This window comes from Bos indicus, chromosome 16 (genome assembly GCF_029378745.1).
Source record: "Bos indicus isolate NIAB-ARS_2022 breed Sahiwal x Tharparkar chromosome 16, NIAB-ARS_B.indTharparkar_mat_pri_1.0, whole genome shotgun sequence".
Taxonomy (NCBI): Eukaryota; Metazoa; Chordata; class Mammalia; order Artiodactyla; family Bovidae; genus Bos; species Bos indicus.
This window is the reverse complement of record NC_091775.1, coordinates 2,624,956-2,864,916: the sequence shown is the minus strand read 5'-3', so window position 1 is coordinate 2,864,916 and position 239,961 is coordinate 2,624,956. Positions and strand designations below refer to the sequence as shown.

At 50.5% G+C, this 239,961-nt stretch overlaps 1 protein-coding gene across 20 annotated transcripts; it reads right to left on the bottom strand.

Moving 5' to 3' along the window:
- Window positions 1–13,763: 13,763 nt before the first annotated feature.
- NFASC (neurofascin) lies at window positions 13,764–215,667 on the bottom strand. 20 transcript variants are annotated; one of them, XM_070767781.1, is made up of 34 exons: window positions 215,540–215,649; window positions 212,094–212,221; window positions 113,955–114,063; window positions 91,640–91,817; window positions 84,602–84,619; window positions 83,844–83,949; window positions 81,801–81,997; window positions 81,269–81,391; window positions 79,101–79,271; window positions 74,961–75,011; window positions 67,923–68,034; window positions 67,315–67,499; window positions 65,603–65,734; window positions 61,899–62,042; window positions 60,879–60,990; window positions 60,413–60,579; window positions 59,803–59,950; window positions 58,534–58,658; window positions 57,636–57,680; window positions 56,399–56,500; window positions 55,925–56,122; window positions 55,053–55,123; window positions 53,307–53,529; window positions 51,636–51,751; window positions 49,639–49,843; window positions 48,296–48,418; window positions 46,993–47,166; window positions 44,570–44,584; window positions 38,199–38,426; window positions 34,680–34,796; window positions 33,454–33,606; window positions 25,708–25,839; window positions 23,333–23,402; window positions 13,764–19,767 (listed from the first exon to the last, which is right to left on the bottom strand). In XM_070767781.1, exons 2-34 carry the CDS (start codon window positions 212,210–212,212, stop codon window positions 19,536–19,538), a joined length of 4,401 nt encoding a protein of 1,466 aa, XP_070623882.1. In that variant the 5' UTR covers window positions 212,213–212,221; window positions 215,540–215,649; the 3' UTR covers window positions 13,764–19,535. The 20 variants fall into 20 exon arrangements, with proteins under 20 accessions (XP_070623882.1, XP_070623883.1, XP_070623884.1 ...); XM_070767782.1 differs by having other exon boundaries at window positions 212,094–212,235; window positions 215,540–215,637; XM_070767783.1 differs by lacking the exon at window positions 212,094–212,221 and having other exon boundaries at window positions 215,540–215,667.
- Window positions 215,668–239,961: the final 24,294 nt, after the last annotated feature.

Below are 239,961 nucleotides of genomic sequence, written 5' to 3'. Positions count from 1 at the left end.
GCTTACGACAGCCGAAGTCTGCTTCTGCTGTCTGCAACCCAGAGCCTGGACTAATTCAGGATTCAAAGTTCCTAGCACAGTGCCTGGAACAGAAGTGCCGAGCCAGAAGCTTTGAGAAAAGTGTTGTACTCACACACCCAACCGCATCCGTCCTTCCATCCATCCATCTGTTTAACAAGCAACTATCAAGTCCTCTTGTACCAAGCACTGTGCTGGGTGCTGGGGACACTGAGAAGAATAAGGCAGGGGATGCCCTCTTACGGAGCTCACAGCGGAATGGTGGGATGACGTGAAAAATGATCAGAACACAACCCACTGAGTGCTGTAACCCAGGCTCACACAAAGTATCATGGAAGGGTACCTGTCTTGGCCTAGTGAGGCTCAGGAACAGAGAAAGCATTTAATTGTGTCTTAGAGGTATACTCTGAGCTCGCCAGGTAGGCCAGGTGTGTTTGGCATGGGCTTGGAGGGGTGAGGAGGATGTGGTTCCAGGAAGGAGCAACCGTTTGTGCAAAGGCAGCAGTGTGGCAGAATATGGTATGTTTGGAAAAGGAGTTGGTCTAGGGTTGAGGATTCAAGGAAGGGATGAGGTTGGAGGGGAAGGCTGCAGTCAATCCTCAAGGAACGTTATGAGCCCAGGAGGAGCTTTATCTGAGGGCAGTGGGGACCATCAGAGGGGTCTAAGCTGGCAAGAGACAGGCTGAGATGTGTGCTTTGGAAGGTCCACTCAGGGGCGGCAGGGAAGGTGGAATGCACAGGGCAGACGCAGATGTGGAGGCAGGGAGGCCGTGTACTCAGCCACTGTCAGAGGGGAAGTCATGGGGGCTTGGAAGGGTTCTGGGCACGGGGCTCAGACCTGCGCTGGCCAGCCAGGAGTCTTCATCGGATGGCCATGGGGCTCTCACGCCTCTACATTGGGCCAGCCCCTGTATCCACCCCCGTGACGGTCAGTTTTGTGTGTCAACTTGGCTAGACTACAGTACCCAGCTGTCTAATCAAACACTGATCTAGGTGTTGCTGAGAAGTGATTTTGTAGATGTGGTTCACATCTACCATCAGTTGACTTCAAGTAAGGAGGTTACCTTCCATAATGTGGGAGGGCCTCATCCAATCAGCGGAAGGGCCTGAAAAGCACAGCTGAGATTTTCCAGAGGAAGAAATTCTGCCCTCAGACTGCAGCCTCCGCTGTCATCTGAGTTTCCAACCTGCCAGCTTGTAATCAGAAAACAGACTCGATAGCCCTCACAGTTATGTAAATCAATTCCTTGAAATGAAGCATATTTATTTCATGTGTATTTGTACACACATACGCACACACACACCTCACTTGTTTTCTTTCTTGGGAGAACCCCGGTTGATACACCCCCCTTTACCCTGTCCACCGGCCTCTCCTCTTGGCTTCCCTGTCTCATGAATGGCACCCCGACCTTTACACCCTCTGTGACCGCACCCCCCCCCTCCTGTGTCCTGCTCGTTCTGCCTCCCAGGGGCCTCTCCCATACACGCCCTGCCCCCGTGCCCTTCCTGCAGTGTTAGCTCTGATGCTCACCTGTTTTCACCTGAGCTCTTTCTATCTGTCCTCCCCAGGCTTTCTGTTTCCAGTCTAGTTCCCATTCACCCTCCAGACTGCAGTCAGAGGGAGCCTCCTAAAATGCAAACCAGATCATACAGCTTTCCCGCTAACAATTCTGCAGCTCCTCTCCCTCCAGGCTGGTGCCAGGCTCCTTGCTGTGACTTGTGGTCTGGTGTCGCCTGCCCCGCCCTGATGTCACCTGCCTCACCCTCTTTAGCTCAACCCCGGTCCAGAGTACCACACACCCGCCCCCCTCCGCCTGACACCCCCCGCCCCCCCCGCCCCACCCCCCCGACTCACTCCCAGCATGCTGATCTGTCTGCCCTTCCTGGGAGGTGCTGGACTCTAACTTCACTCTTTCAGTGGTGTTCTTTGTTGGAAATGGCTGTCTTTCTCTCTAGGTATACCTGGCTACGTCCTCCTTGCTCTTGAGAATTGGCCTGGAGGTCGTGCCTCCAGGGAGCCTCGTGTGCCCGCCTTTCTCGAGCACGAGGTGGCCCTCCCCGGTGCCCTTGTCACACGGGCATGCTCCTCGCTCATCTGCATGGGGATGGGCTGTCTCTCCCTGTGTCTTACATCTGTGCACCGTCAGTGCAGTATCGCTGCTCAAAACGTGTTTGTTACATGGCTTGATGAGTGTGGCACCCATTCTTCTCCGGGGTTCAGGATGCGGCAGGGGAGGAGACCCTGCCGGACCACAGATGGCTACCTCCCCCACCATCCCAAAGGTCCTGTATCGTGATCCCTTTGAGAGCCTTAGGCCCAAGTGCTAAGAGTATGTTTCAAATTTTCAAAGAGTTTAAAAAGGAAAGATGTTTTGGGAGACACAAAAAGAATATGAAATGCAAATTTCAATGTTCATAATAAACATTTCTTGGAACACAGCCACATTTATTCATTTGTGCATTTCCGGCCACTTTCCTGATGCTCTGGCAGTGGAAGAGTTGCCAGAGAGTCTGTATGGCCTGCAGGCTGAATATTCTCAGCCTGCAAAGCTGAGAAGATTCCCTATCGGGCACTGCGCAGGAAGTGTTTGCTGGTGCTTCGTCTGAGGCGTCCCTTCGTCGCCTGGGGAGTCTGAAGCTCGAGGCGTGGCAGGCACTGGTGTGCAGGCGTCAGTTTCCCTCTTGCCTTAGCTCAGTGCTTCTCGACCAGGGGATATTTGGTGAAGTCTGCAGACGTTTATCATAATCGGGGTTGTGGTGGGGGGTATGGAATGTGTATCAGGCATCTGGGGGTAAAGGTCAATAGCCTATAAAGCATAGGGCAGCCCCACACCTAAGAATTACCCCAGCCCCAAGCATCATTGGGAATCCCTGTGTGGAAGGTCAGGACAGGGCCGGCCAGGTTCCTGGTTGGTCTTCTGGGCTGAGGAGCCAGCCAGAGCTTCCACTGCCCTGGAAAGGAGCAGCTCAATGATTGTGCGTGTAGGGAGAGGGGCAGACAGGCCAGTTCTTTTCTTGGCCCCCTGAGGCTCCTGTACCTGCTAGGGGCCCTGGGCAGGCCTCCGGGGGAAGACTAACCTCTCTCCCGTATCCCTCAAGGGACAGGACAGGTGCCTACCTGCTTGGGCAGGTGAGTTCGGTTCCAGAAGGGGAGATGGTTGCCAAGGCTGCCAGCTGAGGACATAGGGAGGGGTGCCAGGGCCAGGGGTAGGGGGAACTGGAGGTGCTCGCAGGGGCCCAGGTGATCAGGGTGCCCAAACTGGCAGAAGGCGCATGAGGCGGGGGGAGCCTCAGGGAAGGGGTTGGCAGGGCTCCCACCCAACCTTCTGGAAAGTGAGAAGAACAGATGCTGTGACTATCAGATGAGATGCTCCTGGCACTTTGGGAAATTGCAGAATTAACAAAAGGACGGTTGCTTTCAGGGAACACAAGCAGGGGCCCAGCGTGGACAGCTGGGCTAGACTCTGGGGACTCCCTTTCCTGGAAAAGCAGCGAGCAGGGGTCCTCCTGCCTGGCTTCTGGGCCTCCTGTGGGTCAGGACTGGGGAGACAGGGGGATGAAGCAGACGGTCGGGTCTGGGGGCAGAACAGAGTCAGGTCAGAGTCGGGCCAGTCTGCACGCAGCTTGGAGCCTGGCAAGTGGCAGGGCTGTTTGGAGGTCATCTCATCTCTACTCCTGCTCCTGGGTCCAGCCTCAGCAGACGGTGCCCCGCTGGCTGAGGATCCACACAGAGGGGCCCTCAGCAGGAATGTGAATTCACCAGCTGTTACTTGCAGAGCCCCCAGAAGCAGCAGCCAGCTCTCTCTGAAAGCTTCACAGACAAAGAGGCATGGGCCTGAGGGTCTGCAGGGAGCCTGCACTTCCTCCTGGCGGAAAGCTGGGCAGCAGGATGGCCCGCAGCTGGTGCGGTCGCCTCCTGGACGCTCACCGGGGAGAGGGAGCCGGTGTGCGCACCGCGTGGCTGGGGTAACTGAGGAAGGCTCAGACCAGAGCTGGCTGGCCGGGTCCGCTCAGAGGCAGGAGGCTCAGACGCTGTGCTTCTAGACCTATTAGAAGAACAGGAAAGGAGAGGACGATAAGCAGTGTCCCAAGAGGGGATGGTTTTAATTGCAATGTGGAGCTAATTTAGACTCAAAGACAACGCTTTCTTTTCTTTTTTTAAATTGGGGTATAGCTGACTTACAATACTGTGTTAGTTTCAGGTGTACTTATAGCTGATTTAAAATATTGTGTTCGTTTCAAGTGTACACATACACACCTACATACGTATGTATTCCAGAGTATTTTCCATTATGGGTTATTATGAGATATTGAATATAATTCCCTGTGCTACATAGTAAATCCCTGTTGTGTATGTATTATATATATAGTGGTGTGTATCTGTTACAGAGAAGGAAATGGCACCCCACTCCAGTACTCTTGCCTGGAAAATCCCATGGACGGAGGAACCTGGCAGGCTGCAGTCCATGAGGTCGCTAAGAGTCGGACACGACTGAGCGACTTCACTTTCACTTTTCACTTTCATGCATTGGAGAAGGAAATGGCAACCCACTCCAGTGTTCTTGCCTGGAGAATCCCAGGGACGGGGGAACCTGGTGGGCTGCCGTCTATGGGGTTGCACAGAGTCAGACATGACTGAAGTGACTTACAGTAGTAGTGTATCTGTTAATCCTAATTTTATCCCTTCCCACCCTTCATCCACAACTTTGTATTCTGTATCTGTGGGTCGGTTTCTATTTTACAAATAGATTCAGCTGTATTATTTTTTAGGTTCTGCAGATAGGTGATATCATACATCATATTTGTCTTTCTGTGTCTGACTTACTTCACTTAGCGTGGCATTCTCTAGGTTCGTCCACCCAAAGACAGCTTTCCCAAGCTGGGAGGTCAGACAACCGGCAGGGGAGCAGTGCAGTCTCTGCGGGGTCAGGGACCTGCCTGCCTGCCCTGGAGGCCTGGCCTGGCTAAAGCTCCCCAGTCGGGTGGTCCTGGGGCATTGCTCTGTCCTTCCTGGCATACCCTCTGCTTTCTGGCTCCTGGAGCTGCTGCAGCTGAATTAAGGAAGGGTGACTAGGGTCGGGAGCCAGGGACTCCGACACTCTGGAGGCCCCGGGCATGGGCCAGGGAACCCCCAGAGGAGGCGGTTGTCTCCTCCACCCTCGGAACGTGAGCCATCGTGAGGGCCACTCGTGACCGGGAGGCGAGCAGGAGTGGAGGGCGAGGGGCAGCAGAGAGGCGAGGGGTCACGCTCCTCATTTGCTGCAGTGTCATCCGTCTCCTTGTCAGAACTCTCTCCAGGGGGCCAGCCGGCGACAGATGCGCCCCTGAGGAGGGGCTGCCGGCCTCCTCCCCACCGCCACCGGCTTCTCCCCGTCCCTCCTCCCCGCTGGCGGCTGCCGGCTTCTCCCCAGCCCCGCTCCCCTGGAGCCCGCTGCATTGTTAGCTGGCCCCCCGGGGGACAGACTGCAGATGGAGCCAAGCGGGTGTCTGTTTTGTTTTGGGGGCGGGGGAGTCTCTGAACCAAGAACCTATTTGGCTAATGAAGTTGTAATTACTCCCGGGCTCACTAATCGGATGAAAACCCATAGCTCTGCTAAGGCCACTGACGGACCCGCGTGTGCCTGACAGCTCTGCAGAGGGCCGGGTGTCGGAAGTGGGAAGGGTTGGTGCCGGGCAGGGAGAGGGCGCAGAGGCTGTGCTTCTGGGCGCAAGTCACACCGGCACGGTCCTCGGTTCAGGATGAGATAAGATTCCTGAGAACTATCATGCCCCCAGTTTTCCCAAACCCAGCACAGCTCCCAGCTACCTGGTTTGGTGGGAGACAGAGAGACAGCTGAAAATCCCAAACTATTTCTACCTGTCTGTAGAATGAATCTATTCACAGGTTTTTACATATTTTGTTTCTTCTAGGAAACCCCTCGGGCCTTTCGGATGCAGTCCAGTTGAGCATAATGAGAAATGTGAGCCTGCTTTCGCCAAGGAGGGCTTGGCTAAAAGGGAAGGCAGGGCCAGGGCGTTCGCTTGGGGCCGGGGACTTAGTGTTTGCTGGGAGGTTCCATGAAATGAGGGGACGGACCAGGACTCACACTGGCCTTTACTTTCTGTAGGGCTGTTTCCTGAGGGCCAGGATCTTACTTCCCGTCCAGGGATTGAAACTTGCTGCCCTTCTACCAGGGGCTAGAGGCTAGAAGCAAAATTTCCTGATTCTTACCCCATTTAAAAGCAAACACGCTTCAAGGAGTCAGAAACTGCAAAACACGCACAAAGTTTATTATTAGAGACGCAGCCCAGTGTATATGGGAGCACACAGAGGAACATTTATTTTTGTCTGAAGCAGCACAGAAATACACGCTGGGAGAGGAGCGTGGAGCGCAGTACAGTGATTTAAGTCACCGATACAGGACGGCCCTTCGGGTCTTTGTTTTCATTTGGCCAATTACTTGTTTCTTCCTTCACAGCTGACAGGTCCTTGGACCCTTCCCAAGATGCACGCAGAACCTTCTGCTGAGACGGATCCCACCGCAGAGGCTTACGGCTGCCCATCCACACTCATTACGGGGTGGGGCCCCCTCCCCTTTCGACCCCAAGAAACCTTCCTGCACGTGTGCAGAGGGAAGTCTCCCTTGACCTCAAGAGAGGCCATCTTATCTCTTTGCTTCAGCGGAGCTTAGTTTCTGCCACTAGCTTTGCCCTTGGAATACCTGAGTGAGAACGACGTTTGAATTTTACTCCGCTTGACAGAAACCCGCCGTCCAGCCCAGAGGCCCGTCCGTCTCCTACCTCAGGTCTGAGCCACATGCACAGAGTTGGGAGGGCTGGGTCCGTCCAGGAGCCCCTGCCGACTGAAGGCTGCGCTCGCGGCCCTTGCGCACACCCAGCCCGGCCCACGTCCCATCCCAGCAGTTGGCCTGTGGCCTTGACCGCAGCAGGCAACCCAGGGCATCATCATGTGGAAAACCTGGGGATGAGGCGCGTGTGGCTAGGGAGGAAGGACTTTCTGGCTTTTGTGTCTTGTGGAGGCTGTTGCTCAGCTTTGGGAGGGAGAGGGATAGCGGATTTTAGCTTCTCTGGGCTTCAGAGCTGATGGCATCAGTGATGGTCTCTGACAAACGCCCCTTCCTTGGGGACAGGTGTGTCAGTGTGGAGCCGGAAGGAGCCCTGAGTCCCATCCCTGTGGCCAGGACGGGTGGTTCCTCCTGCCGAGCTCTGGCGTTGGTTCCTCAGCCTCAGGGGAAATGGCCCCAGGGAGGTAACCATACCCAATTCCAATCTGGGCGAGAACTCAGGAGGGGAACCTGGCCGAGTTCTGCCCTGGGGCCATTCTCTCTTGGGACAGACCCAGGCCTTCTGGATGTCTAGCCTATTCCTGTTCTGCGGGTTGTCTGGCCGGGAGGGGCTGGAGAGAGCAGGGGCAGGAGGGAGGGAGGTTCAAGATGGACAGTTCTTTCCCATAAATGAGAGTGAGTTCCTTGGCTTTCAAGGGAGACAAAAGCACTTAGGGGACTTTGGGAAACTTAATTAATGGGGCTGTAAAATGAGCCTCTAGCTCTCAATATCCATCACCAGCCCTTACATCCAACCACTTGGAACCTGGTAAACTTGCTTTTAGGAAGACAAATACTGCCCGCTCCCATCCCCTCCCACCTGCCACCACACAGTCAGCACCACACGGACTAGACCCCTAGCTGGGCAGTAAGTACAGTCATGCAGACGGCTTGAAGACAAACGGGCCTGCTTAGCCTTGGGACCACTGGGCGCTAAAGATCAGTGGACCACCCACTGCACACGAGGGACCACAGAGTTAGAGTCACGGGCCGCTGCTCCTGCCCACCAGAGGCCTGCAGCCTGGCCAGGCGTGGAGGAGACAAGTTGGGCACTTGTGTTGAAGGCTGGGGACAGAGGGAGTGGGGAGGTCAGGAGAAGCTCTTTGGAGAGAGATGGAACTGTGGGCCAAGGTAATTATGAAAGGAGGGACTTGAGCCCCCCTGGAAGGATGGGAAGGACTTTTGAAGGAAGGAATCAGGCTAGGGAGAACATCCTAGAAGGCAGAAGTATAAGGGGATTCATTCATTGATTTAAATTTAACAAAGTATTATATAATACTATGTATCAGGCATTTTTCATGTTTTAACTAATTTGATCCTTTGTGTTGTTTAGTCGCTGTTTAGTCGCTAAGTCACGGCTAACTCTTTGCGACCCCATGGACTGTAGCCCTCCAGGCTCCTCTGTCCGTGAGATTCTTGAGGCAAGAATACTAGAGTGGGTTGCCATTTCCTTCTCCAGGGGATCTTCCCAACCCAGGGATTGAATCTGCGTCTCCTGCATTGCAGGCACTCTTCACCGCTGAGCCACCAAGGAAGCCAAATTTGATCTTTACAGCAACCTAAAAGGTAGCTACAATGACAATCCCTGCTCTATAGATGAAGAAACTGAGGCAAAGCAAGGTCAGGTAACCTGTCTGCGGTCACAGAGCTGGGATCTTACTGACTGTCCACCGAGCCCTGGCTTTTTCTCGGTACTCAAGACTGACTTGTGGAAGGATGCATGCCTAGGGCTTCGCTGCCCCTCGTCATGTGGCCAGGGGCTGCAGGGACCCACAGCCCTTCCCTGGGTTCTCTGGGTTTTCTTGGAGTGGGGTCAGGAACCCACATGTGCTACCACAGCAGAGCAGAGCAGAAAGGGACCAACCGCTGCCAGATCCCGTGAAAAGCTAGCAGGTGCCGCTCCGGCATGAAGCCTTGAAAACAAGATCCCAGGGCTAACTCTTCACAGAGATGCGCATTCACACCTGAGTGTAGCCGTGACAGCTGAGGGTTCAGAGTCAGAAAGCCCTGACGGCTGGTTCTGGCTTCATCACCCACCTTGGGCCACAGATTCAGCCGCGCGGAGCTGCAGCTTCCTCATGCATAAACAGGACATAAAGCTACCTCCTCAGAGGGCGGCTGTGAGGTTAAGAGACCATTTGCGTAAAGCACACAGCCTCTGTCTCGCGCAGTCGGCCAGCATCAACGTTATTAGTTACTCTTCTCCTGAATCACTTAATGTAGATGCACTGTGACCCAAATGCCAGCTGGTGCCTCTCGCCTCTTTGACATCCATGTATAAATGGCTTGCTGCTGCTACTGCTGCTAAGTCGCTTCAGTCGTGTCCGACTCTGTGCTATCCCATAGACGGCAGCTCACCAAGCTCCCCTGTCCCTGCGATTCTCCAGGCAAGAACACTGGAGTGGGTTGCCATTTCCTTCCCCAATGCATGAAAGTGAAACATGAAAGTGAAGTCGCCCAGTCGTGTCCGACTCCTAGTGACCCCATGGACTGCAGTGCACCAGGCTTCTCCGTCCATGGGATTTTCCAGGCAAGAGTACTGGAGTGGGATGCCATTGCTTTCTCCCATAAATGGCTTAGTTGTCTGCCAATTCCATGGTCTGTGGAAGTCAAAGTCTCCCATAATTCTTGCTAATTCCTGAGGTCTGTGCTCTGACCTCTGCATTCTCCTGTGGTCTCTGCTTCCCTTTGCATCAGTTTGCATGTAGCATTCACCAACTTTGCTAGTTTTTATAAAACATTGAGTCACACAAAACTCATCCATCAATTGGGTAGGCTTGACTGACAATTTGGGGGCAGTGGGTAGGGCTACATCCCAGAGTTCCCAGGCTTTTCCTTATGGATCCTCTAATCCAGGGGTCCTCAAACATCAGTCTGCCTCAAGGGTTTGTTAAAACACATATTCCAGAGTTTCTGAGACAGTAGATGGGAGCGGGACAAGAAATCTGCATTTTTGATAAGCTCCCAGGTGATCCTACTGCTGATGGTCTAAGAACCACACTCTGAGACCAGTGCTGGTCCTGGTACCACACTCTGAGACCACTGCTGGTCTGAGGACCTCACTCTGAGACCACTGCTGGTCTTGGGACCACACTCTGAGACCACTGCTGCTCAGGGACCACACTCTGAGACCACTGCTCTCGTCTTCCTTCTGATGTCACTGCACTGCAGCTGTCTCTTGCCCTGGATTGCTCCAGAGTCCTCAGACCTCCCTCCTCTGTCATGCAGGCTTCCCTCACTGTTCTCTGGGAATGCTCCACCCAGATCAGTCCCAGACCCTCCACTGGTAGGATTCAGCCCTGTTAGAGGGCAATTGTGATTTTAAATATATCCTCAGTAATTTTGTTTTTTGTGTTTATTTGTTTCAGACTGATCTACTCTCGCCCACCAGCCACAGCTCACCTTTCCCTAGTTCTCTTGAAGCTGAGTTCCTATTGAGGATAGGATGAGTTCCTATGGAACCCTGGCCAGGACCCTACCAGACCCATCCCTGTCTACACAAAGCTGTGCTTTTCTGCTGAGGGTCTGAGGCAAGCTCTGGGCAGGGGTGGGGGAGGGGGAGGGGGCTGGGACCTGGGGCTGCTGGGCCGCAGCTGTGGCTCCAAATTGCTCGGAGGCCCACTGCCTGGTCTGCAATTCGGCAGGAACCACATCAAACAAATGGGCTCTGATGCATTAAGTGGGGAGGGGGAGGCTGAAATAGGCGCCCCCCCCCAATGCAGTGTTGAGCGGTAGAGGCTGCCTTGATGAGGGGGACCATAACGAATTCCCAGATTCCATCCCTTCAAGGGCAGCTGGGCAAGAGGGGATATAGCCTTCACTCTTAATAAAGATTGGAGGATGACGCGCTCCCTCCCACTGGGTCAGTTAATCCAGCTCCACACTAGGGATCAGCATTTCTAATGGGCTGGGAGGCACAGCCTTCAGAAGCCGGGGATGAGGGATGACAGATATTCTGGGGTCCCTGGGGGCTCTGGAGGGAGGCTGGCCTCGCTTTGTTTGGACTCATTTGAATCGACGTCCGTGTTCTTCAAGTAAGACAGTCGTTTCATCTCTCTACTTCTGTGCTCTTGAGTGGAGGCTCCTGCTCTAAAAGTGGGCCAGTGGACCACCCCAAATGTATCCAAGTCCAAAATCCAAATATCCAAAAGGGTGACACAAAAGTTTCAAATTCACCTGGCTACTTATTTCCTTCAAAGGCACAGCTGTGTCATTCATTCATCCATATGCATTCTGTCCTTACTGTGTGCCAGGCTGGCCTGCGGATACAGAGGTGGAAAAAATGATATTAATTCAGGCTGTTCATCTTTTAGTGAAAGAAGCAGAAAATAAGTGTTATATGCCAAGCCCCTGGGAGAGACCTGAAATAGGTGTTCTGGGGGCATAGAGAGGGAATCTTAACGAGACTGCACTTGTGCGTGCGTGTGTGTGCATGTGTGCGTGTGTGTGTGTGTGTGTGCGCGCGCGCGTGTGCATGTGTACTCGTGTGGCCATAGCAGAATCAGGGAGAACTTCCCGAGACAGTGTCCCCTGCACATCTTGTTAAAGACATGTGACCCAGCACGGAGGCCACAGTCTGACTTTCAGGAGCTGAGATGATCTGTAGGGGAAAAGGTGGTTAGAGAGATTTGGGAAGGACGAAAGAGCCTGGAATTAGGTGTTTCAAGGCCTGGTTGTGAGCATCAGATTATGCATTATCCGGTTGGACAGGTATCTGTAAAGTTGAGAGGAGAGTATTTCAAGCCTGCCAACTTTTGATGATAATTTATTTATTGAATCCACAGTTATTGAGCCCGTTGTCCTGGACATTGTCACATTGCTTTTGCTTACCTGGTCGTCTCTCTTGATAGTCTGAGTTTCCTGAGGACTGGAAATCTATCCTACTGATTTTATGTCATTAACTGGTCCAGAAAAAGTTATTAATAGGTGCTTTTTGAGGGGAATTAAATTGCCAAAATGGAGAAGTCTGAGAAATTGCATGTCAAAGGCGCTAGAAATCGCTTGAAATGGCTAAAATTTAGGGTATATGTGAAGAATCGTAAAAGTAAAAAAAGACTGCAGAGGTAAGGGTCAGATCATGAAGGATCTAACATGTTAAACCAAGGAGTTTAGACCTTATCTTATTGTAGCAAACTTGAGGTTTCCAAGTAAAGGAGTGACATGATCAGATTTGTGGTTTAGATCTTTTGGCTGCGGTTTCAAGAGGGAGTAGGCAACACTCTTGGCAAGAACACTGTCAGTTCAGCACGCGGCCGCAGACTAGCGCTGGGGACAGTGCAAATGAGCACAAGGAGCAAATTTCTGAGATAGTTTGTGAACGTGAGAATGATAAGATCTTTCTTGCGTTAGAACAAGTGCACAGGGACGTTCAGAAGTGGTGTGTGACAAACCCAGTGAGTTATTCAGGAGCTAGACCTGGAAATACGTTCTTATTTTAATCTAGTGAAGCAGCAACTCCTCGAGTCAATGGTCTTTTCTGAGGGAAGAATAAGTACCAGTGCCTTGGAACTTGGTGGTTCTTTGTCCCAGAGGTTTGGGTCTGCATTCGCAGGGGAGTCTTTTTGCCTATATTTCCCATTACTGCCTATAAACCACTAGTTACCTTTCTGCACAAGCAGAACCCCTGCATGCCCCACACTGTCCTGAGGAAAGGGAGGGGGCTTACGAAGTCTGGGTGCACCCTCACCATTCACCCTGCCTGGCGATGGTCCGCAGCCACTCCTCAGGGAAAACGCGCACTACCGAACCACGGGCCAAAGCAAAGGAGGCGTGCTGGAGCCGGAGCCGTGTTCCTCACCAACAGGGGCCTCTCTGGCTCCTTCCCTTCTCTCTTTGCTCATTGGCTGATATTCCTTTGAGTCTATTTGTTTCAAATTTAATTTTATTTTTAATTGGAGGATAATTACTTTACAATATTGTGATGGCTTCTGTCGTACACCAACGTGAATCAGCCCTAAGTATGCTTATGCCGCTTCCTCTTCAATCTCCCTCCCTCCTCCCACCCCATCCCCCGCTCTAGGTAGTCACAGAGCACTAGCCCTGGGCTCCCTGTGTCACAGACAGCCTTTGAGTCTATTAGGAGGGGCTTTTGGTTCGTCATAAGCAGTTTTATTCATTCTTTCAATGCGCTCTTCCATCTCAGGGCAGGGCTGCACGGGCGGAGCGGCCGGCAGGCAGCCCAGCCTGGTGCTCCTCTAGAGGCAGGGGTGCAGAAGCACAGAGGCAGCTGCTGTGAATCAGCAGTGTCTCCATGACTGAGCACATTCCCGCACCACTCATTCTACACTGAAAACACAGACTGTGCCATTGAGTTTTCCAGGATATGACCAACTTCAAAATGGGGGCTGGTGGGACTGCCCTGGTGGTCCAGTGGCTAAGACTTCACATTCTGCATGCAGGAGGCCCAGGTTCAATCCCTGGTCAGAGAACTAGATCCCACACCCTGCTATGAAGATCAGAGACCCCACGTGCCGCCACTGACTCAGTGCAGCCAAATAAATAAAGACAACATAGGGGCTGCTATCACCGAGTTCTGTGTGTGTGCTGCCTAATGCCCACGAAAAACCCTATGACTCATTTCTTTTTATATATAATTTTATTTTTATTCTTTTAAAATATTTTGGCTGCACCGGGTCTTCGTTGTTGCGGGTCTCACTGGGGTGGGGGTGGGGGTGGGCCTTCTCGTCACGGGCGCAGGCTCTGGGGTCTGGGCCGGCAGAAGTGGCGCACAGGCTTAGTTGCCCTGCAGCCTGTGGGATCTTCCTGGACCAGGTGTCAAATCTGTGTCCCCTGCATTGGCAGGTGGATTCATAACCACTGGACCACCAGGGAAGTCCCCTGTGATTCATTTCTGTCATTAACCCCCAAACATCCCTCTTCTAGCCACCAACTAAGGAAATTGAACAAATTACATGGCCAGAGTCCATTGTGAACAACTTTTATTATACGTTTAGTGTTCTCTATACAAAAGAAATCAGTTTTTTTTTTTTTTACAGTGATTCAAAAAAAAAATCTGAATAATTTGGCCTTTCCATTGCTCATGCAGTCAGTTTATAAGTCCACATATTAGATGGTCTTCTACGGCCCAGAAGCCTTCCCTGCTGAAGGTCAAGCATGACACCCTCAGATACGCATCTGTCGCTGACAAGGTTGGTTAATGCAAAATAACTCGAAAAAAGGAAAGAACATGATGTGAGAGGGGTTAAAACAAGGTGTGCCACGGTGAGTGAAAATATTTAACCAATGGGAAAAAAAGATCAGACCAACTTGTGGGTGTGTGGGTATGTGGGAAGGGATGGAGACATTTGGAAAAGATTTCCCCGCTGAACGGAACAAACTGGAAAATGTGTGTGCTGGGGAGGCTGCGGGGCCAGAGGTCCCTGGGGCCCAGCGTGGAGTAGGGAGGGGCAGGACAGAGCGGCCACGTCACAGGCGACCGGTGCTCAGAGCAGGAGGGCGCGAGGCTGGCACAGAGCTGGGAGCCGGGCAGGGGACAGCTGACTGAGAACACTGAGTCTGGAAGTCAGAAAGGAGAGCAGGGCAGTCGTCCGACCTGCATCCTCTTTCAAAGAGAAACAAGAGACGTGCACAAAATTCTGCACTTCGTCTCCCGGAGTTTTGTGTTTATTGCTTCACTGAAGTCTTTGCATGTGCTGCACGCCAGCCCGGCAGATCCGGGGGTGGAACTTCCACGGCCCTGCTCCCCCGCGGCCAGGGTGGAGGGCACAGAGCCTACCAGGGCCCCTCTCGCGGGGACGCAGTATGCTGGGGGCAAGAGATGCCACCCGAGGGGAGAGCTTCGTGGTGACAAACACCAATCAGCTGGTCCCTCTCCTCCTGGCCTGGGTCTCTCCTGAACAGCACAACCGGTTCACCACGGGCTGGCAGACTGACTGACCTGGGACTCAGAAAAATCCTGTGATTTCATTTGTGGAGGTATAAGGGCGTGTGGGAGAAGCAGAAAAGAATGTGGGCCAGATCTTAAGTAACATCACTGTGTCCAAGGCGGGAACACCGCTGTTTCCAGCTGTGCTGAGATGAAAGAACACTGCACAAGGAGTCAGAGGGCCCGAGTTCAAGGCCGGACCTCACCTCGATTTACCAGTTATGTGACTGCGGACAGTCCCTTCCCCTCTCTGGATTTGACCGTACAATGAGTCATTTCAATCAGATCAGCTCTGTGGTTCCTCTGCATGCTGAAATCTGATCCTGTTTAAGCTTTGTACCTATTTCACTTCCATCTTTACTATGATGAAACCACCATTTAATACTAATAGACCAGTAGGGGGCACTGGTTTTGGCTTGAGACGCCGTGTGGTGGGGTCTGGCGGCTTCCCTGGATGGCTGTCCTTCTTTCCCTGTCCCTTCTCAGAACCTGTTCTCAGTAGCGGAGGGAGGGTAAGCTGGGCAGGCTGGGCACAGCCATAGTTCGGCGTGAACTCCCACAGGTGGCCCCTGCCTGTCCTGAAGAGGGGCTGCCCAGGAGTTGGGCTCTGCAAAGGTCACTGAGTGTCCTCCTGTAATTTCAAGCTCTTTGCTTTATTTGTTGACTCCTCTGATTTATTTTAATCACGGATCTCCCTCTATGCACCTCCTAAGCCCACCATGTAGTGATCAACCAGGATCCTCAGAGTGGTTTCTTTCCCGGGGACCGAATCACAGCACGGGCCGGGGTGTATGTGGCTACTGGCGGAGTGACCGAGGCTTCACAAACGGAGCGTGCGCTGCATCCTCCCACGGAGATGCCCTCCCGCCCCTGAGCTGAGAGGCCGGGAAGCCTCCTCTCTTCAGCCCTTAGCAGAGCAGCCTCGCAAAGACTGAGGCGAGGGTGGGAAACCCCCACCGCTCTCGTCACACGGCTTTTGGGGGTGCTCTGTGACTTGGCCTTGATCCTGCAGAGGGCTCCAGGAGCCTTGGAGAGCTGCGGCCCGTGTTGTTCCCCGGGAAAAACCCTCTCCTTTGGATCAGACTCTGTTCAGGGTTTGCCCACAGGAATCGCCCAGACGGAGTCCGGCACGGGCAGCCTCCGACCGCTGCCCCGACACTTCCAACACACTTCCCCACAGCCCTTCACACTTCATCTCCGTGTCTGGGAGTGGACTCAGCCTCTTCCAGACAAGGTCATGCTTTGTACTGTTCCTCCTGAAAGTGCTGCCCGGCGATGGGGCCTCGGCCTGCGTGTGCATGTCCGTGCGGGTGCTGAGTGTGAGCAGGGGAGGCCCTCCCTTGGCTTGAAAAGCCACAAACATCCACGGATCTGTTTCCAGCCCTCTTCTAAGGCTAACTGTGTTCAGGGAAATCACGAAGGTACTCTCCGGGCCCAGGCCACAGAAGTCCTTGTGGTGAGAGCAGTCGTGACCCCGGCAGCCTCTCGGACAGGCGAACGTTTCTCTAGGCCTCAGGACTTGCTGGGAAGGGGGCCAAGGCGATGGACAGGGGACAAGTGTAAGCTCAACCATTTCCTCAAAAGCAAGGCAAGGGGCGAAGAGGTCTGTTCACCATGACCCCGGCCAAGGGGCAGGTACTGTCCCCCGGCCCTGCAGTGTGCTTCCTAGAGACTGGCACCCGCTTCTTTAGCTGGGCACATGCCCCTCTGTGGGGACAGGTTTTCAGAGGAGGGCCTGACTAGAGGAGACAGAGGCACCGAAATACAGACAAGTCAAGCAGCCTGCCCGAAGCGCAGAGCAGAGCGACCCGGGAGGACCGTTCCCGTCCGGCCCAGAATGGGGAAGCGAGCTATCCCCGCAAGGACCTTCCCTTCAACCTGCAGCCACTGGTGGCTCGAGCATGCAGAGCGCTCCCATCAACACCGCCTGTCACGATACTCAGCGCTGAGGACAGGGGCCGCGGCTTCTCGGCACCGCGGTCTCCAGGGCTCAGGCCAGCTGCTCCCGAGCATCTGCGGAGCGGAGGGATGGACGGACGGCTGAGAGGAGGAGACGCCATGGCTGAGTCCCGCGGGCAGACGGGGGCTCAGGCCGGGGGTTTCCGGAGCCGGAAACGGCCTACACTTCCGCCCCCTCCCCTGCCCCGGGCCAAGCAGGCCGAGGCACCGGTGGTGGCGCTCTCCTGGCATTGCGGTGGTATGTTTGGGGTGGCTCTTGAGTACCCTGCTTGGCAGGGAGCGTTGGACAATACTGCTCTCCGGCTGAGCTGGGTGGGCTCTGGCGCGGGCTCCACGGAAGATGGACGCTCCTCGGCCTAACCCTGCGGCCCACACAGCCCTCTGGGCCCCTGCTGTCTTCGCTCGGGGATGACCTGGCCCCCGCCTGCCAGGAGGGCGGCGGTCACGTGGTGTGTGGCTCTCAGCACAGCAGCGCACAAGGGGGCTGGTGGCACTGCCTTCACACACAAGGAGGGGCAAGCCTGGCAGGACACGGAGACAGGCTGAGGTCCCGCCCCCCTTCCCGTCATGGGTCTTGTGAAGGACTTTCTGAGGCAGGGGGATGGTATGACCACAGCTCGGCGCCCACCCTGCCTGCAGAGCTCGCCTCCAGCGCGGTGAGCGCAGACAGTGCAGTGTGGAGTGAAGGCCTGAGAAACGACTGCTCTGCTCAGATCCAGAGTGTTTCCGAGAAATCCAGCTCACAGGCACACCTCCCTGCCATTCCCTGCTCAGGCTCCGGGAACGCCCAGCGGCATCCAGGCAGGTAGAGGGGGTGAACGCCCGGGAAGGCGCCCCTGAGCTGGCTCCTCAGGCCGTCGGTCACCCCTTCCCTCTGACCACGAGAGCCCGTCCAGGCCTCCTGCCCGCACACCTCCCGCGGCCTGGGCCAGTGGAGAGCTGCCTGCCCTCAGGTTCAAACAGCACAGCTGGTGCGGCTCGGGGCTACCTTTTCTTATCTAGACAGAGTACCTGTGTCTAGGGGCTTGACCTGCACCTGACCAGTAAGTGCGTAAGCATTGCTGATACCTTTGTGGCTTAAACGTGTGGCAAACGAGGCTTAAACAAGGTCTCTGAAGGACACAGCGCTGCTCCTGCCCAGGTGCCCTGGCAAGCAGCCAGAGGCTCCCTGCAGAGACTGTGTCTGTGGTAGGTGGTCCACTCTGGGCGTCAGCTCCACCCTCCTAAAAGCAACTCTAGCTGCAGCCAACAGCTGAAGGGCTACCCTTAGGCTCAAGATTTCTCTCTCTGAGGCTAGGTACCTTTGGTTTCAAAATGGAATAGGTGGGGAGGATAAAGGCAGAGCCCTGGGTCTCTGAGAACCGCAGGTCTTCGACTCTCTCCATCTGGGGCATGTTTTGAGTGGCTGCTTCGGGTTCTGCTGGGATGCTTGCATAGGCCGCCCCGCTCTCCTTGAGACAGGTGTCACTGGAGGCTTCAAGGCTTGCAGGGAGGGGCTGCGGACCTGGGAACTGCAGGGACAGGTCGGAGCTGCGTAAGGCATACGAAGAGCGCTGCCAGGCCCTGCTCTGCAGCACCGAGTACCGCGGTCCTGCGGGGGCTCCTGATACGGGAACACCCTAAGGAACGGACTCGCAGGCTACTCCTGGGGGTAGCCGCGCCCCATCCACACACCGTAAAACACCAGACCCACTGTCACACAGAGCGGACCGAGGAGAGGCTACTGCCACACACGCAAGGGGAGTGCAGGTCCACCCCCAGGCACACCAGCACAGCCTTCGCACCGTGGGCTCCGTCTCCCGGGGGCAGCAGCACAGGCCCTGACCCGGTGTGGGGCAGCCCCCACCCTGGATGCAGGGGGGCGCAGTCCTCTGCCCCACAGCCTGAGTCTCACTGATGAGGAGGAAGGCAGTCCAAACCCAGCCCTTCCCTTCTCTCTCAAGGTGGGCACGGCTCCCCAGGGACCAGACGCCTGGCTTCCCTCTGCTTGAGGTACACGGTCACAGGAGCCGAAGTCCTTCGCCTTGGTGCCCACTCCTGTTCCTCAGACTCCTTCAGTCAGCACAGCTTTTGTCTCAGACGCTCCAGAGCAAGGGGCAGGGTGAGAGCGAGGAGCAAGAGGTAAGCCCACCCCCCCAGCTGAACCAGAGCCAGGCAAGGAGGCCTGACCCCCCTCTCCCTCCCTGCCAAAAATACTGTCGTTTCCCAGAAAGGCGCCAAGCCCAGCTCAGCAGCTGACAAGGTTGAGGCAGAGGGGTTGGGGGCCGGGGGAGGCATGTGATGAGAAAGGCATCCTTGGGAAATACATGGGCCCAGCAGCAGTTTGAATACTATAGCTCTTCTGTATGTTCGCTTACAGATCAATCCTTTTTGCTTATCTCGCAGTTTCCTGGGGGAGAATCCGCCATCGTTTCTTTTTCCAGGGACGTTTCTTCAAAAGGAAAAGAAAATGGACATGTTGGGTCTGGAGGGGGAAGACTCACGGAGCAAAAACAGAGACGAGAAGGACTGTAACCAGCGGAAACCTGGTGTGTGTGTGTGTGTGTGTGTGGAGGTCGGGGTGGGCAGTGTGGTGGAGGCCTGGGGTGACCGTGAGGCTGAGCGAGACACCAGGGCTCCCTCCGGCGGAGCTGAGCCGAGGCAGCAGCTTGCCCACAGGTGGCACCGGGGGGTCATCGGGAGGGGGCTTGCAGTCGGCTGGGCAGTCGCCGGCCCTCACAGCTTGGCAGCCTCTCATGCTGTCCCCCCGTCCCTGAAGGTGGTGGCGGCTCTGGGGCAGGTCTGCAGCGGCTCATCTCCCCCCTTCCCCCTCCTGCTTGCGGAGTAGCGGCTGTGCCTGCAAGGCTCCGTTAGGCCAGAGAATAGATGGCGTTGACCGGTGACGTGGCCTCTGAGCTCTCGTTGCCTTCCGTCTCCTCCTTGTCCTTCTTGACTGTGTACTGGCCGATGAAGGAGCCGTCCTCGTTGAACTGGCCCTCGCCACCCTCGCCATAGTCCACCAGGCTGTCGTCGCTCTCCTGCTGCTTAATGGTGCCGTCCAGGGACGTCTGGCTGCCCTGCAGGGGCTTGTTGTCCTCGTCACTGAACGGGGAGAGACAGAGGATCAGAGCCAGTCCACCCAGTGCCGCCCAGACCCTGGCCGGAAGGGAGAGGGCCTCCAGCTTCTCGCTGCTCAGAGGACCGGACCCCAGGATGACCCAGCCCTCACTTGCTGGCCCTGTCTGGCCAGGTCTGCAGAGGGAAGCTGAGGCCAAGAGAGGACACTTCTCCAGGGCAGAGGGGCAGGCGGGTGCTGGGCCAGGATGCCAGGATGTGCCCACACTCCTAGACGCCTGGGCGGGGGTCTTTTCTGTGAGGCCGGGCTGCTGGCTCTCTGGGATGGAAGCAGAGAAGCAGCCACCCTCCAGGAGGCAGACGGAACTGCCTGTGGACCAGCGGGGACAGGAAGGGTCAAAGAAACAGGTCAAGGGCTCTGAGTTCTGGTCCCGAGTGTGTCCCTGCGGCTTTGGGAAAGCCCTTCCTTCTCACTGGGCTTTAGTCCTGCCATCCAGAGGGTTCATCTAGCTCTGACTCTGTGATCTGTGACTCTCTCTGGAAAGACTGCCCTTGGCAAGAAGCGAGGGTCCGAGCCCAAGAGAGACAAACCCCTCCCTGCCTTTCCTTTTCTCTTTCTTGGCGGTGTTACCCTTAGCTCTGGTTTATCCACAGAAAGATGCTGGTTTCAGGGCAAGCGGAGGGAGGTGGCAGGGTGTACGTATGAGACAGGAGGGCTGGCAATCAGAGACAAAACTAGCCAGGCGTGGAGGGCTGTGCCCAGCTCCCTCAGAGGCCCTGCAGGCCCTGCCCTTAAGCTCCTCTCACGCGGAGAGAGCTGGTCATTACAGTGGCATCTGCCTGCTGGGGTGCCTGCTGTGCCCCCAGGGAGGGAGACACCCAGAGGGGCAGGCATCTGCTCTGGCACTGCATCCCGTCCCCCGAAGCAGGGACCAGGTGCTGCACTTCAGAGGAGAGAGAGGTCCCGGCAGGCAGGAACACAGCGGGCTGGGCAGGCTGAGCAGATACCCCACAGCCCGCTCCTCTGCCCCAGGCCACACCTAGCCATCCCTGGGCTTGTGGCAAACACCGTCTGGATTGTCACTAGAGTGGAAAGGGAGTTCTTGCCTCAGCGCTGGGCACAGGCAGCTGCCAGGGGTGGGGAGGGCTGTGAACCAGAGCAGAGGAGCTGGGCACCAGCAGGTGGGAAGCTAGCAGCCCACCCCCACTGCGCCAAGCGAGACACCCCCACCGCGCGCCAAGGGACAGTGGCCCTGTCTCCTGGCCTAACTGACGGCAGGGCTGCGGGAGGGGCAGCTGAGATGGAAGTGGGCCTCCAGGGTTACGTTATCTTTGTTCAGGGGGTGAAATTCATGTTTTGAAAAACAAGCAGATTCTAATGACCAAGCCCCTGACTCCACTTGCCACTCTGTTTCACCGGCACCCTCTCCCCAGGGCTCTCCACTCCCGCTGCACGGTCGTGATGACTGTCTGTGTGATTCTTGTGAACTCCAGGCCCCCAAGCTACATGCAGGCACTGGCCAGGCTGGCCCAGCGGGCATGGAGGCCGTGGGAGAGGGCTTCACTGTGCCAGCTTCTTGTGGAAAGAGGACCTACATCCGGGAAAGGACTGTGACCCTGTGGTCTAGGCACCCGTTCGCCTCCCTTCCAGAGGACCTCTGAGGACCAGGTGGACAGACCAGGGAGAGAGAAGCAGAGAGAGCCCCACCAGAGAGGTGCTGGGCAGGGGGTTCCCAGACGAGCAGGGCGAGCCCACACCCCAGGCTGTCCCGCCCAGGAACCTGGTTTCTCCTCTAACATACTGATTTTCGCCCTTTCCAACTTCCGACTCTGGGATTCATCCAAGTGGGGCTCCAGGATGGATGCTGCCGGCCCCCCAGAGCCACAGCCAAGGGGTGTGCAGGTGCACACACGTGTGCGTGCCCATGTGTGTGCTGTGTAAGCCCGTGCGTGTACGCACCAGTATTTGTGTCTCCAGCCTCAGAGTCAGTGGGGCCGGGGGTGGCAGTGGGGAGGAAGCACACGCTTTCACCCAGCAACTGTGGTGTCTGGGAGGAGAGGTGCCCGAGAAAGCGGCTTCTCCCAGCACAGGTCCCTGGGCCCGCCCCTCACGCCGCCTCGAGCTGCACTGAGGGTCTGGGGAGAGAAGGCCCAGGCCCTCTGGGACTCATGGCCAGAGAAGGACCCTGGACCAATGGGGAAGCTGGGCCCCACGAGGGGTGCTGAGGACTGTTGGGGAAGGGCCTCTCACACTTGCCCTTTGGGAGGCTTATGAGGATGCAGAGAGTGGACGGACAGACAGTCTATAAGGCGCAGAAACTCCCCAGCCTGGGCCTTGGTCCTCTCATTGGGGACACGGGCCCTGGACCAAACGCTGTCCAAGGCCCATTCCAGGCTGCAGCCCAGAATGTCATTCTAGGTCCTGAGGGAAAGGCCCAGAACACCGCTCCCTTTATCCCTCAACCAGCTGTCTCAAACACAATACAACTTCCCCGTGTCGTCACCATTTTCAGGGCCGGGGTGGGGTACAGGCAGAGGGGGAGCTGAGGCAGATGGCTCCTGTGTGGGCAGCGGCTCTGCTGCCCGTTGATCTGATCCTGTCTGGGAGGCTGCTGACGGGCAACGTGGCAGAGGCCCAAGACAGGCTAAGGAGAGGTCAGAGGGGGATGGGGTGGCCTGGCCCAGAGAGACTGGTGAGGCTAAGGAGAGGTCAGAGGGGGATGGGGTGGCCTGGCCCAGAGAGACTGGTGAGGCTAAGGAGAGGTCACAGCGGGATGGGGTGGCCTGGCCCAGAGAGACTGGTGGGGGTGGGCTCTGATCTGAGCACTTCCTCCCATCGCACCTGGCCTGGGGAGGAGACCTCCAGGACTCATCCTGCACTAGTCCTTTGCTCAAAGCACACTTGCCATTAAAATGGACAGATGACAATTCTGTTAAGCCAGATACAAAGGCCCGTCCAGACCTGAGCGGAAGCATGGGCGCAGGACGAGGGCAGTAGCCGGACGTTGCGGCCCGGCCTCCCCAGTTCTGTACTAGCTCACAGTGGGGAGTGCATGAGGCTTGGCCAGGTCACTTCCTAGTCCCGGCCTTGGTCCTCTTGTTGGGGACACGGGCGCCAGAACAAATGCGGTCCAAGGCCCATTCCAGGCTGCAGCCCAGAGATGTCATTCTAGGTCCTGAGGGAAAGGCCCAGAACATCGCTCCCTTCACCCTCCTGTAGCTGAGTCTCAAATATAATACAACTGCCCCGTGTCATCATCATTTTCAGGGCTGGGGTGGGGTACAGGCAGATGGGAAGCTGAGAGCAGAGCTCATTGCACAGCAAGAGGGAGCCTGGGGCTCGCTTTCAGAGCAAAAAGGTAGAAACACACATACAAAGAACACAATAAACCTGAGTTGTGCAGCTGGATGAATAAAACGCTGCTCATCAAATGAGTGTGAGTGTGCTGGGCGGTGCTCCCGCCACAGGCAGAGCTGATGGGAGGACCTCCACGCGGTGGCCTCTGAGCCCAGCTGTCAGCCCTGAGGGCAGGAGGGAAAACCCACCAGACAGGGGTGCTGTGCGTGAGCAGGAGTGAAGGGGACCCCGCACCTGTAATCAAAGGAGCCATCCTCTTCTTTGGGGTCTTCAGGGCCGAGGGGCACATCCTTCTTTTCTCGCACTTGGTCAGGAAGAGAAGCAAAGACACAGAGGTGATGACTGGCCCCAAAGGAACAGCCAAAGACGCTGCCTCTGGGTTCAACACCTCCTTCTCAATACAGCACCACCCACACCCTCTGCTTCTTGCCTCCCGCTTTTAAGCAGGTTCCAGGCTAATTCTGCCTCCTCGCCGTCATCTCTACTGACCACTGAAATCTTCCCCAACCTGGCTCGCCTCAGCCTCTCCATGAGGTCTTCCCCAAACACCTGGACGCCGTCCTTTCCTTGGCAACTTTCCTTTTTGCCACACTGTGTGGCAGGCGAGATATTAGTTCTCTGAACAGGGATCCAACCCACGCGCCCTGCACTCCTTAGCACGGAGTCCTAACCACTGGATTGTCAGGGAATTCCTTGGCACCTTTCTTAATCCTGCTCTGTGTGACAATTACTTGTGCACATTTATGACGCCCGTAATAGAATGCCAGTTCTTTCCTTGAGGGTGGGGACTGTGTGTCTCTTCAAAGCTCCTGGGAGAGTGTCCTGGGCAGAGAGGACACGCTGTACACGCCTCTGGAATGGAAGGCGCTCTCCTAACTGGGACCCCACTTGTCTGCGTGACTCCCCTTTCCCACACCGCCCGTGAATGGCCAGCACTCCTCCCAGGCCCTGTCTGGTGCTGTGCCCCTCCTACTGCACCAGCTGCCCTGTCCTTGACAGAGCAGTCACTTCTTCTAGAACCCTTTGCACCCAGCACAAGGGCTGGTGCACCGCAGACACTCAGGTGAATGACTGTGCTTCTTTTTGAGGCACAAGGCAGGATAACCACCCCTATTTTCGCGGAGGGAAGCTGAGGCCTGGAAGACATCGCATAACAATTAGCAACTAAACAAAATGTTGAATGGACACTGGAGCCACTGGAGCCCTGGTCTCATGGCTCCTGGCTCTTTCATCTTCTGATGTAAGGAAAGGGGCATAACTGGAAGAAGAACTTTCTGAAATGGGCAGAGGAAGGTCCAGAGTTAGCTGATTAGTTCTCAGGTGTCCCAGTTCCACCTGGAACAAGGAGTGAGATCAGAGAGGCTGCCCTTCCTCAGCCTTTCTTACAGAAGAAAAGCAATCCCAGCACAGCACAACAAAGTGAACAAATCGTTCACCAATGTGCATGCTAAGCGCTAAGTTGCTCAGTCGTGTCCAACTCTTTGCGACCCCATGGACTGTAGCCCGCCAGGCTCCTCTGTCCATGGGGATTCTCCAGACAAGAATACTGGAGTGGACTGCCATTTCCCTCTCCATCATTCACCAATAATGAAGTATAATTTCCTGCCGTTCCTGACTTGAAGGAGTCCTTTAGAATCCTAGGGTCTGAGAGCACATGGGCCAGAGGAAGAAAATAGAATAGAATCTCCTCTCTCTGAGTTGAGTTTTAGGAGATCGTGGAGAAGGACTTGTTCACAGAGATGGGGAGAAGCCAGTGCTTGGAGAGCACAGGGTGTATCTGGTGATGGCTCTGGGGGCAGGGAGCAATTTCATCCTGCAGTCCAGCTGGACTTCTGCTCTCAGGGTCATCCATTATCCTGTCTCCTGTCACCCTCCCCACCCCATCACAGACAGATGGCTTTCTTGTCCCTGTTTGAAAAACAATCAATATTTCCAGAAACAGAAAAGCCAGAGGTCCTTGTCCTTGACCTTGGTTTGTCTGGGCTGGAGGATCTTCAGGCCACAGAACAGAAGCACCTCTCTGGGACTCAAAGGAAAGCCCAAAGCCCTTTAAGGACTGGCGAGGGGTGGGGTTCCTCTCCGTGCAACCTACCCCCCAGCCTCTGCCTGCTCCTCATATAGGGCCATCTGTCCCCTTGTTGAGGTATTGTGATTGCAACCCCGCCGTGCTGAGCGCCCAGCTCCACAGCCTCTCTCGTGCGTGTGCTTCTTCCATCCAGACCTCTCCTCCCTCCAGCCTCTCTCTCTCATGGTTACAGAAAAGCATCTCTCCTTTCTCCTTCACTGGGATACAGGGTCCTAATGAGATTCAGGCTGAAAAAAGCCAATTACTGAGCAGATGGGTGGTGAGTCCAGGGGAGGGAAGGTCACTCTTAATGGGAGCCAGGGCTCCTTCCATCCCCTCTCTGGCTGCTTGGACTGCTCCATCCCCCCACCTCAGGGGAACTTAATTAACTCAAGTGCTTTCTGGCAACTCTACGGTGCACAGAACAGGCAAGAGGACCCTACGTCCCAGCCTGGGGAAGGGCTGTGCTTGCTGAGAGAATGGCGACTCACAGGAAGAGCCTGGTGGCCCTGTCCCCGAAGCTGGCTCCTCGGACACATCTTACCGGGGTACTTGCCGCCGCGACTCCTCTTGATGAAACAGACGATGAGCAGGATCAGCACCAGCAGGGCGATGGCACACATGAGTCCGATGAACCAGCCCTGGGTGGCAATGTCCGCCTGGTTGTTGGTGTAGGCTGTGGGGGAGGGCCAGAGGCACACACATGAATGACCGGTTCACAAGGCGGCACGCAAGGAGGAGGGAGAATTTCGGCTGTTTCATGGCCAGGTTCCTCCTGCAGCCTACCGCTACCACCCGGCAGCCCTCTGGCTCAAACCACCCCGCTACAGGGATGAAAAGGCAAGGGCAAAAGGTCAGAAAAGAGGCACCAACAAGGAAGGAGTAGAGGGAACAGAATAAGCAGCAGAAGGCTGAGCAGGCCCTTTGGGAAGAGAACCGTCCTAAGCTTGAGGCACTGGCATTCTTGCAAGCACAGTGGCTGGGCACAGCCTGGTGGGGAAGGAAGGAAGGCCAGGGACTGACTGTGACTCCCTGTGGATGAGCCGGGTTGAGCTTGCGTGCTGCCCACCCGGGAATGGGGGCCGCGGTCACACGCACACCCCCGGGGGAACACCTTCGCGGGCCGGCACAGACACCGGGACAGACACCTGTCCTCGCAGCCCGTTAGCCTTTCCCGAAGCAGGACCTGGGCGTGGTGCAGTCCAGGGTGCCCCATGCTCCCTTGTGTCTCTCCAACATCCCTGCATGGGCACCTCAGATGGGCCAGGGGAGGCCATGCCTTCAGCACAGCCCACGCCACTCCACCACACGTGGAGACCCCTGTGACAGACAGCCCCTTGCCACCCCTGCCTGGACACGTGGAGGCCTGTCTCAAAGCGGGAGACCCCTTCATGACTCCAGGGGCAGGCTGCATGGGCCTGGAGACCGGAGCACGTCTGACGGTGTCCTGGAGGACCCATGACTGAGGTTAGAGATGGGAAGGGGTGGGGTGCATAGGCGTCACCTGCCCTCTTCCTGTCTACGGACTGAAGAAGAAAAGATGCAGCCTTCCCTGGAAACCACGACTTGGAGGACAGGATCAGGGACAGAGGAGACCGCAGGGAACCTGGGGCAGACAGAGCCAGCGCAGTAGCCTCTGGGAGACCCCGACAATGGTGGGAGTGCTGGGAGCCACGCAGCCCGAGCTCAGGCTCCGGGCCTCCCAGGGGAGAAGCTCGGGGGCAGAGACGTGACCCCAGGCTGCACCCCAAGGTCTGAGTCACACCATCGTGTAGGGCAGGTATCCAGGTGTGGCCTACTCTTTGCTCTTCGTGGGCAGAAAAACTGTCTTTACCGTGTTCTCAGCGTCCAGCCAAGGGCCTTGCACCAAGCTGGGTCTCAATAAACAATGAAGACTGATGAACAAGACCTTCCCCTCTCTCTGCAGTCTGGCTGCCCAGGCAGTCCGGGCTGGAAAGTTCCATAAGACCATGGCCATGACCACGTTGATCCGGGTGCTGTGGGGGAAGTCCCACCCCTGCGTCCACAGGCTATGTCCCACACAAGATCTGAGAGGTCTTCCCAAGCCCCACAAAGGATCAGATTACCTCCTTCCTTCAACCTCCAGCGTTTCTCGTTACCACTAGGAAAAACTCCTCTATTGCTTATCCTGACCCGCGGGGCTCCATCAGTCGCGTCTCCCACCACCCTGGCCGCTCCAGACCCACCGGCCGCTCCCATGCCTGCCTCGGGGTCCTCTGCATCTGCTGCTCTGTCTTCAGACAGCGGCCTCATCAAATGTCATCTCTTCAGAGAGGCCTTCCTGGACCTTCCCAGCTAAGACAAAACTCTCTTTCCCACCCTGCCACTCTATCTGCAGGACTGATTGTGCCCTTTTCATAGCACTTACAACAACTGACTATACTACTACTGCTAACAGCTTACACTTGTAAGCACTTCCTATGGGCTGACACAGCTCAAAGCACTTTCCCACAATTATCTAGTTTAACCCTCACAACAGTCCCATAGGGTGGATTTGTTGTTCAGTCACTAGGTCGTGTCTGACTCTTTGCGACCCCATGGACTGCAGCATGCCAGGCTTCCCTGCCCTTCACTATCTCCCAGAGCTTGCTCAAATTCATATCCATTGAGTCGATGATGCTATCCAACCATCTTGTCCTGTCATCCTTTCTCAAGAAGAAGCAAGAACTGCGATCCGATGGCGTCCAGAATGAAAAGTACAATCACAGAAAACTAACCAAAATGATCACAAGGACCATAGCCTTGTGTAACTCAATGAAGCCATGAGCCATGCTGTGCAGAGCCACCCGAGACAGATGTTTCATGGTGGAGAGTTCTGACAGGATGTGGTCCGCTGGAGAAGCGAATGGCAAACCTCTTCAGCATTCTTGCCTTGAGAAGCCCATGAACAGTAGGAAAAGGCAAAAAGGTGGATTTGTACTATTACCCTGTTTCATAGGTGAGGCAACCGAGGTGCTGAGGTCAGTGATCGGCTCAGGGCCCTGGAACTGGTAAGTGGTGGAGCTGAGGTGTGACCCCAGGCTGTCTGGTTTGAGTCTGTGCTCTTTACCACTCCACTCAGAAGGTAAGCTCCTTGAAGGAGGGACTGTCAGGGACTGGAGGGACTGTCGTGCCCAGGGCTGGGCCACAGCCCGGAACACAGGGCCCTCAGTTCTCGTCTGCTCCTTGGCCTCCGCCCCGTGGCCCACCCTCTCACCCTCTCGGCCTGGTGGGGCTCTGCCTCCCTCAGACTCCATGCTGCCCTCCCTTCTGCACCTGTGCCAGCACTTGACTCAATCGCCCACTGTGGGTCCCCTCGGCAATTACTGCATTCTTCTGCTCTACAGTGAGCGTTGCTGGCGGAAGATGCAAACCAGGCCCGTCACGGACTCGCTGAGTCATACTTCAACGGGCCCTCCACGGCAGCCTGGCCCTCCTTCCACTCCTCCCTGCTCCCCCTCTCCCGCCCAGTCTGTGTCTCGTTGTTGCACTCACCTGCCCCACACTGGAGGCCACTGGAGCTTCACAGGCTCTACAACCGTCTCCTTCCATACCTGACGGGGCTCTCCTCTCTCCCCTCTGCAGGGACCCAACGCCTCACCTCCTTGGTGGCTCAGTCCTGTGAGGATCTCTGAAAACTCTAGCATTTCCCAGTTCTTCCCCAGTGCTGTCTCTTCCCTTTCTCTGTTAAACGTGCTGAAGCTCCCTGTTTTCAGGCATTGCTGAGGAACCTGCCAGGCTTTTTGGCTCTCGTGCGCACACTGTCCTCTTACAGGTAAGTGCTCCAACCTTCCGCCATCATCGCCGATCCCTGCCAGCTCCTTTCCGTGCCCCACATGCTGGCCTCCAAGCCCGCTGTAGTCCGTGCTCACCCACCACCACCAAGAGCGCCTTTCCCAGACTCACCGCGGCGCCCTAGACTCTCTCTCTCGCCTGTCCTCTGGCCATGCCTCTCCAAACTCCTTTCATCTCTCCTTGTTCTTCTCGCTGGTTCCACACTGCAAGGCCAGGGCTTGCTCCTGACATCTCCCTGGATCACCCATCTGCCCCTGCTTCTGCCAGTGCCTTCACAACTCACCTCTAAGGGCTATCGTTTACTCCTTCCAAAATGTCTCCCGTAACCGTAGTCAAGTCACTACCCAGTTCTAAAGGGTTCCGCTCAGTCTGTGTTCGTCAGACTTCAAGGATACAACAATACATCACGCTGTTACATTTCTAGAACACTTCAATCAAATCAGGTGCCCTGGTCGTCCCCTTCCGCACCCTCCCCACCCTGCCCCAGAGAGCCTGGATGGCCACCCTTCCTGTCCTTCCCCTTTGCATGTTCAACCCCTCCTTCCTAAATCTCTGATTCCTCCAGCTCACACCAGTCTCTTAGGTCCGATTTCAACCCCATTTACTCTGCATGATGCAACATTTAATTGCTCTGTTTCCTGGGTTCTGATGTCCAATGATATTACAAAGACTGGAGACCTGGGGATCCTTTGAGCCCCCTTGTCCTCAGCATGATGCTGGTCACCTGACAAGTCGTCACCGACTACTTACTGACTAATGGCCAATTTAATCCTAATATAACTATGGAGAAGGAAATGGCAACCCACTCCAGCATCCTTGCCTGGGAAATCCCATAGACAGAGGAGCCCGACAGGCTACAGTCCATGGGGTTGCAAGAGTTGGACATGACTTAGCAAATAAACCACCACCACCACCAACGTTAACATGGGCTACCTCTTTCATTTTTTCTTGATACCAGCCGAAGGGTCACAAGGATATTGGCTTCACCACTGCCACCCGGGCACTGGGATGACGAAGTCATTTCAACTTATGTTTGAACGGTGGTCCCCACCTTTTGCAAAGAAGTTGGTCTGAATATCTGCAGTGACCTGTTTGCTCCACTATCTTGCTGATAGCTGTCTCCCATGAGACCCCTTTCTCTTGGGAAAGAAAGGCGCAATTCCAGGGAAGGTGGCCATATGAGAAATTTACCAATTAAATATAGCTTTCCATCCCTGACATCACCATGCAAAGTTCAAATGTTACTTTCAGTCCTTACTGAAAAGACCAAAGAATTTTCTGTGAAGTTCAGACATACAAGGCTCTTCAAAACCAAGCAGATTTTGTAACTATATTTGGTGATAGATGTTAACTAAACTTGTGATAATTATTTTGCATAGATCAAATGATTATGTTGTACGCCTAAAATTAATCAATGTCAATGATACACAATAACAAAGAAACAAAAAACCCAGTGGGATCTGGGGTAAGGTGGGCTCAATCAGACTCCGCCAAAATGATTTAGTTTCTCAAGAACCAAAAGAAATTTAGGACATAATCTCACTCACATGACTCCAAAGACTCTGAAAGGAGGAGGCATTTTTGCAGGGTTTCAGGGCAATTACATTTGTCTGCCAAGACCATTCTTAATTGATCCATTCAACATGTTTCCAGATCCCTAATGGTCACAGTAATAGCAACATCCCAAGATCAGTGAATATCTACATTTACGACCTTTGCTGGAGCTAACGGAACCCAGGACAGCACCTGTTCACTGGGAACACACAGTTCTAATATCTCCTACTCTGGCCTAGAGGTCATATTTTGTGTGCCTTCCACAACCATACTCTACAACCCCGCTCGGAAATGTGTAGCTCACTTGAAAAGCACAGTTCCCTTAACTCTTCACTCTAATCAAGAGGAAATCCGTTTGATCATTGGAGAGAGACGAGTCACTCAAAGCGGGCAGAAAAATTGTATTTCAGAAATAGGGGGAAGAACAAATATGACAGGGATGGGCTTTCTTCAAATGCAGTTTGGCATGGCTGCTCTCACTTAATGCGTCATTTTACACCTTTCCATCTTTATCTCACTCCATCCTGGGTTTCTCCCAGCACAGCAAAAAGAGGCTGACCACAGGTAGGTCCCCTAATGTCCCTCCTCCCATGTCCCTGAAGCCTAAGGCAGCTTGCTGTCTGTCTTGCTGGGCCCCTGTCAGCACCCCATCCAGCCTGCTCCAGGATGTGAGAGCTGACAGGTCTCTTGGAATCCAGAGTTATGTGCTGGGGCCCCTCAGGCCTCTTTGGCTTCAAAAGCTTCAAGAAAGTGATTAACTTCTCACATGGGATCTTTCTGGTGAGAGTCAAGGAGCCTGTGAGCATTCCTTGTGTGTTTTTTTTTTTTTTTTCCATTTCCTGCATGAACCATTGTAACATGTTTGAGTCTATGGACGGAAGTGATAGCCTGTGGTTGTCTAAAGACCAGTGGTTGGGCCCCAAGATGGTCATAAACTTGATGAGACACAGGGACCTGGGAGATGATTGTGTGAACTTGGCTCTGGAGTCCACCCACTCCTTTGTGTATTTTCAGAGGATCTGGACACACGCTCACAGGCATACACAAAGTTTAGAAAGTAAAAATATTTTTCTTCTCTATGTGATTTGCACATAGTCATTTCTAGCCAGCCCGTGAGGAAAGGGAGCAGTAAGTGCCCAGAGCGAGGGTCATGAGCCTGCCCTCTCCAGCTTGCATGGGGAGGAGGTGGGGACACATGCGAGCGCTGCAGGCCTCACTCACCCTGAAAGCAAGCTATGGGGTCAGCCTCTCCATAGCAACCACAGGAAAGGAAAAATGAACATCTGAGTCAGTGTTCAGAAGTGCATCTCAATCACTACCATTGTTTTTCTTTGCATGGAATGCTGGGACATCAGAGCAGACTGGGACGTCCCTGAGGGCAGGGACTGGCCCTTTCCCCCCTGGCTCTTCCTCCCCAACCCACACCCACAGCCCCTGGGCTCAGCACTGGGCGAAGTTAAGCTCTGCAAGCAGGCTGAGCTGGCATTTGCTGCATTCCCTGGGATGGAACTCGATCATCAGATCTCATCCTTGCTTTCTGCCTCTGGGCTCGACTCAAGTTTGTAACAAAGCAAAAGCGAACGCATGCATAGGGGAGCACCAGCTTGGCACCCTGACTGGGTCAGAGTCCAGCCCCCTGCTTCAGTCGGTCCACTGCCCAGCCTCCGGGCCTGGCTCCCGGGATGACCTGGCTCCTTGCAGACTTCCTGCCCGAGCCGGCCTGGTTAGCCTCAAGCAGGCAGCAGGACTCAGACTCCCCGAGTCTGGATGGCATGGACAGGCATGGACATGCACGTGCGCAGAACAGGCAGAGACACAGGGAGGAGGCCGGGACACCCAGTCCGGGAGGGACCAGGCTGGAAGGGGTGGGGGAGGCATTACACACACGGGCTGAGACTCTCGAGATGCAAGCCACCAGGATCAGCCTCCTCAAGCCAGGCGCAGGAGGACACATAAGTCCACATTTAGAACTTCACAGAAACCATGCTGTGTTCTTTCCTTTAGCCTTGTGTCTAGTAACCTGCCCCTGAGCAGGACATGCCTGAGGGCAGGGACTGGTCCTTTCGTTTTTGTCTCTTTCCCCAAACTCATCCTTTCCCCAGGGCTTAGCAAAACGGCCCCTTGGCCAGCCTGCCCAGCTGACTTTAAAGAGAGACACAAACAGGCAAGCAATGCCCTCCAGACTGCCAGCCACCCTGACCAACAGAGAGATTTCTGAACCTTGTTAACTGACCCCCCGTTTCCCTGTTGGTTTGGTACAAATGAAGAAGCTTCTCCATCCACAGCTGAAGCCCTGAAAGATCCAGAGGTCTTCTAGGACTGGAAAGTTTCTCCTCCTCAGTGCAACAAAAGGTCAACTACTTTTAAGCCATGACAAACCTGGGGCAAAGTTAAACTAAAACAAAGCTCCAAACAATTCGGGTAACACACTTTGGAGTTTTTAAACAACGGTCGGCAGTGGCAAGGCAATGCCATACATGCTGATCCTTGGTTTGGTTCCTGGGAAAATTCTGGGGTCAAGACCTGGTCCTATCCCCTAACCCCACATGCAGGAAGCGAGCCCGTGTGAGGCCAGGTCGCACTGCCCCGAGACCCCCACACAAAGACCGTGTTTATGCTCACACCGAGCCCTCATGGTTCCAGCACAGTGGAGGCCAGGGGGCCCCCACTGACCTCAGGCTGCGTGGCCTGGCTTCCGTCTGATGCCCCCTCATCCCCACAGGGTCAGACGCGCACTTTCCTCTCTGGTGGCATGCACTTTTGGCTCATTCTGTCTTTCCGGTAGCTGCAGCCTGACACGTAAGAAGAGCCGCGCCGCGCCATGCAAGGTGAGGAACGGGAGGGCGAGTCTTCCTTCCCGGGAGGAGAGACAAGCGGGAAGCTGAGGATGAGCACGACATGCCCATGCTTGCCGGGGACGGCCAGGCCAGACCCCTCTCACCTGCACTGGTCATAAAGGTGATGACGGCACTGCTGATGCCCTCGTGGTCCCGGGAATAAACGCGCAACGTGTATGTCATCCCGGGATAGAGGTCTGTCAGCTGTACGGGCTGGGCCTGGGCCTTAACAGGGACAGTTTTTTTCGTATGATTGCCTGGGGAACAGAAACCTCAGTCAGCCTAAGGCCGGGCACAGGGAGCTGGAGAGGCAAAGCTTAGATGCCTGGGTGCCTGTTAAAGGTGGAGGCACGGTGGGGGCGGCGGGGGCCAGGCCGTCCCGCAAGACGCTGCCCCTCGTGAGGCTCTCTGTGCTCGCCACAGGCTGAGGCGCTGAGCACACTAGGACCCGCTTCCTTAGGCTCTCAGGGTGTCAGCCAGCGCTCTGCTGCCCTGGAGAGGATAACTCAGCACCCCGCAGGGTGGCGGAGGGAAGCCGGGCCTCTGCTCCTCAGGCCGCACTCCCGGCTTGCCCTCTCATTTCTCGCCGCGTGAGCTCGCGCTGCGGGAGAAGCGACAGCCTGGGTGTCTGGGGGCGGGGTGAATGCTGGTCACGGGAAGCACTGCAAAAGTACGACAAACTAGCAGTTCTGGGTTCTCCAACCGCAGAGAACCGAGAGTTGGTTTTCTTCTCTCTCAGAGCTTTGGGTGCCCTTCCAGCACAAGTCTAACAGGCCAGCACGGTGGGTCTGAGCCCTCCAGAAGGGGGCCTTCCCCCAGCTACCCGGACCCCACTCCAGTCTCACAAATATCCAGTAAAGGAGGACCAGCTCAGCTCAAGCTGAGACGTGTGACCCTGGACGGTGTCTCTGACCTGTGGGCAGCTGGCATCCCTCTGTGAGCAAAGTACAGTTGGGGGTCCACCTGTCCAGGGGAGACACTAAGAGTATGGATCCTAAGTGAAGGAATCCACATAGCAGCAAGAGCGAGCTCACTGGGGTGCCGTCAAAACCCTTGTCCTGGGCAGGAAATGGACAAAGGGCCCTCAGCCAGGCCACCCCCCCACTGCCGAGCAAGACACCCCCAGACCACCACTGAAGGTGCAGAAACCCCTTCCTTCACCTTGAGCTTGCTCTGCCCACCCCTGCTGCCTGAGCACGTTATTGACTTCACGAAGCCACAGTGGAGCAGCTGAAAGGCCTCCCCAGGCCCGGGGGAGTGCCCGGGGCCTCTTTAAGGGCATCTGCGCTACCCACGGCGACTGCTGCCGCACCCACACAGCAATGCTTACTGTCGGTGTACTCAACCACAAAGTCAGTTCCGGGCCCGAAATTGTGCTTCCAGCTGATGTTGGCCCATTTACTGTTGGGGAGCACAGTGACGTTCCAGATGGACTGCTCGTCGGGGGCTGGCGGGGGTTAGAACAGGAGTTAGTGGTGAGGAGGGAGGAGGCACCGGAGACAGACAGACAGACAGGCACACACGGGCAGCCGGGACAGGGTAAGTAGGAAGGGGCCGCACACAGGGCCTGACGGAGCTCCAAGCTGCAGCCTTGGCGGCCAGGCCAGAGGTCGCCATCCAGGCATGAGCAGTACAGTCAGGGGCCCTGTGTATGAGGCAGAGCTGGAAACTGTGCGTCCACATAGGCGGGGGTGCGAACGAGAGAGTGGTGTGGGCCAGGCCACCGGAGGCCCTAACCAGGGTTCCTTCCCTTTTTAGGTCCCTTGTCACAGATCTCAACGGTGCAGTGAAAAGCCCTGTTAGCTAGGATGCAGACAGGGTGGGGGTTGTGGGGGACATGTGCCTCTTTCCCATCAGCTACAGACATTCTACAGAAAGGAAAAAGGCATCTTGAAAAGCCAGTCGAGAGTCATGATGAGATCTGCATAAAGGGCAAGACCAAATGAAAACCTTATTGCGCTCCTGAAACTGGAGACGGAGAGTGGCAACTTACACGGAGCCCTTGGGGTCATTCTTGGTCACCAAGACGCTGAACTCTGTGAAAAATGGCCTCAGACCATCTAACGGGACTTGGGCCTGAAATCCCAGAGCTCCAAGAAGAGACAGTACGAATCCTTCCTCTCCCTTTCATGGGACCATAGAAGATAACTCCTTCTTGACACCCAACATTCAGAGGTCCAGATACCGGAAGAATCCTGTTCTGTTGCCTTCTTAGCACTGTATCTTTGATCTCCATGCAACACAGAAGACATTAATTATCTAGTTCCTATGAGCTGGGAGCTACTTTATTAAAGCCATCACACAAATCTGAAACCATAGCCTGTGGACAGGAGAGTGGCAGTAATCTTCAAACGTAATCATTTTTCAACATCCCAGCAGTCTAGTCTCTGTATCCCATTTCTCAGCAAAGATTTAATAGTGGAGTACTAGCATGAAGCCCTGTATTTCAAAGACTTTACCAGTGTGGCTCCTGTATATTTTATTAGCATGCAAGGGGGCACTGTCACCAACTCACTTGTCAAAAGTAAATGAATAGAGTACATTGGTGATGCATGTGTTCATTATCTATCTGACACGTGACTGAGTCTGCAGGGCTCGGGAAGTGATTAACGATCTCCTGGTCTGCACTCCAAAGAAGAGCCTTTTCTACTCCAGCCTCGTCAGCTGCCGGTGGTCCCAGGTGAATGGGATTCGTTTTAGGTGAGGAGCAAGAAAGAGATTCCATTGATGGCGCCAGGCCTTCTCTGCGGGCAGGGCAGAAGGCAGGCTTCTTTACTCATCTGTCAACGGTTTCCACTGTATCGGCTGCTTTAAGTCAGCCCGAATCCCAGCTCCTTAGAAGCTCATGGCTCTTTCTAGTGGGAGTGAATTGTGATTGGTTATGGTTTGGGGACTTGACATTTTCCCTCCTCAGCTCTGGGCCCTGGAAATAAGCCCAAGGATTTGGGTTTAAACAGTTTGACCACCAATACAACCCTGGCCCAAGGCTGACTGTCTTAAAGGTAATGGAAATGGGAGCACTATTAGATAAGGTCAAGCAATGGGAAACCAAATGATTTTTACTGGGAGGTGGAAGAAGGCTCTGCCACCTAGAAATACCAAGATGATGATCATTAAAGAGATGAAAAGCTCAGAGAGAGGCAGCAATAAGGAAAGCTATCAATGACTATAAAAACAAAAAGAATTGAAGGGAAGCAGGGATTGTTCTGTCGACTCCTGAGATGTGAGACTTAAGGGGTATCCCTTGAGATCAAAAAAGGAGAACTTAAGGACAAAGTCACATTTCACCCTGAAAAAAAAAGTAAACTTAGGAACAATCCTGTCCTCAGTTGTAAGACATGATAAAGATGTACATTCCTTTTGGAAACCCTGGGCAGCAGAGCCGCTGTGCTGCGTGCAGGGAGCAGGGATGTCAAGAGGGCCCCGTAAGGACGAGCTCGGAGGGCAGCCCAGCCCCTGCGGCATCTCGGGTGTAGCTACAACTCTGCGTGCATGTCCACGGGCTCGTCCTCTGTGGCAGCAGGGCCAACCCTTCCAGGAGCAAGACCCACTCCCTGTCTTCATTCTCAGCACATCTCTTCTGTGAATTTGGAGCATCCACGTGGGACCCAGAGGCCCACCTGAAGCCTCCTGTGGCCCCAAAGAACACCCATCACCAAACTGCCAGCGGCAGCTTCTGACAGCCTAGCAGGTTTCTCCTTAGCCAACTTTTTTCTGCAGAGCAGGCTGTTACATTGTTGATACTGCAGCTTTAAGCCAAATCAGTTTTCAAGGTCTGAGGAGCATCATGTCAGCTACACATTGTGTGTCTCACTTACGGCTCACACAACTCCATGTAACTGGATTAAAGAAAAAACTCACACGTGCATTAAGCCTCCATTCTCAGTTGGGTGCTGAGAGAACACGGGTGGGGTGAGTGCAGCCCTGGCAGCTGGAGGGACGTGCCCAGGAGAGAGAGGGGCCTATGGCCCTGCAGCTGCTGGAGGAGCGTTCTGGGCGCTTCCCGCCAGCAGCCCTGCTGCCGCATCATGCTGGCTTGACAGTTGGTCTCTGGGCTCTACAAGCTGGAGGCCCTCCCCTCCGCGGTAATAGGAGTGTTTGATGTCAGTTCTCAGAAGCACTGCTGGGTCCCCGAGGGGTCTCCACAGGCTGCAAGTACAGAGCTTCCCGGCCTGGCTACCTAATGCAGGAACACCACATTGTCTGGGCTCAGCAGGCCAGCCCTGGGATCGATCCTTCCCAAGGGCCTCTAGAAAGCCTGTGGTTTTCCCTCCGTGTGTATATCCGGGGGTGTGGGGAATACGAGGGGGGAGAGCAACAGAGCACTTGCCAGCATTTCATTCCTCGGCAGTACCATTTCCTGGAAGCTCTGACCTTATTAAAAAAAGCCTATAAACCTGCTTTTCCAGGAGAGGCTCAAGGGAGGCGCGGGGTTCTGAGAACAGAGCCGCCTGGCTTGGCCGGCTACTCCCCACTCCCCAGGCTCTGCTGCAAGGCTAGGGCAACACGGCAAGGACAGGAGGCCTTCGTAGGCCAGCTGGCCAATGTCCGGCCCCTCTCCTTCCCTCCTCGCCCCCTCTGCAGTGCTCAGCCCTCAGCCGATCCCTCAGTATGTAGCTGGAGGCGGCCCTACCGTGTGGGCCCTGGAGTGCCTGCCTGCGTGGTTGTAGCCCTGTTAAAGAACAAGGATCTGAGCTTAGGACACGGGGTCTGAGTGGTGGAGGCCCCCCAAAGAGTTGGGGCAGGGTGCTCAGTGCCTCGAGGCCACCAGCCTGAGAATCCAGTCTCCCCGCTCCTGTCTGGGGAGGCCTGCGCATGGAGGGGCAGGGGCATGGATGATGGGCAGTACCGGATTCTTGGATCTCAGTCCTGGAGGTGGTGGCGGGACTCTCCGTGGTGGTGGTCGTGGCGGTGGAGGCTGTAGTGGCTGTGGCTTCGGTGGTGGCGGTGGTGGTAGGTGCGACAGGTGGGACGGTGGGGACTGTTGTGGCTTCGGTGGCGGCGGCAGTGGCAGTGGCATCGGTACTGCTCACCGTGCCAGGCGCGCCCACCGTGGTCGGGGGCGACGTGGGAGGCGCTAAGGGGAAATGTAAAATAGCCGCGTCTGGTCGGTCTGGCTGTCCCAAGGCTGGACGCACAGCCCTGCGTGCAAGGCAGGCAGCCCATGGGCCTGATGGAGCTGAGTGACCGGAGGGCTCCCCAAGCAGGACAGATGGGTCAGGCAGGTACAGGGCCACGGGAAGGGAAGAGAATGAATCCTGAGTGTTTCATTCTCTTCTCCCGGCCTGTGTGGCTCAAAGCTCCCAGCATGCACCCAGCCAAGGGCAGTGATGAAGATGACACATGTAGTGAGTCGCTCAGACCCCAGGGATGACATGGAGTCCCAGGCCAAGCGCCACCCAGCAGAGGCCAAGCAGCATCACTCGGGTCCAGGCCTGGGGCCTGGGCCTTGAGATGGGCAGCTGGCAGGGCCCCATCTGCAGGGGCACCAGGAAGCCTGCCATTCCCAACCGTTCACTCCAAAACGACACTTCCTCCCGCCTGCCTGAGTTCTAATACCACCCAAACCCAACGACAGAGAGAGAAGCATCCCCACTCTGCGGGCAAGCCTTGTCCCGTGCTTCCTCTTTTCTGCCTCCACTGTCACCCCTTCCCCAGGCTCTCAGCTCATATTCACTTCCTGCCTCTCTTCCCGTCTTCTCTGCCCAGGGATGGTCCTTCCTGCAATTACCCCAATCCATCCTGGGGGCGACAGGGGATAAGATGGTTGAATGGCAGCACTGACTCAATGGACGTGAGTTTGAGCAAACTCAGGGAGATAGTGAAGGACAGGGAAGCCTGGCGGGCTGCAGTCCAGGGGGTCACAAAGAGTTGGACATAACTTAGCAACTAAACAACAACCACCACCCTAACTTGTAGTAACTGCCTTTCTCTCTAGGACATTTAGGTCCTGGGCCCCGCCTCCCCAGTCCACAGTAAATGCAGAAATCCCAAGATATGAGTGAGGCACAGGCGGCCTGCTTTTTCGCATAAATCTTCAGAGGGCTTCACATCTGCCGTAACTCTTACTTTCTCATCTCCCATTCAAAGCTACCTTTTGACAGGGGTGAGCCGTAGCGGGTTAAGTCTATCGTGACAATGTGTCCATAGACCCTCTTTCTTTCTACAGAAGAGCCGTGGATGCTAACAAAGGGCTGGCCTATTACTCTTTAGTTCCAGTACTGCTAATGCTGAGAAGAATGATGGGAAATCAAGAGAGCCAGGGATACCGCTCCTTATCTTCTATCTCCTGTGATCTGACCAGCCTACTTTCTGGTAACAGGGCAGAAAGTCACTCAGCTGTGTCTGACTCTTTGTGACCCCATGGACTGTAGTCTGCCAGGCTCCTCTGTATATGGAATTCTCCAGGCCAGAATACTGGAGTGGGTAGCTGTTCCCTTCTCCAGGGGATCTTACCAATCCAGGGATTGAACCCAGGTCTCCCACATTGCAGGCAGATTCTTTACTGACTGAGCCACCAGGGAAGCCTAAAAATACTAGAGTAGGTAGCCTATCCCTTCTCCAGCAGATCTTCCTGACCCAGGAATCAAACCAGGGTCTCCTGCATTGCAGATGGATTCTTTACTTAACTAAGCTATCAGGGAAGCCCTTAAGACACAAATAGGTAACTCTAACTTCCAAGGAAGAAAGATATCCTATCTTATCTCAAATCTCCAGAAGTTCAGGAAAATACTATCCATACTCCCTAGAAGAGGGCCGGAGCAAGAAAGAAACGAGAGAGAAAACTGCCAGAAAGCTTCTCTCAAGAATTAAGAGATGCTAAGCCTTCTCAACAAGAGCCTGACCAACAAAAGCCCTTTTCATTCCCGTGGGCCTCCATGTTACAAGTCCCCCATAGAACAGGAGGAACTGTTCCTGGGATCCCAGTTGCTTCCCTATTTATAAGATCAGAGGCGTTATTGGGCCTGAGGGTGCTGATCACAGAGGTCACAGTGGGCAACTGACCGTGCCCCATGCATTCCAGAGATTCCTGGACAAGGTCAGGACAGACAGCGCTACGTTCTCCAAACCCCAGTCAACACGGACATCAGGAAGGTGGGCGTGAGGGGAACATGTAGTGGGAAAAACTCTCCCTCTCACAGTCAGTATTCAAGGATGCATTTCAAGTGGCCCAGGCCTGGAATGCAAGCCTAGTGTTTCAAGAGATCAGCCAGCGGGAATTGTCCTATCCCACTCACCAAGACAGGCAAAGAGACAGACGCGCGCACACACACACACACACACACACACACACACACACACACACGAGTCTGAGATCCACAGGGCAAAGGCGAGCTCCCTCCTAGGCCTGGTACTGGCAGCTCTATGGCCATGGATGCACATGGGCTTTTCCTGCTGTTCTGAGCTGCTGGAAGGAACCCTGAGAAGCTATTTTGTCCATCTGGACAGAACTACTCTGATTTGGCTCCTTATCAATAGTGTGTTTCCTAATAATTTCAGAAGGCTCACCTTTGCTATGACTACTTAAAAGACATCATCAAAAAACTGACACTCGCTTCTAAGTCACCCGCCTCTGTAGAGTGCGGAGATGTGGGCTTCCCCCCACGTGCACAGTGGTTCTGCGTTCCAGCCCCGGGAGACTACACACACTCTCCTGTGGGCGCTGGTCCTCCCACGGGCAGGGACACATGCTCAAGCGGACACGGGGCCGACTGGAGGCCCACATGCGTCCCACCCGGCGCTGCAGCGAGCAGCCCTAGAAACAGAGATGTGGAGAGGGCCAGAACAAGTCCTTCCTGGGCTCCGCTGGGCAGAGACAAGAACGAGAATTGAAGATGCTGCCACGGTCTCAACCCCTCCCTCTCCGGTCCCTCCACCCAGTGTGGCTGGAGCAAGGGTTTTCTCTGATGATGGCTGCTGCTAAATGGCTTCAGTCGTGTCCGACTCTGTGCTACCCCATAGACGGCAGCCCACCAGGCTCCCCCGTTCCTGGGATTCTCCAGGCAAGAACACTGGAGTGGGTTGCCATTTCCTTCTCCAATGTATGAAAGTGAAAAGTGAAAGTGAAGTCGCTCAGTCGTGTCTGACTCTTAGCGACCCCATGGACTGCAGCCTTCCAGGCTCCTCCATCCATGGGATTTTCCAGGCAAGAGTACTGGAGTGGGGTGCCATTGCGTTCTCCGAGCCTAGATGCTTTTCCTTCAGCTTGGCAGCAATAATCAGGCGTTAGCGAGAGGGGCCCAAGAGGAGTGGGAGGAAAGGAATCGCCTCCCAGGTGCCCTCCCAGAGGATGCCCAGCACCGCAGGGGCAGTAGTGGCGGTGCTTTAGCTGGCCGCGGTCACAGCTGGTGAATCGGCACTCTCTCTGGTCCACTGCTAACAGTGTCTATTGTCCCAGGGATGGACAGGACCAGAGAGACTGGGAGGGTAGAGGCAAGAAGGCAAGGTTCTGGGGGAAGGGCTGGAAGTCAGGAAGTGAGCTGTCAGAGCCGTGTGCAGGCAGGAGGGAAGAGCAGGCTTTCCAGGGAAACTGTCCCCTGTTCAGGTCTAAGGGGATTCAAATGCCTTCAATCCCCAGGGCGGGGTTAGGGTAGCAGATAAAAGGGAAATAAGGCCCAGAAGTGGGGCTTATAGGCAGAGTGGTCCACGGGCTGGACAGACACATTGCTGGGCTGGGATGCCATCTCCAACGACAGCAGAACCAATACGGTCACTGCCCAGCAGAGACCACCAGGCTGGTAACTGCGTGACGGAGGGCCAGGGCAGTGACCGAGAGTGGTGGAGGGCCAGGGTGGTGACCGAGAGCGGCGGAGGGCCAGGGCGGTGACCGAGAGTGACGGATGATGGAGGCCCAGGGCAGTGACCGAGAGCGGCGGAGGGCCATGGCGGTGACCGAGAGCGGCGGAGGGCCAGGGCGGTGACCGAGAGCGGCGGAGGGCCAGGGTGATAGCCGAGAGCGACGGAGGGCCAGGGTGGTGACCGAAAGTGATGGAGGGCCAGGGCGGTGACTGAGAGTGACGGAGGGCCAGGGTGATAACTGAGAGTGATGGAGGGCCAAGGTGGACCTGGAGGCACAGGACCCCTCCCTGAAGTACTCAACCCAGTGTGTTATCTAACATACTCTGGAAGACGCCTCAGCCAAGGCCAAGGGTTTTCCACCAGAGTTTTGGGTGACACCATGCAAGAAATGAAGAAAATTAAGAGACAACATGTCTCTTATTCATCTTTTGTCACCCAGAACCCACCATGGAGCTGCCCAGCAAATGTTGGCAGATATGAGTTGAGCCAAACACAAGGGCAGCAGTTCCCAGACATTCCAAAGTGGATGGCTTGGTCCAAAAGTGTCCACCTGGTGCACAGACTACCTTGGCCAAATACAGATGGCCAGAACAGATGGGCAGCAACCCTAAGAGACTGCAGACATGGGCACAGGAAAGGGATCATCTTTCCTGGGTGAGAGGAACACATCAGTTTGGGGGGAAAACACCCACAACTGGCGAGAAAGAGAGAGAAAGGAACAGCGGGCTGGGGTCCAGACCACACCAACGATGGAGACCCTGGCGCCTGGCGTCACCTGGTGCCTTCAAGGCTGGGAACAGCCGATGCTACTGGCACAGCTCATTTACCAAGAAATGCCCTGTGCCCTGCAGAAGCGGAGCCCAGGAAACACGTGACCGACAGACAGAGGTCCCGGCTCCCTCTGCACACCAGGGTGAGAAGGAGGAAGTGGGGGTTTGGAACTACACGCATCCCTCTCACACCTGCCACACGAGAGGGGCATCACAGCCCGGCGTGGATCCCACCAAGCAAAGCAAGCTCCCTGCCACCAGGCCCAGCTGCCTCGGGTCCCCAGTGCGAGCATGGGGAGGGGACTGTGAGCTGTTGACCAGAGAGCTCCCAGGTGATCTGCGTGGCTCCCTCACTGCCTCTCTCCTTCCACCTCCACTGAGTGGTTTCGGGACCCTGGGCACTTGCTGGGCCAGCCCCAGGGGCGCCCATGCAAACTCAAATCAGGAAGTCAGGGCCACCCCCAGGCTGCACGGACGGCCTTCCCCCAGTCTCCAGGCCCAGGACCCGCTCTGCCTCCCATCCCAGCAGAGGTGGGGAGGCACTGGCTGTTGGCCTGGGTTATCTGAGGGTAGGATGGAGGGGAGGGGAGCACGATGACTGCGCACCACCCAGCGGTCTGGCTGACGGGACAAACACAAACAGAGGAAGCAGGGTACGCAACAGAAACAGAACCAACCTAAAGCGAGGGGGGCTGTGAGTGAGCGTGGAGGGGAACCAAGGGGGGAAGGTGGGGTCCTCCACGCAAGCCAGCCCTCTAGCCTCCCTGCTGCCTGCAGCCTGAGGCAGCCCCGGTGCACCCACTTCACGGCCTCTGCTCTGCCTCGAAGGAGCCCGGGTCCCTGCCCAGCCGCTCCAGCTTGAGGGCCGGCCTTGCTGATACTCCTCAGACCACAGCGTGAGGGGGCTTGGGCCCCTTGGAGGGCAGGTCACCTCCTGCTCCGGACCTGCCCGCCCAGCTCCTCACGGTGTGTCTGCCTCCCAGACCCCGGGAGTGGGCACTGTCCTTAACACCCAAGACTGAGAAGCTGGGTTTCTGCAGGCTGACGGGACTCTCAGCCCATGGCGTCCTCTGAGACTCCAGGTTGGGGGTGCCTGGCCTATCCCAGGACACAGACTCAATGAGTGGAACCCACGGGAGATGGCAGAGCTGGTGCCCGGCCCCATGCAGCATGCAAGGCCAGCATGCACGGCACGCTCACCCTCGGGTTACCTTTTCAGGGGGTGGCAGCCTGACCCGGAGACAGGAGCCAGCTGCCCCCACCCCCAGGGCACAGCAGGTCACCCAAGGGCTCTGGGCCTGCGGTGCTCTGAGATGGCAAGCTGGGCAAGGGACCAGGTGCTCAGAGGAGATAACCACTCAGCTCCAGAGAAAGCTGCAGCTCCAGCGAGCAGGTCTGGAGCCTCTGAGTGGGCTCCCTTCCAAGCCAGCCGCCTTCGTTAGTGAAGGGAGGGGAAGGCGCTGGCTCTCCTCTGGCCCTGCCCCTCCCCCCGCCTACAGGCTCCTGCAGAGTCCGGCTTCCTACCCGCTGAAAGGGTGCATGCTGAGAGCATGCTTTCACCCCAGGCCTCTCCCTCTGTCTGCCCCGCTAGGCTGGCCTCCACCTGCGCTGCCCCATGCCACGCCCATTACCTCTGCAGTTGGTACAGTACCTGCGGTTGGCGTGGCTTCAGAACACGGCACCCAAGATAGCCAGAGAGGGAAAGGGGGAAAGAACGAGAGGGAAGAGAAAACAGCACAGGTGAGACCACAGGACAAGCAATCACAGGAGAGACGGTTCTGGCTCAAAGTGACCCAGACGGCATGGCTGGGTGCTGGCCACAGCCCTGTGGATACCACCTGGCCTTTAGGGATTGTGTTCAACCCCACGGGGGTCTGCCACGCTCCTACAGAAAACATTCCTGGTTCTTGGAGACCCTTCTAACATCTTTGCTTCTATCTCAACTTGAGGACATCTAGGAGGTGGCAGCAGAAACAGTCTGCCTAGAATGCATGTCCCCATGTCTGTTTTGAAGAATGTGTCCCTCTCTAGCGGGGCTGATCTTTACGAAGGAGCTGGGTGATCCTCGATGGTGCCAGGAATTGAGGGCATAAGACAGAGGTGTATAGGAGGACACCAACCCTAGGCAAAAGGAAGCCTCCTTTATCCCCAGGGGCAGGCAGTGGGTAGCTGAACCACGCTGGGGTGGAGGGAGATGGAGAATGGGTTTGGTGGCCCTCCCCACACCGCCTCAGCCTGGAAAGCTGGGGCCTGTGATGGACGGGAGCACGGGGCCCTGTCCCGTGTCCTGCCGCCCACTGGACTGCATGAAAGAGGAAACACAGCTGTGGACTGAGCCTAAAAGGAACTCCTGAGTCTGCTGCAAAGTCCTTGGCTGAGTGGGGCTGAGCATCCCTCTTTGTTCTCTTGCCCCTGGCACTGAGATCCTTCCCTGCAATGGTCACTGGAGCTGGGCAGTGGGGCCTTGTTTCTCTGATGTTCAGTATTGGTGGGGGCAGGAGAAGGGAGGGAGAAGAGGCTCTCTTTATGTATTTCCTTGAAGAGTGAAGTAGTCAAGAAAGTGCACCATCCCTGGCCTGACCTTTGGTAACAGGCATGTATCAACCACTTACCCAAAGTCACCCAGCCCTAATACACTGTCCAACTACCCAAGAAACTGGAAGGGAGACTGGGGGAGAGGGGCATGTTGTGTGGCTCACTCCGGGTTTACAGGCACAGACACACAGCACCATCAGCCTTCCCCAGCTTCCGCCTGGCCCCTTGCCCCTCTGCTTTGGTGCTGGCCTGCTGGTCAGGGGAGCAGGGCCGGGGGAGGGACGCGGGACTGTTGTGGAGCTCAGCTGGGAGCCTGGGGGGAGGCAGCAGAGGCAGCAGGCCTGGAGGTACCACTGCTCTCCTGGGCTGGGGGTGGGGATGCCCAGGAGGCCCCCCAAGCCAGGAGACCTCAGCCTTCTTGGGAGAGTGCTGGACGCGATAATCTGTGGTCGGTGTCAGAGGTCCCTAACCACATGGCCCCTTCTTTGCAGCCTTCCCTTGTGGACTCAACCCTATCCCCCGCCCAGCCACGGCACTTTCGTCACCCAAACACAGCACTGCTTGTGGTGAATCACAGGTGGATCCTCTTGTGGGCGTCCCTCCTTCTAGACTGGGGGAGCTCATTAGTTTTTATATCCCTGGTTTTTGGCACAGTTGTCCGGCACCTCGGGCAGTGCTGTTGAACAGCCCACGGTGCCTCTGGGGAGGCAGAGCCCCCACCCTCTCTCACAGGGGGTCTGCGGATGGATGCCAGGGCTTCCAGAGCCTCTCCCACCTGAGAGCTCCCGGACGCCACGAGCAGGGGCGCCGAGCGCCCTCTAGTGGACGTCGCGCGCGCGCGCAGCTCCGGGCCGGGTGCCCTCTAGTGGACATCGCGTGCACGTGCAGCTCCGGACCGGGCGCTCGCGGTGGGAAGACGCCAGAGCCCAGGAGAGGAGCTCAAGTGCGCTCTCTGTGCAGCTGGTTGGGCCGACGGCTGTTTCCCAGCTCCCTGTCCTCTCCTCAGCCTGACAGCTCTCTCCCTTCAGGCCGCCAGGAGGGCTACTACGTCTGCCTCCTGCTCGACCCAGGACGCCGGCAGTCAGCGTCCGTCACGCCTGGTCTTCGTTCCTCTCAGCGCCAGGCACCCTCAGAGAAGGGGCAGCCCCAGGGGCCACCTCCATCACAGCGCTGCCTCCCTCATCTGGCAAACACCTTCCTGCTCTGTGGAGTCCGTGAGCACACTTACTTCCAACGTGCTTTCTCTCTCGTCCCCTCAGCTCAGCCACGACTCACACTCTCTTCCGTATATCCCCAACAGTTAAACAGCTGAACAAGTCGAGGCCACGTGGGGATCCAGGTCTGACTGGGACAGTATGAAGACGTGTCTTCCAGGTCCATCGCCGGCACCTACCTGTCAGCACGCAGGCTGGCTTCTCCCTCTGGGGGCCTGCGGGCCGCGGCCCCGCTATCCCAGGAGGCCAGAGGCCAGCTCAGGGTTTCTCTAGGCATCCGCACTCCCCGGGACCATCCGCCCCGCGGCCGCCGCAGTGCACCTACCTTCATTCGGGGGTGCTGGCGACTCCTCCGTGACTGCTTCCCCTGAGCCCACCTGCGTCCTGGCACTGAGGGAAAAGCGGTAGCGCGACACGGGGTCTGCTCTTTGCACCGTGAACTTGGTCTGATTGGGAGAGAAGTTTTCCACTATCTGCTTTCCTACTTTGGTTCCATTAACTGGAGAGAGACAGGTAAGTGGAATTGAGCTTTAGCAATGCTGACCATGATGCGTTATATATAAACTGCTGCTGGAAGGAGGAAGCCTTCTCGACTCTGCTGGGAAGGGAACCCATGAAACCTGCTCTGGATCTTAAGGACTCGGCCTGGGAGACGTTTCAAAGGCCGAGTGTTGGGCCACAGCTCCTCTCTGGCTCTTCAATGACGCACCAGGGTTAACACGTTCCCACTGATCTCATTATTGCTAGCTCAACACAAGGTTATGTGGCTGATTCTGAAAGATTCAACTTTTAATCCTCGAGGCTTTTCAACAAGGACAAAACTTGAGTTCCTTTTTTCCTTTCAACAGAACTAGGGCAAAACCACTAGAGCTTTTCATTGTTACTGCCTCCTTTGTAAAAGGCCTATTCACTATATACCTCAGAGGGGGAAGGTCAGGTCCAGAGATGGATTCAGAATCACATCCAAGCACACAGTTGGCTATTAAAATCCTTAACAGCACAATGCCTGCCCTTTGAGCCTCACATTAAGGCATAACATCACCTACTTTAGAAGACGTTTGAAAGTCTTTCAAATGAATAACGCTCCTGTCCCTGCCTGGTGATGCTGAATTCTTTAGGTGAGGTCATCCCAACCCAGGCTCCTGAGTGAGCCAATATTCAATACTGAATATTCAATATTCCATGGCAACTCCACAAACAGCTGCTTTACCAAAAATGGCAACTTGTTAAGGTGGCCCCGAGGGTCAGTGTCGCGTGGATCCCTATGCATGTACTATCTGCCTAGTGGATGGAAGCTCTGTCAGGTAAGAAACGTTCTGTCCTAGACCTTTAGGAGTTAGAGACTCTAAGATTCCTGAGCCTGGGGGTTGAATCCCTCATCAGACCAGACGTCCCCTATGCCTCACCGGCTGACTGGAAGCCCCCTGAAGGAGCAGCTGTGACAAGAGAGCAGGGATTGGGTCTCACTTGCCTCCCATAACCCTATAGGAAGCTTTTTCCCCGCCCCTTGCATCCCTCCACAATGCCCTGTGTACCCAGAGGCTTTCTACTTTAATTCCTTAGGAAAAGTGGTGAGAATGGGGTTTCTGATTCTCAGATTATCCAAGAGAAAGAAGGGCAGAACGTACAGGCCACGTATTTGAGAGTATATCCAATCAGGATCCCATTGGGGTGTTCTGGATGATCCCATTCCAGGTTGATTGTCTCCAGGTTGGGCTGCCGGACTCGGAAACGCCTGGGGGCACTGGGTACTTGGGGAAGGAGGAGAGAGCGGGGGACATGGGGGGAGAGAAAGGGGCGGGCAGGATGAGGAAAACACAAGAAACAAAGCACAAGTATGAAGGCATTGGCCTCTGGACGACCCCTGTGCTGGGTCGCTGCTAAGCCAGAACCTGGAGGGCTATGAGGGGGCTGGCACCCACTGCCTCATCCGGGATGGCATCTCCCCACATCTAGGACAAGCACAGCTCAGACTTGGTTTACTTGGGGAAGGGTCAGTCAAGTTCTCCTTTAAAAACTACCCTGAATACAGCACACATTAGACTCTGATCCCGCAAAGAAGCCTCCAGGTTGGGCAGAATCATCCTCAGGTAGGAAACCAATTTTAGCCTCTGTTTGGTAACAGAAGCCACGGTTCTCAATCTTCAGACAAGGATTCTCACCACAGGGTCAAAGTATCAAACCCTGGCCTCTGGGCTGAGAATGCCAGGTTCAGGGGTGAGGAGAAAGAAACCCACGTTGGAACATGTGGATGGTGCCAGGAGCAGGAGCAATGGGGAGAGGCTGGTGATGAAAACCAGACAAGGAGGAAGGGATACAGGAATAAAGAAACAAGGGAGAGGAAACAGGAGAGGAAAAAGGAGGAGGGACAGAAGAATGGGGGAAAATAACAGTTAAGAAGGAAGGAGAAACAAGAGGGCCTGGTCTGAGGGGCCTGGCAGGAACAGGAGACGCGCCGGGACCTCCCCAGGTGTCCAGCTCCCAGGACCGGGGCGCCCCCTGAAGGACAGCCTCTAGGTCACAGCAGTGACAGGAGAGAAGGTTCTTGGGGCTGAGGCTGGCGAACCAAGCAGATGCCTCCTGGGAGTCCAGGTGCCTTCTGGGAGTCCAGATGCCTCCTGGGAGTCCAGGTGCCTTCTGGGAGTCCAGGTGCTTCCTGGGAGTCCAGGTGCCTGGGCTCCCTCAAGATGCTGTGGGCGGCTCCTGCAGTGCCCTTGGGAGTCCGTGTGCACAGCCTTGCCAGAGTTCCGTCAGCCGCCTCACAGTCTTGTTCTGACATAGAACCACCCATCGGGGCAGCTGCCTCGGGGACAGCACTCCATGGGTGCCATCAGCATGCCAGTCATCCCTCCATGAGGTTGTGCAAAGGTCAACTTGTGTCATCCGGGCAGAGGCGTGCTGGAGGCGCTTGGGGCCACTTGGCCACGCCACCCATGTCCTGCCCTCCCCGGGGAGCAGCAGCCGGACCTACCTCCTTCCGGGGTGGTGAACTCCTTGGTTTCACTGCGAGGCCCATCGCCTCGCCCATTGACCACAACCATCTCCAGCTTGTAGTTACTGTAGGGGAAGAGGCGGGACACCACACCACGTAGGCGGTCGCCAGGGAAGCCAGCTTGCTGCCTCTTCTGAGACACCCACAGGTTCTTCAGCAAGCTGCTCTCCCTCCAGTAGTAGGCCTTAGGACAGAGGCGGGCTGGTGAGGGCTCGGCCGGGCAGGGCAGGGTTAGTTGTTAGTGGTGGTGCTGGTGGTGACTGGTCTTCCCTTTCCTGGCCACGGGCTCCGAATTGCAAAGGCCCTCAGCAGCCCCACGGAGGGCTGGGGGAGGCACCTGACAGTCCCCGATCATTAGCCACTAGTGTGTGGGGACCGATGTCAAACCAAATAGAGTTTTTGTTTTCGATCATTTTCTGAGCCGTGTTGTCTCTCTGGGGAACAGGCATGCTGGCCAAACGAACAGCCGAGATGCTCCATCTTGAGACTTATTTCCAAGCAGGGATTAGGTTGCTCAGGGAGTCTGTACCAAAAGCACAAATTCGAGCCAAGGGCCCAGGCATGGAGAGCTCTTTCCTGTGCTCAAAGACCACATCACCTTGAGTTAGATTTAGTATGGTTTAGATTGGCAGCAGACAGGAGCTGAAAAGTAGCAGGTTACCCCCAGAAGTCTGAATACAAGACAGGGTTGATTTAGTCCTTTAAAATCAAAAGCTTCCTTTTGATACTATTTAAAAACCCTTAGGATAGTGACATGTCCAAGCCAATGAGAGACCAGGCTGTGGGATGGCAAGAGCTGGGGTGGGATGGGACAGCCTGTGGAAGGTGGTAGTGCCACAGTCAGAGGCTGTGGCATGGGGTGTGATAAGCAGTGGGCGGGAAGCCCCAGGTCAGGCCGTCACACCCGCATCACCTGGGGCCTCCAAGAACAAGGTATGGAGGAGGTCCAGACTTAAGAAGGGGACCCAGAGAGAGCTGTAGCCAAAACTTCCCAGGCAAGTAGGTTAAAGGTGCAAGTTGGGGAAGTCCAGACTTAAGAAGGGGACCCAAGGAGAGCTGTAGCCAAAACTCCTCCAGACAAGTAGGTTAAAGGTGCAAGTTGGGGAAGAGCTCATTCAAGCATATATACCATCTCACTTTCCTTCCTCGGTCTGCCAAATCCATTTCCCTAGAAGAGACTGACTCCCTCTGTGCCACCAATTGTCCATCAGCCAACCCCCGATGACCTCTAAGGCACAGAACCCGTGTTACCCCAGGGCCACAGCCTCTCCAGGAGTTGTAAATAGAGCAGCTCATCAGGGAGAGCCTTGAGTACCCTGGGTTATCTCTCCCTTCCCATTCGAAGAGAGAAACATGAGGGAGAGAAGAGGCGGCTGGGGCAAGTCAAGGGCCGTAATAACTGCAGTTGGCTGTGACAACAGGGAAGGCTTTGTACCCTTGGAGTAGCTCTTCCGGTTAGTTGGGGCTTCATGAAACCAGAATGGGTGAGGCAAGCAGCCCAGAAGGGCCTGTAGGAGAGGGGAGGGGTGTAGCTCAGCGGTGCCTCAACACTGCCTCTGAAGATACACGTGTCCTCGCACATGGAGGGCAAGCATAATGTGCTCTGTGTGGCCAATGCAAACCCAGCACCCACCTGCCGAGCAGACTCTCAGCACACCTGGTGCAGGAGACACCTGGTGTATCTGTATTTTTTCTGAGTCTATTTTGAACAGCTCACTCTAGACATCCTCTTTTTTGTTTTGGCTGTGCTGCATGGCTTGCAGGATCTTAGTTTCCCAACCAGGCCAAGGAGCCGAAAGTGTAGAGTCCTAACCACTGGACCACCAGGGAATTTCTCAGACATCATCTTAAACCAACTCTGGATCCAACAACTATCCCAAGCACCCCTTCCAAACATCTCATGTACCGCGTCTGCTACCCCCTCGCCCTGTTAGGGAGCTGTGTGGTTAGACGGGGGCTGCAGCTGGCTTCCTCACTCGATATTCTCTGAGCTGGCCCTGGACCGTGTCGGAGTAGACGCGGTTCCACTGAAGGCTGATGGCGGTGCTGTTCAGGACTCGGATTTTAACATCTGTGGGTGCAGCCCTGGGATCTGCAATGTGTCGGGACAGAGAGCTGGTTATGCAGGTGGGGCTGCCCCTCCCCGACGCCAGAGTCCCCTCCGACTTGCTTGCCCTCTGCTGGTTTGTGCCTTCAGCCCACTCTGGACGCCGGGCACTCCCTCCAGGCCGAGTGGCGTGATGGCACTCCACTGTGGCTGGCCTCCCGGTGGCTTACCAACCTTGCTGTTTCCCTTCTAACCCTGTCCTCACACTGGAAATAGTCCCCCTCGAGTGGCATTTGTTTCTTGCCAGGGCCCCGCAGGAAACACTGCCCACAGACTGAAGACGCCCTAGCCTAGTTCAGGAAAAGACTCTGATCCTGTGACTACCTGCAGAGGGAGGGCCACTGTGCCCATAATTGGCTCTCTCCCCTGTTTTTTCTACTCTGCCACAACAGTGGTTCTGCCCTATCCCCTCTAACATGTCGGCTGCAGGGTACACAGATGCGATGGAAACGGCGGGGAGGTCCGTGAGTCCATGGCTAGATGCTGCCTTTTCCATACTTACCCTCCGGAAGTCCCCACCGCCTTCTGTCTGGAAGTGTCTGCCACCATGGAAATGAGGAGCGGGATGGACAGAGGGCCTGCTGATCCCTGGTCCCTATCTCCCAAGGGGGTCCAATCCACAATCACCTCCAGGGAAGCGGGGAACGGGGCCCGACCCTCATTTCCTCCTAGCTCACTGTCGTGAACCCCACTCGCCCTGCTCCTGACCCCAGCACTGGCCCCCTGAATCCACTCTTCCCCAAGACTCTCCTCCCTCCTTCCTTCGGGTCACCCCACCCACCTCCATGGTTTCTTCTCGGCTCAGACCCAGACCCACCAGAGTATGGATTACCCTGACCAGGAGGGGCGTCACTAACCCTCCTGCCTTGCTCAGCAGCCTGCAGGACTGATGTGCTAGGGACAGAGAGGCCCCCACTGTCTGGAGAGGCAGGTACACACTTCTACACATATCCCACAATCACATTGATTTATCCAGCGACAGCCTCCAAAGAATTCCTCTTTTTATGCCCAGTGTTGCAGTGGCTGGCCTGGAGTGTTCGGTCTGGGGAGCTGTGGACTTTAGTCCCTCCAGGATTCCCCTGGGGAGCCCAGGGAGGAGTCTGGCCTGGTCCTGCTTCCTGTGGAGGCGTCTAGTTATGGCCTTTGGGTCAGATGGTCCTTGGGGCTAGCAAGGCCTGCCAGTAAGATAAGACCACAAACCTGGGTTCTGTTCTCAAGGCTGGAATTTGCTATTGTGCAGTATGGGCGGGGGTTTCCCTTGCAGGACCCCAGTTTTCATGTTTATAAGGTGAGAGTATTGGACTGGGTGACGATGTTCATTAATTCTAACTAGCATTCAGATGATACCATCTCTGCTCCTGGCACTGCCTGGGGCCTGTCTGCTCTAGGTCACTGCAGGAAACCCCTCTTTCCTGGTAACTAACTGTCCTCCAGGATGCTCTTAGAAGACCCGGGGCCCACGCCAAGGTTCCTGGTCTGCGGGGGTGGCCTGGGCAGCCCAGCCGTGCGGGCCTGGGGTGGAGGGAGGGCGGGTACTCACAATCTTCTCCAGAGTAACCGATGACGGTGTCCGGCTCAGGGCCCTTCCCAAAGTCATTTTCAGCCTGGACTCGGATCTCGTAGGGCACATAGACGGGGGTCTGCCCCACCACGTAGCGGGAGCCCCACACGGTGACGTTGTTCCAGGTCTCGCGGGTCTCTCTCCGCCGCCACTTGACGATGTAGCGCAGGTTGGGGCCGAAGGCGGAGGTGGCGTTCATGGGCTGAGTGGGGAGAGGCGGCAGGAGAGGTGAGGGCGCCGGCGAGGAGCCCGGGCCACCCCGCTCGCCCTCTTCCCATGGCAGGCCCCTGTCCCCAGCCTGCCTAGCCATGGCCGGCCCCTTGCACAGCTGGGGAGAGCCTGCCCCCCACTCTGAGTCCCCCGGGAGCCCGGAGTCCTGTGAAGCCAGCAGCACGCAGATCTTCCACCCAGGCCCCAGTCCCTCTGACCTCACAGCCCCCCCTCGGCAGGTGCACAGGCAGTAAAAGTGTTACTGTCAACAGGACTCTTTCCAGTGATGGAGCAATCAGAAGCAAAATGTGCACGGTGATGTAACAAGCCTCCAAAGTCAGAGAGGAGTGGGTTCTGGTTTAGTCATGGCATGCCTGCTGCCAATGAATCAAAATTCCCGACTTCAGTCCTAGCGCATCCACGCCTGTCTGCCCTACCCTTCTTACAAGGCTGGAGCTGGGAGTGGGCATAACTCTGTCTTTGTTCTCCAAGGGCTGGTCCAGGAACCCGTTCCCTGGGCGCCTGCAATACGGAGCTGAACCACTTCTTGGCAGGTCCTAAAGATGAGCCCTGGAGTCTTAAGTCTGGGCTCAGCCCAACTGCCAAGGCTGCTGTGAGACCAGGCCCTCGGCAGACAGTGATGGTTGTGATTCTAAACTCTGCATCCGTCTATTTCCATTATGCACAGCAACAGCACAAAAACGTTAAAATTTCAGTGGCTGGGACTTCCTGGTGGCACATGCCGTGGAGTGACTAAGCCTGTGCACCACAATTACTGAAGCCCATGTGCCCTGGAGCCTGTGCTTCATAACAAGAGAAGCCCCCACACCACAGCTAGAGAGCAGCTCCTCTCTCCACAGCTACAGAAAGCCCTCGCGCAGCAACAGAGACCCAGAGCAACCAAAAATAAAAAGTTTTCAGTGGCTGAATTTACATCTCAGACTTAGAAGCAGTTTGGGGAAAAAAAAAAGAAATGTCATTCAGAGGCCACATATCCCAGTTTTGGTTTGGAAAATGTGGTCAGGTGAGCCAAGACGGAAGATGAGTTTTTCAATCCTGGTCTGGCGGTCATCTTTGGAGTCCCTCTGTCCATCCTGGACTTACAGACGGCGGCCACTGGAGACCCACTGCGAGGTGGTCTCTCTGCACACCCAACAATCTTCAGTGAGAGGAGCTCAGAGCTCACCGAAGCGAGGTACTGGTGTTTAGGCTACATCTTTTCTGGGGACTAATCTAAACCTCTCCTTCCTCTAAAGAAGCGCTTTGGTTTTGTGGGGCTCTCTCTGCTTTTGCCAGAGTCATAGTGCCTATTTCCTCAGTCACCTCTGCTCCTGTCTTAAAGTTGCTCTCAGATACTCTCCTGTTTGATTTCTTGATGCTCGATGCAAAGAGTGGCCCTCACATCAGGCAGGACGCCTGGGCCACCCTGCAGCCTGGGGGGGTCCCAGGGGTGTACAGGGCGAGGGCCCCCAGGCTGCCAGGCAAGCATCGTGGGCGGGCTGGAGGGGCTCTCACCGTCCACGTGATCTCCATGTTGTTCTTCCTGGTCCCCTCTCCCTTCACATCAGAGGGGTTGGACTCGGGGGCTGGAACCCAAATGGAGACAAAGTCAAACCCAGGGTACACATCACAGGGCACAGTAAACAGCCTCTCCTCCCCAGCTGACTGGCCCCTTCCATGCTCATCTCTGCATTTCTCAACACACTCAGTCCCCTACGCAGCTGAGCTCGCTCTGCCACTCTGTTGTACATACGATGTGCGTTCCTAGCTGAGACTTAAACCCCCAAAGGAGGGATAGTTTCTTCTGAGTTTTAATCGCTGACAAAATAGCATTTATTACAAGGCTTTCCACACTTTAGATGATCAATAGAGCCAACTCAATGTGGATTATCCCCTTTGTGGATTATCCACTAAGTGTGTTTAATACCAACTTGGTTTATCCTGGCATTCGACATTTTGGGGGAGCATCTTTCACCCTCAATGAGCCAGTGTGATTTCAGAAATTGAAGCATTTCATTACCCAAGTATGTTAAGAAACCTTATGCAACATGAGATTATATGTTTCTACCGCCAATCTTCATAGCTCTTCCCTTTAAAGCAGATCATCAAGAATTATTCATAATTATTACTAATAAGTAGTAATAAAAATGTCAGTTAACATTTATTGTGTGCTTACTACATGCACATTACATTAAGGACCTGAATTGTATTTTCAAACAATTGTATTTTCACAACAGCCCTGTAACGGAGATGGTATAATTATTCTGTTTCATAAATGAGGAAGCCTGGAATAGCTTGCCTAAATTCACGTGGCTGGGGACCCGGGGAACTTAGTCTGTACTCGGGTGCCTGGCGTCAGCACCCGCCGTTAGCCCTCAAGCACTCACGTGCTCCGCTGGTTCGGTAGCGCTCAGATGGGAGGCTGGGGTGGCTGCTGCCCACCTCATTGATGGCGATGACCCGGAACTGGTAGTTGACATAGGGCGACAGCCGGAGCACAGCTGAGTTGACACTGCCCGGGAACTTGGAATGGTCATGCCAGACCCCTGGCTGGAACTGGTCTTCTTCAAACTGGACGACGTAGTCTGAGGAGGCAAGGAAGTCGGGACTGTCTGGGGAGCTGAGTCAGTGAGTTCTTTCCCAAGGTTTCCTCAGGTTCCCAGCAGTACTGACAGCCTCCCGTGGGGAGACAGAGGCACATGAACTCTTCCCAAACACAAAACGGGAGACAGACCACAGCCTCCATCCTGTCGATAGCCCAGGGTACATGCCAAGTGAGGAGGCGGCGGGGCCCAAAGCCAGGGCCAGGCCAGCCTCCGGGCTGCGTCCCTCTCTCCTGGTCAGCACAGGCCGTGGCTGACCTGTGATGGGGCTGTTGTTGTCGTCCCCTGGGATCCAGGTCAGCCTCACGCTTCTCTCAGCCAGGTCGGTGAGCTCCAGGTCCCGGGGTCGGTCCGGTCGTCCTGGCGGCAGAGGGAGGGGCTTCCAGAGTCAGAGCCAGCCAGGCCTGCATGGGTCCCAGCCCCAGCCACCGTCACGCAGACAGGACCCGGGCGGGCTGAGCTCACCCCACTAAGGGACCAACCCTAGCCTGTGCCGGAGGGTCAGCCCAGGGGCCACCCCTGCCCTCGGGGTTCAAGGAAGGACAAAGAGGAAAGACCCCCAGATTCCACCCCGCCCAAAGAATATCAAGGGGTGCAGGGCGCAGTGAGAACTGGGGCCAACCCACCCCAATCTGTGGGTGTTCTTGGAGTGGAAGCATTTGGGAAAGGGTCACACCTTTAGGAAAGAAGTATGGGACTTCTGTCTATAATTATCTTCTACTCTGTATGCTGAGGCTCTGAGGGGGCAGGAGCCCAGGAGGGTGTTTGGAGAGCTTGCAGGGCAGAGCAGTTGGGGAGGTGGGGGGAGCGGGACAAACACAGAGGACCAGGCCAGGGAGGAGAGAGCAGCTCCGTCTAGAAGCTTCCATGATGGACAGCAGGACAGAGTCCCCCAGCAAGGGTGGGGCAGCGCCTTTAGGGGACTCCAGTCTCACTGGGTTTCTGAAGTGGGTGTGAGTGCCCTCCTGGCCTAGGGATAAAGCCGTCCTGGTCTCTGACTAGTGAGGGCAGACGTGTTTCTTTTCTCCCACCCTGGCCCCTTGAACTAGTTATTTCCACATTTTGGCTGGTAACTGGAAGGATGTGAAAGGTGAGTCCCAGCAGCCACATTCACGTGTTGCACACAGGTGCACGTGGACTGTAAATGGGTGGTAACAGCAGATCTGGAGAGGCTGCCGAAAAGATGGGCCTACGGATAACTGGAAGCAAGTGTTCCGAGAGCACATGGAGAACAGGCCGCCCCAGGGGAGTGGTGGGCGTGGCCAGAGGTAAGGGGTGGGAGGAACCACAACTCAGTCTACCAAAGGGGCGGGACTAGGAGGGCTCAGGGAGGGGACGGGGCCTCCTGACAGGGGTCAGACTTGGCAGGGGTGGCGCAAGCTGCCCCCTCCCCTGTGCACAGCACTCCTCTCCTGCAGGGCCTTCCTCCTCCTACGCGCCACCCTCCGAGGAACCTCGAGTGCTTGGCGCGAGCCCCGGGGTTAGTACGAATTACCTTTGGGAAGGGCAGCCAAACGGTTAGTTGGAGTGGCCTGATCAGCTGCAAAGGTAAGAGGGGTTATCCAGGTTAGCAGGTCATCTGGGGATAAAGGTGCTCTAAGGGCAGGATCAGGAGGCCAGGCTTGAACAGCGGCCCCTGCTTGGCCCCACCCCCCATCCCGTGGAGGGTGCCCCGGCCCTCACAAAGGCCTTCCCGTGCTCCCTCTGCAGCCACGCGGTCTGCTTGCTGTCCCGGTGCAGGCACCGTGTCTGGGCCCACTGTTCCCTGGGACGGTGCAGGGACGCACCGAGACAGCAGAGGTGAAGAGAGGATACGCTCCGCTGGGCAGGAGACCACACCCCCGGGTTTGGGATGGCTTCGTGTTTACAGTCTGGCTTGGGGGCGAGGGCCCGCCAAGAGGGAGTCATGGGGAGTGCCCAGCACCCTGTGAAATCCCTCCAGGAGAGGCAGGCAGAGAATAAAGCAGCAGTGGGTGTTAGAAGGCCAAACACAGAGCTGTCTTGTTGGATGGGCAGTTTTAATTGACTTAGTGATTTAGAGTCAGCTGTAAAGTTGGTTAAAACGACCACAATAGGAACCCCGTCCATCCCTCTCTCCTCCGGCACCCTTCAGTTGAGGATTGAGGTGAGTTAGCGATTCCATTCAGGAGGTAAGGCATCCAGTACAGCCTGCTCTGAGAGGAGCAGCTTCCTGACCCTCAGACCCTCAGACAAGAGGATCCCCATGCCTGGCTGGCTGGCTGACCGCGGGCACTGCCCTCTGAGCCACCCCACTTGTCTGGACGCAGGGAGGCGGGGTGGGGGCCGCGGCAGGGCGTGCAGTGGCGGTTACCGAGGACGGTCAGGGCAGGGAGGCGGGGTGGGGCCGCGGCAGGGCGTGCAGCGGCGGTTACCGAGGACGGTCAGGTAGGCTTTGGCCAGGTCTTGGTCCAGCTCAGTGCTGGCAACGCACGTGTAGCTGCCCTGGTCCCGCTCGGCCACACCGAAGATGGTCAGGGAATCCTCCTCCTTCTTCATTCTGCAAAGGAAGCGGGAGGGGTTGGAGGAAGGTGGAGGGGAGACAGTGAGGTGGGGAGGCGGGGGTGGCAGGCACTGCCTGTCCATCTGCTCCCTGGGGTGGGGACAGTGGGTCTGAGTGGGCAGCTGCAGCCCCTCCTAGGGGACGGGGGCTCACTGCAGTGCTGTGGGAGGGACAGGGTCTTCCTGCCATGCTGAGCACTCGAGGAGCTTGAGGAGGTTGAGGAGGGGGCAGGACACGGGCGGCACTAGGGGGCCCCTCCGTATTCACTGTGCTTGGATCCCCTGGGTCCTCTGCGCTCCCCTCCTGAATTAGGGCGCAGCACGGCCCACCCCTGAAGGCAGGTCTTCTCAAGCTTCCAGCTCTGTCTCCATCCCAGAGCGATGCCTGCACTCACCCGAGTGCCCTGGGCTCCCCTGAACTGTCCCAGAGGGAGGAGGGCACCCAGGAGCCCGTGCCTGCTATAGGATTATGCCCCTCCAGGAAACCAGATGATCGGCAGACCCAGCTGGTACCCACGTGCACCCTGCCCCAAGACCGAAGCTGGTACAGAAGAGAGCCCGGGGGGAGGCTCAGATCAACGTTCTCAGCCCCAGCTGCGTATTCCCAACACCTGGAGGACTTTACACACCATCTACGCCTGGGCCCGCCCTCAACTCCAGTCAGATCCAAATCTGGCTGAGGGAGAGGACAGGCATGGGCCCAGGGTGCAGTAAGGGCGAGCCAGGTAACCACAGGGCCAGAGCCTGCTCAGGCATCCCTGCCTCTGTCGGGGGACGAGGCACTGCTGGCTGGGCTGAAAGGAGGCGGGGGGCATCCGGCATGGACGCCGAAGAGGAGCAAGGAGGGGCTGAGGGACAGAAAAGAGAGTGCAGATGGAAGGAGGAGGGGAAGGAAGGGAGGAGGGAGGAGAGAAAGGAGGGGAGGAGGGGAGGAGAGGCGGCGGAAGAGGAGAGAGGAGCAGGGCGCTGAGTGGAGAGAGGGCAGGCATTGGAGGGGATCTCCCCTGAGGGGTCCAGAACCCTCTTCAGCGGTTCTGCAGTGATACACCGACATAGGAGCCCGGGTGCGTCCACACATCACCAGAATCAAGGGAGAAGGCAGGGCCCCAGGGCGCAGCAGGCAGGGAGGCAGGAGCGGAGACCTGTTGCTGATGTAGAGCGGCTCGTCGTCCTTCAGCCAGGAGACTGCGAGCTTCAGGGAGGGGTCGTGCTTCACACGGCACTCCAGCTGCACCGTGGTGCCCCTCTTGGCGACCTGGTCCTCGGGCATCCGGTAGATCCTCGTGGGGTCTGCAGAGAAGCGCCTGAGCTTGAGCTCCTCTCTGCCACCCCCACCCCCGAGCGGCCACGGGGTGACACGCATGACCAGCTTGCACGGACCGCAGAGGGTGGCAGAAATAGGATTCAGTTAGGTGCACGGGTCGGGAAGGCCCGGAATAGGAGATCCCCAATGGAAATAACGCCCAGGCCCTTTCTCGCTGGCTCAGGAACACAGGACGTGGTTTCTGGGGCGGTGGCGGGGAGCTGGTGTGGGGAGCAGGCTTCGCTGCCTAGGGCAGGTAATGACTCAGTGCGTGCAGCATGCAGGCCAGCCAGAGGCCCTGAGGGAGGTCCCACTAGGGATTAAACATTAAAGGTGGTGCGTTTTCAAAGTGACACACACGGATAACTTTGAGGTGGCATCCTCAAAGTTAAAGATGCCCCCCCGGCCCCAACTCACTGCGTCCTCTACCTAGCGACCGTCTCCTTTACCTTTGACCTCGAGGCGGACCTGGTTCTCTGCTTTGCCCAGGATGTTGGTGGCAACACAGGTGTAGATGCCCTGGTCCTCTTTTCGGATCATCTTGATCTCCAGACTGCCGTTCTCATAGACGTGGTAGTTGCCACCATCCAGGTTGCTTCCTTGTCCATTCTTAAACCTCACAACAGAGCAGCAGGACACACAGCATGCTGGGAAAGGACCAGCCCAGGGGAAGGGACCCCAGGCCGTGCATCCGCCCCCACCCATGGCTGGCCTTGGCAAGCCTCTGGCCTCAGTTTCCTTCCTTGCACAATAAGAGGCCTGACCCAGATGCTCTGCCAGCTTCGTCTCAGCCTCCACCCTCTGCGGCTCCCAGAACTTGCTGAACCCCTCTCGTGGGCCGAATGCGATGAGAGAGGTGAGACAGATGCCCCTACAGATGCCCCCATGGGGGAAGCCTGGTCTCCTGGAACTTACCATCGGAGCGTGGGGATGGGAGACCCAAAGAATGGGCAGTCCAGCCGGGTCCGGTTGTACAGGATCACCCTGATGAGCTGGTTCCGGGGCGACAGCATCCGAGGCGGCACGTCTGCAACCCCAGAGACCTAACCCTGACCTTGGGTGGGGGTCTGCCTTCCTCTGTGACCCCAGAGACCTAACCCTGACCTTGGGCGGGGGTCTGCCTTCCTCCGTGACCCCAGAGACCTAACCCTGACCTTGGGTGGGGGTCTGCCTTCCTCTGCGACCCCAGAGACCTAACCCTGACCTTGGGTGGGGGTCTGCCTTCTGTGACCCCAGAGACCCAACCCTGACCTTGGGTGGGGGTCTGCCTTCCTCTGCAACCCCAGAGACCTAACCCTGACCTTGGGCGGGGGTCTGCCTTCCTCCCCCTCCTTGGGGACCAGTCTTATCTCAATGTACCTTCTCCTCGGGGCAGCTTTCTAAATACCAGCGTGACCTCCCCCATCAACCTCCCTCGGGATTAGGTGAGGAAGGAGGAAGCTGACCCATCTGCACCTAGTCTACATCCAGTCTCACTTTTGCAGAGGATGCCCCCAGCCTTCCAGCAGCTTCTGCATCTGCCCCTCCACAGCCCCAAGGCTTCTCCTAGTGGCACCTGCCCTCTGCCCTCTGCCTGCTCCAGGAGGGCCACAAACACACTCAGGGTAGCTCCTACCCTGAGGCCCAGGGGAGACTCAACATGGACACACCAAGAAGGTGAGACGGTCCCTCCTCTCGTCAGGGGAGGAAGGAGACTGAGCCTGGTGTCTCAGCTCTCCGTCTCTCCTCTGAGTGGAATGAACCGTCTGCACACCCAGCTCTGCAGATTTTAAGTCCTCCATCACCGCTCCTCATTTCATCCTGGGTCTCCACGCTTCCCCACTCTGCTGCCCTTCTCCCCACAGCCTGACCGATCTCTCAAGCAGAGAGGGAGCCCACGCTCCGAGCAGGGCCCTGGAGGTTCCCCGGCAGGCAGGGGGAGAGGGGTGCACTCACCCAGCACGCTGACGAAGGCGTTGGCCAGCAGGTAGCCGTGCTCGTTGGAGGTGTTGCACTGGTACACGGCCCGGCTGCTGATCTGCGTGTCACGGAAGATGATGGTGTCCCCGGCCACCTCACGGTTGGGGTTGGGCGGTGCCGCTACAGACAGGAAGGTGCTCCTCGTAAGACGGGGAGGGCGGGCAGAGGGCGTGTGGGACTCGGGCCAGGCTCCCTGGTAGGACTGAGCCTACCAGAGTTTATTTCTCAATCCGTCCAATGGGAACAGGGACATGGCAGCTGGGCAGCCGTGGTTTGAATTCTAACCACATTACCCACCAGCCCTATTGGCTCTAAACGCTTCGGGCTCCTTGTCTGGGGATAACTTACCACCCTGTGGCATTTCTATGAGGATGACTGGAGAGCCTATGTATGTCATTAGAAGAGGGCTAAGCACATGTGGTTGGAGGGCTGTTATCATTTTCACCCAATGTGCATATACTCAAAAGTGTTTTGAAAAGCATAAAGCAATAAACAACTAGGTGGGGCCTACCCGCTTCCCATCCTCTGAGCAGAGCACTCTGCAGACGTCCACAAAGTTAAACCTGGAGGCGCACGCCTGCTGCAAGTTGATGAGTCCCTGCATTTGCCAAAGTGACCTGACCTTCCCAAGACACGTGCGCACTGAGAGGACACCCCTGTCGCAGTTCTCCTGGCCCCACTGGCTGCGGATGCAGAGAGCGGAGGCGGGGGAGTCGCTTCAGGCACGTCCGGCTCTTTGCAATCCTATGGACCATAGCCTGCCAGGCTCCTCTGTCCACGGGATTCTCCAGGCAAGAATACTGGAGTGGGTGCCACGCCCTCCGCCAGGGGATCTTCCCGACCCAGGGATCGAACCCGCATCTCTTATGTCTCCTGAACTGGCAGGGGGGTTCTTTACCACCAGCGCTTCCTGGGAAGCCCGAATCACTCTAAGAGTCGGGGCAAATCAGTAGCTCCTCCGGGCCTCACTTCCTTCACCTGTCAAGTAGGGAAGCATTTCTTTCATCTTCCCCTACTCTGAGGAAGGGTAGGGTAAGAGAGCAAGAATGAGATAACGAGCGATACAAATAAAAGTTTTCCAGAAATATAAAGAATCCTCATCTTTCACCACCACGAGGTGCCTTTCCTCTGTAAGGTTTTGGGCCTGGGCCAGATGACTTGGCTTGTGTGATCTATGACCTCACCCAGGATCACTCAGACCTTCCACAGGAGTCAGCAGAAGGGGAGCCAGGGTCCGGCCCCACGGGCGCCACCCCACAGACAGCGGGTCTGAGCCCGGAGATGTGGAATCAGGCGGTGAACAAAGCCAAGGTCAGCGTTCTTATCCTTCTTCCGGCGTCTCAGCAAAAAGGCACAGAGGAAGCAACGCCAGCAACTTCACGTCTCCTCACCTGGCGAGGCGACCAGCGTTTCTCCCAGTCACTCCTTTGAATGATGGGGGACCTCACCAGGGCCAGTGCTCAGCTGCAAATCCCGGGCTCTGCATTTCTTTAATGGTGCTGTGGAGTTTAGAGCCTTTGTCTGCCCTATCCCCGAAGTGCCATCAGGACAGGGAGAAGGGCAGAGGACAGGCCAAGTCAGTAAGTGGCTTGTGTGCAGGGGGAGGCTATTTCCCAGGATAACTAGAGGCTCAGTACCAAACAGGGCAGGTTGAGGCGTTGTCACAGCAGCCCCCAGCTCCCTCCGTCCCGGGTCGTGTGACCTCGGGGCAGTTTCTGCAAAGGCGGCACTTCACTTCCTCATCTTCAGTGTCTGAGGTTAACGAGGTAAGAGGGATGCTCAGCGCCCGGCACACAATAAATGTCTAGAAAGGTGCATTCACGCCGTCTCCTCTGCCCGGCTCCCTCCTCTCCACCTGCTTTTATCAGCTGTTGCTCACGAGTTAGGTTCTGAGTTCTTGCCATCTATTTTCTGTCCCATCTGGTTGATAATACAGTTTGTATTTGCTCTGACCCTTCAGAGAAAGTAAGGACAGGATGTTTAACATGTAAAACAGGGCTTCCCTGGTAGTTGAGAGTGGTAAAGAATCCACCTGCCAATGCAGAAGACACAGGTTCGCTCCCTGGCCCAGGAAGATCCCACATGCCATGGAGCACCTAAGCCCGAGTGGCAAACTACTGAGCCTGCGCCCTGGAGCCTGGGGGCTGCAAGTACTGAGCCTGTGCCCAGAGCCCGAGCTCCACGAGGAGAGAGGCCACTGCAGGGAGAAGCCCACACACCCCAGCTAGAGAGCAGCCCCCACTCACCACAGCCAGGGAGGGGCCCCCGCTCACCACAGAGGGGCCTGCTCACCACAGCCAGGGAGGGGCCCCCGCTCACCACAGCCAGAGAGGGGCCTGCTCACCACAGCCAGGGAGGGGCCCCCGCTCACCACAGCCAGAGAGGGGCCTGCTCACCACAGCCAGGGAGGGGCCCCCGCTCACCACAGCCAGAGAGGGGCCTGCTCACCACAGCCAGAGAGGGGCCTGCTCACTACAGCCAGGGAGGGGCCCCTGCTCACCACAGCCAGAGAGGGGCCTGCTCACCACAGCCAGAGAGGGGCCCCTGCTCACCACAGCCAGGGAGGGGCCCCTGCTCACCACAGCCAGGGAGGGGCCCCCACTCACCACAGCCAGGGAGGGGCCTGCTCACCACAGCCAGGGAGGGGCCCCCGCTCACCACAGCCAGAGAGGGGCCTGCTCACCACAGCCAGAGAGGGGCCCCTGCTCACCACAGCCAGGGAGGGGCCCCTGCTCACCACAGCCAGAGAGGGGCCTGCTCACCACAGCCAGAGAGGGGCCCCTGCTCACCACAGCCAGGGAGGGGCCCCCACTCACCACAGCCAGAGAGGGGCCTGCTCACCACAGCCAGGGAGGGGCCCCCGCTCACCACAGCCAGAGAGGGGCCTGCTCACCACAGCCAGAGAGGGGCCCCCGCTCACCACAGCCAGGGAGGGGCACCCGGTCACCCCAGCCAGAGAGGGGCCTGCTCACCACAGCCAGGGAGGGGCCCCTGTTCACCACAGCTAGAGAAAAGCCTGCGCAGCAATGAAGACGCAGCGCAGCCAAAAACAAATAAAGTTTTTTTTTTTATAAAAAAGCTAATGCAACTAGAGTGAATTCAGATGTGAAACTTTGACCAAGGCCTCCGGCTAGAGAGAGCCTGGAGCCACGCACCCCTGCATCTGGGAGGGACTAAATCTTCCTGGACGCTAATGTGCACTCAGTAACTGCACTGGGCAGCTCTGCTCTCAGAGGGGCTTCCCCTCATTTCCGACCATATCTTCCATGTTGTCGCACAACCCTGCCTCTTATTATACCCTCAGCAGAGGGAGGGGTTTGGTGGGGGGCAATGGTGATGAGCTACCAAGGTCTCCTCTATCTCCTGAGCCCCATGACCCAGAGCCCATGATCTCAGGGACACAGCTGAGGTCCCCAGCTCTCAAACTGAGCTTTGCAGTTATTAGGGGCAGAAAGCAGAAATTTATGAAAAAACCCTAGGGAGCAGAAATCCCTTAAACACGGGCACGGGCCTCCTGTTCTATCTCACACAAAGGAGGCTGGGTTTCCTCCCTCTTGAAAGGTTCAAAAGGATGGGTCGCTCCCTCACTTCTGATGGCACAGAGCTGGTCCACAGGGTTGGGGAGCTGGATGCTCCCAGGAGGGAGAGCAGAGACAGGCAGGACAGCAGTGGTTACTCACATTGCAAAGGTTCCCCGTTCACCATCCACTGGACCGTGGGCTTGGGGTTCCCATTGGCTCGACACACCAGTCTCCCATCCTCGCCAGGAGCCAGGATGAGGTTCTTGGGTTCATCCAGCCAGTAGGGAGCAGCTGGAAGACAAGGACAGGCACAGGCAGGGGTGTCAAATGAGATAAGCAGGCTGAGGAAACCACGGGGGCTCCCTCTCGGAAGGCAGGAGCCCCCGAGTGCCGACCCCACCCCCACACCTGCCCAGGGCTCGTCCGATGGGATGGCGGCAGGAGCCCCGAGTGCCGGCCCCACCCCCACACCTGCCCAGGGCTCGTCCCGATGGGATGGCGGTCCCGACCTCTGGTCGACTTGGCACTACAGATGCGGACTGGTTTATTTCAAGTTCTCAGAACAAGAGTTCTAAACTGGGGCCTCCTGAAGAGCTTTTAAGAAACATGAATGCCAGGGCCCATCGTCAACCTAGTAAGTCAGAATCCCCGGGGGAAGCCCAGGCGGCCAATGAATTGAGAGCTACTCAGAGAAGGCAATGGCACCCTACTCCAGTACTCTTGCCTGGGAAATCCCATGGACGGAGGAGCCTGGTAGGCTATAGTCCATGGGGTCGCTAAGAGTCGGACACGACTGAGCGACTTCCCTTTCACTTTTCACTTTCACACACTGGAGAAGGAAATGGCACCCCACTCCAGTGTTCTTGCCTGGAGAATCCCAGGGACGGGGGAGCCTGTTGGGCTGCCATCTATGGGGTCGCACAGAGTTGGACACGATTGAAGTGACTTAGCAGCAGCAGGCCCTCCTGATGTGCACCCAAGGCCTCAAGCCAGGGAGGACAGTAAAGTAGCAGGGGCCGGCCCCGCTGGATTTCCACTGCTATCGCTGCAAGACCAGACCACTTAGGAAAGGCGTGCTGCTCATTCTTTTACCGCTGACCTTTGATTAGCAGAAGCTCTTAGCTGGCCACTCCTCCCAGCTGTTTGGAAATTTTGTGAATATGTGGATTATTCTGAGAAGAGGGTCCTTCGGATCAGAGTTCAAAGATCTTGAAACCCCAATAAATGTTAAGTACCCCTATTCTGAGTGTGGTGCTGAAACCAAGGTCACAGGTCAATGAGCATGTGCTAAGAAAGTTCTTGCTCTGTGGTATTTAACCTTATCACCCTGATCATCCACTCAGCCCCGCCATTCAGACAGAAGTGATTGGTGGAGCTCCCAGCCTCATGGCTGGGACCCACAAAGACACGTGCTCCATTGTGGACAACAGCTCAGGTATTTTTAGGGGAGGGAAGCGATTTCCTAAAAAAATAATTCAGGCCACGATCCCTCCCCATTTTTAAAAAGAACCACGTTCAACTACACAGACAGCATAGGGCTAAGACAACACGCCACGAACAGGAATGAGAAACGAAAGACAGGTTCCGGGTCATCCAAACGGGCCACAGAAGAGAGTGCGCCTGCGGAGAGAGCCCCAGGCGCCCAGGGGAGGAGGGCGACGGTGGGGGATCTCTGCCCGTGACACTCCCCTTCCTCCCTGCCCTTACACACGCACACACGCATCCGGGGGGATGCCACTCCTGCAGGTCGCTATTCCCACTCATCAGCGTGCTGGTGTTTTCCCCACTCATGCAACCACCCCGAGAGGGAGGGGTGGCCGCAGAGGTGAGGGCTGGCAAGGCCGTCGTAGTGAGAATTGCGCACAACGTACCCTTCACTCTCACCGAGATCGTGTGCCGGATACTGCCCATCTTGTTGGAGGCCAGGCAGAAATACTCCCCAGAGTCTTCCTCGGACACGTTGGTGATGCGCAGGGCCTTGTTGAAGTTCTCAAACTTGGCCTTGTCGGATGGCAGGTCCCCACCTTTCTTGTACCATGCAATGTCTGGTGTGGGGCTAAGAGAGACCAAGCAAGAAACAGGGACTTACCACCACATGTGGCTCTGCCACGCCTGTGTGGAGCCCAGGACACCCGGGTATCCTTATGGTGTCCTTGGGCTCAGGAGGATGCGTGTCCTTCGAGGGCTGATCCCTCCTGTGCAAAGGGGATGCTCAGCCACAGGGCGCACAAAGGAGTCAGCTAAGATCACAAGGGGGTCTAACACATACAGGAAGCCTAGCTACCTGCTCTCCTCATTATCTGAGAAAGAAAGGTGGCCGGAATGGGATGACCATGATTGGCAGTGTCCTCATTAGGAGCTGTCTGCTTCTCTCTCCCACCCCACCCTCTGCAAAATGTTGCAGCAACAGAGCATGCACAATCCCCCAACCCATCCTCCTGGGGGGGCGGGCAGAAGTCGGGGTGCAAACCGTACGTACACCCCAGAGGCGATGCACTCCAGTAGGAGGTCCATGCCACGCAGCACCATCTGACTGCTCGCAGTGCCCTGGGGATACATGAAGCTGGGTGTTCTCTCTGCAACTCCTCGGGCTGAAACAGGATGGAACAAGCTCTGTGAGCTTACTGCCCAGAGGGCTGTCCCAGCTGGGCCGAGCTGTTGGACTAGAGAGAAAGGTCGTCGTGCCCTCCTGATGATGCCCTTAGCCGCAGACCCCCACCCCCTGCCGCACCGCTGAAACCACCCCAGGGGCCGGGGCATCATTAAGAGAGGTGTGTTAGGAAGCGCGGGGCTCCTCGGCCCCACCAGCACGTGTGTGTGAGCAGCTCTAAGCTCTGAAAGGCTCTGCCAAAAGGAGCCCAGCGTCCCCCCAGTTCGTAAGCCTCTCCGGCCCTGGAAGGGGCAAGGGTTGCCTGAGCAGGGACAGTCCACTCTCTGCACATCCCGCGCTGGGATCCAGAGGCCAGCACGGTGGCCCCAGGGAGGCCGTCTCAGCTTGGGGCCACAGGACAGACAACCGGCTCTTTGGGACCCCGGAGACAAGGAGCTGGGATGAAGCCACAAAGACTCAGATGAACAGTCAGAGATGCAAGGAGTATTATTAATGGCTTAGCAAAGACAGGGGAGAATTAATGCACAGGGATGACAGGAAATCACTGTGGGGCTAAAATCCAATCTGCTGCTTCACTAATGACTTCCGCACGGCAGGGAGGAGGGTGTTAATTGGATGTGAGAGACTGAGGGAGGGGTGAGAAGCAAGTGCAGCCAAGATGGAGGAGCCGCTCCGCCACTCAAGCAGGCTGGAGCAGCCCTGGGGCCTGCAATCAGTGACACACACACAGCTTTCCAAGGACAGGGGCTCACAGAGGCGACACGCTCAGGGTGGCTCTGTCCCTGTGGAGGGGGTCATGCAAGTCTGGGGACGCCCCAGCGCAGTGGACCCCACCTTACCTGAGCCTCACCTCTGCCTTAGAGCTCTCTGCACGGTTTTACGGAAATGAATGAGATGGGACGAGGAAGAACAAGGATTCTGTAACCAGGAACCCCAAAGCAAGGGCAAACTGGAGGGGTCACCTTTGCTCAAAAGGTGTGTGACTGTCAACAGGAAGAGTTAAAAATATAAATACAGGCTGGGCCTACACACAGGTTTAATGGGTCTCTGACTCAGCTAGAGGGGAGGCGGCGCTGCCAGGGGCTGGGAGCCCTCAGACGCGCCTGGAGTGAGAGCAGGCGTGCTTCCAGGCGGGGTAGGTACTGTTACTGGGTGCCTGGAGTGAGAGCGGGCGTGCTTCCAGGCGGGGCAGGTACTGTTACTGGGTGCCTGGAGTGAGAGCGGGAGTGCTTCCAGGCGGGGCAGGTACTGTTACTGGGTGCCTGGAGTGAGAGCGGACGTGCTTCCAGGCGGGGCAGGTACTGTTACTGGGTGCCTGGAGTGAGAGCGGGCGTGCTTCCAGGCAGGGCAGGTACTGTTACTGGGTGCCTGGAGTGAGAGCGGGCGTGCTTCCAGGCGGGGCAGGTACTGTTACTGGGTGCCTGGAGTGAGAGCAGGCGTGCTTCCAGGCGGGGTAGGTACTGTTACTGGGTGCCTGGAGTGAGAGCGGGAGTGCTTCCAGGCGGGGCAGGTACTGTTACTGGGTGCCTGGAGTGAGAGCGGGCGTGCTTCCAGGCGGGGCAGGTACTGTTACTGGGTGCCTGGAGTGAGAGCGGACGTGCTTCCAGGTGGAGCACGTACTGTTACTGGGTGCCTGGAGTGAGAGCAGGAGTGCTTCCAGGCGGGGCAGGTACTGTTACTGGGTGCCTGGAGTGAGAGCAGGCGTGCTTCCAGGCGGGGTAGGTACTGTTACTAGGTGCCTGGAGTGAGAGCGGGCGTGCTTCCTGGCGGAGCAGGTACTGTTACTGGGTGCCTGGAGTGAGAGCGGGCGTGCTTCCAGGCGGAGCACGTACTGTTACTGGGTGCCTGGAGTGAGAGCAGGAGTGCTTCCAGGCGGGGCAGGTACTGTTACTGGGTGCCTGGAGTGAGAGCAGGCGTGCTTCCAGGCGGGGTAGGTACTGTTACTGGGTGCCTGGAGTGAGAGCGGGCGTGCTTCCAGGCGGGGTAGGTACTGTTACTGGGTGCCTGGCGTGCAGGTACTGTTACTGGGTGCCTGGAGTGAGAGCAGGCATGCGTCCAGGCGGGGTGGGGTAGGTACGGTTACTGGGTGCTGGTGGAATGAGGACAGAGTGGCGGGGACCCTGTCTCAGTGCCCCTGCTGGGCTCGGGGGCTAGCTGGGGTCTGGCTGGTGCAGCAGGGCTCCTGTCCTGCGGGCACCCAGCTTCTCTCTATCAGCCATCAGAGGAGCGTGTGTCACAGAACTGGCGTGTATTTTATCCTTTTATCAAGGGGAAAGAATGATGAAATGTGCGTGGAGGTAATTAGTCTGCTGGCACACTGCAGGGCATGTAGCAAGTGCTTGGTAAATGAGTGTGGAATGAATAAATTCAAGAGGAGGAAAGAAGAAAAGAGAAGGCAACAGTTTACCCCGTGTCATTGCTCTATGCAGATGTCCTCACCTGCCCCACCAGCACACACACATACAACACTGGCTACTGAAGGGGTTAATCCATTATGTGGTTAATTGGTTACCATCTGTAACTCTAAGCGCATCCAGCTCTCAGTACCAAAGAAGCCTGATGCCAAGGCAGCAGCTTCCTCCCACCCATCAACCTGGAGTCACCCAAATGGTCAGACAACACAAGGTCAGGGGCACCGGGAGGAGAAGCAGATCTGAAGGCAGGAGGCTCTGGTGCCAGTTTGGTGAATCTGTTGAGAGCTGGGAACTGGGGGGTTCCATGGAAGTTCAGTCAGCATATTCCTTCCACGTGGGACCCAAACCTGCGGCAACCAATGTGTGTCCCTGTGGACGTTTAATTCACACCTTAGCATGCAGCCCTGTAAGCACACACGACCAACAGAGCAAGGATGGGAGAGGGGAAGTGAGCACAGCGGCCCCCTGTGGCTGCCTGGACACACTGCAGCTGGGCCTATAAAAAGGCCACAGCATTCCTCACTTACAGGATGTGGGCTAGCAACCAGAGTCGCCCTAAAGGAGGAGAAGCCACTGCAACCAGGCCAAAGTTTAGAAATACAGGGAGGAGCATCTTAAAGGCAGAGGTCACAGTCAGGGCTGCCACTTGGCCACTCACTGCAGGCCAAGCACCGGGCTCGGCTCCGTCTCTACCACCACCGTCACGTTTGAAAGTCACAGCAAACCTGGGGGTATGCCTCTCATTTTCCAGAGAGGAAACAGAGGCTCAGCAGAGTCAACAGACTTGGCAAAGTCACAAGCCAGTTATGTTTGGCTTCTGGACCACTGGAGCCAAAGCTTGGGTTGCACCATCTATTCTACACTGCCCCTCTCTTTAAAGACTGATACCCTACTTGTTCCTACGACTGACAGTCAGTTTTGGGAAGATCTTTCTTACTCAAACCAAAGAATACCAAAATTCAAGGGCAAAAGAGATAAAGGAGAAAGATATTTTTGTTTTAATGAGCTTCTCTGGTGAAACTATTCCACAATGTTTCCCTCAAATATTGGTTCTTGCCATCTCAGCTGAGAGTCCTTCTCTCCTGGATGTCTATTCAATAAAGTTAGGGAGATCCTTCTCTCCCAAACTGGAAAAACAGAAGCTGGGCTGGAAATTAAGAGGCTCCAAAGACATCTCAACTGGATTGTTAAGGCCATGGAAAGCTTAAAGAGGAGTCAGGGTGACACATGGGATCGTTAAGGGATGAAAAGGCTGGACTCAAAGGGGAGGCTGTGAAGAAATGTCCTCTTACATGAAATGGATTTACAGGAAAGTTTAAGAAGGATAATCCAGCTGGTACCTTTGGGAGCCACTGCTCCCAAGGGAGGGTAGCTCATTCCTTTCCTGGGAGACACAGACCCAGGAAGAGTGCTAGAGACAAAGGTGATCACTCTATGAGCTGTGTGTGTTGGAAGATGACAGGGGGTTTTACAGGATCTGTCTCAGAGGTGGGGATCCAGCCTCTCCAGTGTGATAATGCTTCTCTTATTCTCATAAATCATCAAGGCTGGAGTCAGACCTGATATCTGAACAAACTCAGAATCCAGCTGCTAACGCTCACATCTCTGAAGACTCACAGCTTCCCACATGGGCTCATCTGACCTCGAGGTCATGGGCAGCCATCCTCTGCTGCTCTTGCTGTGGTGCAAGAGTGGGCTCATGGGTTTCCAGGGAATCTGGTCAGCAGGGGCACATCAGGAGATGCCTCTGCCTCAACCACCTTGGCTTTACAGAGACAATGAAAGCTGCCTCAGCACAAACTTGCCTCCTGTAAGAGGACATGGCAAGACTAAGGGAAACCCGAGTTGCCTGCCTCTGTCGAGTGCTGCGTGTTAGCAGAAGAGAGTTCAATGAATCAGACGTGTCTGAAAACCTCTGCCACACACAGCTTTTAGGGTGGCTGGACCTACCTTTGCTGCTTCCAGTTCTCGGAACTGAGAACTCACGGGGCTGGATTCCTGGCATCTCACCACCTCTCTGGCTCTAGAAATGGCTGACCAAGCAACCCCAGAAGATGAGCAAAACTCTTTGCTAGTAACATTTAATATCTTCTACTGCCAAGAAACCTCTTCCATAAATCTATCCCCAGCCCCTCATGCAGTAGCTGGAGCTTTGTTCTTACTCTGCTCTCAGCATAGCTGAGAATCGGAAAAGCTTTCATTTTTCTAGTCTGCCCTACAATTTCTCCCTCCATAGTACTTTCTTCCTGTGATTGTGCCTGTCTCTCTCCCCTAAGCTTCTCTTCAATTCCTCCACCTCCCTCTTAATTTCAGAAGCAAAGAACAACCGTGCTTGATCCAGTCAACACTAAACCATCCTCTTTAATACCAACAATGGTAACATTTATTAGTCATGAATGTGTTTCACATCTCACTAGGGACATATGCACATTATCCTATTTAATCTTCACAACAATCTTTTGGAGCAGGTAATATACTCATTCTGCAGAAAAGGAGATTAAAGTTCCAATAGACTAAATGACTTGTCCAAGGTCGCTTGATGGCATGTCTTAGAACCTGAGTTTCATTCCAGGCAGACTGCCTCAGAGGGCACGCTCTGCCTGTCTCCTTGCCAGGATGAATTCTAAGTGGCAAGTTACCATCTCAGACCAGCTTCCGCCTGCTACTTAGCGTGTCAGGGGACACCTGGCATACACTCACAGGATACCAAACCACTCTAGGAAAAGTGTGGTTATGGGCTGGCCCTGCTGTTACAAAAGGGGCATATTCAAAGCTAAGCCCAGAGGGGTACTGGGCATTATTCATCACACTGCGCCTCTCGGTCCAGGAACTCAGGGAAGGACTGTATCTTCTCTCCTTCCTTTTCACCTTCTGTTTTCTTCTAGAAGCATCTGAGCTAGCTGTCCTTGGTTCAGCACGTGCCTCACTTTGACCTTTATACCCTTTCTAGCCCAGGTCATACTTGGTCAGCCCCATCCACCTTGGATTGAGGAGATGAGGCTAATCTTCCTGTGAGCTCCCGTGAGCTTTTAGTTTCCTAGTCTTGGATGATTCTTCTAACTCCTGCTTACTCACAATACTATCCACCACCGGTCACACACTAGTTTATTAAATGGCTAGAATCACTCAAACTTATCACTGATAGAACAACTCTACACGTCTGCCTCGATGGTTTATCTTATATACAGCAAGGAGCTTGGACCAGATGGCCTCTACGAGACTTACTGGCTTCTACAGACTCCAACCTAAAGACTACTTCCATGACAGATTACCCAGAATCTGATTTAGAAAAAGGCACATTTCTCACCAGTGCTCTGAGGCTCTGGACATAAAGGTGGTTGGCCCCATTATTTTGAAAGCAATGTCCAGGATCCAACAAAGGTCTCCTGCATTCTCGGGCAGTAAATCTCCTTGGCAGGATCTCAGCATGGCTCTGGCTGCTTGATGCCAAGTTACAGCCTTTGCCTGTCTCCCTGGCTCTCACTCCCCCTTCCTGTCCTCCACTCCAGACACCGATCAGTTGATATTAACACATCAGCGCACAGACACTTCCTATCTTTCTGAGCCAACAGTGACCCCCCTGGGGACCTGCAGCCTTAGCTCTGAGCCACAACTGATGCTGGGAGCAGCTGCGTCTCCAGAGCCAGCAAATGACGATTTCTCTGGCTGCTCAAGGAAAACGAGACATCCTTGAGCCATGCTTGGGGGGTAGCTCAGGTGTGGAAACAGCCAATTACTCTACTAATCAGCTTGAGCAACCAGTTGTGTGATGAGTTAGAAATATGCCTCATGGAAATTGTTCCATGACTTGCAAATGTGTGGTGGAGGGGGTGGGATTGGATCTGAGTGCACTTCCAGAGGAGGGAAGAGAACCAGGTGTAGACCGCAACGGATGGTCCAACTTCATTTATACTTACCTTGAAAGAAAACTCAGAGCAAGACTCTTCTTCCTATTTCCCAGGTGAATTTTAAAGAGATGTAAGACCTGTGAAATGTATGCTGAGTGACTAAGGCTAGAGCACGATGCAGGCAATTCACATCTAGACACTTAAACCCGGCTAATCAAAGACTACAAAGTTTTCTGTGCTCTTTAAGCCACTGATGGAAACGAGACTTCCTGTTTCCTCCTGACTGTGGGAAGTCCCTTATTTTCAGATATTCTCTGTCCACCCACCACTGATTCCTAAGTTTCTACTGAACCTCTGAGAAGCTGTTTTGAAGTCCTACCCTGGTTTGACCAGGTAGGTCAAACTTGTCCAGAACTCACAACTGGAGGCAGGTATCTCTGAGGAGACCACACCATCACATAAGCACCTCCACCTTCCGCACTGGCCACCTTCCTCCCAGTTCTGGAGGAGTCACCTTGGTACCCTGACCTGGCCAACTGTAAGGCTTGGCAGCCGGCACGAGTTAATGACATGGTGTCAGTCGAGTTAGGCAAACTGGGGTTAGGACAGGCAAGGTTACTCCCAAGGCTACCACGGCGACTCACCACTGTACATGTCAGGGTGGTTTCTTAAGGACGAGTCATTATAGGGGTGGTCTGCAATAAACAAAAGAGGGTGAGCAAACAGGGGCCACGGAGAGGTCAAGGAGGCAAAAACGGGGGAGAACAACAGAAATGCAAAGCCACAAAACAACCAGGGAGCACCAGTGGTCTTTCGCAAAGGAAACACACAGCATATTCGGAAAGGAAATACGCTTGGTGAAGAACAAGCAACACAAAACAGCTCCCAGAAGGGAAGAAAAGGTTAAACCCTGCAAAAGAAGGCAATAGTAAGTTTCTTTTTTAATAAAGAAATTAGGCATGACCTTTAATTGCTTGGTCATACTATAATTTCAAACAAATGAGATATGAATTAGTGGTATCCTGTAGCAATTTGAACAACTCTTTTCCACCAAAATCCTCTGTTCCCAGGACTCTGGGTCAGGCCAGCTTCTGGGGTCACTAAAGAGAAAGGAATGTTAGTGAGCCCTGGGGCAAGAGCAAAGCCCCACCCCAGCAGAAGCCAACTTGCAAGGGGTGGGAGGTAAATGAGGGGAGAAGATAGAGACAGATCATCAACAGAATGGGACAGGAGGACCCTTGGTAGTGCCCAGCAATCATGTGCTGACCAGCAACAAGAACTCCCCAGATGGGCACTATCCTGGTCTCCAGATTGAGTCTGTTGGCAGAAACGCCTCTTTCTGCGGAGGTGAGGAGTGATTCTGGGAGAGGGGGACAGCTAGGCTGAGCTTCGGAGTTTAGGCTCAGAAAGGGAGCCAGGGACAGGAGAGAGTGCGTGAGCTGTGAGTTCTACACTTAGAACAGGGAAAGGCCTGCTAACAAGATAGAGGTTCAAAGCTCTCTGGACTAGCTTAGGATGAAGCCATCCCTTATGGAACAAGAAACCAGAGGGCTCTGATGTTGGGTAATGAAAACCTTTGGGCATTGAATCCTCAGTGAGAAAGACATTTTGGAATGGGGCATATGATCATGCCAACATCCTTAAGGAGCTTTTCATTCTCCTACCAGCGTCTCCTTCCAGCTACCGGTTCAAGTTTTGACAGCACCAACAGAGGGTCGGGATGGGAGCGCCGACTGGAAGCCAAGCAGACGCCCTGAGAAGCCTGGACCCAGCCCAGCAGCCTGAGGGAGGAGAGGCTGCCAGAGCATTTGCATCTTGGAAGACGGATCAAATCCTGTTATAACTCATGGCAGGGAGGCAACAGGAGCACCAGCATTGCTCTGCATCCCAGAGCTGCTTAACGTCCACTAGAAGGGGTTTCATTATTCAGAACCATCCTTTAAACAGGGATATATTGGTTGTAGAAGACCTTGCCTGTGTGTGGGAAGGTGGCTTGGGTTTATCTGGAGGTAAAGGTGGAACCCGAGACCCTCACTGGCATGAAGAGGCAGGGCAGCGTGGGGCGGGAGGGGCGGCAGCTGGGCCTCGGAGGATGGGGGGGCCCCACGCTCCTGTGCCACCAGCTGCAACAGAAGGGCCCATGCTCAGAACTGACCTCATGCTTTGTGGACTCTGAAGCACATCTGAGAAACTCAGGGAGACTTCCTGACGCCTCTAAGAAGGCCACTTAGACAACAGATGGCAAAGGAAGCAGGGTTAGTTCTCCGGCCTGACTCAAGGACAGCCTTGCTCCTTCCCCACGGCTGCCTCCTGTCCCCGGGAGGCACCTGGGACCGAAGTGGGACAGGCATCTCTTTGTTATTCCCACTTCACTGTCTTTGACTACTTCCCAAGGCAAGATTTTAAAATGATTTTATATTGCCCAGTGTTCTGTATCAGATCCTTTCTCTCCTTCCTTTAATGCAGATAATAAAAAATTGGCTGTGATGAGATTTATTTCTTCCTTAGTGGGCAGACTGTGAAAGAAACCCCTGGTGAGAACAGTCTTTGAAGCTGTCCCAACTTGTCTGATTTGTCTCCCACTCCCAGACCTGGTTCTGAAGGTACAAGAAAACGCTTGTGTCCTTTCCAGGCAGGAAAGCAGAGAAAGCACAGCTGAGTTATTTTAAGCAACTGAACCCAGTTCTGAGCTGGCACGGATGCCCAGAACTTGCTCCCAGCCAAAGCTGCCCCTGGGAGAACTCCAGGAAGCCGACAGGGTTCTGTCCCCGACGCCCAGCGCATTTCTCAGCAACTGGAGGCGAGAGTTTCAGTGGAGAAGGGGACCCAGAAATGCAGCAGAAACAAATATCCCTTACCTAACTCTGGTAGAGAAAAGGATGTTTCTGGAAAGTCCAACTTCTAAAGCTTGTTGAAATCTTCAACTGCTTAATTCTACAAAGGAAGGCTCTTCCCCACCTCTGTCTCCCTGCCTCTACCCCACGTACCAGTGACAGCTTCTGCCCAGGACTGCAGTGGCCACCTGACTCTGCAGTCCCCACACAGCAGGCAGACTCTGAGCCTGGGTCGGGAGAGAGGGACCCCGGTGAGGCAATGAAGGAGGTCCAGGGAGGTGCTGCCTTGACATCCTGCCCCTCCACCACTGCCCGAGGCTGCCTGCCCTGTCCTGGCTCCAGAGGCTCCTGGGCAGACCAGACTGTCCTCCTCGGCTCAGCCAGCTGGCAGGCAGTCCCTTCTGCACTCAGACAACCCAACTTTCTTCTCAGGGGTCCTCTCTGGGCCTGAATCCAGAATAAAAAACACCAGGGAAGAGGCAGCAAGTGGACTGAAGCTGGGCAACCCTGCTAGGAACAAGCAAGGCTTGTCCCTGGTTGCTGGCCATCCTGTTGGCTATCAGAGTACAGGCAGCTCTGAGCAGGGCGTGGGGAGCCCCAGAGGTCAGAAGGGGAGATTAGGGGAGGAGGAAATGGGGTTCAGAGAGAGACGAGTGGGGAAAAGAGGAAAGGGGAGGCGAAACAGAGAAGAAGGGAAAAAAAGGGAAGAATGTGAAGAGAAAGGAAAAGAGAAAAAACCCACAACAGGAGAAGGCACACAGGAGGGAAGCTGCCTCGGGGGCCCATCTCTACCCGTGGGATGGCTGGAGGGTGGGGCCAGGCTGACCCGCAGCACTGCGGTTCCCATCACGCAGGGGCCAGTGAGGCGAGAAGGGCCCACATGTCCTGAGAGAGGGGCGAGCTCACCCCTGCCTTCCTCTGCCTCTCATGCCCACCCAGGAGATAGCACCAATCACCCATGGGTCCGCTCTGGGAAGCCAGGGCTCAGCCCCTTTCCTTGAACCTGTGGAAACGGCCAGCCCCACATGGGCCCCTCTGCCTGAGCGCCTCCTCTACTGCCTCTGTCCACGGTGCTGAAAGCAACATTCACAACTGCCTGAGACAGATGAACATCTTTGGGGGCTTTTATACGGAAGGTCAGTGACAAAACCACAGTATAAACCAACATAGCCACTTCCAGTGTCCTGAGCAGGCGAGGACTTTGTAGCCAAAGCTCCAGGCTGGCTGGTCTCTGGCAAAAAGTGACTCTCTAGACTGAGAGCTTCTCTCTCTCCTGGTGAAGGGTCATCAATGCTAAAATGGGTCAGGAAACGCTGATTCATTCTGGTACCAGCCAAACAATCAGGGAACAAAAGTGAAAACAGATAAAACTAAAAGATAAACCTGCAACTTGCAAACACAGCAATTCCATATGGTTCAGCATATACTCATTAATATTACAGAATCAAACACAATTTATTTTGCGGTATCACTAATTTAGATATTCCATGCTATTATTTTAGAAATAAAGATAACCAAACCATGACGAGAAATAATCAAGCTGACTGCATGAGAGAGATGTTGAATGACCACTTACAGCAGAGCTTCTCAAATTCTGGTGTGTCTCCAGGATACCTGGAGAACTAATAGACCAGAGAGGCCCAGGACTCTCGGGCAGGCGAGGGACTGGATGTAGGTGAGGGCGCCAAGCTTGCCAGGTGACTCTGACTCCACCAAAGTTTGAGAAGCACTGATTTGGAGCAGGACCGAATTTAACTCAAGGCTCCAGAATCAAGAGATATGGCTAAAGAGCAGCTAGAGTCACTCAGGCGCCGTGAGCTGGAAGAATTTCTAGGTCAGCCATGGGGACAAGGCACTTCCCAGATCCCAGTGCCCAGGGCTGTCTGGGCTCGGTGGGCTGCTGTTCCCAGCCCCTGGCCCCCAGCCCCGGGCAGGGGCCCGCACACTTACTGGTCAGGACTTTGAGGGTGAATGGGTTCTTCTGCTGGATGGTGTGGGTGAAGTGGAAGCGGGCATTGCAGCTGTAGTCTGTCTGCATGTCCTGCAGCATCACATTAGAGAAATACAGGTCCCCATTATGGCCCTGGGAGACACGTTTGTCTTGGGTGATGGGCTCCATGGCTATAAGGAAGCAGGGGTACAGGGGGAGGTTAGCAGTAATGGTAACAGCAATAAAAATCATCATAGTTCTGGTGATTGAACACCTACCGAGGGCCAGGCTGGGGCCAGGAGCTCCACAGTATTTGATTGAATACTGTCAACCCTGAGGCAGGGATTATTCCCATTTTAGAGCTAAGAAAGCTGAGGATTTAACAAGATCCGGGTTGCAAAAGCAGTGAAGGGGAGTGGGATTTCCATTCAGACCTGTCTGTCCACCGTGTTCACGCTCTGCGACCACACCTTTCTATTTCCTATTCATGCCACAAAAGATCTGACTGGCTCCGAGGCCAGAGGGAGGAAACACAGTCCTTCAGATGGTCCCCAAACCAGGATGCATGTTCACCTGTTTTATTTTTTAAACCTCCACTCATCCCCAAGAAAGAAAAAAGCACCACCAACTGTCAGATATACACCAATCAAGGATGTATATCATCAACTTTAGGACACTTTCCAATTTTAGAGATGTTAAAATATGAAAATGTGTGCTTTTTTAAAGATTAATAACATCATAGGAGTGGCTGAGAATGCTGACCACACTGTCTACGTTTTTTTTTCAAGCACTGTATCTGTAAATGCAAATGACCAGGTTTCTAGGCTGTTAGGTTTGTAAAAATATAAGGCTGACAACTTACTCACAGGTATCTCCTTCTTATCCCTGATGATTGCTTCTCAAGTCACCATTGCTTTTTCTTTCTCTTGAAAAGTAGTTCTATTTAATTAATTAATTTTATCAAGTTGTGACAAGGGGATAAGCTGAGAGGAGGAGTACCCAGTCCATCCTGGGATTTGAGCTGAGGCTTGAAGGTCCCGTGACATTTACCAGGCAGAAGAGGAAGGAGCTAAGAGGTTTCTAAGCAGCAGGAACAGTGTGTGCTAAAAGTAAGAACCCACAGCCTGAACCGGGGAGCGGGGGTGGGGAGGGCATATGAATGAAAGGATCATTTTTAGAAAGACCAGGGAGGCCAGGTATGGATGATTATTGTAACCCAAGGAAAAGCTGATGGTGGCTCCCGCTAGGGAGGTGGCGGAGAGAATGGAGAGCAGGGTCATGGGATGTGCTCAGGAAGCAGCGTGAACACCATCCGGCGTGGTGTGGGGTTGAGAGGGGCTCACAGACCAACCCTGCGGCCTGTGGCCAGCTGCCCTCCCCACACATCCGCACTGTGATGAGACAAGGCGGGGACAATGACTGAGCACAAAGCCATCCATTCAGGATGGGAGGGAGGGAGGAAGCCAGGGAGAAGCTCAGAGAGATGGCAGCCTTCTATCCATCTTCATAATGCCCCCTCCCTTTATCCCGACTGAAAACACAGGAAGAAACAGCGGACAGTTCAGAGAGCCTCTGTCCAAAACAGAGTCAGGACAAGCTCTGAATGAGGTACTCTGTCCTCCCTGCTCCAAACACCCTGTCTCCCCATCGCTCCTTTATCTAAAGTTTCATTCCCTAATCCCTCTTCTGTCCGACGAGAAGACTGAATCAGAGCAGATCCAGACTAACCAAAGATTGAAGGAGGCTTGGTTTCAACCTGCCTTCGACTGGCCGATTGGCAGTTCGTCCTCTGACCCATTTCTTTTTCTCTTGCTCTTATTCATCACCACAAATATTACTGAACACTTACTATATGTCTGGCCCTGTTATAAGCACTTTGGACATATTGTCCTTTGAATCCTTAAAATAATTCTGTTACATAAATACATTTATCAGTCCTAGTTTTTTAAAAGGGGAAACCGTAGCCCAGAGATGTTAAACAAGTTGCTTGAGATCACACAGCTAATAGCAGGCAGGCTCAACAGTGAGCCCCAGCAACCTCTCTCTGCAAAGCCCGTGTCCTCAGTCGCATGGCCACCTTATATCTGTTCTCACAAGTCAAGGTCGTCTAGCCTTGGGAAGACCCCTTCCCATTCAACACTCTCCAAAAATTAAAACAGAAATAAAACACCAGGCCCTCGAGACTTACAGCTGCTCATCCAGAAGATGACCGGGGATGGAAGCCCAGGTGGGGGGTTGCACTGGAGCGTCAAGGGGGCACCTTCTTGAACCACGACAGGGTCGAGGTTTTCCTTGGGCCACAGGGGGGATTCTGGGGAGAAACAAAGGAGGATTCGATGAGGGTGACGGCTGGGCTGGGCAAGGAGCTGGGTTAGAAGGTGGCAGCTAAGAGGGCAAAGAGAAGAGGAAACGGGAGAACAAAGAAGGCCCTCGAGAGGGACAGTCGTCAGACTGAATGAATCCACATCTTCCAAGGCTCTACTCCTTCCCTGCCCCTTGCCCCGGACGGGTCAGTGAGGTTGTTCCACAGCGGTTTGGAAACTTCCTTTCCAAGGAAATTTTTTGAGTTGAGGGAGGCGCACCCCTGCTCAGAGGCCGGGCATGCAGATGCCCCAGGTAGCTGCAGGCCAAGGGCGGGTGGCCCTTCTGGAATGACCGTCTACGCCCTGCCCTCCACAGACCCAGCAGCGGGGCATCCTGGGCCAGGCCCATGCACTCACTGGACACCTGCAGGCGAATCCGATTGGACAGGGCCGTGCCAAATTTGTTGCGGGCAAAGCACTGGTATTCCCCCTCGTACTCCTCTGGCCGCCCGCCACTGCGGAAGTCGATCACCAGCGTCCCGGACCGCCTCCTCATCGACACCCGGGGGTCCTTGGCGATGTTAAAGAACTTGCTGTTGCGCGTCCAGTGGAAGCTGTGGACAATGCGGGGTGGGGGTTAGGGTCAGGGGCAACCAAGAGTAGAGGGTGGGCTCCAGGCTCCCAGCTCTAGGCCAGAATCTCAGGGCCCTAGAGTGGGACTCGGGCCATAACCATTCCTCCAGACCAGTGGGTCCCATCCCTGGCTGAGCAGCAGGACCTGCTCGGACCCCTGATGAAATGCCGGGTCCTGGGTCCCACCCAGGGGAGTCTCTGAGGAGGCCCCTGACAGAAGTCGTGCCACCAACTGAGGCTGGGAGTCACGACTGCAAGTGAGATACACCACGCGGCCGAGGGGGACTGCGCTCTTTGAAAGAGCAGGTAGCGATTCTGGTTTTTTAAAATCCAGAATGAGCAGGTACTCCCACCCCTAACCATTCCCAACCCAAATCCAAATTCCTATTCCACCGGTCCCAGCACATCAGGGAATGGGCCCTTCTCCGCCTGTGTCAGTATTCGATAACTGACTCTAAGGTCAACGTGAAATGGCCCCAGGTTATCTGTGCGCCGCTCAGAGGATGTAGATTATAAAATGGCTGTGCATTACAACCCCTGAGGAGCAGTTTTAAAATACAAAGTAGCCTTAATAAAACTGGGCCCTACGTGAAGAGACTAGAACATCCTCTGTTTCTCTGGGGGCGGACGCGTGTCTGCCCGGGACATAGCCTAAAAGAAGCACGGACGACGGCAGCTTCTCAGAATCTCAGGCACTGCCTGGCAAACGCCTGTGGGAGAAAGACCAACCCTGAGAAGCGAGGTCAAGATACCCTGCCAGAGACTCCTGCTTCTTCACGGGCAAACGAGGCCCTGCTTGCTTCTGGGCCAGCCGCCTCGGGCACACCTGTGGAGGGAGGCAGAAGCAGGGTGCCCACCCCAAGGCCCTGCCCGCCTCACGGCTCCTGCGACAGACACACACTGCACGAGGGCCTGTCACGTGTGGGTACAAGGCCACCATGAGGCTGCCGGAGCTCCAGCCTGCGGCTGCTGCTTCGAAAAGGGTGGGCATTCCCATCCCCAGTGCTTATCACTTGGTAGAAGTTATGCCTGGTCTGGGGTGTCAGAGGCCTGGGGTTAGGTTCCTGACATCTCCGAGCCTCATTTCACTTCCTCTCCACGAGGGCATGGGTCTTTCCCTGAAGGGCGGTGAGGTGGGCGAACAGATGGTGTGAGGAGCAACGGCTTGCAATTAGTGTCTGCAGATATCTCATATGATCTTGTGTGTGTGTGTGTTAGTCGCTCAGTCATGCTAACTCTTTGCGACCTCATGGACTGTAGCTCACCGGGCTCCTCTGTCCATGAAATTCTCCAGGCAAGAATACTGGAGTGGGTTGCCATTTCCTTCTCCAGGGGGGAACCTTCCTGACCCAAGGATCGAACCTGGGTCTCCTGCATTGCAGGCAGATGCTTTACCATCTGAGCTACTAGGAAAGCCCACCATATGATCTTGATATGCACATAAATAAGCAGACATGAATGCAGAATGGAAGACTAAAGTTAGCGTGAAGAGGAACTTCCTGTAAGCTAAGCATCGGGTGGATGCTGGAAACATAAGCAGTGGGAAGAATGTTATATTCAAAGTCAGAAAACTTCATATCTAGTCCTGGCTTTTTGGTGTGAACTGAAGCCAGTGAAGTTTCCTGGCCCCCAGATTCCTCATCAACCACATTTCCTAGTTATCCAAACTGTACCTTCTCCCTAATAGGTGCCTAGCGGACATTTTCTGAATGGATTTCTCAGCTGCTTCAGCTATCATCAGGCTCAGGGGGAAGGGAACGGCTTTGATGCCCTTTTGGCAGGTCCTGTTCCCTCCACCCAGCTTGGATTCACCTGCTGTGCACTCACCTGGGGGCAGGGTTCCCCTTGGCTTCACACTCAATCAAGATGTTGTCACGGGGATCCACAATGTGGTCCTTCACGGACTGCTTGGTGATGGTCGGGGGCTGGGACACTGTAAGAGCACACACGGTGATCAGTCAGGGGACCTGCCCTTGGGGAACGGCTGAAATTAAGAGCTTCAGGAGCCACCCAGACAAGCAGGCCAGCAGCGGTGAGCAGTGCCCCATGCTAGAGACCCAACTGCTTAAACGGGGTTGCAAGAAAGGGCGTGGTGTGTCAAGGACTAAGCGTAAGAAGAACCCCTTTAAGTTCCTGTCTTTATGAGAAACTGAAGGCCAGGCTTTTGGTTTGCTTGTTCATATATTCTCATGCTTAGTACAATGTCTAGCGTACAACAGTTCTTCATAAATGTTCATTGAATGAATAAAGGAACCAAAAGCAGCTCGATTTCCAGAACCTAGTTGCCATGATGGTTCTGAGCTCTGTAGGATCAATAGTTGGAAACTGTGGTGAGGCTAGGGCTGAAAGCCGTTTTAGTCCCCAGAGGCCTTCCCAGGGGCTTGTCTGCAGCCAAAGAGCCAGCTCCAGCTCCCAGCCCCAAGATCCGAAGTCCTCATGGCACTGCCATGCCAGCCACTGGAGGACGGGGGCAGCAGTCCTTTCAGAAGCTTCTGGCAGCCCAGTGGCCTCCGCCTCCTCCCGTCCCTTCTTACTGCCCGCCACCTCCCAGAGGCACAGTGCAGACAGGCGCCCAGGGGACTTACGCTCATTCTGAATGCTTGCTGTTAGTTCCCGATGGGTTAGCATTGTGAGGGGAGAAAAGAAGACAACGGTTATCAGTTATCAGCATGACTGTCACCTGGTGGCCTCAGGCCCTGGCCTGCAGGGGGAGGCGAGGCCAGTGTGGCTCTCTCCTCCCAGCCTCGGAGCTCTGTGGGATAGCCACGCAGGGGTAGGGACAGACCCGAGGACCCTTCACAGAGAAGGTGACGCCTCCCCCAGGGGACCAGACCACACAGCTGAGCAAATGACCAGCTTCTGACCAAGTGATTTCCAGGGAAATCTGCAAGTCAGAACTGGCAATGCTGCTCAAAAGAGGCTAGGTTCTGAGGATGCCACTCGTCATCTCCACATGCCAAGGGTGCGAGGGTGAGGCTGGAGGGCTGGGGAAGGGGTGGAGCTGAACCACTGGTGCAGGGCGGAGCCCAAGGGCCAGTCAGGTCCACAGCCTCATTGCTCTGCACCTTCTTCTCCTTCACACCTGAAAGCATCTTCCCACCTTCCTTCCTCTGCCATCCTTTGGAAAACTCGAGGGAAGGATGAATTATTGTCATCTGCTCATGGCACAAGTGCACTGTTCTACGGAAATCCTGCTTCTGAACAACTCCGGAGACGAAGCAGAATGCACCAGGGCTTTCTGTGCTTTTTACAAGCAGGGCAAAGGGGCAGGTGGCCCGGATTTCCCCCGGCCTCACCTGAGACGTGCGTGTGCTCACGCACAGGGGTGTTTGGGGTGTGGGCCTTGCACACCTTAATCAGTGTGAGAATCACCTGGGGGGTGTTGTCTGGTAAACATGCAGGCTCTGACTCAGGAGGTCTGGGGGGGTCTGAGTGCCTGCATTTCTGACAAGCAGCCAGCTCACGCTTGTGCCTGCAGTTTGTGGGCCACACTGTGAACAGCAAAGGTTTAGAGGGTTTATTCTTCGTGGGGAGAAGGGTTTGGTGAAAATTTCTCTGCATAGAAGAGAACATGCGTTGCTATAACTTTTTAAGATATTCTTTCCCTCACAGTTACATCACTATATATATTACATGATTACATTACTGTAGACCATTCTTATTTCAGGCCAGTGGAGAGGTCAGACACTGCTGGTGTGGTGAGCTGACCTTTTCCAAGTGAGCGGTCCCTGGGGGAAGGCTGAGCCATGATGACCTCAAAACTTTCTGACTTGATCAGTGAGATGTGCAAGAGGAGATGAGAGGCTCTGAGCGGGGTGGCCTGGAGAAAGCAGAGTTAAGACAGGACCAAGTGACACAGAGGAGCCACAGGACAGGGAAGATCGAGAGGGGAGGTGGGGGGCAGCAGGGACGAGGGCCCTGCTACACGCTGTCAGGAAGTGAAAGTCTTGACAATAAAGCTCATGAAAAGGTTCGAAGGGATTCTTTCAGTGGGCTGGGGGTATGTGGCCTGTTCATGGATTAAAGAGAAATTTTATCTGCTTTACCATGTGCCTGGGGCGACCTTGGCAAGAAATAGAAAAAGCAAGAAAAGGACAGGGCAACAACAGAAATCTTGGTTTCTGAACGCAGGCTCTGGAGAGCTCCCCACCGTGGCAACTTCAACCATCCGTGATTCTCCTGCCAGGACCCAAGAAAGGTAACTCTGGAAAGCCAGGCGTGTTGGGCAGGGACGGGGAGGGAGGCAGAAGGACCCATGGTCAGGAGCAGCAGGGCTGACCCCTGACCCACTCCCTCAACTACCAGCCCGGGCCCCTGGTTACTTCATCTCAGGACACATCTGACGTCTTTTGGGTCCTCATACCCAGTTGAGGGCTCTGGCCTCACCTGGGATACGAAGCCTAACACAGAGTCTGCTTTGCCCACATGGGTTTCAAGTCTCTTTTACACATCAGTTCAGTTCAGTTCAGTCGCTCAGTTGTGTCCGACTCTTTGTGACCCCATGAATCGCAGCACGCCAGGCCTCCCTGTCCATCACCAACTCCTGGAGTTCACTCAGACTCACGTCCATCGAGTCAGTGATGCCATCCAGCCATCTCATCCTCTGTTGTCCCCTTCTCCTCTTGCCCCCAATCCCTCCCAGCATCAGAGTCTTTTCCAATGAGTCAACTCTTCACATGAGGTGGCCAAAGTACTGGAGTTTCAGCTTCAGCATCATTCCTTCCAAAGAAATCCCAGGGCTGATCTCCTTCAGAATGGACTGGTTGGATCTCCTTGCAGTCCAAGGGACTCTCAAGAGTCTTCTCCAACACCACAGTTCACAAGCATCAATTCTTTGGCACTCAGTTTTCTTCATAGTCCAACTCTCACATCCATACATGACCACTGGAAAAACCATAGCCTTGACTAGATGGACCTTTGTTGGCAAAGTAATGTCTCTGCTTTTGAATATGCTATCTAGGTTGGTCATAACCTTCCTTCCAAGGAGTAAGCGTCTTTTAATTTCATGGCTGTAATCACCATCTGCCGTGATTTTGGAGTCCAAAAAAATAAAGTCTGACACTGTTTCCACTGTTTCCCCATCTATTGGCCATGAAGTGATGGGACCAGATGCCATGATCTTCATTTTCTGAATGTTGAGTTTTAAGCCAACTTTTTGACTCCTCTTTCACTTTCATCAAGAGGCTTTTTAGTTCCTCTTCACTTTCTGCCATAAGGGTGGTGTCATCTGCATATGTGAGGTTATTGATATTTCTCCCGGCAATCTTGATTCCAGCTTGTGCTTCTTCCAGCCCAGCATTTCTCATGATGTACTCTGCATATAAGTTAAATAAGCAGGGTGACAATATACAGCCTTGACGTACTCCTTTTCCTATTTGGAACCAGTCTGTTGTTCCATGTCCAGTTCTAACTGTTGCTTCCTGACCTGCATACACATTTCTCAAAAGGCAGATTAGGTGGTCTGGTATTCCCATCTCTTTCAGAATTTTCCACAGTTGATTGTGATCCACACAGTCAAAGGCTTTGGCCTAGTCAATAAAGCAGAAATAGATGTTTTTCTGGAACTCTCTTCCTTTTTCGATGATCCAGCGGATGTTGGCAATTTGATCTCTGGTTCCTCTGCCTTTTCTAAAACCAGCTTGAACATCTGGAAGTTCACGGTTCACGTATTGCTGAAGCTTTTACACATAGGCCAGTTCAATGGAAGCAGCCTGAGACGTTGCCCAGGGAGTGTCCGGTTCTTGAAAGGAAAGTTGACTTAGTTAAGGTTCCACAGGAAGTTCGGGGCAATGTATTACTGCAAGGAAAATCAGCTCTCCCACTGCTGGTCGAGAGCTCCTTTCACATGTCCATTCTCGGCTGGAGAGGTGAGCCAGCCAACGGGGGCCCTGGCACTCCGCTCTCCCTGACACTCTGGACAGAGCTTGGGGGAGTGCAGGTTCTCTGGATTCTGCCCCCAGCCCCACGCTGACATCTGGCCGGGGCCTCTTGAGAAACTACTTGCCTAAAGAGGTAATGACATCTGCAGCCACCACTGTGCAGCCAAGGGATTTATCACAGGGACACGGTCAGCCCAAAGGACACGCCGCCACAGCAGGAAGACAGCGAGGACAGCCTGCCCAGGGACAGAGTGCCCGTGTCCACCTAGTCCTGTGCACACCCGGCCCTTCTATCCTACAGAATCTGCTGGGGGGCGATGTCGAGTGAGAACGAATTTGCTCTTTTACTTCCAAGAGGGAGGAAATCTTCCCATGGGCTCTGCAGGGAGCGAGACAGACGCCCGCTCAGTCTGCAGAGTTCCTGCACTCATGAACCCCTTTCCCTTCCCCGGCTCTGACAGCCCCTGGCACCCCCGCCCCATGGAGGATTGAGTGACCGTGCGTGCGCGCTGTCAAGGCCACCCCAGCCTCATGCCCTGGCCCGACAGTAAGGAGGGAGCACTGCTCCTACCCCGCTGTCCTCCTCCGTGGGTCCCTAGAGGGTAAATGCCAAGTTCCTTGATGCAGGGAGGGCGATGGAGGGGCAAGCTGCCAACAGACTCACTTTTTTTGGCAAAATCGCTCTGATGGATGGGGCAAAAGCAACCCTTTGGTTTTTCCAAAGGTCACGGTGCTCTGCTTGGGGGCGGGGTGGGGTGCATGTGACTCTGCTGGCGGAGCAGCGGCAGCGGGAGGCCGCGTGTTCAGTGAGGGATTGCGCTGCGGCTCGGGCTCTGTTCTAGGACACCTGCTGTGCCCAAGCCCCCGGAGGCCCAGTTGATGCCCCCAAAGGGGAAGCGAGCAGAGGACACGCCGGGCAGCCCGTGGCCTGAGCCCCTCTGCCGCCCCAGCTGACACACAGAGAAAGCTGAGGGCGTTCCCACTGGCCACTGTGAGCAAAGCTGTGTGAACACAGGCGTGCAGGCACCTTTCCTGCCTTTTGCACCAACATGGATGGACCCTGAGGTCAATGCTAAGGGAAATAAGTCAGACGGAGAAGGACAAATGCTGTGTGTTCCCACTTACATGTAGAACCTAAAAAAAGGCAAAACCAAAGAAATGGAGTAGGGTGGCAGCTGGCTGGGGGTGGGGGAAGTAGGGAGACGCTGGTCAAGGAATACAACTTTTAGCTACAAGATGGGTGAATTCTGGGGATCCTGTGCACAGCATGGCAACTACTGTTAACTGTGCTGCATTATACACTTACAAGCCGGTACAGGAGATCTCAGAAGTCACCACCACACACCCACAAAGCTAACTTCTTTTCTGAGTTCTACACCGTAAATAAACATATTTTTATGTCAGAAATATCTCAATAAAGCTGGGTCTGGAGAGGAGAAAGCCTGACCTTTCCCCAGCCCGTTCCACTGCGTGAGATGGAAGGACCGGCTCAGATCGTCTGGGAGGCATCTACCCTGCTGGGCCCGGGGGCAGGCAAACCCTGACTGATGAGTGCCTCTTCCCAGGGCACCTGGGTGCCCTCTGAAGGGCCTGCCTCACTCTTGTCTTGCTCTCATCTTTCGCAGACTCAGGCTGGAGACGTGGCCATGGCCACTGTGCCTGCAGCAACCAGGGAGGCACAGAATGTATGCAACAGGCACAGGCAGCAGCGGGAGCTTCTTGTCGACACGGCTGGGGGCACCGGGAGTGGCTCTGCAGAAGGACTTCCTCGTTAAGAGAGACGCCATGGTCACGTCCTGGCCCTGCCTAGGTGAGCTGGAGAAAACAGCTTCATTTCTCTGCCCCTCAGAGTCGGCCAAGGATGACACCGACTCCGCGGACGGGCTGTGAGAGTCACCGGAGATGTGCCTGGAGAGCTCTGAGCTCTCTGTCAGGCGTGAGGCAGATGCTATTCCAGGGAGACCCGAGATGAGCTACAGGGGGCAGGCCAACAGAGGCGGGGTGTGGCACGTGGTGCCAGACTGGGGGCCACGGGGCCTGGGCTCTTTCCGTGAGTCCGTCACCCACTTGCTGCGTGGCCCTGGGGAAGCAGGGACTGGGGTCCCGATGGACACTCAGGAAGACACCCTGCAGACCCTCCTCGGGGCTGGCAGCTCTGCCACGGCTGGTGCTCTGCAGAGACTGGCTGTGGGGTCCTGCCCACGGCCCTTGAGCTTTAGGATCCAGATTCCTAACACAGACGTCGAAGCCCTTGGTTTACAGGTTCACCCTGCAGGAACCCCTCACCCACCTGCCCCAGGGACCAGAGTGGCAGACGAGTAACCAAGGAGAAGTGGCAGAAACAAAACGAGCCTTCACCGCTTCCTGCGTAACCCAGCCTCCTCCTCAGCCCCTCTCCTCGCCAGGGACGTGGCCTTACCATGCTCCTTATTAGACTGTCTGCCTGGGACCGTTCATGAGAAACTGTCCTTGAGCCAGCAGTGCAGACGGTCTCCATGGGAATGGTCTCCTTCACAACTGCCCTCTCCCTCCCTCCCTGTGTGTGTGTGTGTGCGTGCACACACACACACGTACACAGGCTGGGGCCATCAGGAGGGCCGTGGGGGCCCTGTCCATCTTGCTCTGGGTCCAATCACACTTTCTCCTGGCCCTCTCCACCCAGAAGTACCCCCTCTCTGGGCAGCTGTTACTGGTGAAGTGCGGGCGGGCAGCAGCAGGGAGCTGAGATACCCGCGACTCTTCTCCAAGCTGTGCTAGCTCCAGGCCCCGGAGGCTGGCTTTGGAGAGCTCAGTGGGGACTTCTTCAAGGCTGTATCACTCTCCCACCCCTCCTAAGACACCTGTTGCCTGGAGAGAGTCCAAGGCAACACTGGCATCACATACGTCCCATCTATTCCTCGAAGCAGGAACGGGGGACAGAGGTGGCGTATTCAGATCACAGCTCTGGGATGCCCAGAATTCCTGGCAGAAGAGTCAGAATTGTAGCAAAGGCGGCACCCATCTAAATACAGGGCCAAGGGTCACAGCTGCCAGTCCACGGGCCACTTACAAATGTAACATCAGATACGGCTGGTGGAGACATGGCTGTCAGACAAGCATCTTCATCCTGACTTTATGATCTTGAGGGCCCAATAATGTCCCACCAGAGGAAGCAGATGCCATGGACTTTACCTTTCAACTTTACCATGGGCAAGTTGAAAACAGAAGGAATTCGTGCCTGATTCTCCCACAGTGACACTATAATGGGGTTCTTTATTTTAATGTCTCACTTAGTCACAGTCTTTTGCAAAAGTCACCTCCTTTACAACCCTCCTCAGGCCATCTGTCTTCATCACTTCAGCCAAAAGGACCTGGCTATATGAGAAAGGCAAATCAGAGCTGTCCACCATGCTCGGCCCCTGGAATCTCCACTCTGACAGGTTAGTCGAGAGCACAGAGGGATGAGGGAGGGGTGTGGAGGGAAGGGCTCCCGAGTGATGCTAGGGTTTCCAGACTCTCAGCAGGCTCCGGGCAGCAATTCAGCACAGCCGCGGCCCTGAGACATGGCTCAGCAACTCCAGGTCCCAGGTTCCCAAGCATGAGCTCGCCCGGGTTGATCCTCTGGAAGAAAACCCGCTCTGAATCCAGAAGCCACTGCTTCTGCTGTCGCCGCCTTCTCTGAAGGGTCCTCGCTCTCCCCGCCCCTCCCCGCCCCACTGACTCCTCTGCCCCAGTCAGCAGATTCCAAGCGGACAGGAGACTCACGGTCCATGGGGATCTCGATGGCCCCGCCGAGGCTGAGCGCGCAGAGGAGGACGGCTGTGTAGGCCCAGGGCGGCGGCTGCCCGGCCATCCTGAGCACCGGGCCTCGCGCCCCGCGCCCCAGCCCGCGAGGTCTCGCTGCCTCCAGTCGCTGGAACTGAGCCTCCCGGACGGAGTTCAGCTGCGGAAAGAAATATGATGCCAAGTGAATGTTCCCTGAACTCCTGGTCCTCTCTAGCAATCCTACAGAGCCTTGAGGATTCAGGGTCCCCTTGATTACAGACCTACAGAGCCTTTTTTAACCTTGTCCTATCGACTTTTGGAACCTGACAATTCTTTGTGTGGGGACCATCTTGGGTATTGTAGGGTGCTGAGGAGCACCCCTGGTCTCTGCCCACTAGATGCCAGGATGGCCTACTCCTGCCCTCAACTGAAGACGTCTTCAGAATCGCCAACTGTCCCCTGGAGGTAGGGCAAACCACCCCCAGCTGAGAACCAGTTTTCTAGAAGGAAGGACAGCTCTACATAGAATAGTCATAAAAACAAATACTGGCTCGCAGGCCCAGCACCTGGAAGGTGCCCCGCACTGGTAGTCGCTCAGTCGTGTCTGACTCTTTGTGACCCCATGGACTGTAGCCCGCCAGGCTCCTCCATCCATGGAATTCCCCAGGCAAGAACACTGGAGTGGGTTGCCATGCCCTCCCCCAGGCGGTCTTCCCAACCCAGGATTGAACTTGGGTCTTCTGTATTACAGACAGATTCTTTACTGTCGGAGCCACCAGGGAAGCCCCATGCACTGAGCCCGTAGGAAACACACCTATCTCACAGCCTTTCTGATCCACATGTGATGAGGGGGCCTGAGGCTGAGTGTGTCTGGGTTAGTGGCATAGAGACAAGATCACAATGCTGTCCTTTGACCTGGAGTCGGGGAGAGCAAAGCGGGCAGTGGAGCGGGGCAGAAGTTGGGTAAGTGGAAACATGGTTGCCCACGAGAATTTGTGGAATGATTTCCACAGATACTTTGTGCAGCTAACTATTTGGCAGTGGTCGCTGATGCTGTCCCTTTAGGGATAATGGCAGTGTGGACACGACAGCCCAGGACACAAGGCGCCAGAGGGTTGGGAGAATAAGCAACATTCATGACAGCATGATGCTCACACCCTCAAGCACATCGTTCCAGGGCCGACAGGGGTGAGGGCTAAAAATGCCTGTCCAAGGAGCCTGGGATGGTCCTGGAGAGACAAATCCTCCCCCTGGTCCTGAGAGAGAGGAGCAAGAATGGCTTACAGCCCAGACTCAGATACCAACCTTTAAACTGCCTGAGGCTCTGAAACACGGAGTCTTAAAAAGTGGTCCAGTTTGCTGCTCTGACTATCATGGGGCCAAACAAGCCACAGAGGACAGCGGGAAGCAGTTTCCCCACGATTCCTCTGGCTTTTCTGGATGAGCAGCCACCTATCAAATGGACACACTGCTTAAAACAATTGGGCAGCAATGTGAAGTCTTGATATCACCCGAACACTCCTGCCAGCTCCCATATATCTTGACTGAGGGTACAGGGGATCCCTTGTGCCTGAATGTGGGCAAACCAACGGAAGCTGGGGCTGACACCAGCCCCTCACCTCATGTGTATTTCTGGACTCCTTTCCTTGTCTGCTGTCTCCCTTCCCACTGCTCCTTCCTTGGTGTTGCCATCATTGTTTACATCAGTTACTGCAACAGCTTCCTAAGTGGTCTCTCCCCACTTCTGCCCTTTCCCCTCTGACTTATTCTCCATCCATAACCAGAGCACTTACTCCTCAAAGCAAATCAGTTCAGCTCAGTTCAGTCGCTCAGTTATGTCTGACTCTTTGCGACCCCATGGACTGCAGAATGCCAGGCTTTCCCCTCCATCACCAACTCCTGGAGCTTACTCAAACTCATGTCCATTTAGTTGGTGATGCCATCCAACCATCTCATGCTCTGTCGTCCCCTTCTTCTCCCGCCTTCAATCTTTCCCAGCATCAGGGTCTTTTCAAATGAGTCAGTTTTTTGCATGAGGTGGCCAAAGTATTGGAGTTTCAGCTTCAGCATCAGTCCTTCCAATGAATATTCAGGACTGATTTCCTTTAGGATGGACTGGTTGGACCTCCTTGCAGTCCAAGGGACTCTCAAGAGTCTTCTTCAACACCATAATTCAAAAGCATCAATTCTTCAGTGCTCAGCTTTCTTTACAGTCCAACTCTCACACCCATACATGACTACTGGAAAAACCATAGCCTTGACTGGATGGACCTTTGTTGGAAAAGTAATGTCTCTGCTTTTAAATACGCTAAGTTTGTCGTAGCTTTTCTTCCAAGGAACAAGCCTCTTTTAATTTCATGGCTGCAGTCACCATCTGCAGTGATTTTGGAGCCCAAGAAAATAAAGTCTGACACTGTTTCCATTGTTTCCCCATCTACTTGCTATGAAGTGATGGGACTGGATGCCATGATCTTAGTGCAAATGCAAATATAGATACAGTATCCCCTAGTCAAACTCACTAACTCACTGCTGCCCCAAAATTGAAGCTGAAGTTCGTGACTTGGCTGGAAGCCCTGTGTGGTGCAGCCGCAACTGCAAGACCATTTCTTACCCTCCCCTTGCGTTCTGAATCCCAGCCAACATGGGTAGTCTACCAGATCTCGTCGTAAATATAGCTCTGCTGTGCTGACTTCTGCACAGATTAACTTCTGTCTAGAACACTTTCTGCCTCTGCCCTCTCTCATTAGGGTGTGCCAAGTATGACTGACATGCCCCCTTGTCTGTGCTCCTGAACACCACTCCCCTATTACAGCACTTGTCACTATGAATTCATTCCAAAAGTCACTCCTCTGTACACCCTATAAAAAGGAAGGTACTGTAGGGAAGGTGCCTCTTCTTGTTTATTCCTAGAGTATAGCATAATACCTAAACCATAGCAGGCACTCAGAACCATGTGATCAGTTCAGTTCAGTTCAGTTGCTCAGTCGTGTTTGACTCTTTGCGACCCCAAGAATCGCAGCACGCCAGGCCTCCCTGTCCATCACCAACTCCTGGAGTTCACCCAGACTCACATCCATTGAGTCAGTGATGCCATCCAGCCATCTCATCCTCTGTCGTCCCCTTCTCCTCCTGCCCCCAATCCCTCCCAGCATCAGAGTATTTTCCAATGAGTCAACTCTTCAAATGAGATGGCCAAAGTACTGGAGTTTCAGCTTTAGCATCATTCCTTCCACGGATGCAAAATGAGCCTGAACAAAACAAACCACTTGGTTGACGTTTTAGATCTTGTGTTTCCCCATGAAACCACCAGGCGGCGCCAGAGAGCACAGGCTTTGGACCTGGGGACTGTGAGGGTGTTCCGTCAGTGGGGGAAAATCCCCTCCCTACACAGGCGCTGCTCTCTGGCGGGTAACCATTCAGCTGGGAGTGAGTTAAAGTAGAACAGCTCCAGAGGGGAGACTGGCTGGAAGGCCTCACAGGAGGTCTCTGCTTCTTCCTCTTCTCTAAGATGACCCTTACAGTGTCTCAGAAAGAGGCTGTGATTGCCCCTCTGTGGTTCCTCACCTCCAAAGACTAGACGCAGGCTGTCCATCTGAAACCTTAGTGCTGAGGGGCCAGGCAGAGGCTCGGCACTCCTCCCAGGAGGACAGTGGGGAGGACTCCAGTTTTGGCTCTGAGACCACCAGGTTTTGTTCAGGAGCCGCCAAGTGGTAGGAAGTGATGGGAAAGAGAAGGGTATCTTTTTCTGGGAATCTTGATGGAAACAGGAAGCCAGAAGCTATTCATTAACTAGATACACATTGGCAGGAAGAGAGGCCAATTATTTGCGGTGTCTTTAACCCACAATTTAAAAAACACAGTAGGAAAAGAACAGAGAAATAATCTCATTTAGCTATTTGACAATTCTCTCTCCCTCTTCCCTTGGAATCCAACTTTTCCAATAAAGTCTTTACAGAGGAAGATAATTTAAAGATTATTTAGCTTTATGGAATCTCCTTACTTCTCAAATGAGGAAACAAGAGCCTAGAAAGGGGAAGTGATATCCTCAATGTCACCTCACACACGGCTTTGTGGCAAAACTAAGAAAAGAACCCAGGTCTTCTGACTGGTAGCCCAGGGTTTTTCCATCAGATTTCCCTGTCTCTCCATATATATGACAATTACTGAGCAAAGTTGCAATTTAAAAAAGAAATGTATAGTTGGACAGTATTTCAAAAATTAAACATCAAATTACCATATGACCCCATATTTCTGCTCTTAAGTATATGCCCTAAAGAATTAAAATCAGGGACACGAACAAGCATATGCATGCTGCATGCTAAGTTGCTTCGGTCGTGTCCAACTCTTTGTGACCCATGGACTGTGGCCCTCCAGTCTCCTCTGTCCATGGGATTCTCCAGGCAAGAATACTGCAGTGGGATGCCATGACCTCCTCCAGGGGATCTTCCTGAGCCAGGGATCAAATACCACATCTTCTGCAGCACTTGCATTGCAGGCAGATTCTTTACCATTGAGCCACCAGGGAAGCCCCAAACAAGTCACGTACACACATGTTCATAGCAGCATCATTCACAATAGCCAAGGGGTTGAACCAGCCCAATGCCCATCAATAGATAAATGGATAAACAAATTGCTGGATATAGGTGGGAGAAGCAGAGCAGCCAAGGGCCGGGCTCGGGGGCAGAATTGTCAGGGGCCTTCAGGGGGAATGCCACTAACGACGGAGCATCCCGTGGAGGAGTAAGGAAAGCCACGTATCCTTGAAAGGGCAGATCAGCTGCGGAAGAGGGGGCGGTGATGACTGCCTTGGAAAGTTGGAGGAGGGTGTGGAATTTTTCTGTTTAGCTTCATGGGGGCAAAAAAAGGATCAAATGAGAAGAAATTCCAGAGAGGCAGCTGCTTCTCTGAGATGCAGAGAAGAATAATCTAATAAATATAGCCATCATACAAAACCATCCGTGAAAATGAACCACCGCCACACAAGCTACCACTATGAAGCATCTGAACAATCCTTTTATATTGAATTAAATAGGTAAGAGGTGAACTATAAGGATACAAAATACAGTAAAGGGAGGTCTATTGCAGGGGGAGAGAGCAAGGAAAAGAACAACAATAAAGAAAACCAAAAGAGAAATCTTGTGTGAATTGAGGTATACTGTGAACTGCTGCTGCTAAATCGCTTCAGTCGTATCCGACTCTGTGCGACCCCATAGACGGCAGCCCACCAGGCTCTGCCATCCCTGGGATTCTCCAGGCAAGAACACTGGAGTGGGTTGCCATTTCCTTCTCCAACGCATGAAGGTGAAATGTGAGAGTGAAGTCACTCAGGTCCGACTCCTAGCGACCCCATGGACTGCAGCCCACCAGACTCCTCCGTCCATGGGAGTTTCCAGGCAAGAGTACTGGAGTGGAGTGCCATTGCCTTCTCCGATACTATGAACTAGGGACTATGATTAATTCAAGTCTTGTATATTTGCGAGCCCCACTCCCCAACCCACTGTGTGAGAAGTAAATGAAAGAGAAGAAAAAAAGAGAATAGAGTCACTCAAACATGAAGTGTTCTGCAAGCAACACTGCTTTTCATAAAGAACGCAAACGGCATTTGGTCAGGTGTGTTCCTGCCCCTGCAGGAAGGCAACTGGATGCTTCTGAGGATCACCTCGGCACTACTGTAAAAGCACAAATCCCTGGACCCTCAACCTTCTAGGCAGGGACCAAATCAAGCCTGCAGATTAGAAACGCCTTTTTCAATCTGAAGGCCTTTAGAACCGATGTCGTCTTACACGAGGATGCTTCACATGCTTGGGCAACCTTCCTAAGGCAAGGCCTTTATGCTTGGAAGCCTTGTGGGAGACATGAATTCAAAATATCTTAAGCCGGGGCCTAGGGAAGTACATGTGAGTTGAGTGATGATCAGCCACTGGTGGGGACACCTGGAAACGACATCGTGGCCAAGTTCAAGAGCAGCGGCCGTGCAGAAAGACCCCCTGGGTCTGAAGCTGCACCCCGCTGACAAGGTGGGGAGTACTGAAGGTGGGGAAGTACTGAGCCTTCAGGTCTTGGCCTTTCTCATCTGAAAACTGCAGATAAGAGGAGCACCTATTCTGCAGGGCTGCAATTGGGACTTGATACCCACATCCTGCACAAAGCACTTAAAGCTTGGGGCAAACGCTCAAGAAATGTTAGCTGCTGCTACCCAGCAGGCTCTGACCTTCCTCCAGGACACCACCAGCAGCAGCCCCAGGAGCAATGCTACTTAGTCAGCCACAGGCACTTCCTGCTTTTCTGTTTTTCCTCTTTTGTGGGTGCTGGTTTGCTTTCTCTCCCCAGACTGGGGGGCCCCTGGTGTTGATTCCTCAAGCTGTCCCCGGCAGATGGAGGAGAGGACTGCAAGCTGTTGCAGTCGGGAGCTCCCCACATTCTCACAGCCCCATTCTGAGCTGTACTGGTGGTCACAGCACATTTGAAGTGACGGGGAGAAAAGACAGGCTGCGCCGAGACACAGCCCTGCTGGCAGCGCCACACCCCCGCTGCAGAGTCCACCGTGGACTTCTGGGCGGCAGTCAGCCAGCCATTCGACCACTTACCAGACCTGGTTTCAGAGAACGAACAGGGACGAGAGATGGACATGGGGACAAGGGACAAGCTCTACTGTCACAGGGCTTACAGCGTTCCAGTGGGGAAGACAGGAAATAAACGTTGAACGGCAGTAACAACAAAGTGAGGCACCAGGAGGTGCAAAGAAGAAAATACAATCCGACCCGCACACAAAGTTTACAGCAGCCTTTTCCATAATTGCCAAAGCCTGGAAGCAACCAAACTGTCTTTCAGTAGGTGAGTGGATAAGTCAATTGTGGTCCATCCAGGCAAACGGAATATATTTTAGCACTAAAAAGAAATGAGCTATTAAGACATGAAAAACATGGAGCAAACAAATGCATATTAGTAAATGAAAGAAGCCAATCTGAAAAAGTATGATTCCATAGTTAACTATGGGGCATTCTGGAAAAGGCAGAACTCTGTCTTTAAGTCTCTGCCAGAGCGAGTGATGGTGGCCAACTCCCTTGCTATAGTTCACTCTGAATAAAGAGCCTCTGCTTGTGCTCACTTGGGTGGCATTTATTTTCACACCAACTTTACACAAATCACTCTCTTTTTCTAGTCTGCCTTTCCTGTTCTTTCACCCAACTTTCTGTTATCTTTCAGGCGCAGGTCAGGTGCCACCACCTCCGGGAAGCCTTCCTTGGTTCCCCCGGACCACCAAGACTGGATCCGGTCCTCACCCTCCGTGCCACCACCTCCGGGAAGCCTTCCTTGGTTCCCCCGGACCACCAAGACTGGATCCGGTCCTCACCCTCCGTGCCACCACCTCCGGGAAGCCTTCCTTGGTTCCCCCGGACCACCAAGACTGGATCCGGTCCTCACCCTCCGTGCCACCACCTCTGGGAAGCCTTCCTTGGTTCCCCCGGGCCACCAAGACTGGATCCGGTCCTCACCCTCCATGCCACCACCTCCAGGAAGCCTTCCTTGGTTTCCCCGGACCACCAAGACTGGATCCGGTCCTCACCCTCCGTGCCACCACCTCCGGGAAGCCTTCCTTGGTTCCCCCGGGCCACCAAGACTGGATCCGGTCCTCACCCTCCGTGCCCTCCGAGAATTCTGGGATACACCCGCTGTAACGAGTGCTAGGTCTTGGTGTAGAATGTTGTCTCCCAACTACGCGATGAGCTCCTTGAGGATGGGGGACGGTGTCTTATTCAACCCACACAATGTCAAGCACACAGAGAACCTCGTGGGCACATACTGAATGTTCACCCAGCGCCCCTGCTCTCCTCCTCCCATCCACTGTACCTGTATTCATCAGCTAGCGCTGCCACCACAAAGCACCACCGCCCGGAAACTCACTGTCTCAGGGCTCTGGAATCTGGCAGTCCAGGATCAGGTGTCAGCAGGGCTGGTTTCTCCTGCGCTCTCTCTCCTTAGCTTGCAAATGCCTGCCTTCCTGCAGTGTGCTCACATGGCCTTTCCTCTGTGCAAACACACCCCTGGTGTTTCTTCCTCTTCTCATAAGGTCACCAGTCCTACTGGATGAGCCCACCCTACTGACATCGCTCAACGTCAATTACTTCTTTACAGACCCAATCTCCAAATATGGTTACATGTGGGTAGACCTTCAACACACAAATTTTAAGGAGGGGCACAACTCAGTCCATAACAGTACAGACATTTTCCTTCAGCGCATTTGTCTCTAGAGTGATCCTACCCAATTCTAGGGTTGGGCTGTGATTAGTATAAAAAAATTAGCACTTTCTAACTCTCACCCCTATGGCTGGTTTAGGAATGGACACTTATCCAGCCAGAAGCACTGTGCTTCATGGAGACTTCTGCTAAAAGCTCTGAGAAAGACAAGTTTCCCCCTCTCTTGAACGAGATGCAGTGAGGGCGCCCCCGACGGCAGAGGGTGGAGCTTCAGGGATGGGTGGTGGGGGTCTCGGAGCATACCGTGAGGACACCCCAACACTGCAGAAAACAGAGAGAAGACGCAGCGAGACCTGACCCTTCGCGTCACTGTTTCCATCACTGAGGGAACGTTTCCTGAAGAAAGCCCTACTTGGGGATTTTCAATTACGTGTGTGTTTATATTAAAAATCCTTTTGAATTTTTAAGCCAGCTGGAGTTGTTTTCTATCACTTGCAACTGAGAGTGCTATCAGAATCAGCAACGCCCCGAGAATATTCGTTGAACCCACAAGCTTCCCATGATCTTCACTTTCTGTATTTAAGAAGCATGTCTCTGTCCGCCTGCCTGCCTCCGCCTGGACCCGGCCCCATCCCTCTGCAGGGTCTCTGACCACCAACTCTCTGCTCTCCTGAGGGTTTCCAAACTCTTCTTAACTGGCTCTCTGCCTCAGCAGAGAAACATCTTCCAGTTCTCTCATAATGAAACCAAAGGGTCATTCTCTGTATTGCATAGCTCCCTACAGGTACCTGATTTTTTCTTTCCTTTCTTCTCATGAAAGTTTTTTTTTCCCCCAGTAGAGGTCAATGGCTTCTACGTTTGCTGACTTTGTTCCCATTCATTACTCCTCCAACCACACCCTGAACCTCTCCTGTCGGGCCCCCGTACTGGCCTCCAGATGGCCAGATTCAGGGTTTTCAGTCTTTATCTTGCCGGGCCCCTTGGGGGCATTAACAACTGTTAATCAGCCAACCCGTCCTTCGTCCTTCATAACATCCTTTCCTCCTTGTCAGCCTCTGAAACCCCACTCTGGGGGCTCGTTTTCTTCCCGGCCCTTCTAGCCTCCACGGCAGCACAGATCACACTGCTGGACCCTCTTCCTCTGCTGATGTCCTCAGTGTCTTCACTGGGGCCCTGGCCTTGCATCTCTCTTCTGCGTTTGCTGCTGCCCGCCTAAGTCACCGAGCAGACTCTTGGAATCACTCTTACCTCCCACCTCTCACACCTCACATCCAGGCACCAAGGGCCCTGGACTGGCTCCCTCTGGGTGTCTCTCATTCTCCCCCTTCTGCACATTCTCAGTTGCTTACCTCTGATAAACATCATGTCTCATTGTAATGACCTCTCGCCTGGTCTCCTTCCAATCCATTCTCCATGTTGCTATTACAGTGATCTTTCTAAATCCCCACCTGATCATGTCACTGCTCTGCTGAAAACCTTTCCACTTCTCCCCATTGCTCTACATAAGATCAAATCCAAACTGCTGAACGTAGCACATAAGGCTCTTTAAGATCAGGTTTCTGGAGCGCCCTCCAAGCCCACCCAAATCCTAAATGCTTCCTTATGTGTTAGTAGCTCTCTTTTGCAGCTCCATGGACTGTAGCCCACCAGGCTCCTCTATCCATGGAATTCTCCAGGCAAGAATACTGGAGTGGGTAGCCATTCCCTTCTCCAGGGGATCTTCCCGACCCAGAGATCAAGCATGTCACACTGTATTCAACCTCCGTAATTTATCCATGCCAGCCCCTGTGCCTGTAAAGGCCTTCCCTCCTGTCATGTGATTAATTCCCACTCAGTCTTCAAGACTTCACTGCTCAGACATCTTCTGCACGGTGAAGAACGCCTTGTGCCCCTCCGTGCCCCCTACCCCCAGCAGAGCTGGGAGACCCTCTCATCTCCACTATAGCTTAAACCACCTCTCTGGGCACTTAGCACATGGGCAAAACTGCGTGATTAAACTAAGGGTTGGAGGCCTTTTCTGTAGAAGTCTAGATAGTAAGTATTTTTGGCTTTGTAAGACAGTTTCTGTCACAAGTGGTGAACTTACCATTACGGAGTGAGGACGAGCATAGACAGGAAGCGAGTGGATGGGTGTGGCTATCCACTAACAAAACTTTATTTCCGAAACAGGCAGTGGACTGGGACTGGCCCGGGGCTGCAGGTTGCTCACCACTGGCTTAAGCTTTCTCCCATCTTTGGGGAATTCTTGAGGCTCAGACCACGCCCTGCTCATTTTCGTGTCCCCAGAGCCTGGCAGGGTCCCTGGCGGGAAGTATTTAGGGAAAGGAAGATCCAAGTAAAGGTCTCAGCCCTGCCACTTATCTTCTGTACACTACTTGTTTTCCAAACCTTTTCTAAAATCTCATAAATGGAAATAAATATTCCTGCTTTGTCTGCTGCAGATGGTGTTGTGAGAATCACATAAATAATGCATAGGAACACGAAGCACAGTACCAGTGGAAGCTGTTTCACTGTTCACGTGACTCCACTACACAGACTTTATCATGTGGGCCTGAACCCAGGAGAGGGCCTATGATCTACCCGCCCGTCGCTCCGCCCTGACGGGTGGTGTGGGGCTTAGCCGCAGCCCACTCTGGCCTACCGCATCCTCTTGCTCTGGGGACGACACCCAGGGGTGAGGCTTCTCAACCATTCTCCTCTCCCCATCGCTCCACTCCCATTGTCCTAGCTTCCAGACTCCACAGTTGTTCGTGACAGATGAATGGCCTGATGGCCTCTGAGGCCTCCCAGAGACGAGAGCATGTTCTCTGGGTTAGAATCAACAGGGGTAGAAGCTGATGGCAGACCGGTAGTGCACGGTGAGAAGGAGGATGGCATCAAGGTTTCCAGGCTGGGAGACTGGATGGGATGACACTCATAACTGGCATCAAGAATTAAGAAAGCGGAAACGTCTGGAAGTGACTTGGGCTAGGGAGATCATGAGCTTGGAACCAAATATGTCCGGTTCGAAATGCCCAGGGCTGTGAACAAAACACCTCTGCAGGTAGTCTGAGGCTGTGCTTCTGAATTATTGCCTGCAGAGACGCACAGCGACAGATTAGTGCTACAGGGCCACGTGCCAGCAGCTAGCTCTTAGAATAAACTAATGAAATGACTGGAATAGTCCTACAGGAACCAATGAAGGAGTACACTCACACATCATTGCCACAGGATATTGTGGGGGCAACAGAGAGATAATGAAAGCCCAACCGAGCCAACGCAAAACTCAGCCATCCTGCATCACATTACAAAAACAAACACGCAGCAGGGTTTATCACTGCGGCTGCCTGGAAGCAACCTGTTCAGAAATCAGAGAGAGGAGCTGAAACAAAAGAGCAAAGAGAAGCCCATCAAAACAGGGAGTGGGGAAGGACCGTGTGCGTGGGGTCTGAGAAGCACTCAGGAGTATCCCAGGCCAGGCCACGGGCTCCCTGCAGACAGGCAGGCAGGCCCTCTTAGGGGAACTCAGGACTAGGACATAAGGAATTTCTCATCATTTGTTCCCAGTACCAACCAGGAACAGTTGCAAATGATGTATACATAAATATAAATCCAAGTGGCTCAGCTTATATAAATATGTAATACATATAACTTGTAATAATCACATTTTCACTCACTTTTCATTTTCTTTCTTCAAGAACAGAGAAAGAGCCGGTATGTGTTCTCTATTATGTTTTGGCAAAAAAATAGCCGAGGAGCTGACTTAAGAGACAAAACCTACACTCTCTGTCCTCCGCTCAAGCCCTGTGACCTGGCTCCCACCCCATGCGGCCTCTTCTCCCGCAGGGCCAGCCTGGGCCTTGCACCCCCCGCCCCCCAGACCAGCCAGGTAGTTGCTGGGCCTTCGGCCACCTCCGTGAAGGCTGGAAGCACTATCCCTTACCTCTCTACAGTGCAAACGCCCCTCCTCACCGAGGCCCTCGGTGGCAACCCCTCTGCAGCGCAGACCCTACCTTCCCACTGAAAGTGGGCTGCAATTTCCCCTGTACCCCCAGCGCGCTCTGTTCCAGGGGTCATACATATCCTCCTGCCGGTGAGACTAGTTGTTCCTCATCCATCTCCTGCATCAGATTCTGAACTTCCTGAGTCTATGCTTTGTCTCCCTCAGTAGCAATCCAGTACAATAAATATTCATGGAGTGAGTGAATAGCCATCTTATCAGATACTTCCTCTTAATTGAGAGATATGCATCCATCAAGAATTAGTGTATTAGAAATTCTTGATTAAATCATATATAATAAAACTGTTGTTACAGCATACACTTGAGTAATAAAAATAACAGCAATAACCTAATAACATCTATTAAGCATCCCATGAAGTAGACAGACCTCGTCCCTGCTCAGCAGACACACTCATCCCCTTTTTCCCTGAAATCCACCCCTACTCCCTTTCAGGGCATCTTTCTGATCTCAGTCAGGGCCTCCCTGTTCCCTCCATCCTGAAGACAGATTCTCAGAACTAGGGATTCGGGGCTCCAGGCATTAACCCCTGAATGGCCGTCTCTTCTGTTCCCAGCCTCCCTGCACCCACATCCAGAGGGTTTCAGCTCAGCTGCCCTGATTCTGAGGTCACCTTCTGCAGAGGGGTGCCCAGGGCGCCGTGGAGGACCCTCCTCCCTGCTCCCCTCCTTCCAAGGGTCCACAGATTCCTTCCATCTCTTATGCCAAGGGAGGAACCAGGCAACAGATGGTGACCCCAGCCCGAGTGCTCCCTCCACTCACAGGCATCTGAAGGCCGGATGGGTTTCCTAGGAAACTCAAGTGCCCCATACTGGTGATCCCCAGCCTCTCCCAAAGAGAGCACCAAGCAGGAAGGAGGAAGACAGAGGGGAAGACGAGACCGATGGGAAGCCGCAGGAGGAGCTCCATGCCTTCCTCCCAAGTATCCCCAGTGAAGCCAGATGCCTCACATCTCCCCTTCACCCCCCCAAGATGGCCACAGTCTCAGCATCTTCACAAAGTTTCGCTGCCCATGCAATCCTCCCCCTCTCCCTTTCGGGGCTGTAACTACATGAACCCTCCTGGGGCCCCAGGACTTGACAGCCTAAGTAAGCACTCACCAGCCTGCTTCTTCATCTGCCTCTCCCCTTCCCAGGAGTGGAGACCCGCTTCCTCCCTGCGTGGGGTCCAACCAGTTGTCTTCTAGGATTTTCCAACAACTAAGGACACCTTGTATGTGGATTCAAGCCCCCTTCCCCCTCCTCCCTTCTCAGGGTTGGAGGAGGGTGGTCTCCATCTGCTCGGTGGCTGTGTTGCATGCTTGGCTCCCTGGCATTGTCAGAGGGAGCGATCTGGGAGGAGAGAGGGGCTGTGTTTAACCATTGAGAGGGTTCCCCTGGTGGCAGGGGCACCGGCAGGTCTGGCCCCTCCTCGCCCTGCCTGAGGTCACAGGGTCTCAGCAGGAGTGGGGGATGGGGAACAACAATATCAGGTGGCCCCGATTCCCACCAGGGGAGGGGGCGGAGGGGGACACCTGGGTTTAGGATTAAGGATTTGGCTGAAAACAACTGTTTCCTGCCCAACACCCAGAACTAATCTATTGGTTGAAACCTGAACCACTGGTCTATTTATTAAGTTGGGAACAAGGGAAGGAGGGGGCAGGAAAGGAGAAAGAGGGAAGAGGTCTTTTTCCCTTGAGGTGCCCACCGTGAGTGTCCGGTGAACTTCTCATGCTCCCTCCAGGCTGCCAGGGGCCCAGAGCACGGGCAGGCACCTTGCTGCTCACAAGCCACCAGGCCGCTCATGAAGGCTGTGCCCACCCAGAACGTGTCCCCCTTCTGGGCAGGAGGTGCAGGCCCCTCATTGCGGGGGCAGAGCTGGTTGGGACACTAAGTGAACAGCGCTTGGACAGGGAGACCCGCTGCATGATTTTGCGTAGCTGATTTGCGTGGGTCTACCAAAAATCTTTTAACCTTCCGCTTATAATGGATCTTGGGTTATTTTTATTTATTTTTTCCCCATCACCACAATGCTTCAGTGAACATCCCTGTACATATAATACAGAGGAAGTGGGGTGGCTGCCTTATCCTGTCTCTTTAACCCCACGCCAACTGGAACCTGAAATATATCTTAGCCTGGTATAGAGAGGCAGCCCGAAGTATAAGCGGCCAGGTCCACGGTCCAACCCTGGACATCCCACCGCACAAGCCAACAGTTGCTGGACACGCTGGGAGGGACTGTACCGGTGCTGCAATCCACCCGAGCCCGCTTTCTGACGTTCTCTGGGGCGGTGCATTTTCTCCACATTATTATCATTGCTTACTCGCTCATCCTCCAAGAGGCAGCACTAGGAAACACACACGGAATGGAAAAGACTCTCAAATGTAGCCAGTGCCGCTGCCTGTGAGCTGGTCAGACGCTGCACAGGGGCTGCCTTCGATACGGTGTGTGGATATCTGTGAATTTCCATTATTCTGGCTCCACTCACTGCCACTGCTCACTGTTAAATGAGCTCTGACCAGGCTCCTTACAAAGACTAACAGGTAAAACAGACTATAAAGGAAACAGAAGTTAACAAGTAGGGTATGCAGACAGCCTCCAGCTTGGAGACACCAGCTAAAGAGACACAGGAAACAGCCTTCCCTCAGTGGGGGAGAAATTCTGCCACCTCCAGGAAGAAGAAGAAGAGCCCCCACCTCCCCGTACCTCAAGAGCCCGCTCCTCATTCATGTCCGTTTTCTACCCTCAGGGAGAGAGTTTCACAGCAATTAGACACACATCTTTTTCACAGCTGGAGGGAGAGGAGAGAGGGCTTGTGAAGCTCCCACCCCCTCCACGTGGGGGAGAAGAAAGCAGGATGGCAGAGCTGGTCCCCCTGCTGGCTGACAGCCTGTCAGCAAAGGCTAGAGAGGAAAGTGATCATAATCTATGGACACGATCCTGTGTGTGCAAGGGTGCAGCCCAAGGTCTGGGGAGGGCGGGGAGGGACCTGGGTTCGAAGGAAAGATAAGAGACTGGAGACAGACAGCCTGAAAGGGGGCTTGGATTTAGTATGAAAAGACCTGCTGCTGCTGCTGCTAAGTCGCTTCAGTCGTGTCCGACTCTGTGCAACCCCATAGACGGCAGCCCACCAGGCTCCACCGTCCCTGGGATTCTCCAGGCAAGAACACTGGAGTGGGTTGCCATTTCCTTCTCCAATGCAGGAAAGTGAAAAGTGAGAGTGAAGTCGCTCAGTCGTGTCCGACTCTTAGCGACCCCATGGACTGCAGCCCACCAGGCTCCTCAGTCCATGGGATTTTCCAGGCAAGAGTACTGGAGTGGGTTGCCATTGCCTTCTCCAATGAAAAGACCTAGGGTTCCTCAAAACATGAAACACAGAATTACTATATGCCCCAGCAAACCACTCCTGGGTATACACCAAAGAACTACAGATATATGTCCACATGAGAACTTGTACATAAATGTGCACAGCAGCATAGCTGATCACAGACAAAAAGTGGAAACAACCTGAACGTCTATCAACTGAGGATGGATAAATAAAATCTATATATACCATGGAATATTATTTAACCACCAAAAAGGAATGATACAGAGAGACATGCTACAATGCGGCTGAACCTTGAGAACATCACGCTAAGTAAAAGAAGCCAGACACAAACGACCATGTATTGTACCATTCCATTAGTATGAAATGTCTGAAACAGGCAAATTTCCAGAAGTAGGAAATAGACTGATGATTGTCTAGGGCTAGAGGAAGACCAAGCTTCCCTGGTGGCTCAGATAGTAAAAAATCTGCCTGCAATGCAGGAGACCCGGGCTCGACCCCTGGGTCAGGAAGATGCCCTGGAGAAGAGAATGGCTACCAAACCAGTATTCTTGTCTGGAGAACTCCATGGACAGAGGACCTAGTGGGCTATAGTCCATGGGATTGCAAAGAGTTGGACACAACTGAGTGACTAACCCTCACTCCTTGAGAGAAAGACCGCGGTCAGGCGGAGGAGAAGGGGCTGCTGATGGGTACGGAGATTCTTTGGTGGACGGAGAAGGTAATGAAAATGTTCTAAAATTAACTGTGGTGATTAGTGCCCAACTCTGTGAATATATTAAAAATCAGTGCATAATATTTTTTAAACTTATTTTTTAATTGAAGTATAGTTGATACGCAAGTTGTATACTTTATAATGGTAAATCGTATGGTATGTGAATTCTATCTCAATGAAACTATTGTTTAAAACATCAATGAGAAAAAAGGATTAACTACGTAAGACCTTGGAAGACTTTGTTAGAAAACGGTGATACTTCAATAAGGAAAATAAACGATTAAATTTATAAACGTAGCTTCAAATGTTCAAAGGAACTCAAGTTTATTAATGGACTCAAACAGATTATTAAAATTTATGAGATTTATAAAAAGAATTGTAAAGTTTATCAGTTGAAAGGTTTAAGAAAAAACTAGGTTTGGGGATCAATATATTGAATATTGAGTTTTTAAAAAAGACTTTGGGCTAACTCCTCGGATGCCACCCAGAACAAGTCGCAGTCTGCGTACTCCCCGCCTCCGCAGTAAGCTACAAAACGCTGTGCAGACACGGTGCTGCAGGAAGCGCAACCTGAGACCTCAGTCTCTCAGCAGCTCCCCCGAAGGGTGAGGGCTGTGCCCTAGCCAGCTTCTGTCCGGACCCCCGCTTCCACACTCCAGTCACCGACCACTGCATTCCCAGGCTCCCTGAGCGGGCTGTCTGTTTGGAGCCAGGCCCCTGTCCATCTGAGGAGCTACCATCTGGATCCATCTGCTCACGATGTCACTCATGTTAAGCTGCTTACTCCACCCTCTCTTTGTGGGATTCCAGGCCCAGTTTCAACAGACCAGGGTTCTAAAGCCATTTGAAAACCACAGGATGAGCTCAAGCAGGAAAGAAAAGGGTGGGGGGCCAGGGAGAAGGCAGGCTGTTGGAGAAGCTTGGGGTGGGGAAAGAGGAAGGGCCTCCAGCCCCTTCACTGACTGTGAGCTTCTTGGGGCAGAGGGTGGCGTCCTCTCCTTTCCTGTGCTCTTCATAGAAATGAGCACCAGATGAAGGCAGAACAGGATCAACTAGGAACATGCAGCCCGGGGGAAACACGCCGGACAGCAATTCTGAGCCGCAGCTTCAAGAGGAAGGGGTGTACTGTGACCCGTCTGGCTCAGGAAGGGGGCACAGGCTCAGGAGCCACATACCCGAGGTTCTCTCTAACCTCACGGTTCAGCAATTCGTTTACCCTCTCTCTCAGTCAGAGCCTTACTTTGCTTGTCTTTGAATGCGTAATACACATTTATTACAATATTATTGTGACTACTAATTAAATGAGTTGATTTAATTCATTTTAAGTGAATTAATGTGCTAATGCATTTGTATAGCATCTAACGGGCTTCTCCTGTAGCTCAGTTGGTAAAGAACCGGCCTGCAATGCAGGAGACCCACGTTCAACCCCTGGGTTGGGAAGATCCCCTGGAGAAGGAAATGGTAACCCACTCCAGTATTCTTGCCTGGGAAATCCCATGGACAGAGGAGCATGGACAGTCCATGGGGTGGCGAGAGTCAGACACGACTTAGCAACTAAACCACCTCCACGATAGCATCTAACGCAAGGCCTGGCCCAAACTTGACTTTCAAAAGCTATTGGTTATTTCTTCTTCCCCACAAGTGACAGATGGTGCAATGCTTTGCTACATGGCTTTGGACAAGCTGGACTTTCAACCCTAGATGTGTCTTATAGATCTACAAAACACACCATGCCTGTGCTGATAACCATACCCTACTCTGGGGCCAAGGAGTCATTACTGTCTCATTGTACGGTCATCTGCACAAGTGCAGTCTACTGTGGACCAGACAGAAGGGCAGCTCCTGTGAGATTCCAGAGCAGCCAAAGCAGCCTTCGCTTCCCTCTCTCCTGCCTCAACCCTGCGTCCTGACCCAAAGCGCTAGAACTCCTGGAGACCACTGCCCCACCCCCATTCCGCCCCTGCTCACCCAGCCTCTTCCACCAGTGGCCCCACGACCCATGACATCGACCACCCCAGGTGGGAGTCGACCTCAAAGGAGCCAGGTCCGTTCTTCTGAGGCTTCCATCCTGCTGTCAGTATTGGCCTAGCTGCTGATATTCCAAGGCAATGGCACCCCACTCCAGTACTCTTGCCTGGAAAATCCCATGACGGAGGAGCCTGGTAGGCTGCAGTTCATGGGGCTGCTAAGAGTCAGACACGACTGAGCGACTTCACCTTCACTTTCACATTCCAAGGACAGCACATCCCCGGCTGCATTTTTAAGGTTCCTATCTGACACGACAGGGAGACGCAGGGAGGAAGGGACCAAGACAGCAGGAGGGAGCGGCATCTGTTCCCTCCCCTCCCTCCAGCCCTCGGCATTTACATCCAACTCAGACACTGGTCTGGGTCCAACTGCCGTCCCGGCAGGCTTCTGCAGGCTGGAGATGTGAAAATACAGGAGCGTGGAGGAGGGGGTGTGGGACAGACAGGGGACGGCTGTTCCCTGCGTTATGAGATGCGCTGTTTGTCTAGGGGTCTGCGGCTGAGTGCTGGCTATGATGCTTACGCCAAGACACGGCCGGCTCCAGCGGTGGAGGGGAAAGCCGCGTTAACGCCCCCAGTGAGTGCACACACCTGTGTGTGGCAGGGCCTCTCTTTGCTGTAGTCTCTAGTCCTCCCGTTAGAATCAGAAACTCACGGGGTGCCACGCTGTCTCAAACCCAGCAGCCCCACCTCCGGTATACAGGTGGGTTCAGCAGGGCGGCAGAAAGGCTGGGGTGGGGGGGCGGTGTGGAAGTGAGTGCATCGCCTCCACAGAGATGAGGCAGACGGCACACGTCACTGAGGCGACCAGCTCTCTCTGCGGTCACCGGTGGCTCCACACCCAGCCCTGCACACCTCAGCACCCAGGACAGGGTGGTAAGCATGGGTGCTGTCTCAGGGGCCCGGAGTTGGTCCTGGGGAGGAGAGTTCCCAGTGAAGCCCCACGGCCCGCCCCCGATCATCTCCCAGCCGTGGTCCTGCTCCCCCCATGGCCAGGGAGGCCTGCTGCAGTGCTTCTGGAGGGAGAAGGCCCAGCACCTGGCAGGGAGACTGAGGGGTGTGAATGCAATTAACCAAATGACGCCATCTGAGACACCGAAGGCCTGGGGAGGATGGTGGTTCCTCTGCCTGCGTCAGAGGGCAGGTGTCTGCTCTGAGCGCCTGGCAGGCCCAGGAGCTGAGGCACCGAGGGAGGGAGAGGTTAGTCTGAGCGGGGCAGGTGCTCACGCTGGCAGAGGGGGAGGGCGGAGCGGGAGGGCGGAGGGGGCATGTGCGGGAGCAGACGCCGGGGCAGGCCCCAGATGGCTATGGCCCGGAACAAGAGGAGAGCCAGAGAGGAGGGCAGACAGACAAGAGGAGAGCCAGAGAGGAGGGCAGACAGACAGACAGACGACTTACTCATCTGAGGCCTCCCAAGCAGAGACACAAAATCAGATTTCTACCTAGAACCTGGCTGGAGTCCTGCTCAGAATCATCTGTGCAGCCCAGCCCACCCTGAGAACGCTCCACAGCCCCGAAGTCAAACGGCCAGCTGCGTGGTCCCAGAGCTGCAGGACGGCCAGGGTTCCATCCTGGTGAGGGCACTTTCTCAGCCGTGCGTGCTGAGCACGCTCCTTCACTTGTCGTGACACCAGTAAAACGTGGTAACAATGTGTCCCATTTCACAGAGTTGCCGTGCGGAGGATTACAAGGAACACGCCGAGCGCAGGATTACAGGGAACATGCTGAGCGCGGGCAGCTGGGGAGCCCTCCAGGGCTGATTCAGGCAAGGCTGACTGTTACCATCCTCTAAAGAGCCTGCTCAGTCCTCCTCTCAGAACTTCCTGGGCCCTCAGTAGCCAAATGTGTGTACTCTTGTTTTCTTCTTTTTTTAAGTTTCCCAGTCAATCTGAAAGTCCTCTGATCCTTTGACCCTTCATGATGCCTCAGACTGGAGGAGGCCGTGTGGCATCCCAGCAAGAAAAATGGCTCACAATTCAGGACATCTGAGTCTTAATATGAGCTCTGTTGGGAATTCATTTTGTGGATGTTAGAGAAATAACTTCTTGAGCCTCAGTTTATCCATCAATCAAATGGGAATGCTGTCACCAGCTGCTGCTGCTGCTGCTAAGTAACTTCAGTCAAGTCCGACTCTGTGTGACCCCATAGAAGGCAGCCTACCAGGCTCCGCCGTCCCTGGGATTCTCCAGGCAAGAACACTGGAGTGGAATGCCATTTCCTTCTCCAATGCATGAAAGTGAAAAGTGAAAGTGAAGTCGCTCAGTCATGTCTGACTCTAGCGACCCCATGGACTGCAGCCTACCAGGCTCCTCCATTCGTGGGATTCTCCAGGCAAAAGTACTGGAGTGGGGTGCCATTGCCTTCTCTGACTGACACCAGCCTTGCCCTCATAACAGAATTTTCATGAAAGTCAAATGACACAACTAATCTAAACAAATGCACTATAAAAATAAAAGCTCTGAACTAATATGGGCTTGCAGATGAGACTGGAAGTGTCCAGAGGTATGAACTAGAACAGGTTTGCCCTGCATCAGGCAGGCTGTGGCAGGGTAGGACTCCAGCTGCCAGTCAGATGGACCGCTGGACAGGGACACTGCTGTCATCAGAGAAGCGGGTTCCTCAGGGAGGCATCTGGTTGGGCAACCCTGAGTGTGTGTGCCCAGCGAGGAGGGCGGAGGGGCCTTTGGAGGGAGCACAGAGATACAAAGTAGGGAGGGTGCAAGTGCCAAGAGAGGGGGCACAGCGACCCACAGCTGGACCAGCCCCTGATTCTGCACACACCTGGGGTCTGTTCCTATGCTGTGCCACAGATACTAACATGCTGGTTATAATAACCTATGCATTATTTTTGCAACCAGAGTCCTCCAAATACAAAGCAAAAAAACCCTGGTGTCCCCCTGCTACTGCCCGTATGTTTAAGTTCAGTCTTCAGTAACAACGATCAGGTGAAAAAGTCCTGTGGTCAGATGGATTTCCCAGGTGGTCCCTGAAACCTGACACTGTTCTAGGGCAAGCTGCAGATCTAGAAGAACGCCCACAGAAACTACCTTCATAAAACAGGTATATCCGAGCCACTGTTGCTATGACAAACAATAACTTTCATATACTAAATACCTACTCTAAGCCTACTATATGCCAGGCACAGTATAGGACTCCTTTATGTTTCATCTTGACCACAAGATATTCCTTATTACCCCCATGTAGACAGCTAGAGTGGCTTGAAACTTTCCTACAGTCACAAAGCAAGGAGAGCTGGATTTTGTCCAGAGCCCAAATCCATGTTATCAGCATATCCCGTTCCTAACTTCCAGCTCCCTCCCTGCCTGCATCCTCCCAGCCCAAATCCCCAACTCTTTCTGAGAGGAAAGGGAACTGGAGCAATGAGGCAGAGATACCCACACTCAAGAATGGGGAAACACTTCTCTGTTCAGGCTTCCAGGACAGACTCCCTCAGCCCAGAAGCCTCCAGGCTGCTTGTTTGTGGTTCAGTACCAATTACTCCTTGGTTAAAACTGTAGCCCTTAATTTTTGCATGTCCTCCTCTGACATTCCTGCCTGGAGACTGAAGTAGGAGCAGCAGCATTTTATCCCAGAATGGAACAATGCAGACCCTGGACACAGGGTGTGGCTTCAGTGACGTCAGCTTCAGCCACGAACTGTGCCCGGGACAGCTGTCCATCCACCAGGGCCCCCTGCCCGCCCAGAGAAGGGGTTCTCACAAGGCCCTGCATATGCTGGTGCTGTCATTCAGGAGGCTCCCAGGTTGCAGAGGCCAGGCTAAGGGGGGTGCAGGTCACAAACACAGCTTTCCCCCAGTTTTCAAACGAGGTGAACAGTCGGGACAATATGCAGGACTAATGCCGGCTCACCACGTCTGCTGGAGGAAAAGGAATGGTACTTCCCCAAAGTCAGCCTCCGGCCAAGGACAGCTTTGCAGCCTGGCTCTGTGGCCCACTCTGGGGAGGAGGATGGAGCTGTCCCTCAGAGCCAGAAACTTCTCTCATCAAAGAGAAGGGGCAGGAGGCAAGAATTGCCCCCACCCCGCCCCAGAGCCAGGGAGCCGGGCACTCACCGTCTCTGCCTCATTCAGCCTCCTTTTCTTAACGCCAGAGGGGGCTCCCTTCCCGGCTGCAGAGACAAGGAAAACTCCGGCGTCCCAAACTGCACAGAAGTCAGTCAACCTGTCACAAAGCAAACACAAAGGAGAACCCGGGGTCACTCGAGGAAAGAAAAAGAAAAGGCTTTGTGCTCTGAGGCTTGTTCATTCACTGGAAATTACATCTTTGTCTACACCCGTTTGCACAGTTTCACATAGCATAAGAGCATCTTTGTTCACAGAAATGCAAAGCACTCTGCAAGAAATGGGAGAGATTCTGCAAGGTGCTAGACTCTGGACTCTGGGGAAGGAAGGTCGGCTCTCTGTCTCTCCATAAGGTCGTTATTGTGAATTGACACATAATCAAATTGCAGAATCCTTAGTCACCTAAAGGAGGGAAGCCATATCTCAAAGAATTTCTCCTACACCCGAGGAAGAATTTACCCAATAATTATTTCATTACTTTTCTTACTTAAGTATTATGTTTTTCTTCCCCATCTACAGATAATCAAACCGAGTTCATCATAAATAAGCTGCACATTAAAAAGAGACCTAATTTTGGTGTTAGGAGACATGGGTTTTAGGTCCTAGCTTTTTTTATTATTTAGGGTGGGGTCGCATAGTATAGGACACAACTGAGCGACTGAACAGCAACACTTCCCTACGTGTAATGCATTTTCCTCATCTGTAAAATGGGGAGAATGTACGGAACAGTGCATCAGATCACCAGACCATTAGTTGGCATTTCAAATGTTCAGGTCCCAGGTCTGATCCTTTGGGGCAATCATTTAGCCTTTCTCAGTACAGATAACATACCTCAATCATTTGCTTTAACATTAAAATGTGTCTGTAGAAAATGGTAACATCCACCTGTGTGGAGGGGAGTGTGGCAATATCTATCAAAATAAGTGTGCGTTTACTTTTTGGCCCAGCAGTCTCAGTTCCAGGAATCTTTTCGAAATACATCCTGCATGATGCCCGTGTTGTGACCTCGAGGGTTACCGTTAAGTGAAAAAACCATGATAGGAAAAAGTGTGTTTAATATGCTATCATTTAAGAAAGGGAGAACAAATGCAAATATATATATATATATATTCTGAAAAGACAAGAAAAGGATAAAGCATAAAATAAAATTTAAAGGACCTGGGGGAAAGGGAAGAACAATGTGGAGGGAACAGGGACACTGAATACATCTTGTTGTGGATTTGCTTTGAAACATGTCAGTCTTTGACATAATAATAAAGCACAATATTTCTTAAAGAAATTCCTAAAATGAAAGTGTAGCAAATGAGTCTATGTGTCCAGTTGGTTGGTATAGCTACACATAGAGAAACTCAAACATGGCAATTTGGCTGTATATCATTAGAGGGATACACCTTAATAAAAAGAACTGCCCCATCCCTCATCCCCCCACCCAATACCCTAAATTGTTTTCCGTAATCATATTATTGATGAAGATATGGTGTTTTAATTGTTGTCATTCTGAGACTTTTGTATGTATATTGTGGGATAAACCAAATGAGTGATAATATTTATATTACTGAAAAATAAGAGTTTCTTGTTGAAAGAAGAAATAAATGTAAGCTTGATGAGATCAAGTTAAAATTTTGTAGTCCTGAGTACGAACTGGGAGTATCAGGATGAACTCCATGTTTTACCTACATCCATACACACACACACACACACACACACACTTCCTGCTGCTACTGCTAAATCACTTCAGTTGTGTCCGACTCTGTGCGACCCCATAGACGGAAGCCCACTAGGCTCCCCCGTCCCTGGGTTTCTCCAGGCAAGAACACTGGAGTGGGTTGCCATTTCCTTCTCCAATGCATGAAAGTGAAAGTGAAGTCACTCAGTCGTGTCCGACTCTTAGCGACCCCATGGACTGCAGCCCACCAGGCTCCTCCATCCATGGGATTTTCCAGGCAAGAGTCCTGGAGTGGGGTGCCATTGCCTTCTCCCCACACACTTCCTAGCCAGGCCTAGAAACAAGGATCATCCTAGAAGGAATGAGTATGCCCAGAATCAGATTATGAACTCTATGTACCATCGCCTAAAGGAATCAGGCTTTCTTGGAGGACGGTCTGATACAGCAAATGTGTAAGTTGAGTCCAGAACATCTTGTCACATCATAAAAGCAAACAAAGTGTTAATGATTTCTAGAGTTACAGCAAAAAGATTCAGAAGCTACCCAGCCTAGGATGTCCCTGGTTAAGTTGAGAATTAAAACAGAATCATGGCTACAATAGGTTGAAACATAACAAATGTGTTTAAATCTTATAAATCCCCAATAAGATTCTTTAAAACCCCAGATAACCCATGAGTCACCTTTTAGGGATGCTAGGAACATAGTTCATCATTTTAAAATCTGGTCAATAAAGCCAAAGGGGGAGGAGTGGGCAGCATCATTGCTGAGACAAGGCTGGCCTTGTACTAATCACTGTTGAAGAGAGTGATGGATGAATCAGGTCCATTACAGTAGTACTCTCTCCTGGTTGTAAAACATTTTCAAAATAAAGGAAAACTTTAAATGATAGAACAGGTTGAGAAATGAGAAATCTTAGAATGCTAATTCTTGAAACTTTAGAATCTAAAGTTATTTAATCCTAACAATAATCCTATACGGTAGCCAAGGATACAGACATTATTATCCCCACTTTGCACTGCAAGAAATAAGTGTAAAGAATCCCTTGAGTCAGGATTCAAGCCCACACATTCTTGTTCCAAAGTTCATTATTTACCAGTTGCTTCTTCAATATTCTCATCTTTTATATCTGCATTAGTAAAACGTTCATTGCCTATATGAGGTTAATGGGAGCTACCAAGAGAAAAGTCCTTGGAAAACAAACCTTTGTATATATATCTTTCTGTCACTCGAAAACTGGGGACCAGATTTGTCCTATGTAGTAGTTGTTCTGAGGATCCAGTGGGAACTGTGATTTGAAGATGGACAGACACCAAGAGAGAGAAACAGAGAACCCTTCAAGATGACTGAGATTGCAATTACCCCAGTGCCGTCACCATCACTCACAGGACGTGAGGGTTAAATGAGAAGTGAGGCTTGAACTCAGGATACAGACTGCAGCTGACCCAGGAATAGGATGGTCCTCGATATCTGATGCTCTGGGGATGATCAGGGATCAAGAAAGATACCTGACACCCTGCAAACTGCAAGAGCGGCTTGGAGTCACAGGTGGGTGGGGTCCCTGGTCAGGTGGCTGGGCATCTTGGGCACTGCCTCCAGATTCCAGAAGGCCAGACACCTGCTGGGTTCCCTGAATGAGGCCCGGGCTGGAGGGAGTGCGGTGGGCAGTGGAACATGGCTTTCTAGTGACAAGAAGGCAGAGCATGTCAGACACGGGGGAGGGCCTGGGGCCGCTCACCAGCTCCCAACTGCTCTCTCTTGGCATTCATAATCCTAATGTCTGCCTGGAGAGGACTCACAGGTCTCTTCTCAGCAAATGTTTATTCCCAGATTGTCCTTCCCTCTGCCACAGAAGAAAAGTGTGTCTCTAACACTTTTCACCTTGGAATTTCATAATACTATAAGTGCTTATTTCTGGAGAAGTACAAAGTCAGACTTCTCCGGGATGCTGGTTCATGTGTCCCAAAGAAGGCTGAGCACCGAAGAATTGATGCTTTTGAACTGTGGTGTTGGAGAAGACTCTCGAGAGTCCCTTGGACAGCAAGGAGATCAAACGAGTCCATCCTAAGGAGATCAGTCCTGAATATTCACTGGAAGGACTGATGCTGAAGCTGAAACTCCAATACTTTGGCCCCTGATGGGAAGAGAACTCACTCATTGGAAAAGACCCTGATGCTGGGAAAGACTGAAGGTGGGAGGAGAAGGGGGCTACAGAGGATGAGATAGTCGGATGGCCTCATCGACTCAATGAACATGAGTTTGAACAAACTCCGGGAGATAGTGAGGGAGAGGGAAGCCTGGTGTGCTGCAGTCCGTGGGGTTGCAAAGAATGAGACACAACTGAGTGACCGAACAACAATTCCCTTGGATATTTAGTCAGCTCACAGAACAAGGACTTTCTCTGTCTCTTGCTTGAGGTTCTTTCTTAAACATTTAAAAAACTACTTTGTACTTTGAATAGGTAATCCTTTCACATGACATGAAACCCAAAACTTACAAGGGTTCACAGTAAAAGTAGAGCATATATAAGGAAACTTCCATCCCGAGACTGTCCTGCAGGTTCCCAGTCCCACAGAGAGCCTCTCCCCTGCCAGCTACTCTTAACAGTGTTTTGTATTCCTCCCATAGACTTTCTACGTATACATAGATACTCTTTAAAAATTATAGCATACTATACATATTTTGCAAACAAAGCTAGTGGAGGTGATGGAATTCCCGTTGAGTTATTCCAAATACTGAAAGATGATGCTGTGAAAGTGCTGCACTCAATATGCCAGCAAATTTGGAAAACTCAGCAGTGGCCACAGGACTGGAAAAGGTCAGTTTTCACTCCAATCCCAAAGAAAGGTATGCCAAAGAATGCTCAAACTACCGCACAACTGCACTCATCTCACACGCTAGTAAAGTAATGCTCAAAATTCTCCAAGCCAGGCTTCAGCAATATGTAAACCATGAACTTCCTGATGTTCAAGCTGGTTTTAGAAAAGGCAGAGGAACCAGAGATCAAATTGCCAACATCCTCTGGATCATTGAAAAAGGAAGCGAGTTCCAGAAAAGCATCTATTTCTGCTTTATTGACTATGCCAAAGCCTTTGACTGTGTGGATCACAATCAACTGTGGAAAATTCTGAAAGAAATGGGAATACCAGACCACCTGACCTGTCTCTTGATAAATCTGTATGCAGGTCAGGAAGCAACAGTTAGAACTGGACATGGAACAACAGACTGGTTCCAAATAGGAAAAGGAGTACGTCAAGGCTGTATATTGTCACCCTGTTTATTTAACTTATATGCAGAGTACATCATGAGAAACGCTGGGCTGGAAGAAACACAAGCTGGAATCAAGACTGCCGGGAGAAATATCAATAACCTCAGATATGCAGATGACACCACCCTTAGGCAGAAAGTGAAGAGGAACTAAAAAGCCTCTTGATGAAAGTGAAAGTGGAGAGTGAAAAAGTTGGCTTAAAACTCAACATTCAGAAAACGGAGATCATGGCATCCGGTCCCATCACTTCATGGGAAATAGATGGGGAAACAGTGGAAACAGTGTCAGACTTTATTTTTGGGGGCTCCAAAATCACTACAGATAGTGACTGCAGCCATGAAATTAAAAGACGCTTACTCCTTGGAAGGAAAGTTATAACCAACTTAGATAGCATATTCAAAAGCAGAGACATTCCTTTGCCAACAAAGGTCTGTCTAGTCAAGGCTATGGTTTTTCCAGTGGTCATGTATGGATGAGAGTTGGACTGTGAAGAAGGCTGAGCGCCAAAGAACTGATGCTTCTGAACTGTGGTGTTGGAGAAGACTCTTGAGAGTCCCTTGGACTGCAAGGAGATCCAACCAGTCCATTCTGAAGGAGATCAGCCCTGGGATTTCTTTGGAAGGAATGATGCTAAAGCTGAAACTCCAGTACTTTGGCCACCTCATGCAAAGAGTTGACTCATTGGAAAAGACTCTGATGCTGGGAGGGATTGGGGGCAGGAGGAGAAGGGGACGACAGAGGATGAGATGGCTGGATGGCATCACTGACTCGATGGACATGAGTCTGAGTGAACTACGGGAGTTGGTGATGGACAGGGAGGCCTGGCGTGCTGCGATTCATGGGGTCGCAAAGAGTCAGACACAACTGAGGGACTGATCTGATCTGATACATATTTTCTTCAAACTTGTCTTTTTGAGTTAATATCTTAGGTATCTTTCACTATTAGTTCGTATGAAACTGCCTTATTACTTCTAGCAGGTGTATAGTATTCTACTGTATGAAAAATATATATATAATAATCCTCTACTGATAGATATTTAGAATGTTTGTAATCACTGAACATGGAAAATTGCTGTGATACATTATCTTTGGATAAATATGATTTCTCTTATTTGTAAGATTATTTTTAGGGTAAATTCTCAGATGCAGAATTCCTAGGCCAAAGGTAATGTGGCTACTCCATGAAAGTTTGCACAATTTAAACTCCCATGAGCAATTTATAAAAGTTCCTGCTTCCCATTTCTTCTCCAACATGCTATGTTATTATTCTTTTTAAAACCTTTGACCATCAGATGCCCACAAATTGGCATCCCTTTGTGGTTCTTTTATTGTAAGTGAGGTTGAGCAATTTTCTTTTCTTTGAATTATTATATTCTTTGCCCATTTCTCTACTGGGTAGTTGGTTTATTCTTGTCAGTTTGAAGGAACTCTTTACACTTTTTTTCTTAGAACACAGATTTTTTAAATTCAAAATATAGAGTTTACTTGTAAAGAAAGATTTTTTTAAAATTGAAGATTCCTTTCTTATAATTACCATATTAATGGTTATTTAACACCACATTAGTATGTTAAATTTAGTATAACATTTTCAGCCAGTAGCCTGTTCGTGTATATTTGTTTTTTTAACTTTTACAGTGTTGTGTTGGTTTCTGTCATACAGCAACGTGAACCAGCCATAATTATGCATCTATCCCCTTCCTCCCTGCCCTCCCCACCTCCCCAGCCCGTTCCTCCAGGTCATCCCAGAGCAACAGGCTGGGCTCCGTCTGCTGCACAGCAACTTCTCGCCAGCTGTCGCCTTACACCTGGTGGTGTATATATGCTGATTCTACTTTCTCCTTTCGTCCCCTTCTCTTCCTCCCCCCCTGTGTCCACAAGCCCATCCTCTACACCTGCATCTCCATTCCTTCCCTGCAAACAGGTTAATCAATACAATTTTTCTAGATTCCATATATGTGTGAATATATGATCTTTGTTTTTCTCTTTCTGACTTACTTCACTCTGTCCACCTCACTAGAACGGACTCAAATTCATTCTTTTTCATGGTTAATATTCCATTGTATAAATACACCACATCTTTATCCATTCAACTGTCAGTGGACATCTAGGTTGCGTCCATGTCCTGGCTACTGTAAATGGTGCTGCTGTGAACACTGGGGTACAGGCTTTTTCAATTTATGGTTCTCTCAGGGTATAGGCCCAGGAGTGGGTTACTGAGTCATATGGTAATTTCTAGTTTTTTTAAGAAATCTCCATACTGTTCTACGTAATGGCTGTATCAGTTTACATCCCCACCAACAGTATAGGAGGGTTCCCTTTTCTCTACATCCTTTCCAGCATTGATTGTAGATTTTTGGATGATGGCCATTCTGAATGGTGTGAGGTGATACCTCATTGTAGTTTTGATTTGCATTTCTCTAGTAAGGAAAGTTATGACCAACCTAGATAGCATGTTAAAAAGCAGAGACATTACTTTGCCAACAAAGGTCCGTCTAGTCAAGGCTATGGTTTTTCCAGTGGTCATGTACGGATGTGAGAGGTGGACTACAAAGAAAGCTGAGCGCTGAAGAATTGATGCTTTTGAACTGTGGTGTTGGAGAAGACTCTTGAGAGTCCCTTGGACTGCAAGGAGATCCAACCAGTCCATCCTAAAGGAGATCAGTCCTGGGTGTTCATTGGAAGGACTGATGCAGAAGCTGAAACTCCAATACTTTGGCCACCTGATGTGAAGAGCTGACTCATTGGAAAAGATCCTGATGCTGGGAGGGATTGGGGGCAGGAGGACAAGGGGACGACAGAGGATGAGATGGCTAGATGGCATCACTGATTCGATGGACATGAGTTTAGGTAAACTCCAGGAGTTGGTGATGGACAGGGAGGCCTGGTGTGCTGCAATTCATTGGGTTGCAAAGAGTCAGACAAAACTAAGCGACTGAACTGAACTGAATAATTAGTGATGTTCAGCATCTTTTCATGTGTTTATTGGCCATCTGTATGTCTTCTTTGGAGAAGAAGATATTTTTTTGACTGGGTTGTTTGTTTTTCTAATATTTAACTGTATGACTTGCCTATATATTCTGGAGATTAATCCTTTGTCAGTTTCATTTGCTATTATTTTCTTCCATTCTGAGGATTGTCTTTTAATCTTGTTTATTGTTTCCTTTGCTGTGCAAAAGCTTTTAAGTTTAGTTAGGTTCCATTTTTTAATTTTTGTTTTTATTTCCATTACTCTAACAGGTGGGTCAAAGAGGACCTTGCCATAATTTATGTCAAAGAGTGTACTACCTATGTTTTCCTCTGACGGTTTTATAGTTTCTGGCCTTACGTTTCAGTCTTTAATCCACTTTTGTTTTTGTGTATTATGTTAGGAAGTGTTCTAGTTTCATTCTTTTACATGTAACTGTCGGGTTTTCCTAGCACCACTTACAGAAGAGGCTGTCCTTTCTCCATCGTATGTTCTTGTCTCCTTTGTAAAAAAGAAGGTGCCCAAATGTGTGTAGGTTTATCTCTGGGCTTATCTATCTTATTCTATCTATCTATCTATATCTATCTATCTATTCTATCTATCTTAAGCTTATCTATCTTATTCTACTGGTCTATATTTCTGTTTTTGTGCTAGTACCATACAGCCTTAATGACTGTAGCTTTGTAGTATAATCTGAAGTCAGGAAGTTGATTCCTCCAGCTCCATTTTTCCTTCTCAAGATTGCTGTGGCTATTTGCAGTCTTTTGTGTTTCCATACAAATTGTGAAATTTTTTGTTCTAGTTCTGATAGATAATGATACCAATGATATAAAAATATCATTGGTAGTTTGATAGAGATTGCACTGAATCTGTGTGATTGCTTTGGGTAGTACAGTCATTTTCACAATATTGATTCTTCCAATCCAAGAACATGGAATATCTCTCCATCTGTTTGCACCATCTTGGATTTATCAGTGTCTTATAGTTTTCTGCATATAGATCTTTTGTCTATTTAGGTAGGTTGATTCCTGCTGCTGCTAAGTCACTTTAGTCGTGTCCGACTCTGTGCGACCCCATAGACGGCAGCCCACCAGGCTCCCCCGTCCCTGGGACTCTCCAGGCAAGAACACTGGAGTGGGTTGCCATTTCCTTCTCTAATGCATGAAAGTGAAAAGTGAAAGCGAGTGGTGAGTGGGATTGTTTCTTTATTTCTGTTTCTGATTTTTCATTGTTGGTGTATAGGAATGCAAGGGATTTCTGTGTATTAATTTTATATCCTGTGACTTTACTATATTCATTGATTAGCTCTAGTAATTTTCTGGCAGAATCTTTATGGTTTTCTACATATAGAGTTATGTCATCTGCAGACAGTGAGCTTTACTTTTCTTTTACAATCTGGATTCTTTTAATTTCATATTTTGCTTCTCTGATTGCTATGGCTAGGACTTTCAAAACTATATTGAGTAATATTGGAGAGAGTAGGTACCCTTATCTTGTTCTTGATCTTAGAGGAAATGCTTTCAGTTTTTCATCATTGAGAATAATGTTTGCTGTGAGTTTGTTATACCTTTATTATGTTGGGGTAGGTCCATCTAGTCAAGGCTATGGTTTTTCCAGTAGTCATGTATAGATGTGAGAGTTGGACTATAAAGAAAGCTGAGCACCGAAGAATTGATGCTTTTGAACTGTGGTGTTGGAGAAGACTCTTGAGAATCCCTTGGATTGCAAGGAGGTCCAACCAGTCCATCCTAAAGGAGATCAGTCCTGGGTGTTCATTGGAAGGACTGATGCTGAAGCTAAAACTCCAATACTTTGGCCAACTGATGCAAAGAGCTGACTTATCTGAAAAGACTCTGATTCTGGAAAAGACTGAAGGCAGGAGGAGAAGGGGATGACAGAGGATGAGATGGTTGGTTGGCATCACTGACACAATGGACATGAGTTTGGGTGAACTTCGGGACCGGGTAATGGACAGGGAGGCCTGGTGTGCTGTGGTTGATGGGGTCGCAAAAGGGGACACAACTGAGCGACTGAACTGAACTGAACTGAGGTTTATTCTATGCCTACTTTCTGGAGGGATTTTATCATAAGTAGGGGTTGATTTTGCCAGAAGCTTTCTCTGTATCTATTGAGATGATTATATGGTTTTTATCTTTCAGTTTATTGATCGGAGAAGGCGATGGCACCCCACTCCAGTACTCTTGGCTGGAAAATCCCACGGACGGAGGAGCCTGGTGGGCTGCAGTCCAAGGGGTTGCGAAGAGTCGGACACGACTGAGCGACTTCCCTTTCACTTTTCACTTTCATGCATTGGAGAAGGAAATGGCAGCCCACTCCAGTGTTCTTGCCTGGAGAGTCCCAAGGACGGGGGAGCCTGGTGGGCTGCCATCTATGGGGTCGCACAGAGTCGGACATGACTGAAGCGACTTATACGGTGTATCATATTGATTGATTTGTGGATGTTGAAAAATCCTTGCATCCCTGGGATAAATTCCACTTGATCATGGTGAATGATTCTTTAAGTGTGTTGTTGTAGTCTGTTTGCTAGAATTTTGTTGAGAATGTCTGCATCTATACATAGGAACTCTTTAGGAAAATTACCTCTTTATATTATAAGAGGAGCTGTACTGTCCATGTCAATATTTTCACCCTAACATTATTTATGATATGTTTGCCATGACAAAAAAAGTTTTTTCATAGTTAAATAGATCTTTTATCACTGTTTTTTGTCATACGTAGGTCTCTACTTTCAAGAATATTTTTAAGATTCCCATATATTCCTTAGCATTTCTATGGTTTAGTATTTTTGTTTCAATCTTCTATTCATCTGGAAATTATTTTGAACTCATAGGAGGAAGGACTATAATTTTATAAATATATCAGCTGGATTTCCCAACTTCATTTACTGAAGAATTCACATTTTACTCTTTGGTTGGAAATTCCATCTTTATCATATATTAAATCCCCTTATGCATTTGGCTCTGTTTCTGGGTTTTCTCTTTCACTCATCTATTTATTTCTTCATATGCAGGTACCATACAGTTTTAATTACTGCAATTGATTAAATTTGGTTTTTAAGAATTTTCCTGTTTATTCTTGCTTGTTTTTTCCACATGAACTACAAAACCAGGTTCTCTAGTTTTTAAAAATCAGATGGTATTTTAAAATCATATTAATATTGTATTAGAAATGACAAATTTATGATGTTGAATCTACTTAAGAATGTGACATACTTTTAGAGGAATGGATAAGAAGATATGAAAAAAAAAAAAGAAGATATGGTACATATATACAGTGGAATATTACCCAGCCATTAAAAAGAATGAAATAAATCCATTGCAGCAATGTCTTCAACATAGTGCTAGAAGTTTTAGCCACTGGAATAAGGCAAGAAAAGGAAATAAATAGCATACAAGTCAGAATGGAAGAAATAAAACTGTTTCTACGTGCTGATAACATGATGGTCTATATAGAAAATCCCAAGGAAACTACAAAAAGATCCTCTTAGAACTACAGTCATCAAGGTCTCAGGATATCAGATTAAATACCCCCAAATCATTTGTATTTTTGTGTGTAAGCAATGAACACATGGAAAAAATTTCAGTACCCCTTTACAATCCCTCAAAAATTCAATACATAAGTATTGAATATATACATAAAATGAATAAAACATGTACAGGACTTATATGCTGACAACTACTGATAAAGTAAATCAAAGAATTACATAAATGGAGAGACATACATCATGTTCATGGATTAGAAGACTCAACAAAGTAAGCATGCAAATTCTCCATAATTTATATACTGGTTTAAACAAACTCTATCAAAATCCTACCGAGATTTTTAATAGATATAGACAGACTGTGCTAAAATTTATATGGAAATACAAAGGAACTAGAATAACTAAAATAATTTTAAAAAAGAAGAAAAACGGGAAGAATAAGTCTACCCAACTGGAAGACTCATTATATAGCTACAATAATCAAAACTATGTGGTGGAGGAAAAGACACACAGATCAGTGGGACAGAACAGAGAACCCAGAAATAGACCAACATAAATATGCTCAACTGATTTTTTACAAAGGAGCCAAAATAATGGAGGAAGATAGCCTTTTTAACAAATGGTGCTGGAGGAATTGGACATCCAGAGAATCCACAGGCAAAAAAAAAAAAAAAAAAAAAAATATATATATATATATATATATATATATATATATTCTTAACACAAGTCCTTATGCAAAAATGGCTTCAAATGGATGGTGGACTTAAAATGTAAAACTTGTAGGATAAACACAAGAGAAAATCTAAGCAAACTAGATTTGCTGACAAAAGCAAGGTCTGTAAGAGGAAAAACTGATAAACTGGACTTCAAAACTTAAAACTTTGTTTTGCAATAGATAAGAGTAGGAGAAACCATGCATAAAACAAAGAACTAGCTCTAGAATATAAAATAAAGAACCTCAAAAGTCAGCAGTAAAGATACAAACACCCAGTTAGGACATGGTCAAAGTTTTGAAAAGATATTTCACTGAAATATTTATTCAGACAGCAAACAAGTATTGAAAAGATATTCAACATAATTAACCATCAGGGGAAAGCAAATTAAAATCCACAATAAAAAGAAAAAAATCCAGTGAGAGATCATTACACATCTATCAGAATGGCTAACATAATAAGAAATGGTGACAACAGCAAATGCTGACAAGATGCAGAAAAACTAGATCACTTATCCACTGCTGGTGGGAATGCAAAATCATACATACAGTCTAGAACACAGTTTGACAATTTCTTTAAAAAGGAAAAACATGTAACTACCATGTAATTCACAAATGCACCTCTGGGCATTTATCCCAGAGAAATAAAGACTGATATTCATAGCAAAACCTGTATGTTTACAGTGGCCTTATTCATAATAACCCCCAGATGGAAACAACCCCAGAATCTTTTTTTTCCTCCCTTGGCTATCTATTTTACATATGGTAATGTAACCCCAGTATCTTTTAAAGGATGAATGGTTAAATAAATAGCAGCATGTCCCCATCATAGAATAAAAAGGAAAGAACTATTGAAACATGCAATGACTTGGACAAATCTCCACTAAATGACGATGAGTGAGAAAAGTCCACCCAAATGGTTCACTTCAGTTCAGTCGCTCCGTCATGTCTGACTCTTTGCGACCCAAATGGTTAAATATTGTGTAATTCCATTCATATAACATTTTGGAAATGACAGAAATTATAGAGACAGAACAGATTATTGGTTGCCATGGGTTAAGAAAGGGGGTCCCTGATAGGAAAAGATGGGTGTGTCTATAAAAGGTTAACAAGAGAGATCTCTGTACTGACAGAAATGTGTTTATCTTGACAGCACATTGTCAATATCCTAGTGTGATATTATACTACAGTTTTGCAAGGTGTTACTATTGAGGGAACCTGGGAAAAGCATAGGGCTTCCCAGGAGGCCCAACGGTCCAGAATCCGCCTGCCAGTACAGCAGACACAGGAGACATGGCTTCGATCCCTGGGTCAGGAAGATCCCCTGGAGAAGGGAATGGCAACCCACTCAAGTATTCTTGCCGAGAGAATTACATGGACAGAAGAGCCTGGCGGGCTTCAGTTCACAGGATTGCAAAGAGTCGGACATGACTGAGCAACTGAGCACGCATGGCAAAGCATATAAAGGATCTCTCTGTATTATTTGCTTTGACTGCATATGAACCTATCATTGTCTCAAATAAAAAATATAATTAAAGTAGTTTTTAGTTGATTCTCTTTGTATTTCACATAATAATATCATCTGTAAATAATTATGTTATTTTCTCCTTTCCAATTTTTATGCCTCATTTCCTTCTTTTGGCAGATTCAACTTAATGTTAGGCACTGGAAAAACAAATTGGGAAGAAAAATCTGCTACCACATAAAGTAATACAAACTGGATGGAAATATCTTTTTAACATATTTTCATTATGGGCTAGCACAGATTACAGAATTTTGACATTATTTTTAAAAACTAAAACATTTTCCCAGATGTATTTAAAAGCTGCATCTGCACAGTAAGGGGAGGAATAACCAGGAGAGGCTAGAGGGGCCTGCACAGCCACTGAGAGAGACACTTCTAAGAGAAGCTGCAGATTTAAGAGAAAATGTTTGAAAGACAAATCTGGTAAAGGGCTGGCTGCAGAATACACAATGAATTCTCAGCTGAATAATAAGCCAATAAACAACCCAATAAAAAATAAGCAAAAGATTTAAATAGATCTTCAGCAAAGGAGATACATTTGGCAAATAAGCAGTCAAAAAGATATTCAGCACTACTTGTCATTAGGGACGTGCAAGTTAAAACCACAATGAGATACCATGAGACACTATTATATACCTGTTAGAATAATAGCTCAAAACCCCAGCAAATGAAAACCTCACAATACCATGTGCTGGTGAGGATGTGAGACCACTGGAACTTACATACATAGAAATAGTACATCTACTTTGGAAAACCACTTGGCAGATTCTTAAAGGAGAAATACATAGATACTATATGACCCAGTAATTCCACTCCTGGGTATTTACCCAAGAGAAATGAATATATATTTCTACTGAAAAACCTACACATGAATATTCATAGCAAGTTTATTCATAATTGCCAAAAACTAGAAATAAGCCAAATATCTGTCAATGGGTGAGTGGATAAATAAACTGTATATGTAATACAATGGAAAACTACTTATCAAAAAAAAAAAAAAGAGATCTACTGATATAAGCAGCAAATCAGAGGCATCTCCAATGCATTGTTAAGTAAAAGAAGCCTGTTTCATATGATTTCATTTACATGACATTTTAAGAAATGCATATTCCAGGGACATAATACAGATCAGTGGCTACCAGAAGCTGGGATTGCAGGGAGAAGATTAACCAAAAGGGGGTATATGAGAACTTTTATGGAATGATGGAAATGCTCTGTATTTTGATTATGGTGGTGGTTACATAACTGTATCTGCAAAATGTATAGGACTGAACACCTAACAAAGTGGATTTTATTCTGAGGTATATCTCCATTGACTGAACTTGGAAAAAAAAACCTTTAAGGTATATGAAAGGCAGATTAAAACCTGGGGGAAGATAACAGGCATACAGATCTGACAAAGGATTACTATCAAGAATATATAAAGAAGTTCCGTAAGTAAATAAGATGATAACTAATCCAACAGAAATACAGGAAGGAGACAAGAATGCATATGGTTAATAACCATAGTATTGGTCATTGGGAAATGCAAATCAGGACCAATTTACAAACTCATTCAATTGGCAAAAATTACTAAATCGGATGATATCAACTGCTGAAAGAGGTTGAAAATATACAAAGTTTCTTATACACTGCTAAGGGTACAATCACTTCAGAAAAAGTTTAACATCAGCCCCTAGAGTTGAACATTCACAATGATTTACCAAATTTACTCCTAGATATAGATCCACAAGAAACTCTTGTATATGTAAAACTATGTCTTTGGCAGCATTGTTCACTATAGGAGAAACCTAGAAATGGCCCAAAAGTTCATCAACAAAGAAATGGAAAATTAAATTGTGTTAGAGTCAAACAGTGAAATACACAAAGCAGACAAAATAAGTGAATTAGAGTGCTATGCAATAAAGGGATATAATAAAGAAGAAAACAGGATTCAAAATAATGATTACTACAACTCAACCACAACAACACACACACAATTAAAACACGGGCAAAGCACTTGAATAGACACTTCTCCAAAGCAGAAACATAAATGACCAACAAGCATGTAAAAAGATGTTCAGTAGGGAAATGCAAATCAAAACCACAATGGGAAATCATCATATACCCATTAGAACGGCTGCTATCCAAAACAAACAAACAGAAAATAACAGGTGTTGCCAAGGATGTGGAGAAACTGGAACCCTCCTACACTGCTGGGGGGAGTACAGTGCAGCCTTTACAGAAAGCAGCATGATGGTACCCCAAAAATTAAAAACAGAATTACTATATGATCCAGCAATTCCATTCTCAGTTCAGTTCAGTCACTCAGTCGTGTCCGACTCTTTGCGACCCCATGAATCGCAACACACCAGGCCTCCCTGTCCATCACCAACTCCTGGAGTTCACTCAGACTCATGTCCATCGAGTCAGTGATGCCATCCAGCCATCTCATCCTCTGTCGTCCCCTTCTCCTCCTGCCCTCAATCCCTCCCAGCATCAGAGTCTCTTCCAATGAGTCAACTTTTCGCATGAGGTAGCCAAAGTATTGGAGTTTCAGCTTTAGCACAGTCCTTCCAATGAACACCCAGGACTGATCTCCTTTAGGATGGACTGGTTGGATCTCCTTGCAGTCCAAGGGACTCTCAAGAGTCTTCTCCAACACCACAGTTCAAAACCATCAATTCTTTGGCGCTCAGCCTTCTTTACAGTCCAACTCTCACATCCATACATGACCTGGGTACATATAAAAAAGAATGGAGGGACTTCCCTGCCGGTCTAGTGGTTAAAACTCCATGCTTCCACTACACAAGGCGTGGGTTTGATCCCTGGTTGGGGAACTAAGATCCCGTGTGCTGTGTAGTGCAGCCAAAAAATTATTTAAATTTTTTAAATTAAAAAAAAAAAAAGTATTGAAAGCAAAATTTCAAAGAAATATCTGCATACCCATGTTCATAGTAGCATTATTCAAGATAGCCAAAAGGTGTAAGTAACTCAAGTATTCATCAATAGATGAAAGGATAATCAAAATGTGGTGTAAATATACAATGGAATATTCTCCAGCCTTAAAAAGGAAGGAAATTCTATCATGTGCTACAACATGGATAAACTTTGAGGATACTATGTAAATTAAAATGTCAGTCACAAAAGGACAAATACTGTATGATTTCCCTTATATGTGATACCTAGAGTAGTCAGATTGCCAGGAGAAATATCAATAACCTCAGATATGCAGATGACACCACCCTTATGGCAGAAAGTGAAGAGGAACTAAAAAAACTCTTGATGAAAGTGAAAGTGGAGAGTGAAAAAGTTGGCTTAAAGCTCAACATTCAGAAAATGAAGATCATGGCATCTGGTCCCATCACTTCATGGGAAATAGATGGGGAAACAGTGGAAACAGTGTCAGACTTTATTTTTTTGGACTCCAAAATCACTGCAGATGGTGACTGCAGCCATGAAATTAAAAGACACTTACTCCTTGGAAGGAAAGTTATGACCAACCTAGACAGCATATTCAAAAGCAGAGACATTACTTTGCCAACAAAGGTCCATCTAGTCAAGGCTATGGTTTTCCCAATGGTCATGTATGGATGTGAGTGTCGGACTGTGAAGAAAGCTGAGCATCGAAGAATTGATGCTTTTGAACTGTGGTGTTGGAGAAGACTCTTGAGAGTCCCTTGGACTGCAAGGAGATCCAACCAGTCCATTGTGAAGGAGATCAGCCCTGGGATTTCTTTGGAAGGAATGATGCTAAAGCTGAAACTCCAGTACTTTGGTCACCTCATGTGAAGAGTTGACTCATTGGAAAAGACTCTGATGCTGGGAGGGATTGGGGGCAGGAGGAGAAGGGGACGACGAGGATGAGATGGTTGGATGGCATCACCGACTCGATGGACGTGAGTCTGAGTGAATTCCGGGAGTTGGTGATGGACAGGGAGGCCTGGCGTGCTGCGATTCATGGGGTCACAAAAAGTCGGACACGACTGAGTGACTGAACTGAACTGAGAGTAGTCAGATTTCATAGAGACACAAAGTAGAATGACGCTTGCCAAGGGCAGGAAGAATAAGGAGCTGTTCTTTAATGGGCACAGAGCTTGAGTCTTGCAAGATGAAAACAGTTCTGAAGATGAGTTGCACAACTCTGCAAATGTACTAAAACTATAGAGCCACACACTTTAAAAATGGTTTAAATGGTAAGTTTTATGTCATGCATATTTTACTACAATTAAAAAGGAAAGCTAATGATCACTTCTGGTAGTGGGAGAGGCAGAAAGAACAGCTTAGTTGTGATGGGACCATAAGATATTTGCTAGTTCTCAAAGTCTTATATTTCATTGTATGTGGTGGATTTACAGGTACTTACAATATTGTTATCAATAAATAAGTAAACGGATGATTAGGAAGGAAAAAAAAAGTAAGAAGGAAGAGGGGAAGAAGGGCGAGATAAGGAGGGAGGGAAAGAAGAAATAAAAGAAAGAAAAACAGCAGGGCATGCTTGGACCAATGATGAGAATGAGTCATAAGCCAAGGATCATGATTAATCCAATGCTGTGTTCCTGAGGCCCTCCCCTAAAAATATCCAGTGGGTCAAAGGAATCCTATATTAGCCAAAATAAACCACTAACTGAATTCCATCGTTCAAGGTGATGAGAAAAATGATGCAGAAATAGATGAGAAACGTGAATGATGCTCAGAGAAGTTCAGTGATTTCTCGAAAGTCACACAGATACCCACATTCTCATCCTTCCTCAGCCACGTTTGCTAAAACAGACAGTAGCAACGACGGCAAATTAAGAACAGACATCCATTCTTACAAACATCCCTTTTAATTCTTACAACAGTCCTCTAAGGAAGGCATTATTATTCAAATTTACATATGAGAAATTTGAAGCCTAATGATGTTAAAAAAAACTTGCCTAAGGTTTCTCAGCTGGTGAGAGGCAGAGTCAACACTCAAACCCAGGTTGGTGGGTGTCTTCAGAACCCACACTCCTTTGATGCTGCCACTCAGAAGCCTGGTTCACAGCAAAAGGGCAACATTCCTACTGCTACTTTGTGAATGGCCCTCGATTTCATTTAAAAGTTCTCTTTGTAATTTTTAAAATTTATTTATTATTCAATTTTATTGCTTTACAGAATTTTGCTGTTTTCTGTCAAACCTCAATATGAACCAGCCGTAGGTATACATATGCCCTCTCCCTTTTGAACCTCCCTCCCATCTCCCTCCCCATCCCACCCCTGTAGATTGATACAGAGCCCCTGTTTGAGTTTCCTGAGCCATACAGCAAATTCCCACTGGCTATCTATTTCACATATGGTAATGTAAGTTTCCATGTTACTCTCTCCATACATCTCATGCTCTCCTCTCCTCTCCATAAGTCTATTTTCTATGTCAGTTTCTTCACTGTTAACCTGTAAATAAATTCTTCAGTACCATTTTTCTAGATTCCGTATATATGCGTTAGAATAAGGCATTTATCTTTCTCTTTCAGACTCACTTCACTCTGTATAACAGGCTCTAGGTTCATCTACCCCATTAGAACTGACTCAAATGCATTCCTGTATATGGCTGAGTAATATTCCAGTGTGTACGTAACTTATTTATCCAGTCATCTGTCTATGGACATCTAGGTTGCTTCCATGTTCTAAGCTGTTGTAAATAGTGCTGCAATGAACCATGGGATACATCTGTCTCTTTCAATTTTGGTTTCCTCAGGGTATATGCCTAGGAGTGGGATTGCTGGGTCACATGCAGTTTTATTTCTAGTTTTTTAAGGACTCTATACCGTCTTCCACAGTGGCTGTATCAATTTACATTCCCACCAACAGTGCAAGAGCGTTCCCTTTTCTCCACACCCTCTCCAGCATTTATTATTTGTAGATTTTTTGATGATTGCCATTCTGACTCATTGTATTTTTGATTTGCATTTCTCTAATAATGAGTGATGTTGAGAATCTTTTCATGTGATTGTTAGCCATCTGTATGTCTTCTTTGGAGAAATGTCTGTTTAGGTCTTTCCCCCACTTTTTGATTGGGTTGTTTGTTTTTCTGGTATTGAGTTGTATGCTGCTGCTGCTGCTAAGTCACTTCAGTCGTGTCTGACTCTGCGCAACCCCATAGACGGCAGCCCACTAGGCTCCTCTGTCCCTGGGATTCTCCAGGCAAGAACACTGGAGTGGGTTGCCATTTCCTTCTCCAATGCATGCAAGTGAAGGATGAAAGTGAAGTCACTCAGTTGTGTCCAACTTAGCGACCCCATGGACTGCAGCCTATCAGGCTCCTCTGTCCATGGGATTTTCCAGGCAAGAGTACTGGAGTGGGTTGCCATTGCCTTCTCTGTGAGTTGTATGAGCTGCTTGTATGTTTTGGAAATTAGTCCTTTGTCAGTTGTTTCATTTGCTATTATTTTCTCACATTCTGAGGGTTGTCTTTTCACCTTGCTTTCTCTTTGTAATTATATCAGCAAACTGTTACAGTGATTATATCAGAAAATTGTTTCCCTATGGGGAAAAAGGGTATAACTATACTTAGTTTATATATTCCATATGTCTTGGTTTTGAAATACACCATGAATGAGAGACAAATTGGTAAAGGTAACATGAACTGGCCAGAGAACAGACATGATGTCACAGCAAGCCCTATTCCTGTGACTGGGACTTAGGAAGAAGGGCTCCGAGGAAAGACAGGCTCTCCCTTCAGATGGGAGAGCCTGGGAAAGTGCACAAACTGCCAGGGGCGGGTGAAGGCAGCAGTCTACCTGAGTGCTGAGCCACCATCAGGGCTGGGGGACTCCCTACATCTTTAGAGGATGCTTTGATTCCCAACTAGACCTCAGCGCCATCCTCCACAGAACCAGCTAACACGTGAAAATGAGGATCTGACACCGTTCACAAGAGGCAATAACATCATACCCATACCAGCCACACGCACTGGAGAAAGGACTTACAAACCGACATTACACCCTGGTGTTGGCGGTTTAGTTGCCAAGTCACGTCCCACTCTTGCAACCCCACAGACTGCAGTCCACCAGGCTCCTCTGTCCATGGCATTCCCCAGGGAAGAATACTGGAGTGGGTTGCCATTTCCTTCTCCAAAGATTACCCCCTAATTAGGGCCAAAGAGGAGGAGCATGGGACACAAGGCAATTGCAATCACTTCTTTTTCTGCCTTTTTTCCTTGTAGATGCAACCAAATAAATATTAAAAAAAAAAAAGAAAACACTAGCAAAATATAGATTCAAAACCCAAAAGGGTGATACCATCAAGGTGTTGCATTCAATATGTTAGTAAATCTGGAAGACCAGCAGTGGCCCCAAAACTGGAAAAGGTCAATCCTCATCCCAATTCCCAAGAAGGGTAGTACTAAAGAATGTGCTAACCATTGGACAATTGCACTCATCTCCCGTGCTAGTAAGGTCATGCTTAAAATCTTGCATGCTAGGCTTCAGCATTATGTGAACCAAGACATTCCAGACGTCCAAGCTGGGTTTCAAAAAGGAAGAGGAGCCAGAGATCAAATTGCCAACATTCCCTGGATCACAGAGAAAGCAAGGGAATTCCAGAAAAACGTCTACCTCTGTTTCATCGGTTACGCTACGTGTGTAAGTGTTAGTCGCTCAGTTGTGTCTGACTCTTTGCGACCCCATGGACTGTAGCCCACCAGGCTCCTCTGTCCATTGGATTTTCCAGACAAGGACACTGGAGTGGGTTGCCATTTCCTTTTCTATGTGTGGATCATAACAAACTGAGGAAAGCTCTTAGAGAAGTGGGAATACCAGACCATCTTACCTGTCTCCTGAGAAACCTGTATGAGGGTCAAGAAGCAACAGTTAGAACCCTGTATGGAACAACTGATTAGTTCAAGATTGAGAAAGGAGCGTAACAGAGCTGTCTACTCTCAGCCTGTTTGTTTAACCTATATGCTGAGCACATCATGAGAAATGCCAGGCTGGGTGAGTTACAAGCTGGGATCAAGACAGGTGGGAGAAACATCAACAACCTCAGATATGTGGATGATACCACTCTAATGGCAGAGAGCAAAGAGACTAAAAAGCTTCCTGGGGAGGGTGAAGGAGGAGAGTGAAAGAGCCGACTTAAAACTATTGGAAAAACAAAGATCAGGGTGTCAGGGCCCATTACTGCATGGCAAATAGAAGGGAAAAGGTGGAAGTAGTGACAGATTTCCTCTTCTTGGGCTCTAAAATCACTGCGGATGGTGACTGCAGCCATGACAGAAGACAATTGCTTCTTGGCAGGAAAGCTATGACAAACCTAGAGAGTGTGTTGAAAAGCAGAGACATTACTCCGCCGACAAAGGTCTGCATAGTCAAAGCTATGGTCTTCCCAGTGGTCATCAACGGTTGTGAGAGCTGGATTGTAAAGAAGGCAGGACACCAAAGAATCAATACCTTCGAACCGTGGGGTACTGGAGAAGACTCTGGAAAATCCCTTGGACAGCAAGATCAGACCAGTCAATCTTAAGGGAAATCAACCCTGAATACTCTTTGAAAGGACTGATGCTGAAACTGAAGCTCCAATATTTTGGTCATCTGATACAAACAGCCGACTCACTGGAAAAGCCCCTGCTGCTTTAAAACCTTGAGGGCCGAAGGAGAAGAGGGCATCAGAGGATGAGATGGCTGGATGGCATCACCGATGCAATGGACATGAACTTGGGCAAACTTGAGGAGATGGTAAGGGACAGGGAGGCCTGGTGTGCTGCAGTCCATGGGATTGAAAAGAGTTGGACATGACTGGGCGACTGAACAACCACAAAATATACAGAAGATAAAATTTACCATTCTGGTCATTTTAATGTATGGTTCAGCAGCATTAAGTGCATTCAACTGTTGTGCAGCCATCACCACCATTCCTCCTAGGAACTTCTTCATCTCCCTAAACTGACACTCCACAGCCAGTAAACAATAAATTCCCATATTCCCTCCTCTATTTAGCACCTGCAAATAAACCATTTTAAAGTACTTGCGGTAGAGTATTGAGTTTAGTCAAAACATGTGAGTGGGCTGGGGAGTCAGTTAGTCAAATTATCTGTGAAGCAAAAACAGGACGCTGATCCTGCACAACTTTATCACTATGATCAGAGGATGATACTAATTCATCCTAAGCCCACAGTGCCCACCTACGCTGATCCCTACATGTGCAGCTGGTCGTGGCTAGGGAAATATAGACGTCCCTGCAGTCTGGTCTCATTTTAATTCACGCTCTTGAATCTCAAGTGGGTCCTTAACGGCACGCACCAAACGCATCTCCTGCTCATCTGCTCTCCCAGATGGCAGTTCATACCTTCTCCTCTCTTCTTAGCCCCCGACCTCTCCTTCCCCACTCTTCTCTCCCTTGTTTTAATTTCATTATGAAGTGGGAAAAAACATAACGAATCTCCATGAGCACATCTGCCAACATTGACAATTACTGACCCAAGGCCAATCGCACATTATCTAACACACACACACACACACACACACACACACGTGTACACACGCTTCTCCATTCTCCTCCACTGGATTATTTTGAAGCAACCCCCTGTCACTGGATAATTTCATCTATGGATATTTTCGCATCTATCTCTCTAAAAGACGACACTTTTACAAAACATAACCTCAATAACATCACACCTCCAAAATTATCAATAACCTAAAAATTTTTATTGGAATATAATTGCCTTACAATGTTATGTTAGTTTCTACTGTACAACACTGTGAATCAGCCATGTGTATACATAGATGCGGAGAAGGCGATGGCACCCCACTCCAGTACTCTTGCCTGGAAAATTCCACGGATGGAGGAGCCTGGAAGGCGGCAGTGCATGGGGTCGCACAGAGTCGGACACGACTGAGTGACTTCACTTTCCCTTTTCACTTTCATGCATTGGAGAAGGAAATGGCAACCCACTCCAGTGTTCTTGCCTGGAGAATCCCAGGGACAGGGGAGCCTGGTGGGCTGCCGTCTATGGGGTCGCACAGAGTCGGACACGACTGAAGCGACTTAGCAGCAGCATACATAGATGCCATTCCTCTTAAGCCTCCCTCCCACCTTCCCATTCCACCTCTCTTGGTCATCACAGAGCACAGAGTGGAGATCCCTGTGCTACGTAGTAGCTTCCTGCCGGCATGCCCTGAGAAAATCACAACTCAAAAAGACACGTGTATGCCAATGTTCATTGCAGCACTATTTAAAATAGAAATATAAAATAAATAAAAATAAATAAAACAAAGTGAAATAAAACTTCTATTATTATCAAATATTCACTCATTGTTTAAATTTCCAATGGGTTCGCAAATGTCGGTTTTATTCACTGTTTGAATCAGAGCTCAAATAAGATCCGCAAACTAGTTGATAATTATTACATCTCTTTTAACTTGCAAGTTTCATCTCTTTTTTCCCTTATACATTTTTTTTAATAAACTGGAGTTCTCTCTCTCTTTTTTCCTTTATATTTTATTTTTTTAACTTTTTATTTTGGGGTATGGCTGATTAACAGTGTTGTGATCGTTTCAGGCGAACAGTGAAGGGACTCGACCATACATATATATGCATCCATTCTCGCCCAGTGGTTAGTTGGGGATGGTTAGATGGCATCGTAGGCTCAATGGACACGAATCTGAGCAAACTCCAGGGGATAGTGAAGGACAGGGAAGCCTGCTGTGCAGCAGTCCATGGGGCTGTAAAGAATTGGAAACGACTTAGCAACTGAACAAGATTCTCCCCCAAACTCCCCTCCCATCCAGGCTGCCACATAACACTGAGCAGAGTTCCCTGTGCTATATAGCAGGTCCTTGTTAATCCATTTAAAATACAGCAATGTGTACATGTCCTTCCCAAACTCCCTAACTATCCCTTCCCCTCTCATAATTTCATTTTCGAAATCTATGAGTCTATTTTGTAAGTACATTTGTATCATTTCTTTTTAGATTCCACATATAAGGGATGTCATATGACATTTCTCCTCCTCTGCCTGATGTACTCAGTACGACACTCTCTAGGCCATCCATGTTGCTGCAAATGGCATTATTTCATTCTTTTAATGGCTGAGTCATATTCCATTGTGTATATATGTACCACATCTTCTTTATTCATTCCTTTGTAGATGCACATTTAGGTTGCTTCGATGTCTTTGTTATTGTAAACACTGATACAATGAACATTGGGGTGCATATTTCTTTTTGGATTATGTTTTTCTCCAGATATATGCCTGGGAGTGGGATTGCAGGGTCATACAGCAGTTCTATTTTTAGTCTTTTAAGGAACCTCTGTACTGTTCTCTGTAGTGACTGTACCAAGTTACATACCCATCAGCAGTGTATGGGAAGGTTTCCCTTCTCTCCACATCCTCTCCAGCAATTACTGTTTGTGGATTTTTTTGACGATAGCTATTCTGGTTGGTGTGATGTGATATCTCATTGTAGTTCTGATTTGCATTTCTCTAATAATTAAAGATGCTGAACATCTTTTCATGTGCCTACTGGCCATCTGTATGTGTTCTTTGAAGAAATGTCTATCTAGGTCTTTTGCCCAATTTTGAGTGGACTTTTTGTTTTGATGCTGTTAAGAGTCATTTGCTGTAAATTTTGAAGACTAACCCCCTTTTGGTCAAATCATTTTCAAATATTTTCTCCCTATCTGTGGGCTGTCTTTTTGTTTTTTGTTTCTTTTGCTGTCCAAAAGCTTTTGAGTTTAAGTAGGTCTCATTTGTTTACTTTTGTTTTTATTTCCATTGTTCTAGGAGATAAGTTGAAAAAGATATTGCTGTGATTTATGTCAGAGAGTGTTCTATGTTTTCCGCTAGAAGCTTTATAGTGTCTGGTCTCACACTGAGGTCTTGAATCCGTTTTGAGCTTATTTTTGTGTATGGAGTTAACGAATGATTTAATTTCATTTTTTATATGTAGCCGTCCACTTTTCCCAGCGCCGTTTGAGGAGACTGTCTTTCCAGCATTGCGAAGACCTGCCCCCTTTGTCATAGATCAAGTGTCCATAGGTACCTGGGCTTAACTCCGGGTTTTCTATTCTGTTCATTGATCTATATTTCTATTTTTGTGCCAATATCAGACTGTTTTGATGACTGTAGCTTTGTAGTATACACTGAAGTCAGGGAGCCTGATACCTCCAAATCCATCTTTCTTTTTCAAGACTGCTTTGGCTATCCGGGGTTTCTTGTTCTTCCATACAAGTTTTGAGATTTTTTTGTTCTAGTTCTGTGAAAAATGCCATTGTTAATTTCCGCAGAAACTGCATTGAATCTGTAGGTTGCCTTGGGTAGTACAGTCATTTTGACAATATTGAGTCTTCCAATCAATGATCATGGTATATCTTTCCATGTGTTTATGTCTTCTTCGATTTCTTTTATTAACATCTTACAGTTTTTGGTGTACAAGTCTTCTGTCTCCTTGAGTAGGCTTATTCCTAATATTTTATCCTTTTTGATGTGTTGGTAAATGGGAGTGTTTCTTGAATTCCTCTTTCTGATCTTTTGTTGTTAGTGAATAGAAATGCAACAGATTTCTGTGTATTAATTTTGTAACCTGCAACTTTACCAAATTCATTGATGAGTTCTAGTAGTTATCTAGTGTCTTTATGTCTTCTATGTATAATATCATGTCATCTGTAAACAGTGACAGTCTAACTTCTTTGCCAATTTGGATTCCTTTTACTTCTTTTTCTTCTCTGATTGCTGTAGCTAGGACTTCCAAAACTATGTTGAATAAAACTGGTGAGAGTGGACACCCTTGTCTTGTTCCTGATCTTAGAGGGAATGCCTTTAGCTTCTCACCATCAGGTATGACTGTAGGTCTGTCATATATGGCCTTTATTACATCCAGGTATGTTCCCTCTATGCCCACTTTCTGACAGTTTTTATCATAAATGAGTGTGGATTTTGTCAAAAGCTTTCTCTTCATCTACTGAGATGACTGTATGATTTTTATTCTTCAATTTGCTGATGTGGTGTATCACACTGATTGATTTGTGGATGGTGAAAAATCCTTGCATCCCTGGGATGAATCCCACTTGATCTTTTTTTTGTATTATTGGACACAGATTGGTAGTATTTTGCTGAGGATTTATGCATCTATGTTCATCAGTGGTATTGGCTTATAACTTTATCTTTTTTCTGGTATCTCTGTCTGGTTTTGGTTCAGGGTGATGGTGGCCTCGTAAAATGAGTTTGGAAGTTTTCCTTCCTCTGCAATTTTTTGGAACAGCTTCATAAGGCTAGGTGTTAACTCTCTTCTAAATGTTTGATAAAAGTCACCTGTGAAACCATCCAGTCCTGGACTTTTGTTTGTTGGGAGGGTTTTAATCACAGTTTCAATTTCAGTGCTTGTGATCGGTCTGTTCATATTTTCTACTTCTTTCTGGTTCAGTCTCGGGAACCTGTACCTTTCTAAGAATTTGTCCATTTCTTCCACGTTGTCCATTTTATCGGCATACAGTTACTCACAGCCTCTTATGACCCTTGGTATTTCTGTGGAGTCAATTTTAACTTCTTTCTTATTTCCAATTTCGTTGATTTGAGTCTTTTCTTTTTCTTGATGAGTCTGGCTAAAGGTTTATAAATTTTGTTTATCTTTTCAAAGAAGCAGCTTTTAGTTTCATTGATCTTTGCAATTGTTTTCTTTGTTTCCGTTTCATTTATTTCTGCTCTGATCTTTACGATTTCTTTTCTTCTACTAACTTTCAATTTTGTTTGTTCTTTCTCTAGTTGTCTTAGGGGTAAGGTTAGCTTGTTCATTTGAGATTTTTCTCGTTTTCTGAGGAAAGATTGTAGTGCTATAAACGTTCCTCTTAGAATTGCTTCTGCTGCATCCCACTGGTTTTTCGTTCTTTCATTTTCACTTGTCTCCGGGTATTTTCCGACTTCCTCTTTGATTTCCTCCGTGGTCCATTGGTTGTTTAGTAGCATACTATTTAGCCTCCATGTGTTTGTCTTTTTTAGAGTTTTTTTCTTGTCATTTACTTCTAATCTCATAGCTTTGTGATCAGAAAAGATGCTTGACATGATTTCACAAGGCCCACCTTGTAACCCAGCATGTGGTCAATCCTGGAGATGTTCCATGTACACTTGAGAAGAATGCCTGACACTCTACATCTTAAAGGAACTGGGACTCTCCCATCCTTTTGCTCTTGGCTGATGGCCGTGTTTATTCCTCGACAGAAAACAGAGATAACAAGTAGGAACCTCCACAGAAGCCACCACCCTGCCTGCCAGCTGATGTCCTGCACATCCCACCTCCTCATCCTCCCCATGGGTGACCTGTCTGGCTCTGGGCCCAGTCTCCTCTTGCCGGCTCAGCAACGAGCTCCAGCAAGGCTTCTTGTCCTCCTGCCTCATCAGGTTTTCCTTGCTTATTGGATCGTTCCCACCAGTTTACAAATATGCTGCAATTTATCCCAACCCAAGGATTAGCCTTCTCTCACCCAACTTTCACCTCTGGCTGTGGCCCTACTTCTCTTCCCTTCACAAGAAAAATCCTTACAGGTCTGCCAATGCTTATATCCTTTAATTTCTCTTCTCCAAACTCCTTGTAAATCTGTACCAACCAAGATTTTCCCATACAACTCAAACAAAACTGGTCTTATCAAGGTCACCTCAACAGTGTAAGTCCAGTGGTAAATAAATTCTAGCCTCATCTTTCTTGCTCTAACACAAGCGATCGCTGTGTGTTCCTGAAAACACTTCCTTCACTTGGCATCTGGAACAGCACCATCCTCCTCCCTCCTTCCTGCTCTTCCCTCTCCATCTCCTCTGCTGGATCCTCCTCTTCTGCCCATCTTCCAGGGCTGGAGTGCCCCATGCCCCACCCTAGGAGGTCTTCTCTACTTAGGCTCTTTGCCTTGTGATCTCACCCAGTCTCACAGCACTAAACACCATGGGTATGCTGAAAAGGGGTAGTGCATGGGGCTGCAGAATTAGACACAACTGAGAGACTAACATTTAACACTATATGCTGAAAACTCCCAATTTTAAATCTCTAACTGGTAAAGAATCTGCCTGCAATGCAGTTGATGCTGGTTCAATTCCTGGGGTCAGGAAGATCCCCTGGAGAAGGGATAGGCTACTCACTCCAGTATTCTGGGCTTCCCTGTCTTCCCCGGTGGCTCAGACAGTAAATAATTCCCCTGTAATGTGGGAGACCTGGGTTCCATTTCTGGGTTGGGAAGATTCCCTGGGGGAGGGCATGGCAACCCACTCTAGTATTCTTGCCTGGAGAATCCCCATGGACAGAGGAGCCTGGTAGGCTGCAGTCCACAGGGTTGCAAAGTGTCGGACACGACTGAGCGATTACGCACAAGCACAAAGTCTTATATTTTAACACACTTTTGCTTTCACTAAGACCCTTTTCCCCCAATATTACCACCACAACCACGTGAGAAGTAAAGGGAAGGGTATCACTCTCCCCTTCAACAAAGAACACTGGCTTTTAAGTGCTTTAAACTTGTCCAAGTGTTTCAGATTTTCACTATAACTAATCCTCACAACCTCCTTGTATGGTAGACATTATTCCCATTATTTCCATTTGACAGATAAGAAAACTGAAGCTCAAAATGACTTTTAAAAATCCTTTATCTGAGGGAAAAGAGATTTGCCTTACGCAAGGTCATAGAAGTTAGAAGCAGTTAGAAGCAGGAGAGCCAGCAATTGAATCTGAGGCCCATGATTTCACATCACATGGTCTTTCCTGTCCACCATGCTTCCTCAGTTTAATACTGATGGGAAAACAGTGGCCCTGGTAACAGAGCAATGGGATGAAGGAGAATTTGCTCAGTTCAGTTCAGTCGCTCAGTCGTGTCTGACTCTTTGCGACCCCATGAACCGCAGCACGCCAGGCCTCCCTGTCCATCACCAACTCCCGGAGTTCACTCAAACCCACGTCCATCAAGTCACTGATGCCATCCAGCCATCTCATCCTCTGTTGGCCCCCTCTCCTCCTGCCCTCAATCTCTCCCAGCATCAGGGTCTTTTCAAATGAGTCAGCTCTTCGCATCAGGTGGTCAAAATACTGGAGTTTCAGCTTCAACATCAGTCCTTCCAATGAACACCCAGGACTGATTTCCTTTAGGATGGACTGGTTGGATCTCTTTGCAGTCCAAGGGACTCTCAAGAGTCTTCTCCAACACCACAGTTCAAAAGCATCAATTCTTCGGCGCCAGCTTTCTTTATAGTCCAACTCTCAATTGGCTCAAGGTGACATTAAGTCATTTGTGGGACAAAAGCAAGAGCTTCCTGATCAATTCAGCTTTTCCCACAGTAGACCTCAAGTTTTCTTTCTCTCTTTCCTGACATCAGCAGTCAGGGGCTCCTGGGGAGGTGCTAGGGAGGAAGGGCAGGGAGACAGAAGGATTCCATTTCGCCAAGGATGGCCAGACAAACACACTGTATGCTGGACAGCACTCTAGAGCATCAGCTGGAGGCCCAGATGTTCTCCAGAGGCACGAGCCTGGCCCACACAGTGGAATGTGAGTTGTGAGCCAATTTGGGGTTTGGATGAGGGGAGTGGAAAGACAGCCTGAGTGTTGCCAGTTACCTGTCTCCCTACATCCTGCCAGGGCCTTAAGGAGGCTCCTAAAACAAGCCACAGGCAGAGGAGACTGGCTCAGCTAAGATGGGCACAATCTCGGAAACGACTGACCTCACCAGCTTCCCATTTTGCAGGTATGATAGCACTTGCTGCTTTTGCTGCAGCCAGGAGAAGGCAAGAAGCAGCGAACATTTCAAAGTCCTCTGGTGGCAGCATGGAGACCTAAGTAATGTGACTTTTTTATATGGCTTTGGTAACTTTGGTCACTGTGCTCTTTATTCTCCTGTATCTAGGCTTTCTGTCTCTCCCATCAGCCTGGGGACTCCCTGGGGTAGGTCTTCCCTCCCCTTCAGTCTGGATTTCATGAACTGTGCCTCCCCCATCACACTACGAGCTGTCTGAAGGCAGGGGCTGTGTCTCTTCCATTAGATCGGAAGCTACCTAAGATTAAAGATCACATTTCCCAATAGCTTTAGAGTGCCCTGAACCCCGGGACTCCCATCTCCTCTTTTAACCCCCCAACACCAAGGACAGGGGACTGTGTTCTCTTCTCCCCTGCAATCTGACCTCTCAGAAATCCATGAACTACACGACGGAACCTGGGAGATCAGACTCTTGGGAGAGGATCAGGCACTCAGCTCATCCTTGATGCCCGAGCCTCACCTATCTGGACTGAGATGTGGAGCAACTGATCGTGCTTGGTCTCTCCGCTCCCTCCCTGTCTCTCTCTTCTACATTCTGCCCCATGAGCCCTGCTGCCCGCCCTGGGAGCAGACAGAAAGGAAGGGCTCTCTCAGCCTAGCAGCACAACCCTAGTTTAATCACAGAGTGATTTGTCCTCACAATTAATAGTTTCATGTTTCCTCTCACAGTCTAATGACAGGAAAAAGAAACGTGTGCTTCTGAGGAAGAGATCTACTTCAGGGTTTTCAGGTGATAAGGGTTAGCTATACAATGTACAGGGTAAGTTTCCTGGTAGGTAAGGTAAGTTACAGGTAGGTTACAGGTAAGTTTCGTGGTAGCTCAGATGGTAAAGAATCCACCTACAATGCAGGAGGTCCAGATTCTATCTCTGGGTTGGGAAGATCCCCTGAAGAAGGGCATGGCTACCCACTCCAGTATTCTTGCCTGGAGAATCCCCTGGGCAGAGGAGCCTAGTAGGCTACAGTCCATGGGCTCGCAAAGAGTTGGACACAACTGAGTGACTAAACTTCCAGTGTCTCCTTTTATTCTGTATCTCCTAAGAAACTTAGGGGGAAAAAAATCTGTGCTCAGATGGAATTTCTATCTCCCCTCAGCTCATGGATTTCATTATTTTATTCCAAATTTAATCATCTTGTTTTATTTAAGCCATCACAAGAGTCTTTAAATCCTAAATTATACAAAGAAGCGTTAAAAAATTATATTGTGTATATATTTTTGTCTTATTAGTGACCTGAGGGGACAGAACTATGCAGTGATTCATAAAATGGGCTTTGGAATTAGAGACCTGAACACACACCAGCTTTTATTAGTTCACCAGTGAATTACCGTGTAGCTGTGGGCCACTCGTTCAACCCGTCTGAGCTTTGTTGCCTCGCGGATGCACTGGGGACAGCGTGTCTGCAATGCATTCTCACTGATCTAAATCTCTTACCAGGCCTCCCCCTCCCGGCCCCGCCTAGCCCTCTGCTCTGGACCACGCTGGACTTCACAGCCCCACGTGCTCACAGGCTGTTGCCGCCGCCTGGGGCTCGCTCCACCCTAGCCTCACCTGTTGCGTTTCCTGCTGGATCCTCGTGACATCTCAGTGTAAAAGTCTCTGCTTGGGAGAGGCCTTCCTTCGTCTCTTACTTTAGACCAAGATAATTCCAGGCTGCTGGCCAGTGCTTCCCAAGCTTCAGTGTACAACCAATGACTCACCCAGTGATCTTACTAAAATACAGCATGCCTGGGTGGGGCCCTACATTTGTAATTTATAACAAGCTGCATGCAGGTGGTCTGAATGCTACTGGGAGGAGCGCCCTTGAGAGTGCCAAAGCACTCTCGCACACCTTAGTCATTTGTTTAATGGTATCTGTCTTCCTGCTAGACCGAGCTCCGTACCCCAGGCCCAGGCACAGTGCCGAGACCAGAAGCACTCCAGAAATGCTGGCCGATTAAACTGAGCAATATCTGTGATATCTCTGGCCTGCTTTCTGGTCAGACAAAAAGAGATTCAACAAATGGTACCAATCATTATTAATAATATTACGATTTCATGCTCACCACAACTTCATGTCTTTTACTTCTCTCCCAACCCAAACAGTTCTTTGGATGGTCCTGGACATAAAACCAAGGCCTGGAATATGTTTGTTGACTGGATGCCTAAAGGAACAAGTGAATGAGAGGCTCTGATCCAGGCCCCTTTATGAGTGCCCAACATACACAGAATGTCATAATTAACATGTCCCCAGCCGTTCATATAAACCCAAACCCTCCCTTCTACCAATTTCTGCTTGTGGTTGGGAGCATACAACTTAAAAACACACAGCAGAGACCAAAGAGTTACTGAGAAATCCTCAGAACAAACAAGTGGCAGCCCAGGAAGGAGAGTATTGTTTTTAAAATTATTTCCTTAGTCCTCAAAGAGCTGGAACAAAGCAGGATTGTGTTGGCTGCCTCCCCTGCAAGAATTCACATTCTAGGCCTGTCTAAATGCCAGCCTAAATGCTACTCGGAATACAATTACTAAACCCAGCAAGCATCAGCCACAGGCGGAGGCTGCAACGCTACCCTTCCCACCAATTTCACAGTGACTTCAGGCAGTGAACCTCATTTCTCGGCATTCAGCTTTTCTGATTACCCCACTCTGGCTCCCCCGCCTCCATCTTGTTCCTTTTGGCCAATTCCATGCTGTCTCCTTCAGGCCAGAGAGTGGGCAGACCTGTGTGCAGTTCAGAAGCTTCGAAACAAAATAATCTCAAGGAAACCAGTAGATCAGGCCATCTCCAGGCAACCTAAGCGACTGGCAGAACCAACTCCCTTCATTCTCAACGCCTACGGGCTAGGGAGGAAAGTAGAAACCCGGAGAAGGTGCTGAAGGTCTTTGTGCCTCCAAGTAGATGAATATAGGACTAGACGAGCCACTTACTTAGACAAAGGGAGTTGGAAACATCAGCCCTCAAATTCAAATGTGGGATCTTAAGTATTAAAAGAGGAGATAGTCTTGAGTGCTGATTTGCATTTTCCTCATATGAACAAAATGTTGTAAGGAAATAAGACTGAAATCAAAACAACAAATATTTACTAGGAAAGATACTGTGGGGGTGGGGGGTAAATAGAAATAAATAAAATAGGACATTGGCCATACTTACAATCTTGTTAGGGGGATGAGATAAACGAGAACAGTAAATAACAAAGCGGCATTTTAAGTAATGCATTGAGTCTACAACATTTAGACATTACCAGGAAGTGAACCCCTAACAGCTGAAGGAACAGTTCGGGTGTTCCACTTCCCTGGCAAGGCATTTCTGGAGAACACAGCTTAAAGCTCACTTTCGTCAGGTCTGTTCCTGTTTCAGTCACTCCTGCCACATTCAGTGTTATCAGCTAAAATCCAAATGGGAATAAACAAAGGCAGTGAGAACGGATGGTCTGTGAGCGAGTCCCCAAAGTACCCCTGCATGGATCACAGCCTTGTCACGGCGAAGGGGCTTGGGTAACTCAACAAAGCTATGAGTCTTGCTGGGTAGGGCCACCCAAGATGCACAGGTCATAGTACAGAGTTCTGATAAAACGTGGTCACCGGTGGAGGGAATGGCAAATCACTCCAGTATTCTCACCACGAGGATCCCATGAACAGCATGAAAAAGCAAAAAGATATGACACCAGAAGATGAGCCCCAAGTCAAAAGGTGTCCAATATGCTACTGGGGAAAAGCAGAGGACAATTACTAATAGGCACAGTAAGAATGAAGCGGCTGGGCCAAAGCAGAAATGACACTGGGATGTGGGGCTATCTAGTGGTGAAAGCAAAGTCCGATGCTGTAAAGAACTATATTGCATAGGAACCTGGAATGTCAGGTCCATCAGTCAAAGTAACTGGACATGGTCAAGCAGGAGATGTAAGAGTGAGCACTGCCATCTTAGGAATCAGTAAACTAAAATGGACGGGAATGGGGCAATTTAACTCAGATGACCATTACATCTACTACTGTGGGCAGGAATCCCTTAGAAGAAATGGAGTAGACCTCATCGTCAACAAAAGAGTCCCAAATGCAGTACTTGGGTGCAATCTCGAAAATGACAGAATGATCTGTTTGTTTTCAAGGCAAACCATTCAGCACCAGTCATCCAAGTCTATGCCCCAACCACTAATGCCAAAGAAACTGAAGTCGACCGGTTCTGTGAAGAAATAACACCAAAAAAAAGACATCCTTTTCATCATAGGGGACTGGAATGCAAAAGCAGAAAGTCAAGAGATACCTGGAGTAACAGGCAAGTTTGGCCTTGGAGTACAAATTGAAGCAGGGCTAACAGAGTTCCGTCAAAAGAACACACTGGCCATAGAAAACACCTTTTCCCAACAACACAAGTGAGAGCTGTACATGTGGACATCACCAAATGTGATCAAAATCACATCAAAATCATACTGATTAGATTCTTGGCAGCTGAAGATGGAGAAGCTCTATACAGTCCGCAAAAACACGACCTGGAGCTGACTGTGGCTTAGATCATCAGCTCCTTATGGCAAAATGCAGGCTTAAATTGAAGAAAATAGGGAAAACCACTAGGCCATTCAGATATGACCTAAATCAAATCCCTTATAGAGTTGTTGTTGTTCAATCACTCAGTTGTGTCTGACTCCTTGCGACCCCATGGACTGCAGCATGCCAGGCTTCCCTGTCCTTCACCATCTTCCAGAGCTTGCTCAAATTCATGTCCATCGAGTCAGTGATGCCATCCAACCATCTGTCCTCTGCCATCCCCTTATCCTCCTGCCTTCAATCTTTCCCAGCATCAGGGTCTTTTCTAATGAGTTGGCTCTTCGCATCAGGTGGCCAAAATTCATCTTTAATAACAATCCTTCTAATAAATATTCAGGATTGATTTCCTTTAGGATGGACTGGTTTGATCTCTTTGCAGTCTAAGGGACTCTCAAGAGTCTTCTCCAACACCACAACTCAAAAGCATCACTTCTTCAGCATTCAGCCTTCTTTATGGTTCAACTCTCACATCCATATATGGCTACTAGAAAAAACACAGCTTTGACTACGTGGACCTTTGTCAGCAAAGTAATGTTTCTACTTTTTAATTATGCTGTCTAGGTCTGTCATAGCTTTTCTTCCAAGGAGTGAGAATCTTTCAATTTCATGGCAGCAGTCACTGTCTGCAGTGATTTTGGAGCTCAAGAAAATAAAATCTGTCACTTCTTCTACTTTTTCCCCTTCTATTTGCTATGAAGTGATGGCACCGGATGTCATGATCTTAGTTTTATTTTGTTTTGTTTTTTAATTGAAGGATTACAGATTACAGCTTTACAGAATTTTGCTATTTTCTGTCAAACCTCAACATGAATCAGCCATAGGTATACATCCCCTCCGTTTTGAACCTCCCCTCCCATCTCCCTCCCAATGCCACCCCTCTAGGTTGATATAGAGCCCCCTGTTTGAGTTTCCTGAGCCATACAGAAAATTCCTGTTGGCTATCTATTTTATACATGGTAATGTAAGTTTCCATGTTACTCTTTCCATACATCTCACCCTCTCCTCCCCTCTCCCCATGTCCATAAGTCTATTGTCTATGTCTGTTTCTCCATTGCTGCTCTGTAAATAAATTCTTCAGTACCATTTTTCTAGACTCCACCTATATGTGTTAGAATGTGATATTTATCTCTCCCTTTCTGACTCACACATGACTCTGCATAACAGGTTCTAGATTTATCCACCTCATCAGAACTGACTCAAATGCATTTCTTTTTATGGCTAAGTAATATTGATCTTAGTTTTTTGAATGTTGAATTTTAAGGCAGCTTTTTCACTCTCCTCTTTCACCTTCATCAAGAGGCTTTTCAGTTCCTCTTTGCTTTTTGCCATAAGGGTGGTGTCATCTGCACATCTGAGGTTATTGATATTTCTCCCAGCAATCTTGATTCCAGCTTGTGATTCATCTAGCCTGGCATTCCGCATGATGTACTCTGCACTGAAGTTAAATAAGCAGGGTGACAACATACAGCCTTGATGTACTCCTTTCCTGATTTTGAACCAGTCCCTCATTTCATATTCAGTTCTACCTGTTGCTTCTTGACCTGCACACATGTTTCTCAGAAGACAGGTAAGATGATCTGGTATTTCCATCTCTTTAAGAACTTTCCAGTTTGTTGTGACCCACATAGTCAAAGGCTTTAGTGTAGTCAATAAAGCAGAAGTAGATATCTTTCTGGAATTCTCTTGCTTTTTCTACGATTTAACAAATGTTCACAATTTGATCTCTGGTACAGTAGAGATGATGAATAGATTCAAGAGATTAGATCTTTGGTAGACAGTGTCTGGAAAACTAGGGACAGAGGTTCACAACATTATATAGGAGGCACTGACCAAAACTATCCCCAAGAAAAAGAAATGTAAGAAGGCAAAGTGGTTGTCTGAGCAGGCTTTGCAAATAGCTGAGGAAAGAAGAGAAGCAAAAAGCAACAGAGAAACGGAAAGTGAAGTCGCTCAGTCGTGTCTGACTCTTTGTGACCCCATGGACTGTAGCCTATCAGGCTCCTCTGTCCATGGGATTTTCCAGGCAAGAGTGCTGGAGTGGATTGCCATTTCCTTCTCCAGGGGATCTTCCTGACCCAGGAATTGAACCCGGGTCCCCTGCATTGCAGGCAGACGCTTTACCGTCTGAGCCACCAGGGAAGACTGAGAAAGGGAAAGACATACCCAAATGAACACAGAGTTTCAGAGAACAGCAAGGAGGGATAAGAAGGCCTTTTCCAATGAACAATGCAAAGAAGTAGAGGAAAACAAAAGAATGGGAAAGACTAGAGATCTCTTTAAGAACATTGGAGCTATCGAGGGAATATTTCATCCAAGGATGGACATGATAAAGGACAGAAATGGTAAGGACCTAACAGAAGCAGAAGAGATTAGGAAGAGGTGGCAAGAATACACAGAAGAACCATACAAAAAAAGATCTTAATGACTGGGATAACCGCGATGGTGTGATCACTCACCTAGAGCCAGACATCCCAAAGTGTGAAGTGAAGTGGGCCTTAGGAAGAAGCATCACTATGAACAAAGTTAATGGAGGTGGTGGAATCCCAGCTGAGATATTTAAAATACCAAAAGATGATCCTATTATAGTGCTGCACTCAGTATGTCTGCAAACTGGGAAACCTCAGCAGTGGCCACAGGACTGGAAAAGGTCAGTTGTCTTTCCAATCCCAAGGAAGGACAGTGCCAAAGAACATTCAAACTACTGGACAACTGTGCTCATTTTGCATGGTAATAAGGGTATGCTCACAATCCTTCAAGCTAGGTTTCAGCAGTATGTGAACTGAGAACTTCCTGATGTACAAACTGGGTTTAGAAAAGGCAGAAGAGCCAGAGATCAAATTGCTAACATTCACTGGATCATAGAGAAAACAAGGAAATTCCAGAAAAACATCTACTTCTGCTTCACTGACCACATTAAAGTCTCTGTGTAGATCATGACAAACTGGAAAATTTGCAAAGAGATGGGAATACCAGACTACCTTATCTATGTCCTAAGAAACCTGTATGCAGGTCAAGAAGCAAGTTTAAACTGGACATGGAACAATGAACTGGTTCAAAGCTGGGAAGGGAGTACATCAAGGCTATATATTGTCACCCTATTTATTTAACTTATATGCAGAGTACATCATGTGAGATGCCAGGCTGGATGACTCACAAGCTGGAATCGAGATTGCTGGGAGAAATATCAACAACCTCAGATATGTAGATGATACCACTGGCAGTAAGTAAAGAGGAACTAAAGAACCTCTTGATGACGGTGAAAGAGGGAAGTGAAAAAGCTGGCTTAAAACTCAACATTCAGTGGATACAGAGTCCCTTCGCTCTTCACCTGAAACTACCACACAGCAGTCAGCTACACCCCAATACAAAAGAAAAAGTTTAAATTACCGAAAAACCTTCAACATTCACAAAACTAAGATCATGGCATCTGGTGCCATCAGTTCATGGCAAATAGAAGGGGAAAAAGTAGAAGCAGTGACAGATTTTATTTTCTTGAGCTCCAAAATCACTGCAGACAGTAACTGCTGCCATGAAATTGAAAGATGCTCACTCCTTGGAAGAAAAGCTATGACAAACCTAGACAGCATATTCAAAAGCAGAGACATCACTTTGCTGACAAAGTCTGTCTAGTCAAGGCTATGGTTTTTCCAATAGTCATGTACAGATGTGGAGCTGGACTGTAAAGTAGGCTGAGAGCTGAAGAACTGATGCTTTCAAACTGTAGTGCTAGAGAAGACTTTTGAGAGTCCCTTGGACAGCAAGGAGATCAAGCCAGTCAATCATAAAGAAAATCAACCCTGAAAACTCACTGGAAGGACTGATGCTGAAACTGAAGCTCCCATACCCTGGCCACCTGACATGAAGAGCTGACTCTTTGGGAAAAATCCTGATGCTGGGAAAGACTTAGGGCAAGAGCAGAAGGGGGTGACAGAGGATGAGATGGTTAGATGGCATCACTGACTCAATGGACACGAATCTGAGCAAACTCTGGGAGACACTGAAGGACAGGGAAGACTGGTGTAGTGCAGCCCATGGGATCGCAGTCAGACAGGACTTAGCAACTGAAGAACAAGAAGAAAGAGCTGAGATCAATGACACCAAGGGACAGATGTGTTTGGAACACTGATGTATATACCACAGCAAAAGTGCATCAGAGTTCAGAGAAAGAAGGGACTGTGGGAGACTCATGGGGAGGAGTGGCAGCTGCTAAGGAGGTGGCATGGGGGCTGCTGAGCAAACTATCAGACAGTCTAGTTCTTGGAAGCTTAAAGACAGGGTAGGAAGTAAGCAAGTCAGGCAGGGAATGCGTGCATCATTCGATCCTGGGCTGTATTTGTGGAATGAAAGACTCAAGGCTGGTCTTGAGGGCAGGAAGGATGCCAATTTGAATGGAGAGGGAAGTTCATGCAGAACTACAATGGGAGAGGGGCTGGACAGAATGTGGGAAGCTTTGAAAGCTAGGCTAGAGGTTTTTTCTTTTTAAATTCTTCAAGTAACACAATACATTCTTGCAGTAAGAGATGTAATACAGATGAAGTTAACAAACCCCTTAACACCTCTCAAGTCTCTCCTACATAGACAACACTGTTATTGGCTCGGTGGCAACCCTTCTGATGGGCTAGAGACTTCATGAACAGGCAATGGACTCACTAGAACATTCTAAGTCAGGAACTGTGTTCGAATCAGAACAGAAGCAGAGGTGAGCAGGTGACTCCTCAAGAATGGAGTAATGCAAGGCAGGAGGTGGGGGAGAGTGACTGTGATAGGAACACAGGATTTGCAAAGTCAGGGCTGGCTGCACCAACCAAGATGGTGAGGAATTTGGCTGCAACACTGATTTAGAACTGAGCAGAACGAGCCGGCCGATTCAGTATCCCAAGCACTAAAGACCTCCCAGGAATAACAGAGGCCAACGAAAGGTATTTTAAAATTTGACCTGGTACCTGCCTCAGAGGTGAAATAAGTGAAATAACTGTTTTGCTACATAGGAGCCCCTTAATAAATGTTGGGTTGAATGTTTTCAAGCCTAAATTGCAAGGGTCAAAAATATGGGTATGAAAGACACCATTGGTTTCCCATTCAAAAGTCATCCCTCCTTCTTCCCTGGTTTTTAAGATCCCCCTTTTTTTTTCATGTTAGTGCCAGGCTCAGAGAAGGTGGATCATCCTTTTGCTCCAAGGTATGAGCCATGATTTGGTTAAGTCAGCACAGTAATACCATCTCCCTTTGCTCATTGCTTGGTTTAGAGATGGCCAAGTTGGCCAAAGAGACATAAGAGGAAGCTGGCTAGGGAAACTTCTGACAAAGATTTTTTATCTCTGACAAAGATACAGCACAGGCATGACATTTTATTCCTTCCAAGAACTTGACTATTTTAGGATATGATGCTTGGAAGTATGGCAACCATCTCATAATCACGAGGCGCTAAACCTGGAGACTAAGGATCAACAAACTTAAGACACCAAAGAGGAGAGAAACAAAAGCTGAGTCCTCTACAAGTCCTGCCCCAAACCTGAGGCTACCTACCTTCAGACGGCTTATTTGGAGAGGTAATTAAGTGTCCTTTTACTTAAGCCTCTGTTGTCTGGTTATTCTGTTCACAGTCATCTGAAGGCTGGAAAATGGTAACGTGTTAACTAAGACCCTGAAATGTTTAATTGGGAAGCAAAGTTCTTGCTGTATACTGGACTTAGTGACCAAGAGGAGGGAAAGGGGAGAAGCTGAACAGAGGAGGGAAAAAGTCTAAAATAGCTAGAGTAGCCCAGGAAGTAGTAAACTCAATTCAGTTCCAACAAGTGCAGTATGATACACAGCAACTTAATCGAATTCAACAAATATTATTATGTGCCTTCTGTGTACAAGGGCTTCCCTGGTGGCTCAGATGGTAAAGCATCTGCCTGTAATGCACAAGACCCAGGTTCGATCCCTGGGTCAGTAAGATCCCCTGGAGAAGGAAATGGCAACCCACTCCAGTACTCTTGCCTGGAAAATTCCATGGATGGAGGAGCCTGGTAGGCTACAGTCCATGGGGTTGCAAAGAGTCAGGCATGACTGAGCAACTTCATTTTCACTTTCACTTTCTGTATACAAAGCTTTAGGGGGAATAAAATGCTGAATACATGCCCACTATGTTCCAGGAATCTTTTTCCTTTTCTTTAGCAATTATAGATTAAGTACAAGATCCTGTTACTAGATCACTTTTTGGCCTACTTTGAAGGTTCTGTTTACCTTCCTTGTACTTCAAACATGGCTATTTCCCAGGGTCTCAGTCCCAAGCAATATCTTCTTAGTTTACCCAGCACCGCTCTGCAGAATCCCTTCTCTGCAATGGTTTTAATCATCTCCTACTAGATAAGATTCCCGGTCAACTTCTCCTGTCCCTCCTTCTCTCCCACAATTAAATTCATATTTACAGTTGTTTACTGACCATCTCTACTTGGGTCTCCTATAGGTACCTTAAAAACAACATAATTAAACAAGACATATGATCTGCTCTATCAAACCTATTCCTCTTCCTTGTAGTCACATTATCAGTGAATGACACAATTATCCACCTACCTAGACTTGAGAACCAGACTCCTGTCTTTCTGTAAAGTGAAAAGTGAAAGTCATTCAGTTGGGTCCGACTCCTTGCGACCCCATGGGCTATACAGTCTGTGGAATTCTCCAGGCCAGAATACTGGAGTGGGTAGCCTTTCCCTTCTCTGGGGACCGAACCCAGGTCTCCCACACCGCAGGTGGATTCTTTACCAGCTGAGCCACAAGGGAAGCCCTCTGTTTCACTAAGCCTTCCACAATCAAGTTCTATCAATTTTGGCTCCAAAGTATCTAATTACTCTGTCCCTTACTATTCATGCTTCCTGCTGTGCTTTAGTTCAAGTCTCAACAAGATCACTATAAAACCTGTTAATTGTTTTTCCTGCTGTCTAATAATATTTGTCTCTGAGTTTCAGCAAGGTAAATGGTACAGAGTTCTGCGTTACAGTGGCCACAGAAGTTGCAACTTCCTCAGGACCTAGAGCATTTGGGTCAAAAGACTAGGTGGGTGTCCTTCAGTCAAGCTCAACGACGGTCACTAACCGCAGTGTCTCCTTTTCGTCCTTTGGTTGGTTTGATGACTGTTCCCCCACACTGTCCCACGTGGCCCAGCAACATGAGTGGACGTCACCTGACTACAGAAGAAGCTCGAACTATAGGCCTGAGCTACTGTGTCTGCTCCTGGTGCTTGGGATTGACTTGGGCTGTCTGTGGCATGAGGGCACAGGGTGTAATGGGGGGTGGGGAAGGGTACGGAGGTGTCCAGCAGGAGGAAAGCACTGAAGCTGGAGAAGCAGGTGATCCACGGAGAAGCCTGGCATTCATCAGCATGTCAGTGAGGGGCCTGAGCAGCACCGCCCAGGCCTGGACTGGAGCAGTCCTCGTCTCTAGGTCTCACCAAGTCATTTAACCCTCTGGACCTTCGCTTCCTTCCTTCAAACAGAGCTGTTACAAAGCAAGACTCTGCACACGAGCCCAAGCTCCCCAACCTTAAATAATTCTGGATCCTTCTGCCAGAAGTGAAATGTGTGGGACAGAGGTGAAAGGCAGGACCATTTATCCATTTCATCATTTATGTGTATAAACTGTGAAACCATAGTTCCATTTGTAACACATCTCTATATTTCATTCATATAGTATAATGCTGTCCAATGAAATATAAACCACATATATGGTTAAAATTTTTCAAATAGTTATTAAAATACTAAAAAGAAACTGATAAATAGAGACAAGTAGAATTAACATTTTATTTAATCCAATATTACAAATTATCATTTCAACACATAATTGTTGTTGTTCAGTCACGCAGTCGTGTCTAACTCTTTGCAACCCCATGGACTGAAGCACACCAGGCTTCCCTGTTCTTCACCATCTCCCAGAGCTTGTTCAAACTCATATCCATTGAGTCAGTGATGCCATCCAACCATCTCATCCTCTGTCATCACCTTCTCCTCCTGCCCTCAATCTTTCCCAGCATCAGGGTCTTTTCTAATGAGTCAGCGCTTCACATCAGGTGGCCAAAGTATTGGAGCTTCAGCTTCAGCATCAGTCCTTCCAATGAATATTCAGGGTTGACTTCCTTTAGGATTGACTGGTTTGATCTCCTTGCAGTCCAAGGGACTCTCAAGAGTCTTCTCCAACACCACAGTTCAAAAGCATCAATTCTTTAGTGCTTAGCCTTCTTTACATGCTTCTTTAACATGCTGTCTAGGTTTGTTATAGCTTTTCCTCCAAGGAGCAAGCATCTTTTAATTTCATGGCTGCAGTCACCAGCTGCAGTGACTTTGGACCCCAAGAAAATAAAGTCTCTCACTGTTTCCATTGTTCCCCCATCTATTTGCTATGAAGTGATGGGACTGGATGCCATGATCTTCATTTCCTGAATGTTGAATTTGAAGTTGCAGAAGCTCTATACAGTCAGCAAAAGCAAGAACAGGAGCTGACTGTGGCTTAGATCATGAACTCCTTATTGCCAAATTCAGACTTAAATTGAAGAAAGTAGGGAAAACCACTAGGCCATTCAGGTATGACCTAAATCAAATCCCTTACTATTATACAGTGAAAGTGACAAATAGATTCAAGGGATTAGATCTGATAGACAGAGTGCCTGAAGAACTATGAGCGGAGGCTCGTGATATTGTACAGGAGGCAGTGATCAAGACCATCCCCAAGAAAAAGAAATGCAAAAAGGCAAAATGGTTGTCTGAGGAGGCCTTACAAACAGCTGAGAAAAGAAGAGAAGTGAAAGGCAAAGGAGAAGAGGAAAGATATACCTACCCATCTGAATGCAGAGTTCCAAAGGACAGCAAGAAGAGATAAGAAAGCCTTCGTAACTGAACAATCCAAAGAAACAGAGGAAAACAACAGAATGGGAAAGACTAGAGATCTCTCCAAGAAAATTAGAGATACCAAGGGGACATTCATGCAAAGATGGGCACAAGAAAGGACAGAAATGGTATGGACCTAACAGAAGCAGAAGATATTAAGAAGAGGTGGCAAGAATACACAGAAGAACTATACAAAAAAAATCTTAATGACCCAGATAACCACGATGGTGTGGTCACTTACCTAGAGCCAGACATCCTGGAGCAAGAAGTCAAGTGAGCCTTAGGAAGCATCACTACGAATAAAGCTAGTGGAGGTGATGGAATTTCAGCTGAGCTACTTCAAACCCTAAAAGATGATGTTGTGAAAGTGCTGCACTCAATATGCCAACAAATTTTGAAAACTCAGCAGTGGCCACAGGACCGGAAAAGATCAGTTTTTGTTCCAGTTCCAAAGAAGAGCAATGCCAAAGAATGCTCAAACTACCGCACAATTGCACTCATCTCACATGTTAGCAAAGTAATGCTCAAAATTCTCCAAGCCAGGCTTCAACAATACGTGAACTGAGAACTTCCAGATGTTCAAGCTGGATTTAGAAAAAGCAGAGGAACCAGAGATCACATTGCCAACATCCTTTGGATCATAGAGAAAGCAAGACAATTCCAGAAAAACATCTACTTCTCCTTCATTGACTACACTAAAGCCTTTGACTGTGTGGATCACAACAAACTGTGGAAAATTCTTAAAGAGATGGGAATAACAGACCACCTTATCTATCTCCTAGGAAACCTGCATGCAGGTCAAGAAGCAACAGTTAGAACCAGACATGGAACAATGGACTAGTTCAAAATTGGGAAAGGAGTACATCAAGGCTGTATATTGTCAGTCTGCTTATTTAACTTCCATGCAGAGTATATCATGAGGAATGCCAGACTGGATGAAGCCACAAGCTGGAATCAAGATTCCAGGGAGAAAAATCAACAGCTTCAGATATGTAGATGACACCACCCTTATGGCAGAAAGCAAAGAGGAACTAAAGAGCCTCTTGATGAAAGAGGAGAGTGAAAACGTTGGCTTAAAACTCAACATTTAAAAAACACAAAATTAATATATCACAATTATTAATGAGATATATTACATTAGATATAGTTGCTAAGTCTTCAAACCCCAGTGTATTCTGTATTTACCGCACATCTTAAATTGAGCCAGCCACATTTCAACAGCCATACGTGGCTAGTTGCCCCCGTACAGGCAGCACAGCCCTCAGCCAGGCAGCTGGCAACAGCACATGCCAGATGTGCAAGGCTGTCTGACACCGTCCCTTTGGGCCACCTGGTGAGTTCAACCTCATGAGTGACTCCAGGCATGGCCATCAGAAGAACATCTGAACCACACTGTGCTTAAACTATTGACCAGAGAATTGTGAATAAATGATATGGTGGTTGTTTTAAGCCCTTAAATTTTGGGGGTGGCTTGTTATGAAGCAGTAAAAAACTGATAACAGCAGTAGATAATGTTGCTGCCTTTACTAAAGAAATGAAGGTTTTAAGAGTTCAAGGGAGGAAGGGGTTAACTATTGAAGAAGTGTCAATGTAACCTAGTCAAAGAAATGTGCAAATGGATAGTTAGTGTCAGAGATTCAGTTTATCCAAAATGTTTCAATTTTGCCAACCCTGAGCCCCTTTTAATGCTTGTATATTGCTTGCTAAAGTATCACATGCCTACACAGATGCCAGGCACATCCTTGGAACTCAGTACTAACTGAGGAGTCCACAGAACTCTTTTATCTGGGCTGGATTAGGTGCAGGCTCCATGGAGGAGGACTGGAGAGGTTAATGGTTTCCTTGTAGACTAGGTTCGTGTGACCAGAGGTTGGTCCACAGCAGACTGAATGGAAGCTGTTGCTGCTTACCTGGGTATCTTTCCTCTTTATCTTCATGCAAAGGAAAACCAATCCTTCCTGGCACCACCCCCAGCCCCACCCTATGCCCTACATTCTTACCAATATTGAAAGCAAACTTATCTTGCCTCTTGTCCACTATGGCGCGCGACTGTGTGGTCTGGCTCCCCCTCAGCCACATCTGTCGCCTGGGCCTTCAGCCTTTCCCTCTAGCCTCAGACACTGCTTCAGTGACCAGCTGTACAGAACTGCCCACATCACGTGGGCAACCCCCAGCTGTGCCTAGACTTATGCCCACTTCCGGCACCTCCTGCTTCCAGCCCAAGGGCTCCCTATTGACCCTGTAGGCTGAGACACGGCAGGGCCTACTCGTGGAGGCCAGGTAAGTGCGACCCAGAAGTGCCAGGGAATGAGGTCCAGTGGGACGAGCTACTAACCCATGGAAGAAGGGATACCTTCTGTTCCCGACTGAGGAGCATCAGCTCTTAAGAGCCTGAAACACGGAACCACCGGCTGGCCTTGATACTCAGTAGAGGCCAGAGCAGTGACGCATCCGCGTGTTGGCACGCCCTCTTTCCCTGAGCTCCCGGCCGCTTCACTTCTGTCTGGGGTTGCTCTCGCTGAGAGGTGGAACACATAAGCCTTTGCCTGAGGCTGTGTTCTCAGGACTCTGGGCCAGAGGTCAAGTCATCTAGGATTCTTCCAGGGGGTAGATCCCACTCTCAAATATGATGCTATAAACACCTTGTGTCTAGGGGCTTCAAGGGAGATCGACATTTCTTTGGCTCCCAACTGAGGACCCCTGCCATCCCTCTCTGCTTGCCCAAGAGGGCCCAGCCCACAGCCAGAGCCCTGGGCCACTGGGCAAACATGACGGCATGCGTGCACCGTCCTTCCCCTCTACACCCCTCCTGGAAAAGAGCCCCTCGCTTTCCAAAGACACAGACACTGTTTTTCTTAAGCACGTTTACTCAGGATGCTTAAAACACTTCACTTCTCCCCTTCTTTTGATACTATTCTTTGCCGAGTTTAGGAACAAGAGCTGGAGTTTCACCTGCTCCCTTGACTTATCTGTGAGATGCCAGGGTTGGGTGCTCTACATTCTGCCAACAGTCTCACACAGAGCAGTCTGATTTTCCCAAGCATCCTGGAAGCCCTGTGAAGGCACGCACCAGGTCTCACTTAGCTCTGGTCCCCAGGCCACTCCCAGCACAAGCAAACACTATCTGAATGAATGGACGGAGAAAGAGATGGATGTTACCAAGGAGGCAGCTCAGGGGACTCAAAGCACTAACTCTTCCACGGGTCTAATGCCCAGAGAGTCAGCCACACCTGCCTCTGTGCTCTGTAACACCCTAAGCAGACGCACAAGGGAGCTCCCAGAGACAGAGGAGGCCCACCTGCTGGTCTCCTGTGATCTCTGTTATAGCGCGACAGGAGAAGGTAGTCAGTTGCTGGAGGAGAATTACCTTTTAAGCTGCAGCATGATGCTGAGGTAAGGTAGGGTCTGGTTACAATTAGGAGCCAGCCACTGATGTTAATGGATTCTACAAATTTGTACTCTGAAGACCTGAACAGCCAGAGAGATCACCAATTACCACCCAGGACATTTACCTTCCACGATGTTCCTGGGATCTGGGAACTCTTACAAGCCTCCATCCTAACGTGAGTGAAAGGAAACGAAGATGACCGACATTCAGAGGTGGATGTCTGGACTACTGCCCCTGGGAAAATGCCCTGGGACCTGCCAAGACATTTACCACTGCGGAGAGATGGAACGAAGCGGGTAAAGGGAACTGTAACCAGGGAAACTTATACAGAAAGGCAGCACCGTCTGCTGAAACAAAGTCAGTAAAAACGATGCTATTCTGGGCCCACAGGGATTCTGTGGATTAACGGCCCCATCTGCTTCACCGTTCCCCTCAGTTAACCTGGATAATGGAGCACTAGAACTAGACCAAAAGACTCATTTCTGATGACCTCAATAATGGGCATCCTGCTGCTTTAGAATTCAAAACTGGAGAAGAGTAAGTAGTCTGGCCGCTTGATTCCCTGATCCTGGGTAGGTGGGAAAGCGAAGGTGATACACACCTTTCAGGAGTCCTACACCTGGATGCTATTGGTTTAACATAAGAATTTTATAAGTCAACCAGAAAGAGAATGCTATATAGTCTCAACTTCCCTTAAAAATATTATGATTTTCATTAAGTTTCACAACATCCTCCCGAGTCAGCTAAAGAGACATCTGGGTTCTGCACGCTGGGTTGGGACTGTGAGCTGGCAAGTCTAGGGCCTGTTGTTTCTTCCCCTTCAGCCCCCCCAAAAGCTGCTAAAAACAGCTGTTCTAGATCCCTCCAGACATGAGTGGATCCCAAGGAAGACACCTTCTTCAGCCCTCAAGCTGACACCCATTTGTAAGCAGAAAGCGCTAGACTTCCCAACTGCTGCTAAGTCACTTCAGTCGTGTCCGACTCTGTGCAACCCCAGAGACGGCAGCCCACCAGGCTCCCCCGTCCCTGGGATTCTCCAGGCAAGAACACTGGAGTGGGTTGCCATTTCCTTCTCCAATGCATGAAAGTGAAAAGTGAAAGCGAAGTCGCTCAATTGTGTCCGACCCTCAGCAACCTCATGGACTGCAACCTACCAGGCGTCTCCATCCATGGGATTTTCCAGGCAAGAGTACTGGAGTGGGGTGCCATGCCTCACTAATTGCAGAGTAGCACAAAAGGTAGTTGGGTGGTGGCAAAAATCCAATCCAAGTAACTGGTTATTTCTTGCAAAACGCCCAGCTTTGGAACCCTGTCTGATAGCATTCTCGCTCTCTTGTCACGCTCATTCATTAATTCTACAAGTATTTTTTTTAATCTCTACTACATGTAAGGTCTTCCCATGCCACACCTGGCACGCTGCCTCCCTGATCACAATCATGTTCCATTTAGGAAACGGAAGGTGCAGTGTGACGGGGTTGGACCACTGGTTCCAGACTTGATTCTGCAATGCAGTGGGAGTGCTTGGGGCTGGCAAGATTTGATGGGCAGGAATACAAACCATCAGATAAATGCTCAACGACAAAGAAGGAGGCAAATATGAATGAAGACTGGTGGTAGTGAAGTCAGAGCAGAGTCAAGGAGCAGAACAGAGAAAACGTAGGAGACCATTTGCAATCTCTGGTAGTAAACTGAAAATAACAGGGTCTCTTTGTCACAAGGCCTCAGGGCAGTGAATTCACCTTCCAACACGAGCACCAGATGAGTAAGAGCCAGCGACTGTTCCCACTCTACCCACTAATTTGTTAATAGCAGATCCATATTTCTAGCCGCAAGCTCACAGAATCAAAAGAAGATCAAGTACCTCCAAGTGTGATCCAGCAATTCCACTTCTGGGTATATACCCCAAAGAACTGAAAGCAGGGGCTTGAAGGGATATTTGCACATCCAGGTTCAAAGCAGCATTATTCATAATAACCATGAGGTAGAAGCAACCCAAGTGTCCATCAACGGATGGATGAATAGAATATGGTGTATACACACAGTGGAATATTATTCAGCCTTAAAAAGGAACCACATTCTGACACATGCTTCAACATGGATGAACCCCGAAGACACTGTGCTAAGTGAAATAAGCCAGACACACAAGGACAAATACTAAGATGATTACACTTACATGAGATACCTAGAGTAGTTAAATTCATAGAGACAGAAAGTAGAATGGTTATCAGGGGCTGGAGGACAAAGAAATGGGGAGTTGTTTCCTGGGTACAGAGTTTCAGTTGGGGAGGATAAGAAATGTCCTGGAGGCAGATGGTGGTGGCGATGCAGCATAACAACGTGTACTGAGTACACTTAAAAATGGTCAAAATTTTAGATTTTGTGTTGTATTTTATCACAGATTTTTAAAAAGCAAATCAAACACAAGTTATTCCTGTGGTGAAATGAAAATCAAGGCCCAGTTGTATTAAAGGGGCTAACAGGCCAGATTATTTGAAACCAGGAAGGTCTTACAAAATCTTAAAAACTAACACTCATGTTAACTAGCCTCCAACCAAGAAATAATAATTTGCAAAGCATTAGACTGGGCATATTGAATGCCTGGGTTTCAGATCTAGCTTTGTTACTAATCTAATTACACAATACTTGGTAAAGGAGTCACTTCTTCCTATACTTCAGTTAACCAACATGTAAAATAATGGGGTTGGATTTGCTGACCAAAGCCCCTTTCAGTTAGCTCAGGAGGTGTCTCAAGATATGGGCCAGGAGCAACAACATCCCCTGGGAGTGTATTAAAATGCAAATTACTGAGCCTCACCCCAAACTTACTGAATTAGAAGCTCTGTGCGTGAGCCCAGCCACTCGGGTCTGAACAAGCTAAAAGGTTTGAGAACCACTGACATAAAACATTTTATGTTTTTGTAATTGATAATGAACTCAGTAAGCCACATTTTTAATAAAATAAAAAGCACAAGTATCCACCCACATAAAACAAATGCATTAGGAAATGAACAGGAATGAAGAGGATCACTTTTTAAAAACATGAAATATAAATGTAAACAGCAAACTCCATTAAAAAATCAGAATTAATACGCCCACATGAGTCTTGTCTTCAAAATAATAAGAACCTACCACCTGTTTTCTAAGGATGAGTCTGCACAAAACATTTTTGAAATTTTATTTGGAATCCATTTCTGGGTCAGTTAGAAGTTGGATGAAATCAGCTTTATTTGTTTGCAACTAAAAGAATCTCCATTCAGCTTGATCTTATACTTATTTTCCTGATAAAGCTACTCCCCCAAATCAGATTCCCTCTAAGAGAAAGAAGAGCACCCATTCCTGAGGAAGCGTGAATGTGCCTGTGCTGGAGGCTCAAAGGCAGATCCAAAGCACAGCTCTCACGTGTTCCTAACGATGACAGCCGTGTGTCTGGCATCTCAGAGTGCCTATCTGGAGCTGGAGGAGAGTGAAAGATCACCCCACCCTCCCAAACCCCCTTCAAAGCGAGCGGAACTGCCATCACCATCTCACACATGAAGCCACTAAGGCCAGAGGGGCTGATGAATTTGCTGAGGGCGACGGAACTAACAGATAGAACCAGAACTGCACTTCCCTAAATAAACCCTGCACAGGCTAAGACCCTGGGGCCTGGGAGTGGGGGCTGGGCCAGAACGGGAGGCCCAACCCCCCAGGCTGTGATGTCAGATCAGAAGAGGAGGCTCCAGCCCAGTCACTTTCTTCAGCAAACAAAAGACTCTTTCGAATTTACTGAATATTTTGGCACCCGCCCTGGTCGATTCTTTCTCCTTCAGTGGGTTGGAAAATATTTCTAGCATCCCACAGAGTCCAGTGAGAGCGAAGACAGTGGAAGATTCCTCCTCTATCTAGCCACACAGACGTTCTGCTCTTTGGGAAGGAGGCGCCCATGGATGAGCCCCTGGGAGATCATGGCGAGGGTGAGGCTAGAGGGCTCTGGCCACTTGGACCTTCCACCTGGCCCCTCAGCCAGAGGGCTTCCTCCTTGCTCCACGTGTGTTATCATAAAGTGTTCACTTGCAGGGGCAGGGAGATACTAAAAGTAGAGTATTACTTTGAATACATATCAAGTTTTTTCCTAACTCCTCAAAAGGCTTCTTCCCTCCGTGGGTCTCTCCCCAACACCCTTATGGTCTAAACCTCATTTGAGATTTCTACGTATGTTGTGCACTGTCCTTTGTCTTACGTGTATTTCTCTTTCCAGCCAACTTATGTCCTGAGTGGTTGACATGTGATTCTCTGTATTTTTCAGCGTCCAGCATGGCACTGGGCACCACATAGGCACAGCACCATCAAGCGGTGCTGATGGCGATGCTGTTACCTAACCTGTGCCCACGAGGTGCTGGGTTCCTGGATACATGCTCTGCTGGTATGCATTAGCTCAGTGAATCCCCACACAGTGCAAGGTGCCAGGGGCCATTCAATTCACTTTTCAGATAAGAAAACCAAGACGCAAACTTAAGTAGCCTATTCAAGGTCAAGGAGGTGAAGTAGCCTATTCAAGGTCAAGGAGGTGAAGTAGCCTATTCAAGGTCAAGGGGAGAGGCTGGGGTGCAAATCTATGTCTCCTGGACTCCAAAAGCAGAGCTCTCGGCACTTTGATATGGCTTATTTCTCAAGATCCCAAATTAAGGGTGTTAGAACACTCCTGATTTTATCTTCTGCTTCAGGCATTTCAGCCCCAAAGGCTCTACCTGATCCTTCCTAATCTCCACACTCTCCCGCTCCAGGCTAAGGGGTTAGGAAGAAGGGACTGCACAGCCCACGTGGTGGTTTTAGGAACCACTTTCAAGATGACTGGACTTCCCTGATGGCTCAGTGGGTAAAGAATCTGCCTGCAATGCAGGAGACACAGGAGACTTGGGTTTGATCCCTGGGTGGGGAAGATCCCCTGGAGGAAGAAATGGCAACCCACTCCAGTATTCTTGCCTGAAAAATCCCATGGACAGAGGAGCCTGGTGGGCTACGGTCCAAAAGGATGCAAAAGGTCGGAGAGGACTGAGCAACTAAGCACGCACATACCAAGATGACTGACCCCAGAAGAAGCAGCAGGAGGCTGACAGGAAACTGGACATTGTGGGGCAAAGATGCCTTCCGCAGGCCAACGGCCTTTCCATCCGGAGGCCACTCTATCCACAGGGCTGACACCCCCTGACACGTCCTGCCTGGAGCCCGACAGGGTAGGAAGCCACATCACAGCCCGGTATCCGAGGAGAATAACTGTCACTCCAGCAGAGAGCAGGATCCGTTTATCCTAACTTCCCAAAGCAAGCCTCAGCACTTCAGGTGGGACACAGGGCTGAAAACCAAGGTGCTGATGCGCTGTTGCCCATGTTTCACCCACCTGCGCTGCGGTCCTGAACAGGAGACAGTACAAAGAGCACCGAGCAGGGAGTGGGGACAGCCGTCCCGGCTCTTCTGTAACTCTCTGGGCCTGAGGCACCTCGTCCCTATGGCAAGGGCACCGCCGCAAGGCTTGCAGACGGCCTTCCGGCCCCTCAGCTCTGCAGCCCGTGACCAGGCTTGCCAACCACATGCCACAGGCAGCCAGGCTGCAAACGTGGAGGGCTGATGCAGGAGGTAGGGTCACACCCTGGCCCGCTCCCTGGGAACCTGACCTCGCTCCCCCTCAACCTCAGGCCAGCTCTGATGGTCTCCCAAGGAAAAAGCTGACCTCTGGCCTGGCTGACTCCCAGTTAAACAAAGGACTGCAAGTTGTTGAGCTGGGGGCCGCCTTCCCCAGGGCGGCCCATCTTCCACCTGCCAGCTGACTCGTGCACAGGCTCCATGCCCCAGCTGCACAGGCTGCGGGGAGGGGGCGGGCCCAGCGCACTCTCCATGCCCCAGCTGCACAGGCCATGGGGGGCATCATGCCAACAGGACTCCAGTAAGACGTGAGTGATGAGGAAGGGGCCAGAAAGCAGAGTTCATGGGCCACTGCTCACTGCACACCTGTCACTCCCACCCAGGCTTTCAGAGCAGGAAGGACCCTCAACGTCCCTGCTTCGCCCTGCTCTACCCAAGTTCACACTCCATGTCGGCCAGGCACACTTGCTCCCTGTGGCCCACTGTGGCTTCTCAGCATTACAAACCAGGCCCTCAAAGTGAGTCACTCAAAGCTCTTCTGTCCTGTATGAAAACCTGCCTTTTTCTTATAACTACTAATTAAGATCTGTTTTCCAGAAAGTCCTCCAGAGTCCACCTCGAATGTACTCTACCTCATGAGCCGTTTTGTGCATGATTCACATGGATTTCCCAAAACTGACTAACATACAGCATCTCGCAAAGAAAAAACAATCCCCAAACTCTCATGGGCATATCTAAGAACCAACCCCCCCAAGGGGTCTGTATATCCCAGCCTAAGAGGTACTGTCTTTAAAAAACCAAATCTAATTTTATAAACACTGTCTCTTAATTGCAACTTAGAATTGCACAAGAGATTTTTTCTCTTTTTAAATGTTAAAAAAATTTATTTTATTGAAGTATAGTTGATTTACAGTGTTGTATTAATTTCTGCTGTCACAGCAAGTGATTCAGTTATACACACACACACATACATATATACACACTCTTTTTCACGTTCCTTTCCATAATGGTTTATCACAGGATAGTGAATACAGTTCCCTGTGTCACACAGTAGGGCCCTGTTGTCTGCTCATCCTCTATATTATAGTTCGGATCTGCTAACCTCAAGTTCCCATGCATCGCTCCCCCACCCACCCCCATGGCAACCACAAATCTGTTCCCTCTATCTATAAGTCTGCTTTGTAGATAAATTCATTTGTATCATAGTTTAGAGTCCATATATAAGCAATATCATATGGTATTTGTCTTTCTCCTTGACTTAGAGAAGTTTTCTCTTTACCACTGTTAGAGTAATACAAAAGCATATTGTAAACACTCTCACAGAATCTCACATGATCAAACGCAATTCTCTGAGCTACACAGTTTGGCACTTAGTCATCCAATATTTACTGAGTGTTTCACATGTGCCAGGCGATGCTTTTAGCAACGGGATTCCGGGATGAATAAGACACTGTCCCAGCACTGGGGGAGCGGGCCTTCCAGAAGGGGAGGCAGGCAATCACACATGAACGCGCACATACACAAGGGCTGTGAGGAAAAGCAAGGCGGGGAAAGAGGGTCGGTGAAGGGTGTAGGGAGAAAGGAAGTCCTGATTTGACACGGGGTGGTCAGGAAAGGACACCAAAGCAGAGGCCTGAACGAAGTGAAGGCAGAGGAGGTGATGGGGCACAGCAGGGAAGGGCCCCATAGCAGGAGCCAGCTGGAATCCTGAAGATGAGCCCAGAGCCCAGGACGGTGAAGCCTGGGGGGAGGAACGTGCACAGCACGCCGGGGAGTCCGACCTCTTGGGGAGCCGGAAAGGAGGCCGCTGGAGGGCTCGAAACAGGAAGTGACGGCTGTTTCCTTCCGTCTCTGCCCCTACCCTGGCTCTTCCTGTGCATCAGACCGGGAGCCCACTGAGCCTCTCATACCAGAGCTCCCTGATGGCACAGACCGTGCTTCCCCTTCCTTCTGATGTCTCCCCTCAGGGCCCAATCCTGCACCCCCACCTGTCACCTAAGGTGCAGCGGCTCCACGCAGTGTGGCGACTCCAGCTGCCCTGCCTGCCCTGCAGGCTTGGCCACCGGAGCCCCTCAGAGGAGCCCAGGTGGCAGTGCAGGCAAGGCTGGCCCCTGCCCCGTGCTGAGGCACCATCGTGGGTAACACACCACCTCGAGCCCTGCATCATCGCTGCAACAGCCTTGAGGCAGCCACCGCTACAGCTGCCCCAGGGGAGCCCGTATCCATAGCAACCAGCATTTGTGAGTTGCCATCCCTGGAGGGAGGGCAGGCAGCATCAGTCTTGCTGTTTATTCTGAGTGGAAACAGGCTTTTCTCCTGCTGGTTTGGGAAGCGCTCCATTCCTGACAGAGGTATCCTCACACACTTTGGTCTGTTTCCCCTCTCTGTCAGCAAGGTGTAGTGGAGATGATATACTGATTCAAAGGTAGGATGTTCTCCCAGTTTCTACTTGAAGCTGATCGTGCATAAAATCTTGCTTCTATGTTACCTGGGAGCTCGGAGTAGGGGCAACTAGAAAAAAACAAATCACACAGCTGGTAGGAACGTGAGATGTCCCGCCCCCCTGCCTCTGAGCCAGATGGCACCTCACCTGATCTCATGGCAAAATCAAAAACACATCTTCTTTTTAAATGAATGAAAAATGAAAATGAAAAAATTAAAACACTCATAATAAATGCTTTGCTTAAAAGGTATTCCAGCCTGGGACTCTGATTTCAATGTCTCATATTCCTTTTAGGCCAGGCAGGCAGAGGTTCTACGTTTATCTTACACCATAGGTTACAGGTTAAACATGAGTAGGGGTGAGAGGCTTCCTGGGATGAATGCAAAAGACAGTCACAGGTTTTCTTTTAAAATATTTAAATAATTTGGTGCCCCTTTCTACAGAGATACCAACCAATCTGACCCTAGAAAATATATTCAAACTCAGAAAGCAGGCTTCCATGCGAAAGAAACTGGGCACACCAAGCCACCTTCACCCCAGCAAGAGAGTGACGTCGCCACCAGCTCCCGTGAACAGGGGCCACAGCCCACCACAAGAGTCCCAGCCACCTGACAGCTGGACTACGTCAGCCGGGGCAAAAACTGCCCCTTCCTCACACTAAAAACCACGTCTCTCATTCCCCAGCTCTTGTCCCTTGAAAGATGGCAAATCTTTTTTTTCTTTTAAAACACACACAGAACAAACCTAGCCCGCTGTCTTTTCTCTATCGCTTTCTGCAGCCTCTAGAACGCACTCTTAAATTCCAGTCTTGACTCTTCCCCTCCTCCCAAAGAACTGCCCTGGCTTTGAAATACAAGGAATCCCACAATCCTCTGTAAAGTTGAGAGAAAAAACGTACCGTTTGGCTGCCCCAGTCCTTTGAGAAGGCACACCTGGTGGCGCTTATGTGAGCCCGTTCCTGCAGCCCCAGAGATGGCCCCTGGTCCCCTCCACCCCCCATCACCTGCGGTCTCCCCTCCCGACACTCGTTCTGCTCAGACAGGACAGCAAGAACACACACCTCTGCCAGCGGCGGGACGCGTGACCCCAGTTTCCCCATCTACAAAATAGACACAAACTGTACCCATCTTACAGATTGCTTTGGGGGGTATAATCAGACAATTATGTCAAGCGTCTAGCACATACATATGTGAATTGTTATTATCAGCTCTTACATTAGTTGCTAATAATAGCTGCTATTTTTGTGGGCCACAAATTTTTCCAGAGCAGATATCAACATTACATAGTTGGATTCCCAGCTCAGTGTCTGGCACATAGTGGATATTAAAAAAAAAAAAATTTAAATGTCTGTTAAATAAATCTAGTTGAAGAGGCCATAAGCTTATTTCCTATTGGTTCCCACTCCATATTAGACTGCCTTGGCTGTTCCCCTAAGGGGATGGTTATCCTCACATAACCTCTCCTCCTACTCAGAAAAATTCCAGTAAAATCAAACGGAAGGAGGAAAACGCTTTAAGAGCGGGAAGTCTCTCTGCACATCACCTCGCCAGGACTCACCAGGCCTCTCAAAAGATCGGTTCCCTCCCCCTGCCTCCTGGATGCTGTTCAGTAACCAGCTGAATAATGAACCATCAGAGGGGATTCCAACTGATGGCAATTAACACTCTTCCAGCTGGGAAGAGAGTTAACTTCACGGTGCCCAGATCTGCCGACTCCCCTTCCCTCTTCCAGAAAACGCCAGCTGCTACCACTCCACACGGGAGGACCCCAGAGATCAGAAAGAAGAACCTGGTCAATGAAACAAGACTGGTGATGGAGACATGGGCACCACGAGACTGTTCTCTCTACTCTTGTATATTGTGAAAAATAAACAAAACCCTGATTAATAATTCCTTCTTTTGCATAACTAGGAGAAGGAAATGGGCAACTCACTCTAGTATTCTTGCCTGGAGAATCTCATGGACAGAGGAGCCTGGTGGGCTGCTGTCCATAGGGTCACACAGAGTCAGACACGACTGAAGCGACTTAGCATGCATGCATGCATTGGAGAAGGGAATGGCAACCCACTCCAGCAGTCTTGCCTGGAGAATCCCAGGGAGGGGGGAGCCTGGTGGTCTGCTGTCTATGGGGTCGCACAGAGTCGGACACAACTGAAGCGACTTAGCAGCAGCAGCAGCAGCAGGGCAAAGAAGCCCAAAGGGTTACTCTTTCCAAATCACAGGTGGAACACCAGGCCTGGATTTATATTGTAAAAGAAAAGATCTGGAAAATATCTCTGGCATTTGAAAGATCAGTATGGCATTTAGGTGGTATATAGAAAGAGTGTTGGCCTCTGAGCTTGGGCAAGTAACCCAAGCCCTCTGAGCCTCTCCTCCGCTTCCTTACCCTTAAAACTTAGGCTTTGTCCCTACGTCACAGGGCTACCCAGTGAGGCAAAGGAAGTGAAGCTTCCAGTACTGTGAAAGCACCTCAAAAGGTACCTAGCACATAGTAGATGCTGGATAAAATTTAGTTTATTTTCTTCCCTTAATGAAACAAAGCTGTTCTATTGTATTCTTAAGAAGCTTATGGAATCAAACTCCAGAAGTTAGCTGGTGGCCAAGAGTAACTAAGACACATTAGTAACTAAGACACAAAAGAATGCTTCTAAGGAAAGGAACTCAACTCTACTGCCTGGGAAACCTGAGCTCCCAATACCCATCCAAGACTGAAGTGTGTGAATAGCGTCACTTGTCACAGGCACTAAGCCAGGAGGGATAGGGCGGCAGGCTAAGAAGGAGAAGGGCATTCCTCTCCCAGGCCTCGGGCAGCAGCAGGTTTAAGCAAGAGGAGATGCTAGAAGGGTTTGCTGAGCATTTAAATACCATGAAGACCAGACCGATATTTGTACACAAATGTTCATAACATTAGCATTATCCACAATAGCCAAAATGCAGAAACAACCCAGATAGCCACTGACAGATGGATAAACAAAATGTACTATTTATACAACGAAATAACATTCAGTTTTTTAAAGGAACGGAATTCTGATACTTGCTACAACATGGATAACCCTGGAAGACATTATGCTAAATGAAATAAACCAGATACAGGAACACTGATTCCCTAACACGAGGTTACTAGAGTAGCCAGATTCATAGAGACAGGAAGTAGGATGGTGGTTACCAGAGGAGGGGGGCCCACGGCGAGTTAGTGTCTAACGGGTACCGAGTACCGGTCAGGCAGGACGGAAGGTTCTGGAGATGGTGTCTGCACACAAAGTGAATGGATTTCATGCCCCTGAACCGAACATTTAAAAATGCTTAAAATGGCAAGTTTTATGTTGTATATGTTTAACCACAATTAAACAATAACAGTGATGATAAAGAGAGGAAAAAGTGCCATATTGACAGCATCTTGGTTTTAGCTTGTATCCCTTTTTCCCAAAGGCTGAAAGCAACCTCAACAGGCCCGCTTGAAGCACAGGTGAACTGGATCCCAGAAAGGCCAGGTAAACTGCAGTAAGTCGTTAGCGATGTGTCCTCCAGCAGGCGCCACCTGGGACGGCTCTGCCACATGAGAGCCAGGGTGAGCACAGCTGTCCTCCTGCCTGCCTGAGGACTGGGTGAGCTGCAGACGGGTGCACAGGCGGGAGGCCGGGGAAGGGCGCAGAGGCCTGGGGAGTCCAGTCACTCTCTCTCCCCCGCATCTCATCAGACCCCAGAAGCGGCACGAAGAGGCCAGCTGTACACACACACATCTCCAGAGCAGCAGAGACCGTCTCAGTGACAGAGCGCCCCAGGAGGCTGCCTGGGCCGGCGCCTGAGGGGAAACTCACTGCAGTGGGATGAGGGCAGTTTTAGGGGAGATGAAATAACCTTTATCCTGACTGCAGTGGTGGTCACATGGGCATACACATCTATCAAAACTCATCTGACGATACCTTTAAAACAAGTACACTTTACTGAATGAAAATTATATCTCAATACAGTTTATTTTAAAAGTTAAAAAAAAAAAAAAGGCAGGGGTGATAAAGTCACTCGCTTTGGTAGTAATTTAGGAGGCAAACCTAAAGGGCTCAAGAAGGAAGATGATACATCCCAATGACTGTGTGTAGGCCAGGCTGTTCTGTGCTGAGTCTAAGAGACCCCTCCTGCCTCTGCCTTCCCCGACTAACCCCAGGATTTCAGAGTCAGGCAGACAAAGACCCAATCAGACCGCGCAGGCCGAATTTCAGATGCTCCCTCAGAACCAGTTAGTAACATCCTGTCTTGAGGAAAGGGGAACTGGGTGGCGGGTCCCTGTCACTGGCTCTTGGTGTGTGCTCAGGACCATTACCCTGTCACTTATATCTTTCCCTATAAAAGCCTCCAGCAGGGGAGCTGAGGGCTTGGGGACCGAGAAAGCTCCAAGGAGAGCCCCAAGACGGCAACAGGAGCAGTGATCCCCACAGACTGAGCAGCATTCAAGTGCCCAGCACTCAAGCCTCCTGGACAGTCTGCAAGAACTTTGCAGAATGTGCCTACCCAGCCTGTTCTTAGGGAAGAAAGCACTTCAACTTCCTAATGCTGTATCATTCAGGCACTTCCAGATCTGTTTTCCTTTCCCTTCTTCTGGCAAAATATCATCCACTCTCAGGCACGTGTGACTTCTGGGGGGCTGACATCAGCGGTGCCCCCCCACGCCTGGTCTAACCAGAGGCTGACAGAGCAATGGGATGCTGGGGTCTCCCATCTTGCCTTCAGGGAGGTCCATGGCGAAGAGATGAGGGTTGCAAGGAAGGGACATGAACAGGACGCTTGGATCTGCTCAGGGTCAAAAATCCAGCTCCCAGGTCATCAAAATTCTGATGTATCTGTTGCTCAGTCGCTCAGTTGTGTCTGATTCTTTGCGACCGCATGGACTGCAGCAAGCCAGGCTTCCCTGTCCTTCACTACCTCCCGGAGCTCGCCCAAACTCGTGTCCATTGAATTGATGATGCCGTCCTAGCATCTCATCCTCTGGCACCCCCTCATCCCCTATTTGACCCACCTCCTTCTAAATAAACAGACCCACACTCAAATTCTGACTCTCTCGCTTAATCGCTGTGTGACCTTAGGTAAGTCACTTAACCTTTCTGTCTCCCCGTCAGTGAAATGGGGATTGTAGTGCCTGCCTCCTCTGATTACTGATGGAACTGAATGAGGACATGTGTCAGAAGCCTGGGCAGTGCCTGGGGGCAGCCAGAGGGCATCCACCGCCTTCCTCCCCCCAGCTCCCTCATCCTGACCCTGCTCAGTCCACAGCAAAGTGGACAGTTACCTCTAGTTGTCAGCCTGGTGCTGGCTCCCAGAGCTCAAGGGGTCCGCTGGGCCCCTTCCCTGAGCCCAGGAGAGCGGCAGGGGCACCAGCATGTGGAAGGACAGCCCCCACGCAGGACAGAGACCCGTGTAGCCCTCAGCAGAGGGCCCGGCTCCTTCCTCCTGTGCTAAATGGTTTCCTGGTTCGTTCATTCACCTTCACAAAAACCAAGACGCACCTGCTATCAAAATCAAGAGCTGAGGGGGCCAGGAGTCACGCAGCAGAGCTGGAACTGGGACCGGACTCCAGCCTGGCCCCACCACCCACGTCTGACCGCCCTGCCACACTGCCTCCAGGATGCTGCATCCGCTGCTCACAGAGCCCATCCGGGGAGGACAGACTCCCCATCCTTCTGAGGCTGCTCCACGGTACCGGCAGGGTGACGGGGGCAGAAACTGCTTGAGCAGTTGACACAAGGAGCCTCCTGCCCTTCCCTGACTGCTCACAGATCTCACCGAGGGGCCCTTTGCTCTGGTGCCTACACGGTGTCCACTTGGAGAGCTTCCAGCAGCTCTGGCTGAGCACGCATCCACCACAGATGCCTGGTCCTATGTGCGGAGGCCCAGGGCCACAGGCCCTGGCAACGCCGAGCGCTGCTTGCTGGGGGAGCAAGGCACATCTGCCCGGAAGGCCACTAACCCTCGGGCGCTCCAGAGTTCCCAGGGGTAGTTCCCCTCTCTCAGCCTTCCTCCTGGGGCCTCCTGAACAGTCCAGTCTCCCAGCTTTCCGCATCCTAGATCCCGGGTGAGTCCTTGGTGCGCCCAGAAGCTGCTGGCGGTAGGCACCCTGTGTTACTGACACATGGTCCGGCATCTTTCAGGGATGGTCAGGGGTCCAGGAAACAAAGCTGCCAAGACTCCAAGAAAGAAAATCCCTCGAGTGGTCATGAACCCGGAGTCCGGCCTGCAGGAAGGCCCCCCCCTTCTGAAGCGCTGGGTGCTTCTCAAAGATCTCTAAGGAAGAACATCCCACCCAGTCCCCGGTCACCGTCAGGAAGTATCCTTGCATCTGACCTCAGTCCTCGTGGCCGCCAAGGCCACACGCACTGTTTCCGTCTACTGGCACTCGGGCTGGAGGGCGTGGGCTCCGGAGCGGGGCAGACAGTGTGACACTGGACGTGCTTCCCTCCTTGAGCCCGGCGCAGAGCGGCACAGTTACTGGGACAGTTCCAGGAGATGACAGCTCAAGGCTCCAGCAGCGTGGATCCCAGGGCAAGCTCTCCAGGAACATTCACCAGTGTTAGAGCTGTTGATGGTGTCCCCATCACCGGGGAGGCCACCTGGCCAGCTCCTCCTGGAGCCCCATGTGCAAGGAAGCCTTGGAAGGCGGTGTGCCCACACTGACTCAGCTCACCGCCCTCCTGAGGAAGGCCCTGTCTCTGCTCCTGGACCTTTCAGGAACCTCCCAGAGCAACTGACAGTCAGACAGAGCCAGAAGGAAACCCCAAAAGCTCGGGAGGATGCTGGGTCATCCCTCCGGGCGGCTGACTCCCACTGGACTCTCCACATGCACACACTCCCACACCCCACGTCCAGCTGTTTCTCCAGGGCTCACGTACTAAGCAGACGAGCATCCAGCCCGGCAGATGAATCACAGAAACAGTGCTCCCAAGAGCATGCAGGTGCTTCTACAAATAGTCACTGCTGCTTCAGACTGTGGGGGAGGGAGGGAGGCGAACGCCCGGCACGGGCAGCAGTGGCGAGCCCGGAAGGGCAGCGTTCTCTGCAGGGCCTGCTCATCACCCGTCGCGCTGAGGCTGGGGCCCGGGCAGGCGACACCAGGGGCGCGCCGGGCTCAGAGCCTGCCCTGTCTGCTCTGTGCACCGGAAGAAGGAGCCCCTTCCTTTTCCCTCCCACTCACAACCAGATCAGCATGCATCTCTCAGAGCTGTCTTATGATGGAAGGGTTTCCTAATTCAAGGTAGCTCCTGGCCAGACTCACTTCCAAAGCTGAAAGGGAGGCACCATCAGTTCCTGGGAGAGCCAGCTGACCCAGGCATCTGACTCCCCGCTTGTTCTGGTTCAGCACTGAGGGACAGGGAACCGGGACTCCCCTGAACTAGGACCTGCTCTCATCCCTGGAAGCCAGCCGAGAGGGAAACAGCCTGTTCTCATTTCTCTGCAAGCAGCAGCTTCTGCCTTCTGACCTGAGACCCGGAGATGCCAACACTGAGCCTTCCTGGTGGGCCTGGAAGGCAAGGGGCTCACGTGGGCTGGTGGAAGCCAGAGAAAGGAGCTGAAGGAGAGAAAGGGAGAGGCCAGGAAAGACAGGAAACAGAGGGGAGGGCCAGGTCACAGAGTTCACGCAGAGAGCCGTGCAGTGAGGTCCGCAGCACCGAGTCCTCCCTGGGCTGAAACGAGCTTCAGCACAGCCCTTCGCTGACACCCCTGTTCCTCAGCCCAAAGCGCCCCTGCCACCCTCGCCCCCGCCTGCCTCCCTCCTACGTTTCAGTTCATTCATCACAATCGCAACTCTCCTTCTAGCCCACCTGCTTCATGCTCCTGATCCTAACACCAAACAGGCCCACTCTCTGGCGCGGAAGCCTTTTGCAGGCCTTGCACACAAGCAGAGCTCTAGCAGCGTCAGGGAATTATGCAGAATCCCACACAGGCCGAAGCGGGACTCACCTGGAAGGAGGCAGCGGGCGGGTACAGGAGGCCAAGGGACGGGGCGGAGGCAAGCATCCCAGCCGTCTGGGGGAGGCGGCCAGTCCACCCAGAGCCTGCTCAGTCCCCCTCCATGGGGACAAGTGGGACGGAAAGCAAGGTGCGCTTTCAGCCACCCCGGGGGGCAGACGCAGGCCTGAGCAAATTCCTAGCTAGGCCTTCCCCTTGGCCGCCTGCCGCAGAGCAAACACAGCAGCCCGGCCCTCGGTGGAGTCAAAATTGCTCGCGGCTTCCCTGCTCCTCGCCACCTCCCACGTGCCACCTCCCCAGCCCTCCTGGCACAAACAGGGCTCTGTTACCGCAAGCCCACCATGTCCCCTGAGAAGGCTGTGAATGGGACGCCACACAATGCTCTTGTTTATTAATAAGCACTCGGGTCCCCACCCCCAGCCGGCCTGCTCGCTCTCTCGCCGCCGGGTCCCCTCCTGCATAATGGAGGGGTTGTGCCACCCGTGACACAGGCCAGGCTGTGCTGCTCAGGCTTCGAGGGGGACAGATGCAGACAAGTGCCAGGCCGAGCCAGGCTCCCCAGGGCAGGGGCGGATGGGGCGCAGACCCCCCAGCTAAGACCTGGAGGCGCCATGGCTATGGGGGAGCACAGTGTGCTGTGGGTGGTACCAGCCCCCCACGCAAGTCAGGACGGCAGCGGGTCATGGAGCATTTACTCAACCCCTACCCTGCCCATCGCGGCCAGGTGTTGCCCACACGAGGGGGCAGCTCTCCACACACCTCGGCTCAGCCCACTGGCTCACCTCTGCTTCAGGGCTCCAGGACAAACCGTCTCTCTTCCTCTCGACAGTCCATCGCACATCTGATGGCAGCCATGCGTGTAGCCTCTGCCAACGCTTCCAGTCTTCTCTGGGCTAAATATCTCCAGTCTCTCCAACCACCCCGCAGGAAGCTATCTCCAGGCTACTGCTCCAGCCTGCTTCCCCTAAGAGAGCCAGACTTCAGAAGGTCAGGCTTTCCCTCAAGCTCTCCTATCCTGCTGGTGAGAGAGTGCCTTATAACATTCTTCCCGGGGAAAGCTTAGAAATACATTCAAATGTCTTTAAAACGTTTATGCCCTTTGTTCCGTAAATACCATTCTGGGAGTAGATCTTAAGTAAATAATCAAGGATAATTAGAATATATGTCACACAAATGTTTATCAGAGTATTGTTTATAAAGGTAAAAAATTAGAAGACCCCTAGACAGCCATCACTAGGGAAATGTTAACCACACTATGGCAAGTCCATGGTTTGACAGGCTGTGGAGTATGGAAACAAGGGTTCTGCCTCTGCCATTTACTGGCTGTGTTCAGTAACTTCAGGCGAGTTACTGAGCCTCTCTATGCCTCACTATTTGTATAATTGGCATAATAAAACAATCAATCAATTCAATGACGACAGTACCTGATAAATAAGGTAAAAGCTTAAAATAAAAAAGCTTCGATTCTTACTATTACCGCAGGCCACAGAATATTACATAATTGTTAAAATGATGAAATAATGCAGGGCATCTTAATAACATGAACAAGTGAAAAAAAGGCAGATTACAAAAATAGGGTAAGAATGGCTATCTTTGAATAGTGCAATTATAGATAATTTGCATTTTTGCTTTGTGCTTATTTACATTTTCTAAATTTTCTGCAAAGAACATAAATTACTCTGGTGGACAAGAAGTATGTGTAACAGGATGGTCCTAACCCCAGCCCAGAGACAGGGCAGCCCTGGTGCCTGCCATGACCACCTTCTGGGAAGCCCCTCTGGACCCTGGACCTTCTCTTCCCACGGCTGCCCCACACTGAGCGGCAAGGTGGCCCAGCCCCGGGCCCGGCTCCCTCAGCCCCACACCTTGCCTACCGCTTGCCCATTCCCCAGGGGCTTCTTAGGGCCCTTTCTCTTGCCAATGACGAACACGGGGCTGGTGGAGTGTGGGAAAGTCTGGAAAGGATCATTGAGAAAGGCCTGGCCAGAGTGGAAGGTGTGGCCTCAGGTTCAGAGCTGGAAAAGGGGCACCTCTCAGATGAGGGGCAGAAGCAACTCCCCCTGCATATCGGTAGGGTAGGGAGGGGCGACTGGAGAGACCAGATTCATCCCACATTGAAGAGGAATAGAGGGAAAGACTGAGAAAGCCAGACAAGCATCCAGACGGGGGTGCCCCCAGAGGGCAGCGCCTCCTGCCCAACCTCTGCTGCTCTCGGGCGTCTGTGGCTCTTCTCATGGGGGCAGCCACGCTGGCTGACCCCTTGGTGCCCCTGCTGACGGCAGCCCCTTTCTGGATGCGGGGTGACGGCCCAGGACAGAGCAGGGGTGGGGCAGGTGGGCAGCTCTGGCTGGGGAAGGCAGAAGAGGGCAGAGAGCTGCGGGGCGGCTGGCTGGAATGTGGGTCACGTCCGCAGAGGCTGGAACAACAGCTGTGCCACTGGGCCTGGCAGAGAAGTCCCTCCTGTTCTGGGAGGGCAGCCCCTCACCCCCACCCATCAGGAGCACCCCTCTGCCACCCGCAGCCCCCACTGACAGGACTGGAATGCCACTCTGCCACCCCAGGACTGTCAGCAATGAACCATCTGGGGACTGGCAACTAGGCCAGAGCGTGACCCATGGCCCAGAGGAATTGCGGGCTCGGGGCAGGTCTGAGTCCCTGCCTGAGGTCCTCACATCACATTTGTTAACTGCTGTGGCGAAGGGTTCAGCCTCACCTTCAGGCACAGAATCCTCACTTTCTAGAAAGAAAAGCAAACTCTACTAAAGCCAGAAACTTGCTGTCAAGAAGTACTTCACCTAAAGTGGTTAAGGAATAGCTGGGTGACCCCCAACAACAGTTGAAAAATGCCCACATGGAGTGGGAGATGGGCTAGGAGAGCCTCTGAGGGCTCATCCAGGGCCGAGCTGCCAGGAGTGCATGCGGCTGCAGGCGGCCGGCAGGAAGCTGGTCCCTCCGAAGTGAGGCTGGGGTGAGGAGGACGGGTTCCCAGAGCAGCCGGCCCAGGGCTGTGCCACCCGGATCTGTCTGTGGCTGTGCCTATGTGTGAGCGTGCATTTGTGAGTCTGCGTGAAGGCACACACCTGGCGGAGGGCTTTGGCTCCCACGTGTGCACCCCCATGAGTGTGAGCACACTTTGCTGCATGAAGATGTCTCAGTGTACTTACATCTTAGTGCATACCTACACGCCCGGCTTGGTGAGCTTATGTGTGTGACTGTCCCAGAATGTCTGTCTAGTGGTCTGTGTGTGCAACTTTAGTGTGACTCAATACGTGTGGGTATTTGGGCATGTACACAGGTGTTCCAACACACATACATGGTATGGGATGTGTGCTCCTTGGGTTTATAGGCTGGTATCATCGTGTAGGTGTGTGAGTGCAAATATGTGTGTGTGAGTTACAATAGAAGGATGTGTTTTGATGTGCGGGTCTGTTACTCTCACACGTGTTGGTCCTGGCTCCTCTGTGCATGTTTATGGCATGTGTGTCTATCCTGATGTGTGCACCATCTCTGTGTGTGTCTGCACATGCATGTGCATGGGTGTGGAGGGGAAGGGTCGGGAGAGGGTGCGGCAGTCCCATGGTCTCCCTGCTGCTCTCTAGGCAGGAACAACACTGCATGAATCCGCCACCTGCAAACCCTGTGGGGGCTCCTGCTTCTGAAGAATAAAACCCACCTCTCCCAGGCTGACACCCAGGCTGACATCAACATCCAGTAATCTGCTACACTTGCTTTTCTCCAAATGTCTGAGATAGACCATCTCTACCTCTGCTTTTCTGCTTCTTTGCCTGGAGGTCCCTTACCCTGTCTGTCTCCACCCAACAAAATCCTACCCATCCTCTAAGGCCTAGAGCCAATGCCACCTGCTCCAGGAAGCCACCAGACCTATCCTCTAGCAAGATGTGACCATTCCTGCCTCCGGCTTCCAAGCAAATTACTTATATCCCTCACTAAGCACAGATCCCGTCCTCCTTTCACTGCAATGATGGGCACAAGCATTTCTTCCTCTACTGGATGATGAATTCAGAGTCAGGAACTCCACCCAGTTCTCTGCAGCTCCCTGAGTGCCTGGTTCAATATCTGGCACACGGAGCCTGCAGCTAATGTTCACTGGGCTTAGCTGCCCAGCAAGCTGAAAATGGAGATGACGTTTACTGTCTTGGAGCCTTTAGAACTGGGCAAGTACGTGATAAAGGCCTGCAAGTCTCTAGCCCTGGTGAACTGCAGGGCTAGGAAGGCCTATTATTAGCCTCTGTGGTCTCAGGTTCTGTGCCTAAAGGAGCCTCCTCTGGGAGCAAATGCCCAAGGTCAGGTGGGACAGTTCTGCCAGCTTCTTCATTCTTGTGAAGCACGGTTACCTAACAACTGACCTCTCTCAGCAGCTGGGCACAGCTCCAAAGCCCTATCCACACTGGAATACACACCATCTGCTGCTGCAGCCAGGAGAGAGTCCAGTTACACTTTCCTTCAGCAACCCTACACACACACTCCCAATCCCGAGGTTTCCCCATGGAGGCTGAGCTTCTGCAGCCCACTCTGCCTGCCCACCAGCCAGATCTCCAGCATCCAGAGGAAGACCCTGGCTCACGGTGATGGGGAAGGGAGCAAGGAGTACTCTTCAAGGCCTGGTGCCAGGAGAAAGAGCCCTTGAGCAAAGAATTCAAGAAAAAGAGCGGTGTTTGACTCATACTTTGGGCCAATATATCAGAGTGGCTAAAATTTTATTAAAAAATTGATAATACTAAACGTTGGTAAAGATGTGGTATAACTGGAACATGTACACTGCTGGCGGAAGAAGAAACTGTACAGTCACTTTGGAAGACTGCTGGGCAGGGCACACTAAAGCCAGGCACGCTAACACCTGCAGTCCAGCAGTCCCACTCCTGGGCGCTCACCCAGCGGAAGTCAGCACTTACATCCACACACAGGTGTGTTCAGCAGTGACTGACTGTACTCAAATCCATACAGACTTGCGAGAGGACCTGAAGAGCCAAAACAATTTCGAAGAACAACAAACCAGAGACTCACATTTCTGAACTGCAAAACTTACTGTAAAACTCCTGGAGAAGGAAATGGTAATCCACGCCAGTATTCTTGCCCGGAGAATCCCATGGATTCCCATGGATGAGCCTGGTAGGCTACAGTCCATAGGGGCGCAAGAATCGGACACGACTTAGTGACTAAACAACCATCACCACCACCACTATAAAACTACAGCAATCGAATCAGTGCTGTATTGGCACAAGGATAGACAGCCCAACGAAATAGAATTTAGAGTTCAGAAATTAACTCATACATCTATGGCCAACTGATCTTTTTTTCAAACTTTATAAACTTTTTATTTTGTATTGGGATATAGCTGATTGGGCTTCCCTCATAGCTCAGCTGGTAAAGAATCCGCCTGCAATGCAGGAGACCCCAGTTCAATTCCTGGGTCAGGAAGATCCGCTGGGGAAGGGAGAGGCTTCCCTGGTGGCTCAGCTGGTAAAGAATCCGCCTGCTGATTAATGATGTTGTGGCAGTTTCAGATGAACAGCGAAGGGACTCAGCTGTACATATACACGCATCCATTCTTCCCCAAACCCCACTCCCATCCAGGCTGGCACATAGCATTGAGCAGAGTTCCATGTGCTGTACAAGAGGTCCTTGTTGGTTACCCATTTTGAATACAGCAGTGTGTACAGGACATTCCCAAACTCCCGAACTATCCTTTACCCCTGGCAACCACAAGTTCGTTTTCTAAGTCTGTGAGTCTCTGTTTTATAAGTACATTTGTATCATTTCTTTTTAGACATAGAAGGGATGTCATAAGTATTTCTCCTTCTCTGTCTGACTTCACTCAGTATGACACTCTCTAGGTCCGTCCACGTTGCTGAAACGGCTTTATTTCATTCTTTTTATGGCTGAGTAATATTCCACTGGATATATGCACCACAACTTCTTTATCCATTCCTCTGTCGATGGGCATTTAGGCTGCTTCCACATCTTGGCTACTGTAAACAGTGCTGCAATGAACACTGGGGTGCATGTATCCTTTCAGATCATGTTCTTCTCTGGATAGATGCCCAGGAGTGGGACGGCAGGGAAGTACGGTAGCTCTGTTTTTAGTGTTTTAAGGAGCCTCCATATGGTTCTCCACAGTGGCTATACTGTGAGTCTGAGTGAACTCCGGGAGTTGGTGATGGACAGGGAGGCCTGGCGTGCTGCAATTCATGGGGTCGCAAAGAGTCGGACACAACTGAGCAACTGGACTGAATTGAACTGATGTGGTCAAATTCATAGAAACAGAAAGTAGATTAAGGTTGCCAGGGCCCAGGGGAGCAGAGAATGGGGAGTTGCTGCTTAATGTTTACAGAGTTTCCACTGGAGTAATGAAAAGTTTTGGAAATAGAGAGCAGTGACAGCTGTACCACACTGTGGTAATATCCTAATGCCATGAACAGTACACTTAAAATGGTTAAAATGGAAAATCTCATGCCACACACACACACATAGTTACAGCAATAAAAAAGATTTGTTTAAAAATCACTGCAGCATCCTCCCCTGCTTTGCTGCCAAACCCATCAATACCCGACTACAAATAAATGCCTGTCAGGACAAATGCGACAAAGACAGAAGATTTCAGAAGCACTATTTCCCCAGAGGGCGATACTCTTCAAACCTTTGAGTGAGTTACTGTGATGCTACAGTGGTGGAGGGATCTATTCTTGAAATTCCACCGACCTTGTCATTCACTTCCTGGGCCTGGCTGTAGAACTGGGACACAACGTCACCAGCCTCCAACGTGCATCTGAAATCTCCTGAGAACCAGGCTATGTGTCTCTGACCCAGCACCTTCCCTCCAGGCCCCTCTCTAGACGTCTTCAGTTCCACCCTCTTCACTGCTGACTTCAGCTTTTGTCACCCAGTAGGTAAAATATATCCAGCACACTGGCCTGGGGCCTTTGCCCTGAGTTCTCTGCCAGACTTCCAAAGCTGGCTGAAATATTTAACCTTTAAAGAGAAGCCCTGGATTGTTCAGGCTTCGGCAAGTGAAAGTGAAAAGTAAAGTCACTAGTCGTGTCCGACTCTTTGCGACCCCATGGACTGTAGCCCACCAGGCTCCTCCATTCATGGGATTTTCCAGGCAAGAATACTGGAGTGGGTTGCCATCAGGAGATCTTCCCGACCCAGGGATTGAACCCGGATCTCCTGCATTGTAGGCAGACGCTTTACCGTTTGAGCCACCAGGGAAGATAGACGGCAAGAGATGTGCTATTTTAAAATTTTTTAAACTCCACTTGCCAAGGTACCAGTTCACCTGCACTCATCACCAGTCTCCTTCTCACACTGCCCCTAAAGAGGGAGAATGATCTGTGCGTAGTTCACTTCCCAGCCAGACCGATGACTGCAACAACCTAACTGCCCCACTGACCCTCATGAAGAGGGGGCTCCCCACTGACCCCCTCTTCCCCAGCAGTTAGGCAATGCTATTTTGTGTTAAGCAGCCCACCACATTCCCAAGTTATATTTTGGACTTGGTCTCTCTAAAACTCCTAAAATGCATATCTTTCTTGGTATCTTGGAGGTGTATATAATTCAATAACTGTTCACATCATCTTTTTTAGTGTATGGAAATGGCAACCCACTCCAGTATTCTTGCCTGGAGAATCCCAGGGACGGTGGAGCCTGGTGGGCTGCTGTCTATGGGGTCGCACAGAGTCAGACACGACTGAAGCAACTTAGCAGCATAAGGCTTTCTGACTGATCTTTTAAATGAACACATCAGAATTTATACATTCGGATGACTGCTGACTCCTTCCAAGAAGTCCCCTTGGGAGGCTATAATCCCAGGGATGGGGGAGCCTGGTGGGCTGCCGTCTATGGGGTCACACAGAGTCGGACACGACTGAAGTGACTTAGCATAGCATACATATTCTAACAATGCACTTGCCTGTCCTTAGAACATTCCTGAAGCTTCTCTTTGGGACTGCTTTCAAAGCCTATAGCATAGCTTTTGATGGGCCCCCAAGGTAGCAAATGTTTATCCTATGTGGGTAGATTCGATTTTTTTTCTTAGCTTGAAAGATAGGGCTAAGAATGGGAAAGACAGCTGGTGACGCAGTTGGGAATACTATTGAATGTTAAAAGCGAAGAATTACTATTATCGAGGATAGATCTCTGAAGACTATTCCTAGGAGGATGAAACAAGATTCTGAGCACTGGCCCCCTTATAGGGATAAATACACAGCCCACAAATGGTGCAGTTTTGGAGGACAACACATGTGTGAGTGAGTAAGATCTGGTTATACCATTAAAAACAATTTGAAATCACTCTATTGTCACCATAGATTCCTTTGCTGTATCCACTCACGTCACTGTGTCTGGCCAGGTGCTAGGAACTAGGAACTTTCCAGAAGTGGCTGCCAAAGACAGTGGCCTAGAGTGGGCACAGGGAGCAGGCTGCCTGCTCTCTAAAGAAGACAGAGGCTGGGACATGCAGGGATGCCGGCAAAGTCTGGCGGGTCCTCGTTAAGTTAAACATTGAATTACACGTGGACTAGAAACTCCATTCCTAGGTGTACACGCCAGATTACTGAAAACAAGTGCTCACACAAAAACGTGGACAGAAATGTTCATGACAGCACTACTCACAAGAAACAAAAAGCCTACCAACAGATCAATGGATAAACAAAATGTGGTGTATACAGATGAAATATTATAGAGCCACAAACAGGACCTGCCACAGCATGAATGCACCTTAAAAACGTCATGCTAAGTGAAAGAAACCAGTCACAACAGGCCGCAGAGTGCGTGGTTCCGTTTCTGTGAAATGTCCAGAAGAGGCGTGTGCGGAGAAGAGATGGCCAGGGGCGATGGAGGGACGGAAGGGGTCTGGAACTAGACAGCGGTGATGGTACCCAGCAGTGTGAAGAAACGAAATGCCACGGAACTGTATATTTTAAAATGGCCAATTTTATGTTGTGGGTATTCTACGAAAAGGAGAAAAAGACAAAAGAAGTAAGCGGGCAGGGTTTCTACGCTCACCTCTGGCAGGAAAGCAGTCTGCAGCGGGCAGCAGTGCTGGCGAGACCTGGTGGAGCACACAGGCAGCGGGGCTGAGAGCCTCACAGGTGCGAGAGGAGAAGGGGTGCAGGGACGCCGGCCCACACCAGCGACCACCACGGACACCAGCCAGCCCGCAGCAAATGCAACTCAAGCCATGTGTGACAAAAGATCCCCTGCGGTGAGAAGCAGGGACATTTCCTGAGACAAAGCCAGAGGAGAGCGTTTCTAATTCAGCTGGTTTCCCTGTCGACTCTCATCTCTGCCTGCAGCATCCTGACCGGCTGCCTGGGACAGCACTCCTGTCTCTTCTGGGTCATCAGCGCTGGGAGCCTGGGGGCTGGGCCGGGGGCAGGGAAGGAGCTGTCCTTCCCTGTAGATAAGATTCCTCCCTCCACCAGCAGCTGCTTGTCAGGAGGGCGACCCAGGCCACACTGCTCTGCAAGGCACCCTCCTTTCCTCCCCCAGCTCCCTGAGGGGCTCACAGATGCTCCCGGCGCCTCTCTGAATGGCCAGCTCCAGGCTCGAGCAGGAAACTCACACACCAGTCAGGCAGCTGAGGCTGCTCTCCAACCACCGGCCCCCGGCAGCCTCCAGCTTAGGGGTATGTTTTCCTAATCTTCATGTGTGAGGATCTACAAATCCAGAGAACAGACAAGACCCTTAGCAGCAATTACAAGACTAATAACATTAAGTCTTAAATGGTTATTACCAACCCAGATCCCTTATTAGTTGTGACAGCCAGTGAATTGGGGAAGCAGTGAATTGTAGTGCATATGAAAAGTAACTTTAAAATTCAATTGTCTCTCTGGCTAAGGCTCAGTGCAGCTGCTGGACCTGAGACCCAGGCTCTGGGAAAGATTGGAGAGCGACCCAGGCACGCGAGGCCTGCTCCTAACTCAGGGATTACCAGAGGCCACCTTCACACCTTGCACACTCAGCACCAGGGGGGACTACAGACCTCCTGCATGCTTCTGGCGTCTTCCAGTCCCCTGAGGTCGGGAGAAAGGAACGAAGGACCAACTTCTGTTGCTGGTGACTGCAGCGCAAGGATGCCTAAGGCAGGGGAGGCACTCCCCAGCGGCCAGGCTCAAAGGGACCTCCCCACGGACGGCAGCTCCAAGCACAGCGAGCGTGACAAGGAGCTGATTCATTCCACTTGCTGGGAGACGGCGAGGTGTGGCGTGAAACAGGCGGCAGAAAAAGCAGCCTGCAGGGCACCTGCACTAAGGCAAGGGGCCGGGCAGCTGAAAAGGCAGTGGGATGACCTCTGAGAAAGGAGTCAGGCCCTGATCATCCCCCCTAACCGCGGCCACGCGGGGATGGAAATGGGGCTGCTACAGCTCCTGTGAGGACAACATCCCCACGCTGATGGCAGGCAGGCTGCGCCCCACAAGAAGGCTCCGAGACACAAGAAAAACGAAGAGAAGGCGAGGGAGGGCCCAGGGAGGGCCGGAGGACCTGAGAGGGGAGAGGCAGCTCAGAGGGGCAACTGTCAGGCCAACCGCAGCGCAGCCCGTTGCCATGACGACGCCCTCCTGCGTGGCACCCAAGAATAAATGATTGATCGAAGACACTGCTTTCCCGCCTGCCCAAAGCCCCCAGTGCCCTCTTGGCCGCCGCCATTCATCTCCCCTCCTCCACCTGTTCTGCATTTGGCTGAAAGAGGAACCAAACAGGAGCCCAGAGACATCACAGGCCCCCAAGCCCCTCCCCTCACCTCTCTGCCTCCCTGTCCTTCTCACCCTGGCTGCCTTCTTCACCCATCACAGGCTGAACCATGGCCCCTAAAACTCTTATGCTGAAGTCCAAATCTCCAGAACCCAGAATGGGACAGAATTCAGGCCTCCTGAAGAGATAATTACGGTAAAATGAGGTCCTTAGTGCGGGCTCAAACCAGCATGACTGGTGTTCTTATAAGAACAGAAGGTGGGACGTAGGTACAAGCAGAGGGAAACGCAAGCAAGGACACAGGGCGAAGGGGGCCGTCTACAAGCCAAGGGGGAGGCGCAAGAGGCCAGTCCTGCTGCTGCTCTGACCTTGGACTTTCAGGCTTCAGACCTGGGAGGAAACAAGCTTCTGCTACTCAAGTCACCAGTCTGTGGTACTTCGTTATGGCTGTCCCAGCAATACAACACCCAAATAGGACCCCCTCAAAGCCAGCTGTCATTCTGGGGTGCCAACCAAAATGGAAACATCATCTCAGCAGCAGAGTCAGAGAACTGAGAGGTGCCACGTGTCCACACAGTGGGCTTCCAGGGGCCTGAAGCTGGGAGACAGGACGACCCAGCCCGGAAAGCGGCCGGCAGACTCAGTGCTGGGAAGGCAGGCTGCGGCAGGCATCCCGGGCTCCTCTGCCTGGGCTGAGCATAGCAGAGTCACCCCACCTCCTGGGCTGCCCTAACCTGAAGAACACAAGGCTGCCCTGCGGGCAGAACCAGTGCACAACAAGGAATGACAAGAGCCAGAAGCGGCCAGGGCCTCCTGCCTGCGCTGAGCAGGCTTAGGGTCCTACCGGGAGAAAGAAGCACCGGTTCCACAGAGTCCAGGGTGTAAAACTGTGCAGGGCGATCAGGTCAAAGGACAAGCACCAGGTGGGAGACAGGAGACACGGGACCCCCGGGCAGCACTGCGGGAGCGCAAAAAGGAAACGACCGTTTGGTGGTTCCTCCACAACTTAGTCATAAACTACATGACCCACAATTCTACTCCTAGGCAGACACCTCCAGAATTGAAAGCAGGTACCCAAACAACATGCACAGTTTCACAGTGGCCATTCACAAGAGCCAAAAGGTGAAACAGTGCAAAAGCCCATCAGCGCATGAATGGATAAAAAGGTTACGATATAGACATATGATGGAATATTACTTAGCCATAAAAAGGGATGACGTCCTGATACATGCTACGTTGTGGATTAGCAAAAGCCAAGTAAAAGAAGCCAGACCCAAAAGGCTACACATTGTATGGTTTCTCTGATATGAAATGTCCAGGACAGGCAGATCCATACAGACAGAAAGCAGATGAATGGTTGCCAGGGGACGGGGGAGGGGGAGGGAGAAACGAAGAGCAAGTGCTCAGTGGTATGGGCTGCTCTTCTGGGGTGATGGGAAAGTTCTGAAGCCAGAAAGAGGTGGTGGCAACACAGTGAATCTACTAAATGCCACGGAATGGTCCACTTTAAAACTGTTATGTCACGCAAATTGCCTCTCAGTAAATTACTTTTTTAAGTTAAGCCCTAGGTATATGGGTAGTTAGTCTAGTCTCTCTACCTTGGTGGGTGCTTCCCCGACATTTGCACTCGTGCGTGCACACACACAGCACAAGCAGGGACTGCTCGGCCTCCCTGCTCCACACACACATCCTGCCCTGCAGCTACAGGTTTCCTCACTCGTCCCTCTCCCTCTGCCTCTCTATTAATCATCCTCTCTCCTTTCCTCCACACATCAAAATACTACTGATCTTTTCACGTCGAGCTCAAAACCTGACTTTTCCACAAAGCTTTCCTCAACGACTCCAGTCAGCAGTGGACTTCCTCCCCACTAATCCCACTGCGGTTTATCAGTTGCCAGTCAATTATGTTCATGCATGGAATGGCCTTCTTGAGCCTCCTTCTGTGTGTGTAAATCTTGTTCCCACATTAAGATTATAACCTTGAGTAAGACCCTGAGCTGCACACATGTGCTCTGTCTGCCGAGCCCTAACACAGCCTCTGCCGTGCTGCAGAAGCCCATTCCTGGAGTCAGGCAGGCTGAAAGCTGATTCCGGCTCCATGCCTCCCTCACTGACTAAGCCTGAGTCCCAGGGGTCCTCTTCTAGGCTCCCAGTCAGAGTTCTCCAAGCGCTGAAAGGAAGGTCAAATGCAGCAGCCTTACAGGTAAAGAATCCTGCACACTGGGAAGCATGAGGCCACAGAAGGCACTCGTCATAAAGCACACACTCCATAACTGCTTGATGAGCACGGGGAGCTGCCCACACAGCAAATCCCTGGGTTCCAGCATCCCTGGAGGCGGTGGGTCTGAGGAAGCAGGCGTCAGCACAGCCAGGCCTGGAGAGGGTCCATCAGAAACCTGTGTCTCTCCAGGGACTCCGCACGGGACTGAACGGCTCTGCCTGGACTGGGGTTGAAGGGGACCCTGCAGGAGGACAGACTGGGGCTTCTGGCTAAACACACCATCTCCTGAGGGTCCCCGCTGAGAAAGATGAGCAGAGATACGCCCAGGTAAGGACTCCCCTGGTGGCTCAGACAGTAACGAATCTGCCTGCAATGCAGGAGACCTGGGTTTGATCCCTGGGTTGGGAAGATCCCCTGGAGAAAAGAATGGCTTCTTCACTCCAGTATTCTTGCCTGGAGATAACCATGGACAGAGGAGCCTGGTGGGCTGCAGTCCATGGGCTTGCAAAGAATCAGACACGACTGAGTGACTAACACTTTACCACTTTCACTTTCAAAGCAGATCTATGCTAAGCTGGGACTGTGGTTCCTGCATCCCTGAGACGAATGAATGACCAGGGGAGGACTGACCAGGCTGGAAGGACTCCAAAGGGGTTCACCTCCACAAGGATTGCAAACGGAAAGAAGATTCTTGTCCTTGGGCAGCAGCAACCAAAGGGTTAATCTCAGAGTGGTGCACACCCCCAGTCCAAGGGTCCCCGCCCTCCTCAAACTGTTCCTCACTGCAGGTAATTAGGTCAGCTTAGAGGATTTCCCTGTCTAGAGGGTGGGGGAGGCAACCCAATGGAGCCCCATTGTCCCAGGCCAAGATCCCAGCTAAGCCAGCCCCTTCCCCCAAGACGGGCGCTTACCTCTGGGGTGGAGGGTCTGGCACCTCCCAGGTGGAGGGTCTGCCACAGAATGAAGGGGCCAGGCTCAAAAAGTGGAAGCAGCTGGGGCCACTTATATGCAACCCCCAGTCACAGTGGGATGGTCCTCGCCCAAGGGTCAGAATGAACGAGAGAAAGAGAAGTGGGAGGATCTGGGCTCCTGCTGAGAGGCTATGACCAGGTGGAGAGGAGCCAGCAGCCTCATGGCAGTCAGGGAACAGTCCAGCAGCAAGATCACACTAACGGTCAAGTCTAGGTGTGAGAGACTGTCAGGAAGCTTGCTAATCCCACCCAGAAGAGCAGGAAAGAAGCCAATCAGCTCTCCTGTGGTCCATATGTCTCCAGTCTCCCTGCCCCCGCCATTTCCTAGGGCAGCAGACATCCAGCAGAGTAGCAGGCAGAAAGGGTGTGTCCTGAGAACCCCACTGAGAAACTCATTCACACCTTCACCATGGGGAGTCCTTCTCACTCTCCAAGTGGGCAGGTCAAGAACATCAGAGACTTCTCTCAAAATGTCAGTGAGATGTGGAGGGGCTGGCTGGGTCTGACATCATACCAGGAGGTACGCACTGTGTGAACAGCTGCATTCAGTGTACACACACACACACACACACAGCAGATGCCTCCCATGGACAGGGGCAGAACACAAAGGACTGGCTGAGGGTCACACCCCCTGTGCTTCAGCTGGCTTCATTTTAACTGCACTCCCCAAAGTAGGGGAGCCGGCTACGGAGTCTTGACTATAGAAAGACGCAGAAAGATACTCTAGACTGGGCTCGGAGAGGCTGGTCAAGTCTAAATGGGTGTATGAGGAGACACACACACACACACACACACACACACACACACACACACACAGGAAATGACCAAAGTCGAAGAGGATTAACATATAAAAATATAAGCTAATGTGACTGTGGGAAACTAAAAGCAATCGATTATCTGCAGCAAACAGCTTACTTCTGAGCCTGAATGAATTCAGTGGGTACCCCACGTCTAACATGGGTTCCAAGTATATATAAAAGCATTCATTTTCAGCCTCAATGAAAGAAAAGTTAAGGAAGATAATCTGTGCAAAAGTGACATGCAGTCATTCATTCATAAACCTAATGTGGACCGTAGATTATCTAGGGTTTGGGCTTTCTGTGACATTGCTTCCCATCTGTTAATGTGGTCAGAAAAGCAGCAAGCCAGGCTGGGAGGAAGTGGCGTGGAGACAATGTCTACTGACCCAGCAGAGGATGCTGCAGGCGACGTGAGGCCTCAGACGCGTCCCCAGACCAAGGGCCATTACACCAGGCTCCATAGCTAATGGCCACCAGACCACATCATTGGTGCCTCTTTCAAACATGCAGCTAAAATTCTGATGCCATTGAAGACACACCAACCAGCTCACCCGGCAGAGGCATGCCTAGGAGACTGGTGAGAGGGAGCACTGCAGCAGTGTTCCCAGGACTTCCAAGACCAGGCCCCAAACTCATGATCCGTGGACTGACCTTTGCCAAAGACAGCTTTTAGCTGGTGGGAGAGAAGGAGAGAGAGCAGTGACCGTTTGGCCACGCTCATTTCTGAGCCCCACTGGCAGGCTCCAGCCACGCAGGCCAGCAGAGCAGGCCGTCATCCCAGGCCTGGGGTCAACTGGCCTCTACTTAAACACTTCCTAAGACACAGAGTTCACTTCTTGCAAGGCTTCTCACTCCACTTCTTATTTGGGGGCAGCTCTTAAAGGGTTAGATGATATCTAAGATCCCCTCCAATTCTCTAATCCAATCTGAAGTTCTTAAGTAAGTTGAACAGAATGTTGCTTGTTGTAGTTCTGACATCTGGACTCTCAAAGACCGCATCCAATCCTATCTCCAAAAACAACCTAGGAGGAAGGGGCACACTGTTCACCACCCCCGATCTCTCATTTGAAGAACTGTCACATTCATCATGGTTTTCAGACCCCACACCATCCTAGAATCCTAGTGGAACCAGGAGGAACCTTAGAGGTTGTTCTTGTTAATGTTTCTCCTCTTTCTAGCATGTAATCATGCCAAGGAAATGCTAATATAATTTGTTTATTTTTGCATACTTTTAAGTTTAAAAGTATGCTGTTTTAGATCAGATTCAGGCAGTCAGTCAGTTCAGTCGCTCAGTCACGTCTGAGTCTTTGAAACTCCATGGACTGTAGCACGTCAGGCCTCCCTGTCCATCACCAACTCCTGGAGTTTACTCAAACACATTCATGTCCATTGCGTCGGGGATGCCATCCCACCATCTCATCCTCCGTCATCCCCTTCTCCTCCCGCCTTCAATCTTTCCCAGCATCAGGGTCTTTTCCAATGAGTCAGCTCTTCACATCAGGTGGCCAAAATACTGGAGTTACCGCTTCAACATCAGTCCTTCCAAGGAACACCCAGGAAGGATTTCCTTTAGGATGAACTGGTTGGATCTCCTTGCAATCCAAGGGACTCTCAGGAGTTTTCTCCAACACCACAGTTCAAAAGCATCAATTCTTTGGTGCTCAGCTTTCTTTATAGTCCAACTCTAACATCCATACATGACTACTGGAAAAACCACAGCCTTGACTAGACAGACCTTTGTTGACAAAGTGATGTCTTTGCTTTTTAATATGCTTTCTAGGTTGGTCATAACTTTCCTTCCAAGGAGTAAGGCATCTTTTAATTTCATGGTTGCAGTCACCATCTGCAGTGATTTTGGAGCCCAGAAAAATAAAGTCAGCCACTATTTCCACTGTTTCCCCATCTATTTGCCATGAAGTGATGGGACTGGATGCCATGTTTTCTGAATGTTGAACTTTAAGCCAACTTTTTCACTCTCCTCTTTCACTTTCATCAAGAGGCTCTTTAGTTCTTCTTCACTTTCTGCCATAAGGGTGGTGTCATCTGCATATATGAGGTTATTGATATTTCTCCCGGCAATCTTGATTCTGGCTTGTGCTTCATCCAGCCCAGCGTTTCTTATGATGTACTCTGCATATAAGTTAAATAAGCAGGGTGACAATATACAGCCTTGACATACTCCTTTTCCTATGTGGACCCAGTCTGTTGTTCCATGTCCAGTTCTAACTGTTGCTTCCTGACATGCATACAGGTTTCTCAAGAGGCAGGTCAGGTGGTCTGGTATTCCCATCTCTTTCAGAATTTTCCACAGTTTATTGTGATCCACACAGTCAAGGCTTTGGCATAGTCAATAAAGCAGAAATAGATATTTTTTCTGGAACTCTCTTGCTTTTTCGATGATCCAGCAGATGTTGGCGATTTGATCTCTGGTTCTTCTGCCTTTTCTTAGATCAGATTACTATCAAAAATATTATTAACTGCAGTTGTAACACAATCCTTAATAATGGTTATCGTAGGAATAAATTCAACTCTCTACCTTCCCAACTTAACAAGTTGCCCAATTTAGTTTAGGATAACTAGATTAAAAAAAGCACAATTTGTTAACACGTTTTTTAAAATTTATATTTTGGCCCTGCCATGCACAGGATCTTAGTTCCCTGAGAAGAGACTGAAGCTGGGCCCTTGGCAGTGAAAGGTCACATTGCTAACCAGTGGACCATCAGGGAATTCCCTGCGGACACATTTTTAGATGGCATATTATATCATGTTGGGCTTGGTGATCAAATTATAGTAATTTAATCAAATGTTGCTGCTGCTGCTGCTAAGTTGCTTCAGTCATGTCCGACTCTGTGTGACCCCATAGACGGCAGCCCAGTAGGCTCCTCTGTCCCTGGGATTCTCCAGGCAGGAATACTGGAATGGGTTGCCATTTCCTTCTCCAGTGCATGAAAGTGAAAAGTGAAAGTGAAGTTGCTCAGTCGTGCCCAACTCTTAGCGACCCCATGGACTGCAGCCTATAAAAATAATCAAAACCTGCTCTCACATCCTGAAGTTGGAACTTCTTATTCTTGGTTGCTCTGTAAGTTTGAAATTTTGTTTCTGTAAGAGAAAAGTGTTCAGACTAATTTACATGCATTTCTTTTTTATAGGTGTAAATAGTGTTTATTCCCAGTGAATGAAAATCCACTTTAAGTATAATTATCACTTTTTCTGAGTACTAGAAACATCTTGATGTGTTATATAAAAATTCTGGGAATTTTGTAGAATTATTATTGTGTTCCCCATTAGCTCTGTCACGTTCCATATGCTTCCTGTCTCCACTCATGGTTCATTATGGATAAAAGAAACCATAGATGACTATGAAGAAAAGCAAAGTGAAACTCTGAGAGCAGAAGCACCCTGCAGCCAGCAGTATTCAGCAGACAATACAATCCAGCCCTGATCTCCTCCAAATCCTCACCCCTCACATACCAGCAGAGCCCCAATCTGTCTCATATTGAGGAAAAAATAGAGCTATTAACTGATTAAAAGCAGAAATGAAGCCAGACGACACTTTACTTGAGAGTCCCCAGAGTTTCAGAATCACAAGATAGGAAAAGGTCTTGTTCAACCATAACCTCACCTATTGCTACACTGAATTTTTTAGTGAAGAAACTGAGGTCTCCAGGCAAGGATGTAGCTGAGGTCACCTGAGAGTTGGGGCAGAGGCGGCTCGGGACCCAGCTCCTGACTCTGAGTCCTCTGCTCTCCCTGTGCGCCTGGCAGTGCCAGGGTGGCTGCAAAGCCATCTGAGGGCGAGGCCCTGTCAGGGGACCAGACGGGGGAGTGGGAAACAGCTGCACAGCACGCAGGCCGTCCCGTCTGCGGGCCACCCCACAGCCGGGCACAGCCCCCTCCCCACAGGAGGTACTCGACCATCGTTTCCTGGGTTATGAATGAAACCGCAGCAGGTCCTGCTTCTATCTCTCCCCCGAGTCAAGGGGTGCCTATTCTTGTCCCCTTTGCAGAGTCGGGACAGTTTCCATCTCATCAAGAAAGCAGCTTCTGAAGACCCAGCCGCCAGCACTTCCTGAAGCGTAAGCGGACCAGGACACAGTGTGGTCCACCATGCTGTCTCAGCCCCTTTGGCTGCCGCAACAAAATACCACAGGCTGGCCGGTTTACAAACAACAGATACTTCCTTCTCACGGTGCTGAAGGCTGGGAGTTTTAGGTCAGGGTGCCAGCACGGTCAGGTTCTGGTGAGCAGCCTCTCTCGGGACAGATGTCTGCCTTCTCACTGCATCCTCACGTAGTGGAAGGGAAGAGCTAGCCCAGGGATCTTTTACAAATAAGGGCACTAATCCCATTCACGAGGGTGCCACCCTCCTGAACTAATCACCTCCCAAAGGCCCTACCTTCTAGTACAATCACCTTAAGCATTAGGTTTTCAACACAGGTAATTTGGCAGGGGTAGGGGGCGGGGACACACACACTTTCAGACCACAGCAGCCCCACACTTCCGAAAATGAAAGAACTGGGCTAGCCATCCTCCGAGTTCGGTCCCTGAACCAGCAGTAGCAGATCAGCGGCTAGCTTGCTAGAAACGCACATTTTGGGCCCCACCCCAGGACGCCTGACTCAGATGCTGTGGGGGCGGGGCCCAGCAGCCAGTGTTCTAAGAGGCCATCCAGGGCACAGTGGGGCAGGCTGGTCTGAGAATCACAGACTAGCCTGTGTTTACGGTCCCTTGCAGCTCTGACAGTTTCTATCCCAGCCTGAATAATGAGATGGTGATTTGGATGATGACGGTATCCGCAAACACTGGCAGAGTTGTCGCAGCCCCAAGTACTTTCTGAACACTCCATGTAAAATGACTCAGTGCCCCAGTGGAAGGCGATCTCTGTAGGGAGGCGCAGCTGCAAGTAGCTGCCGCTGACATGCCCGAGAGTGGGGCCACATCCTCCCATTCAGGGGCTGCTGCCCTCCAAGCCTTGTCCACAGGCCCCAGCGGGAGACCTAAGCAGCAGCCTTTACCCAGGCCAACTGGTCTCCCTGAGCCGCACCTGCCCTCACTGCTCTGGGACTCTCTTCCCAACTCATCACATCTGACTTCTGTACTTTGAACAATGCAGGAAAATTCAAATAATGGCTTGCATGGTGTTATTACTAATTATTTGATTTACTAACAGCTGGGGCAGGGGTGATCGTGTCTGTAAGTTGCAGGTGCAGAGTAGAAGCTAGGCTGCAGCTGGGACCAGCAGTGAGACATCCTGAGAAGGGGCAAAGGATCCTCCACGACCCTGTCCGTGTCCTCTGTTCCCAGCAGCCGACTTCTGGCAATAACTCTCAAACCAGGAGAAGAGCGACTGAAAACACACACATCACATCTTAATGGTTGTGATTTCTAAGTGCTTGGGGTTTTTTGTTTGTTAATGCTTTTCAAATTTTATAATTTTACCTTTATAACCAGAAAACTTACATTTAAGAAATAAAATGTGGATTTCTATACTTTGCTGTATACATGTTTTAATACCAGTTACTAAAAAATAACAACAACAAAGGGGATTGCATCCAACCCACTGAGTCCTGCTGACCCCTGCTACAAGGCAGCATCAGTTTCCAGGTAGGATGGGTGAAATGGACAGGATGAGCTCTCCAGATATCCCTGGTTGGGCTCTGGGTCCCTGAGTCTCAGTGTGTCCCTCCGGGAAACGGGGAAATAACTGTTTCCAGTGGGTTGACAGGAAGACAGATGCAGAGTCAGAAATGAATCCCCAAAGCCCATATTGCCCCCGCCCGTCTGTTTGTTCACCGTCTTATCGACATCACAGCTGAGACTAACGCAACTGTGCTCCTCTGGCTCTGGGGTGATCCTGTGGGCTTTCACCTCAGAAAGAGGCAAACCTGACAAGCCCCAGCACGACGCCAGCCCCCAGGGCCTACTGCTCCAGGGGAAGGTGAAGGCACAAAGTGGCCTGCCTCCAGATGGAGATGGGGGCGCACCCGTCACCCGGCCAGGGAGGAGCCTCTCAGAACCTACTCAGTTTGTGAAATTTTCTGGAAAGAAAAAATAGGAGGGTTGGGGAATGTCAGCAAACAGTCAAGTCCTCTACAGCCCCCAACTTCCCAAGTGCGCCAGTGGGTAACAAAGGAAAAGAAGCTGGCGGAATCTCCGCTGCCCACGCAAGCCGACAGCCCGGTAGGGAAGAGGGAGCTGGCCTGGCCCTCCTCCTCCCCACCGTCTCACACTGGCATCTGGGGTGTGGGACGTGGGCCAGAAAGGTGCTCGACAATCAGACGGTGGGGGGGGGTTCTGCCCCTTACTTTGCCACTAGGTTGCTGCCAGCTTTGAACGAGTCCCTTCCCCAAGCTTCGTCCTCCTCCCACCCAGAGTGAGGGCCTCCCAGCTCAGATGGCTAAGACTCTCGTGAGACACACAACCAAGGAACCCATGAGCTGTCAGATGGTGCCTTTTCTTACTCCACCAGGAGGGAACGGGCAGGGGTGGTCCAGGCAACAGCGGACTCCCTAGTGGGAAAGGACCTCCTCAGCCTTCAGGAGAGCACCGGAGACCGCGAGCTCAGTTAGATGGAACCTGACTGGAATCAGAAGGATCTGAGTCAAAGCCCCAGGTGCACAGCTTACTAGCCGAGGAACCTCAGAAAAAAGCCATCAAGCTCCCCGTACTTCCCTTCACTCTCCCGTAAAGCAGGGCCACTGAGAATACTACTTCCTGAGTGTGGAGACACTGATTGAAAGCCCTTAGCCTATGGTAAGCTCTGAATATCTGGAAACTGCCATCATTCTAACCTCACTCTTCCTATTGTTACTGCTGCTGCTGCTATGACAACAACGGGGGAGAGGGGGCGGAGTCGGTGTGGGGAGGGTCACAGGCCACTAATGCCTAGGACTCATGACCATGGCACACTTCCTGTCCTCCCACTGGGGGTCAGGCAGATAACCAAGGTCAGTTTACCACATCTGCAAGAAGAAAACCACACGGGTTCCTGACAGTCACGTATCAGCTCTGAGTTACGTCCTCCCAGAGGAACCCCCAGTAAAGAAAGAGGTCTGCTTTTCAGGAGGCTTAATACCTTCCTTACCCATCCTCTCCCTCCCCCTCCACTCGCGCACACACACACATGCACATGCATGCACACACACACCCATCCTCTCCCTCCCTCTCCACTCACACACACACGCATGGACACCCACACACACATCCATCCTCTCCCTCCCTCACCACTCACGCGTGCACACACACACACACACACACATGCACAAGCACTCACAGAGCCCGCAGTTTTCCATCGGTACCATGGAGGATTCTAGGACACACTGGGGCAAAGGTTGAGCAGGTGCCAGCTGCCCAGCTGCAGCTGAATACAGGGCTCAGAGAAATCTACACAAAACAAGTTCAAACCGAACAAGCAAGCCAGCCAGCAGCCACACAGCCAGTGGTGATGCAAGAAGACAGTAGGCCCTTCCCAGGCCTGGTCACCAAGTCCCAGGGCTGGTGAGACCAGGACTTTAAATGCTGCCAGAGCTGGGAGAGGGTAGCAATGGTCAATGGCGTTCTGGGCCAGAGCTGTTTGAGCTGCTCGCCATCGCCCATCAAGGGATCCAGGGCCTGCCTTGCACTGGACACCAGCTGAGCCCCATGTCCCAGGAGACACCCAGCAGAGCGCAGACTGGGAATCCACAGGTAGAAAACGCGGCTTGCCTCTGCGCTGATGCATGCTGCTTCCTCAACCGGTCACCAGCTCCCTATGCTTTGGTTTCCCCACTTCTACAGCAGAAGCAATCATGAGCTTAGGGTATTAACTCAGTGTGGCAAAGAGATGATTAAGATGCAAGTAGATTATAGGAAGCCAGACAAGGGAAATGAAATGGTTTATAACTGGAAATGAACTCTCATACTCTGGCCTGATAGGCAGCCTCGCTTCTGCCTCTGTTTCATTGATTAACCTTGTGTTGATTTCCTTGCTGTGTCTGTGCCTCAGAGAAGCCATCCCTTTCTCCCCGCCACCCTTTTTCCTTATAGGTGTGGCCAAAATGAAATTAGAAAATTAGAGCTTGAGAATCACCAGACTATCCATTTCTTCTGAATTTCTATCCGCCCTTGTTTACAGGAGACACTCTCTAATGAGCTTGTTAGGCACACAGAAAAAGTAACAGCTCCATCTTTCAAAGCTCCACTCTGAATCACCTCCTTGAATCTTCCAAGCTACCACAGACTGAAATGAACTCTCAAACTCCACGAGCTCTGTGCTCCAAACCATGCATTTGCACCATCCTTATTACTTTGTGTAGTTAGCCATCTTCACCACGCATGGATGCCTGGAACGCTTGCTCAACTAGAGTGCAAGGTTTCTGAGCAAAGATGGCCTCTTCCCTCTCTGCTGTAATTCTCACAGTACCCAGCACACAAATGAGCACCTGTGTGAGGCTCAAAAATATTTTTTGGTTGCTCCCCAAAGTCATTAGGTGTACTTGAATAAGGCTGGGCATGAAGCTACAGAAGGGAAGGTGGGGAAATAACAGCAGCAGCTCAGTTTCATCAGGTGCTTCTTATCTGCCAAAGATCACGCCACTAATGAGCAGAGAGGCCAACTGGAATCCAGGCAGCCTGACTCCAGGCCCTTGCTCTTGCACCATCTTCTACTTCCAAGACCAGATGCATGCCCTTGAGCATTCCACTTTGGGAGCTGAGAAAAACCAACCTGGGAGGGCAGAAAGAAAAGAACGCAGGCAAATAATCTGCAGCAAAAATAGTCCAAGCCAGTAGAATATCTTTAGCCACTACTGAGTAGCCCTTGGCCTGTTTTAGTCTGTCCCCCACATAACGCATCTGGGTAGACCCAAGATGATGTCACCAGCCTGGTGAGAAACAAAAGCATTCTTGCTCTCAGAAGCCCCACTGTAATTTTTTAGGTTGCCATCCAAAAGCTTTTTCTTTATTTTTCAAGGCTTAATAATGCAGAGGAACCATGGGATGTGTTCAGAGACTTTCTCAGTCTGACTTGGAATGGGGCCCTGACCCCACTCCTGCACCAGAACCTTCCAGGAGGGTCCAGCCACACAGCATTCATAGCCTTTTGCTACATCTCCTTTTATCTTGCATGCATGCTAAGTTGCTTCAGTTGTGCAGGACTCTTTTCAACCCTATGGATGTAGCCCACCAGGCTCTTCTGTCCATGGCGTTCTCCAAGCAAGAAAAGTGGAGTGGGTTGCCATAGCTTTCTCCAGGGGATCTTCCCAACCCAGGGATTGACCCCACGTGTCCTATGGCTCCTGAACTGCAGGCAAATTCTTAACTGCTGAGCGACCACGGGAAGGCCCCTTTTATCTTTGCAGATGGTGACTACAGCCATGAAATTAAATGATGCTTGCTCCTTAGAAAAAAAGCTATGACCAACCTAGAGAGCATATTAAACCTTGGAAAAAAAGCTATGACCAACCTAGAGAGCATATTAAAAAGCAGAGATATTACTTTCCAACAAAGATCCATCTAGCCAAAGCTATGGTTTTTCTAGTAGTCATATATGGATGTGAGAGTTGGACTATAAAGAAAGCTGAGCACCAAAGAATTGATGCTTTTGAACTGTGGTGTTGGGGAAGACTCTTGAGAGTCCCTTGGAAGGAGACCCAACCAATCTATCCTAAAGGAAATCAGTACTGAATATTCTTTGGAAGGACTGATGCTGAAGCTGAAGCACCAATACTTTGGCCATCTGATGTGAAGAACTGACTCCTAGGAAAAGACCCTGATGCTGGGAAAGATTGAAGGTGGGAGGAGAAGGGGACAACAGAGGATGAGATGGTTGGATGGCATCATCAACCCAATGGACATGAGTTTGAGTAAACTCTGGGAGTTGGTGATGGACAGGGAAGCCTGGTGTGCTGCAGTCCATGGGGTTGCAAAGAGTTGGACACGACTGAGCAACTGAACTGAACTCCCCTAACCTGCACGCTCTACATCTGTCGGTGCAGCATGAAGGCCCCCACCGCGTGAAGGCAGCCAGATGAAGGAAAAGAGCCAGAGGCCTGGGGCCACCGGCCAAACCCACCCAAGTCCCAGAGCCCAGGAGGCTCATGCTGATTCCTACACAACCCAGGACGGGTTGTGCTGGAACACCCCAGTCCGGGAGAATGAAAAAGATTAAAGTACTAAGACCCCAGACCTCTAAGTTAGACAGGATATTTAACAGTGTCACACAGACAGGTTGTGGGTGGCCAAGCTTCTGGGTTATCAGTCAGTTCATTTCAGTCGCTGAGTCGTGTCCAACTCTTTTTGACCCCATGGACTGCAGCACGCCAGGCTTCCTTGTCCATCACCAACTCCCAGAGTTCACTCAAACTCATGTCCATTGAGTTGGTGATGCCATCCAACCATCCCACCCTCTGTCATCCCCTTCTCCTCCTGCCTTCAATCCTTCCCAGCATCAGCTTCTTTTCCAATGAGTCAGTTCTTCCCATCAGGTGGCCAAAGTATTAGAGTTTCAGCTTTAGCATCAGTCCTTCCAATGAATATTCAGAACTGATTTCCTTTGGATGGACTGGTTGGATCTCCTTGCAGTCCAAGGGACTCTCAAGAGTCTTTTCCAACACCAGAGTTCAAAAGCATCAGTTATTCCGGGTGATAGGGGATTCATTTTTTAGCCCAGGCCTAACTGGATGTCCTTATTCTTATCAGAGGGGCAGCATATGCTGACCATGCACAACCAGAGACAGAAAACAGAGCTGTCAGAAACAGAAACCCCTAGGGACATTCAGAGAGAAAGAAAAGCCAAAATATGAAATGGAGATTTCGCAGAGAAAATATTGAAGCAACACAATGCATAAACACTCTGTACTTAAAAGTAAACACTGAACAATTCATAAACAAAGTTTAAGAGAGGTCTGGATGTTATAATACTGGCTTTGAAACAGGAAAGCAGTATCTCAGCACAGAATTTCATGGAATGCATGAGAGGAAAAAATCAGTCAAACTGCAACAGAGCAAGAGGGTAAATGTGGAGCAGATATAAGAGAGAGTCAGTCATTTCTCAGTGAGGAGCATTAGAAGTTCATAGCCAAGCAACAACATGGGATCCCTGCGGCACACGTACAGTCATCCTGAGTTTCCTACCCAGATATACAGGACAGGAAACTCCCATCCTACAGTCAAGTTTTTTTTTTTTTTTGGTCCTCTAAGTATGGATTCCATTAGTCTCAGCTAACACCTGATAAGGTCTTTAATTAAAGAACTCTTCCAACTCCAAGTAAAGACAGATAAGCACCTGGACGAGGTAGGTCCCTGCATAACTGGTCAGACCACGAAGACAGCCCTCCTCTGTTTCACTCAACAGCTTAGCCAGGAGAGCTCCTGCCAGGGGGTGTCCCTGAAATAATGGCAGCATTACTGAGGTTAGAGAAGCAGACAGGGGGACTACAGACATCAGGTCTCCTCTCCATGCTGAGTCTACCAGAGAAGACCCCCCAACACACCGCAGGGTGGGAGCTCGGGCGCCAGGTGATGAAAATCGTCTGCTGATGTTACACTTGTGGATGAAGGAGGCTCCTGGGAGTGTCCCCTTGCAGGGCCCCGTTTTCTTATAGCAGAGCACCAGCATGAAAGGCAAGCCTAGACAGGCAAAACAGACAAGAGCTGGGCTCAGAGGCTCCGTCCAGCAGAGAGGGGGCCACAGGGGCAGATGGTGATTCTTGCATGGGGAAGGGGCCGTAGCTTCCACCCGAGTCCTGATGAAGCCTCCGAGCAGTGGTGTTACAGTATCATGTTGGTCAAGACTCAGAAGGCTCTCGGGCCATCAGACCCTAACATTTCCTAACAGAAGACCGGCGCTTCTGTGTTCCCAGACTTTTATCTCACTCTTCAATACAAGTGACTCTCAGACACGGTAACTTCTCAAACAAGGGACCATCAGCACATATTGGAATTCAGAGCTGTCCAGTGGGTAATGAGCCAGGAGTAGGAGACTTTGGGATCATATTCAATCCCAGCTTTGCCACTTAGAGCTATCTTACTTCGGGCCCATTCTGAGCCCCTATCCTTCCAAGTGATGGGTATAAATATCCAGTCCAAGGCTGTGATGGATCAGTGAGTTGACAGAAGCCACGCATCTAGCACAGTCCTTGGCACAGGGTCGATGTCCAGTCAACCCTGCCTCCCTTAGCCCCTGGCTGTCCTTTGGACAGAGGCACACACGGTGGGACCAGGGAGGGTCTTCCGACAAGGGCTGGAAGCCCAGCACCTACAGCTCAGCCAGCCGCTGTTTAAACGGATCCTTACACAAACACAACTGCTTAAATGCACAACAGCATTTATAGAGTGCCTTCTCCTATATAGTTCTTAAACAGTCCCATTAGGTAGGCGTTATTATCCCCATTTCACAACTGGGAAATTTAAAGCTAAAGAAGGTTAAATAAGCAGTTCTAGTCCCTTCAGGTCCATAACCCAGTGCCCTTCCTGCCACCCGATACTAGAATAATCATCTATTTACTGTCTACTTCTTGTAAGTCTGCTCTGGGCCTGAAGGCAGGGCTGGAGGCCCACTGGGACTGGCTCCAGGAGCAGCGCCAGCCTGCCCTATGCCGGCCACAGGCTTCTATGCCTCACGGCTGGCGGTGCGCCGCTGGGAGCAGAGGTCAGCATGATACAGCCAGCCGAGCTGACCACCGTGTGCTGACTGAGGACCGCTGTGGGCGAGGCTGGTGGGTAAGACATTCTGCATTCTCAAGGCACTGCTCATCTCTTGGGCTAAGAAAGGAACAGCCAGGTGAAAAGTAGATCCGAGGAGGAGAAAACCCATCCAGAGAGCCAGTGGTTCTCAGCCTGGGTTGTACATTAGAATCAACAAGGGGCTTCCCTGGTGGCTCAGTGTAAAGAATCCACCTGCCAGGGCAGGGGACACAGATTGGATGTCTGGTCTGAGAAGCTCCCTCATGCCTCAGAGCAGCGGAGCCCACGTGTCTGTGCTCTAGAGCTGGGGAACCGCAACTGCGCCCATGCACCACAACCGCCGAAGCCCGTGTGCCTAGAGTCTGTGCCCTGCACGAGAGAGGCCACCGCAGCGAGAGGCCCACACGCTGCAAAAAGGGGAGACCCCAGCGGCCCCAACTAGAGAAACGCCCGTGCACAGCGAAGACCCAGCATAGGCAAAAATAAATCAGTAAATAAAGTTACAGATCACCAAGAGGAAACCGAAACACTCCTATGCTGAGGTTCAACTCTTAGAGACTGTGATTTAATCGGCATCAAGTGGGTCCCAGCATCAGCACATCTGAACATCTCTCCAGGTGAAGCTAACTCATTGCCAGGTTGACAACACACTTGCAGGGTGCTGCCAGTCGGTGTGGTTTACTGACGAGTAGTACCAGCCCTACTCCGGAGCTTGTCAGAAATGCAGACGCTCAGGCCCAGTCCAAACCCACTGATTCTACCCCACACTTTAACAAGATCCCCGGGGACTCACGGGCGCGTGGAGGACAGGCAAGGGCAGGCTCCATCCTAGGAGTCAATCAGAGAAGGCCCTCCCAGCCCTGCTGAGAGATACAGCCCACCTGCTCCCCACCACGCAGGGCACACCCCTGAGAGGAGAGCTGGGGAGACCGCAGGGAGCCGCCTCACTCAGCTCTGCACCTCCTGTCCCCGCAGAGTCACACCTGAGCCTGCATGATGCTGCTCCACGGACCAGGGCCGCCGGAGCCCCAGCAATCCCCTCTGCGAGCAGGAGGGAATCTGAGAGCAGGACCCTGCCACCGTTTCAGTGACAAGAAAAAGGAGTTTCTTCCCCTTGCATCTCCCTCCCCCCATCGGCGCGTCTCCACCACAGAAGAGGCAAGCTCAGGACAGCAGCGCCTCAGCCCAGCCTCAGAGAGACAGTGGGCAGCCCAACCCACCATAAAGGCAGCTCTGTCTCTGCAGGCACGGGGTGGCTGGTACCGGCTAAGCCTCGCGAAGGAGGGAATCCTCAAGAGAAGGCCAGAGACACACACACAGGGCAGCCCTGCCAGTGCCCCGCGCCCCTCCCCCAGCTCTGCATCCCCGCAGCCCGGCAGTCTTTGTTTCCATCAGTGTGTTTGTGTGTGTAATTTTTCTCACGTGCTGGCCTTTGCTCTCCTGTTAGACTGAGATCAACCCTCCCTGGCTCCTCCTTTGTCACTGCCCAGAATACCAAGTACAGAGACTTAGGCCCAGCAGGGGTTTGAGAAATATTATTTGTATTCATGCGCACGCATTTTCTAGGAGTCAAACCCATAGCTGCAGGCTAACAAAGAGCTACTCACAAGCAGGCATTTATTAAGGATTATTATCAGAAAACTGAGATTCTATGTAAGAAAACTAGAAAGCATGGCTTCAAAAAGCACACACTCTGGTTTAGGAAACTAGACTTTTACACAGAAAGCCTAAGACGGAGACGCAAAGAAATCAAACATATTTAGAATAAGCTTACACAGACCTCTGTGCACAGACTCATAACAACACAAAGGAAATTTTCTATTCCAGTTTTCTGACAGTTTGTTATTACTTGCTTATTGATTGGCATTTTGAAGCATTTTCCCCTCTGGTATTTCTACCACTGACCACATCCACTACACCGGGTAAACAAGATGAAATGACGCCTACAGTCAGAAAGGAAGATGAACGAAGACCAGGAACTTCTCTCTGTTGGATGCCCACAAACATCTGACGTAACAGTACAAAATCTGTACCCCATCCCACCACAGAGTCAAGTGTCCAGAGCCATACACACTGAGCTCCTGACCCATTCGAGGCTCCAGAAAGTCTCGGATCAGGTCCCTGGGACTAGAGCCAGAATCCAAGGAGCCTTCTTCCTGCCCTTGAAAGGAAAACCGCAGTGCATCACAAATGGTTGTTCTCATTGTGACAAAAAAGGGCAAAACTCACAGCCACGCACAGACCTTCAGTTCAGATTCAGCATGAGGTTTTCTCCAGCAGTGGGTCAAACTCCTCCCCATTCAAACGTCCATTTTTGCTCTAAGTCAAACAGATTCGGGCATGAGAGACAAATACGCAAAGGTAAATGGCAAACTGCAAAGATTCTCACACTAGAGCTGTGCGGGATATTTAAATTAAATTAAAATTTCAGTTCTCAGTCACATTAGCCACGTTTCAAGTGCTCAACAGCTATGTGTGGCCCGTGGTTACCACGCTGGAAAATGCAGATACAGAATAGTCCCACCATCACAGAAGGCTCTATTGGACAGCACAAATATTGAACATCTAGATTTTCATTTAAAGAAATGAGCAGGGTCTTCTGGGGACTTCTGTTGTTCTATCCAGGTGTGCTGGAGAGGTTTTAGATACATTTCAGAATGTTGGGTAGAAAGAGTACCTTTTCATAATGAAAGAGGCAATGTGCTGAATGTGCTGGGAGTCTCATGTAAACACAAACACTCTAAGGCAAAATTTGCAAGGCTACAAACTGGGTCATTTTAACACGCATATGTGCACACACATGGTCTCTCCTTCTTAAAAGGGCCATTACTAGTTCTCCTAACCCAAACTTTTGCTTTCATCACAAAGATTGTGAAGTCAAATGCTGCAAACCAATTTGGTGCCCAAAAACCCACATGCTACCTAGTCCTAGCCAGAACTGTTTTCCAGATCCCTCTTGGATGGTTCTAAGCATTCCCTGGCTTTACCTTTTAACATGGCATCACTAGGGAGAAAAATCTTTCAGATGGCAGGTCAGCACCCTGGACAGCAACAAGCTCCCTGCCTGCCAAGGAAGAGTTCCAGTCCTCCCCATTGCCAGAGACACCCTTCAGAAAAAACACTCCCCAGACAGCACTGCCTGTGCAGGGATGTCACTCACGTCTCCTAATGCCACAATCTTGTTCAGAACAAGAGCAAGCTCAGCTAAGAAGCCTAAATGCTCCTCACCAACTTCAAGACAAAGTCCAACTTCTAGTCAGATTCAGGACTCTCTGGAGTCCGGCCCCAGCTGGCCCCTCCAGCTGTACCTTCCACTGTTCCAGCCTGGCCAAGTCAATGCCAGAGGACCACTTCCCTCCTCTAAACCTTTGATTATGCTCCTTTAGCCCATTTCCTTCCTTTATCTCCTACCCATCTCTGGGGACCCAGATCAGCCCCTGCATCTCTTCAAAATCTTCCCAAAGGACTTTAGTCTACATTGGTATCCTCTCTTTTCTGACATACCAAGGCATTTCTAGTTTAGATCATGCTTTAAGGAACTTAATTACATACCCTCTTGTACAATTACTAGGTTCGTATGCAGAGTTTAAAGTTCCCAGTGTCCTGGTACATGGAAGACCTAGCTTTGCCAGCAACTACACATTTTGATCATAAAATAATGATCTTAGATGAAACCATCTCTAACATTCTATGAGTTGAAGATTCTCTCAAAACAAGTTGCCACCCAGAAGTGTGCTATGCTCATAATAGAGGCTTCAAAGACTAACTGCAGATGCAATGAACACCATGTAAAAAAAACACACACAAAAAAACAAAACCAAGGCACAGCTCAGAGCTGGCAACAGCTAGACAACCCTGGTTTAGCTTCCAACATGAGTCACAAAGGCTTCATTTCCACTCAGTGTGTGATGACGAACAGAAAGAGATCCTGTTTTTGTCCTTTCCTACGTCACAGCATGGGAAAACCGCCTGTGGCCTCAGAGAACATGTCACCTTCAACATGCGGAAAAATATCGCACAGTGGGTATTGTAACACTGGCATTATAACAATGCTTCTCATACAGACATCCATGGGCAGGCCAACCAATACCTGACCGAAGTGCACTCACCCCACTACTAATTATGCATAAGCCCAGACAGACTATGGAAAATAACAAAAAACATAATTTTGTTGGTGCCCCCAAATAAAATTCTGACTGGTCTTACAAGTCAAGAGGTTCCAAAGGGGAGCGAGAACTGACTTAAAATCTCAGCTCAACATTTTACTTTTTGTCCAAATGATTGTTATATGACCTCCTTGTGTTTAAAATCCTGTTCTCACAGCACCAACTTACAGATCCACATACAACAGGACACAGGGATGGCTCTTTCCCTCATGCACATGGAGAAATTAAGACCCAGAAGAGTTTAATAACTTTTGTATTGCAAATAAAGATCACATTAGAATGAGAATCCAGTTGAAACAATTTCAATAACATAAGCAACATGCACACATAAACATTCATATACTTGTATACACATACATTCAAAGAACTCTTAGTAATATAAAGAGATGAGTTACGAAATTCACCGAGCTTGGAACTGGAAGATTCCACTGAATTCTTGCAAAAAAGTGTTACTGCCAAAGCAAATTGGCCAGCATCAGTAAAGAAGGAACTCTCATCACGGGGAAAAGTCCTTGGAATTGCTCTGCCAGCCATTCACTCTCATCCCAGAAAGTCACAAGATCTGAGAACAAAATTTAGCATCTGGTCAACCGACCCCAGTTGGTCTAAATTGGATCCAGGAAAGTAAGCCCAGCATGAAGGCCACAATCATCCTGTCCTAAGCCCTTCCCCAAGTCGACCATTCTAAGCGCTCAGAGAGGGATAGCAGTGAGACCCCAGGGTAATCAGGTTAGAAAAGTAGACTCTGGCACTCAGGGACCTCTATGACTATGTCTTAGTACAGTGCTCCAAATATGTCCCTCACTACTGAATTACATGCATCCACCACCCAAGCCATGCCATTTATTCATCGTGACTCAAACACCCCTGCATATTCCTGCCATTGAATCTGCAGTCCTCCAGCAGCTCTGATTACCAAGTCTTCAAATCTTGATGTCTCAAGATCCCCCTCAATTATTTCCTCCTGCAAGAGGCTTTTCCAGATTGTCCAAGCCCAATATAATCTCCTGTCAACCTTTTAGAATTTACTGTCTGGAATTAGCAAGTGTTTCTTGTATTTGAAAAAAAAAATCTCTCTCTCTCTCTCTCTCTATATATATATATATATATCTTATCTCCATTACAGTGAAGACAAGGTCTTGTGAGCCTCCATTTTGCTCCAGAAGATGGTGTGGTACCCGCTACCCACATAGCACATGTTCAATAAATGTTTGGTGATGATGGTAAGAATAGTAAGACCTCTCCAAAGGTTCCTGTTACCCAAGGACAGACCTAGATATACAACTATGTCCATAGGACTGCGTGGGGCAGGCAGAAAGAACCCAAAAGGGAACCCACGTGGTGGGCAACAGCTCACACAGCCTTCCTCCAACTCCGCCAACGGCTTCCTCATTCTAGGACTTAGTCAGAAATCCTCCCTTCCTACCCTTGAGCCACTGCTCCCAAGCTGTTTATCTCGTTAACTCTGTTTATTGTGATCCTGGTAAGAGGTTCTGAAGCCCTCCAAGCCCCTCTCTAATTAAATTCATTAGAACAGATTGGGGCTTTCCTTCTGCATCTCAGAAAAATTAACAACATGATTAGCATCATAATGCTGGGGAGATGGGCTGCCAGGGAGGCCTTTCAGGAGGGGCTGGCCCAGTCTGGGAGGGGAAGAGTGAGGGGGAGCAGGTGAAGAAGAAGGCAGATGCTCAGACAGCTGCTTCCCAGAGGAGGGGAGCTACGGGGTCAGAGGGGATGGTGGAGTCAGCGGAGATGGTGACAGCCTGAGGGGATGACCCAACAGGCCCCAGGCACTCCAACTTTTTCAAGGCATGGCTTTTGGGAGAGGGAAGGCAAGACAAGAAATTAATCCATGACATAAATACCAGAGACACGGGCTTCTGGGACTAGAGACTTTCAGCAATCTCTAGTGTTAGAGAGAGAAACATATTGAGGCTCTGTTAATGATGGCATCACCGACTCGATGGACAGGAGTTTGAGCAAGCTCTGGAGTTCATGATGGACAGGGAGGCCTGGTGTGCTGCAGTCTATGGGGTTGCAAAGAGTCGGACACGACTGAGCAACTGAGCTGAACTGCACTGAATGCTGGGGCTGGAAGTAAAACAAGCCCCTCCTGCTGTTCATGACGATGTCCCTTCGGTAAGGCTCTACTACAGGAAAATGGGGTGAGCAGGCACAGGTAGGCACGTCACTTCTTTCCCAGAGAACCTGATCCCACAGAGTTCTTGCTTATACCCCTGGTGGGTTCCCTCATCTAGAAAATTCTCACCTTCCCTTCCTTACCAAAACTCTACCAACCTTTCAAGGCTCCGCTCCATTTCCACCCCCTGTAAAGAACAGTTAGCATTTGGTATTTACTGCTGGCCAGGGAGGGTGCTGGAGTCTTCTCTGCCTTATCACATGTAATCCCTAACACAGCTCTGCAAAGTTCATATTAACGGTCCCATTCTACAGACTGGGAGACCAAAGCTCCTCAGCCAGTAAGTGAAAGAACCAAGCTTTGACCGAAGGTCTGTCTGAAGCCACAGCTGAGCAGCTTCACAATGCTGTCACCTCCCTGACTCCATAAGCCATACTGAGGCATAGCTCCTTCCTTGGAAACCTCACTGCCCAGGGTCTGAAGACTTAATTATACGATACCACTTTGGTGGCACTTTCGTATTATGCCACTTTCATTTTTCCCGACTTGTCTCAAAACCTAAGCAAAGAGGGTGGATCAAGAGATCTCAAGCTGGCTGGCAAAGTCTGACTAATGCCCCAGGTCAGCAAAGCTGTGAGAAGCACCTCCTCAAGCACCCAGCAAAGTCATTAGCTCCCAGAGCCCTCCCTGAAGCCCCAAGGACCAGGGTGCACACATTTAACATCTGCCCTTGCAGCCTGAGCCCTAGCTGAGCACTAGGAGTAAATGCTCAGAAGTCTGACATGAGGCTGCTCTAGCCAAAGCGGCAGTCGATCCAAACAGGGCGGTGCAGTCATCCCAGGCCCTCCTGCCCGCCAGGACCCCTCGGCCATGCTCCTACAAGGCCAGGAAGCCATCTACCTCTGGTGGAGCATTTCTTGTAGTGAACTTAAATCTGTTTTCATTTCTGTAACTCCAATTCAACTTATATGCCCAACATGTAGCTTAGCTGGGCATTCAACAATATGCCCTAGGATATATTCAAAGGCTCGGGACACACTAATGAAATGAGATAAAGCAGATATGTACCCGGAGGGGGCTTCCTCAGAAAGGTGAGGATGGCTGTCTTTATCCTTGGGCTCCTTCCCAGTTCAGCCATGGATGTTCACGGCAACCTATGCTCAAGAGTGTAGCTTCTATGGATCCCTCTGTCACCATCAACCTCCTCCCTCCTACCTGAATTTCTCCGATGACTCCCACCTGATCGTGACCTCCCAGAACTCCAAGACCCTTCCGCCCATGTCGAGCTCACAATAATTTTACTCACCTTGCTCCTGAGCACGTATCTGTACTCGCTGTCTCTCCATCAGTTAGGAGCTCCCTGAGGGCAGATCCTGGGCCTCTTTCCTCTGGCTCACTCTGACATTCTAAGCATATTTTGACCATCCTTTGCCCCTAAAATACAAGTGCTTAAGAAATGAGAATGGGAGAGTTGAGGAGCCTCAGTCTTGTCCCAGGGTTCCCCCACCAGGCTGAAGCAGCAGCCAGCAGGGTTCAGCTGCACGCAGAACATCACCTCTTGCCCCTCGAGTCAGGGATCTGGTAATATCCTGCACCACCTTCTTCCTCACATTCAACCTCCAAGTCAGCCCTGGGCCCCATTCTGACAACACCAACCCAGCCCTCTTCCCAGCTGCGGCGGAGGGGGCCGATGCCACAGGAGGGAAAGATGTTCCTCATCCCTGGCCCCATGTCCTTACTCAAGCTTATCTGTGTTATTTGTCTGATCACTCGTCTCTCTTTTCCATCACGCTGGCAGCTCTGAGAGACCCTGTTTTACTTTCCATCTCTATGATCCCAGCACCTAGCACATTGTAGGATTTAACTAGCATTTGTTGAATGAGTAAGTATGTAACCAGCCTTCAATTCCCCTTACTTCCTTCCCTCCTCTTCTCCCAAGCCAAACAGACTGAAACTGAGCTTCTCTGCCTCTCTCTTTCTAGTTTCCTAGGAAACTCTTTTTCTGAAGACTAAGTGATGACCCTCACACCCCAGCTCTTGGATAATCTTAGAGAAGAGGGGCACCAGGGGAAGGGAACACACTGCAGCAACTGCTAAGTAACAGGAGGCTTGGAACCCTGTCTCTCAGTCACTGCAGAAACAACACCATCTTCTGTGCCTCCACCCCCAGATATCCAAAGCGAGAACCCAACCCCCAAACACCGGCCACCTCCTCAATGTACCCCTGACCGATACAGCCCGACTCCATAAGCCCAGCCTGTCACAGCCCACAGGGAGCTGGCCAGGTCTTGCTCTGGCTCCGCAGGGGGCTGGCTTCCCACTCTGTGTGCCTCAATTTATCCATGCCATAGCCTCTGTGATATCAAACAAGGGATGAGAGGTGAGATTCACTGCACAGAACCAGGAGATATATACACAATTATCAGAATCCCCCACTTAACCTGAGCCCCAAGCAAGCATTTCAACATCAGTAACTTAATCCAATCAGCTCCCAAAGATGGCTCCAGGTGATACCTCCTCCCTGGAGCAGGAAAACCTGGGAACCCTGGGAATGCTGATGCCAGGGGAAGCTACCACCTCACCCCACTCATGAGGGGAGGGACACGGAAGACCGACAAAGCAGAGGACAGCCAGTCCCCCAGCCTGTGCCTGCCCATTCAGAGACGCTGCTCATGAGCTGAAGGAGTCCACTCTCTATTCTAAAGTGAGGGAGCCTTGTAGAGAAGGGGCAGCATCCACCAGCAATTTGCTCTCAACCTCCAATTTAAGACTTGGGATTTTAGCTGAGGTCCCCAGGGCAGGAATTGGGCTGCCATTGCCTGGTTCGCGGTGCCAAACACAACTTCTGGACTAAGTGTAAGTCAGTCTCTTTCCTCATTTGTGTTATTCATCCTCATTCTATTTGCTCTCTCTCTTTCTTTCTATACTCACGCATGCGCGCACGCGCGCACACACACACACACACACACACACACACCCCTTCAGCTGAATCTAAATGCTAGAGGAAGAAATTACTCCCTCCGAAGTGCCAGTTCTGTCAGGACAAAAAGTAGAATTATTAGATGCAGAGCAGATCCCACTCCCATCTTCTTTAAATCTTCCTGCAATGCAAAGCCACCAAATGCAATCACCCCCAAACCAGGGGGGAGGGGCAGGCTCCTGTCTGCCTCCTTCCTCTGCTCCTCCAGCTGGCGTGACCAGCCCCCCGGGTCTTTACACATTTTCCCTGGGCTTCTCTTACTTATGGTTCAAGTGCAGTGGGTTGTGAATCTGCCGGTCTCCAGTTCTAGACGAGAACTCCGCTTCCTGCCCACCCAGGTCTCCAGGCCCTGTGGCTGCCCTTGCCGGGGCCGTGATTAGGGCCCAGCAAGGGCTCATCCACGTTCCGAGGGTAGATAATACACACCGGCCCTCGTGCCAGGGAGACAGACAGGCAGAAAAGGGACATCGTCATCCACTCCTTTGGACGGAGGAAGGAGGGATCTCTGCCCAACACACACACAGACACACACACACACCACTGCCAAATGCCAAGTAAGGAATGAGGAACAGAACCCAGCTCAAGGCAAGAGGGACTGCCATGGGGACCAGAGTCTAGGTGATTCAGCACTCTGCCCACTCAGCCCAGCCCATGGACCACACTCATGACAGCTCTCGATGCCAAAGTGCTGACTTGGAGACTGAGAAAGAATCCTTTCTAAAATCCGAAATTTTCCAGCCCTCCAGAGAGGCTCCTCATCCAGGCCTTTGCATCCCAGGGCTCAGTTCAAGACCAGGAAGAGGTTGCGAAACCATTTCTTTGGATTCTGCCTCTCCTCCTTACTAGTTTTCCTAAGCTTAACACCTCCTCCCCCCCACCCCCACTCCCATCCCTCTAGGAAACAAACCTGAACAGCTACAGGAAGACAGTGGCTAAAGAGGAATGTAAGAGAGGCCTAATAACACGCAGCATCCTTTGCCCTTCCCCACCCCGGAGCCATGAATAGGATCAAACATGCAGAAAGGGGTATAAGTGGATTCTGCCACAGTGAGTACACAGGGCCTTCAGAGTCCTAGGCCTCCCCAAGCAGAGAAGGAGGGCCCAGCGGCAGGTGAGGGGGCTTGGGACAAGTCTGTGTGGCTACAAACAGCACCAGGAAGGGCATGTGGGGAAGGTGATGTGGGGCTCGCCAGGTAACAGCCAAGAGGGAGAAGACGGCGTTCTGGAGAGGGTGGAGGCGGACACCAGTAGGCAGCTGGGAAGGGGCTAGGCCCCGGTATGCAGAAGGGACGCGGTAGGGACAGAAACTGCGAGGGAGCTGACAGACGCACACGGAGGGACGGGGGCATGAATCGGCGGCCGGAGCAGTAAGGGCAGGAGAGAGGCGGGGGTGCAGGGAAGGGAAAACAGAAGGGAAGGGGTCGCACAAAGTGGGGTGCGGTGGTAAACAGGTCAGTGGAGAGCTCGGGGTGCGGCGGGGACGGAAGGACAGGGGAAGAGACGGAGGGGAGGGAGGGGGCGGGGAGGCGGCCAAAGAGCAAAGGCGTGCGGGGGGCTGGGGCGGGGAGCCGGGTGGGGCAGGGTCCCGGTGTAGACTCGGGGCTCGGGCAGGTGACGACGCGGAGAGAGAGGTCGAGGCGTGGAAGGAGGGGATGGGTTCGGGTGAGAGATGGAGACAGGCAGAGAAGGGCGGGAGCAAGGGGACGGCGCTGGACGGGCCTCCACGAATCCGTTCCACCCGCAGCTCGTCTCCGGTGTCCGCGCGTGCCTACCTGCAAGGGCTGGGGCTCCGGCCCCGGGTGCAGTCGGCGCTGTCCGCCGCCCGCGCCGCCGCTTGCCTGTCGTCCCCCGCAGCGCCGCTCGCCTCCCGCCGCCGCATTAGGGCAGAGCGCGGCCCGTGCGCGCCCCCGGCGGCCGCGCGCCCCCGACCTCCTGCGTGCGCGCGCCCGCGCCTCCCCGCGCGCGCCGGGACGGGGAGGGGGAGGGGAAGGGAGGGCAGAGGAGGGAGGGGGCGGGGAGGGAGGCAGAGGGGGAGGGGAGGGAGGGGAAGGGAGGGGAGAAGCGAGGAGTGGGGGAGGGGAGGGGAGGGCCGGACTGGGGAGCGCGCGGGCCGAGACCCGGCAGGGCCTGGAGGGGCGCGGGCCAGAGGCTTGCGGGGTCCGGCCCGCGCCGCCTCTCTTCGCACGGACCCCCGGCCTCTGCGCACGGGCGTTGGAGACGGTAGTGATCCGCTCCGGTTTCCATTCGCCGAGCCAGACTTGCAGGAGGGAACACGCTGGCGGTCTATCCGGGACTATCGCGTTTGTCCTGTGCACGCCCCTCCACCATTAGACTGGGACTCACTGTGGGGCTTGTTCCCAGGGAGACTTACTTCTGGTAGACTCTCAGGAGCTTTTCTTTACTGGAGAGCTGTTGAATCCCGAACTGGGGAGGTCAGCAATGTTGTGACACCTGCTGATGGTGGAGTGGTCTTCTTATAAAAGCGGGAAATTTCATTTAAATGGGCTCAGGCCCTGCCCAGACTTGAGTTAAGGGGGAAGAAGCCCAGGACTGGGAGGCCAGATATCCAAAGTCTCCTCCTGACTCTGACTCTCGTGGTGAGATGCTTCTCTGTGGGCCTGTTTTCTCAACTGGACGATGAAAAGTTGATTAGATGATCCCTTCAGAACTGGCAACTGTGAGGCCCTGTGCAGGCTGAGAGAGACACGAGCTCACTGTCACCTGAAACCATGGAGAGATCTGGATTGGGGCATCACATAACCTTAGGCGGGGAGAGCACTTGGAAGAAGTTTCTAGTCTATCCCTCATCCCAAACCACAGTTCCCTTGGCAGCCCCCCTCTGAGGTCCCATTCAAAATCATGTTCGGGGAATTTCCCTGGTGGTCCAGTGGTTAAGACTCCCCCCTTCCAATGCAGGAGTCTCTGATTTGGAAACTAAGATCCCACATACCATGTGGCACAGCCAAAGAAGCCAAGGGGAAAAAAAAGCACACGCAGCCCCCTTCCCTGCGCTCACACAGCCCCTGCCCTAGCACCACGATTGCTGAGCTGCACCCCATGCCTCCCTGCCCCTCTCCAGCCTGTGGGCTCTGGGAGAGCAGGAATGTGTCTTGTTCCACAAGCTGTTCCCAGCCGTAGCACACAGTAGGTGCTCAATCAATACTTGATCAAGGAATGGATGACAGCCAGTAACAAAGGAATCATCCAAATACCCAACAAAGTATCTCACTCTTCAGTTAGGTGCTTTGAGACTTACAATTACAGCTATTAGGCAAAGTCTATACGATGGGAAAGGAAGGGGTTGATATGACAGGACCTGAGAGCATGGCTGCCTCTAGGTGTCAGGAACCCTGGGCAAAAGTTTTTGCAGGGTCCCTTATCAATACAAACAAGTTGACTTCATTCAACATCTAGTCTCAGCATCATTCTGGCAGCCCACTCTCACACAATCCTATGAACAAAGGAGTGCATGCTCCTGGAGTGGGGCCTGGCCACGAGGCCCTGGGGTGACCCTGCAGCATGCATGCTTCTGGAGTGGGGCCTGACCACGAGGCCCTGGGGTGACCCTGCAGCATCCAGGAGCCTCCTGGGGTGTCTGGTCAGCCCCACTGCCAGGTGATGTAGAATGCTATAAATTTCTCTGAAGGGGAGAATCTGGACATTGGGGAGCCCCATCCAGATGCATAACTGGCCCCAGTTGGTCCCAAGCACTAAGGAGAAACTTAGGAAGATTAGAGAAAGTTGCTTCCAAGCACCAGGGCCCTTAGGTCTGGACTCAGGGCAGGACCCCCTTACTCTCTCACTGGATGTGTCCAGCTGTGGCTGTCTCCGTAGAATAAAGAAAATAATTTCCCTTTTCTAAGCATCTGTTGTATGTCAGCTGCTGGGTTCCTGTTTAGATCATTTGCGGGCTCTTTACAGTGATGAGATGGAGATACTTTTTAGGTGGTATTGCCTGTGGTGATGACACCAGCTCAGACACCTGCTGGGATTCAGATCCCACCTCCACCACTTCAGATGTGGATGAATGTGGGCAATTTCCTTTTATTTCTTTTGAAAAATATTATTAAATCTATACAAGTGTAGAATTACAATATGAATTAGAGCCAAATCATTCTATAAGATTTCTTACAAAATACGTTTCTCTCATGCTTTCCCCTCTCTAGAAGCCATCACTTTCAACCCTTTTGATCTTTGGTTATTGCCTATTTACTTCTGTGTATCTAATAAGATGCTATGTTGCAATTTCTTGCTCCTGTTTAGGCATTATCTCTTGATTCCACCCTATGAAAGACACTCTTCACATATACCTGTCCTGTTCTCTTTTCCAACCTCCTAAACTAGTCAGATCTCAACACTGGTTAAATCAGAATTAGTATTTATTATGATTACTTAAATGCTATTTACAATGGACCTTTTCAGTTCCTGCAAACTTTTTGTTTTTTCCTTAATATTTGTCATTTTTGGTTTGTTTTGTTGCCACAGGGAAGCCCTCACATATAGTGAAAAGTGAAGTCGCTCAGTCATGTCCAACTCTTCGCTACCCCATGGACTGCAGCCCACCAGGCCCTCCGTCCATGGGATTTTCCAGGCAAGAGTACTGGAGTGGGGTGCCATTGCCTTCTCCGTTAACAGTGGCTAGGCATAATCACATATGGTAATTACCTACAATTCAACTCTAAACTCTCCATCAGTTGTCTATGTCTATTTGTTCAAAGCTTTCAAGTATTATATTAATTTTTATCTTCTAGAAGATTCTCTCCTAGAGCCTTCTGATGTTGAAGGAGCATGGGATTTGCCAAGAAAGTCCTAGCTGACCAGCAGGGTGAACTTGGGCAGATCATTTAACCTAAGACTTATTTTTCTCATCTGTAAGAAAAGGGATAAAGTGAACACCAATCAGGTAAGGTCCTTCATAAACTAAAACGCTCTGCGCACATGTTAGCTATTGCCCAGCTTTCTCTTCCTTTCCTTCATCTTTTTCAAAACAGCTAAGAAAACTGAGGCTTGGAGAGACAGAAAAGCACAGTGATTTGGTGGTGGAAACTGAACTAGAACTCGCTTCTCACAGCTGTGGTGTGAGGAAGTGAACTCTGGGCCAGAGGGGAGTGAGCGGAGCGCGCGCAGCAGGTGCTGTCGTCCGACGCGTCCCCCTGACTAGGGGAGGGCGCCACCTGCTGGCGACAGGCTCTGGGGACAGGCACTGGCTTGGGCTCACGCTTCTGTGTCAGGAACAGGCTGACTCGGTGCCAAGGGCAGAAAGCGATTACTTTTTCTCTCCAGACCTTTCTCTGGCCTTCCTGTATCCTTTTCTTCCCTGAGTGTGTATCTCTAGTTCTGTCTGAAATTCCAGCAGGCATCACTCTTCTGACCCCAGACTTGAAGCCTCACTTCCTGTGTCCTCTGTAATGCTGAGTGTTGAGTCATGAGTGATTCTTAGATTCCCTCGCATCTCATGGCTCCCAACCAAACTGCACAAGCCCTGCCTTACCCTGGGCTCAGGCCAAAAGAAAGCCTCCGTGCTGTCTCAAGTGCTTGGGGGACACTGGCCTGGGAGTGCTGAGGGACAGGGCTGGGCCCCACCAGCGTCCGTTATACACACAGCCACCCTTTTCTGCATGGCCCCTAGAAGGTGTGGGGAAAGACAGTTCCTGCATTATTGCTGGAGGTTTAACTTGATAGAGGGCAATTTGCCAGTGCCATCAAAAATGTTAATGTAGCCTTTAACCCATCAGTGCTAGCTCTAAGACTCTAGCCTGCAGAAACACTGGCACAAATCACAAAAATGTGTATGCACAAGGACGCTCACTGACCATCCAGAGGTCAGGGGTCAAACAGATTGTAAAATCTGTGGGGTAGAGAGGTATGTGTGCATGCTAAGTTGCTTTAGTCGTGTCTGACTCTTTTCGACCCCATGGACTGTAGCCCGCCAGGCTCCTCTGTCCATGGGATTTTCCAGGCAAGAATACTAGAGTGGGTATTCCAACAGCTAAGAAAACTGGAGAAAACTGGAGGAGCTGCCCTCCTCCAGGGGATCTCCCAATCCAGGAATCTTGTGTCTCTTGCATTGGCAGGCAGGTTCTTTACCATGAGTGCCACCTAGGAAGCCCTGTGGAGAGGTCTGGAGCCACTTAAGAAATAATAATACACACACATATCTTTTTAAAAGAAGAGTAGCATAATAGCATGTACAGTATAATTCTTTTCTGGAAGAAAAATAAAAGCCAGTTGGCATAAGAGGTTGGGAGAAGAGAGAGGGAATGAATCCCTGGGCAAGTTTAGAAGCTTGAGTACAGAGCACTTGGAGGAAATCAGGAGGGACCCAATTTTTGTTGAAGCCTTTCTTGTACCATTGACCTTTACTGACTATGCCAATGCCAAAGCCTTTGACTGTGTGGATCACAATAAACTGTGGAAAATTCTGAAGGAGATGGAAATACCAGACCACCTGACCTGCCTCTTGAGAAACCTATATGCAGGTCAGGAAGCAACAGTTAGAACTGGACATGGAACAACAGACTGGTTCCAAATAGGAAAAGGAGTACATCAGGGCTATATATTTGTCACCCTGCTTATTTAACTTCTATGCAGAGTACATCATGAGAAACGCTGGGCTGGAAGAAGCACAAGCTGGAATCAAGATTGCTGGGAGAAATATCAATAACCACAGATATGCAGATGACACCACCCTTATGGCAGAAAGGGAAGAGGAACTAAAGAGCCTCTTGATGAAAGTGAAAGAGGAGAGTGAAAAATTTGGCTTAAAGCTCAATATTCAGAAAATGAAGATCATGGCATCCGGTCCCACCACTTCATGGCAAATAGATGGGGAAACAGTGGAAATAGTGGCTGACTTTATTTTTCTGGGCTCCAAAATCACTGCAGATGGTGATTGCAGCCATGAAATTAAAAGACGCTTACTCCTTGGAAGGAAAGTTATGACCAACCTAGATAGCATATTACAAAGCAGAGACATCACTTTGTCAACAAAGGTCCATCTAGTCAAGGCTATGGTTTTTCCAGTGGTCATGTATGGATGTGAGAGTTGGACTATAAAGCAAGCTGAGTGCAGAAGAATTGATGCTTTTGAACTGTGGTGTTGAAGACGACTCTTGAGAGTCCCTTGGACTGCAAGGAGATCCAACCAGTCCATCCTAAAGATCAGTCCTGGGTGTTCATTGGAAGGACTGATGTTGAAGCTGAAACTCCAATACTTTGGCCACCTGATTGGAAGAGCTGACTCATTTGAAAAGACCCTTATGCTGGGAAAGATTGAGGGCAGGAGGAGAAGGGGACGACAGAGGATGAGATGGTTGGATGGCATCACCGACTCAATGGACATGGGTTTGGATGGACTCCGAAGCTGGTGATGGACAGGGAAGCCTGGCATGCTGCGGTTCATGGGGTTGCAAAGAGTTGGACACGACTGAGCAACTGAACTGAACTGAACTTCCCATATGTTAGATCATTTAGTCCTCACAAAAACCCAGTGAGATTGGCATCGCTGTCTTCAGTTTACTGATGAGGAAATAGAAGCCCAGTGAGATTAGTAAACTGCAGCATCATGCAGATGGGATGTGGTAAAGGATTGCGTGTGTGTATGTTCGGTTGTGTCCAACTCTGAGGCCCCTTAGAGACCCCTTAGTCCACCAGGCTCCTCTCTCCACGGGAGAATACTGGAGTATGTTGCCATTTCCTACCCAGAGGATCTTCCCTACCCAGGGATTGAACCCGCATCTCTTGTGTCTCCTGCATCGGCAGGAGAATTGTTTACTGCTGCACCCCCTGGGTAACCAGGTAAAGGATTAAGCTTGCCCAAAGACAGGCTTAGCCTTTGCCCTTGGCTCCTGGGAGGTCATCTCTAAACCCCTGGGATGTCCAGCGATGTCCTGCATGACAAGAGGGTCTTTGTCTGCTTGTAGGGGCTCAGCCTTACTAGACAGTCTATGCTGACAATGTGGTTTATGGTGGGGGTTTGGGGCATGACCGCCAGAGGGCTGGAAACTTAGGTCAACCACAAGGGGGGGTCAGCCAAGTCTAAGTGCTGCTGTTGCTTAGTCACTTAGTCATGTCTGACTCTAGCCCGCCATGAACTCTAGCCCGCCAGGCTCTGCTGTCCATGGGGACTCTCCAGGCAAGAATACTGGAGTGGGTTGCCATGCCCTCCTCCAGGGGTTCTTTCCAACCCAGGGATCAAACCCAGGTCTCCTGCATTGCAACCAGATTCTTTACCATCTGAGCCACCAGGGAAGCCCAAGAATACTGGAGTGGGTTGCCATGCTCTTCTCCAGAGATCTTCCTGACCCAGGGATCGAACCCAGGTCTCCTGCACTGCAGGTGCTTTCTTTACCCGCTGAGCCACTGGGGAAGTGACTGAGCCTCAATAAAGACTCTCACACTGAGGCCCGGGTGAGCCTCCCCAGCTGGCTGTCCTCTGTGCGCACCATCACACATCCCTGCTGGGGTTTGGCCCTGTCCCCGCGTCTCCCCTGGGGAGGACGTCCAGAAGCCCTGCACATGGAGCTCTCCTGGGCTCCGCCTCTTCCTGTGTCTACTTTACTCTGAGTCCTTTCGCTGTGATAGAGCATAACCAGCCGTATACTAGCTTCCAATGAGTTCTGTGAGTCCTCCCAGCAAATTATTGGGTCTGGGGTGGTCTTGGGGGATGCCCAAGCTTGCAACTGGTGACAAAGTGCAGGTGGCTCTGGGGACTGCTCCCCAACTCTGAAGATGGTAAGCGGTGGAATCTGGAGTCCTGCAAAGGTCTCAGAGATGCCAGTGTGCCCCCTCCCCACGTCCCCCGCACTCCGCACACTGCCCCGTTGTATGACCAGTGCTGAAAGATAGACATTCTAGCTTCCTGTGGATGGGCAAGGGGAACAGATTGATGGCCACACTAAGGGGCAGGGAGGTGGGTGAGGATGTGGCCAAATAAGCTGAGGCGCGCTCAGACAGAGTACTGAAGATTTTAGAAAGATCCAGGAGCCTGTGCCCCTCGCAGTGCGGGGCGTTGGGGCGGGGGCAGGCATAGAGAAAGTCAATGGAAGAAGTCACTAGGGACCCCATTTTCCATAGGTCCCCTAAGAAGCTAGAAACCTTCACCCCCTCTTCCTTTTCCCTCAGGATTTCCTCCCCTCCCTAAGCCAGAAGTGAAGTGAAGTGAAGTTGCTCAGTCGTGTCTCTTTGCGACCCCATGGACTGTAGCCTACCAGGCTCCTCCATCCATGGGATTTTCCAGGCAAGAATACTGGAATGGGGTGCCATTTCCTTCTCTAGGAGATCTTCCCGACCCAGGGATTGAACCTGTGTCTCCTGCATTGTAGGCAGATGCTTTACCATCTGAGCCACTAGGGAAGTCCCCTAAGCCAGAAGGGGAGTTTAAACCTCGATTTGCATGTAGATTTAAGGGAAGGAGGGAGAAAGCTGAGACTGGGCCCTGATCCTTCCCCTACTTGGGGACACACATGGTCCTTTCCACAAGCCCCCATATTGCCCTCGCATCTGGTGCATTCTTGACTACCTGCTCTCAGTCCCCAAAGGAAAGGTCCAGTCTAGTTCCAGGCTGGAGAGCACCTTTCTACCTGATTTCTCACTTCCTGCTTTGGAATTTTTTAAAAAAATCATCTACTGCTGAGGGCAGGAGGGCTGAGGCCCTGAGGTCACTTGAAAAGCACACACAATGTCCGTGTTGTTAGCTCGCAGATGTGAAACCCTCTGCAAGGTGTGGGATCAGTCTTGCACCTTGGCAGGGAACAAGGAGGCAGGCGGAGGGGAAGGGAGGCCCTGGAACAGCCCTTGTTGCAGCCCTGTCCCTGATTTGTGAGCAAGAGTTGCAGCCACTCCAGTTCATGCTTGTACACGAAGCATATTTCCCCCTTTAAAGGGTGCCCACTGTGATCATTTGGGGCAAATTTCACCTGCATAAATGTGCAGGAGAAAGTAGGCTGTTTGGAGCTGTTCTCCACTGCAGTGAAAAGCCCACACCTGTTTACATTTTCCTCTGTCCTCCAGCCAGCCAGCAGCAAGAAGACAGCCCAGCTTCAAACTCTTTTTCTCTAAATATATGAAAGCTTGGTTTTCCAGAGGCCTATAAGGACTAATTTTCTAGGCATAATCCTGTCCCCAAACAGGAATGAACAAGATCCCTCTCCAGCAGGGAGTCCTGGCATTTAGAAAATCATTGCCAAAAGAGCTTCTTCTTCTGTAGCTGTCTTGCAAATTCACTTGTACAAATAATCCTGAGAGGGGTCAGGCACTGCTAACCACAAGAGCATCCGTATCACCACAATCAAATGGTTAAAGCATGTTAAACAATTCCTCTTCCCGAAACCTCTCTCTCCCTTTATTTTGGCCCTGCTTAAACATCTCTCTGGTGGGGAAAAAGCACCTCTCCCTTTGCCAGACCCGGCCCCTCTCCCTTTGTCTTCACCTGGGCAGCAGTGCGCGTGTCACACGCTCTCTTCATAGCTTGTGATACCACGTTAATTACAGACGTGTCTCCCTAACTAGACTGGAAGTTTCCTGACAGTAGGGAGGTTTTATTCTCTGTGCCTCCACAGAGTCAAACACAGCGTGCTGCTCGTGGCTGAAGCTCCATAAATATTTATTCAACAGTTGAATGAATGTACGAATAAAAGAGCTGCTGCGAGTATAGACCACACTGCCCAGTGGTGGGCCCACGAGCCACAGGTGGCTATTTCAGTTTAATCTAACTCACTGGAATTCCCTGGCGGTCCAGTGGTTAAGAATCCGCCTGCCAATGCAGGGGACCTGGGCTCCGTCCCTGGTCTGGGGAGATCCCGCCCACTGCAGGGCAACCGTCCCGAGGGCCACGACTGCTGAAGCCTGCGTGCCGGAGAGCCTGCGCTCCCCAACAGGAGCCACCCGGGTGAGCAGCCCACACACCTCGACCAGAGCGTAGCCCCCGGCCCTGCTCCCTGCAACTAGAGAAAGCCCACACGCAGCGACGAAGACCCAGCGCAGACAAAATAAATTAATTCTTAAAAAATAAACTAATTAAAACCACAAATTCAATTCAGTCACAGTAGCCACATTTCAGCCAAGACTGAAGAACATTTCTGTCGTTAAAGAAAGTTCTATTGAACAGCGCTGGCGGGACCTGGAGCTGTGCCGCGCACGACTCGCACAGTGGTTCGGAGCAGGCTTCTACGAATGAAGCACCTCCCGGTAGGTGGCGCTGTGCAGGCTGCTGGTCAAGGAATCACACAGACATTTATGGTCTAAGGCAGGCATGGGAACATTTAAAGAATGCCGCCCTGTTAATAAATAAATACAGGCTAACTGAAGTAAACACATTAGGGTTAGGTATAATAATAATAAGCAGACCAAAGAAAAGAAATGTAAATAGACGTGGCTGTCTTCATAGCCTGAAAACCGTCTGCTTCCCTTCTTATGTATGAAATGAATGTTACTTTATTAGAATTATTTCTTGGAGAAGCACACATATTTGACAGAAATAAACATGCTGGCTATGGAAATATAGCTCGTGCTCTCTCTCTCTCGGAGAAGGCGATGGCATCCCACTCCAGTACTCTTGCCTGGAAAATCCCATGGATGGAGGAGCCTGGTGGGCTGCAGTCCATGGGGTCGCCAAGAGTCGGACACGACTGAGTGACTTCACTTTCACTTTTCACTTTCATGCATTGGAGAAGGAAATGGCAACCCACTCCAATGTTCTTGCCTGGAGAATCCCAGGGATGGGGGAGCCTCGTGGGTTTCCGTCTATGGGATCGCACAGAGTCGGACACGACTGAAGCGACTTAGCAGACTTAGCAGCTCGCTCTCTCTCTCTTTCTCTCTCTCTCTCTCTCTCTCTCTCTCTCTCTCTATATATATATATCAACCACATGCAGCAACCACAAAAGATGTTTGTTACATGGTAGCCACTGACATTCTAGGTAAGATTTTAAGATTTCCAATGGTCTTTCCAGTTGTTTTCCATAAACCGTGGTAATGTCTTACCCTTTGCAACCCTTCAACCTCCAAATTACCTTTCTGATGCTGCCTCTTGCATATAGCAAATGTGCAAAAATTTCTTGTCTGTCTGTGTTTCTTGGTTGTCCATCCCTGTACCTTGCAGGTCCTCCCCATCTTCTGCAGGCTGTGATCACACTCTGCTAAAGGGACCAGAAGTCTACATGGTTCGGGACGCCTCCTTCTGTACTGGACCAGACCCTCCGGGCTGCACCTGCGCTCTGCAGCCCCAGAACCCAGGCTTCTCTGCTCTGCCCTCTCCCGCCCACTGGCCCTCAGCACAATTCCTGCTGACTGCCGGGATCGGTGTTAGCTGGGAGCCAGGAGGGGGCAGCTGAGAGCCTGGCCTATGGGCTGGCCACCCCTGTTCGTTTATCTTATTAGTGCTGGTTTATTAGCACAGAGCCCCCGAGAGACAGCAGGAGGAGGTTTCTGTTCTAAATAAGCATCAGTACGTTGTCGTGTCTGTAGACTCAGGCCTTGATGGGTGGCCCTCCTGCCTCCCACCTCCTCTGGGTGGGTGGACCCAGGAGAGTACTGATCTGTCTGGGCAGATGGGCTGGTGTGTGCTTCTAAACCTTAAACCCAAGGTTCATCACAGTTTTATAGTTTTGTGTGCAGAATTCCTGTTAAGAATCCTCTAAGAGTCTATTTACAAAAATAATTTCTCTAATAAATAATTATTCTTTTGTAAATAAAGCCGCCTTAATAATTACATCTTGCTCTCTCTTGAGGCTTCAGATGGACTAAGTCTTTCGACTCTGAATGTCAGGAGCTGGGGAAATGCTGTCTTCCTGCTGAGGAGCACCTGCATCAGCCTGAGTCCCCATCACTCACTCCCTTGTTGAAGCTGAGGCTGGAATAAAGGGTACCTACCCTCTCAGACACAGGAGAGCATTTGAAATGAATGGATGACTAGCCATAATTGGATTCAAAGCACCTAAAAAATTTTCAGGGACCATAACTCCTTCTGCTTCACAGAGATCAGGTACCATGACCAAGGAGATCGTATAAGGAGACTCAACCAGTCCATCCTAAAGGAGATCAGTCCTGGGTGTTCACTGGAAGGACTGATGCTGAAGCTGAAGCTCCAATACTTTGGCACCTGATGCGAAGAACTGACTCATTGGAAAAGACCCTGATGCTGGGAAAGGTTGAGGGTGGGAGGAGAAGGGAATGACAGAGGATGAGATGGTTGGATGGCATCACCGACTCAACAGACAAGAGTTTGAGCAAGCTCTGGGAGTTAGTGATGGACAGGGAGGCCTGGTGTAATGCAGTCCATGGGGTTGCAAAGAGTCGGACATGACTGAGCGACTGAACTGAACTGAGGGGGCCAGGAAGGGGAGAAGAACCCCACATACTGTTTCTTCCCTCACTAACACCCAGCTGTAAAAAATCCAAGAACAAACAAAAGCTTCTCACCTGCCCATCCCCTTGCCCAGAGAGAACCTTCCTTGGGCAGTCACTTGGCCACTGTGTGCATATTTTTGTGTGTTAGGGCGAGAATGAGTCTGTCTGAAGCACAGATGTCCTGGTAAATATATAACAATAGGTTCACTGGGGGAAAAAGAGAAGCCCTGATGTGTAGCGTTTTCTGATTCCTATGGAGTAAATTCTCCCGCCACAGGTAATTCCGGTCACTGAATGTGAAGATGGGAAGCACGCACAGAGTAGCTCAGGATTATATTATGTCCCGCACACTAAAACAATAGACAGGAACAGCCTCGTGATCATAGATGACAGTACAGTGTAGTAGAATAATTAGAAATGATGTCTTGCATTATTTATTACTTTTGTCTTTGATATAATTATTTAATTGTGAGCTTCTGTAACTTAATTTTAAGTAATGACTGTGTTGGGGGTACCCTGGTGGCTCAGTGGTAAGGAATCTGCCTGCCAATGCAGAAGATACAAGTTTGGCCCCTGGGTAGGAAAGCTCCCCTGGAGAAGGATATGGTAACCCACTTCAGTATTCTCGTTAGGACTTCCCTGGTGGCTCAGACGGTAAAGCGTCTGCCTACAATGTGGGAGAGCTGGGTTCAATCCCTGGATCAGGAAGATCTTCTGGAGAAGGAAATGGCAACCCACTCCAGTATTCTTGCCTGGAAAATCCCATGGATGGAGGAGCCTGGTAGGCTACAGTTTATGGGGTAGCAAAGAGTTGGACATGACTGAGTGAATTCACTCACTCCCTTCACTCATGGACAGAGCAGCCTGGCAGGCTACAGTCCATGGGGTCGCCAAGGCTGAACATGATTTAGTGACTAAACGACAACAACAGCAACTACCGTGTTTTACAACTAGATTGCAAGGTCCCTGAAAATTTAGCCGGGAGCTCTTGTAGGCTGACACAGCCTGGCTCAGGCACACTAGTGCCCTGAAGCCATGCAGTCACACGGTTCTGTCCCTGCCTTTGTGACTTTCTAGCCCAGAATGTCTGTTTCGTGGCTCCCACACAAACTTCAGCAGCATCAGTATATCAGGCCTGTGTGAAGGAAGTAGAACCCGGCTGCGGGAGACACCGCACAGCTGCCTGAGCGCCCAGTGCCCCGCCCCCGCTGCAGTATCCATCCCCTGTACCCTTTGGGGACTGTGCTGGCTGACTGGGGTGCCCCCCCGGGTGGCCTGCAGGACAATGATAACTCACACGTAGTGCAAAGCCTGACCCCTTGCCCAGGGAGGACTGTGCCACAGAGTTACACCCCGAGCACCTGCAGATCAGGCCAAGGTCTTTACCTGAGACACAGTCTGGCTTGGCAACTTCCTCTTCGCCCAGCTTCCCACATTCCCCCAGAAGTCATGGGCACAGTCTGTCTGAGGCTCTGCTTCTGGGAAACTTGACCAAAGACACGAAACCTCAGAAGGACTTCCTTGAAGTCACACAGTGACCGAGGCACAATTTGTACCCAGGTCTTCTGATTCCCAGAAAGTGTGTTCTTGCCATCATCTCACAGCTGCTGCTTCTACTCAAGACTCTTCAGCGACTGTCGAATAAAGCTGAAGCCCAACCACCTTAGCATGGCATTCAAGCCCTGGTACTCACACTCCAACCTTCCTTTCTGGCCTCGTTTCCTAGGATTCTCTTTATTTACATCCCTAACTTCAGCCAGAGCAGGCTGTCTTCTGTTCCTCAAGCTTGCTTGTCTCCCTGCTTTTGCCCCCATTGTTTCTTCTCCAGAACAAATAAATTTAAATGTAGCAAGTGCCAACCACTTTCAAGGCATTGTACTCTGTAACGTCAGTCTTCAAGACGGGATAGATCTGTCTTTGTGGGTAGCCAGAGACTTTTCAAGAAGTATGCGCAGAAGAGTAGTTTTAAGTATATTGGTTTCTAGGTCCTCAACTCTTTGTGTTTCCTAAAACTGTCTGAGAAGGGGCCTCCATACGAAATAACCCCTTTACAGAACCCTCCTACCCTGTTGGTAGGGATGTAAATTGGTACAGCCACTATGGAGAACAGTATGGAGGTTCCTTAAAAAATTAAAAATAGAGTTACCACGTGATCCAGCAATCCCACTCCTGGGCATATAATTGGAGAAAACCATGGTTTGAGATGACACGTGCCCTGCAATATTCATTGCAGCACTATTTACAACAGCCAAGACACGGAAGCAATTTGAATGTCCACTGACAGATGAATGAATAAAGAAGCTGTGGTACATATATACAATGGAATATTATTCAGCCATTAGAATGAACTAATGCCATTTGTAATAACATGGGTGGACTTGGAGATTATTAGTCTAAATGAAGTAAATCAGACAGAGAAAGACACATATCGTATCATATGGTTTATATGTGGAATCTAAAAAAATTGATACAAATGAACTTATTTACACAACAGAAACAGACTCACAGACATAGAAAGCAATCTTATGGATACCAAAGGGGAGAGGTTGGGGGAGGGATAAATTGGGAGCTTGGGATTGACATACACATACTGTTATGTTTTAAATAGATAACCAGGAGACTTCCCTGGTGGTCCAGTGGTTAAGAATCTGCCTTTCAATGCAAGGGATGTGGATTTGATCCCTGGTCCAGGGATCCCACATGCCACAGGGTGAGTAAGCCCATATGCCACAACTACAGAACCCCGCTCTCTGGAGCCCACGGACCACAGCCGGAGAAGCCTGCACACTGTGACAAAGAGCCCGTGCACCACAGCGAAGACCGGGTGCAGCTAAAATTGTAAAAATAAAATTAAATAAGAACGTAAAATAGACAACTAACAAGGACTTATTGTATAGCACAGGGAACTGCACTCACTACTTTGCAGCTGCCTAAATGGGAAAGCAATTAGAAAAAGAATGGCTATATGTCTATGCACAGTGGAGTCCCTTTGTTGTACACCCGAAACTAACACAGCACTGTAAATCAACTCTCGTCCAATGTAAAATAAAAATTAAAACACAAAATAGCACTTTTCCCACCTGGGCAGTAGTTTTACTGTCTTAAAGTATAAAAATGTTTCAAAATACTGGCTTGGGGGGGAGGTTCCTTTAATAATCAGAGAAGTCACATTTACCCGGCGGGTGCTTGGTAGTAAGATACTGCGATGGAGACCCACGGTTCAGTAAGGTTGGCCTGGGCTCTCACGCCAGGCACAGTGGTTCTAGTCTCCCTGCAGGAAGCAGTGGGTCCGTTTGGCACTAGCCAGCTACAGGGGTTTTGGCTGGAGTCGGTCTGGAGTCAACTTTTTCCTACTTGGATCCTTTAGGACGTGGACCACTAGTGTTGTATCAAGAGTTCTAGAACATAGCACATCTTCAGAGATCATCAGTTCTGCTCAGACTTGATGAGGACAGAGATGGAGTGGTGGAAGTTTAGTGTTCTAGCTAGTAATTGAATAGACTTTTTATATTAAAGTAATAATAGTGAACGGTGACTGAAGCCATGAAATTAAAAGACGCTTGTTCCTTGAAAGGAAAGCTATGACAAACTTAGACTGTGTTAAAAGGCAGAGACATCACTTTGCTGACAAAGGTTTGTATAGTCAAAGCGATAGTTTTTCCTGTAGTCATGTATACAGATGTGAGAGTTGGTCCGTAAAGAAACCAAAAAACTCATGCTTTCAAATTGTGGTGCTAGAGAAGACTTGAGAGTCCCCTGGACAGCAAGGAGATCAAACCAATCAATCCTAAAGGAAGCCAACCCTGAATATTCATTGGAAGGACTGATGCTGAAGCTGAAGCTCCAATACTTAGGCCACCTGATGCAAAGAGCTGACTCATTGGAAAAGAACCTGATGCTGGGAAAGATTGAAGGCAAAAGAAGAGGGTGGCAGAGGATGAAATGGTTAGATAGCATCACCAACTCAATGGACATGAATTGAGCAAACTCTGGGAGACAGTGGAAGACAGAGGAGCCTGGTGTATAGCCTATGGGGTTGCAAAGAGTTGGACATAGTGACTGAAAAACAACAGCAACAGATAATAGCTACCCTAGATAGTGCTTACCGTGTGACTGTCCCTCATGAAAGAACTTGATATCTATTAAACACATTGATTCGTTACACTAAAGCCATGAGGAATCAAGCTGAAAATGGAGGTGAAGCTCCTGGCCTGAGGTCTCCCATCTGATAAGCTGAAGAGCAAGATTCAAACCTCTGTGCTGAGGCTCCAGAGTCTGTGCCTTTAACCAAAACCAGATGCCTTCAAGCAGACATGTTTTAAAGTAGAAAGCCATATGTGATGACTGTTTAAGCTAAAGCTTTAGGTTTCCAGTTTTCGTGAACTTCTTCTTTTTCTTGGGGTGGATGTTGGGGCTGGAGGCGCTAGATCATTGTACTATGGCCTTGAGGTAGTTGGTGGAGAAGCCTTTCCATCCTCTGGTCTCTATTTATTCTGCTTGATGGGGAATGAAATGGGGGACACATGGAGGAGGGGTGAGGATGTCTTGAGAAGAAGGGATGAGGATAGACCCTAATCCTGGGGAATGCTGTGTGGGTATTCATAAAGTTGATTTTCCATTTTCCAGAGCATTAGAGATGTTGGGAGGGAGCAGGTGGGGGCCCCTGCTGGCATCTCCATCTGGGCTGTGTCTGCCCTGGAGAACCTGCCCCACCGAGGGTGCTCTGTCTGAGCCATGCAGGGACCTGCAGGGGCAACCACAGGAGAGGGAAAAGGAGCGCAGAACCCCTAGAATGATCACAGCAAAAGGAGAACCTGTGGCCATGCTGACTCACCTTGGTGAAAAGGAGAGGAGAAGATTATGTTAAAATGAGAAGGGAGGAGAGCATTCCTGTGTGTTATATCCATTTACAAAGATGCCCACAAAGGAAGGTAAGGAAATCATAAAAGCATGAGTGAGTGAGTATGTCCCCTGCTCCCAATTCCATTTTTTTAAATTAACTCTATTTTTAAATCAAATTTATTTATTTACTTTGGTTCCTGGGTCTCATTGCTGCGTGCGGGCTTTCTCGAGGTGCAGAGCACAGGCTCCGGGCGCATGGGCTTCGGGAGTTGCAGCACAGGGGCTTTGTTGCTCCATGGTGTGTGGGACCTTCCCAGACCAAGTGTTGAACTGGTGTCCCCTGCATTGGCAGGCAGACTCCTATCCACGTACCACTAGGGAAGTATAACACTGTTCCTTTTAAGAGAAGTTTTAGGTTGGAAATAGAGTACAGAGATTTCTTAGTATCCTGTGGCTAACCAGTGTGGTACATTTGTTACAAATGATGAAACTATGTTGATACATTGTTATCATTCAAACTCTGTAGTTTACCCATGTTTACTCCTGGTGTTGTACATTCTGCTGCTGCTGCTAAGTCACTTCAGTCGCAACCGACTCTGTGCGACCCCATAGACAGCAGCCCACCAGACTCCTCCGTCCCTGGGACTCTCCAGGCAAGAACACTGGAGTGGGTTGCCATGTCCTTCTCCAATGCATGAAAGTGAAAAGTGAAAGTGAAGTTGCTCAGTCGTGTCCGACTCTTCGCAACCCCATGGACTGCAGCCTACCAGGCTCCTCCATCCGTGGGATTTTCCAGGCAAGAGTACTGGAGTGGGGTGCCATTGCCTTCTCCTGTACATTCTACTGGGTTTGAACAAATGTATGAATGACATGTATTCATCATTGTAATATCCTACAGAGTGTTTCCACTTCCCTAAAGGTTCCTCTGTGCTCTGATTATTCATTCCATTCCTTACCTAACTCCTGGTAACCATCCGTTTGCTGTCTCCATAATTTTGCTTTTTCCAGAGTGTCACATAGTAAGTGGCTTTTGTAGGTTGACTTATTTCACATGGTGATGTGCAGCTGGGGTGCCTTCATGTCTCATCATGGCTTGATAGCTCATTTCTTTTTAGTGCTGGATGAAATTGCCCTGCCTGGGTGGACCACAGCTTATCTGTTCACCTACTGAAAGACATCTTGGTTGCTTTTGGCAACTGTGTAAGAGACTGCTGTAACATCCCTGTGCAAGTTTTTGTGTGGACATACATTTTCAACTTCTTCGGGTAAATACCAAAAAAGCCCAGTTACTGGATCATATGATATGAGCATGTTTTATCTTGTATGAAACCACCAAATTGTCTTCCAAAGTGGTTCTTCTATTAGAGTTATCATAAGCCTCATTTTACACAGAGTAGTTAACTGATCTACCAAAGCCCCAAAGCTAGCAAGCAAGTCACGCAGTCAGAGTGCAAACCCAGTTGGCTCCCTAGCTCATAGACTTCATCCCACCCTTTGGAAAGTGGCTGGGATGAGATGATAAGGAGTGAGTAGGTATCTCACAAATGAGAATGTGTATAGCCCTGCCCCCACCAAGGCCTTGAGCTTCTATTTCTTTAAATAGACTGTTGTACACAGCCAAGCAAAGCCCCTCAGTGGGTCAAAATGCAGCCCACTGGGCCCAGGATGGGCCCTGCCTTAGAGGCATTTAAGGGAGCTGCCAATAGCCCTGGTGGTGGGCAACTTTCATCTGAATGTCAATGATCCTTTGAATTACACTAGTTTTTTTTTTTTTTTTTTTTTTTTTACTGTTGCTGTTGTTTACTTTTATATTAGGGAATGTATATGAATATAATTTTAAAAACAAAGCAAAGTGGCTCTACTTTTTTTTTTTTTTTGCATTCTCACCAGCAGTGAATGAGAGTTCCCATTACTTCACATCCTCACCAGCATTTGATGTTCAGTGATTTGGTGCTGTGCTCCAGAGTTTGGCCCTTCCGGTAGGTATACAGTGGTAGCTCACTGTTGTTTTAATTTGCATTTCTCTCATTGTGTGCTTGTATCTCTTTAAGTCCTTTTGGTCTAGAAGGAATTCCAGAGGTTTGACGTTCACGGCCCTTGTGAAGCCAGAAATCCCCGTTAAGTCTCTGAATGAAACCACTGAGACACAGATATGGGAGCTCCAGCTTCTGTGTGGGTCAGACAGGCTATGGCTCTTTGAACTTCAATTGCAGAGCAATGAACCACACTTGGCTGGGAAAATTTCAGAGCGTCATGACATAATCTGATATGGTGTGACCAGGCTTGACAATGGGGCCGAAGTAAGATAGTGACTTACTAGATATGCCCCGAGTCATGTAGGCAGTCAGCCAAACCTCTGTGTCTGACCCCCAGTAAGCTCAGGTGAGTGTCTCTGGCTGGCAACAGTCTGTACATGTTGCTACTGCTGATGGAAACATGTTTAAATCTGGAAACATTTTAAACATTTTTATTAAAAATAAAAGCATTTAAAAAAACATTTTAAAAATCTGCAATAGGGATAGGAAGGAGTTTTATTTGAGCTATACTCAGGACTATAGTCTGGGAGACACAGATTCAATAAGTACTTGTATTGTGTTCTGCCAGACTACAAAATGGGAGAGGCTTATAAAGACAAAACCCACAAAAATTGCATAAATTGTTTGTCAAGAATTAGGACTGGAGCTGGGAAGAAGTAAGGGTATTTGTTAAGCCAGGGTTGGTTGGGGTCCAAAATGGTTGCTTAGTAACAAGTGAGGACCTTGAGACCATAAGGTTGCAACTGGCAGCTAGCAGATAGTTATTTTAAGAATGGTTGGTGGTGTCCTTGAGACTCATACAGTTCAGAAAATTCAAATTATGAGTAATGCAGAAACCACGTGCCTGAAACCACATCCACAATGGCCACCCAGCTCCATTTTGGATGCCCGAACCACAGTTACTCCATTTTAATTTTAAAATGCAAAATCCTTAAAGCAGATGGACTGTGCATGTTTGACAGGTCAATGGCACCCCACTCCAGTACTCTTGCCTGGAAAATCCCATGGATGGAGGAGCCTGGAAGGCTGCAGTCCATGGGGTCACTAGGAGTCGGACATGACTGAGCGACTTCACTTTCACTTTTCACTTTCATGCATTGGAGAAGGAAATGGCAACCCACTCCAATGTTCTTGCCTGGAGGATCCCAGGGACGGGGGAGCCTCATGGGTTTCCGTCTATGGGATCGCACAGAGTCGGACATGACTGAAGTGACTTAGCAGCAGAAGCAGGCTATTTTGGTTAGCCTAAGCTCAAATTAAATCATGTCTAACAGTTAGAACTGGACATGGAACAACAGACTGGTTCCAAATAGGAAAAGGAGTACATCAGGGCTATATACTGTCACCCTGCTTATTTAACTTATATGCAGAGTACATCATGAGAAACGCTGGGCTGGAAGAAGCACAAGCTGGAATCAAGATTGCCGGGAGAAATATCAATAACCTCAGATATGCAGATGACACCACCCTTATGGCAGAAAGGGAAGAGGAACTAAAAAGCCTCTTGATGAAAGTGAAAGTGGAGAGTGAAAAAGTTGGCTTAAAGCTCAACATTCAGAAAACGAAGATCATGGCATCCGGTCCCATCACTTCATGGGAAATAGATGGGGAAACAGTGGAAACAGTGTCAGACTTTATTTTTCTGGGCTCCAAAATCACTGCAGATGTTGATTGCAGTCATGAATTTAAAAGACACTTACTCCTTGGAAGGAAAGTTATGACCAACCTAGATAGCATATTCAAAAGCAGAGACATTACTTTGCCAACAAAGGTCCGTCTAGTCAAGGCTATGGTTTTTCCAGTAGTCATGTACGGATGTGAGAGTTGGATTGTGAAGAAAGCTGAGTGCCGAAGAATTGATGCTTTTGAACTGTGGTGTTGGAGAAGACTCTTGAGAGTCCCTTGGACTGCAAGGAGATCCAACCAGTCCATTCTGAAGGAGATCAGCCCTGGGATTTCTTTGGAAGGAATGATGCTAAAGCTGAAACTTCAGTACTTTGGCCACCTCATGCGAAGAGTTGACTCATTGGAAGAGACTCTGATGCTGGGAGGGATTGGGGGCAGGAGGAGAAGGGGACGACAGAGGATGAGATGGCTGGATGGCATCACTGACTCGATGGACGTGAGTCTGAGTGAACTCCAGGAGTTGGTGATGGACAGGGAGGCCTGGTGTGCTGCCATTCATGGGATCGCAAAGAGTCGGACACGACTGAGCGACTGAACTGAACTGATCTGAAGCTTGAATGACTCCATTGTACTCACTATGTGAAAATTTCTTCCATCACCAACTATTGCTGGGAAAAGTAAGTGCTGCCCACATGTCTCCACTGGGAGAGGACAACTGGAAGTTTGCTCCAGGTCTCTCCCGGGCCCTGCCCTATGCGTCTGCTTTCTCTGCTGTTTCCTTTCACAGTAACAAACCGTAAACATGGGTAGGAGCGCTTGTCTGAGTTCCGTGAGTCCATCTGGCAAATCGTCGACCCTGCAGATGGTCCTGGGATTCTCTAAAACCACAATCCCAGTTTATTCCCTAATTCAAACTCCAAGTGGACCCTGAGGGCCAAGCCTTTCTGTCCCATTCTCACTTTTCCATGTGTCCCCCAACAACAGTTTCTTTCCCTCATGAGGTTGAGGCCCACAGAAGCTCCCCCACTGACCCTAGGCTCCCCGTCAGAGGGCTCCATTTCCACTTGTCGTGCTCTCTTTCCAGCTTCTGAGCCACTTCCCAACCACAAGTTCAGTTTTGGAACTAAACATGTGATTCGGACATAACAGCTTATGAGCAATGACTTCCTGAAAGCCTATGAACAACTTGCCTTGAACTTGCCCAGTGGAGACGCCACGTGGTCTCAGCCTCCAGCAAGTCACTTCCCCTCTCCAGGCTTCGTTTCCATGACCACTGATCTCTGTAGATGCTTTACAAACCACAGCAGGGCCTGCACATTTCAGGAAAGGACACTTTTTGGAGAGAGTACAGAGGCTAGCTATAGATAGAAGTCAGAAATCTGTCTCTGTTTCCTTTGTTCCCAGTTTCCTTAGAAAAGGAGTATTTTCTTTTATCACTAGCAAAGAAAAAGAAAATTTCAAGAAGGCTTGAAAAATAGAATATAATGCTTTCCCAGGTGCCTTTGGGAAAACAGGCCAGATGTATTTTAGAATTCAAAATTGTTCAGATTTTAGAAAGATAATTTGGTGCAAAACCATACCTTATGTAACAACCCCAGTGACATCTGGGGCAACAGGCTGTAAATCAAACACATTGATGCTTCTGCCATGAAATGTTTGAATATTCACACTGAGTCAGATGAATAAAGCTGTAATTCATTGCCTTGCAATGGTTCAGGTCAGGTTTGCCTACCAAGTGACTTCAGGTTAAATTAGTGTCGCTACCATATATGTTATGAAAAAATTCTATTCAGAGAACTTTTTGAATAGGTTAAATTTTTCACATATTTATTTTTTTAATTTTTCTTCCAGTTGTACAGAGCTATGATTGACATGAAGCACTGTATACGTTTAAGGTGTGTAGTAGTAATGTGAGTCGCTCAGTCATGTCCAACTCTTTGCAACCCCATGAACTGTAGCCTGCCAGGTTCCTCTGTCCATGGGATTCTCCAGGCAAGAATACTGGAGTGGGTTGCTATTCCCTTCTCCAAGGGATCTTCCTGACCCAGGGATTGAACCTGGGTCTCTCACATTACAGGCAGATTCTTTACCATCTGAACTACAGGGAAACCCTCTTTAGATATATAGCATAACGCACACATCATGAAATACTATCAAATAAGTTTTGTGAATATTCATCAACGCCTATAAATGCAAAATTAAAGAAATAGAAAAAAATGTTTTTCCTTGTGATGAGAAATCTTAGGATTTATTCTCAACAATTTTAATATACAACATACATCAGTATTAATTATATTTATCATGCTATATGTTACATCTCTAGTACTTATTTATCTTATAACTGAGAATTGATACCTTTTGACTGCCTTCATCCAATTTCCCCTCCCTTCACCTTCTACTTCTGGTTAACCACAAATTTGACCTGTTTTTCTACAAGTTCTCTTGTTTGTTTGTTTTTGAAGTGTAATTAACCTACGACACTATGTTAGTTCCTGTTATACAGCATAGTGATGGGATATTTCTATGCATTTCAAAAAGCACTCCCCTTTCCCCACATCCTAGCCAACACTTGTTATTTGTTGTCTTTTTAGTAACGGCCATTCTAACAGATGTGGTTTTGACTTGCTTTGCCCTGATGATTAGTGATGTTGAGCACCTTTTCAGAAATCTTTGGCCTCTATATGCTTTTTGGAAACATATCTTCAGATCCCCTACTCATCTTAAATGGATTTTTTTTCCTGTTGAGCCATGAGTTGTTTACATATTTTGTGTACTAGCCCCTCATCAGATATATGATCGCAAATGTTTTTTCCCATTCTATAGGTTGCCTTTTCATTTTTGTTGATGGCTTTCTTTGCTGTACAGAAACTCTTTAGTTTGATATAGAAATCTGTGCTTTAAAAATGGCAACTAATCTCAAAAATATACAAGCAACTCCTACAGCTCAACTCCAGAAAAATAAACGACCCAATCAAAAAATGGGCCAAAGAACTAAATAGACATTTCTCCAAAGAAGACATACAGATGGCTAACAAACACATGAAAAGATGCTCAACATCACTCATTATCAGAGAAATGCAAATCAAAACCACTATGAGGTACCATTTCACACCAGTCAGAATGGCTGCGATCCAAAAGTCTACAAATAATAAATGCTGGAGAGGGTGTGGAGAAAAGGGAACCCTCTTACACTGTTGGTGGGAATGCAAACTAGTACAGCCACTATGGAGAACAGTGTGGAGATTCCTTAAAAAACTGGAAATAGAACTGCCTTATGATCCAGCAACCCCACTGCTGGGCATACACACTGAGGAAACCAGAAGGGAAAGAGACACGTGTACCCCAATGTTCATCGCAGCACTGTTTATAATAGCCAAGACATGGAAGCAACCTAGATGCCCATCAGCAGATGAATGGATAAGAAAGCTGTGGTACATATACACAATGGAGTATTACTCAGCCATTAAAGAGAATACATTTGAATCAGTTCTAATGAGGTGGATGAAACTGGAGCCTATTATACAGAGTGAAGTAAGCCAGAAGGAAAAACATAAATACAGTATACTAATGCATATATATGGTATTTAGAAAGATGGAAACAATAACCCGGTGTACGAGATAGCAAAAGAGACACTGATGTATAGAACAGTCTTATGGACTCTGTGGGAGAGGGAGAGGGTGGGAAGATTTGGGAGAATGGCAATGAAACATGTAAAATATCATGTAGGAAACGAGTTGCCAGTCCAGGTTCGATGCACGATGCTGGATGCTTGGGGCTGGTGCACTGGGACGGCCCAGAGGGATGGTATGGGGAGGGAGGAGGGAGGAAGGTTCAGGATGGGGAACACATGTATACCTGTGGCGGATTCATTTTGATATTTGGCAAAACTAATACAGTTATGTAAAGTTTAAAAATAAAATAAAATTAGAAAAAAAAATGGGGAGTGTCAGGAAATAGATATAGGAGTATCATTTCTATATATCACTGGAGTTAAGCTAGTATAACTCTGAAGCTGAATATAATGAGTTAAGATGTGTTTGGTAGGACTTCCCTGGTGGTCCAGTGGCTAAGACTCTGCGCTCTCAGTGCAGGGGGCCCAGGTTCGTTCCCTGGTCAGGGAACTAGATCCCACATGCTGCAACTAAGATCCAGTGCAGCCAAATATATATATAAGATGTATGGTAAAAGGCCTTAGGGCAACCATTAAAATAATTTTTAAAAGTTTAAAAAATACTAAAGAAATTTAAATGCTGCATTAAAATGATTCACTTAGTGCACAAGAAAAAAGTGAAAGAGGAAAAGAGAAAGAAAAAAGACTTGAGATGAATAGAAAATTAAAAGC

Excerpts from the sequence above, each read along its gene's own strand:
- NFASC (XM_070767781.1), bottom strand. The coding sequence starts at position 212,212 with ATGGTCAAAATATGCTTAGAATGTCAGAGTGAGCCAGAGGAAAGAGGC. Across the intron at positions 114,064-212,093 it reads GATACGTGCTCAGGAGCAAG|GTTGACTGACTTCTGTGCAG; the intron begins GTGAGTAAAATT and ends GCTTTGTGACAG. Across the intron at positions 67,500-67,922 it reads GAGTGCATCGCCTCTGGGGT|CCCCACACCAGACATTGCAT; the intron begins GTACGTACGGTT and ends GGTCTCTCTTAG.